The following is a 282,798-nucleotide window of genomic DNA, read 5'->3' as shown; positions in this document are numbered from 1 at the left end:
AAATATTTTATGATGTATATGACCATATCCCAGGTTTTATTTGTGTGTTTTTCTTAAATTTAAGTAAAAGGTCAACTATATTTGTTGTATGGTAGGATTGTAAGCTGTACATGTCTAAATGGAATGTTTCATCTGACCTTGACCTACTTTTTGTTGTTCATTGGTCAATATTTAGCTTTCTTGGTTAAGTCTGTTTCTTAGAAACTATAAGCAATAGGTCAACTATATTTAGTGTTAGAATGATTGAAAGGTGTACATGTATGTCTGGTTTGGTTTATATTAGCTTTTCCTGTTTGAATGGTTTTACACTAGTAATTTTGGGGCCCTTTATAGTTTGTTCATTGTGAGCCAATGCTCTGTGTTGAAGGCCTTTCATTGACCTATAATTGTTTCTTTTATAAATAGTTATTCGAATGGAGAGTTGTCTTCCTATATCTATTGACCTTATTTTATTGGATCATGTTAAGTTTATATAATAGTTGTAGTAAAGCTTTCTAATTAGGACTATCAACATAATGTTAATGGTTAGTAAAGAATATTTACTGATATTTTGATGGATTAAATATAAATCAAAAAGGAATTGCCAATCATTTCAAGCAAGATGTCTCTAAAAATGTTTACTGTTAATTTAAACTTATCCCTTACAACTAATCTGACAGTAGTTGAAAGGCATTAAGATATATAAAAGTGATGAAATTTAGTAAAAAGGTAACAGTTAATAATTTGTAGAAACACATGTTACCCTACATGCACACATTATTTGGACTGTCATCTGACCAATCTTTGCTACTGATTATTGTTGTGTGCTTGATGAAGAAGCAGCAAATACAAATGTTATAGAAATCTCACTTCCTATTCCACTCCAGGAGAGCACCTCACCATGATACCACCAAAGGTAAGGTGAGAAATACTATAAACATATCTGTTATTCATTATATTTAAGAATTAATTTAAAAAGTAAAACAATACCATAACTATAAAGTCACTATATGAAGTATTGTTTAATTTATTCAAGCTTATTTTGAACCTTTGGTGAAGATTCTGCCAAAAACTCAAACCTTTCCGCAGAATGGGTTGATATTATCTGGCCATTTAAGTTTTTGCATATTGGACTTACTTTAAATTAAAACAAAATATGTTGTACTCTGAAGAGTTATTCAACGGTGAATTTTCTTTTTTTTCTTAATTTTCTTTTTTTGCACTGCTTGATACTGACTTTAAAATTAATACCCATGCTTATCAATTTGAATTCTGAACATTTGCACAACTGATTGCAGTACCATTGGCGGATCCAGTCGTTTTAAAAAGGGGGGTCCACTATATGAACCCCCAGAACCCTCCCCCTGGATCCGCCACTGAGTACATTGAAACTAAAAGAGGGGTGAAAGATACAAGAAGGACAGTTAAACTCATAGATCGAAAAAATAAACTCACAATAACTTGGCTAAAAAATAAAAAGACAAACAGACAAACAATAGTACACAAGACACAACATATTGTAATATTTATCAAAATCCCTTTGCAAAATATGGACATCACAATTTTTTTATATTGAAAACTATTTCAATGTAAAATGTTCAACATCAATACAACTATATATAAGTCTTACATAAACATTAGTAAGATAGTAAGAAATTATAGCCTCAGAATTCAGGTTTCACTTTACATATGTTAAATAGGGTATATTTAAAGTTCTCGAGGATGTAAACAACCACACATATACTCTCAAATTTCTTTTGTAATCATGACGTCTCTTTAAATCTGTCAAAATGCTAAAATAAATGCAATTTATATACGTTTAGTTTCTTTGATGTAACTTGGTACTTTCTTACTTTTTGTTCTTGGCTTAAAAGTAAAATTATTGAAACAAATGGCAAAGCGGAGATGGAAAATAAAATTGCAACAACGAAACATTAGTGTCAATCCTTTTGTACAAAAAAAGTTTCTGTTCACAAAGTGCTTGGAATATCCCTTTTCCTAAACGTTATTTTGGTCACATCCTATATTCCAGGTGCCGACTGTGCAAGGGCTGTATAGCCATTCAAGGTCGTTAAAAAATGTCATTTGTTGTATTCCAGGTACATAAAAACAAGTTTAGAAGTTGTCGGACTCGAACTGTTTTCGTCTCTAAAACTCTGAGGTAGTTGATTCCAGTTTATTTCAGCTGCCTGTGGATAACGAAAGGAGTTGATTCCAGTTTATTTCAGCTGCCTGTGGATAACGAAAGGAGTTGATGTCCTAGTAGATTGTCACCATCTTTTCTGGGGCCGTTCAGCTAAATGATTATCTAAATTTTTTAACATCAATCAAATATTTTGAACAACTAAACGTGGAACGTTTGTCAGTTCAAACCAAAATTGGAGTGAATGACTATACTAGTTATGGTCATTCATGAGATAAACATAGTAATATCGGAAGAGCGAGTCGGTCTGGCTTCTTCGTGGCTCCAGTTTAGGTAGATTTTGAAAGCAGTGTTTTTGTATGTATATTCCAATGCCAAAGTTCCCTTCTTATTCAAAAGCAGGGGCGGATCCAGCCATTTAAAAAAAAGGGGGTTCCGAACCAAGGATAAAAAGAGGGTGGGGTTCCAACCACATGTCCCCATTCAAATGCATTTATCGACCAATAAAAGGGTACAACCCCTGGACCCCCCTCCCTTGGACCCGCCACTGAAAAGATTGTTTACTTCAGCCTTCGGCTACAAATGACAAAAAGAAGCGGACAGACATGCGGTTACTTTTCGGCAAAACCGATATATATCAATATTTATTAGTATTTAATGAGCATTTCACAGAATTTTACAAACTGGACACAACTGAAAAGAATAGCCAGTATTGCGAATGTAAACTTTGAAATCCTCTAAACAATGTCTTTTGAAGTTCTCTGTATGTTTGTTACCCACAATCTTAAAATTAACCCCTAATACCTTCAACACAAACTACTAGTATGGATGGGAATTACATGCCAAGAAATCCTCGCTAAAAATTCCGGTCGACCTTCTACGGCACCCATTAGTATTTAAAGATTTGATTTCATTGAACAAATTAATTTATGAACTTCATGTACGTGTCGCTTAGAACACAGCCATATACCAAATGGTCAATATTAATCATCCATGTACTAAGTAATTTGCTCTATGGGGTGTTTGCAGAATTTCAACGGTCGGAGGCAATTTCTTGGCATGCTGAGGACCCAAAAATTCCAACAAGTTTTGCCAAATACTACCAAACCTTGTCATACTGTGGTTTACAGCAAACTATAGCATATAGGTCGGTCCTATGACACATTCACAAACTTAAACAGTAATACAATGTGATTCGGAAACAAGTTTTCCGTATATTTACCAATAAGAAGGGTTTTTTTTATCACATCTGGTGAATTAAAAGTAATCATATTGAGAGTTTAAAAGCTGCCATCATGAGTTTATTGACCCTGGGAACTACTACCCCTAGTATACTAACAATCTGTATATATATATATACGTGTATATATGTTGTAGAGAATTTGTATAATCAGTGATAATGTAGAAACTTTATTTTCCCAGAATTATTTTCCCAGAATTCTGATAAAATAATTCGTAAAATTTTATATTTAATTCCTAAAATTTACTAGTGAGTTTTAGAATTTTTCATGATCACTAAAATTTTATGATTTGATCAGTTACAAATTTCCTGATACTTTTTTCAGGAGTTCATGATAGTGTATTTTTTATATTCAATTCCGATTTATTCTCAAGAGTTCACATTGCAAATAAAAAATGCCATACATACTGTGTTAATTCTATGGCAAAGTAACTTTCTTGACTGTTATAGCCAAATATGAAAATTTCCAAATTATTAAGTTGTATTAGAACATATATATATGTTTCTTTTAAATAATATAATTAACGTTTAACTTCCATCGGAAAAACAAATAAAGATATTGATGCTAATTTGATCATCATATCATTGTTTGATTATTTTTTTTAAATACTTGCTCTTTCAATAGAAATATCCTTTGCTTAGCCTTCAAGAATTTTTTTTTATAATGCTTGTTGATGATTAGAAACAATATTCAATGATGAAACTAAGTTTTGTAATGGGAACTTTTTCATTTCATATGACATCAGTGCGTAAATAATATACGGAAAGTTGTTCTGAAACTTCTGATTTTGATATTTGGTTAAGTTTGATGAAATGAGATGGAATATATAACCAACCATTCAAAAAATTCAAAAGTTAGAAAAAAAGCTGTAAAACATCAAACGAATGGATAACAACTGGCATATTTCTGACTTGGTAAAGGCATTTGTTCATGTAGAAAATGATGGATTTAACCTTGGTTTCACATGTCCTCTTAAATGACACGTTTGGGTCAATCAGAAACTTTTAAGGCAAATATAAATTGGAACACCGTTTGTGAATTGGTCAACTCTGTGAAAACTAAAATTAATGGACAGAAGGACGTACAAGTTAGAGGCTAGATAAAGTGGATTGAGATACGAGAGGAATAGCAGAAAGGACTGTTTTCATTATTCATGAATCAAAACAAATTGCTATACAGTTATGTAAACTTATGTTCCTGCATTCGTCGCCTAAGTATGATATTTTTAATTTGACATTGCACAAGATAATGTTATATCTCAGACCTTGTACATTTATATCATCTTTAATATAATCTGTTGGATTTTCACCGCTTGATAATCTAGCCTGCACAGGACAACATTTATTTAATAGTTAGTATGTGATTTAAACTAGCTTTCGGTAACTGTGAGTGCTCTTGGTACTTAGTGTCTTTAAGTTTAAACAATATGTTATTCTTAAAACTTGCATAAATTACAAGTATACGGAAGAAATGCTGCGACTTCGTCTCGGAAACAAAGACATCTTGTAAAAATCTGCCTCCCTTAACAAAATGACAACATAGGAAACATGATGTAAGGAAACCCACTATAATATAATTTTAAATTTTGAGTCTTTTTTTTTTTATCTTTGTAAGTTGTGTTTTTTTTTTCGTATCAATCCGATTAATCCAACCGAATTTTATTTGTTTTCGTTTCAAAGATTGTTTCGTCATACTTTAGATCATTTTGTCATTTGAAGTACTAGCATACATGAAGTAGTTCATAACTCTTTTTTAAGAGTGGCTCTTGATTTATATATGAATGTATAAATTGTTTATGTTTAGTATGTCTTAGAATATATTATAATTAACTATACTGAATTTTTCACTTATTTGTTTAAGTACAAACAATTGTGAACAATTGGTGGAGTAATTGATGGATTGATTGGTTGGTGTTTAACTCCGCTTTCAGTATTATTGCCATAGTTATCATAATTGGTGCGGTCACTCATAGTTTTTCCGGATTGTTGAAGGAACCGTTGTGATTAGAGAGAATCAACCGATCCTTCGGCGGGTGCCATGTGTTGAACACTGATGAACTACCCTTCCAGATTACCCCCTGTTTTTTGTTGGGTTCGTGTTGCTCAGTCTTAGTTTTCTATTTTCTGTTTTGAGTACTATTGTTTGTTACTTGATTTTATTTAGCCATGGCGTTGTATTTTTATTTTCGACATTGTTATTCACATGTTTATCGGCATCGGCAGTAATATACAAATCACGAGTCTTTCTTTTTTTTACATTTTAAGGAACACTTTACATTCCCAGTTCATTTATCAACTATAAAATGATTAGTTTCGCCAGTGATATGGTATCTAACTTATAAACAAACTAGAGGCTCTAAAGAGCCTGTGTCGCTCACCTTGGTCTATGTGCATATTAAACAAAGGACACAAATGGATTCATGACAAAATTGTATTTTGGTGATGGTGATTTGTTTGAAGTTCTTACTTTACTGAACGTTCTTGCTTCTTACAATTATATCTATAATGAACCTTGCCCATTAGTAACAGAGAAAAATATTTGGTAAAAATTTACATAAATTTACCGAATTAATGAAAATTGTTAAAAATTGACTATAAAGGGCAATAACTCCTTAAGGGGTCAATTGACCATTTAGGTCATATTGACTAATTTGTAGATCTTACTTTGCTGAACATTATTGCTGTTTACAGTTTATCTCTATCTATAATAGTATTCAAGATAATAACCAAAAACGGCAAAATTTCTTTAAAAATTAACAATTGGAGGGCAGCAAGCCAACAACCGATTGTCCAATTCATCTGAAAATTTCAGGGCAGATAGATATTGACCTGATAAACATTTTTATCCCATGTCAAATTTCCTCAAAATGCTTTGGTTTTTGAGTTATAAGCCAAAAACTGCATTTTACCCCTATGTTCTATTTTTAGCCGTGGCGGCCATCTTGGTTGGTTGACCGGGTCACGCCACACATTTTTTAAACTAGATACCCCAAAGATGATTGTGGCCAAGTTTGGATTAATTTGGCTCAGTAGTTTCAGAGGAGAAGATTTTTGTAAAAGATTACTTAGATTTATGAAAAATGGTTAAAAATTGACTATAAAGGGCAATAACTCCTAAAGGGGTAAACTGACCATTTCGGTCATGTTGACTTATTTGTAAATCTAACTTTGCTGAACATTATTACTGTTTACAGTTTATCTCTATCTATAATAATATTCAAGATAATAACCAAAAACAGCAAAATTTCCTCAAAATTACCAATTCAGGGGCAGCAACCCAACAACAGGTTAACAGATTCATCTGAAAATTTCAGGGCAGATAGATCTTGACCTGATAAACATTTTTACCCCATGTCAGATTTCCTCTAAATGCTTTGGTTTTTGAGTTATAAGCCAAAAACTGCATTTTACCCCTATGTTCTATTTTTAGCCGTGGCGGCCATCTTGGTTGGATGACCGGGTCACGCCACACATTTTTTAAACTAGATACCCCAATGATGATTGTGGCCAAGTTTGGTTTGATTTGGCCCAGTAGTTTCAGAGGAGAAGATTTTTGTAAAAGCTAACGCCGGACGACGACGGACGACGGACGACGGACGACAGACGACAGACGACGGACGACGGACGACGGACGCCGGACGCCAAGTGATGAGAAAAGCTCACTTGGCCCTTTGGGCCAGGTGAGCTAAAAAAGGTGTTTAAATTAAATGAAATAATACCAACATTTTCGATTGATTGGTAGTTTCGACGTGCACATGGGTCAATACAAGCAATTCATGCATTTCAGGTACGTGACATTCCTTTGACATATTGTAAAATAAAGGCAACAATAGTATACTGCTGTTTGGGGTAAAAAATCGATTGAGAGAAAATAAATCAGTCAATATCCATTCCAGTTTTTCAAGAAAAATTACCCTTTTACTTTAAGGGTCTCCATTTTCACGATTAATTTCTGTTTTTTTTCTGTACATTTTGAAGCGCTTAGTTTAGCCTTGTTTGAATTCCTTGTTCATTGGAACATAGAACACATTTTAACAAAAAAATCTTTGCTCAAGCTGCTTTACTGATAACACCATAGGCCTTTCTAGGTTTCCAAATTTGTGAAACAATATGTATCACTTCGTTCTCCGAAAATTTATCACATCCTTTACAAGAATTCCACATAAGACCAGACAAGCTAGGTCCAACGTCAACGATATTTTTTCGAAGTGAAAAATGCCATATATCTTTTTTTCATAAATTATGCATCTTAACAGAAAAGAATAAGTTTAAGAATGTGACACCTCTATTGTTTAAAACCCATATCGCATGGTCAACTACAAAAGGCTACAGGTACTGCCAAACTTACAAACCAAATATTTTAAGTAGTGGTAACGAAATCGCTGATCTTGTGATATACCAGTAAAACGGCATTGATTACGTTAAAATTAAAAAAACGCCACCAAAGACAAGGGCGTTGCGAACGAGTTGTGATATATAAACACCTTAAGATGGTGACTGTGTCAAAGGAACATCCCCATTCAAATAAGAACTTGAATTATCAATAAACAAAATGAACGAAAAATCTTCCCTTTTGTCGTTTTTTTTTTGCATAAAAGTCTCCTAGTGTCAATAAAACTGAAAAACCTTAATCTAAAAGGATAGTAATTTCCGTTCAATATTTGATTTACCAAATCCGCTTTTAAAGGGGCACAATTGGTGCTCATATGAATACCTACAACTTGGCTCGGTGTCAATTTTGACTGAGTTAAAGAACACACTAGCTGAGGTCGACGGATAAAACGATTTTATACAGGTTTTTTTTTGTGTAGTTTAGACTGGAATATGTTATAGTATAATAATTTCAGGTTTAGGTAACCAATGCTAGAAGTTCATTGATAGTAATGGACTTCTGCCAATGCATCATAATAGATAGAAAGATCATACCCTCACATGTTCAGAAGAAGGTCTCAAGCTGTGATGTTGATTTAATATAATCTTTGCCTAGTAAGCCAGAGACATATAATGTATTATATGTCTCTGGTAAAGCGCAATGACTAGAATGTTTAAATCAGTGAAATGTCATTCTTTAAAAAAGAATTTCAGTGACAGTGTACAAAAGGGTTTTCAGAAGTTTTCCCGTATTCATGGCATATTTTTTTGTATGCCTAAAAATTACGGTAGAGTTTTAATACTGAGATGTTAAAGAAATGTCCGGCTGAAAAGCACACTCTCCTTACGAACAATATATATTGATTTTTGACATGCAAATATTGAAAAATGTTTCTTTATTCATTTTAAATAGAATTTCTCATAAATTTTGACAAAATATGAAGTGAACTTTGGACTCTGTGGAAATCGGAAGAGGTGTGTCAAAAATGTAGAGTTGTCTCCCATGAAAAATTGCCTTGACCTTGTTGGCACAACACCAAATGGCGCTTGGCATTACGTGGTATTCATTTATCGTTTATCAAAAACACAGGTTGTTTTAAAGGTAAGGAGTCAAATATTGTAAAAAAAATCAGTTGATTAAGATATTCAAATTTCATCAATGTAAACTACTAACATTACAGAAATCAATGATTACAGACATGTCCAGGTAGGTTATATTTATTCATTACACATGTTAACCTTAGACATGTTAGACTAAAATATTTACAAAAGTATAAAAAAAACCGTGAATATTTAGATTTTCGACAATAACGACAGTAATTTTAAGCACATTGCAGTAGTCTTACCTGTGTTAAAGTACAAAGTCGACAGTGACAGCTTTAATACAATTGTCTTTGTTAATATGAGGCAGGCTTTACCTGTAAATGGGGACGAAGTCTGTATGAATTTTTTTTTGTAACTTAATATTTGTTAGAAAAAACCCACGGAAATACTGTAACGTTTCCGATTTTGGTTCCGTTGTTAAGGATTTTAGTTGTGACGTTATTTAAATTATGACGGCATATGCAATGTAAACAAAGAAACGCTATCATTAGGTAACGTTTTTTCATATCAAGGAATTATTAAAAATGAAATTGGTATTGCGTTCCTCCCTATTTATAATAGACTGGTAAATATATATTTTACTAAAAGATTCATACAAACAAAACCGGAAAAAAAAGGAAGTACATTGTAAATTTCTGCGCAGGTCCGGGATTTCAAAACATGACATAAAAAAAATTGAATGATTTTGAGTTCATTAGTACAATGAAAAATTCGGAAAAATTTCCCGAATTTTTTTTTATTGAATTTTCTACTGTTATTGGGGACTTCCTCCCCATATTATTTGAAAAATATGGATAGAGCTTTTTCTGTACATGTGTAAATGGATTTGTTTTCTACACCATGTGACATTTTTTGCATAGCCAGAGATGGATTTAGAGGGTACAAGTCAAATCGGCACCTGGTCAAATCTGCACCCATAGTAAAAGTCAAATCGGCACCTGGTTAAATCGGCATCTGGTCAAATTGGCATCCAAAAATATTTGATATTTTATATGTTTTTAAAAATGATTTTAAAATGTGGGGTTTTGATTTTATCATGCATTACATCATTAAAAAGCATCAAGCAGTTAGAAAACATAGGTTAATTATTTAAAGTTTTCCCAACGTTCTATGACTGATGTTTTGGTTTTGATAAGTTTTCTCTTCAAAAACTTCATAAGAAACAAAGAAGCCCTAACACAAACTAATGTTTAACAATGAGACAATTAGAAGCAATAAAATGGAAAACTATGAGTCTCTTTCAATAATTCAAACTTTCATGCAAAATAATTAGCAATTCAAGGTGTTTTTTCAGGAGAGTTTAAACAGCATTAAACTAACAATCCTGCAAAATGTTCAACTGTTAAAAAGTGTATAAAAAATATCCAGTACGGTACCTCATATATCATTGCAAGGATTTGTATAGTGAGAACTATACAAATCCTTGATCATTGTATATATATAATTAAAATAGGCATTTACATATAGTTACATGTAACTGGTTAAGAGAAAAATATATATACATCAACTCCTAAAAATCATTTTAATGTGAATAAAATTAAGTGAATATTTCTGGACAACCCCTTCCTTATTTTTACTGTTTTTGCTGAAATTACTGTTAAAATATGTATAATAAATAAATCTAACATGGGTGCCGAATTGACTATATAAAGTGCCGATTTAACCAGGTGCCAATTTGACTAGGTGCCGATTTGACTATACTGAGTGCCGAATTGACAAGGTGCCGATTTAACAAGGTGCCGATTTGACTAGAATTCGCGGACTCTCAGTGACTGCTGTGGAAAGTAAACTTGGAATTGATAGTTTAAAAATTAGAGGGAGTCCCCTCCTTTTGTGAAAAATATTGGTTGATTATACAGGAAATCACTGGAGCAGGCCCATCTTAGGCAGTCAGTCTGGACCCTTTATGAAAATATCTGGATCTGCCACTGTTTATAGCATCCAGACACATACATACATCTACATTATAAATGTAGAAATATTGGAATACATGTGTACATAAAGCAATTTGATCAACAATCATATATACATTTTTGTATATCAGAGTAACCTAGTGAAAGTGGCTGGGGCATAGAATTTTTTAATAATTTATCAAAATGAAGGTTTTATAATGCTTTTTTCAAAAATTTAATAAAAAGTACATGCTTAATTGTCAGATTTTGTATAGATTATGCATGGAAAATCAAATTTTGTGTGAAAAAAACCAAAACTACATGATAAAAATTTCTTTTTCTGAGTTATCTCCCCTTTTTTGGCAAAGTTGAAAAAATTAATCAAACACAAATATGTTTTTTTTTTGGGATACGATTGCTTTTCAAGCAATCTGTAGACTTATACCGGTGGCTCAGAGCATTGCCCTCACGTCAATCGTTTTATTCTAAACATAAAGGAACATCTCAAATTCTTATGATTGTCTTGCTTTATAAGGTAAAATCAAACAAAGTTATTGAACTTCAACAACATTCCTATGATATTCTTTTCATAATCTTCACGTTTGATAATTCCCTTGACTTTTATGCGTGTTTTTAACAACACGGAAAATCAGAATTAAGCAGTATTTATGTTTAGTGAATTTATAAATTTAGAAGCACATCAGATGGAATTCCCAGTTTTGATAAAATGCGAGACTTTCTGAATTCCGATAAATCTATTTCTGTCACATAAGAACTGAAGTGGAGTTTTTCTTATATGTAACCGTTATGAAACTGATATTTGAGATTTTACTTCCATAAAGCAATAGATAACCATCTACATGTAGGTCACTTAATAAACATTTTTAATATTCGTTCTTGGTCCAGGGTTTTTTTTGGAAATTATACGCATGCATATAGTTTTCTTGACTTCAAGGGGTTTTAGATTGAATGGTTGCTCTAGATTCCTCACTCAATTAATTAATTTATAACTCATGGGATCTTTTTTATGTATGTCTGCTATTGAGGGTTATTGTTGTTGCATAATTTTAAATCGTATGCATCATTTAAATTAAAATAAATGTCGTCCACATCGTAGAACACCCCTTCATGCGAAATGGAGTCTTCCATATTATCGTTTCGAGTTGTCTCCTTTCCGGAAGTAACTTCCGTGAATTCTAAATCAAAACAATACATCGAGTCTTAGCTGGTTCTGTCAAAAAACGTCTTATTATATTAAAAAAGATCGCAATTTAAACCGATAAATATGTATGGGAAGGAGACATGATAACTGACCCAAAGGAAATTAAATATTTAAAGAGTTAGGAATGGGGTTCCTCCTAGAATTAACATAGGAAAATAGGTGATAAGATACAAAGTGAAATAGATACCTTCTCTCACTCTGAGTCTCAGTTACTGCTGTGGAAAGTAAACTTGGAATTGATAGTATAAAAATAAAACACAATAGGCATAATCACATTGTTCATACGCTTATCCGGGATTGGCTATTTTGTAACTATTTTACATGTGCAGTTGAATTAGTTTTGAAAATAATATTATCCAGCTACATGTTTACATGTGTCAATGAAACAATGGCAATCGTAACCCTCAGAGCAATCTGCTCTTTGATTATAAATTACAGCCATAACACGATCACTTTTTTTTGTTCTACAAAATTCTTGCAAATGAATTACATACTACTCTCAAAATTTGCACATTTCATCAAAGATTTAGGACAACTGATCTGCTAACTTCAAATCTAAGATGGAAAAAGACCACTGAGCCACCTTAACCAAATTTTCTGTATACATTCGTGTACTAAATTTTTGAGAAAAAAAATCATGCCTCTTTAGAAAAAAGGTTAAAAAAATGCTTAAATATCCTAAAATCATTAAATGAACATTGAAAGTATACAAATGGTGACATCATTTGTACATGTATGCTTTGCTTTGCTAATTACAATACACATTATATCTCTATCATGTCTATCTAAACTGATTTTCAGACATGAAGATGACATGTTTTTTTACAAATGCAATTTTTGTGTATGCAGAAATTTGGTAACATGCAAATTCAATTTATATTGATTCAGATTTTTTTTCTTAAAACAGAATGCCAAAATTATATTAAAAAATTATCATTTATAAGTTTGAGGAATCATTGTCAAATTAACAATGTTCATGTTTATCAAACTATTATAAGTTATATGGTTCACTACTGACCCCCTGCAGATCCATAAAGGGTTAGTAAAATCCATAGGGGGTGACGCTGGATGCTGAGTCCCCTATAGGCTATGGATTTTATTCACCCTCTATGGATCCGTAAGGGGGCAGTAGTTAACTGTATAAGAAATTTATCGCACGCTAGACTTTTCTGCCACATTTTGTTGCAAAATAAACAATGAAACACAACAACATTAATAGATGACGTCACCATTAAGGTGTCATGAACCCCCTATGAAATTTACTTACCCCTACTGTCTCTTAGGGGGTCACCATGTGATGGCGTTAAACCAATCACAATGTGATAATTAATTTACCCGCAGTGCGATAATTGTTATTATGATGCTGTGTTATTATCTGTAAGGGCAAGAACTTTTCACAGTATCCATATTACAAGTGGAAATTAAAAGAAAATGTGAATAACATTCAAATTGCTGTATTTAGTGAAAGGTATGGATAAACTGGGGAGAATGCTAAAATTGCTATATACCTTGTAAAGGCAATGCTCAAACCATAAGATTAACTTGTTACTGTACATGTATGTGTATATGGATCTGAAATATCTGGGATGTCTCAGACAATATGCATGATATATATAAGGTTGATGTAAAATTACATACCAATAACCTGTTTCAATTTTTATTTGTAATTTATCAAATCGGCTTTTGTCTTTCAGATTATTGAATACTAGTAGAATATGGCTTTGTTCTACTAAGAGTTTTGATGTGGAAGATCTGTGACCGACAAACATTTTTGCCATGGGGACACCTAAAGTCCCCACCATGCACCATCTTCAGCATGAGGCAAATCCTCTGAAGTGCCAAATAACAACACCTGACGAATCGTCTCATCAGACAGAATCTCCTGTTGATACTAAATATATTGTCTCACTTCAAGTTCAGTCAGTAATGCGAAGGCATAGGACATCACCAAAGGTTATACTAAAAGCTAGTATCACTTCTGTCCTTGCTATAACCATTGGTTTTATAGTGCTTTATACCTTTTTATTGAAGTATTTCCCACCTACAGTTCCATACCACAGCTCTCACAAAAGCAGAATTAAATTGATTCCAAAATTTGGTGGATCATCAAAATTTGCTGCAATGGAGAATCATTATTATAGTCTGAAATGGAATGTTTCAGAGATTTTAGGAAATACTCCTGGAAATATATGCAAAAGTGGTATAGAATTTTTAATTCTTATAGTGTCTGCACCCAAAAATATACAGAATAGACAAATTATAAGAGAGACTTGGTGTAATCCAGTTTTGTACAAACATTCCGAGAATGCGTGGCAATGTTTGTTTCTTATAGGTAAAGTCGAGTCTAGTGACTTACAGGACAGTTTACAAGAGGAATTCAAGTCTTTCAGGGATATAATATCAGGCAGCTATACAGACTCTTACAGAAACTTATCGCTAAAAGTGATGCAAGGATTCCACTGGGCAAGCAGGTATTGCCCAGCCAAATTCATATTAAAAACTGACGATGATTGTTTTGTTCATACTCATAACTTATATAATATCATAATACATCATCAAGATGCCAACAGTTTATACATGGGTCACGTCCAGTCAGACCCCAAACAGCGTAGAGTTATACGTGATCAAGACAGTAGGTGGCACGTGCTAAGAGAAGAATATGAGGAGGACACATATCCTCCTTACGTCAGTGGTGTAGGCTATTTACTCTCTGCTGATGTTGTAAAAAAAGTTGTTAACATTAGTCAGTACATTAAAATCATTCCAAACGAGGATGCTTACATGGGAATTTTAGCTCAAGAAGTGAACATTCCACCAACAATTAGTGCTAGATTCCAGTTGTCCTCCAGTGGATGGTCTATGTGTAACTACATGTACCTGCTGGTTTTTCACAGGGTTGATTACAATAGACAGAGGGAAGTCTTTGATAAAACTCTCCAAGCTTTACATGAATGTAAAAATACTCAGAAATTGACATGGAACTGATACCTTATAATTCATAAGTAAGTATAATATTATACATGCAGGTGATGTTGTCTTCCTAATTATACCCCCGCTTTAAAAAAGGGGGGGTATACTGTTTTACCTCTGACTGTCCTTCCGTCAGTCCGTCAGTCAGTCCGTCCGTCCCATGAATATTTTTTGTCCCATTTTTCTCAGGAACTACAATACAAGGATTTCTGAAATTTGGTTTCAGGGTTTTTCTAAGTCAGCTATACAGTGTGATGTGTTTTCAGATTGATCACTTGACAACTTCCTGTTTACCGAACACTTGTATGATTTTACACATGATAACCAAGTTGAAAATTTTTGTCACATTTTTCTCAGGAACTACAATACAAGGATTTCTGAAATTTGGTTTCAGGATTTATATAAGTCAGCTATACTGTGTGATGTGTTTTCAGATTCATCACTCGACAACTTCCTGTTTTCCGAACACTTGCATATTTTTACACTATTAATATTATCCACTTGCGGCGGAGGTATCATCAGTGAGCAGTAGCTCGCAGTTTCACTTGTTTACACTAAAAACTTCTGTTATTTTCAGACTGTTAATGACATCTTTACACTAACAAATCATAGTAATTGGATTTTCTTTATATATTGTTGAAAACTATTTATTAAAATGAAATTTAATTGTTATATTTGTTGTGTAATTTAGCATTAAGCAAGCAATTTTTTAACTGAAATAATGCCAAATTCATACAATGTGGCATGTGCATGTTTTGTATGGTAAAATGTTGAACTTGATCCAGCTGAATTCAGTACGTTCATTGACATGATTTAAGTGCCAGACAGAGATAAGAAGTTTAATTTAAATACAGAGAATAAGGTCATGGTTTTATGTCATTTGTCTTTTGGAAAATAAGTTTACAAATGGTATCAATTTTCTTAAACATGTTAAAATTTAAGTGGAAATTTAAAACTAAAAGTAAAAAACATTTCTGTGCTTTACATGTAGATATGTATTACTTCACAATTTTAATTTCCCACTTTGGTTCTATACATAAAATACAAGAAAAAGCTTAAGTAAGTATGTCAGAAATGTAGGACAGATTTAAACCTTTGCATTTATAATCTGCCAAAACATTATTTTTATTCTGATGTATCACAACATGTGTAAAAAACCCATCTGTCTTTTATAAAATTAATTCAGAAAAGTACATTTGTTTATGTTACCCTTAAATGTCATATCGTGTGTCGTAAGACTAGTTTAAACACAAAGCTACTTTTCTGTTGTCAGCTGTGTTATGTTAGATTAACATGTTAAGAAATCAAAAATTTATCCAGTTTAAATGTTTATTATGTTTTGCATGGACAATTTCTGAACTGAAAAAGTTTTAAAAAGCCACGTTCATTTATTTTGATGACCTAAAACTTAACTTAACAGGTGACATGTTTATGTTACAAAAACAAATACCTTCAACAATAAATGTCTAGGATAGATTTGATCATGTTGTTATGTTATGCAAGCTTTAAGTGCATCTGTACTAGCTTCAGGTTACATCAACACTCATACATCTTTATATACATCTATTATCATGGTTATTGATGTTGATGAGGGGTTATTAAACAGAACTATTAAAAGTTGCATATATTGCATATTCCTGAGATAATAATTGGTACATTGACAAATTAGCCATTCTTTTTTTATTATAACCATAGATACAATGACTAGCGGGGCGAAAGTAGCCAACCTTGAAAAAAAAACCTTTTATTGTGACTATAATCATGGAAAGTCACCTTCATACATTAAAGTACACGACAATGAGAAATTGTGTGATGTGAAGCATGGTACTGTTGTACATGTATGTCCAGGGTCTGGGTGTACTTCAGGTGAAAATCTACATGTGTTACTGACTTACATGAACATGTACTTTATTGCATTTGTAAAAGTATTCAAACATTCTTATACATAAATTAGTAAGAACAAGTATATTTTTTTTAAAGTTTGTAAATATGTTCTTTTGTACTTGTCATTCATTATTAATTCAATTAATTTATTTTGTTTTTCAGATTAAAAGACTATGGTTCACTTCATGAAAAAACTGCATTGCTTTTGTATTCATCTGAAAAGTGTACAACTATTAGATAAAGATGACACACTTGCCAGTAAAGAACTTACATACGATAATAACTGATTTTCAGTAAATTGTCAGTAAACAATTGCAACTTATTGAAGGTTGTCAACTTACACACAATTGTACCTAAGAACTTACACATGATTGTCAGAAAAGAAATTACACATGATTGTCAGAAAAGAACTTACACATGATTGTCAGTAAGAACTTACACATTAATGTCAGTAAAGAAATTATTCAATGTTGTTAGTAAAGATAACTTACACAAGATTGAGATTAATTTGTTTAATAGTTAATGAAATCTGATCATGAATAATGTTATTTCATACATGTATATACATATAAACATATGACACACACACAAAATTTATCTTCAAAATTGTGATTTAAAAATATTTTTTTTTAGTTAATATACTTGACATAAGGAAGCATTGTTTTTATTTAACCTAAGCATTCATTGTGTTTATGTTGATAAAGCAATGTTAGTTATAAAACTGAATCTGATAGAAAATCAGTATGAGAAAATTTCATGTAATGATTATAACTACTAATTAAGAGAAGATAATCCAACGTCAATGGCAAAGTCTTTTGTGAAGGGTCTCTTTTTATGCCCTTGTTGTATTTTAATGTCCTGAAAGAAAACTTTGTAAAATCAATGATCAATATTCTTAGATAAATTCTATAATTGCATTTGGAAGGCTTTGATTTTTGTAAAGAAAAAGGGACCATGCATGTTTTCAATTTTTAAAAAAATTTTTGGACAATGTTTTTAATAATAAACCGTGAAATTTTCTGCGTGATTGAAGCAGAGATTATCATAATTAACTGAACCCCTCCCAATTTCAACTCTCTCAACTGATGGATCATCTTCTGCATTGTTGACCATGTCAGCCATTGGTTGTTGAGGTTGTTATACACCCCTGTAGTAGAATTCTTTACCAAATAAGTTGGAAGTTAATAATACTACAGTACTAGTGATCATTATGTTTTAAAATTCTTTTGAAAGGTTGTTATGTTAAACGTTAGAAATGGTATTTAAAGAATTAAAAATCATAAACAGTCATACATTTTTCCAGAAATCTCATGTTACATGGTAATGACAGAATCATGAATCTCAGCATATTTATTAAATAAACGACATTGATATTTTAAAGGTGCATTGTAAATACACCATAAGAATTCTACAATGTATCTTATTATGTTTGTGACATTCTTGTCATTTTTGTGATGATCTGGAAATGTTTAATGATAATAAACTAATTATAATGTTTATATGCAAGATTGAAATTGTGAAACAGACGTACTCATTTGATATCCTTTGTGCATAATACAATGTATCTTGATAAAAATGTTTGTCTACAATTTTTGCTAGTTTGAGATCTGCAAGTGTCAAATAAACATAATAGAGATTATTTAATGTGCTGCATAATAAAACTGAAAAAGTTGAAAAACATAATACTCAACTTCCTAACTCAGCATTTTTTTATGCAAGAAATATAGAGGGAACCAATAAACTCATAAGATGATCTAATCTTTTATTTTCCTATTTTGAATGTATGCTTTTGAGAATAATTCCATTTGTTTTTGTATTTTCATTATAAGACATCAAAAATGAAATTCAAATTTTATTATAATAAGCATTTTTAAAGGGGCACTAGCTACGAGATATATAAAAAACTAAAGTAAGATTTTTTTTGTTCAATCAATAATGAAAGTGAAATAGTGAAATAATAATTCGCTTTTAGCAGCCAAAATGGTTCAATTTTGTCAAATTAAGGGACGACATCAAAAGTTCAATGTAGGATAAAGAACTTAATTCACATAGTTTTTAAGCTTACCCCGTTACCCCCTTTCTTCACTTAATTTGGGATAAAATTATTTACCTATATGGATACATGTATATGTAAAATCGATTTTAGATTAAGAAAACTTGCAGCAATGTTGTCAAATCAATAATTAATTAGATGGCGTCTGGACTAAAATACACACGAGACGAACCTACATATTATGTACTCCATGCTCTGTAAACTGTTTATTTTAGACTTTTGGTAGTTTGGATAAATGTTTTACATAGTTATAAATCAAATATGAGAATTTGAGTCAAATCGATGACCATGATTTTGACAGCTAGTGCCCCTTTAAGTTTCAGTTTTATCTTTATTTTTTATGTGAAATATGTTAATTTCCAAGTTATGTCCCCTTAACATTCCTGAGTTATATGATCAGTTCAGCATTTTTTTTTTTTTTATAGCAGAGCATCATCATGCTATACTTTGAAATAACTGCCAATACTCCAGTATGTAGGGTAAACAAGACTTTGTTGACCTGTACATGTGCCACCTGAATCTTTGCTGGAGTAATACATTGATGGCAATAAATCTATTTAAAAATTACTGATTAAGGGGGATCGCGGGTCTAAATGATTTTTTTTATTTAATATAGCATTTCTCTTTATTTTTCTATAAATGAACTTTATCTTATACTTAATAGAAAAATGAAATAAAAAAATGGGGTCACCATTAATTTACGCTCACAATCTGCCTTCGAAAGAAGCATACATTTTTGTTGATGTCCTTTTTTTCTGTTGAACTAATAGGAGAAAAAACGGTAATATCGAAATAAAAAAAGAACTAAATTACAGAAATCGCTCAAATTTTACAATTATTTAGTTTATGTACAGCTTATTTGAAAACAACAATAAAAAATATAGGTCACCGATAAGTTAAAAAAGATATTTCAATTTTAATGCCAAAAAATGGCATTTTTGCACCAAAGGGAGATAATTTGGAGCTTTTTACATGATATCTACATTTTAAACGTCACCTGGGGTCAACACAAATTGATTTTTTGGAAAGATTTTTGTACCAAATGATAAAGTTACAACTATTAAAGGTTATAAATAAAATTTGTATTGAAAAAATAGTGTTTATTTTTTTTCTGAAAATCTTATACCCGCGAACCTCCTTGAGGCTTATAATGCAAGGCCATTTTTCATGTTTTACATCATACTTGTGGAAGTTAAAATAATAACAGTGCCTCGCTATAATGTGTATGTATCTGAGGAGATTTAATCTTGTGCTATTGTATGTCTCATTGAAAAAACTTACATGTACTATTTTTAACAGATATCACATTACATTGCAGTTTAAAATCTGTCAATTGATACTTTTGTTTATTTACATTTTTGTTTACAATGCCTGGTGCATATGTATATATTTTGTTAAGATCTTTCTTGACAAGACAGCTTTTGATTGTCACAGTTTGAAAAAGAGGTACCGGTACTTCCTTTTTGTTACAATGTTGGAGAATCAACCCTATTCAACTTGTTTTTTTACGTAAAAAGTTTCAATTGTTTAAGCCATGATTAATTCATTACTTCCATTTGGTAAGTATCTTTTATCAGACCGGTGCATATCACATATTTCAATTTGGTTGTCAAATAAAAAATCATCAATTTATCACTCAAAAAAGTTGGACAAGGGAAACAACTCTTAACTTTAAATTATGTCATTCAAAACCTATCTATAATATACTGATCTGGTTATTGTTTAGTTTTCACTACTTGAATGGGATAAATCAAACTGGAATATGGAGGTAGACCTCTTACAATAATTATCACACTTAAAATCAAAATATTTTTCAATTGAGGAAATCTCCTAATTTTTCCATAAATGTAAACTTATCAGGGAAAGCAACTATTATTCATTGTCTCAAAGATGTTATTTGGTCATTTAAGGGTAAAATATGACGGACAGTGAATGTTTTATCATTGAAATTTGTCTATTTATGAGAACTAATATCCATGTTGTATGGTTTTCAAGGATTATAATCTTAAAAAAATTAACAAGTCTTTATTATATCAAAATTTATACCATTTGATATATAAACTATTGTATGGTGAATTGTTTTGTCTCAAAATTTTACTTGCCTCACTGTTTAAATTTAGCTGCCTTTTAAAAACAGCAAAATTTTAGAGGACATTAAGGTGATAGATACCATATGGAGTGAACCCTGTACCCAAATGTTTATGACATACATGCATATTGTTTTTTTTTCTCACTGGGTTGACATATTCACCACTTCTCCTTTTATTCATAGTAATTGTAAAAAAAAATGTTCAGAACTTGTTCCATTATTTCATTTATCACTGACAATCAATGAATGGATTCATCAAGGCAATGCAAATAATTGTTTAGCCAGTTTTAAAACCCAAGAAATGTTCTAAATAACAATGCAAATAACTTGGTATCTTTACTGATTTGTTTTCCCATATTCATGTTTATGCAAGAGCAGAGATTTGAAAAAAACCACATCGACTAATTTACTTCAGTTTTAATGTAATATAGAAATCACCAGAACCAAATGAAATGAAGAGGTCTTTGTGGTTTTTGTGAAATAATTGATTTGGTTTATGTTGTGCAACCAATGTCATATTTTACAATTTGATTTGCATAATTTTCATTATTGAATACTATTCTGTTACGTTTCACATTGTTGATATCATCCTTGTTTGTGTTCCTAAATCTTATATTTTCTGTTGATGTGAATTAAGATATGGTAGATGGTTTTTGTTTAACAATAATAAAAACATAAAATAAATCCATAGTTTTGTTTTTTTATACAACTGCAAATTTATTTTTGGGGTCGTTTAATGGTATGATGTAGTTGTCGTCTGTGTAGTCCGATGTCACATTTGGTTTGCAAAAAATAACTTCAGTTTAAGTCAAGGGATCTCTATGAAATATGATAAGAAGGTTCAATTTCTCAAAAAGAAGGTCCTAACCGTTTAGGAATTAGGGCCTCAAAAAGGGCCAAAACAAGCATTTTTCTACTTTCAGAATAATAACTTGTGTATAAGTTTTTCAATTACTCTGAAACTGTACCACAATGTTGAATAAAACATGTAGAAGGTTTTGATCAATTTTGAGGGTTAAAGTGCCAACTGTTTAGGAATAAAGGACAAAAAAGGTGCAAAGTTTTTCTAGTTTCAAGACGATAACTTGTGTTTAAGAGTATGGATCTCTCCGAAATTATACAAGGTTCCATGCTACAAAGGAAAGGCTGGAATTCAGTGTTGGGAGTAATTGCTTCAAGAGGGGATTCAAAATTTTGGGGTTCCAATTTTTTAAGAGGTTCAAATTTTTGTCTCAAAGTTTAAAAATTTCAAATTTTTGAAAATTTTCAAGAAGAATTTTTAATGTGCACAGTATTGCGCAATAGATTTGTAAGATCTTGACATTTATTTTGTGTCAGAAACCTATACTATGTCAACAAAATTTGATCACAATCCAAATTCAGACAGTATCAAGCTTGAATATTGTGTCCAAATTGGCCACAACAGTTCAGGGTTCAACATCTGCGCTTGTATCAGGCTGCATTCATACTGTGGTTAAATGCAAATATTATAATGTACAGTAGGCCAACTTCTATTGAAGTATCACTATTTCCAATAGACCTTCTGTATGATTGTTATTTCACAATTAGTTAAAGATACTAGTAAGTAGCATAGACAATCGTAACACAGTCAGTTAAATCTGGATCTATTATTGAATTTGTGTGAAGCAATTTTGATACATGTAGAGACGATATGGATGCTCCAGATATCAAACCTTCTTATAAAAAAACGTTGGTATGATAATAGTATATCTTAAAAAAGTAAATGAAACTGTTTTGTTTAATCTCAAATTTAAATATGTTTATTTCAGGAATAGTTTCAAATCTCTTTAAATGTTGAAATAATTCTTGAACAACAGTATATTACAAGACACTAATAGTTTAACAAAAAGCCGACATTTATTTAAAAGGTCTCGCTCTGGAGATGTGTGGGTACAGGTAATTTATACAATATCCCATTAACAAAAGTTCATCGAAAGTTGACATCTAGAAGTCATACTGTGTAACAGAATGTTAACATTGCAAACAAATTATAACAAGAATGTGTCCAAAATACATGGATGCCCCACTGGCACTTTCATTTTCCATGTTTCATGGACCGTTTAAATGGGTCAAAAGTCTAATTCGGCTTTAAAATTTAAAAGGTCATATCATAAGCATCAAGTGTACTAAGTTTCAAGTTTATTGGACTTCAGCTTCATCAAAAACTACCTTGACTAAAAACTTTAACCTGAAACTCCCACTTTCATTTTCTATGTTCAGTGGACCGTGATATTGAGGTCAAAAGTCCGATTTGGCTTTAAAATTAGAAAGGTTATATCAAAAGCATCTAGTGTACTAAGTTTCAAGTTGATTGGACTTCAGCTTCATCAAAAACTACCTTGACCAAAAACTTTAACCTGAAACTCTCACTTTCATTTTCTATGTTCAGTTGACCGTGAAATTGGGGTCAAAAGTCTAATATGGCTTTAAAATTAGAAAGATCATATCATAAGCAACAAGTGTACTAAGTTTCAAATTGATTGTACTTCGGCTTCATCAAAAACTACCTTGACTAAAAACTTTAACCTGCGGACGAACGAACGAACGGACGGACGAACGAACGGAGCCACAGACTAGACCAGAAAACATAATGCCCCTCTGTTATCGTAGGTGGGGCATAAAAATTCATACGGGTAACAGAATGTTAACATTGCAAACAGATTATAAAAATTCATCCAGGCGGGTATCTTTTCAATTTAAAATTAAAAACAATCTTTGAAGGCGAGCTTTGATAATAGCGTTTTACCTCACTTATTTTCAAAAGTCATGTATGTAAAATGCACGAGATGATACATTTTTTAAAACTAGCATTCAGATCGTTTCAGCAAGCTAATAGGGTAAATTGATAGGTATGTATGAGGCATGCATTTTGACTGTCAAGAAGATTCACATTAAGCATCATTCATTTCAAGAAATATTTAATTCTGTTACAAAAGAAGCACATCTCAAAAATGGATGACCGTTAAAAACGTTTGGAGCTACTTTGTAACAATTTTTGTCGTAGTTTTCAGTGAGTCTTCAGCATGCTTTCGGAATTTACAAACATGATTTGCTTTCAGGAAACTCCAATCATTTGAATCAAAACAAGGTGCACCATTACATGATATGATTATGGTTTTAAGAAAGATTCAATCTAAAAGACAAAAGACAATACGTCTTTTAGAAAAGCTGCATATACAAATCAGGTACTCCCGACTCCAAATTAAACAAGGACAAATAAAGGCAACAGTAGTATACCGCTGTTCAAAGTTCATGATTAGCTAAGTGAAAACCTAAAAATTATTCGTATTAAATACAAAACAAACAGAAGGTGCCCAGAGGAATTACATGTGGAAGTTTAATTAATGACAAGGGATTTATGAGGAGAAAAACTTTTGTAAAATCACTTTTCATCATTTTCTATAAATAGTCAGAATCAGGTTTGCCAAAAATAAAGTATGGATTCATTGACTGCCGATTGAGAGTAGCTATTGAAAACACCGGATAAAGATCCAGATTAGCGATTAAGGCTGTTTAGAGATATTGAAGTCGGTGGTAGAAATAAAGAAAGTATTATAAACATGCCTGTTAGTTACTCCGGATCCATGGATTCTCTCATAAGACATCATGATCATCATATGGGCCTGGTTTGTTATTTGTTTGTACTGTATTCCTGCCATGTAATGTTGTCATTTTAGCCGTATACTTAATATTCCCATAAAACGCGAGGTTTGGCTAGCCACGAAACTATTATCACCCACCATTTTTCTCAAATGTCATGTACCAAGTCAGGAATATGACAGCTATTATCTAATAGCTAGTTTCTATGTATGTTGCATTATAGCTTGTTTTTCTGTTGCGCTTATTGTTTCTGTTGTTTCGTTGGTTTCCTCTGATAGTTGACGAGTTTCCCTCTGTTTAAGTTGTAACCCGGATTTGTTTTCTCGCAATCGATTTATGACGTTTGAACAGCGGTATACTGCTGATGCCTTTATTTATCTGTTGTCATTTCAAAAACGAGGATTATTAGCTTTCTTAAGAGTCAAATGAAGATGTCCGTACCCTTTTTTCACCCCTTGAATTATACGTAATTGTCAAAGTGAAAGGCGATTGTATCGTTACCCCTTTCTGCCAATTTGTAATTCAAATTAACACATAATTCTAATAATTGATTGTCATTCGAAATGCCTAGGGAAATTTAAGTCAAGATGAAGACAAATTCCTGGAATCTGGAATGAATACGGTTTTATTTATTTCAGAATTTCAGGTACCATTATTATAACATGTGCAGATTGATCAATATATATTTATATATATGATTGACATTTATCATGATTATATTTTTCACCTGTGCTAATGAATACATTTCCCCTTTAATTATACTTGGGATAAGCCTTGTAATAATGTTATAACATTTTAAGTTCTGGAGACAACAGAAATCTGAACATTATATAAACCCTTGAATAACATTTCTACTGTTGATGTCGGATGCCATCATTCAGATCATACAATTCTACTGTTTGATTATTATCACTTATAACTAAAATTTCATTTTCTTTCTCGTTGTAAGCAAGAGAAGACGGTTCATGCAATTCATCCTTTTCAGTCAAAAAATCAGAATGATATCGTCCATTGGGTGATAGCTTTTGTACGTTACACGATTCAAAGCCAGCCACGTATACGAACCAATCAGAATCGACAACGATACCCATTGGACACTTTAAGCCTTTGTTGCTGTAAGTAAAGACTGGTATTCCAAACCATGCTATGCAATGAACGGCATGATCCATTGAGTCGGTATAATATATTTTACCCGCATCATCTGAGCAGACAAACGAGGCGCTCCCATCATGTTGCAAACGACGCAGTGTATATCCAAAAGCGTCGAGCAAACGTAATTTCTTATCAACACTTACAATTATTTGACCTTTATATGAAGTTATCCCTCCACAGAATCCCCCGACATCGTGAGCTTTTTCTTTTCGTAAGCTGTGTATGTTGACTATTTGAATTCCATTGTTTCCTATAGTTGCCACTGCTCGACCCTCGTCCAACATTGTCACATCCTGGGGTTCATATTTGAGACTAATTTTATGCAGCATTTGCCCTTCTTTATTGCATATGAAAATGTGTTTGTTAGTCTTATCCATGAATAACATGCCTTCATCTGTCAAAAATAATCCTCGCTGCACTTCTGTGCTATTTTTTCGTCCTAAGTTAGTTGCTTCAAATTTAGACTTTGCACTATAAATAATTGTTTCTGCTTTACTTCTACTAGACCCTCTTGTACTTGTCATTTTTCTTGCACTATTAGGTACAGTATCGACGTCCTGTTGGTTCAGTAAATTCTCGATTGGTTGTGTTTTCTCACTATTGTTGTCTTGATCTATTTTCTCATCCTCTTGTATTTCCGTTTGGTTACTTGTGCCATTAGACTCGTTGACTTCTTTTGAGTGTTCATCTTCTAAATCGACAACCGTCGATGTTTTAGTTGATTTCATGTTGTTTTTTGAACACGCCCGATTTAAGCCCGCATTAACACCGGTAACTTCAACTTCCTCGTCCTTAACTTTACTAGAAATCTGATCCCAACCTTGTTTTGTTTTTATTGAAACCTTCTCTAGACCTTGCTCTGATTTAGATTCCTGTGCAATATCAACGGCACCAATGTTGCTTTGCGAAATCTGACTTGAGTCGGGTGTCAAGGCTTTCGTAGATTTACAAGAACTTGTGTTCTGAATTTTTGATGATATTTCAGTCAAAGACACTTTGCCAACAAAGGACACTATTGAAGTCCTGTCTGTTCTTATTGGTGTCCACCTTACATGCGTTATCTTTATTTCTTCTAGAATGTCATTTGAATATGATTCCATATCATTCTGTAATTTACTTAAGATCTTCACTACGGTAAAAAGCATTTCTTCATCGTCACTGTGCATGGCTAACTCTAGATCGTCTTCCCATTGGTCTAAAGTATAATTTCTTCTCTCCAGTTCTACTATTTTCTCTTCTATGTCTTTAATGCAGCGTTCACGTACAAGGTTAGTCAATTCTGTCTCCAGAGAATCAAAATACTGATTGATAGATTGCCTCGCAGTGAAAATATTTTGCTTGATGCTGTCATATTGTTGGCTTAAAGTAGCAATGTTATCTTCTAGTTTGTCGGTTGTACCTGAAAGGGTTTTCTTTACCTCTGTTATGCGGGACACGAGAGCCTTTACAATGTCGCCATCACTTATTGACTTGGATGCATTCTTAACAGTGTGAACTTCAGCACAAGATCCATGTATTTCAGTTTTACAATTTTCACAAAATACTGTATCGTGATCAGAACAATAATAACTTAAGAGCAATTTTGGATGCTCGATACAGTTGATAGGCGATATTTCTCTCTCCATACTGAAAATCGATTACCTGAAATCAAAATGGTCAGATATCAAAACGTGACTAACCATAAAGATTTATGAGCGATTCTTAAAATTCTACCAATTGAAACCCAATTTAAAATTGAATAATGCAACTGCAACTGATATTTTTCTTTTATTGAAATTATGTAAAATGACATTGAATTTGATTAATAATAATACATTTTTAATCTATTTTTTTCAAATTGTAAAAACACCTCAATTGTCATAATACTGAACACATTTTGTAACTTATCCTAAATTTTCATTTTCTTTACCAATCTTCAACGTACGACTTTGTCGTGCTTTCCTTAGACTTATAATAATGTGTTCGCATACTAAAGATGTCTGATGGTGGTTGTCATAATGATTCATTTACCAATTAGTTATGTTCTGTAAAGGGGTCGATAGTATTTGCTTCGTCTGTTACCTATTTTGACATCGAACTCTGACTTCTTTGGTATTACTGTGTGTTTGTTTATTCTACATTGGCTAGAGGTATAAGAGAACGTGCTTTTAGAGTTTAGTGTGACCCCTTTTTTCACTGAGCTAGTACACAGTTTTTAAGGGACCAGCTGAAGCCCGCCTCTCTGTGCAGGATTTTCTCGTCGTCGCTGTGCTGAAGACCCATTAGTGGCCATTGGCTGATTTATGCTTTTTTGTCATTTCCATTCTTGCTTTTGTTATAGTTTTCAGTGTTGTATTCTGTATTATTTTATTTTTCGATATCTTTTTTGTTTCTACCGGAAACAGTTTTGTTCAAGGAAAGTATGTTTAAAATACTAGAAAGCATTCACCTTCGGTTATGTTGATGGATTACAGATTGGCATGTTTTATGAATTTGGAAAACAAGAAGTAGATCATCGGAGGAGCTGAATTCTTGTCACATTTTATTGCATAACCAAATGAAGCTTGATGTCATTTATGATCAAGAGCTATGAAATGTAGTTGCCTAGAAAAGTGCGATATAATTGCGTTACGTACAGACAGACTGACGAGTATATGTAATCTTATACTTTACCTTTGAAACGTTGGTATAAAAATATTTTTTTTCTTCATATGTTTGTTATAAAAATAGCAATTTCTCTAAACTTACAGGTTTAAAATACACCACAGACCTGTTAACAATCTTGAAACATTCTATCTATCTATGAATAGCTGTTTAAATATTAAACAAAAGCAACATTAGTGTACCACTGTTCAAAAGTAATAAAAGAAAACAAATCCGGGTTACAAAGTAAAACCAAGGGAAACACATCAACTATAATGGGAAAACACCGGAAAAACAAAAACACTGAAGTGAAACAACAACAAAAAACGACAATGCAAAGTATAAACGATCTATGCGATAACAACTGCCATATTCCCGACTTGTTACATGGCATTTTAAGAACAAATGGTGGTTTAACCTGGTTTTTTTTGGCTAGCCAAACTTCGCGCTTGATGACTATAAAATCTTTTCACTTTATTGACACATATCAATGTATACATTCATATTGATGATAATTTTTCTATAGTATTTATTCTTTATTAGTAATAATCGGCTGTAAAGGATTCTAACCTCTTTGTTGTATAAGAATGAAAGCATTGTGAGGTTAGTGTAGTATATTTGAAAATTGCGTTAGGGTCAGTTGTGTTATGCCATAAGTTAATCAAAGAATCTTTGTGATTTGCATTATGCAATAAATTAATAGATGCTAGTCTTGATCCTGTCACTCTGCATTTGCAAACTTATAGTTTAGTCATCTAGTTTCACTACTAGTATTTATTTTTTCAGAACAGAAGTGTATTTCCAATTTGAATTTTGTATTTGTATACGAGAATGTGGCTAAAATAAGGATATTTCTTAACAAAGTTGTGTACTAGTTCAGTGAAAATAAACGTCATACTAAACTCCGAAACATGTAAATGAAATTTAATTTAAAATAAGCATATTAGACTAACAAAGTTGCAAGTCGCTGTATGTATATGTATATGTTTATTATAGTATATAATTACTTACCTTCAGTTAGTCTGTTAGTTTTGCATTCATGGTTAGGCTGAAAGTAATATACACTGTATGTGTTTTCCTATTTATAGCAGTGCTAAAGTGCTCCCTTCAGCAAAATAAGTAGATATAGCTGTATGCATTTTGAAGGTATCTGTTTATTAAAAAATATCAAGTTGAAGTTTTAAGAACAGAATAGCATAAAAATTAATTTGTTACCGTCTTTGAAAATTACGAAAATAAACTTAAATGGGATATTTAATGAAATGTTATCTGACCATTGTTGACGGGGAGAACAATGGTTGTTACCCTTTCGCTTTGTGAACATATTTATTCTTTCAAAACAGGTGAAGTGCGAAATAAAACAAAGACTGCAAAAAGTATTATTTAACAAAACTTTAATATAATATCTAATACAAGAGAGATAACTGTGTATCACGAATAACAACATAATACAGCTAGCATAAGTAAGAAAGCAATGCAGATGCCGTATAATAATTGCCATATAAAACCTAGTATTGAACAAACATTTTACAATTATCAAATTCAAGAAAAAGAGAATTTAATGCTGATTTACTATAAAGATAAAACAAATTTAGCATGTTAAAGCTGTTACCATAATCTTTACAAATAAAACAATGAACGTTTTTTTGTAAAAGGTATTTATAATAAAATAATAATACTAGTCGTAAAATATATAAGCTATAAAAATAAATTAATAAATTAATATGATGGAACAAGAAAACCTAACAATTCAAAGCCTTTTAGGCCATTAAGTATCAAAAAGTTCATCGACAGTTTTTAGACCGAATGACTGAGGTGCTCTTGCGGTACCAACATCTTTTCCCGAAAGCTTCGACCCCACGATGTACTCTTTGTTTAGTTTTTGTTGTGCCCATAAAATGATTTCATCCATGACTGGAGTATCTACTCCGGCGATTTCAGCAATGCCCTTCATTACAACAAGGCCAAATGGAATATCCTCGGTTGTGTATCGGTAATTGAAATTTGGTACGTAGCCGTTTTCAGTTTTGATCATTGGATGAACAAGTCCGTCATACGCACTGTTCGTTTTCATGGCCTTCATAAGACAACTTTTGTCAGTTATTTGATCTTTATAGTAGGTTTTGTACCAATCATATATATGCATAACTTGTGACATGTCTATACCCTCTTTGACTTGCTCCAACTTTTTCCCAGTAGCTATCAGTTCGTCACTGACTTTAGATAACAGGTCTGCTTGTCTTTCATCTATTCCTTGATAAAATAAAGGTTCTTCCTGTAAAGGCTTTTCATCCCAGTCTCTCCATTTTCCGTAAAGAATTGGAGGATGGACCATAGATTTTGCCATCAAGTTGATTGCAATGTAGTTCTGTATTTCTTCAATTTCAGGTTTTGTACCAAGAATATCCTGAATGGACTCGACTATTGGAAAAGGTAATTTACACGACTTTCCCTTAATGTATGATATACCCAGAGAATCTTTTGCTCCAAGAATCTGAGCGTGTTTACCGAATTCTAATATACGACACGCCCAGGGCAATGATTCTAATGATGCTATAGTACACTTGTTCGCTTTGTCGCTTAATATACTTCTACACTGAAATTCAAATCCTGCCTGTCCAGGAAGCCCAACAATCAGTGTATTCGGTTGGAGATGTGGTTCTATGGCCTTAAAATATTGTTCATGAGCGAAAGCTGGAACGACAAGGAAAATGATCTGAACACCAGACATTGCTTTTTCTGGATCTTTCGTTACCAGGGTGGGCTTTGCAAATATCTCTCGTTGGCTTCCATCAAGATTGATTATGGTCAATTTTACATCGGAATCCGTACATAGTGTTGTCCAACGCTCAGCCTCGTCTTGAAATAATGTCAGAACGTGTACCTCGGAATTGTTCTGTGAGGCAGCTAACGTGGATAGACAATGGGCACCATTTCCTCCCCCACAGACAAGTATTCGTCGTTTTGTTGTGTCAGAAGACATGTTTATGACCTGTAATAAAATACAATTTTACAATTATAATGTTATCTAATAGGAATGGAACAATTTTGGTATTCCTGTAGACTGATCCGGTCAAAAGAAGCATGCAAAATTGCCTGTCAACTTTGGCGTTTGTCTTCACCTGTCGTATACTTATCATAAGATTCTAAAGTCAGTTTAGACAAAATCATAATTGTTGATTTCGTAGATTACAATTATACGATCTTATCTAAACAAACAAGGCGCGTGACAAAAGTTTCAAAAGCTTTTATATTCCATCTACAGTGAAACAATACAATTATGATTGCAGCTAGAAGGACGGTTCCAACTCTCACGGCACCAAAATCATAAACGTGGTTGAGTTCTTTCCATCTTAGAAGCAATCAAATGGTAATAAATTAATAGACTATAACATTTTATTTTATCATATTCGGTAAAACACTTATAAAAAAAACTTTTATATCATATGTTGGTAAACCGGATTCTTAATAAGAGTTACTATACTTACGGAGTATATCAGTAAAAATATTTCACTCTTATGAATTAAAACCGAACAACTTATCATAGATGTTTCCCTTTCGATGTGTTTTGTCGTTATATTCTTTAAGATTAATATAATTGGATAACAACTTAGTTTCTTAAAACGTATTATGCACATGTCTGTCCAAAATTTGTAATCATAATTAATTTTGACTTTTCAAATATCAAAATCAATTTATACAATACGAAGAAGGGTATATAAGACCGATGGCATTTCGATTACATAACAGTATGCTAATGGTAAAACTGTAAAACTGAACGTATTTTAAATATATATGAAATTACAAAAAATATAATATCAAACGTTGAAGGACAAACTTTTTACCTAAGATAAACGTGTTTTAAAATCTTAAGATTCATGTTTTGATTGAAACTTTCACAAAATACAGCAATAATGTCTTGTACAGGAAGAAAATCCCATCATTCCCCTGAAAAACATTTTCTAAATTTGAATTTGATATTTTCAGGTTGGCTTCATTTTCTTATTTGTTACCTATAACAGAGTGCAGTGTTAAATAGATTTAGGAAGATGTGGTGTGAGTGCCAATGAGACAACTCTCCATCCAAATAACAATTTAAAAATTAAACCATTATAGGTTAAAGTACGGCCTTCAATCTCTGCATGTAGACGAAACGCGCGTCTGGCGTACTAAATTATAATCCTGGGGCCGTGTCAACGAAGCTGTCCTAGGACTAAGACATGTCTTAGGATGGTCTTAGGACACGTCTTAGTCCTAAATCGGGTTAACGAACGTCTCCTAAAATAAGATATGTCCTAAATTTGGTCCTAAAATTAGGATATACAAATAGGTGTCTTAGGATAGTCCTAAAGGTTACATCGTCCTAAAACGTAATAAAAACAATAAATATGGCATAAACCCAATACTAAAAATACTAATACAATATTAAACCATCATAAGATAAAATTAATAAGTAAAAATGTTAAATGTTTGTTAAATATTTAATTGTATTATATTAAATTATTTCGTGCTGCCTTTTTTTGGAGCCTGAACAATACTATCATCATAAGCAACATATTTTAAATAATTCAAATATGGGGAAAAGTTTACTTCTTTTTTTTACCTAATCTTGATTCGGTATATGTAATGAAATCGAGTGGACCTAAGGACAAAACTAGTTTATGTACTAAAATTGCAGCACGAATATCACAAAGTTTTGTAAACATTTACTTTTGTTTTCGTATTAAATTCATTTATATCTTTTATCATATTTAATAACGTATTTATTAGTATTCCGTAAAAACTTTAACTTTTATTTTGCGTTAGTTGTTTTCTATATTAGAGTCAATCATCCTCCCTCTCTTTACATATAGGTTCTAAAATACAATTCAATCTTTGTCATACAAATCTTTACATATATTTTCAATTAAATAAATGTGTTAGGATGGTCCTAGGACCATCGTAGTTAGGACAGTCCTAAGACATCCTAAGACATGTCTCAGACACGTCCTAAGACCATCCTAAATAATGTCCTAAGACCTATCTTAGGACATATCCTAGGATACTTTCATTGACACGGCCCCTGGTACCTTTGATAACTATTTCAAACTTTAACACAGAAAATATCGGTTTCGCATATATGTAATGAATAAGAAGGCCTTTGTCTCGTGAACGGTCAAAATCTTTAAGAACCCCTAAATATAAACCAAGCGAGCACTAATCACAATAGCAAATGTTATTGCGATGTATTAATACCATTTTATGTATTTGCCATTATTTTTTTACGTCAATATTTATATATATATTTTTGCATTATAAAACAATATAGTATAACACATAAGCATTTAATTTTCATCCTTATTTTTCATTATCAAAATTTTAGAAAGGTTTTATGTCAATCGAAAAATCCGTTCTTATTTTGCGATTTAGAGAACTGGATGTTGATGGTATCCTTTGATAGTTTCTGCTTTATTCATTAGCGTTAACAATAAACAGAGGACGATTAAGAGCTATAGACATATAAAAGATACCAGGACGATTAAGAGCTATATTATATTAAGATACCAGTATATAGTTAAACTTATGTTTTGCCCTTCAGATATTTGTTGTTCTACATGATTGGCGACTTTTCACCACTGTTAAACGAATATATCCAAGGGTAATAAAAACGAGTTTCAGGACTCTCTCTCAACTAAGATAGATTTAGCAATTCAGGAGTCGATTTCACAAAATTACTTACGACTTAGATTGGCGAACAATTCAGTATATTTATTATCAATCTTAAACTGACAGAGAAGATAATTATTTACATTTCATTTTGCTGTTAAAATGTTAAGTCGTAATTTGCAAATGAATTGTATGAATTGGGTGCAAAACATATAAACAGTTTTTTTTTCTTCAAACTAAATATTTATATATGTATACAAAAGAAGTTAAACATATATAACTTGCATGTAGTCTTGGCAAGGATAATATCACAGAACAGTTTGCTATGTTGATAATTGAAGGTAAAAACACCTGGATCACAGAGTATTGAAAATAGAAGGTGAAAATAAGAGAATATCATCATACTGATTGAATTTAATTTAAAGATTTTTTTAAAGATTAAGATTAGACCAAAGGCTCTGTAATTTTCACCGTAAACATATAATACTTCTACTTATTGCACAAATAAAACATGTCAATCATCAAAATCGAAACACTATTTTTGCGGCGCACACAAATACTCACTCTGTAGTAAAGGTTTTTGAAATTTTGATAACTATCTTTAATTACCCTGGATTTCTACCCAAACTTGGACAGAAGCTTGTTTATGATCATAAAATGCTATCCAGAAGTAAATAATGTAAAATGAAATTCCAATTTTTCCGTATTTTACTTATAAATGGACTAAAAAAGTTTTTCTTCCGGGAAACATTAGCTTCACTCCGTGGTTAAAGTTTTTAAAATTTCAATAACTTTCTTAAGCTATTCTGGGTTTGTACAAAAGGACAGAAGCTTGTTTATGATCATAAGATAGTATCCAGAAGTAAATTTTGTAAAAAAATAAACCCATTTTTACCGTATTTTACTTTTAGTGGACTTATATTTATGCCAGGAAACAACAAATTCACTCTGTGGTTAAAGTTTTAAAAGTTTTAATAACTTTCTTGTACTATTTTGGATTTGAGTCAAACTTGAACAGAAGTTGGTTTATGGTCATAAGATAGTATACAGATGTAAACTTTGTAATAATAATAAATCCATTTGTTCCGTATTTTACTTTTAAATGAACTTAGATTTTCTGCTTGGAAACATCACATTCACTCTGTGCTTTAAGTTTTTTAAATCTTGATAACTTTCTTATACTATTTTGGATTTGTACCAAACTTGGACAGAAGTTTAATAATGACCAAAAGCTATAGCATCTAGAAGGTTGATTGATTGATTGATGGTTGTTTAGCGTCCAGTGGCAAATATTTCATGCATATTCAGGACGAGAACAAGTTCACAATAAATACAATAGGTAGGTTGATACGATATAGGTCATCTGGGATGATGGTCGGGGAAATTTGGACTGCCACTGGAAAATGAGGGCATTTTGGATAGGGACAGAAATTTTGCCTTGCAACAGGCCACCTACGGACCCCTCAAAAGATTTGTTGCAAGGGTTCTTAACGTGCAAAGAGCGTTCACTAGAATGAAATGTTTGTTAAAATTTTGTCCCTGTGTATCTGTATTTTGGTTATAAATGGACTTAGTTTTTTCTTTCAGTTAACATAACATACAGTCTGCAGTTAAAGCACTTAAAACATTTATTAGATTCATAAACCGTCTTGGATTTTTACCAACCATGGAAAGAAGCCTCTTACTATCAAATGATAGTATCAAGAGGAATAGTTTTATTGATTGCTGTATCGCATTTTCGTTGAGCCTGCAATTAATAGCAAAAGTAGGCTTCCGCGGAACCCTTACAATTATTTTAAGTTAAGGTGGTACCTAACAATACAGGGATATAACTCTTTAAAAGTCAGCTAAACGTTTTAATTACGTTGTGTTGTTAAGAGAATATTAAGCTTCTCAATAATAAAAGTATTGTTTGTCAAACTGCTATATAACCAGTGTATTTTTCTGATTAAATGGTTGTTTCAAATTTTTTGAAATTTTTATATTTTTGTCAAAGGGTCAATATAAGTACTTTGTCAAAATTTATGAAAATTAAACGAGCCAAATTAATTTAAGTTAAGGTGTTGGTTACCACCTAAAGTACCAATATATTTGAGAATCGTGCAAATTTTTTGACTTTTTTTTAGTTAAACGCCTTCATATTATTATGTTATATCTTATATAAGATAGTAAAAGTATTTTGAAAAATATTTATTATTTTCACAAAAAAATCACTAAAATACAGACCTTTACTGAGTGAAATATAAATTCTATAGAGAGCTCTACCAATCTCATGCCAAGGGAAATAACTTTCTATTGTTTATAATTCATTACAGTTATCTTCCGATGTAACAGGGATCTTCACGGTTAGTTCGGCCATATCGGATAAGGTGCAGATTTTTTAGAAAGAGGTGGAAACAGTGAAGAATGGGAAATCTGATGTGTGTTTCCAAACAACTGCTCTAATTTAATGATGTTTTCCCGTATTTTTCACACTATTTTTACCTCCATTATGAAAATCTGCCTCTATTCATGGGCGAACTAACCGTGAAGAGCCCTATTTATTTTCTACAGTCGATTTGCAACAGACTGATACACATACTCGTTTGAAGCCTTTCGATAATTGTATTAAAATTATAGATTTTAAATGCGGATTCTTACTTCTTTATTCCTTCTACTAGTGTACTACATACAAAAGAATAGTGTAAGTAAAACAATACTCTAATCAATCAAGAATGGCTTTTCGGTGTTAACCAACAATTTTCCTCAATTGAAAGTTGGATTACAATAAATCAATGTGTTATCAGTAATGAACATACATATTGTTTTTCAAGGAACTAAAATAGTTCACAATTTCCGTAATTTTAGAACATTTCCGTCTGGTTAGTAAAAAATCCCGACATATTTTTGTAAATGTACACATTTATCGAAATAGGATTACAATCCCTTGCTTCATGTTTTCGCTTTTTTTTTAAAACATTATTAAATTCTATTTGTTATGTTAATTAAAAATCTAAAAATATGTCGGGGCAAAACAGAAAAGATACAAATACTTCCCGGCCAACACGTATACAATATTACCACATTCATATGTTAAATCATTTATATACCCTCCTAGAACTGTAAATTTACATTTCAGTTTCTATACACAGTTACAATTTCAATAACAGGATAAGTGAAGATAAGTCGGTTCTCATTTCTAGCGATCAATACGATAACTGATTGATTGATTAATTGTTATTTGCTTAACGTCCAGTGGCAAATTAATAACGGACAATGCCATGCTACAAAAATACAAACAAAATAAACACCGCTGAAGGAAAGAGACACCGACAGACAATCATATAGAAGGGAATTTTTGATTCGCATTTAATTGTTCGATCCCCAGTATGAAACTAAAATATTGAATAAGCTAGCTATACATGCAATTGTACTTAACAATGAATATTATAAAAAGTATAAAATTACATTATTCTTTACTGACTATAAACTGTGTTAAAATTAATAAATTATGAATGACATTAATCACAAAATATGCATCAAATACTTACTCTACTTATTGGGTGATATTATCGCCTGTCAATATTGCGCAAGTTTGAAGAGCAAGTCAATCCTATATACATCCGGGTGATTGTTTAACCTTCTTCAACAACTTACTTATTTCCTTTTTTTCTAAATGTTAAACATTAACACTAAATTAATTTTGCTTGTTACCACTGCCTGACTCAAGGTGTTGGTGCGTCGATCTGGATTCTACCCGTTTATATTATGGAATTTGTTTGGTTCGGGAACTTCCATTTAAAATAAATAACATAAATACCACTAGAAAATGAAGAGAAAAATCCATCCTAAGATCGCTTTTTTTTATGTTGGACTTCCTTGAATATTCGGTTTACATATTTTGATTATGTCTTTATATCACTTGTTTGGTATATATTGACTCAATCTTTTATCTTAGTTTAAATCGATGGTAAAATAAAACGAAAGGCCTTATGCACATACAAGATATACACATTTTGAGTACTGACACAAGTGATTTCTAATATACAAATAAAAAGATAGTATTGACAATGAGACAATTATATAACAGAGACCCAATGAAATACTTGATGCAACTATACGTCAATGTACGGCTTTAACTATGAGAAAACCTATTATATAATATCGCATTGCAAGCTATAAATTGTTCTGCCATGACAAATTGTCAAACGATACAAACGAGAAAGTCAAGAGCCCGATTTATATACAAAACAAGAATGTGTCCTCAGTACACGAATGCCCCACTCGCACTATCATTTTCCATGTTCAGTGGACCTTGAAATTGGGATAAAAACTCAATTTGGCATTAAAATTAGAAACATCATATCATAGGGAGCATGTGTACAAAGTTTGAAGTCGATGGGACCTCAACTTCATCAAAAACTACCTTGACCAAAAACTTTAACCTGGAGCGGGACAGACGCACGGACGGACGAACGGACGCACAGACCAGAAAACATAATGCCCCTCTACTATCGTAGGTGGGGCATAAAAATGAGCTAAAAACAAATACAAGTACGATATTTAAGCAACCCACGACAAACCATGAAAAAACAGGCTCCTGGCTTGAAACATGCATATAGATAATCTGCGGAAGCGTGTCCTGATTATATTATTTGTTTGCGAATTTGCAGACCATATCGATTGCAAGCGCCGAACCCTCTTCTTAATCTTGGGAAATACTGTTACAGCTCAATTTAAGTCCAAACTGTAAACAACATATAATTAGAAAAACTCATCATAAATACTAGGATTTAAATAGGTGCAACTGGCAAAGCCATGGAAAAGGAATCGTTCTGTCGTTTAATGTTGACCTGTTTTAATTTCAATGTATTTTGAATGGAACAAAAACTCAGGATCAATGACTGCACATTGGCCAGAAGTCAAAGAAAAGTCCATCATTGTACATTTAGACATCCAGCTACAATGAAGCAAATCAACCGATTACAACTAATATTGACCATGCACAGATTGATTGACGGCGTAATAATACAGTTATATACAAAACAAGAATGTGTCCTCAGTACACGAATGCCCCACTCGCACTATCATTTTCCATGTTCAGTGGACCTTGAAATTGGGATAAAAACTCAATTTGGCATTAAAATTAGAAACATCATATCATAGGGAGCATGTGTACAAAGTTTGAAGTCGATGGGACCTCAACTTCATCAAAAACTACCTTGACCAAAAACTTTAACCTGGAGCGGGACAGACGCACGGACGGACGAACGGACGCACAGACCAGAAAACATAATGCCCCTCTACTATCGTAGGTGGGGCATAAAAATGAGCTAAAAACAAATACAAGTACGATATTTAAGCAACCCACGACAAACCATGAAAAAACAGGCTCCTGGCTTGAAACATGCATATAGATAATCTGCGGAAGCGTGTCCTGATTATATTATTTGTTTGCGAATTTGCAGACCATATCGATTGCAAGCGCCGAACCCTCTTCTTAATCTTGGGAAATACTGTTACAGCTCAATTTAAGTCCAAACTGTAAACAACATATAATTAGAAAAACTCATCATAAATACTAGGATTTAAATAGGTGCAACTGGCAAAGCCATGGAAAAGGAATCGTTCTGTCGTTTAATGTTGACCTGTTTTAATTTCAATGTATTTTGAATGGAACAAAAACTCAGGATCAATGACTGCACATTGGCCAGAAGTCAAAGAAAAGTCCATCATTGTACATTTAGACATCCAGCTACAATGAAGCAAATCAACCGATTACAACTAATATTGACCATGCACAGATTGATTGACGGCGTAATAATACAGTACCATATATACACCCTAATTTTGTAGATAACCGATTGCTGAGCTTACCTAGATAGTCAAAGCTTTTGTTAAAAGATATGACGGGATTCAGCGAATAATAAAATATTACCTATTCCTTTCTCGGGATGAGACAACATACTGAGAACATTCAGTGACATTGAAAGTAGCCATGACGACGTCAAGGACGCAATAATGCATGTCTTTCACTGAGTGTATTTAGTAATTTAACAAGAACTATCTTTAAAAAAGATATCCGACGTATTTAAATTTGAGTTTATGTTTAAAACTATCATTTCGATAACCATCAGAAGCACCTCTTTAATAAAATCTCCATCTGAATGTAACTACAAGAAATTCTTTCCTAAGTCTGGTTATATTAAGGCAATAATATATAAGAATATTGTGATGACATCTAAAAACATTATTTGTCAAAATATCCAGTGCAAATAACAAGAAACAAATATACATTTACTACTCATTACATTAAACTTAATTCATGGTTAACAAAGCTAGAAACTATTGGTAGTATAAGTAGTATTTTTCTGTTTACATTCACCAAAACCCCGCGGAAATCTCGATGGAAATCTCACATGCGTAGGTGCGTCCTAAAAGTCACATAGTTTATTTCAAACCAAAAGCAATACAGCTTATAGGTATAAAAACGTTCGTACAACAAAGTTTACATTAAAAATTATATTGTCCCGAATAAACAGCTTTCACGGATGCAAAGAGCTATTGGAGAAAAACATATTTTAATAAAAATATAAATCTTTGTAAGATCTAGTTCAAATATTTATAGTTTTTCACTTGCTTTCCATCACGATATAATTTTCGAGACGTTTTTTCAAACACAACCAAATCACCCACCATGACAGCATTTTGTCCAATCACAGAAAGGATTTTCGAGCATGCGTATTCTGTTGCCATAGTTAAGCGTCCTTAAGGTATGTGAGTCTAAAATAAAAATGATAGAATTTGTTCATACTTTGTCAAAATGTAGTATCTATTGATATATGTTGAAATAAATAATGAAAATGATAGGTCACCGCGCATTTTCTCAAGCTTCAGGAAGCGACAATTTGAGACATTTTGTAAGGATTATACAGGAAAAAAACACCATTTTGTGGTTAGAAACTAAACAAAATGATAGAATTGTTAAATACTTAAGGAGAAGATAGCTTTCAGACAATGCTTTGAGAATTTCTAAAGAAAAGATAGGGTCACCGTGAGTTTTTTCCAGCTAAAATACAAAATAGGAAAATTCCATGTAGAATCCAACAGAAAATGCAGTAGAGAGTTTCAACGAATTTTTTTTTGCCAAAACTGTCCGTTTTATGTACTAGTATACGAACTGATATTTTAGCCTGAGAGAAAACGATTTATTCATTAGATGTAAAGGCTTTGAACTAGTTACAAGTAACTGCGGGTGCTCTTATTTTGGTGCATTGGTTGACTAAGTAACAATATAAAGGTTTTAGTTTATTATTGCTACACGATTGTGTGGTTGAACAGCATTGCTACTCTATTAATGTCATGTTATATATGTTGGCGACGTACCATGCATCCTCTTTTTGCTAATATTGATTGTACCTGCATATACAAGTGTTAATATTTTTGTTATTTGATACAATGGTACAGAAAAACACCCCAGGTCTCAAAACGGGTGGGTCATTGCAATGAAAGGACATTCTTTAGCGACAGTGGTCACTACCGATAATTATTAGGGTTATGTCTGTATATAATAGATAATCCCAATATTAGATAACTGGAAGCTAGCCTGACACGACACGGGAAAAACTGATCGACAAAGTATTGTTTTTCTTAGTTTCTAAAACCTCGACTTTCTATCATGTAAAGTCAATACTCAATTATTTTCTTTTCCAATAAACCGTCTAAAAAGATGAACTACATTTTCTCATAAATAAACTTATGACAATTTGAATCAGGCTTGTTTTAAGATGATTTGTTGTTTAACGTCCAGTGGCAAATGTTTCATAAACACATCAACTGCAAATACTATTTAACTACACGTAATACATATGTATATAGAGTTGTTTCCTAATTTTGGGGCTTTAAACAAAATCCTAGCTTCTTGGTCAAATGTATATTAACACTTTAAAACAGACAGTAGTCATGGTTGCTCTCTAGATATTTTTGTTTGTTTGTGTTTGATTGACCTGTCATTCGTTTTGGACTTTTTTGTAGAACTTAAATTGCTAATCATTTTTGATGTTCAAACTTTCAGTGTATTTTTTTTTATCGTTTTAAAGAAATAAGATAGAACACTAAAATTAGTAAAAGAAGTCATCTGAACATTTCGATCATTTTAAATGGTGTTTCCAAAAGAAAAAAAGCCCCAACCAGATAGTATTTTAGTGAAGTACGGCATTTTACAGTTTATCTCTATATCTACGAGAAGCCAAAATCGTGATTCATAGAAAATAACTCCTTGAAGCCGACCGACGATTTTGGTGATGCTGATTTATTTGTAGGTCATTTACAGTAACTGATAAGTATTTTCTTGCCATTTACAACTGTCTTACGCAGAGTACTCCCCAGGAGTCACTGAAACGTTAAAATACTTTTGGTACGATGTGCTAACTTTTTTGTATAATGTAGAATAATAGCTAAAAATTGACGGTACGTTAGACAAATTGTCAGATAATTCAGCTATCTAATAACTCACACCAAAGTAATATGCAGAACATTAAACAAAGATCATTGTTTTTTTTTATCAATAACATTCAGTGCGATTTTGGAACTTTACATCAACATTCAGTGTAATGTCCAAAATCAGTTATACTACAAATGCATTACATTGTTTATATAGTATATACTTAAAAACAACATCGTTTACATAAATTAAGCTTAATCTAGAACGTTTTATTATACTTGTTTTAAAATTAAAAAAAGAATAGCCCGCTTCAAATATCAAAAAGTTCATCTACACTGGTCATTCCGAATGATTGTGGTGCCCTTGCTAATCCTATATCTTTGCCTATAAGTTTTGAACCAACAATATATTCTTTTCCTAGTTTCTGTTGTCCCCATGCAAGTATTTCATCCATGGCTGGAGTAGGTACACCAGCTAGATCGGCAATTCCTTTCATTACTACCATTCCGAAAGGTACGTCTTCAGATGTGTACCGATAATTGAAATTCGGAACATATCCCTCATCAGTTTTCACCATTGGATGTACCAGACCGTCATAGGCTTTATTTGTTCTCATGGCCATCTTTAGAGAACTCTTGTCAGTTATCTGATCAGGGTAATGGATTTTAAACCAATCGAACAAATGGATAACCTCTGACATGTCAACGTCTTTTCTTTTCTGTTCGATTGCCTTTGCAGCTGCGAGCAATTCTTCACTGACCCTGTTTAGAAGATCTTCTTGTCTATCATCGACACCTTGGTAAAATAAGGGCTCCTCCTTCAATGGTTTCCCGTCCCAGTTTCCCCATCTTCCGTACATCATAGGAGGATGAACATTAGCATCTGCCATCAGATTTATTGCTATATAGTTCTTGAGTAGCTCTAATTTAGGATACTCTCCAAGAATTCCTTGGATTGTTTCTACCACAGGAAATGATAGCTGACATGCTTTACCCTTTAAAGCTGACATTCCAAGAGAATCTTTCAGTCCGAGTATTCTGGCATGTCTCCCAAATTCAACAATTCGGCATGCAAATGGTAAAGATTCTGATGCTGCGATAGTACAACTGCTGGCTTTGTCACCAATTATGTGGCGGCATTGAAGTTCAAATCCAGCTTGACCAGGGAGTCCAACAATAAGTGTATTTGGCTGTAAGTGTGGCGCAATGGCGGTAAAATACTGAGCATGAGCAAATGCTGGAACGACAAGAAAAACAATCTCCACACCAGACATGGCCTTAGCAGCATCTTTCGTTATAAGTGAAGGTTTCGAAAATATATCATATTGAGTTCCATCTTGCTTCGTTATTGTCAACTTCATATTTTCTTTTTCAACATGTTTAGCCCATCTCTCTGCCTCGTCTTGGTATAATGTCAGAACATGCACGTCTAAATTGTCCCTGGAAGCTGCGAGAGCAGACAAACAATGAGCACCATTTCCACCGCCACACACAAGTATTCTGCGTTTTTCAGACATGCTTAATACTTCTGAAGTACCTAGAAATATAAAAAGGAAAACTAAGTGAGTAATCCTATAACCAAGTATATGTTACTAGTATGGCTGTTCTAGTTCATGATATCCAACACGATGTTGTACTATATTGCTTCTGTCTAGCATCCCTCAAAGGACGAGTTTGTTATTTGCAAAAGATGCATGGAAGTAAAGGCAGTTTCCCTTAAACTGAGAGTACGCTTAAATCGGTGCTCTGTGTTTATTGTTTTAATGTTGGTTGTTTTTTTACCGATCTTTTGAGTTAAGTCAGATGCAACATATTTTAACAGCTTGTTCTTTTGTTGGGCTGATACATTACTGTCCCAGGTTATTGGAGGGTTGAGCGCTCACAAAATTATTAACTTCGCCACATTTATTATAACATGTATGTATAAAACAAGAAGATGTGGTATGATTGCCAATGAGACAACTATCCACAAAAGACCAAAATGACACAAACATTAACAGTTATAGGTCACCGTACAGCCTTCAACAATGAACAAAGCCCATTCCGCATATAGTCCGCTATAAAAGGCCCCGATAAGACAATGTAAAACAATGCAAGCGAGAAAACTAACGGCCTTATTTGTGTAAAAAAATGAACGAAAAACAAAAATGTAACACATAAACAAACGCCAACCACTGAATTACAGGCTCCTGACTTGGGACAGGCACATACTTAAATAATGTGGCGGGGTTAAACATGTTAGTGTCTTTCCCAAGAGAAACCTGTAGTTCAGTGGTTGTTGTTGGTTTGTTACTACAATATTTGTTTTTCGTGAATCATTTTATTATAATTTAAACTGTTTAGGTTTCTTGTTTGAATTGTTTCACATTTTTATCGTTTTTTTTTATATATCGCTGACTAATCAGAAATGTTTTCTCATTGTTGAAGGTCGTAAAGTTGCTTATAATTGCTTAATTTCACTTCATTAGAACTCTAGTTGATATTTGTTTCATAGACAATCACATGGCTACATGCTAATCACAAAATAGTACAATGTTTATGCGGTAAGAACCCACCAAAGGTATTATTATGGTAACTATATAGGAATACATATGGTTTTGAGAATGTGTTTTTATTCAGTTATGAAATATTTAGCAAAATAATATAAGGAGGTGGTGTATTGACATTATTTAACCTTGAATGTCAAAGATCTAGCTATGTGTAACATGAACAGGTTGGGGACAAAAACATTGTTTTAATCACTTGTTGATGTTCATTACATATAGGGGTTATTCCCAGCTGATAAAGTTCGTGATGATTTTGCGACACACATCATCTGCCAAGTATCATAAATAAATGAATGTTTCGTCGTGAGGGTGGGGTGGGGGTGGGGTGGGGGGGGATGGAGGACGGTGGAGGCATAATGAATACAATTAAGTTTTTACTTAAAGGATTGGGAAATTACCCTTACCTATAGTTACAAGTGGAGTACTGAATGGACAAATACGGCGTAAAAGTTGTGGTCTATAAAGTTTATTAAGTTACACATACATATAAGTGATGTGGTGAAGCCAAATAATAATTTATATATATAAAGGTTTGGGTCGAGAGGTTTGCTTTCCTCCTTATGAAAAAAGGATAGGTATGAAGGATTCTCTCTCTCTATATTGTGCTATTTATTTAACTTTGGGTATATTGGGAGACCTAAAATGTTCACGACTAATTTACAAAGTGTAAATTCTTATCACGAGTACTTTTTTTTTTTATCGGACCTTGTTTACACAAAATTATATCTTATATACACAAAACGACACGTTTTAAAATGTAGTATTTGGTTCAGCGAGTTTTGTTAAACTAAATACAATTTAAAGTTCTATAAAAAAAGAAGATTTTTTGTACAGATATATATACCTAGCCTGGCTACATACGTACGTGAGAGACAACATGCATCTATTCGGTAGGAGAGAAAACAGTTATTTGTTGTTACAAATATCAACAAACTATGTGTGCATCTAATTATAACACAACCATGTACAAAATGTTCAAATACTCACATGTTTAATTGTATGACGGGTAAATTACGTTAAATTAGATTAATCTAAAGATTGTCAACTTACCTTAGGAAACCTTACTGATTGCCCTGTAGCAAACAACCTTCAGCTGTCCTTATAGCAATGTCAATGTCAGTTCACAATCGATACTGGGCAGGATTTATCAATCAGATGCAGACGACTACACTTTTCACACAAGTAAGGCTCTTTACGATAAACGTACATGTATATGATACGATGTTGACATTATATAGCTTCCTCTTAATTCTATTAAGTTCACCCGCGTTTTATTTTTACTCGAACTGGGGGAGGGGAGTCTTCATTTAAAAATCCATTAAGGAATAATAATTTCAGTTGCAGAAGGTATAATTTACCATATAAAAATTGTATAGATTTGTGCATTTATAAATTTCTAAGCATTACAGTCAAACAAAATTCCTTTTATTGCTTAATAATCAATTGAAAAATTTCGACCATGTTTTAATATTTTAAAGTCTAAAATGCAGATGCAAGACGCCTTCAAAAAATAGATACATCTAATATGGGGAAGGGGGAGGGGTGTTGTGTGTTATACATTGTACGCTTAAAATCATTCACCTTTGTTTGCAAAATATTTATTTAAATCCTGTCGTTGACGAAGACATTTTTTTAGCTCTTGACAGTGAAAATCTGGTTGTTCCCCATTTCACATTTCCCAACTAATTCGACTAACTTTCAACATCAGATCATTTTGTTAGTTTTTCACAAAAAGCTCTAAAGTAAACATGTATGAATATAAATATATACTGGCATGTGTCAGAACTGCTTTAGGGAACATCATAAGAATGTTATTCGGTAGATTTATTATACTTTTTGATTTTCTTATTTTTAGGACAAGCGAAGTTGACTTTGAATATAGAGTTGTCACATTGGCAATCATACCACATCATCTTTTTTTTTATAAGTGCACAATGATGTAATTTCAAGGTATAAAACAGAAGAAAAAAAATGGTTTTCGTTATTTTTGATTAACGAGCAAAAGGTCATAAAAAACACATAAAATTGCTTTTGAACCAAGGGTTTCAATAGGTCGCACTAGTAACCATAAACCATAATACATTTCTCTTTTCCTCGATTGTGACACCTCTGAATGATACGTATTAATGAATGTGTACTAAAAAAGTAGCCGGACACGAATGGTGTCACAGTGGAATAGGATCACCGGAGATCATCATCAGCTTTTCTACGAAATGTTTATGATCTTGTTAGACTTTATTTTCTTGCAATAGTGTTGTCAGTCCCTCTTTGACTTTTGAATTTTGAATAACCCCTTGGTAGCTTCTGCTTCTTTTTTAATTGCGTTGAAAAATTTAGTCAGGTATTGTTCTTTTCTGTAAGTCAAGTTGTAAATTATTAGCGAGTTACAAGAAAAAGCCGCCAAGTTCGCATCTATTGAGCACAGCGTCATAATCAGGTCATCTCTGTTATCAATATATTTAAACATCAAACAGTTTTTTAACATTATGTGTATTTTTGAGTTACTTAGCATGATAATACAATGTGATTAAGTCGAAGGAAAGTAGCATGTTATATCCCCCAACTGAAGGTCAGAGCTATATTGCAATCCTATTGTCCGTCCGCTCGACTCGTTGATATTTCCGTCACACTTTTCTGAGTATTAAATGCTGAATATATGAAAAAAATTAATGACTTGATATTTGGTATTTGGAAGCGAGGCAAAAGTTTACAAATAAGCAAATGGTAAACACACAGACTCCTAAAAACCAAAAACCAAGGCAGAATGAACAAAAAACACAAACGTGTTGCGTTGCCTTTCTTGTGATGTTATTTATGCGGAGAGCATTATATAATACTTATAAGTCTGTAAGGAGATACGATTTTGCTGTACAAATTGTTATACCAACATTTATAATATGGAAAATGGTGGGAACAGGTCGAGTCTCTTTTTTTTCTTATAAACTTTCAAATAAAACGGAGTGTCCGGAGAGAACCAACAAAATTCGTCAAAAAAATTACCAACATCTAGTTTAACTACTTAGATCACTCGGCCATCATAGAAGACTTTGATTGTGAAAGGATTCAATACAAATGTGAAAATAACAAAGAATTTTATTTATGCATTTGCCTTTAAAATAGACATAGGAAGCATTTTCCTGAGCTTAATCATATCCCGAAAAAGGAATTAAAACTAACAACATTACATGTTAAAAAGTTCATCTATAGTATGCAAGCCATAGGATTGAGGAGCTCTTGCAGAAGCTATATCTTTCCCAGTAAGTTTTGAACCAACAATGTATTCTTTGTTGAGCTTTTTCTGTGCCCATGCAATGATTTTGTCAATTGTTGGTGTTTCAACTCCTGCAATTTCAGCAATCCCCTTCATTACTACGAGGCCGAATGGTACATCTTCTGATGTATAACGGTAGGTAAAGTCGGGAATAAATTTTCCATCCTCAGTTGGAGCCATTGGGTGAACAAGTCCATCATAGGCTTTATTTGTTCGCATTGCCATCATTAAAGAACTTTTGTCCGCAACCTGGTCTTTGTAATAAATTTTGTACCAGTCAAAGATATGAATTACTTCTGACATATCACATCCGTTTCTTAATTTCGCAAGTTCTTTTGCTGTTGCTAGTACTTCATCGCTGACTTTTGACAATAGTTCTGCTTGAATTTCGTCAACACCTTGATAAAAAAGAGGTTTTTCGGGAACTGGAGTTCCGTCCCAGTCTCCCCACTTACCGTATAACAATGGCGGATGAATAATTGATTTCGCCATTAAGTTAACTGCAATGTAATTTTCAATAACTTGAATGTGTGGCTTTTCTCCTAGAATTTCCTGAACAGTTTCCACGACTGGGAATGGAAGATTACATTCGCTACCAGTTAAAAAGGACATTCCTAGTGATTCTTTAAAACCAAGAATTTGTACATGCTTTCCGAACTCTAATATTCGGCATGCCCATGGCAAGGATTCAAGTGACGCAATAGTGCAGGTACTTGCCTTTTTGCCTAGCATACTCCTGCATTGAAACTCGAATCCTGCTTGACCTGGTAACCCAACAATTAACGTATTTGGTTGTAGGTAAGGTGTTATCGTTGTAAAATACTGCGCATGAGCGAAGGCTGGGACGACAAGGAAAACTATGTCAACTCCTTCGACAGCTTTTGCAGGATCTTTTGTGATAATCGATGGTTTGGAAAGAATTTCGGATTCGGTTCCATCGTTGTAAGTCACAGAGATTTTTAAATCACTGCCTTCCAAAAGTTTTGTCCATCTCTCAGCCTCGTCCTGAAACAGTGTTAAAACATTGACGTCCAAATTCTCGCGAGCAGCTGTGAGAGCAGATAAACAGTGTGCTCCATTGCCACCACCGCAAATAAGTATTTTACGTTTAACAGGTCCTGCTGGCATCCCTTCGGTAACTGGAACGAGAAAAATTTGTAAATGAAATAACATGTTTTCATCCATGGGAATATTTGGTAGATAGCTTAGATACCTTGATATCATGAAGAATAACCATATTTAACAGTGATTTGTAAGTCTTTTTTCTCTTTTTTCTTTAACTAATTTTTTTTTACAAGCATGCAATTCTTTATTGATTGTTTTATATTTTCATGGAATCTGTCTTAAATTTCATTTGCAAAAATAATGTTCTCGATAACTTTATCACTGATATATCGGACCAATATGTAATGGGTAGAATAGAATAGAATAGAATAGAATAGAATAGAATATTTTTATTTCCCAAATTACAGGGCCCATAAAGGGCATAAAATCAGATACAATTGATTTACATAATTAGTAACAACAGCAATAATAGAGGCATATACATATATAATTGGAATATAAGCATTGGTCAGAATCAAGCTAAAACCCACATATATATTGTGAATAAAAGAATAATAAAATTACATTATACATGCATAGGTAGAATATGTTTAATTTACGGGTATTGAAACTTGTATTCTTTATGAAAAGTCAAGGAAAAAGTTTATTGTCACTAAAACATGAAAGACATTTAGGATGTAGTTTATTTGCGAGCCTTGTTGTTATATAAGACAATTGGGTCACCAAGCGACTTTTTTTAACCGCAGTATCAAGAAAACCGTGTGTGCCAAAGGTTTTCGTGCGTACTCCGCTCGAGTTTGGAAGTACCCCCAACATTTACGCTAGATATAATGAAGAACTTGATCAAAGATCGCACCTTGTTGGAAGTGCTTGGTACTTCAGATTGTCGTAACAATAGCAGTGGCGGATCCAGCACTTTCCATAAGGGGGGCCCTCTGACTGACCTAAAGGGGGGGGGGGGGGCGTTCCAGTCATGCTTCAGTGATTCCCTATATAAGCAACCAAATTTTTCCCACAAAAAGCCCCCCCCCCTGGATCCGCCTATGAATAGTCTTCATATGCTCTCTTTTAATAGCGGCTACAATTTTGATTTTGATTTAAGCATCATTCACCATTGTTCGGAACAAAACATCTAAAATGTGTTGGTTCATTTAGGTAATACTTGGTATGAATTTGACAGATTTATCAACCTTTTATCATTGATTTCCTTTTTAAACCTGAATAGGTAAATTTTAATAATAAAAAAAATCGTTGACCGAAGCACCTTCCACACTTTATATTTAAAAATGTGCGCACGATTAACGATTTTACGGCCCTATCAAATTATTAAAAGAATCATTCAATTCACATATTTGTGTAATAGGTTACAACAAGGAAATTAAGACTTATTTCAAGCGTCTCGTTTTTAGCTCACCTGGCCCAAAGGGCCAAGTGAGCTTTTCTCATCACTTGGCGTCCGTCGTCCGTCGTCCGTCGTCCGGCGTTAGCTTTTACAAAAATCTTCTCCTCTGAAACTACTGGGCCAAATCAAACCAAACTTGGCCACAATCATCATTGGGGTATCTAGTTTAAAAAATGTGTGGCGTGACCCGGTCAACCAACCAAGATGGCCGCCACGGCTTAAAATAGAACATAGGGGTAAAATGCAGTTTTTGGCTTATAACTCAAAAACCAAAGCATTTAGAGCAAATCTGACATGGGGTAAAAATGTTTATCAGGTCAAGATCTATCTGCCCTGAAATTTTCAGATGAATCGGTCAATCGGTTGTTGGGTTGCTGCCCCTGAATTGGTAATTTTGAAGAAATTTTGCTGTTTTTGGTTATTATCTTGAATATTATTATAGTTAGAGATAAACTGTAAACAGCAATAATGTTCAGCAAAGTAAGATCTACAAATAAGTCAACATGACCAAAATGGTCAGTTGACCCGTTTAGGAGTTATTGCCCTTTATAGTCAATTTTTAACCATTTTTCGTTAATTAAAGTAATCTTTTACAAAAATCTTCTCCTAGATCTGAAACTACTTGGCCAAATTAATCCAAACTTGGCCACAATCATCTTTGGGGTATCTAGTTTAAAAAATGTGTGGCGTAACCTGGTCAACCAACCAAGATGGCCGCCACGGCTAAAAATAGAACAAAGGGGTAAAATGCAGTTTTTGGCTTATAACTCAAAAACCAAAGCATTTTGAGGAAATCTGACAGGTATAAAAATGTTTATCAGGTCAAGATCTATCTGCCCTAAAATTTTCAGATGAATCGGTCAATCGGTTGTTGGGTTGCTGCCCCTGAATTGGTAATTTTGAGGAAATTTTGCTGTTTTTGGTTATTATCTTGAATATTATTATAGATAGAGATAAACTGTAAACAGCAATAATGTTCAGCAAAGTAAGATCTACAAATAAGTCAACATGACCAAAATTGTCAGTTGACCCGTTTAGGAGTTATTGCCCTTTATAGTCAATTTTTAACCATTTTTCGTAAATTAAAGTAATCTTTTACAAAAATCTTCTCCTCTGAAACTACTTGGCCAAATTAATCCAAACTTGGCCACAATCATCTTTGGGGTATCTAGTTTAAAAAATGTGTGGCGTGACCTGGTCAACCAACCAAGATGGCCGCCACGGCTAAAAATAGAACATAGGGGTAAAATGCAGTTTTTGGCTTATAACTCAAAAACCAAAGCATTTTGAGGAAATCTGACATGGGATAAAAATGTTTATCAGGTGAAGAACTATCTGCCCTGAAATTTTCAGATGAATCGGTCAATCGGTTGTTGGGTTGCTGCCCCTGAATTGGTAATTTTGAGGAAATTTTGCTGTTTTTGGTTATTATCTTGAATATTATTATAGATAGAGATAAATTGTAAACAGCAATAATGTTCAGCAAAGTAAGATCTACAAATAAGTCAACTTGACCAAAATGGTCAGTTGACCCCTTTAGGAGTTATTGCCCTTTATAGTCAATCTTTAACCATTTTTCATAAATCTAAGTAATCTTTTACAAAATCTCCACTGAAACTACTAGGCCACAATCATCTTTGATGTATCGAGTTTGAAAAATGTGTCCGATGACCTGGCCATTCAACCAAGATGGCCGCCACGGTTAAAAATAGAACATAGGGGTAAAATGCAGTTTTTTGCTTATAACTATGAAACCAAAGCATATAGAGCAAATCTGACAAGAAGTTAAATTGTTAATCAAGTCAATATCTATCTGCCCTGAATTTTTCAGATGAATTGGACAACTGGTTGTTGGGTTGCTGCCCTCCAATTGGTAATTTTAAAGAAATTTTGCCGTTTTTGGGTATCTTGAATACTATTATAGATAGCGATAAACTGTAAACAGCAATAATGTTCAGCAAAGTAAGATCTACAAATAAGTCAACATGACCTAAATGGTCAATTGACCCTTAAGGAGTTATTGCCCTTTATAGTCAATTTTTAACAATTTTCATTAATTTGGTAAATTTATGTAAATTTTTACCAAATATAGTTCTCTGTTACTAATGGGCAAAGTTCATGAGAGATATAATTGTAAGAAGCAAAATCGTTCAGTAAAGTAAGAACTTCAAACACATCACCATCACCAAAATACAATTTTGTCATGAATCCATTTGTGTCCTTTGTTTTATATGCACATAGACCAAGGTGAGCGACACAGGCTCTTTAGAGCCTCTAGTTTTTTAATGCATTAATTTAACATTGTCGCACATACCACCCACAGTCATAGCTGTTGTTTTTACGGAAACGAAAATAAAAATATGATATCAAACGTCCTTGTGTTTCTTGTTAGCCAATCAAAATTACGTATTTTAATGGAACATGCATGTCAAATTATCATTTCTTCTCTAAAGCAATTTAAGGGTATATTTGCTCAATAGTAATCTTATGAAGATATTCATTACGCCCCTCACATACTTTTTTTAGTTGGAGGGAACCGCTCCGGAATATCATTTGTGACTACAAGATATTGTTTACTTTTATACATTGTTTTGGATGGACAGTTGTCTCATTGGCACTCATACCACATCTTCTTATCTTTATCGAAACATTGTTTGGAAATCAGCATAACGATAGTTGATACATGTATAATTAAGGATATGCAAAGGTTTCATATTTCTATTTATGGCGTCTTTACTTAAACTCATTGGATGTGGACTGAATGATATTTTAGTTCTAAATTCATTTTTGTTATAAACCTGAACTATCTGCCAGTAACTGCAAGTACTCCTAGATCTGTACTTTGTGTATTTGCTGTTGTTATGGATAAATAAATACCCTGCCACGTCCGGTATGTCTGTTCGTTAGATGTTTTTCTGCTTTGAATCGATCTGAAGAGTTCAGTGGTTGTCGTTGGTTCATGTCTTAATTGTTTCGTAAATTGTTTTGTTCTAAATTAGGCTGTTAGTTTTCTCAATTGAATTGATTCATATAAAAAAGAAGATTTGATATGATTACCAATGAGACAACTCTCACCAAGAGACCAACATGACACAGAAATTAACAACTATAGGTCACCTTACGCAGTCAGCTATAAACGGCCCCGAAATGACAATGTAAAACAATGCAAACGTGAAAACTAACTGCCTTATTTTAGTACCAAAAAAAGAACGAAAAACAAAAAGGTGACACACGAACAAACGACAACCACCGAATAACAGGCTCCTTACTTGCGGCATATAAATCCATAATGTGGCGAGGTTGAACATGTTAGCGGAATCCCACCCCCTAATCTGGGACAGTGTTAAAACAGTACAACATAAGAACGAACTATAAAAATCAGTTGAAAAAGGCTTAAATCATCAGATGGACAAATACACAAGTGGACGTGGCCGGGTAGTTGTACATCCCAACAACAAAAAGACACTAGGTATATATCTAAGAGTAATTGCAGTAAACTGATAGCTAGTTTAAAGCCAGTAAAAACTAATAACTTTTTTTGTCTAAGACTTAATTATCCATCCGTACACACCCAACATCTAATGGGTTTAGTGTAAAGACGTCATAAACAGTTAGAGAAAAACATGACTTTGTGCAATGCCAATATACAGGTATCCACAGATTGTACATCCATCCTTTGATAGCCGACTTTACGGTATGGGGTATTCTCATTTTTTAAGGCCTTATGGTTGCCTTTAACTATATATCAAGGATTTGTATAGTGACACTATACAAATCCTTGCTTCATTTGAACTTTGGTTGAAAGTTGTCTCATTGGCAATCACAACACACTCTCGCTTTGCTATACGACGTGTCTCTGTATTTTGTAAATACAACATTCATGAACTAGTATTCATTTTTGATGTTTCAGTTGTGGTTTCGATTTTACAATTTGTAATGTCTGATCGTTTGCAGTCAAAATAATTATAAAATTGTCTTTCCAAAACATCATTTTCATGAAATTTCTTAAGACGAGTTTTGTGAAAATAGTTGTATAAAGTCCGAGATTGCATCCAAGATAAGTTTTTATTTATATCATGTGATTTTTGTCGTTGATACAAAATTTCGTTGTAGTTCTGCAGTTTGAATGTACTTTTACATTATTAGAGGTTATTGCATGTATTTCTGTCACGTATTTTTTTCATTTCAGCGATATTGTTTTAAACATTGTCATAAAGCGGGAGGTTTGGCTAGCATTTAACCTAGATTCCACCCACCATTTTAATGTACGATACTAGGTTGTGAATATGTCATTGGTTATCGAATAGTTCGTTTCTATGTATGTGGGCGTTTGTTTTTTGTTGCACTTCAGTGTTCCTATGTTTTCCTTTTATAGTTGATGTGTTCCCCTTGATTTTAGTTTTTAATCCGGATATGTTTGCTCTCAATCGATTTATGACCTTTGAACACAGGTATACTACTTTATTTCTTAATTTGATCTTTTTATTTTTATATTTTGGAACTCCTGTGTCTTATTCAGACTATAGATTGAATATCCCCCTGTAATCCGTTTATATGAGGTTTATCTCAAATGCATTTCCAGAAATATAATTTGACAAACTGCAAATTTTTCGAGGAGAAAATGCATGAAGTATTTGAGGCGAGCACTAACCAATGCACTGCGTAATATAAATTCTGTTATTTCACACAAATTTTCTTAGTTTAAAATTCAATTTTCCCATCCATTTCATGTGAGGGAAACAAGCATCTTTTAATAGCCAAGAATAATATTTTTTTCAAATGGCTTTACAAATCTTTATTTATGATTTTGACATTATATGCATTATCTACTGAAATAGACGTCATTGATGAAATGTCGCTATTTTGAATAGCACAAAACTTGACAGACAATAAAGACGAATGTATGCTCGTTGCTTTGAATGTTTTCCGATTTTGAGGAATAGATAATCGATCGCTTATTGTTAATAAGCAAGAATATGTTTTCTGCGTGTGAATTCTGTCTTAATGATTTTACGATCTTCAAAATGTCAAATTAAAAGATAAATAATGCAGATCATCGATTTGTTGATATAAATTCACGACGTAAACAAAATACAAATATTAATTTAGGTAAAAAGAAAAATAGAAAAGTTTCTGAAATTAAAGAAAATCCTACATACTATATCAAATTCTGAATCTTCTAAATCTGTCAAGCAGTTAAATAACTGTGATGTATAGACAACGAAAAAGACGATTTTAATCAACAGAGCACAAGAATAGACTTAAGCTTATTGTGTTTCATGAGACACTGCGTTAAATTTAGATCTGTTCATACGAAACTGCGGAAGACAAAGAAACTGATGTTAAGACAATTATCGTCTTTATGGTATATATCATGTTATGTAAAATGTGTCAAAACGCTATTCTAAGAAATAAAGTTAATCTATTCCACAAATAATTCCAATTTCATGAAATGAAATTGTGGCTATGGTCAAGTTGCAACTAATAAATTTTGAGAAAAATGTTGTGAATATGCTGAAGCTTCAAAAAGAAAACGGAAAAGAAGACAAACGTAATTGGGAAGAACAACATACAGAAAACCGAATATTCTATCTTCATTGGTCCAAAATCTTTACTATGAAATCCTTTACATCTATGTAACAAAGTAAATTATGACGAAATTAATCGTGAATCGATGTAGCCGGCAGGTCAGTATAATTAAGTTTGAGTATAATAATGCAAGCAGGTAGCTCTTCACAGGAATAAGCAAGCGGTTGTTGTCATTAATTGTAGTTATGTGTATCGCTATCTATAAGATTCTGCAAAACATATTTATAAAATGCAATATTGGTATTCGTAGGCACAAGCAGTCAATAAATCAAATCGGCAAATAGTTGATAAACATTATGCATATATTATAGACATTTTATAAAAGCCACTTTGATCAATTTAATCTTTTTTTATTACCCAGTTAACTCATTCTTATATTGACCTATGCTTATTTAAAAAAAAATATATTTATACATAGTTTATAACAAATTGTCATAAACAAGCACAGAGTTAAATTAAAAAAATAATAAAATTTCATTGATAAATTACAATTATACAATAGGACCAACAACTTGTTTGTAAACGTGGAGCTTACGTGGTAAATTATCTAACAGTAATATAGTTCACGGACAAAACAAATTAGCTACACACGCAATAATTACTTTCTCGAGAAATGAGGTTTACCGTATACCGAGTCTTTAGAAAAAATCAACCAGCAAATTTAATTAGTAGTAAAGGACCGTCTTGTAATAACAAAGATATACAAACAGGAATTCTAAGATATGTTCAACAATACTGATAAAAGATTCATACGAAAAGGATATAACAATATCGTCTTGTATAACTTTAAAACGAATGTTACAATGAAAATTCTTCGCAAACATTAGCATTAATTGTATAAGACACTTTCAAAAATGTTTACGCTGATATCGATATAATATGTCAATAACAATAAATAAACAAAATGCATTTGAAATATATAAGGCATAGTGGTATGTCGTTGGGATGTACAAGTACCCTCAACATACACTGAATTTTTGTTATATGTGTTACATTTGTATCCATCTGATGAGTAAAGCCTTCTTCAACTGATTTGTATAGTCTGTTTTTATGTTGTACTGTTATACTACTGTCACAAGACATGGATGGGCGCTCGCTGACATGTTTAAACCATATACATCCAGTATGAGCCTATTCTAAGTCAGGAGCCTGTAATTCAGTGGTTTTCAGTTGTAGCTTTGCTGCAAATTTGTTTTTCGTTCATAAGTAGGTCGTTAGTTTTATCGTTTGAATTGTTATAACATTTGTCAATTCATTTATATATATATATATATATTTCTTACTATGCGGTAGGGTCTTTGCTTATTGTTGAAGGCTGAACGGTGACTTGTGTAAGATTAAAACTTTAATAATATTCGGCAATCGTCTTGCCTTTGACTATACGACCGAGAGTTTTTCCTCATTCTTGAAGGCCGTACGATTGCCTATTATATATATTCTCTTAATTTAAACTTTGATGAATAGTTGTCGTATTGGCTATGATTTTATTTGTACATATAATGTTCATATTTTACAAGAGATGGCGGATTGCAGAAAAAAGTCTCACGAGAAAAAGTATGTGAATGTTCAGAGCTAAAAAAAAATCTTTGACCAAACCAAATTAATCAAACATATGAGAGTAAAAAAATCTGCAGTCAAGCTTCGTCACAACTCGATATAAATGCAAGAAAGATATGCTATACTTTTAATGTGTATAACAACTTATAATTGGACTTCAACATGTTCGTAAACATGAAGCTTATGTAATAAGATTTTCTTTTTTTTAAATTTATATCTGACAATTGTATTCATCATAATTTTCTTGTAAATGATAATCAAATTTTAATGTATACTAGTCTGAACGAAACAACCAACCAGCAAACTGCATTGGTACTATCAAACCCTTTTGTATTGAACAAGGAGAAAAGTACTGGCTTTAAACTGAATTGTGTCACGATACTGATAAGGACTGTAAAACATCCGCGAGCTGTAGTGGTGTTCATCCTTTTGCCAATGTATAATACATTTTGTTCATTATGCTGAAAGAATCTGACACTATAACGTTTCGTTTCGGTTTTTAACATACAAAGCTGTTACGTAAACAATACTGTTATCATTGGGGTTTGTTTAAGAATGCAAAGGGATTACAGGGCTGTACTTGTAGAAATAAAGCAAACTTTTATTGTACTACTGATATTTGTACAACAGATGGCTGACTGCAGGACAAAATGAGTTCAGATTTTTTTTCTGATTGAAATCGTCAATCGAGAAAAAACCCGTCATATCACCAACCCAGTAGTCGGTGTTGACATGAATATCAATAATGTGGTCATTTTCATAAAATTTCCTGTTTATAAAACTTTGAATTTTTCGAAAAAATAAAGATTTTCTTATCCCAGGCTTAGATTACCATAGCCGTATTTAGCACAACTTTTTTGAATTTTGGATCCTCAATGCTCTCCATCTTTGTACTTGTTTGGCTTTATACATAATTTAATATGAGCGTTACCGATGAGTTTTGTGTAGACGAAACGCGCTTCTGGCATACTAAATTATAATCCTTGTACCTTTGATAACTATAAAAAGTTCAGAGCCAAAAAAGTTCATGGCCAAGCACAATGTTATGCCTATGAGAGTCAAAAAATCTAGAGTCAAGCAATGTATTTCCACTGGCACCTGTCAGATCTAGACAGAAATGCTAACAAGATACAATTTATGTAACTGTCAATCTTCCTCTTTGTAGAGAACTAAGTTTGTCTCCTACATGTAGTATAATGTCGGAATTAATATTTTTAATAAAACGTTATTGTAATTTTTCATGAGAAAAAAAAGAGGAAGACAATTTTATTTATCTATATTAAAAAAGACATCATTTGGATTAACATAATTTTTTTTAATATATTTGCGTTTGAACGCATGTTCCCTAGAGAGACTAAAGATGCAAAAGTGACACTCAAACTCACAAGTCAAAAAGTGAAAACGCCATGACCAACAGACAAACAACGATATACATAACACTCCATAGAAATAAAAAAACGTTGTAGATTTTATCTGATTTTTGTCTTTATCGACTTTTACCATAGCAAGAGAAAATTAAGCCGTGTCTTTACAAGAAAAAAGTCTATCAATATTGACACTAAGTTATAATGCAAAATATTAAGGTTATAACGAACTAAATAATAGCCGTTTTTGCTCTTAAAATTGAAGGTTAGTTTTGGAAAAATGATGAAAATATGTCGAACATACAGTTATTAAATATGACACATGATAACTCATTTCAAACACATTATCGCTTCTACTTTTTTTGAAAACATGCAGTTGTTAAAGATATCTTTTTGAATAATATGATCTGTAAAATTTCATACCTCTTTAGCTAAGCATACAATCCTCTGCAACTGCATTCAGTTATAAAATTCTGTCTAACATATATGAATGTCGTTCCCAATTCATCACTTATTGCTGACTTAGGAGAAACTGAGCAGTCGTAGTATAGTTAAGGTCATTGGATAATGCAGGAGAAACCGAGCAGTCGTAGTATAGTTAAGGTCATTGGATAATGCAGGAGAAACCGAGCAGTCGTAGTATAGTTAAGGTCATTGGATAATGCAGGAGAAACCGAGCAGTCGTAGTATAGTTAAGGTCATTGGATAATGCAGGAGAAACCGAGCAGTCGTAGTATAGTTAAGGTCATTGGATAATGCAGGAGAAACCGAGCAGTCGTAGTATAGTTAAGGTCATTGGATAATGCCAATCAATACATAACTACTTTACAATCTGCCACTAACAATTCTTTTATTTGGAACAAGATTTAACAGAATACATAGTGTGAAATGGGCTTTTAACTAACAGACCTTTGTTTTTTGTAGTGACTATTGATCTCTTAAAATAAACCCTTACAAACTGATTTTTACAAAGTATTTTTATCGTTGCATATGGAGCAGGATCTGCTTACCCTTCCGGAGCACCTAAGATCTCCCCCAGATTTTGGTGGGGTTCGTGTTGCGTAGTCTTTAGTTTTCTATGTTATATTTTGTGAACTACTATTTATCCGTTTATTTTTTAGCTATGGCGTTGTCAGTTTATTTTTGATATATGAGTTTGACTGTCCCTCTGGTATCTTTCGATATATGAGTTTTACTGTCCCTCTGGTATCTTTCGATATATGAGTTTTACTGTCCCTCTGGTATCTTTCGGCCCTCTTTTGTAACACTGACCTGGTATGAAAGAATTGAATAATCACACACATGTTAAACCATGCCACATTCCCAAGCCTGTAATTCATTGTTTATCGCAGTCTGTCATATAAATATTTCGATCATTGTTTAAGTTTAATACAGGCTGTTTTTTTCTCTCTTTATAATTGTTTCATGTTTTATTATGCTTCGTTCGTTTATAAAATGTTTATAGTTAAACTATAAGGCATGCATTTTTCTCTTTGTTGAATGCCATACAGTGACCTGTAATTGGATACAGACAACAAAAACAACACTAATGCAAGTCACTAAGCTAACCGACTCCTAGATAACAGGCTCAAGGCCAACGTTCCACAGAGCCCACCAGCAGTGGCATCGACCAAGACATTTGCCAGAAGCCGTTACATTTTGATAAGAGGTGTGAGTGCTTCAAAAACTCGATTCCGTTATGTTCTATGTATGTACTTTTATGAACATAATTAACACTAACGAAATTTCATAAAATCTTATTTTTTAAAACATATAAATTTTGTTAACTTGACATTTACCTAAATCTTACCATAATGAACACTATTTGTTAAAAGTTACAGAAACGCATATTTAGTATTTTCAATATTCAATATTTTAATACTTTATAGTTCTTTATATATAAAGCATATCATTCATTCGAATTTTCGCGGATATATCACGGTTTTGAAGAACACAAACACCCGTGCTAAAGTTAAAATTTGTATAGTCTGTTACGTCTGACGCGCACATTTATGATGCTTTGTCAATATGTTGTCCTTGTTTTAGACTAATGTTAAATATGAGAAAACAATTTGTAGTATTTTTCGAAATAGTATTTACCTGTCTTATCCGTCTGAAAATTTATATAAGTAACTGTTATTATTATACCTTACATATATTTCAAACAATTCTATTGATTAAAGCACTATCACGTGACATGGAATAATTCAGTTAATTTTCGTTCAATTGTAAGGAAGGACGAATAACCCTAAAAATTAACACCTAGCGATGAATAACCATAAAAATTAACACCCAGCGGTGAATAACCCTATTATTCAACGGCCAATAACCTTTTCAGCCTCTTGGTTTCATGGTTTCTGCACGAGTTATTTCCCGTAAGTATGACGTACGTCATCAACGTTTGTAAACAAAATGGCATCCCATAGTGTTAGGAACCCTACGGAGGACGATATACAAAGACTTCTTTGTGACAAGGACGCTAAAAAAAAGAGAAACCAAAGCAGCATTGACATGTTTGATGCAATTCATGTTATCGACAGAAAGAGATAACTTGGTACTTGAAACACCAGAACAGCTCAACGAGTGCTTGATAAGATTTTACGGAGACGTAAAAAAAATGGTTCGCATTACAAACTTTCGTGCAACTGAAACGGGAAGGACTTGGGAGCATTGACCACACCCCATCATTGGATCAACAAGACTTGCAACAGTTATATGGAACTGTTGCCATGAAAGTTGATATCCCTGCAGGACTCCTACACAAAGTATGGTTTTATATTATGTTTCACTTATGTCGACGAGGACGAGAGAACCTACGAGAAATGAATAAAATGCAGAAGAATCGTTAGAATTTTTTTATCGCTAGACAATCGCTATATATCTATAGCACGGGAATTCTGGAAAACAGCACATTTTTTCGTACGAATTTCACATAAAATTTAGCAGACGAAAATACATACAACACTATCTGACTATGGAAATACAAAAAAAAAGTCCGAGAAAACATTACTTCTCGAGTGAGGTTGTGGATATCATTATGGAGGGAGTGCAATAATAATATTCTGTTCTATTTAGAGCACACCCTCCCAATTTAGACCTTCATAAAAAGAAGACAATCTGGTCAAGTATTGTTCAGAAGTATGTTAACACTCTGATATTTTAAATAGACACGCATTGAATTAAACACAAATAAATGAGTATAAAAAAGATTTATATTTTAATAATTTGTCAGATGAATGCAAAAACTATATTGGTAAAACAAACCAGTCAAGTGCCTGTGCCCCAGCTATATCTAAAGTTCTCTAAATAATAATATGTCAATGATTTCATTATCCTAAAATTTCAGATGTAAGTACATAGCACTTTCAGTGTCGTCTACTAGAAGTAAGAAAGTGTTTTATTGCTGAAAGACAAAATCTTCCGTCTTATGTTTATCTGACGGAAGGTACACTTTAACTTACAAGCCTTTATTAATCTATTTCTCCATATAATAGTGGAGATATTTGAGAAATTGTAACAGATGATATAATTCTGTTGACCGAAGAACGACTAACGCCATGGGTTCATTCAACCTATGACAACATTAGAAAATTTAGGTATAATCTTGTGCACTGAGGTAGTTCACCATGACAGATTAAAACTTTCTGTTATAATAAACGGAATATATTTTACACCACTTTTTCATTCATTGCTTTGAAATTGGTAAAACTAGATAAACGGTCGGCGCTACACCTCAAATGTGCTACGAACTCCCGGTAAAATCATTACCAAAATATTGCGGGAATTATGAAATATAAAAAAAGCACAAACTATGTGCATTTAAACAATTTGTTTTAAAACTTACACATTTTAAATATTCTACATTTGAAAAATTTGTTTTAACATTTACACATTTTTTGGAGTATGCCTAAACATAAAATGATGCACTGCTCCTTTCTTGTTTAAATGTGTAAAATCACAAAGCCTGCACTGCCATACTTTGGTTCCTACGACGTCGGACATTTCAATAAATAAAAATTTATCAAAAACTAAAAATTTGTTTTAAAATTTACACATTTTAAATATTCTACATTTTAAAAATTTGTTTTAACATTTACACATTTTAAATATTCTACTGGTAACTTGCTTTTGCCCAAATTGGCATGTTATCATTACAGGGTTTTAATCTATCATGGTGAACTACCTCAGTGCGGAATTCACCGCGAATCTCATAAACAACGGGGCTGAGAATTTTAGTTATCACAAAAGGACCAAGCCATGGAGAGCGAAACTTTTTATTTACGGTTTTGTCAAATTTGTATACCAAGGCCCCCAACTCATATTTATTGTCAGTCAATCGTGTGTCATGGTCACGTTTTTGTCTTTCTGCATTGCGTCACGTTTTTGTCTTTCTGCATTGCGTCACGTTTTTGTCTTTCTGCATTGCTCTTTAGATTTTACCTCGCAATCTCATAGACGTTTTGAAAATGAGATTTTATGGTTGAAATGTAATCTTCATTGTTCTCAGTTCTGCGTTCATGACTTCTGAACATTAAGTTCAGAGGGATATTGACCTCTCTACCTAACATCATGTTGTTTGGTGAAAATCCTGTAGCCGGATGAGGGGTACTTCTGTAAGCAGCTAGTAGGAGATTAATGTATTCGTCCCAATTTGTTACGTTCTTGTTGACAAAGGTCTTGATCATACCACCAAGAGTCTTGTTAAACCTTTCTATTAGACCATTTGATGACGGATGATATGCAGTTGTTCTGGTTTTGTTAATTTGGAATAAATTACAAACAGATTTGAAAAGGTCACTTTCAAAGTTCTTTCCTTGGTATGTATGCAATTCTAGTGGTATGCCAAACCTAGCAATAAATTCCATGACTAGTTTCTGTGCTACCAGGTCAGCATCCTGATGTGGTATAGGGTAGGCTTCCATCCATCTGGTAAAATTATCGCCTATAGCCAGTATAAATTTATTCTTCTTCTTAGTTAATGTCAGTGGACCAATAATGGCTATGCCTATTCTGTCTAATGGGTATCCCACTCTATAGTCCATCAAAGGTGCTTTTGGTTTTTTCCCCGTTCCTTTTATTTTGTTGCATATGGTACAATTCTGTATATGTTCTGTTATATCCTGACTCATCTTGTACCAAGTAAAAACTGTCTTCATTTTCTCTATGGTTTTCTTAACTCCCATGTGTCCAGAATAAGGGGTGTTATGGCTCAAAACCAATATATCCTTCTTTAATATTTGTGGAACAATCAACTGTAAATGATTTAATTTACTCTTGGCATTTATCCATTTCTGATAAACAATACCATCTATCAATTCAATATTCTCCCAGTTTAACCAATATCTCCTTGTGGCTGGGCTTAAACTGGCACACATTCTCTTTCTTGTATTTTTCCACTGGTGTAAGTATTTTAGATCTTGGTCTTCTTTTAGGAACGCCTGCATTTCTTTAACTGAATATTTGGCCAACCAATCTGGCTGTTCTTGAGACCTTGTTACCACAGCTCTTACTGTGACTTTATAATTCAGTTCCTTTACATCATCTACTTCAGTCTTGAAACTTTCCCATTGCTCATTCATCTGTTCACAGGCTTTACAGGTGTCTTCAGAACTGTTTGAAGAATGATTACATACTGGAACATCATGTTCTTGTCTAGATAATGCATCAGCATTTTGGTGTTTTAAGCCTGGACGGTGTTGTATCTCAAAATATAATCATACTGTGAAAGGGTTTCAATCCATCTGGCTAGTTGCCCTTGTGGATCTTTGAATCCAAATAACCATTTCAGCGACCCATGGTCCGTTCTGACGATAAACTTTCTGCCAAGTAAATAGTGTCTGAATTGGTTGACAAATGTTACCATGGCTAAGAGTTCTCTTCTTGTGACGCTGTATCTTTGTTGAGTCTTATCTAATTTCTTTGAGGCATATGCGATCACTTTTTCCTTCCCGTCTTGGTGAAGCACTGCGCCAATACCAATGTTGGAGGCATCTGTGTCAAGGACAAATTTTCCATCTGGATGTGGGTATGCTAATACTGGACTTGTACAAAGGGCTGTTTTCAAATTGTCATAACTTTTCTGAGCCGTTTCTGTCCATTCAAAAGTGACATCTTTTCTAGTCAAATCACTTAATGGAGCAGCTATCTCACTGAAACCTTTAATAAATTGCCTGTAATAGTTGCAAAGGCCCAGTAACTTCTGTACTTCTTTTTCATTGATGTTGGTACCTTCCAGTTCTTTACACTCTTTATAAGCTTAGGGTTTGGTTTTATGCCATCTTTTCCTACAATATGTCCAAGATGCAGTGTCTCGCTCTTCATCAGGTTACATTTGGATGGTTTTAGTTTCAAACCAGCCTTGATGAGTCGTTGAAATACCTCGTCTAGTCTGGACAAATGCTCTTCATAATCTGAACTGAAGAAGATAATATCGTCAAGATATATCAGAAGGGTCTTCCACTGTAATCCTCTGAATATAAGCTCCATACATCTCTGGAACGTGCTTGGTGCGTTACACAAACCAAATGGCATTTTACAGTATTCATACAATCCATATTTTTTGATGAACGCTGTTTTTGGCTGATCTTTTTCTTCCAACTGTAATTGTCAATAACCACTCTGAAGATCAAGCAACTAAATAGAGATGCAGAGGCCAGACAATCTAGACACATATCTATCCTAGGCAACGGATAGGCATTTTTAATGGTCAAATCATTCAGTTTCCTGAAATCTAGGCACCACCACAGTGTTGTCTTTCTTCCGAACTAGTACGACATTGGCAGCCCATGCTGATTTAGATGGCTGGATTATCCCCTGTTCCAATTGTTCATCTAGGTTCTTCTTATCTTCATTATCAAATGCTGCTGGTGTTCTTCTTAGTGGTTGTCTAATAGGAGCAGCCCCAGCTGTATCAATTCTATGTTCGACTAGGGAACATGTTCCCAAATCTGCTTTTGAAGAGGCAAAAGCCATACTGTTCTTCTGTAAAACTTCAACTAATTTCTCTTTTATGCTTTCACTCTCTATGTCTTTACTGCTTCTTTCATAAAGATCTTTGAGGTGTTCTGGCAACAGTTGATTTTCGGCCTTTTTCTTCTGTTTACCATTCAGCTCATTGATTTTACAAATCTTTTATCTCTGATTCCCACTTTTCTGGTATATTTGCCTTTTCTATGGTCTCAGACTAGTGAAGTTTTCTTTGGATAACTCGTGTGTTTTACACATCTTGGACTGTTTGCTTGTCAAAGTATCGACTCTGTCATTCTCAAGTTCAAACATGTTTTCTATGTAATCAACAGGATGAAGTTCACCAAGAAGATAGAATTTCTTCAAACGTATTGGTTCTGAATCTAAATTTATCAGTCTAACTGGAATATTTTTCATGAAGGAGTCAACTAAAGTCTGTGCCACCATAAATTTCCTGCTGTCTTCTATAACAGGCTGTATCATGGAATACCGGGCATCTAACAACTCTTGATTTTGACCGCAATCATAAAGAATAACTTCTGAAGATGGTGGAATGGTGAAATTCGAATCCAAGTCTACTCTCGCAATTAAGTCCGACTTGCGTTTTACTTCACATTCTATCCATTTTCCATTCAACTGGATTCCTTTTCTAGAGTTAACTGTAATATCCATTTCATCAAGGACATCGCAGCCTAACAATAAATCATCACCTATAGGTGCTACATATACATCCCAGACAAACTGTGAGTCTCCAAGTGTTAACGTCACTGCTGCTACCCCTTTGGTTCCCATTTGCTTCCCTGCTTCGGCAACAACTAGGTTTTTCAGTGCTGGTTTTAACTTTGATCTGTTTGTTTTTGGAAGGCGGAAAAATATCTCTTCATTTAACACAGTAACTTCTGCGCCAGTATCAATTACAGCCTTGGTACCTTTATACTGGCTGCTGTTATGCGACCAATCACAATTTCCTCTTTAGTGTTCAATATCACATCTTCATCAGCACCTGTATTCTGACCATTTTCATCATGTGAAGAAGGACCTTGATTCTTTTGCACAGACTCAGCAACAAAATCTTGCTCTTGATTAACACTAGCAAATTTCAACATTTCCTCCTTCTTCTCTCTAAGGAACAAACATTGCAGTATCCTTTCTATTGGATCATCACTTGTCTGGTTTATCTTTACTTCTTCTATCTTACTTTTACTATTGTGGGCTGACACTTGGCCGTCAGTTTCAGCCCTCTTTAGTTTAAATCGTCCTTTTTGTCTTGATTTTGTCCTTGATTCTGTGTCAGTTTTGGACAGTTTCTCGCAAAATGTCCTTCTTGGCAATTATAACATCTGTTGTTATTCTGTTTCTGTGTCTGGAAACGGTTTTTATTCTGCCATCTTGTTCTCGGATCAAAGTTTCTCTGATTTTGATTGTTATAATTAAAATTCTTTGGTGCTTGTTGGGTGTTCAACTTGGCATCCATAATATTCTCAATGGACTTGGTAACCTCAGTAGTTATGCTATCTTTAATGTCTCTCCCAAACTGATTTAGCCTCTCTTCAGTCACAAAACGTTTACCGCCAATTCTTCGTACATCTAACTCTTCAGTGGTATTGTAATTGACATCCTCTGTTTCTACTTCTATTTGTCTTATTTGATTTTCCCCCTTTATTCCATTTTTACAGGTTGTATGCCATGCGACAAGGTTGATAGTCTCCTCCATTGTTTTTGGTCTTTTCGTCAGAACATCATATGCTACGCTTTGATCTGGCAATCCATTTAACATATGTTCTATGGCAATGCTATTGAACAATTGTTGGTTCATTCCTGGATATGCTTTTTTCACCATTGTCTGTATACGTGCTGCATACTCATTGGTTGATTCTTTGTAACCTTTTCTGACTGTCTGCAATTCCTTTCTGTATGTTTCTGGCAAATTATTGTCACCAAAATGACTTTCCATTTCTTTGGACAGAAGTCTAAATGAACTTCTGGTCTCATAAGGCAGCTCTGCGGCAAAATTTGCAGCCTCATCTTTAAGGATTATCAATATTTCTTCAGCCTGGCGTCTTGGATCCCAGTTGTTTCCGTCTGCAATGATTTCAAATTGCATAAGAAATGTACTCCAACCTTCTTTGCCGTTGTAAAAGGGCAATCTTGATCGATATCCATCCTGCGTGCTCGACATTGACTCTGTTCTGCCTCTTGTTTCTCTACTTGGCATTCCTTGATCTGTTTGACTGTTTTGCCATAGGAAATCTCTTTCTCTTTCAACTTCTATTATCTTCTCCCTCAGTCTTGCCATTTCTATTAGATTAGTATCCATGGTGTTACTAGATGGGTAGATATGTGTGTCGCTGAGTGGTACTATTCTTTGTGGATTAACAGTCTGGTCATAAGTCATGTCAATACTTGCTTTATTTTGAGTGTTCAGTACACTTCGCTGAATGTTCATTGCACTTGGAGCGCAGTGGTATGGATAACTTGTGCTCAGTGCACTAATTGATTGTGGAAAAGTGTTGTTGTTTATTTTTTATTTTTTTTTTACTGCTGAGTATCAGTTACTCTTAATTTTGAAAATGTTTATTATACTTTAAGATATCAGAAATCTTTGTAGTGTTTACCTTTTAGGGTTTTTTTTTTCAATCGAAAAAAAACGATACACCTTTGAGTGTCAGTCACTCTTTAGTGCTCACTTATTTATACTTAAATAATACACCTTTGAGTGTCAGTCACTCTTTAGTGTTCACTAAATAATACTTAAATAATACACCTTTGAGTGTAAGTCACTCTTCAGTGCTCACTAAAAATACTTAAATATTACACCTTTGAGTGTCAGTCACTCTTTATGCCCGTGTCACACTGTCCCGATTTTTACGCCGATGGCAACACGGTTATGGAAATTTTCAAAATCGGGTCTGATCGTATCCATATCGGGCTATTCGTAGTGCCATCTTTAACCATCGTAGAACCATCGGCGAATTTTTCTAGCCTTCGGGGACAACTTCGGGAAGGGTTCTAAATTTTTTAACATGTTAAAAATCCCCGAAGGTGCGTCCGATGTTGAGGGTTCGTATTGAGTTCGTATTACCATCCTCACCATCGTAATGTCACCGGGAATGCATCTTTGAACATCGTATTGCATTCGTGTTTCCATCGTTTCCATCGGGCAGTTTTGACATTACGATGTCTACACGAATGAATCACGAAGCTACCCGAAGGTCTTACGATGGCAGCACGACTACGTGAAGACCTCGTGATCCCGTCGTGTTGCCATCGAATAAAAGTACGAAGGCGACAAGATGGAACTACGACGGCAATAAATCCAGCTAAATGTAAGTTAATTTTCGCGCTTAAATACATTTAAAGTGCTATGCGCGATATGCACTGGTCAGTCTAATACGACAGTTAATAAAGACGTTAACAAAACATGGAGCTCATATCATATGATTCTATGAGATCAAGAAAGGCGATAGCTTTGTTTCTATTAATTCAAATGGAACAAGAAGAGCAGCTATTACAGGCTCAGGATTTACTTTATCAAGTCAAATATTATTTTTTAACAATTTTTCATATCAAGTAACATAATGAAAATCCTAAACGCGCCTCGTATACCAACACTGCAGGTACACATATATAGGAAACCCACCTTTTATTCATTATTCTGATATTTTTATGTATCGTCTGAGTTGTTGTCACACAAATGTTTACACCATAACCATTTTGTTTTCTATATGTCATATTTTGCCGCATTTGTTGCTTTCTCCACATCCTTCCTTTTGTCTATATTATTATGATTTTCTCCTCGAAAGAGCTCTTTTTGAATAAAAGGGATCAACGAACCCATTATCTTACCTTGCAGATAGATCAGTAAACATGGGCATAATTATTGGTGATTATTCAGACTAGTCCAAACATTTTACAGTTCAAACCAGTCAATGCCGAGCGTGGCATCCTCTCGTATGTAACATATTGGGGACACATATGGACACAATATTTGTATATGACACATGCAGAAAATGGTAAATTGAATATGCATATTTGGTTCATAAACTATTTTTTAGAAATCAACCAAAACATTCAGAAATACCTTTAATATTGTCTTTTGAACCAGCAGGTAAAAAAATTAGCAACCAATTTCCTGTGTATTATGCTATTTCAAGGAGAAAAATAGTTATCAAAGGTACCAGGATTATAATTTAATACGCCAGACGCGCGTTTCGTCTACATAAGACTCATCAGTGACGCTCATATCAAAATATTTATAAAGCCAAACAAGTACAAAGTTGAAGAGCATTGAGGATCTAAAATTCCAAAAAGTTGTGCCAAAAACAAGTCCATCTGCATCACCTTGGCCTTTGGCCTTGAACGTAAAAAATGTCAGATCATTACAAGGAGGAACAACATACCAAATGTGGTTAAAATCTTTTGAAGCATATTGTTGTAGAGTGTCCATAGGGTGATATTGTCTTGTATTACAACTGCCACTGTGACCTTGACCTTTGAACTTTAAAGTCAATAGCGCTCAAGATATTATTAACGAGTAACACCATTCCAAGTTTTGAGCATTTTTGTTTTAGAGTGTCCATAACTATTTTATCTACACGCAACTTACATGTAGTAGGCGATGGGGATAATAAACTAGTTTGTATAAGAATTAGACAAAAAAAAATCGATTTCCCGTCATTCATGGCAGATTGTACAGAAACGATATGTTGTGGAAATTCTGTTCGTATCATAAAAAAGTTCAAAACAGGTAAAACGTACTTCAGACATCGTATGGCCATCGCGCCATTATCGTAATCTATCGTGTAGCCTTCGTAATCCATCGTGTAGCCTTCGTGATCTATCGTGTAGGCTTCGGCTGAGATATGAAGCCTAAATACCCGTCTTCTAATAACCTTCGTATGTCCATCTTTTACTATCGTATTTAATTTCGGCTCCATCATATAGACTTCGTTATTCATCGTACTTGCTTCGGTCACTTTTTGGTATTTTAACGAAATCGGGACCAACTTCGTACGAACTTACATTTTTCGCATTCGGGTGTCCATCTTATATCAAAATCGGGACAGTGTGACGCGGGCATAAGTGTTCACTAAAATATAATATATATATTTTTTTTTTAAATAACACTTTTAGTCTCAAATTAACTTTTTGTTTTTCTTAATTTATACTTTTAAAAATTTAATCTCTATTTATTGTTCTCCCCCCTTTTTTTAAACTCTTTGTGTATCAAGTTACACTTTGAGTATTAATAATTTTTAAATCAAAAGAATTTCAGTGGCAATTTAATAAAAATTAAATTCGTTCGAACGCTGTCACCAATTTGTAGCGCCGACCGTTTATCTAGTTTTACCAATTTCAAAGCAATGAATGAAAAAGTGGTGTTAAATATATTCCGTTTATTATAACAGAAATAAATGTATTGCAATTTACAATAAATAATATTTAAATTTTCTCTACGTATGTAATTACCTATAAAATACCTAATCTGAAAAGTTATATCTGAATTTCGTAAAGCAGCTGATCGTTAGCAATCCAAATTTGAAACTGACTATAGTTGACCTGGTTTACAAAGTGAATACACAAAAATAGATATTCCCTACTTCCGGTTAATGGTTACAATGTAAATATGAACGCTGTGTAGCAAAAGGCTACAATTATGAAAGATTATCGTTATAAATGAATGTCACCTAAAATGTGCTACGAACTCCCGGTAAAATCATAACCACAATATTGCGGGAATTATGAAATATAAAAATGAACTGCACAAACTATGTGCATTTAAACAACGTAATAACTTCTATTACGAAAGTAAATTAAGGTAAAATGCTTTGGCACAACAACATTAGAAAATTTAGGTATAATATTTTGTGGAAAAATGTTGGCATAGGTTGAATAATTTGTTACAGATTAAGTGTTATAAAAACATAAATTAATTAGGGGCTAATCAATCTACAACCAGTTTAAACCTAGCGTTGATGTATCAATATACAATTTCTTTTACAAGTACTAGTGAAAAGAAGGTAATTGTTTGTGTTGAGGATATCTATTTCATAAAGGAATTGGAAGTTTAAAATTAGTATAATGAAATAATGAGGAAAACGGGATTTTATGTTTTTTTTTTTGAAGGAACAATCATTTAGTCATATTGAATATTTATGAGTGTCATTTTCATGAATACCCGGCCACGTCCACTTTTATTTTTTGTCTATCTGATGAGTTAAGCCTTTTTCAACTGATTTTGATACTTCGTTCTTGCAAGAGAAAAAAAAATCATTTTTTTCAGTATTTTACTATTAATAAAGGACTAAGTTTTCTGCCAGGATACAATACATTCACTCTACTGTCAAAGTTTTTAAAAATTTAATAACTTTCTTACACTATCCTTGAATTGTACCAAACTTGGACAGAAACTCACAACTCAATATGTAATGAATAAAAAAAAAACACACAGAGTACTTGAATTTTCTAAACTATCCGTAAAACAAAGTAAATAGTGCAATGTCCAACTTGAAAGTTGCAGCCTATAAATGAACCAAAACCATTTTTTATTGCAAAATTAATTCTGTTGAAGTATGTTATATTTGTATATTCTGTTGCTTGTTTAAGTATGTTTCATATTTAACACAACAAAATTAATGAAGATTTGTACAATTGTACAATTGAAACACTTTTTTGTCACTTTTTTCTAAAGTATTGTTATGTGATTGGTTTTTAGAAATTTAGTCTTATTTCATTTTTACAATAATTCAATATTTATTTCAACTCAATTTTGCTAGTATCAAGGGTACTTTTTTACAATTTTTGTCTTTCTGGAATTTTTATAACTCCGTTTTTCACTACAACACAATTTTGCAAATACTTGTTTGTGAATTTTTAAAGAGTAATATTTAATGCCAAAATATACTGACTGTATTTTACCTTTTATTAATTAATAATTGTTATAACAACACCTATTGTATTTTGTTGGTAGGCACAGGTTGAATATATTTTTATCAAATGTTGGCATAGGTTGAAGACACCACGCCATGGATATCTCCTATCTCAGACAGGAACCACCCCCTTTGCATAGTACCGTAAAGATGTTAAAACTTGATGCAAAGGGGGAATGGCAAAGTTTCTTAGTGTATTTGCCTTTCTAAGTGAGGGACAAGAACATCTACCAATTCAAAAATACTTTGTTAATCTTAACGACACCCTGCAATTAGTTCTGTAATTCAGAATGTCAATAATGTTAAATCTATCTCTAAAGACTCTTTCCCTCCGCAGTGCTCTGCGTTCGTTGTCTCAAGTAAGGCGACGGCATCTTTGACGCAACGATCGATCTGCGATAGGTTCAAGTTCACACTAATAACGTTCGCAATTTGCACGCAATCATGTACGACCATCACAAAGTACGATTCTTTTATAAAACGGACTTTTTACGCTACCTGTGGTTAACGATCACACGTACGCAAATAACCGACGTAAAATAGAAGTCTTTTTAAAAAATCACGTGGATATTTGATGTTGGTATTTTATATACGTTAACAAAGAGACATAAAGATAATGCATAAATTGTTTAAATCAATCAATCAATTACATAAAATAAGTGTGAAACATTTTCTTTTCAAAACAGCATAGCTGCATGTATCGTGATTTCCATTGTGATATAAAGGAAAAAAAATATTAAAAAAGTATTAAATAATAATACGACTTAAGTTAAAAGCAATATACGTGATATATAATATTTCTGTTGTGATTATATATTTGGTGAATAATTTATCCATTGATTCTGCTGCGTAAAAAACATAACTTTAATCAACACGAGAAACTCATTATAACGATACATTTGATTGATAAACACTGCACACAAACAAATACCTTTGGTTTTGATTGCACACAAAAACAACAGGAATAAATTCAAAATTAATTAAAAAAAATAATATCTATTTGGAAAAATGAGTTTCAGTATGTTGAGACGAGGTAATAGAAAGCGGAGAGCTTCAGCTAGAGCAGGTGTTAGAAGGACACCGGTGACTTCACAGGGATTATCGTCTGTGCAATCAAACCTGAGGGATGCAAGACCTGGTAGATGTTCGGAGTCGATACAAACAATGTCTGGACCATACCAATAGTATCGACAGGATGATGCCAACACAGTCCACATTGCGGATATGTCACCTGTACCGTTCCCATTACAACCAAGACTGGCAATAGAATCCAATCCAACTGGTCATAACATAGAGTTTGTGTCACCAATATTGATTATTTACCAGTTCTTTATAGAATTGCAAGTGTTCACGAGAATTTAGACATAATTAAAATGTACGGTATAATAAGTAAATACTTTATCGGTGGCAAGATTGACAAATATTTTATAAAGATTCTTTACAATTGTGGCAGTAATCCACTATACTTATAACCATGGTCACAAGTCAAAATTCAAGTTTTACAGAATATAAAAGGGGGGGAAAGCATTTCATCAGCTATGATATGAATTTCTAGTTCATGGTTGTATATAGATGAAAGGTGATGTTGACACTTATCAAGTTTATCAAATTTTTAATGTGTAAAACACGTGTCGGAATAATTATCGTACGACTTCCGATTACAGACCACTGTTTATACAGCTCTTTTAGTGAAGGTCGGTAAATTGTGTGTTGAATGAATACTATCATTTTATCGACAGTCATATGATATGTTTCTGGTTTAAGCGTACAGTTCTTTAAAGTAAGACAAGCAGGACCACTCTTCCGGAGCAACTGAGATCACCCCTAGTTATTAGTGGGGTTCGTGTTGTTTATTTTTTAGTTTTCTATGTTGTGTCATGTGTACTATTGTTTGTCTGTTTGTCTTTTTCATTTTTAGCTATGGTGTTGTCAGTTTGTTTGAGATTTATGAGTTTGACTGTCCCTTTGGTATCTTTCGTCCCTCTTTTATATAAGAACGGAACGGTTTCAGGTAAGTATCTGTGAGTGTTACATTTAAACGTTCTGTTTCCGTTGTGTCGTTTGTTTCTCTTATTTCTGAGTGTGAATTCACATTACTATAAGACATGTTACGGTACTTATCCATCCCAAATTCATGCATTTGGTTTTGAAGTTATATTTGTTTTTCTCATAGGATTGTGCTTAATCCGTTTCTGTGTGTGTTATATTTAGATGTTGTGTCGTTGTTCTCCTCTAATATTTAATGCGTTTCCCTCAGTTTTCGTTTGTTGCCCTGATTTTGGTTTTTTTCCATGGATTTATGAGTTTTGAACAGCGGTATACTACTGTTGCCTTTATGTTTTGAGCATCGGGATTGTAATATAAAAATTCAGTAAAAAAATATCTCTGAAATGTGCTTCATGAAAGGTTTCCGAGCAGACGACATCATAACTTGAAGATGGACTCTATCGTAGCACAGGGAAGACTATCCGGTGGTCCAAAGAAGAAGTTTCAACTCTTGTTACCGGAAGTATAGATATAATTAAGGGAAAATTTTCTCCTGCCCTATCTAGATCCGACAAAACTATATGTTGGGACGCATGACTGAAAGGTATACAATTTTCATTTCAATCTTTTCATCCAAAGATTACTTTTTAAATGATAAAACAGTATATGTTTACTTTGTCCAACAGATATCATAATTATCATGATTATGTGTATAACATAACATTTCCAAAGGGAAATTCTTTACTAGCTACTATTGGAACAGACGCTCTTTTAAGACAGAAAATATCTGCAGCAAACTCGCCCACCTACCCCTTACTTTGATAGAATTCAACTCGTGCGGAAGATACTGCTGTTTGGTTTTGTTTGTTTATCTAAGATTTTTATTGTCCACATAGATTAAATCATCACACCATGTTGAAAGCTGTTCAAAAGTTCTCAAATCAAGACTGTCATTCCACGAAACAATAGATGAAACCTGGCCAAGGAGTGGACATATACAGAAATTATAAGGCTAACTTAAAGTAATGTGTCTTTTAGTGCATCTAAAGCAATATTAATGCAGCTAGCGATTAGGAGAATACACGCTATAGTTATAACTACATTTAAGATGGAAGCTGTTGAATTGTACAAAGCCACGTCATGTGTAACCAAAAGGCATATAGACAAAGCACATTAGCAAAAATCAAGGTAAAGTATACAAAAATTTACCATAGCAGGATTACACAATGACGGGATTTATAAGTACGGAGCCACGTCAAACGGATATTGCCCAAAACAGACCATAAACTTTAAAAGTTTTATTCGTAAAGTTAAATAATATTAAACTATATAACACAATAAGGTCAGTACCCATAATCTTATATTTAAAACCATCGTGTATTATTCGTGAAGTAGATACGGAGCATTTATCATGAAGGGTTGGTTCACTCCGATGAACTTTTTTTTTAGTAAAAGAACGAGACGCGTATTAAAAAAAATCTGAGTGCAAGCTCTTGAATACCGAAAGATATGGGAAATATTTATCCCATATGCAAGTTTGAATATTGCTTTTAACTTGTAGGAAATTGAAAATTTAAAAAATTAAAAAATCGTATCGTTTGTCAAATATTCTGGTACTAAAAACACAGGTTCTATTAGCCGTTCTTTACTACTCAAAAGGGGTTTCTTAATCAGAACTTACAGATTCACATGGTATTTTTAGGGAAAGTGCTAGCGGATGCATTACCTCCGTTAGCACTGATGATGGGTCACAATAACTTTTCCAGTAAACTGAAAAGATTAAAAGTAACGGGATTTCGTATAGCATTTTTCCAAATGTTGTTGGTGCAATAAATGGGAAGCTGATCCCTATTATAGCCCCACAGAGAGCCATCATTTATATGCCGTAAACAATATCATGCATTAAATGCAGAATACGATGCACTAAGGTAGTCAACTAATGTTATTTCTTTCCGTTTTCATCATGCCAGTTAGTCCAGTCAATCTGGCATAAATTTGACCCATACCTTGAAGTAATTGCAACAGAAGATTTTTAAGTTTAAAACTTCAGCATTCTACCTCAAAATGTACAGAATAAAGTCCCATAAATCTAACTTGAGGAAAACTAAAATATAATGATTTAAAAATTCCTTGATTGTTGGTTGCTTTACGTCCAGTGGCAAATATTTCATGCATATTCAGGACGAGAACAAGTTAACCATGAATACAATAGGTAGATTATTGTAATAGAGGCCATCTAGAATGATGGTCGAGGAAATTTGGGCTGCCACTAGAAAATAAGGGTATATTGGATAGGGACCCCTCAAAGAGTTGTTGCAAAGGTTCTTGACGTGCAAAGAGCGTCACACTCTACACGAGGCATTGGATTTAACGTCCCGTTCTGACCGGACGTGACTGCGAACTTGATACATTCCGCACAGCCAAACGGATGCCAAGGAAGAGCATTAATAACACTGAAAAAAGGCAGAAATTTCAATAAAAATTGATCCATTCAACAGAATGTATTGATTCTTGATATTTTAGCCATCTTTAAAGTAAAACAAACTACTCTAAAGGTGTTTTCATATCTTTTAATAAGCTACAACCTATCTTTCCTAATTCAGTAGTCAACCATTTATTAGATTCTTCAGTATGTCAAGATAAATAATCTCAAATTGAATAAAACTAATTAAGCAAATATTCTTCTTTTTTTGGTTTAAAGTTTCATTTAATAACGTTGATGCTGAACAAATATAATTTACAGATTATTTTTTTAAAATGGTCACACAGCCATAAATTTGCATTTTTTTAAAGAAAATTGTGCAAAAATAATAGACAAAATACCCATATCACTTCTGTTCTGTACATTTCACGAGCAGAAGATTGTATTATAGAGTCAAATACAAACCAAAAACTCGTCAAAGTATCCTATTTTACTTTCACAAGGAAGCTATTAAACCAAGAGTTCCAAATGGTGAAGTTGAAATCATCCCTTCGTAAATTTTACGGACGCCATCACGAGTTGGTTGACCGTTATGGAATAACCGTTTCACAAATGATATCGGATATGTTCCTTACGTCGTAACTACAATCCCCTTCCCTTTCATGAATTTGACCTACCGAATTAAAGATTTTTTACCGGATTTGTAATCACATAAGCAACACGACGGGTGCCGCATGTGGAGCAGGATCTGCTTACCCTTCCGGAGCACCTGAGATCACCCCTAATTTTTGGTGGGGTTCGTGTTGTTTATTCTTTAGTTTTCTATGTTGTGTCATGTGTACTGTTGTTTTTCTGTTTGTCTTTTTCATTTTTAGCCATGGCGTTGTCAGTTTGTTTTAGATTTACGAGTTTGACTGTCCCTTTGGTATCTTTGGTCCCTCTTTTACATGAATTGGAAACAGTTTTTGGTTGATTTTCTATCAACCAAAAACTGTTTCCAATGTTAATTTCCATGAATTATTAAACGAATTGTTTTCCATTTCAAACTGGGTCACTGGGTCGATACCTCTGCTGGTGGACTACCAGTCCCCGAGAGTATCTTCATGATTTAACAAACTTTTCTAAAATTATCTGTTTATACATTTTGAAGTTATTAAGAAACTAAGATTTCAACTCCCTCAGGCAGAGTTGACTTAAGATGAATTTGGCTATTTATGTTTGGTATTTTTTGTTATAGATCTTCAACGGGGTCGGTACTTATACATCTTCGGATTTCAACGCTTTGATCGTTCTTGATGGAGGTTAATCCGAAAAAGTGCTTCAGACGCATGAAATTATCAAATGTGTTGTTTTCCATAAGAAATAAAAAATAAAAAAATGAGTTTTATTCAAGTAAGATTTTATAGGACTTTTTTCTGTGTCTATTTAGGACTTAATGCTTAGATTAAAACTAAAACTTTTCTGTTGCAATACGTTTGAGGTTCAAACTTTGTTTAGACTTTCTTTCACATCTGCCAAATATGTATTCATAATTTTACCACAGCAGGCACAATTACAAACTGTTTATTATTTAATCTGTTGATACCAAGGATTGCAACAAAGCCGGCGGTTAATACCTGGAAATACTGGCAAGTGCTGGTCAAATGAAATTTTGATAGGACATTACTTTAAGAGCCAGTCCTTCTTTGTCTAATATGTTCTCCTATTTATTTGTATTGTAGTCCTGTAATATTATGTTATCATTTTAATGTTATATTTAACATTGCCATTAAAGTGCGAGGTTTGGCATGCCACAAAACCAGGTTCAATTCACAATTTTTTTCTTTGAAAATGTCCTGTACCAAGTCAGGAATAATGCTTTTGTTACACTATAGTTCCTTTTCGTGTGTATTTCATTTTAACGTTGTGTCGTTTGTTTTCTCTTATATTTGAGTGTGAATTCACATTACTATAAGACGTGTCACGGTACTTTTCTATCCCAAATTCATGTATTTGTTTTTGATGTTATTTGTTATTCTCATCGGATTTTGTCTAATGCTTGATCGTTTCTGTGTGTGTTACATTTTAATATTGTGTCGTTGTTCTCTTGTATTTAATGCGTTATCCTCAGTTTTAGTTTGTTACCCCGATTTAGTCCATGGATTTACGTGTTATGAACAGCGGTATATTACTGTTGTCTTTATTAATAACTGGGTATATGGAATGAAAGTCACATGACAGAAAGTCACTAAATACCTTAATTGTACTAGGATAAAAGGTCACAATTATTACTTCACAAGGTTTTCAAGAAATAAAGTAAAATCATTTAAATAACGTCTTATTATAAGATATATTCTTTGAACACTTTTAAAGGTTATAAAAATGTGAATGCACATGGTTAAATGCAGGCTATTCAATAAGAAATTAGTGAACAGGCGGTTCACTAATTTGAAATGGCTCTTCCAAGAGGGGCTTACGTTGAAAATGGTGCATTCTGAGGCATTTTCAGACTGTTTACTAGTACATAAAAAAATGGGTTTCATAGGATAAAGATTTGTTTTAGCTTATTTTTTCTTAAAATAAGGCGAGAAGACGGTATTGGACTTTCTCATTATTAAAGGACGTACAGTTCCCTACAACTGCTTACACCCATTTCATTTGAACTTTGGTGGATAGTTGTCTCATTGGCATTCATATCACAATACCACATCTGCTTATTTTCAAATAAATTCGAATAGTAAATTGTGATATTGCTTTGTAATCAAGTCATATTATAATAATTGCCATATATTTTTAAAAGTTAAGAAAGCAGCTGACATTCATCACCAAGATTACCAAGAAATCAATGCAATTAAGTTGAGTAAAGAAGAAATATCCTCATAATCTGGATCTTAAATGTTACCAGTCAAAATACTCAAACTGTATTAAATAGTAGATCAACTTTATTATGCAGTAATTAAGGTAGCATAATATTGTTCCTTCTTTAGCATTGCTACACATTCATTTGTGAAGAAATAATACTTTAAATGCAACGAATGCCGATTTTATATATCGAACAGTTGTCAATGAAGCATTAGCTTATATCCAAAACTTGCTAAGAAATGAAGGAAGCATTGCTCAATATATGAAAAACAAGTAATTGCAAGTGATATCATTATTTTCGATGAATTGTGTTATGAATTTAACTGTATCATTATTTAATGTCCAATACAATCAAAGTTCTTATATTTGTTTTATTCGTAATCATAGTCAAAACTGTCTTCATATTCATTCTATGACATATCTAAACATGGGTCTGTTTCTCCTGACTAAAACCCAGGGAGCTTTAAAATTGACAAAATATTGTTCACTCGTTCTTTTACATCTTTTATTTCTTCAATCACTATATCAGACTGGGTGCCAGCATCAGATGTTGTAACAACATTTCTTGTAGTCCAAATAATTATGACGTCTTGAAAGGTTGTTATAATTTTTTTCTTTGACGCCTTAGTCCTTTCAAGACGTCATAATTATTTGGACTACTAAGGCGTCAAAGAAAAAAATTATAATAGCCTTTCAAGACGTCATAATTATTTGGACTACATTTCTTGGTGTTTGAATTGAAAGTGATGATTTATAATTTTGCAGTTTTCATCTTGATTTCATATCATACCACTTGTGTCCACATGGTTTTATCAACTGCTATGATTCATGTAATGGTGGACCATTCACTGCAACTAGGAGTAATGATGAAAGTATTGTGTTCTTCATCCTTCTTTTTACGCTTTTAACAGCAGAGGCACCCCTTTCTGGCCAAGCATTACTAACTGGTAATGACAAAATTACTTCTGCAATTTTTGCTAGTTTTGTTAAGATGTAGCCTTGCTGTGAAATCAGCTGAATATTTCTCTGAAGAGTATATTCAGTTGGGGTTTCCTTCTTGTTTATATCTCTGTATTTCTTCCTTGATTTTCATTAAATGATAACTCTAGTTCTACTTCATCACTTGATTCTTCATCATCATAGAAGTGGTTTGCTCAAGTTTGCAACTTATCATCACCATATCTTTTGAAAAGTGGATTAGCCTTTCATCATCCGGCATCATGGCAAGGTCAAATACTGAAAAAGCTGATAGAATTGGGATTGAGTCTGTAAATCTTTCATGAATATTTGCCTTTAAAGCCTGTATGTATTTGTTCATAAGACCTTTCATCTGTTCTAGTTGGTGCTGTGTTGGATAAGGTCTAAAGTTTTATATTTTCCATCAACTCCTAACTCGTCTTCAAATGTTGACAATTTCTCCTTCTAGTGCATCATCTGGGTCATCAATTGTATTTTCAATACAAGTAAAATCACAAAAATACTGAACTTAGAGAAAAATCAATTTGGAAAGTCCATAATCATATGGCAAAACAAAACGAATAAAAAACGAATGGACAAGAACTGTCATATTCCTGACTTGGTACAGGCATTTTCAAATGTAAAAATACATGCAAAATTGATCGTACTCTTCTGGAAAGTCTTGCTCAATTTAGCCAATACTGGCAACACCTCTGTCAAAATATAAATACAAGCCAGGAAACGAACATTCATATTCTCCAGAAGTCCAATTGCAACTTTTTGTACAATGGCTACTCTTGATGACTTTAGAAGGTGATCATCACATTTGGCTAACTCTACCTGCACCTAGGCTAAAATTAATTTTCTTATTTCATGTAGAGATTTCGGAAACCAATTTTGTCAAAAACAGTTACAAATGCATGAATATGACATTAAAATAAAAATTAAGATTAAGATAATGTCTAAAACAGTTTTTTAATCACATATCCTTTCAGCTTTTTTCTGGGCATCTCATTTTCTTTCTCTTCCTCTGTATCATACTCGTATACTCTAAGTTTTCTCCTCAACACTTCTTTGTGTCTAAGTTTCCTCTCTAATTTCCCTATCAAATTATCTTTTTCTTGTAACTGCTTCCTACTTCCCTCTTCTCCCTTCCTTAGTTTTCTTTCTGCTGACTGTACTTCATCTTCTTTCACTTTTAATCTTTTCTCCAGACGGATAATATTGTAACGTTTTCCACGATACGGCTTGAAATTATAATACGGTAAATGTATTAAGCCTGTTTTAGGCAACAATGACAAGCTCTTTCTCACAACGTTAAATGCTCTGGGCAGGAAGATATTGCAAATGTAAATGATCAAGACAGAATAAATCAAAGAAATAATTATTATCTCAGTATCAACATGATTAACAAAATAACAATTCAATTCAATAATATATACACATAGTTTTTGGAAGATTATTCTTCCGTCTATAAATGTATCAGTATAAATTAAATGGCTTAACAATTTACCCGAGTCCAAAAAGACGTCATGTGACGGTGTGTGGCTTTAGTATAAATAGTAATTAAACGACTGAGTCATTTATTCTTTGTCTAAATAGCCGTGACTCTTTTATGAGTTTTGAACAGCGGTATACTACTGTTGCCTTTATTTAAAATGTAATGAGTCTTTTATTTATGCATTTATAGTCTTTTTATAGACCTAAAGTATGCTTGTATGATTTATTATAATTACCTTGAAACTTTGAGTGTAATATTTATTAAACACGCTGAGCGTCGAAAAGATATTACAAAGTGATAATATTGAGAGTACTTAGTACCTCAGGAGCCAATTCACGACTGAACTTTACTCAACAAAATGTTCTTTGTTTACACTAAATTCCAAAGCACTTGATTATGACGTCACAATTATCGATTACGACAATTGATCTGTTTTACGGCAGTAAAATAACGTAAACAAAATGTCTAACGTCAAAAGTTGTGTTTGTGACTCGGTGAAAATATGGTGAAAGCGATACATACATGTTATTTATGACAAGAAACAATGAATACAGATAAAAAAAAACACGTTGGAATATCATTTATACATGTACAATGGATAATTTAATCAACAGAATAATACAAAATGGTAAGTGATACACTGACTCAATTGAGGAAAATCCTCCAATATGTCCCTTTCTCTCTCACAATTTGAAGAAAACATGAAGTAACGTTTTAACATAACTATAAATACAAAAGCAATAATTCACTAATAACATTTTGAGCCTACATTTATATGTTTACCCATTTATAACCATATTTATGTAGTATAAAGCTTGTGAAGAAAACACAGCTATAACATGTAAACACAAACATTTAATAATTGAAGACTTGACTATGTTGTCATGTTTGTATCTTGAAATTCCCAGAATAGTGAAAAGATATTACAAAAAAATAAGTAAGTAATATTTGAGAGGTATGAAAGTTATCTAATGAAGTCATAATGTGCCATGATATACAAAAATAGTTTATTATTTCTGTCAAGAACGAAACGTACTCCCACGGTAGGGACAGTCGATGTTGATAATTCCGTTACATTGCCCCCTACCTGAAAGAACTGTTCGTCCCGGACAGGATTTAACTTCAAATCATAAGATATTAAATGTTATATATAAAACAACAGCACATAATTAATTTTATCTTATTTTAAGTAAGCTTTTTGGAAAAGTTACTACTTTACTTTAAGTCAGTTTTTTAGAAAAGCTAATTATTTGAATAAAATAAAATCACACACCTAACTTTGTCATACATTACATTCTGGCTACTTAGCACTCACACAAATTCAATTACTATAATAAAATAAGCATGTTTTAACATCAAAAAAATTGTCTACCTCTATATTTACATTTATTGTTTCAACAATGTCCGAGTTTGAAGATGAACTGTCACTATCACTATCACTGTTCTCGCTGCTCGATGATTCAGAGTCACTTATTATAACAATTAAAGATCCATCAATGAATGGTTTTATCTCGGTAATATCCTCATTATCTGAAATTACTTCATATGGTATTTCCACAGGCTTTTCATATGACTCAACAGTGCTTGTGGAAACATCAGTGGTACACATATTTGTACTAGTGGCTGCATCAGCAATAGGCCATACTACAAAAGGCATAGTATTTGTTGCACTTTCTTAACAAACACAGCTATCGGTCTGAATGTTCACGCTCTTCATTCCAGCTAACTTTGGGTCAGCTACCCAAGTAGCACTCAAGGCATAAATAGTCCCATCCGGGAAGACTACTTTTTCATCTTTTCTAACGCATCCATACCCATAGGGGATAATGGAACAAACATAGTTTTCATTATTTACAGCGGCTTTTCTGATTTGGAATACCTCAGTAGCCTTTGTTGATTTATTAAATTCACTTGGGGGAGCGAAAAATCTCTGCCACTTCTTGCCCTGCTTAGTAGCTGCCTTGTCAGGTAAGGCCAAGTGGCTACTGTCCTTATTTTCTGAACGATTATCAACAGTTCTTTGCCTCTTCGGTGTAGGAGGGATGGGTGACACAATTTTTTTTGGCAAGTCAAACAAGGTTAGCAAGTTTTTCTTTATTGGTGTTACATTACGATTTTCAATGCCCATGCTGATGTTGTAGGGCTTGCAGCCCCCGTCAAATCTGCTGCTATCTCAATATGTTGTTCCTGTGGACTGAGTTGACTTCTAGTTTTAGTTTTAATGTCTAAAGATTTTACTTTTGGTCTTGCGGATAAATCTGCATTGTATGGCCTTACTCGTTCTTTCCCAGCAAAGGGTGTGGCAAGCATGGTTACTTCTGATACACTCAGTTTGGTAACTCCATAGCAAACTCTTTGATGAGTCCTCATTCTATATTTTAAAGTTGAGGCCACTAGATGTGGGCACATGTTGCATCTTAGCATCTTTTTGGGGTGACTTGTTCTGACATGTCTCATCAGAGTCTGCCTATTCCTATATTGAGTGAGCCCCACACTTAAAACAATCAAACATCTGAAAATTAACGAAAAAAAGAAGTTATTGTTTTGTTCTCCCAAGATATACATGCAAATAGTTATTCTTAGAAGTAATTTTGTTTTGTCTTAAGTTAGACTTGAGATATACATACAGTGCTTTAGAGCTTTGATATATATTATTAAATTTTTTTTTTACATTTTAGTTGACAAACCCATTGTCGACTTTCCCGTAAAATTGTTTGAGTCTATCATCATGGACGACCTGCAATTTCGAATAAGGACTCATCTGAATTCTATAAATAACATCAGAAATCACTTCTGTTTACATATATATAAGGACCATCCCATTGCTTTTGGAGGTTTGGGCTTATATGTTTTACCCTAGCTAATATGTTTAACCACACAGAGTCCCCGTCTTTGTAAGAATTATGATTTGCCCTTAAATTATATTGACGTTTTTGTCTATTACTAGCCGTAATTATATTTTTACGCGCTTTCTGTTGTACATCCCACATTAGGGTTTGTACCTTTTGAACAAATGCATTTGCTGTTTCAGTTTCATTGGGAAATTCATCCCTTTGTGGATGAGGACCTTACATTATATCTATAGGGAGTTCGATTTCACGACCAAGCATGAGCATACATGGTGATAATTTAATGGTTTCATGTTCAGATGAACGATATGCCATGAAGGCCCAATGCAGCTGTTCGTCCCAGTCTCTTTGATTTTTACAGACATATTTACTAATAATGTCTTCTAAAGGACGAAAAAAATGGTACCGTTGATTTTATTAAACGTTCTACAAGTCCGTCACTTTGTGGACGAAAAGCATTTGTCCTTGTTTTATGGATGCGTAGTTTTTCGCACAACTCCTTAAAAAGCTTTGATTCAAATTGCCTCCCTTGATCTGAATGTATTTGACGTGGAATACCAAACCTACAGATAAAATGTTTAATAAAACTATTGGCTACTGTTTGAGCTTCCATATCAGGCAATGGGTACCCCTCAGCCCACTTAGTGAAATAATCGGAGACCACTAAAGCATATTTGTTCCCTCTATAAGAGAGTGGAAAAGGTCCAACTAAATCCATTGCAACCCTTTCTAATGGGGCGCCTACATTATATTGCTTCATTTTGCTTTTAGATCTTGAAGAGGATCGTTTGCGTGAATTGCAACCAATACAGTTTTGCAAGTGTTTTATCACATCTTGTTTGTTTGTATCCTAACCAATAAAACCGATTTTGAACCCTTGCAGTCGTTTTATGGATGGCACTTTGTAAGTTATATGTAACATCATGAGGATGTCTTGTAGTCAGCACTTCGGTGTTGACATGAATATCAATTATATGGTCATTTTTATAAATTTTCTGTTCATAAAACTTTGAATTTTTCAAAAAACTAAGGATTTTCTTACCCCAGGAGTAGATTACCTTAGCCGTATTTGGCACAACTTTTTGGAATTTTGGGTCCTCAATGCTCTTCAACCTTGTATTTAGTTGGCTTTTTTTAACTATTTTGATCTGAGCGTCACTGATGAGTCTTATGTAGACGAAACGCACGTCTGGCGTATAAAATTATAATCCTGGTACTTTTGATAACTAATTCCAGACATTTTGGAACTATCAATTGCAAAATAGTTTGCTCAGTCGTGGCATGAATCCACTTTCTATATAAAACATCATTTATCATAACTATGCGTTCCCATTGAGACTAATATTTTTTTAGGTGGACATTCTCATCAGCTATATCAGACCAACTTGGTCTTGTTTTGAACCCCTTTTTTAATGAACGCAACTGAGAAAGAACCAAATCTTGGTCTTGAGACTCAGACATTTCTTTATCAGTTTTATGTTTAAACCAAATGTTCATGACTTCGTCTTCATTAGATAAGTCGTCTAGTCTAGACGTTTTCTTTGTTCTCCTGAAAAATTCACGAGGCTCATTTTGAGAGTTTTCAAATTCATTTTGATCTTTCTTAGAGCAATAATTACAGTCGACACATGGACGACGTGAAAAACCGTCAGCATTGCCATGCGGTTTGCCTGGGCGATGTTGCACCTTAAACCGATAAGTGTTTAAAAAATTTCAGGCCATCTGGCCATTTGATCTTCAGGATTTTTAAATCTAAGAAGCCAGGTAAGGGCACCATGATATGTTCGTACCAAAAACTTGGTTCCATACAGGTAATGGGAAACTGCTTTACACTTAAAATAATAGCAAACAGTTCTCTTCTGGTAACACAGTATTGTCGCTGAGCTTGGCTCAGTGACTTGCTAAAGTATGCCACTACAGATTCTTTAACATTGTGAATTTGGTAAAGTACGGCTCCAATGCCAAAACCGCTGGCATCTGTCTAAAATAAATGTTTTTGACATGTCTGAATAACCTAATATAGGGGATGATATAAGAGCATTTTTCAGTTTCTGAAAAGCCATATTGCATTCATCAGTCCATTCAAATAAACATTTTTTCTCAGTCAGTTTATGTAAAGGTCGTGCTATATTAGCAAAATTTTGAATAAATTAATGGTGATAAGAACAAGTGCCAAAGAAGCTACGAATATCTGTAATTGTTTTGGGTATAGCCCACATTTTAACACTTTCAATTTTCCCAGGATCAGCTGCAATTCCTTCATGCGAGACAATATGTCCAAGGAAAGAAACTTTTATTTTGAAAAAAAGAACATTTTTGAGGGGCAACCTTGAGATGCAATACGATCTAGAACATCTCCAAGTCTAGTCAAATGAGATTCAAAGGAATCGGAAAATACAATGATATCATCAATGTATATTAAACAGGTCTCCCAATTTAGTCCTGCTAAAATGTATTCCACGAGTCTCTAAAAAGTAGCAACACCATTACATAAACCCATCGGCATAACATTGAAATGAAACAACCCTTTGTTTCTTGTAAATGCAGTTTTTTCCTTCACCTTTTTCGTCCATTTCTACCTGCCACTAGCCACTAGAGAGGTCCATGGCACTCAGCCATTTGCAGCCTCTTAGAGCATCTAACGCATCATCAAGACGAATCAAAGGGTAGTAATCATGAATTGTTATATTATTCAAAGGACGAAAATCAATTCATATTCTTGTACTACCGTCACTCTTCTTTGTAACTGGTACAATGCATGATGCCCAAAGACTTTTCGAAGGCTTAATGACCCCACAGTCGAGAAGTCTTTTGATTTCATCATTTACCTCATCTCGCTTAGAGAGTGGTAGACGACGAGGTGCTTGTTTTATAGGCTTTGCATTTCCCGTGCTAATTGTGTGCTTGATAGCACTATCCCTCCCCAAATCACTTTTATTTTTAGAAAACGTTGTGTCGTACTTTATTAAAAGTTTATCTAATTGACTTATTTGGTCCTTATTCAAGAGTTCACTACTTCTTTCTCGTAATTCTGATTGAATCAAAATGACTGGGACGTTCATCAGTTTATTTATATCAGCATTAGCTGAGTCAAATTAACCTCGACTGCTTCACATATAGCAACATGTGTGTCCGGTTGAATTATTTGCTCAAAGTCAGTTATGTCGGCCATTCTTATTGGTATTTGGCCGCAACTCGGATCTACCACTGCTTTTGCAATTAATAAATTATCAGTGTGCTTTGAAGGTAAAGATTGTGTCATGGCATTCAATATACTACTAGCATCTCCTTTTAAAGTACACGAAGTAATTACTTCCGTATTTAAAGGAATAGTAAATTTTTCCGTTATAGAAACCTTGAACACAGACTCTATTTGACTCTCTTTAATACAATGTATATAATTTTGGCCGATAATGAGTACACCTTTTCCTAGTTCAAGAGTGCATTCGTATTGATGCAAAAAGTCATATGCAATGACGGCTGGTACATCGATATTAGCTATTGTAAATTTATGGATAACTTTGAAATTACCTATCTGAAGAGGTAAGTATACATAACCTAATGTATTTATAAAACTCCTGTCGGGTAAACAAAGTTTTGTATTATTTTTCTTTATTTCAGGTCTTAATTCAGAAGGTATCATGTTCATATGATGAAATCATAATCTGTCAGTCAGTTTTATTGAAGTCTGGAGCTGGCATGTCAGTTAACTGCTAGTAGTCTGTTGTTATTAATGTATTATTGTCATTTTGTTTATTTTCTTTGGTTACATCTTCTGAAATCAGACTCCGACTTTTCTTGAACTGAATTTTAATGTGCGTATTGTTATGCGTTTACTTTTCTACATTGGCTAGAGGTATAGGGGGAGGGTTGAGATCTCACAAACATGTTTAACCCCGCCGCTTTTTTGCGCCTGTCCCAAGTCAGGAGCCTCTGGCCTTTGTTAGTCTTGTATTATTTTAATTTTGGTTTCTTGTGTACAATTTGGAAATTAGTATGGCGTTCATTATCACTGAACTAGTATATATTTGTTTAGGGGCCAGCTGAAGGACGCCTCCGGGTGCAGGAATTTCTTGCTACATTGAAGACCTGTTGGTGACCTTCTAATGTTGTTTTTTTCTTTAGTCGGGTTGTTGTCTCTTTAACACATTCCCATTCTCAATTTTATCATATTATATTTTCTAGGATGCAAGATACAAATAATTGATCCAGTGTCAACTAAACAATTTATTTTAATTTCCAAAAATAAACATTTAATGAACAAACTTTCTTGTTTATTTGTTTTTGGTAATATGTATATATATACCTTGACTCATTTAAATTAGTCGCTGGAGACCGGTCCCCATCTCCAGCACTTAAATGTTTCCCGAATTCATAGAGTTATTATCAGTTTGTGTCCCTTGAGTATATCTAGTACTTACAAAAGTAGGGTTTTGTTGTATTTTCCCAGATTTTACACAGTTGTGTTTCTTGTCCCATTCAAGTTTTCTACACTCCCTTTTCATGTGACCCTTTTTTCCACAATAGAAACAAGTAATTACCTTGTCTGAATTCTGGGTGTTAAAACTGAGGGTTCCTATCTGATCACTTATTTAAGAAAGTCGAGTAACCAACTCGTCATCAGATTCATCAGTTTCCTCTATCTTACGTAACCCTTGTTTTGGGTTTATTGATTCATTTTAGATCTAGAGTAAATGCTTCATATTGAACCCCGAAGCGTATGCAATCATCAATGGTATTTGGTTCCCTTTGAAAAATGGAAAGCTGAATTTTGGAGTCATTTAATGCCCTTACAAAACAGTCTTTCCCAACTGATTTCTTATTTCTACAGGTGCAGTGGGATAAGCCAAACGTGTTATTCTTCTAATATATTGTGCCATCTCTGGCAAAGTTTGACCAGATTTTCTATAATATGAGTTCATTTGTACTTTATACATATTTTCTTGGTTCTCTGGTTCGAACCGAGACATTAAGGCAGAAACCAAGTAAGTATACCTTTTTAAAGGCTCTGTTTCAGTAACGATCCCCTGAGCAACCCCCCTTAAATAAGTGGCAAGCTCATATGCTTTAGTATGATCGTCCCAATTGTTAACAGCGGCAACCATTTCAAACTGTACAAGATAATCTTGCCAGCCAGTATTTCCGTCAAATGTTGGCGGTTTCTTTGCCTTAGATACCGGTATATTATTCGAATGTGGAACTGGATGGCTAGACGTGTTACTATTAATTGGAAACATTGGGTAGGAGCTAACATCATTAGTGCCATTCCCCACTATTGTGTTCCTTCTATCTGGAGTAGTCATGGTGTCTACACACCTGTTTCTGTCCACCTGGACAGTTCTGCACCCCCCCCCCCCCCCAACACGCGTGTTAGGATGCGCCTTCCATGGAGAGTTAATGCTGGGCCCATTGCATTGATCACTCTGACCGCGGATACTATTTTGTCTATTTTCATTCATAAGACTATCTCCCCCTCCACAAGATAACCCAAAAGACAATTGACGATAACTTTCATCCGATTGACTCTCCAATAAACCCATTATCCTCCTCTCTGCCTCCCTATGTTTAACCAATTCCTGTTGCAATTTTTGCCTATTTAAACTTTCATCAGTGTGTGCCAATGAAGTGTCAGATGAAATACCTTGCGGACTTTCTGAATTTATTACCCGCATTTGGACCTCACCCGATGGCGTCATATCTAAAATACGTGTGTTATTTATGTAAGAGTCTATGTCCCTTCTTGATGCGGGGAGTCGTGAAGACGCTCCCGATGTTGTAGCCATATGATCACTATGTGTACTTTAGGTAGCAATACACGGTTAGGAGTTTAGTTTCGCATTTTGGCCCCTGTGGATTTTTCAAATAGGAAAGTCATTGTGTAATACAATTCATTTTTAGACAACTGAGTGCTAATTTAGCCTTCAAAGATGGTTTATAAGAGCATCAAGATTATTTTTTACATGTTTTATGGGCTGTTTTCTATTTGACAATCCGTATTTTCATAGCTGGACCGGCCATCGGTCCAGAGATTAATGTAATGTTTGCAAACACTTTTTTTCTACACGAAGTGTTTGACGCAATTTTACCATAAAATGAGATGAAAGATATATGATTTTCATTGGATTTGCTGAATGATATATGTACACAGTTTCAGAAAAGGTATTACTTCAAGCGATTGAAATTCTACTTTTCGACAAATTATGGTGAAATATGTGACATCTTTTCCCCCCTTTTTGCTATTTTTTATAACAAATAAATGCAGATTGTTGCCATGGATACATTATATTTTACCATTTTATATACTGGATATAAAATCTATGGAAGATTCTGATTACATATGCCCATATATGACACAAACAGTAAGCTTGATATTGCAAGAAAGCAATGAAAAGGGGATGGTAAAATTTTTAAGGGCAAATTTTAATACTTTTTCCTAACTGTTTATTGCTACCTGATTGTTCAAACATTACAAAGCCGAGAGCTATTTGTATTGAACATAACAAATTATCAACAAGAAATATCAATTTTATTCCAGCCGATTTTTGACCTTTTTAATTTAATTTTCCACGTTACGGTTGAAAATTATAACACGGTAAATTTTTTAAGCCTGTTTTAGGCAACAATGACAACTCTTTCTCGCAACGTTAAATGCTCTAAGCAGGCAGCTATTGCAAATGTAAATGATCAAGACAGAAAAAATAAATAAATTATATTATTATCTCAGTATCAACATGATTAACAAAATAACGATTCAATTCGATTGTATTGTGTTTGTATTGGCTTTCATTTTTAGGTGATTTGTTTTGTATATGTGACTCCTTGTATTTCTTTTGTGCTTATAACGTGACTCTGTACTTTCAAAGATCCCGTCAGTATGATAGTTGTCTATAATATGTCATTATGATATATTTCTATTATGAATTACTATATACGTTGAACCACAAACGTCAAAATCAATCAATGGCGTAGTGGAATTAACAATTTTTGGATTCTCATAAATTCTATGTATAACTTTTGGACTAGTTTGAATCTCGGTCTATTTCTGTAATTTATTCTTACATACTTTTGATTTTTTAACCCTGTACGTACATTGCCTATGTAAATTTTAAAAATGTTTGTATGCACATTGAACGACAAATTTATGTGACGTATATAATTTTTCTGACGTCAGTCACTCAAATCAATTCATGTGTTCGTAGATAGTAGATGTTTTTGTGTCCTGTTAAATTGTTCCTTTTAAAATTGTTATACGATGATGACTGATGTACCCATATTTTGACTATTTTATTAATTGTGACTGTTTATTTAACGCATCATGTAAATGTAGCGGAATTTGATGAGACTGTTATTAAAGTGAGAGGGTTAGCGCTATAGTACCAGGTTTAATCCACCATTTTCTACATTTGAAAATGCCTGTACCAAGTCGGGAAAATGACAATTCTTGTCCATTCGTTTTTGATGCGTTTTGTTTTTTGATTTTGCCATGTGATTATGGACTTTCCAAATTGATTTTCCTCTGAGTTCAGTATTTTTGTGATTTTACTTTTCAATAATATATACACATAGTTTTTGAAAGTTTATTCTCCCGTCTATAAATATATCAGTATAAATCAAATGGTATAACAATTTACGTGAGTCTAAAAAGACGTCATGTGACGGTGTGTGGCATTAGTATAAATTGTAATTAAACGACTGAGTCTTTTATTTATGCATTTATAGAGTCTTTTTATAGACCTAAAGTATGCTTTGGGTGCACTTTGAAACTTTGAGTGTAATATTTATGAAACACGCTGAGCGTCGAAAAGATTGTTGACATATCACAAAGTGATAATATGGAGAGTACTTAGTATCTCAGGAGCCAATTCACGACTGAAGTTTACTTAACAAAAGGTTCTCTATTTATACTAAATTCCAACGCACTTGATTATGACGTCACAATTATCGATTCCGACAATTGATCTTGTTTTACGGCAGTAAAACAACTTAAACAAAATGTCTAACGTCAAAAGTTGTGTTTGTGACTCAGTGAAAATATGGTGAAAGCGATACATACATATTATTTATGACAAGAAACAATTAATACAGATAAAAAATACCACATTGGAATATCATTTATACATGTACAATGGATAATTTAATCAACAGAATACTACAAAATGGTAAGTAATACACTGACTCATTTGAAGAAATCATGAAGTAACGTTTTAACATAACTATAAATACAAAAGCAATAGTTCACTATTAACATTTTAGCCTACATGTATATGTTTACCCCATTTATAACCATATTTATGTAGTATAAACCTTGTGAAGAAAACACAGCTATAATTTGTAAACACAAACATTAAATAATTGAGGACTTGACTATGTTGTCACGTATGTATCTTGAAATTCTCAGAATAGTAAAAGGATGTTAAAAAATAAAATAAGTTAGTAATATTTGAGAGGTATGAAAGTTATCTAATGAAGTCATAACGTGCCATGATAAACAAACATAGTTTATTATTATTATTTCTGTCAAGAACGAAACGTACTTTCACGGTATGGACAGTCGGTGTTGATCAATCCGTTACAGTAGGTCTTGTGTGGACAAAATGCACTTCTGGCGTATTAAAATTTTGAACTTTTTGCCTTTTGTTGGCTGATGATCGTGTGTTTCTTTGTCAATTGTGTTCTCCAAATTATTTATATCAGTCCTGTAGTGTTGTGTTGTCATTTTGATGTTATATGTCACATGGCCATAAAAGAGGGAGTTTTGGCATGCCACAAAACCAGGTTCAACCCACCATTTTTGCCTTTAAAAATGTCCTTAACCAAGTCAGGAATATGGCCATTGTTATATTATAGTTCGTTTCTGTTTGTGTTACATTTTAACGTTGCGTCGTTTTATTATTTAGTATTGTAAACCTACCATGAACTTTTTCCTCAGAGTTAGACCTGCAAGTATCACTTTCATTGCACCATACCATTTTGTCAACTAGATCACCAAATATTGATAAAATCATTCCTTCTTCTCACTATCATTTGTAAACTGACTAGGCAGTTCGTGTCTATTTATTGTTGTGGCAAAAGTAGGGTTTTCCAATTAAAAAAAAGTCACAACAGCTTCTGTTATGTATGCATCTGTGAAGGATATTTTGAAGTCTTTGTCAGCATCATAGTGTTCATTTGCATTGACATTTACAGTGGTTCTTAATAAACGATTTGCCTCACATTTCATTTACACTTTGATCTTTGAAAAGTTGTTTCATTATCAATTCAGCATAGTTCATGCAGAGATGAAATAATTCAAAGGTAATTGGAGACAAGTGATCAAAACGTTCATCTGCTGTTATGCCACCAGCTCTTAAGCATTTAATCCCAGAAAATCTTTCCCTTGTTAACTGATCACCTCCTATCAAAACTTTTACTGTGTCGTTATAGTCTATGTTAGCTTTACCAAAGCTCTGTCTTAGAAATGACTCATACAAATCTAAAATTTTAACAACTTCATCATTTTTTTGTTCATTATAGTGAAGAACAGGTAATGGAATCAACCTTGTTTTTTGTTTTCAATTCCTCAGTCAAGGTTTCCAATGGCTTACAAAATTCCTCGAAGAATGGTATGTGTTTAGAAGCCACTTTTAAAATGTGGACACTATAGTATTCTCTTAGTAGATGCCAATCATTTCTGGATGGTAAGAAAGTTTCCACTGATGCATATCTGTAGTCCAGCTAAAATAAATTAATAATCCAAAAATTGAAAATATGGTAAAACTTTTGTTTTATTGTCACTCTTATAATTATACTAGTACTGACCATGCCTATGATATATACCAGAAAATAATGGTCAATTGAAATTTTTGATAGGTCATTTGAGCAAATTTCCTAATGCATGTAGAGCAAGACTTTATATTGTACAGTTGTAGTTGAATAATGTCCAATACAATTTAAATATAATTTATATAGGTTCAACTATGCCTTTATATATATAACGTAAGGGTACCCAAATTGCACCGAGTACCCAAATTGCACCTATTTAGAAAAAAATAGCAACGGAAATCTTACAAGATTTCCTAGAGGCTAAACAATTTGTATTTTTATGATTTGATACTATGCACGTCTCTCATCATAGGAAAACATATTTAGATGTACACAAAACGTTCATGGTATTTATCAACAGAAGGACTGTTTACTGAAAAAGCAAAATGTATGAAAACGTCACCATGCGACGTCATCAAAACGTCATCTTTTTAAAATCAACAAATACAATATATTATAAGTATCCATTTCGTAAAATATGAAGAGTAAGCATGGAAAAATATCAAATTGTTCAAAATATTTGAAGAAATTAAACAAAAGCTCGGTTATTAGACTTTTGACGATGTGAATTTAAGCATGGATGCAATTTGGGTACTCCTCATTACAGAATCATGGATAGTTTGGAGGTAGATTCAAACCCATTTTTGTATGACTCAATATGGATTAAAAACCAAATTGGTGTACCAATACAATAAAGAAGGATAGGGCTACAAAATAAACACAGTTTGGACATTTTTTTCTTGATAATAAAAAAACGTAGGTGAAAAAACTGTCAAAATAGGTGCAATTTGGGTACCGTCACGTTTGGATATGTCAATCTTAAACACAAAGCATATGTAAACGTTTATACAAACAAAACAAACAAGTCAACCAAAGTTTTATACTACAAGCATTAGGAAATTAACTATTTTTGACATCTTAAATTCGATCCCAAATAGAGAAAGCTGGAAAATCTATGTGAAAAGGAGAATAGAAACATTCTGGAAACAGAAGATAACGAATATGGCAGAAGGAAAGTCTACTCTTCGCTTTTTGCATCCTATGTCAATGAATTGTGGAACTGTTCATAACGTTTGGGCCAACACACTTGACTCTATTTCTATTATGAAAGCTAATGTAAAAGCTAGATTATTTACAACAGTGTATACACTGCAATCAAATCGTAGTAGATTTAACAAGTATGAAGTAAGTGCGATATGTCCGTTGTGTATGGATGAGATCGAAGATACTGAACATTTCTTGCTACAATGTGCTAGTACAGATACTGTGAGGAACCAATTTATTCCAAAGCTAAGAACTCTGCTTTATGACTTTAATCATGAAATAGGAAATTTAGTCTTCTCAAACAATTCAATGCTATTGAGAGTGATTTTGGATGTCTCTAGTCCACAAGTTCCAATATTAATACAAACTTTCTTATTTATTGAGAAAATTGAGGCCATAACAAGAGAAATGGTATATGCCTTGCACAATAAAAGATGTTCTATACTGGAGTTAGTGGGCAGCTAGGATGGCAATGTCATTTAAAATCATTTAATAGTTTTAAATAAAATAAAGAAATTTATTAAATTACTAGTAATCAATAGTTTAAGGTATATGACAATTTAATGTTAAGTAAGCCTTGTGTCCTGTTATTTTTTGCAATACTTATATTTTAAGGTTGTAAGGAAACTTAAGGGTTGATATAAATGGCTAAGTGTGCTATTAAGTTAAGAAATGATTTTTCTATTAAGGTATAAGGAAATTATACTTGGATAAATAATTTTTTGTCCCAAATAGGTGATAAAGTAATAATTATGTAAGCTACTGATTTTCTCCCTAACTTAACTTCTTGTGGTTTTTTTTAGTGAAGTAGGAGATATAAGGCTACTGGTGCAGTGTAAGGAAACCTGAGTGAAGTACCAATAAAGATGTGCATATTGGTTTAGTTATGAATGAACAATAGAAAATTGGTACCGTTTATTTTATTACTACCACTGGGTCGATGCCTCTGCTGGTGGACTATAAGTCCCCGAGGGTATCACCAGCCCAGTAGCCAGTACTTCGGTACTGGCATGAAAATACGGATTTTTTGTGTTATTAAAATTTGCTGTTGCAAAATATAATAAATTATTATAAATTAAGGAATGTATCTCCCTCATGCAAAGCTCTGATTCCTTTCACGGATTTGGCTATACTTTTTAGACTTTTGTGATTGTAGCTCCTCATCTTTTATATAAGCTTTGGATTTTAAATATTTTGGCCACGAGCATCACTGAAGAGACATGTTTTGTCGAAATGCGCATCTGGTGCAAGAAAATTGGTACCGTTTATTTTATTGAATTATATGCTGAGTTACAAACTGTCACAGTAACATTGATAATTTGGTGGTACACAAAGTGTTTTTAGATTTTAGTATATGCCACAGTGCATGAACTTTTAAAGTAATATACATTGATTAGTGTATAATTGACAACATGTGTGATTTATATGGAGCTCAAATGTATATAGTATGGTGACGGAACAGTTTCCAGCACGTTTACAAAAATGATTTGACATTAAGTTATTTTAAAGTTTTAAGTTGAATTGAGCACCCGGCTGGGATCGCAGCCTTAGCTCATTTTGGATAAGACCAACTGCCGTTGCGTTGTAAATTGGTGGTGGGTACGCCAGGCTGTGTTGATATCCTTTACACCAGTATCTAGGAACAATATATTTAGGCGAAATAATACTGGTTTGTGCACCGATCATTTTCACTGTACAATATTCCTGCACATGCACACAGTTGCTTACAGTATAAATCAGTTGCTTATCCGTGCTACACTACAAAAGTAGTGGTACTCCAGATAGTGGAGGAAAGAATAATAAAGAAGAATGCAAATAAATGTCAGTTCCTTTCAACAATTTTTTATATATAAATATTAGATGAAGAAACAGAGGACGAAGCCGATATCGTTCAAACTGGAACCAACCCTGAACAGTTAGAAATAAGCAATAGTCAAGATCAAGCCGGAAACAAACAAGATAATTCTAATAAGGAACAAGACGAAAAAGAACAAGATGTTCAGAACGAACTAACATTTTGTTTTTTCTTATTTTTGAGTGTAAATTCACATTGCGATAAGACGTGTCACGGTACTTGTCTATCCCAAATTCATGTATTTGGTTTTGATGTTATATTTGTTATTCTCGTGGAATTTTGTCTGATGCTTGGTCTGTTTATGTGCGTTACATTTAAGTGTTGTGTCGTTGTTCTCCACTTTCATTAAATGCGTTCCCCTCAAGTTTTAGTTTGTGAATACCCCGATTTTGTTTTTTGTCCATGAATTTATGAGTTTTGAAAAGCGGTATACTTCTGTTGCCTTTATGTTTTGAGGAACGGTATTGTAATATAAACATTCAGAAAAAATAAATAAATGGGAAATGTGCTTCATGAAAGGTTTCCGAGCTGACGACATCGTAACTTGAAGATGGACTCTAATGCTAGCTCAGGGAAGACTCTGTGGTCCAAAGAAGAAGTTTCAACTCTTGTTGCTCTTGTTACCGGAAGTATACATATAATTAAGGGGAAATTTTCTCCTGCCCTATCTAGATCCGACAAAACTAAATGTTGGGACTTCATTTCAATCTTTTCATCCAAAGATTACTTTTTAAATGATAAAACAGTATATTTTTACTTTGTCCAACAGATATCATAATTATCATGATTATGTGTATAACATAACATTTTCAAAGGGAAATTCTGTACTAACCACTGTTGGAACAGACGCTCTTTTTAAACACAGAAAATATCTGCAGCAAACTCGCCCACCTAGCCCCTACTTTGTTAGAATGCAACTCGTGCGGAAGATACTGCTCTTGGGTTTAAAATTTGTTTGTTTATTTAAGATTTGTATAGATGAAATCATCACACCATGTTGAAAGCTGTTTAATAGTTCTTAAATCGAGACTCATTCCACGAAACAATAGATGAATCCTGGACAAGGAGTGGACATATACAGAAATTTTAAGGCTAACTTTGAAGTGATTTATCTTAAATGTGTCTTTTAATGTATCTATAGCAATATTAATGCAGCTAGCGATTAGGAGAATACACGCTATAGTTATAACTACATTTAAGATGGAAGCACATTAGCTAAAATCAAGGTAAAGTATACAAAAATTAACCATAGCATGATTACACAATGCCGGGATGTATAAGTACAGAGCCACGTCAAATGGATATTGCCCAAAACAGACCATAAACCTTGAAAGTCTTATTCGTAAAGTTAAATAAATTTATACAATATAACACAATAAGATCAGTACCCATAATCTAATATTTAAAACCATCGGGTATTATTCGTGAAGTAGATAAGGAACATTTATCATTAAGGTCTTGGTACACTCCGATCAACTTTTTTTTTGGAAAAGAACGAGACTCGGTTTTTTTTTTTTAAATCTGAGTAGCAGCTGCAAGATCTTGAATGCCGAATGATATGGGAAATACATATCCCATATTGCATTTAACTTGTCGAAAATTGAAAATTGAAAAACTAAAATCGTATCGTTTGTCAAATATTCTGGTATTAAAACGCAGGTTCTATTAGCCGTTCATTACTACTCAAAAGGGGTTTCTTAATCAGAACTTGCAGATTTACATGGTATCTGCAGGGCAAGTGCTAGCCGATGCATTACCACCGTAAGCACTGAGGATGTGTCACAATAACTTTTCCAGTAAACTGAAAAGATTAAAAGTAACGGGATTTCTATATGCATTTTGCCAAATGTTGTTGGTGCAATAAATGAAACGCTGATTCCTATAATAGCCCCACAGACAGGATGAGCCATCATTTTTATGCCGTAAACAATATCATGCATTAAATGCAGAATACGATGCACTAAGGTTGTCAACTAATGTTATTTCTTTCCGTTTTAATCATGCCAGTTGGTCCAGTCAATCTGGCATTAACTTGACCCTTACCTTGAAGTAATTGCAACAGAAGATTTTCAAACTTCAGCAGTCTACCCCAAATGTACACAGAAAAAACCCCACAAAAATCTAACTTGAGGAAAACTAAAATATCATGATTTAAAAATTCCTATGGAGATTTGCATTGATAAGGAATATTGATTGATTGATTGTTGGTTGCTTTACGTACAGTGGCAAATATGTCATGCATATTCAGGAGGAGAACAAGTTAACAATAAAAGGGTTCTTATAATAGAGGCCATTTAGGATGATAGTCGGGGATTTGGGCTGCCAGTAGACAATGAGGGTATATTGGATAGGCCCCGCGAAGAGTTGCTGCAAAGTTTCTTAACGTGCTAAGAGCGTCGCATTCTCTTTACACGAGGCATCGGAATTAACGTCCCCCTTCTTACCGGACGTGACTGCGAACTTGATACATCCCGAACAGCCAAACGGACGCCAAGGAAGAGCATTGATAACACTAAAAAAGGGCAGAAATTTCAATATAAATTGATCCATTCAACAGAATGTATTGATTCTTGATATTGTAGTCATCTTTAAAATCTAAAGGTGTTTTCATATTTTTTAATAAGCTACAACCTATCTTTCCTAATTCATTAGTCAACTATTTATTAGATTGTTCAGTATGTCAAGTTAAAGAATCTCAAATTAAATAAAACTAATTAAGCAAATATTCTTTTTGTGGTTTAAAGTTTCAATTAACAAGGTACATACTGAACAAATATAATTTACAGATTTTTTTTTTAAATGGTCACACAGCCATAAATTTGCAATTTTTCAAATGAAAATTGTGCAAAAATAATAGAAAAAATACCCATATCACTACATTTCACGAGCAGAAGATTATGTTATATAGTCAAATACGAACCTATAACCCCATCAAAGTATCCTATTTTACATGAATTTTAAGAAAAGTGTTATTAATTTTTTTTTATTGGATAGTAAACCATAGTTCGGTTGTAACGTCCGAATTGTTGACATTAATTGTACGAATCATGGTTCAATTGAAAAAGTGGTGTACAGTTTTTTTTCAGTAAAATTGCTTATCTCTATATATTTTTCTTTTAAAAACTCCACTATTTACATTCTAGTTTTACTTTGTCTCGTTTTCGAATGCCCACCGTGGATTTGACAATATTAAGAGAACGCTTACTCGTCTCTCCAGGACGTGTTTGACAGCCTGTTTTCAGTTAAGTTTCAGACAAAAACCAAGAAAAGTTCCGAAAAGCGCTAATGAGCCAATCAAAATTTGATTCCATAGCTTCTATCGGATCACAAATTTCTAGGAATGATAATTTTGTCCCAGAGATTTTAAAGTATATTCAGATTACCAGTTGTGCGGTTTATTAAGCGACTCATTGCAAGTTAAGATTTTTACATACGAAGATAATATTATTGGAGGCTATATCTGCTAGAACAACTGTCATTTCAAATCAAATCAAACTTTTGTTGCCATATAACACATGTTAAATCTTCTACAGCAATTCGTCCTCCAATTCCAACAAGGTTTGGTACATCACTATGCAGTTTGATATTTTGTGTGTGTGTACATTCATTTAAAACATGATCCTCCACCGGTATTCTTCGGGCTTTTAATAAACTGATTGAAGTCCAGTTGCCTTCAAACATTCTCTCTCTCCAATTATACTTTACCCTGTCCCCCTTCGCGCGTCTGTCGTATATACAAAATTTAGTCCTGGTATCTATGATAAGTTTATTTCCTTTAAAGATCGTCGTCCAGGGCATTAATTTTGTTTGTCATTTCTTTGCAGTGGTAACACTATTTGTTTGTTTACTCCGAATAATTTCAATATTTTCTTCAACCAACGCATATTGCGTAGTGACATTTGATGAACAGAACATAATTATGCTTATGTTGTTATTTTATGTAGTAAATATTGTAAGCGAGGTCGTTAGGACCAGGAAGGTTCCAATAACTGAACGACACTCCTATCTATCTTGTTTATACCTGTTAAACTCGTTCCCGCTTTATCACCTTTCTATTTAAGTGCATTTTGCTAATTATTGTAAATTCAGACATCATAGATACAGGATTTTTTTTTTTATTTACGGCAGACGCGCATTTAGTCTACAAAAGACTCATCAGTGACGGTCGATTCCAAAACAATTTAAAAGGCCAAATAAGGTACGACGTTAAAGAGCATTGAGAACACAAATTCCTAAAAGTTTTCCCAATTACAGCTTAGTAATCTATTCCTGAGGTAGAAAAGCATTAGTATTTCAAAAATTCAAGTTTTGTGAACAGTTAATTTATAACAGTCCCATACATTGGCAAACATGCCATACATATGTACATGCGATGTATCACGCTAACAAAGGGCAGATGCTCCTGACTTGTGACAGGCGTAAAAATACAGCGGGGTTATACAAAAGTTCATCGGAAGGTACCAAGACCTTGTTTATAAATATTCCTTATCAACTTCTCAAAAAATACACGATGGTTTTGATGTATAGATTCTGCGTACTGATGTTGTTTATCATCCTAACAACGTGTTTTACTGTTCTTTCATTTGTCTTTGTTCTATTATTAATATTACTTTAACTGTTGAATGGTATTATGTGATATCCGTTTGACGTGGCTCGGTACTTATACATCTCGTCAATGTGTTTGTATTGGCTTTCATTTTTTGGTGGTTTGTTTTGTATATGCGACTTTTTGTATTTCTTTTGTTCTTATAACATGACTCTGTACTTTAAAAGATCCCATCAGTATGATATTGGTCTATCATTTACCAAGGATGAAATTTTTCAAAATCATGAAACTGTCCTTCTTTCTTTTGGTCAGTATGATATTGGTCTATCATTTACCAAGGATGAAGTTTTACAAAATCATAAAACTGTCCTTCTTTCTTTTGGTATCAACATCAAAGAAAACGAAGAAAACTTGCCCTCATTATACTGGATACCTAAATTACACAAAAATCCATATAAAGAACGATACATAGCTGGGTCTTCAAAATGTTCGACTAAACATCTTTCTAAAGTACTGACTACTATTTTTTCTACAGTTAAAGATGGGCTTCAAAAATATTGTGAGGAGATATATTCAACCAGTGGTGTTAACCGGGTGTGGATTCTCAAAAATTCGAAAGATCTACTGCTTAACCTTCGATCACAATCTTTGAATTTTTGCAGCAACATAAAAACTTTTGATTTTTCTACGCTATATACTACTATTCCCCATGCTCAGTTGAAAGATCGACTTCACCATCTCATAAAACAGAGCTTTTTCTATAAAAACGGGAATCGTAGATACAGATTTCTTGTTTTGGGATACAATAATTCATATTTTGTCAAGAATCACACTGAATCTTCCAGAAAATATACTGATGATGATATTATAAAAATGCTGGACTTTTTGATCGACAATATATTTGTTGAGTTTGATGGATTCATATTTCAACAGACTGTCGGTATTCAAATGGGTACTAATTGTGCACCACTGCTGGCTGATTTGTTTTTGTACTCGTATGAAGCAGAATTTATTCAGACCCTTCTTAAAGACAAAAAGAAAAAACAACTTGCGAAATTCTTTAATTTTACTTTCCGATATATTGACGATGTTCTATCGTTGAATTACCCACACTTCAGCCAATACTTACATCTCATATATCCCAGTGAACTTGAAATTAAAGATACTACTGATACTAGAGATACTAGAAGGACTGCTTCATACCTTGATCTTTTCCTCAATATTGACGTAGATGGACGACTTCACACGAAAATCTTTGATACGCGGAACGATTTCAACTTCCCAATTATCAATTGTCCATTTCTCAGCAGTAACATACCCTCTGCCCCTTCGTATGGTGTTTATATATCACAATTGATACGTTATTCACGTGCTTGTTCACACTATACGGACTTCATATACAGGAGTGTGCTCCTTACGCAGAAACTGCTCCAACAAAGTTATGAGGAGGACAGATTAAAATCGACACTCCGTAAATTTTATGGACACCATCACGAATTGATGGATCCATACGATGTGTCTTTAACCAAACTAGCTAAGGACATTTTTACCACATGGTAGATTGTGGTTTGTCATTATGTCGTCTAATCTTTTATTACCAAACCTGACTTATTCCCGATTGTGACTTTTGCTGAATGTGAATTCGCATTACTATAAGACGTGTTACGGTACTTGTCTATCCCAAATTCATGTATTTAGTTTAAATGTTTAATGTTAAATTTGTAATTCTCATCGGATTTTGTCAAATGTGTTGACGTTTCTTTTTATTATATTTAGGTGTTACGGATAGAAAAATTAATCACCGCCTTTATTAATTATATTTAATTTTGTACGATAATTTACGTTTGAAGTTGGATTCATAACAAACTGGACATATATATATTATAGTTAATTATACGATGATGACTGATGTTCCCATATTTTGACTATTTTATTGATTGTGACTGTTTATTTAACGCATCATGTAAATGTAACAGAATTTGATGAGACTGTTATTAAAGTGAGAGGGTTAGCGCTATAGAACCAGGTTTAATCCACCATTTTCTACATTTGAAAATGCCTGTACCAAGTCAGGAATATGACAGTTCTTGTCCATTCGTTTTTGGTGCGTTTTGTTTTTTGATTTTGCCATGTGATTATGGACTTTCCAAATTGATTTTCCTCTGAGTTCAGTATTTTTGTGATTTTACTTTTTAATAAGGATTGCAATATGCATTGTGTTTAAATGTAATATCAGTATTTAGTTCTAATATAATCTAACATCAATACTAATTCTATCTTACTTTTAAATTTAAGTTTTTCATATGTTTCTAAATTTCATAAATTCAAATGTGGCGTAATGTTTGTGCCTTTTCGCCATCGTTTGTGACGTCATTTTAAAATTTACGATTTACTGCGTTTAGGCCTGAACTGAATCGGGTGTGTCTTTAATATTTTACCCCGATTTTGTTTTTTTGTCCATGGATTTATGAGTTTGAACAGCGGTATACTACTGTTGCTTTTATGTATGTACTGGTCTTAGCATAGACGTATTTACATTTGTATGCAAATTTGTCCGCCATTACATAGTCACACAGGTTCCCGTAAACTTTGACATCATAATTTAAAATATTTGACTTCACAATTTAAAATTGTTTGTTGCTTGACGTCAAAAGGTGATTTGGAGGCAGGATACAGCTAAATACCGAAAGTGTAAATACGTTTATTATGTATTCGGGTTTAGTTTTCAGTAATTAGTTAATACTTCAGTTTCATTATGTATATCTCTTTCATATTCATTTGATAAAATTTACTGTTTACAATAGCATTAATTGTTCTAAATAATAAGGATGTTCTTATCCCAAGCATAAAAACAACGCCGTATTTGGCACAACCTTTTTCAATTTTTGATCTTCAGTGCTGTACAACTTTGTACTTTTTTTCACTTTCGATCTTTTATATCTGGGCGTCACTGGTGAGTCTTGTGTTGACGAGGCACGTTTTTGACGTATTGAATTTTAAACCCGATTCTCTTTGTTATCTATTAATCTTGTGTTTCTTTGTCTAATATGTTCTCCTATTTATTTGTATTGTAGTCCTGTAATATTATGTTGTCATTTCAATGTTATATTTAACTTTGCCATTCAAGTGCGAGGTTTGGCATGCCACAAAACCAGGTTCAACCCACCATTTTTATTCCCTTTTAAAAATGTCCTGTACCAAGTCAGGAAGATGGCTATTGTTATATTATTGTTCGTTTCTGTGTGTGTTGCATTTTAATGTTGTGTCGTTTGTTTTCTCTTATTTTAGAGATATTAAGATAAGACGTGGATAGGTACTTGTTTATTTCAAATTCATGTATTTGGTTTAAATGTTACATTTGTTATTCTCGTGGGATTTTGTCTGATGCTTGGTCCGTTTCGGTGTTGTGTCGTTGTTCTCCTCTTATAATTAATGCGTTTCTCTCGGATTTAGTTTGTTACCCCGATTTTGTTTTTTGTCCATGGATTTACGAGTTTTGACCAGCGGTATACTACTGTTGCCTTCATATGTCAGTATGATATATTTGTATTATGAATTACTATAAACGTTGAACCACAAACGTCAAAATCATTCAATCGCGTATTGGAAAAAGCTATTTTTAGATTCTTATAAATTCTATCTATAATTTTTTGACTAGTTTAAATCTCGGTCTATTTCTGAAATTTATTCACACATACTTTTGATTATTTAAACCTGTATGCTTACATTGCCTATGTAAATTTTAAAATTGCTTTTATTCACATTGAACGACAAATTTATGTGACGTGTAAAAAATTTCTGATGTCAGACACTCAAATCAATCAATGTGTTCGTAGATAGTAGATGTTTTTGTGTTCTGTTAAATTGTTGCTTTTAAAATTGTTATACGATGATGACTGATGTACCAATATTTTGACTATTTTATTTATTGTGTCTGTTTATTTAACGCATAAATGTAAAAGTAACGGAATTTGCCTAGACTGTCATTAAAGTGAGAGGGTTAGCGCTATGGAACCAGGTTTAATCCACCATTTTCTACATTTGAAAATGCCTGTTCCAAGTCAGGAATATAACAGTTCTTGTCCATTCGTTTTTTATGCGTATTGTTATTTGATATTGCCATGTGATTATGGACTTTCCGAAATGATTTTCCTCTAAGTTGAGTATTTTTGTGATTTTACTTTTTAAACGTGTCTTTTTCTAGATCTCAATCCTCCCTCTATACCTCTAGCCAATGTAGAAAAAACAAACTTTGAGAAAAATTCATAAAAGTTTTCTTTCCAATTACAGCTAAGGTAATCTATTCCTGAGGAAGAAAAGCATCAGTATTTCAAAAATCAAGTTTTGTAAACAGTTAATTTATAACGGGGTCCATACATACTACACTGGAAAAAGGCCATACATACGTCCGATGTCAGAATACGCGTCACTGATGAGTCTTTTGTAGACGAAACGCGCGTCTGGAGTAAAAATAATATTTTAATCCTGGTATTTATAATGAGTTTATTAATAATTGAAATATTAGAAATCATTGATTTATTAAATAAGTAGGTAGTATTGCATTAGATTTTTTTTCCTTGACAGGGAGATTAGCTCTTTTTTTTAAGTGTACTCTTCAATTTACTAACAGTGCTTTGCAGTACGTTTTTTACATGTTCCCTTCGTCTCTAAAGAATTAATATATTTTTGAAGTGACACCAGAAGTCTTTCGTATGTCTTGACTAGGCATTGGACTCTATAAAAGGTCTCTGAAAAAAAGATATAATTTATATCTAATATTGACAACATAAATATCATGTCCGAGTTGGTGACATTAAAGCATGTAAAGTCCTGTAAGTTCATTTTAAAAATTGACATAATGTCAACATTAAAAATCACCGCCATTTGCATCAGTAGGTTTAGTTACGTCAGTGACCAACATCTAAGATCCAATCAATTTTAAAGGGAGAAAATAAATACACCTTTTCGCTATAAGGTTCATTCCGGGAAAACCGTCATTTAGAAAACTTCCTGTAAGGGTCTATGGTGAAGCAAAACAAAGTTCTTTTTCTTTTTTCCCCATTATGAAAACATCCGACATGGAGATTTATTTATTATCTTTTTTGCACTCCTCAATTAACTAACCGTGCTTTGCAGTAAGCTTTTTTCAAAATTACCCCCGATATTCCCTTAATTTAAAGAATTAATATATTGTTTGGAGTTTCTATAAAATGTAGTATCAAAATCAACTGGAAAACAAGAGATGGTATTTAAATACCACATATTGGTGGAATTTCGTAACGCTAAAAAGGAAACTCAATTTTACCGGGAAAAAATATTTTCGTCTAAACAAAACTATGAAAGTATAATAAAACGGTATTAACCATATGACATTCTATATATTGTACAAACGCGAAGTGGTGGGAATACAGGGAGACAAGAAAACTGATACATTTTAATAAGAATGTGCAATTTATTAAAATGCGACGGTAATGTATGTTAAATTTTAGTGACTTAATTGCATCATGTCTCAAGACCACATTCCGAAAAATGAACTGAATATGGCGTAAATAAGGATGAGAATTTATTAGTTTAAAATCCAAACAAAATAAATACAAATCCTGTGCATCTGGAAACATATTTTTCAACCCTCCGACGTTTATCCGGCAGTAAACACAACAAAAGAATCGACTTCCAAGCAAGGACCGAAGCTCATAAACTTCACAATCAATCCTTGCCGTCACCGGTTTTCACCAGTTTAATTGTAATTATTTTTTTAGTCCATTACGTCAGAAAAGTACTTTAAAAAAAATCAATTTTGAAAACGCTGTTTAAGACATTATAATGATTTTATAAGTATGTATTATGCATATTTTAAACAAAAAATAATTATAATTATGTTCAATAGAAAATTTGATATAAAAAAAATTACCCCAGACTGCATCTACTTGTTGGCTTAAGGATAAACATAAGACCATTCAACTGTAAAAAAAATTTGCTCATCATTCTGTATCTTTGTCACATGCTTATGTCCAAATTTTCAGAATATTACCTCAACATTGATTAAGGTTTGACAAAGTCAATTTAATGGGGGACGATTGGTAATGTTAATAAATCACTAGCCAGTCAACACTGACATCACCCCTAGTTCTAGGTGGGGTTTGTGTTGCTTATTCTTTAGTTGTCTATGTTGTTTCATGTGTACTATTGTTTGTCTGTTTGTCTTTTGTTAAGCCATGGCGTTGTCAGTTTTTTTTATTTACGAGTTTGACTGTCCCTCTTCTATTTTTCCTCCCTCTTTTGTAGGTTTCCAACCCAGCTCGTGTGGGTGCAATTAACTTCAATCTTAATTGAATAGTATTGCCAGTTTTCCTATTCTCCTCCAAAAGTGACTGCCACAATATAGCCTGAATGCAGTGTATAAAAGTGGCGTTACCCCCCCCCCCCCCCCCCCCAAAAAAAAAATAATTCAAAGATACTTAAAAATAACTTTGATCCCCCAAAAAATACGAAAGTTCAGTTGGAAAGGAAAAATAAGTCCTTTCATCAGTAAGAAAAAAGGAGCAATAATAAATGAAAGTGCTGCTATGATTATACTGTATTTTGGTTATAAACAAAAATCATAAAATTTCAAGGTTTAATAAAGTTATTGATATTGAAAAATTTGTACCACAAGCATAGCTTAAATGTTATAGATGCTGATAGCTAGAAAATATAATTATTTTAAATAGGTCATAAACCAAAATTATACTGGTTGTGTCAGAAAAAAAAATTAAAAATTACCCTTATGTTCTTTATAATTTTTTTTCATACTTATCCTGTTTGAAGAATAATGTTGTTTAATCTTTAGTCTTTCTAGCTGGTCCTCCATTAGTGAAGTAAGAGGACACACAACCAACACCTTGAAGGCACTCTCCTCTTGATTAACAAGCTCTGTATACATAACACAATGATTCACATATAATAATATTCTTTAATTTTTTTAGAAAGACATAAGCAATTGCCAAATGTATTGAAAACGAAATAAGACATATATTTTACCTACTCCCCCCCCCCCCCAAATGAATGCATTAACACCACTGTTCCAGTGGGAGGTTTGATTGCTAACATTCATATATAAATTGTCAACTTTATTATCAATCTGTTGAATACTTGAATACACGATCAAGCAAGCCCTCTCAAATTGGTACTCATAGAGTGTCTTTCTATAATTGTTTTTTTTTACACTTTTGGTTCAGTTTGAGTGAAAGTTGGAGCATATTAATACATTTCTAAGTCAGGAACCTGATATTAAGTGGCTGTTTTTTGTTAATGTGGTTCATAAGCGTTTGTTGGTTTAATATAAACTGGTTTTTTTTCTCTCGGTTTAAACGGTTTATATCTAGAAATAATGTATGGTGCAATTTATAGCTTTCTGCGCATTGCCATTCAAACCACATCTTATATCTATATATCAAAATCTGTACCTGGTAGGACATGAAAAATCATGCATTTTCCATAGCCAACCGGCAAATTTCAAATCTAGGATGTGTTTTACATCTTCCTCCTGTTTTGGTTTAAACTTTACTGACAGACCTCTCAACTCCATATCTTAAATTAAAAAAAAACAACTTTAATTACAATTGTTAGTGTTGAAAATTAATAATTACATGTATATAATCAATTAATATTAAGATATTTAATATAAATTTAGAAGCAATATATATCATGTATATTATACAATGAGAATTTTTTTCTGATTATTGAGATTTCTAAAGATTGTTGTCAATCTTTAATTTAAAAACAATACCTTTGATTTCTGGATATTAAATAATGACTAACCAACTTTTAAAAGTATCAGAGATTATTATTATCAATAAATACAAGTAAATGAAATACAATATGTAAAAACGTTTGAATGTGTTTTTCGTGTATGCGTCATTACCTCTTGGAATCTTTCAAGATCAGTTCAATTTCGTTTCGTTATAAGCAAAATCCGGTTTTTATAGTTTTTAGCACGCCTTATCCTTGCGTGTACGAATATTGTGCGTTGCCGGTCAAGCTTAAATGAGTTTATTAAAGTTATCGAGAATGTAAACATAGAATTATACTGAAGGAATGGACAATTTCATCCGACTTAACACCGAATTAGGAATATAAAGCAGGTAAAATGCAGTTACTAATGAAATGTAGTACTAATAACAACTGGAAAACAATTGATGTAAACAATTGATGTTTTCCGAATGCCACATGTTTGCGGAATTTCGTAACGCAAAATAGGAAACTGTCAATTTTACCGGGAACAATATTTTCGGCCTAACAAAACTATGAAAGTATAATTAAACGTTCATAACACTGCCCTCTGTCAAATAAAATTTCAACTCGAAATTACAAAAAAAATAAACGTGATATTTTTTTTTAAATAAAACGATTTTAACAAGCACCTGTCTTATAAATACATGTATAAAAGTAAATTACAAATTTTATATCTATCAATTATCTGAAAAAGAATATATATGCATATATATATTTCTGGTCATGTCTCGATTAATCGGATATCACGACACGTATTATTGATTATGTTGATAATTATATCAATGAAAATAAACACAATTTATAAACAAATAAATAATGTCAAGTATGTAAAAAAATAAAAATGTTCACATCTTCTTTTCGGCACCACAACCACACCTCGTATCCTTTTGAGTTGGTTCCTGGTAACTCCTTTTTCTGTCTTTTCTTCTTTCTTCCTTCTCGCTCTTCTGGTTTTCCTTATTTTTCTGGTTTTGAAGTTCTGATTTAGTTTGGTCGAGTTCAGATTTTAGGTTCTTCTTAGTGTCCTCCTTAATTAAATATTTTTCAAATTGTTTTCTCTCTCGTATGTGTCTGTTAAATTTAGTATCTCTTCTTCGAGGGTAAAAATAGTTTTATCTTCTTCTGTCAATTTGACAATCACAACTTCCTCTGAATATTCAGGTACAGGTTTATATTCAGATACAGGTTCAATATTTTCTTCTAAAGGTATGTTATGGACGGGTTGAACAGAAGTATTTTCAATTGGTATGAGTTTACCATTGGGACCTATGTCAAGCTCAAATTTCTTATTGGACTCTATACAATATGCTTTATCAGATAACATTATATGACATGAATTAACAGCACTAATATGCTTAGGGAAAGAGTGTAAATGTTTCTCCCATTTAAATTTGTTGATGGCTCTAAATTTACACAAAACACAAAAATATGGTACTTCTTTTTCTTGTAAATGCCTTTTAAAAAAATGATCCACAGCATTTTTCCTTTTTCCAAAAAATTATTATATTTACAACTTAAGAAATAATTCCTTCCTGTCATGCTCTATGCTCATTTTAACATGGGTAGGCATTATATTTGTAGATATTTTACACTGAGCGTTAGCGAGATGTAAAATGTGGCATGACATGAAGGAATTATTTCAATTCTAATAGGACAAATACAGTATTTCTATAGGTCGAAGCGTACGAAAATACCGTAAATAAGTTTGGCTTTTCCCGTTTCCTCCCCGATGAGTCTGTGCATTACATTTCATATTTGATAAGTTTAAAAACTACGAGCAGGGTAAATATATGTTGTTTTATAAAAATATATAATAAAAGTTTATGTTAGCTGCTTTTAATGTATATATTTTAAAGGATAACGATGGAAATAACGTTAATATTTACAGCAAGTTCGTGCGCATGTGTGAAACATATTTTGTGCTCATTAGAACACGGCTTTGTTTATAAAGCGTAATAAGGACGTCATATTAGAATTATATTTATATTTATCCTTGTAAAGGAAAACTTTTGAAATAGACTATTTAATATACAACTTTGAAATAGACTATAAATTTAATGACTGGACCCTTTTGAAAATATTTAACTTGGATTCAGATTTATCCTTGTTAAAATAGACTCCTTAATTTAACTCAACTTGGAATAGAATTTATCCTGGTTGAATATGGTATTTACTTTTACTATATTTAAATTTTCAACTTCGATTAAAATTTATCTTTGTTGAATTGTACCCCTTAACTATTTTATTTCAACTTGGATTATTATTTATCCTTGTTGATATATATTCAATTTTAAATTATAACCTTTTCAACTTGGATTAGAATTTATCCTTGTTGATATAGATTCTGACTAACTATTATATTTTATCCTTTTCAACTTGGATTAGAATTTATTCTTGTCGATATATATTTTAAGCTATCTATATTATTTTATTTCAACGTGGATTATAATTTATCCTATAAAATTACTTAAATATATACTATAATCTAATTTATATTCACCAACTGTACTATCTATTTCTTTCAGCTTTTGTTGAAGTGTTTTTTTTAAGTTCATTTTTTTTCCTATGTGTAACCAAATATCATAAAATATGGACAGAAACAATGTATGTACTTAACAATAACGTGCCTAATAAAATATGTTCGTAGATTCTTAAGAAAGAAAACTAAATTCGCTGTTACCAGTGTAAAGATTGTTGCCAATCTTTAATTTAAAAACAATATCTTTGGTTTCTGGATATTAAATAATGACTAAACAACTTTTAAAAGTATCAGAGATTATTATTATCAATAACAAAAAATACAAGTAAATGAAATACAATATGTTAAAACGTTTGAATGTGTTTTTCGTGTATGCGTTATTACCTCTTGGTTATTTAACAGATCTTTTGTATTGATACATGCATGATACAAAAAGATTTAATAGTGAAATCTTACACTGACATTTTCATCCCCCATTAAATTCATGATATTAGTACATGTATTTTAGTATGAAATGTTTAGTTGGGAAATAACAGTAGTATACCGCTGTTCAAAACTCGTAAATCTATGGACAAAAAACAAAATTGGGGTAACAAACTAAAACCGAGGGAAATGCAATAAATATAAGAGGAGAACGACACAACATTAAAATGTAACACATACAGAAACGGACTAAGCATTATACAAAATTCGATGAGAATAACAAATATAACATCAAAACCAAATACATGAATTTGGGATAGAAATGTACCGTGACACGTTTCATAGTAATGTGAATTCACACTCAAATATAAGAGAAAACAAACGACACAACGGAAACACGACGTTAATATGTTACACACACAGAAACGAACTATAATATAACAATGGTTATTTCCCTGACATGGTATAGGAATTTTTTAAAGATAAAAATGGTGGGTTGAACCTGGTTTTGTGGCATGCCAAACCTCGCACTCTAATGGAAATGTTAAATATAACAATGAAATGACAACATAATATTACAGGACTACAATACTAATAAATAGAACGTATTAGACCAAAAAAAAACCATTATTAATAGATAACAAAAGGCACTAAAAGACAAAAAGATACAAAAACATCATTGGACATACTTCAATTGTTTCAAATTTTCAATTACATCATAGATCATAAACCAGATAAAAACCGAAAAATTGTATAGTTTCACTATACAAATCCGTGTCAAAACAAACAAAAAATTACTTATGATGCAATCACCAAAGGGAAAGCATGCAAGGGTTTGTTAAAAGCATATGTATTTATGGCCACCAGTTGGATTTGAACCAACATCACGTTTACTGCGACTTGAATCTACAATGACATGTCAGTATAAGCCAAGCAGGTATTTCGCTTTCTACCTGTTTCTAATCCTTGTACAAATAACATTGATATTTGGAGACAAGGTATGGTTATTCTACATGTAAAAAATATATTTACACCACCCCTCTAAAGAAAAAAAAAGCTTATCTGACAGCACAATACTCAATTAATGAATTTCATGAAAAGCTGCTAGTTTTCCGTACCTATAGTATACTTTCTGGGCTAAAAGACAAAATGTGATTCCTTTTTATTTGCAGACATTATCATTGACCCCAGGAGTTACTTTTACAGTAGAGTTTCAGTCTTCTCTTCTCTATCTCACCGTTATTGTAGATTTAAAAACTCCTGTTCACTAATAATATTTCCATGAGAGAGACGTTAAAATTTTGTGCATGATGCCGACCCTCCTCCTTTTTAATTTCTGTTAGTTATTGCAACAATGTATCCAGAAACGAGGATTATATGTAATGGTACACTAAATGCCAGATATAGCATCTATACCATTAAATTATCTCATAGAAAAGCATTACAATCAGTTATTTGATTTATAGTAAACTTCATAATCATACCGGTAAGGTTTGCAGGCAGGCGGCGGTAGACAACTTTGAAAATGTAAACAAAGTAATTGCATGTACGCACTTTCAACAGAATGATCAAATGGCTTCAAATTATCGTTACGTTTATATGTAAAATATTTTTGAATGTCTTTATATGGAATTAACGAAAAATGTATGCATGCGCTGCGGATGATTACGTTCTGCATGATCTTGCACATGTGAGTACGACTGAAGGCAAGGGTGTTAAACGCAGGACTTCGGGAAAGTTCGGAGAGCCGACAACATTGCTTCGGAAGTTGCAAAAGAAAGTGAAGTGTCTTCACAATCTCCGGCGCAAAGATCACATATCCGATCCGTCCAATACTATACGTAACACTACACTCAATATGACCTCTACCATTTTTTGCGTACTGTTTCTTCCGTGTTTTCAAAATTCCAAAAGGGAACATCCTTTATATTATTGTAACAATAAACCAATTTTTGATACGTTTCGGCCGCCTTCTTCAGTTCTTTATTTTTCTTCACAACTACATGGCTGACATTGTTTTCTGTTTCAATTATTGAAAAGATGTAATAGATAAAATTCCTTTGTAACGGGAAGACGTTACAATATTACGTCATAATACTTTTTTATGAATGAAAATTAAATTTTATAAGCTTTGATGAATTGAAGTCATTCCTTTTTAGCGTTGATTCCAATTGCTTTTGGTGTATTTAGTTTTAGCATCCATTGTACCTCAATGTATCTTCTGTAATTTGTGGATTTATCGTAAATTTGTTGCAGAACTTGAACTGTGATGTCCTCTTTACAATGATCTTCTTGGTAAAAATGTTCCGCCACAGCTGTATCTCTATCATGTCTGATATCTGAAAGATGCTGTTTAATTATTTCGTTTATTGATCTTTCTGTTTCCCCAACATAGACGTAGTGATTACATTTTCCACTATGTCATTATGATATATTTATATTATGAATTAGAAAATACGTTGTACCACAAACGTAAAAATTATTCAATCGCGTAGTGGAATGAACTATTTGTGGATTCTTATAAATTCTTTATAACTTTTGGACTATTTTAAATCTCGGTCTATTTCTGAAATTAATTCTAACATACTATTGCTTTTTTTTTTTAACCCTGCGAACATTGCCCATGTGAAATTTTAAAATTGTTTTATATTATACATTGAACGACAAATATATGTGACGTATACAATTTTCTGACGTCAGACACGCGATCCAAGGAATGCGTTTGTTTATAGATGATTTTGTGTTCTGTTAAATTGTTCCTTTTAAAATTGTTATACGATGATGACTGCTGTACTCATATTTTGACAATTTTATATATTATGTCTGTTTAGTTCACGCATCATTGTAAATATAACGGAATTTGATATTAATAAGACTGTCATCAAAGTGAGAGGTTTAGTGCTCTAAACCCAGGTTTTAATCCACCATTCACTACATTTGAAAATGCCTGTACCAAGTCAGGAACATGAAAGTTCTTGTCCATTGGTTTTTGATGTGTTTTTTCGTTTGATTTTGCAATGTGATAATGGACATTCCGATTGAATTTTCCTCGTAGTTCAGTTTTCTGTGATTTTACCTTTAATCTCCAAGTATAATTTTTTTCTTCATTTCTTTCAAAATTGCAAACCTGACATATTTCTCAACATGTTTTGTTGCTGCTGTTGTTAGTACTTTTTTTGGTGATTTTATTTAGTTTTCCTTGTACAATTATGTCTGCTGAGTTTCTGTCTCTTCAATAAGCTACAAGTGGTGGTTCTGGAATTAGTTCTTTCACTAAGTTACAGTTATGTAAAATATCAATTCTTTTTTCACAATGTCGCGAATATCTAGTAGTAAATCTGAAAAGGTTGCAACGAGTGGTATGCGTACTGATGTTTTTAAAATTTTATGTCTTCTCTGTAATAACCCTTTTCTATTTTAGGTTGTCTGCTCTTTTCAGTTTTTTCAATAGATTTTCCCTCTTTTTCGCAGTTGTAATTTTAGTTCTTGTTTATATGTTTTCCCCTTGCCAATCTGTAAACAAAAATTGAATTGCATATGATGATTTTTTTTAACTAAAATTTATCAATCGATCTTCGAGTGACAACATTTTTGATGAAGTTGTCTTATTTCTTCAAGTTTATTAAATAAATTCTGATTCTCGCACCTCTGTTATAGATTTGCTTTCTTGTCAAGTTATGTAGACAAAGTAGTCTGCAGAGGGATTATTTTTATTTTCGTATCGGTGTATTTTATACATATTTTACTTTTTTATGGACTCCTCTTCAATTTATAATAGTTAATGTCTTGTAATTGTAATTAGGAGATAACTGTATTGTATTTTAAGCTTGGCCTTCGTAAAACGTCGATTTTACTGTCGCAAATTGAGTTAACCTAGCGACGCGGAGCGGAGATAGGTAAACGGATATTTGCGACAGTAAAATCAAGTTTTACGAAGGCCAAGCTTAAAATACAATACAGTTATCTCCATTCTAATGCCACATATTAACATCAATTTCATTCAATAAATATTTTGACTTAAAAATGCCATAAATGAAAAAATCCGCGAAACTGTTGCATCGTCTTTAGCATTTAAACAATGTATGCTCTGATTGTCAAACATGAAAACTAAACGTATTTCTACCTTTCGCACGCTTCAGAATGGTTTCAGTATAGACAAAAAGAAGATTTTGATGCTCAGAATGAGACTATCTTGTTTATTTTTTGATAAATTACGAGGAAATTACATACCCAAAAAATATCGGAATTCAAAATGGTGGCTTTCTTAGTTACGGACTGGTAGAACGTGGAATCTAACCTCTCAAAATATTTGTCAACGTCCAATGAAGATTGTCGTTACAAACTTATTGCACAAGAATGACTGTTATACCACAAATTCGTAGAGATTTTATTCTTTGGAATCTGACCTTTTTGACAAATCAACAACCAATTTTGTATCTGTTTACAGTCCAAGATCCAAAAAAACAACATTGTGCAACTCCTGCTATATTACGATAAAGATATTAAAAGAGTGAAGTGTGTTGAAAAAAAACCCAGGTATATAGAACATATAAATTTTTGCTGTATTTGTAGTTCTGTATAAAAGTCTCCTTCTAAAATAATCTCCCTTATACCATTGACCTATTTAAAAAATAACTATAGGCTCTAAAGAGCCTGCGTCGCTCACTTTGGTATTTGTGCATATTAACGTGAGGACACAGATGGATTCATGACAAAATTGTGTTTTGGTGATGGTGATGTGTTTGAAGTTCTTACTTAACTGAACGTTCTTGCTACTTACAATTATCTTTATCTATAATGAACTTATCCCATTTGTAACAGAGGTTAATATTTTGTTAAAATTTATGAAATTTTACTAAATTTATGAAATTCTTAAAAATGGACTATAAAGAGCAATAACTCCTTAAGGGATCAACTGACAATTTTGCTCATGTTGACCTATTTGTCGATCTTACTTTGCTGAACATTATTGCTGTTTTCAGTTTATCTCTATCTATACAAATATTCAAAATAATAACCAAAAACAGCAAAATTTCCTTAAAATTACCAATTCAGAGACAACCCAACAACAGGTTATCCGATTCATCTGAAAATTCAGGGCAGATGGATCTTGACTTGATAAAAAATTTGACCAAATGTCAGATTTGCTCTAAATACTTTGGTTTCAGAGTTATCAGCAAAAATCTATAGTTTACCCCTATGTTCTATTTTTAGTCATGGTGGCCATTTTGTTTGGTTGGCTGGGTCACCCCACACATCTTTTAAACTAGACCCCAAAGATGATTGTGGTCAAGTTTGTTTTGATTTGGCCCAGTAGTTTCACAGTAGATTTTTGTAAAAGTTAACGACGACGACAGACGCCGGACGCCAAGTGATGAGAAAAGCTCACTATAGAACCAGGTTTAATCCACCATTTTCTACATTTAAAATTGCCTGTACCAAGTCAGGAATATGACAGTTCTTGTCCATTCATTTTTGATGCGTTTTGTTATTTGATTTTGCCAAGTGATAATGGACTTTCCGTATTGATTTTGCTCTGAGTTCAGTATTTTTGTGATTTTACTTTTGACCCTTTGGGCCAGGTGAGCTAAAAACGAGTTTCTTTATAGTCCTTATATTTTATATTTTTTTAAACACTTTCAGATTTAATATCGAAATGTATGCGGTTGATTTTTTCTTATAATTGAATTTAAATATAATAATAATTTGTAATATAAAAATTAGGATAAACTCGTTAGGTGAGGTGAACCCGATATGCATGTTATTGACCTGATAAATTCTCATATAAGACAATTGCACAATATTGCTCATGATCAATTAAATATATTAAAAAAGGAAAAGAGATTACTGTCTAAACAGTAAGATATTGGAAGCAATACATGTAGACAAAACCTTGAACAGTTTCATAACATAAAGTATACATCAATCACAACTGTATTACTTGTTGATCTTATAGTTGAGTGTAATTTTTTATTAAAATAGGAGCAATAAAACTGAAAATGGTTCAAGAAGAGCAAGCAGCTCTGCAGATATCATTTATCGAACTGGAGACAACTTAGATCTACTTCTTGGTTTACATTATCTCACAATTACCCACGCAAAGAAGACTTCATCCAAAGATCTTGAATTGGCATTAATATTTTACCGAAAATTAGGCCTTTTAAGTATGTTAAGGTAAGGCAATTTGAAAATTTTAAACCCATACCAAAGAATCCCAAATTAATTGTTCAAAAGAAAGATCTGGTACATAGCACCATAAAATATTCTGAGGTTATTTTTTCTATAGTGTGTTATTTATAGATTATCGTTGATTATCTCAACGAGATTGATTTTCTCGCTTGAGCTGGGACAGCGAAAGTGAGAAAAGCAATCGAGTTGAGATGACCAATGATAATCTGTTTATCGCTATTTTACCTATGACGACGTTGTCAATTTCGATGTCAATTTCGTTAACAACGCCACGTGGCTTCTTAGTTTCTAGCGATAATTTTTCCATATCAAGCGAGAAGCATGATATGAAAATTATCACAAAAAAAGATCAAAGGAAAAATGCACAAAATAGCGATAATGTTGGTTTGATTGAATATTCAACTGCCTATATCTGCTGAACTTTGTGTCGATATAAAAAAAGTAATGGGATAACCTTACTCACTGAATGTCAATATAATATAAATCATATCCATGATTTTTTTTCAATACATGTAATTTTTTCTCCATTAATACTGCAAATGGTTTGAATGTAACAGCAGTTGATAGTTTATTTCATTTACTCACCCTTTAACTATTTCTACATTCAAGATCATTGGATGAAGTCCTCTTTAAGCTACAAAAGAATGATTAACATTGACTGTGATATCTTTATTCATTATAAGTGTTCGACTTTGAAATAACTGTGATATAAACTGTGATGTTGACTTGTATTGTATGTTGAATGAAGATAAAAAGAACCCTACCTGAATATTTATAGTTATCATCAAGTCTCATTGTTTGTAAGTACTTGTAATATACTAAGTGAAATTTGTTGACTTGATAATGTGTAGTTCTGACTTAAAAATGAATTTGAGTGATTTTTTCTGAAAAGGGATCATAAGAAGTTAAAATGAATGTATATTATGATGATGCAAGTTGAAGCAAATTGTAAGAAAAACTTTTTTTTTTCTTAAGTCAGAAGTTTTGAGAAACATCGGTTTGTGCTAAGGATGTTTAAATTGATTTCTGCTATGCTTTATTGTTCATTACCTTTTTTTGTCTTGTATACGTAAATTGATTGTTTGTTAGCTTTTCAACTTGTGCACTGAATGAATAAAGCATAAATATCTCCAAAAATGAACTTTTGTCTTTATTTATTGGATATTTAAATATCCCTATTGCCGTAATGAATGACGGCTTTGGCTGCAATCCCTGATCGAACAGCACTCCCAATCTCTTACACATAATCAGACAATGATCTTGGTGGACGTGTATGGATGACTCTCGTGATTGATGGAGAATTAAACCCCATACCAACAACTGGTGTGCAAAACACAAGTTTTATTCTTTGGCTTTCACAAGACAACCTTTTTTATTACATATTTTTTTTTATACTTGCGTTTTGACCACTGCATGGAAAACCATATACACATGATTCAAGTGTAGGTTTCTTTAAAATGTGTTAACAGTAGGCAGCTGCATTGCCCATGTACTGTAATGGCATGAATAACAAGCTGAAGGTTTCTCCATTTTCTAACAGATTGTCACAAATTGGCTTGATTTCATAGGCCTTATATATATCAAGGGATGCCTCTTAAGTTTGATCTCTTGAGTAAATGTTTTCCCTATCAGGACTTCCCAGAATTACTTTTGAATTCTTCATTCCTATGGAACTGGTAACTTTCTTCTCTTCCTGTTTTGTAACAGTGGTACTATGTCCAAATTTTTTTTTTTCCGGAAAAAATCCTTGAAGCTCATTCAGGTGATCAAATGCTTTTCTGAATGATTTCCGTCTATTCAGTTTAAAAAATAAGTAAATACTAATGATCATGCATTTTGATAATAACCATTAAATAAGGTAAAGTTAAATACACCACCACCAAATAAAGGGGATATAAGCAATGTGAAATTATTTTATCCAATAAAAACTCTGATTTTATCAAATATAATCTTAAAATTTGTGTTCTCTTATGTAATATATTTAGGTATCTACATGATATAAATTTTAAAAGAAAATCACTGAATCTAATAATCTAAGAATGAATAATCTATAATACTAAAATAACGAGGTCCAATTTGTCAGCCATCATCAGGTAAAAACGGCAAATCAAAGAATTCATCTTTATATATAGCTAATAGAGGATATTGGTGTTGAATAAAAATTACACCACTCCAGACCCTTTGTTGTCCACATAATTAATGTTGCCAATAATTAACAAGTTCCGGGTCGAATCCGATACTGATACCAATAGTATATTCAACAGTTACATATTACCTTATCTGTACGTTCCGCATCGAACAGGCGCACCACCATACGGTGTATTTAGGATTTTGCTATACACACGGGTTATAACCACAGGGTTGACACTACTTAATTGAGCCATTCTCACATTTTTCGCTATTGTAGTATTTAAATTAGAATTTTCACCTCACCTATTACCTTATCAGTATGTTCCTCATCTAACAGGCGCGCCACCATACGGGTGTATTTATGATTTTGCTATATATATACAGGGCCGGGTCATAACCACAAGGTTGACCCTATTGTAGTATTTTAAATAGTATGACTTTCTAAGATGATAATACAAAAACTAAAAATCTAGACTAAAATTACGGCGTATAGGTTGTTAGTCGGCATGACGTAAAACAGCGAATCAAAGAATCCAACTTTATTTATAACTAATAAAGAACAATTCTGCTGATTAAAAATTAATCCATTCCAGGCACTTTTGTTTCAAAAACTAATATCACCAATAATTGATATGTTCCAGGTCGACAGGTTCAAACAGAAGCTTTTTAAAATAATTCATATATCAAGTAAAATAAATCTTATCTACATGTATATTCACCAACCTACAAAGTTGTGAGTTAAAAAGGAACAATCCAATATTTTTTAGATTGAAGAATTATGTGGTCAATTAGTATACCTAATCTCTGCAGCCTTCTGCTGTTGTCAATTTCCTGCAGCTTTTTATTTTTTTTTAATAATTTTTTATGTTTTCTGATGTTTTTTCAAAATATTCTTTAAAAATCTGCCAAAAATTGCAGTAAAACTCTAATGCATCACTTCCATCATGGTTTAGCTTTTTAGTGTGCAGGAATGACCTCTGAAACACAAATAAAAAATAAATGAAAAAAAGACACTCTGTTAGTGAATAAGAAAAGCATTTACCAACTAGGGGTCTAGCCTGCCAAAAAATGATAGAAAGAATGAGCCCTATTGGCATTTTCATGAAAGGTTTGAGGATATAAACAAATCAAAGTTGCATTTTCCAATATGACCTTGCTCGGCAATTTTCCTCGTCCCCTAACAAACTAGACAAGTCATTGAAAATTATGAACATCAGATGATTAAAAGTAAATTGAAATGTTTGATTTTAGCCCATTCCCCTCATTGTCATTATACAGGTTTCATGACTTCACCTAATTAAAGTTGCATTGGCCAATTTGACCTTGCTCAGCCATTACCCCAATTCCATAATAATCTAGATAATTCTGTTTTGAGCACCCTCCCTTATTTTCAGAACTGGTAAAAAATTCTCAAATTAAATTAATCTATTTTCCTGTTAAATGTGTATTTTAGTGCAAATGCGAATATAATTAAAAACAGTGCTAAATACTTTTGAATATTATAACTTTCAGTTTAAATTCTTTTGATTATATCCTAAGTTACATATATACTCAGTGAAAATTAATATTATAATACCTGCACCAAAGTGCCAAAGGTAACACTAACAGATGCCATCTTACACAAAGATTTTTTCTCACACAGTGCCCACTAAAGAATCCATTTCTTAATGACTATGCGGTATGGGATTTGCTCATTTTTAAAGGCTGTACGAAAATCTGTAGTTGTTTCTGAGTCATTTTGTCTCTTGTGGAGAGCTGTCTCATTGCATGCATACCTCATCTTTTTTATATTTACTATTTCTAACGCTAGTTGGAACCCCTAGGTTCGAGATACTTGTAGAGCCTGGTTAATAGATCATACGATAATGCATTTATATTTTCCAGCTATTTCAAATTTATTACATGAAAAGCACTGTTTTAAAACACCGTTCACATTGCCTATATGTTACAGAGCAGTGTTGTTTATAGCAACTGTATATAAAAACACTACAGGCCAGCTAGCATTAGGCAGGAGGGTGACTGAGAACTAAAAGATGCTTACAAAAGAAACAACATGTGTAAAGACTAAAGTGCATGATTTTATATTATTAACAATTAGAATGAACACTTTTTATTTATATTATTCTTACAAAACTTTTCTACATTTGTCATTGTAACTTACTAGTACGATACATAACTGCAGCATATCTCTGGAATCTGACTGCTGCCCGGCATATAAATACACTGCCAAGTAGTCCTCTGTAAATTTGTCAATTGCAGATGAGTGCACATCTTTAATTTGCCAGCTTTTATGTCAAATATTAACTAAAACAAAAATGGCATTATTTTAATCCTGTTTGCAGTTATGAGAACAATAATTTAGCTGAAATTACAATTCATTAGGTTCAGCAATGAGCATTATCATAGGCATATCCTGTCCCTTCTCCTTGTGGGAAAAATTGGTGGATTATATAGGGAAATTAAGGGAATCACCAAAGAATGACTGTAGCTGTCCCCTTCTTATGACAATCAGAGACCCGTTCACCACTTATAAAAGTTTCTGGATCAGCCACCGATTATCATTAATCCTAATTTTAGTTATGAATCAAAACAAGATAGGTTTCTATAATCTTGTTTGAAGGGAAAATTATTACCGTGGGCACTTGTACTAATTAAGGTTCATGATAACTTTTGTCTAAAAGTATTTAGGGAGCTGCCATTTTATTTATAGGAGGGGGAGGGGCTAGTATGAAATTTGAAAAAGGGAGAACAGGAGTTTTGAGTAAAAAAAAGGCAGGATGAGCAACTTGGCAAAAGAGAAGGCAAAATGACAATTCATGTAAATAAGGTCAGGATCAACTAAGAAAAAAAAAGGCAGGAACGAAAAGAGTGTAAAATAAAAATGCAGGACAGAGATTACAACTAAAAAAAAATTGCAGGACAAAAATATTCATCCTACACAGCATAGGGACTTTTTCTGTACTAAAAATCAGTAGTACTGGAAATTTACTTTTAATAATGATACCAGGGTGTCATCTTGGCATAATTAGGGGGGCTCAAAGATGGGTGGGGTCAAATTTGTTTAACATTTCCCAAATTTTCTGATGTATGTAGAGTAGATGGAATTATATATTCTCTTATGAATATTTAGAGACATATGTCTGCTTCAACTTGGCACTAATTTTATTTCAGTAGGGGGTCTCCATGGCATAATTTTAGGGGGGTGAATTTTCATGGAATATTCTAGAACATCAATGTTAAATTTGTTCTAGAGACATTTCATGGTATATGATGGTATATAATTATGGAGTTAACAATTTGCAGCAGAAGTGACACTTTGGAATTATCAAAATGGCCGCCGTAACCATGGAAACCGCAAAAATAAGAAAAACATCAAAATGCTTCAAATGTAATGAAACTTAAAACTAATGTTGACTAACTTGTGTAGAATTGATTTTTGAGTTTGGAATTTTCAAAATGGCCGCCGTAACCATGGAAACAGCAAAAATAAGAAAAACATCAAAATGCTTCAAATGTAATGAAACTTAAAACTAATGTTGACTAACTTGTGTAGAATTGATTTTTGAGTTTGGAATTTTCAAAATGGCCGCCGTTACCATGGAAACAGGAAAAATATGAAAAAATTCAAAATGCTTCAAATTTAATGAAACTTATAACAAATGTTGCCTAACTTATGTAGACTTTACTTTTGAGTTTGGAATTTTCAAAATGGCCGACGTTACCATGGAAACAGCAAAAATGTCAAAAAAAAAATCTGCTTATTGATTGAAACTTTACACACACCTTATTTGGCATCAATGATACCGCAGAACAATGATGTGGGGTCCGTTTTGGTGACTTTTGTGTTAGCATCCTAACACAGGATTACTTGTTTAAAATTATTGTTATATTTGATATATCTGATGTAGCTATATCACTCTTAAAAAAACTGAGGATTTTCTTATCCCAGGCATAGATTACCTTTGCCGTATTTGGCACAACTTTTTGGAATTGTGGATCCTCAATGCTCTTCAACTTTGTACGTGTTTGGCTTCATAAATATTTTGAGATAAGCGTCACTGATGAGTCTTATGTAGACGAAACGCGCGTCTGGCGTACTAAATTATAATCATGGTACCTTTGATAACTATATACACCACTGGGTTGATGCCACTGCTGGTAGACGTTTCGTTCTTGAGGATTTTCTTATCCCAGGCATAGATTATCTTTGCCGTATTTGGCACAACTTTTTGGAATTGTGGATCTTCAATGCTCTACAACTTTGCACGTGTTTGGCATTTATAAATATTTTGATATGAACGTCACTGATGAGTCTTATGTAGACGAAACGCGCGTCTGGCGAACTAAATTATAATCCTGGTACCTTTGATAACTAGTTACACCATTGGGTCGATGCCACTGCTGGTGGACGTTTCGTCCCCGAGGGTATCACCAGCCCAGTAGTCAACATTTCGGTGTTGACATCAATATCAATAATGTGATAATTTTTATAAATATCCTGTTTATAATTATTTTATTTTTTTGTCGAAAAACTAGAACTTTCTTATCCGAGGCATAGATTACCTTAGCCGTATCATCCTGGCACCTTTGATAACTATTAAGATCTTAGATATCTTCCTCGTTCCTTGCAGTCAACAGTCTTACCTGTGGAATATTAATATGATCACAATTAAACTATGCAAAACTACCTGCCAAGAATAATTGGATACTGAAACAGAAGAAATTAAATATAGCCAACATTCGAGTGTCATATTTGGATACATTTGATCAAATTTATGCATCACACAATGAATCAGAAACTACTGTGGACCTTATTTACGAAACCAAATACTTTTGAACATACCTGTCAGCTTATAAAAGTGAGGTCAATGTAGAATGTTTCCAAACAGACTAAACAATGGACCTTGTACAAATTATATACCAATATAAATATATGAGTTTAAATCTTGGCCAGGGAAGAATAACACATTTACAATTTGATCTTACAATGTTGGGCTAATATTTAGACAAATTAGACATATATAACCTGTATATAAATATATAGTTGACAGCTTGACATATGAATTACAGTATCTGAGTAACAGACATAGCAAAACAAGCTTCCAATTACCCGGTGAAACATGAGCAGTTACCAGACAGACTTAAGCAGCTTTAAGTCTTAAAAATAGCAGTTATCTTTTCTTAGGTATGTTTGTAAAACTGTGTCTTTCCGGTCAAGGTTACTCATCAGGTGGCTTCAGGCTACCACTACAGTTACATGTAAGTAAATATAAATGGGCGTTTTTCAATAAAAAAAATAAAAGTACTTTCTTGTCTAAGCCACTTTAAAAAAAAAGTGTTTGATCTTTGCAAGTATTTTTTTGTGCAGTCAGTACATTGAATTAGATTTAACATTTTAAAGCAAAAAAAGTTTATTTTTTTAGAGGGATTGCTAATGTATTGATTCCTGAATAGTCCAGAACAACCAAAATGACATGTCCCTAGACCGTCTGTTGAACATTCATACTCTAAAATATCGTAAAAAAATGTAGAAATAAATGTTAATTTTTACTTAATTTAAGTTCTTTAATAATTCAAAAGTATGTTAAGAGCCAATATATTTTAATAAACAGCTTTTAACATAGAATTTTTAATTTTAGAAGGTGTGTCCCTGACAAAATGTCCAATACGAAACGGAAGTCATTAAAATTTGCTAATAAACAGTTTTATAAAATCAATGTAATTTTTTTTGCAAGAGATGTAAACATTAAGGTCTTACAAAAGAAGTGATTCTTTTATAATGGCAACTAAATTGTTGGTAAGAAAAATTGAGCACATCAAATGGACCTGTGTGATACCGTATTTTTGTTAATAGTCTACTACGAAACGGGTCATATCTCCTTCAGTATTTGGTTTTGAAATTATGAAAAATAAATTCAGTGTACAGCTTTGATGAATACAATCAATTGTGTTACTATTGTAATATAGGGATTGTGGGGAAAAAATAAAATATATGAAGATGTCCCCTACGAAACAAGTATGGGAGAGAAACGTTTTGTAGTGGACATTACCACTACCATGCAGTCTTTTTTTTTTTTTTTATCTCTGTTTTCGATTATATTCGTGCCAAAAAATAACAAGGGTTAGTTTCGTGTAATTTTTGTTATGTTTTTATTAACATATTATAAGGTTGATGTCCACTACGAATCGGGTTATGTCAACTACGAAACGCATCAAAATGTCCACTACGTAACATGAGTTGTAACTTCATATGTGAAGTACTGTCTTATCTTTATCGATAAAAAATGGTTCTCCAATTTAGAACAAATTAGATTTTACTAGTTAACAAACTGGAATGTCTATAGAAAACATTTAAAATTGCAAAAATATGTGTGTTTAGAAGCAGTTTCGTTTTTGCCCCCTACGAAACAGAACACAACTTATGAAAATAATATCATTTAAAAGGTATTTAAGATTGCACTTTTTGTTTACAAACAGGTCTATTATAATAAAGGTACTCAAAATAACTCTTGAAGTTAAATTTTAGACAAATTGATTTTCCATTTTTTTTTTAGGTCTGAAAGTTACGCTTTTATTGAAAAACGCCCAAATGGTAAATCACAAATGGGATAAGTCAGTAATCATCTCTTTGCACTCACATTCTTAATCCTTTATACTAGTCATGCTATAAATAAAGGCAACAGTAGTATATATTTGTTATTCTCGTGGTGTTTTGTCTGATGCTTGGTCCATTTCTGTGTGTGTTACGTTTCGGTGTTATGTCGTTGTTCTCCTCTTATATTTAATGCGTTTCCCTCGGTTTTAGTTTGTTACCCCGATTTTGTTTTTTGTCCATGGATTTATGAGTTTTGTAAAGCGGTATACTACTGTTGACTTTATTTAGTATACCGCTGTTCAAAACTTATAAATCCATGGACAAAAAACAAAATCAGGGTAACAAACTAAAACCGAGGGAAACGTATTAAATATAAGAGGTGAACAACGACACAACACCGAAACGCAACACACACAGAAACGGACCAAGCATCATACAAAATCCCACGAGAATAACAAATATAACATCTAAACCAAACACATGAATTTGGGATAAACAAGTACCGTGCCACGTCTTATCTTAATATCTAAAAAAAAAAAAGAGAAACCAAACGACAATAAAGTGACATTAAAGCCAATATAATCTTATATTATTTGTAACTTGATCCAGCAATTTCTGTTTTTGTATAAAGATATAAGAAGACGTGTTAAAAGAGTCAATGATACAACTCCGACATGACAATAATAATAATTTTATTAATTAATCATGTATTCACTAAACAAAAGATATAAGTTAATGATCTTTTATTCCTGAAAAAAATAATAATTTTGACATGTATAAAGAGAGAGGGTCGAAGGAGGTCCATACCAGTCGTGCTTCCGTTATTCCGTCATGTAATCTACCCACAAAATGCGGACCAAGTCACCCTATTAACATTAAAAATCAGCCTATTCCAAAGCAAAACAAACGATGGCCTCAAATTAAACTTATTATTATCAAGACTACCCCGGCGGATATTTTTTTTATTCTGTGTCGTACCCAATTTTCTGATCAAAGTATCTAAGAATAAAACTAGATTTTTACCCTAGTATTTAATATACAACATTTCAAGGCCGAGGCCTTCAATGGTTTGACTTGCTCTTCTTGGGCGACACTGAGAGGTGAGAAAACACCACAGTGCCGTCCAAGATTAGCGGGACAAGTTGATATAGGAGGCTCTTTCCGTAACCTTTAGGCAAAATAGCTACTGTCTCCAGTGTTCCTCTTGTAATTTCGTCCAACACTTCTATTTGTTTCACTTTCAGAATGATGTTAGAATTACCAAGACGTACGAGCGGTACTTCGTATTCCGCCATTTTCACCTCCTTAGAGTCCTTCATGAGGCAATTTCCTCGTGGAGTTAGTCAATCGTACGGTAGATGTCTTATTAGGTGGAGTATTGCGGGGCATGTATGGAACGGATTTGATCTCTGCGCAGGAGATTGACGTCTTCATGCAGATGATTTTTTTTAAGTATCGCCACCGTAGGCTACAAGTGGTCACCAGCCGATCTTATTACTGGCTCTTTTGAAATTAGTTGCCTCAAGTTTTGCTTCTGAACAAGATTTCCAGTTTTTTTTCTATTTGGACCCGAGCCTGGCATTGACGAAATATTTATCTTAAGCCACACTTTTTCATTGATTTCTAAATTTAGTGTTTGCAAAGGTATAAACTATTCGAAATACTAAGGATTTTCTTATCTCAGACATAGATAATCCGAGCCGTATTTGGTTCATTTTGGTCATCAATGCTCTGTGGCACCGTTAAAGTCCACAATTCCTCTAAAGTCCACAACACCGCTAAAGTCCACAACAATTTTCCGCTAAAGTCCACAACGCCGCTAAAGTCCACAAACTTTCCGCTAAAGTCCACAAAATGACCTCCGCTAAAGTCCACAAGAAAACGCCGTTAAAGTCCACAATAACAAGTTCCGCTAAAGTCCACAAAAAAGCACCGTTAAAGTCCAAACATTTTTTTTTATTATCAAAAGTTCAATTCGCTGTTTTTTTAACTCCCAATAGTATATATATCTAATAAAAAGCATGAACCCTTGGTTTTTCAAAGTATTTTTTACGAAAGCGTATTAGAGATATAATAAACATAAAATTTGTAATGAAATATTTTTCAAAGTCGAAACTTTGACATTCCAAATTTTAAAACTTCGACTTAATCTCGAATTTTTTACCTTATCAAATTTTTGAATTCCGACCAAATATTTTTTAAACTCGAACTTTCGACTTTTCGCAAACGCAAAATTTCGACTTTTCTCAAACTCTAAATTTCGACTTAACTTCAAACTAAAAAAATGACATTATAACGTACACGTGAGTGATTTTGATAAAAAAGCAGACATGCAAGATTTTTCATATATCGTTTTATTTAGTTTAAAAAAAATAATTTCAATATAAGCAAAAGGTAAATTACCAAAAATACTATGTTCAAAGTTAGCCACGTCATCACGATCTTGAAGACCTCATCACGACCTTGATACGACTTTACTGCGGTCTACACGATTGTACTACGATCCTCAAAATTTGCATTTTTTTCACAGATCGTAGTGCGATCGTGGCCTAGTGGGACTGGGGTATAATATTAATCATGCTCATACGCGACCTCACCACGTTCTGATTTTTTTTAGGTCGAGATGAGCGTGGTGCAATCGTGCTCAAGTGGGCCTGGGGCTTTACGTTCACGTTTTTGTACTGCCGTCTCAGTTTGACAGGACCATTCCCGATTAAAATTTGTCAAAAGTCTGATCAGGATCCTGTGAATCGTGGAAGGAAATTCAAACTTTAATTAAAATTTGTAAAACAAATAATTTTGAGAGAAATTTTTGTGAGAAAAGTAGAAATTTTGCGTTTGAGAAAAGTAGAAATTTTGCGTTTGAGAAAAGTCGAAATTTCTAGTTTTGAATTTTTACTTAGTGGGAATACAAAAATTTGAGAAGGTCAAAAATTCGAGATTAAGTCGAACTTTTAAAATTTGGAATGTCAAAGTTTCGACTTTGAAAAATATTTCATTACAAATTTTATGTTTACTATATATATAAGAAATACTTTGAAAAAACAAGGGTTCATGCTTTTTATTAGATATATATATACTATTGGTAGAAAAAAAACTAGCGGATTGATCTTTTGATAATAAAAAAAAATGTTTGGACTTTAACGGTGCTTTTTTGTGGACTTTAGCGGAACTTGTTATTGTGGACTTTAACGACGTTTTCTTGTGGACTTTAGCGGAGGTCATTTTGTGGACTTTAGCGGAAAGTTTGTGGACTTTAGCGGCGTTTTGGACTTTAACAGGAAATTGTTGTGGACTTTAGCGGTGTTGTGGACTTTAGAGGAATTGTGGACTTTAGAGGAATTGTGGACTTTAACGGTGCCACAATGCTCTTCAACTTTTAACTGCTTTTGCTTTCTACCTATTTTTATCTGAGCTTCACTGCTGATTCTTATGTAGACGAAACACGCGTCTGACGTATTAAATCATAAGCCTGGTACCTTTGATAACTATTGGTATGGTATGGTTTTATTATTTCGTGGTTTTGCTTCACAAGATCTGCTAGATACGACATGGAAGCCTATAAGGAATTTTCAGTTCTTTTGCGTTTAAGTTTAATAAGTTGCATTTAACTAATGGGGCCTTAATCCGATCCTTTTATTTCCAGTTATTGAGTTGAGTCTGCCAATTGATATTTTAGGCAGCAACCATTTGATTTTCTGGGGGGAGGGGAAGGGGGGGGGGCTATTTTTTTTTTTTGGAAAAAAAAATTGTTTCCAGGTTTCGGTGAAAAAAATAATTTGTTTTTGACCCTGAGAAAAAAAATTTGTTTGTTTCACCCTCAGCTGCCACTATATGTAATGCTAAAATTGAAAGAAAAAAATTGTTTTCGGTTTGTCGCTTTAAAAATAGATTGTTCTTCGCCAAAGGCAAAAAAAAAAGTTTGCACAGAAAAAAAACCCATAGCCCTGAAAATCAAATGGTTGCTGCCTTATCGTGTGCATGTTTTTCAATATATGTTGTGATGTTATGCTATTGTTTCAGAAAAAGGGAGAAGGTTTGGATCCATAAAAACGTTTAATACCGCTGCAAATGTTTGCACCTGTCCTAAGTCAGGAATCTGATGTTCAGTAGTTTATGTAATTTTTACGTGTTTCTCGGGTTTTTTTGTTTTTTTTTATAGATTAGACCGTTGGTTTTCCCGTTTGAATGGTTTTACACTAGTATTTTTTGGGGCCCTTTATAGCTTGTTGTTCAGTGTGAGCAAAGGCTCCGTGTTGAAGGCCGTACATTGACCTATAATGGTTTACTTTTTTTTGTTTTTATAAATTGTTATTTGGATGGAGAGTTGTCTCATTGGTACTCACACCACATCTTCCTATATATACTTTGTTTACAATTAAGACCACTGCAGACGACCAGGAGCCGGCAGCAGTGGGGGACGATATCAGAAATTAATAAACGGAGAACCCTGTGGGGTACGAATGAGCAGGCCCTTCTCATCTTCCTCGTTCTGGAGAACGGAAACAAAAAAATATTTGGCGCAGCAATGGGGGACAAGGGAGATGGCAACATCAACGCTATTACGAGGAGGGCCTGGCAAGAAATTGCCGATAAATTAAGGGCATACGATACAGTTTTGATCCTGTATTTACAAGTTCATGAAAATTCGCATATAGGCTATTTTTTTTACCTGATTAAATCAAATATGTAAAAAAAAAATAGCCTACCTTCATGTGCTACTTTTTGCGTAAAATGAGGTCGAAATTTTGTATATTTGCTCGAAATTCAGATTTTTGGCCGTAACTTCTTTTTCGAAAGAGAGACATAACTTTTTTGTTATAAAAGATAAAAACAATTTGTTTTTTGTTAAATAATTGGTAATTTCTGTAATTTATAAATATCTTTAAAAAATATGCATTTTTTTTTATTTAGAAATGACTCATATTTATCAAATGTTCATGAATTGAGGAAAAATCGTAATTTTTTACTGCATGTTTATCACAATTAAAAAAAAATCCTCTATTTACAGTTTTGTTAAATTTTGGTCACATAATCTCCCTGCAAAATGAAACCAAATGCCGTTTTGAAAAATAGGGGTCCATGAACTCGTTTTCAAATTAAATCAGTTTGAATGATAAAAATCAGTCGAAAAACGCATCTTTCTCCGATATGTCACAGTTACGATGATGACTGATGTTCCCATATTTTGACTATTTTATTGATTGTGACTGTTTATTTAACGCATCATGTAAATGTAACGGAATTTGATGAGACTGTTATTAAAGTGAGAGGGTTAGCGCTATAGAACCAGGTTTAATCCACCATTTTCTACATTTGAAAATGCCTGTACCAAGTCAGGAATATGACAGTTCTTGTCCATTCGTTTTTGATGCGTTTTGTTTTTTGATTTTGCCATGTGATTATGGACTTTCCAAATTGATTTTCCTCTGAGTTCAGTATTTTTGTGATTTTACTTTTTAGTATACACGCATTATTGAAACAAGTTCCGTAATGGATTTAGATCTGGTAAAAATAAATATTCTCAGTGAACGCAGTCATCGAGAATTGAGTGAATGCTCTACACCAAACAAATAATTAAGCAAATGAAATATTTTTTTTTATTACATCTGAAAATAATACATTAATATCAGCAATATATATGCATTTAAGAGGGTATAGTTTAGATTTGGAGAAAACTATACATTTTTATCAACTACAACTGAAGCATTTGTTTATAGATAGCCATAGGAGATTGCCAAAAATAATTTGTTAAGAATATTTTTATTAATCTATTTAAGGTGCTACCTAACACTGAAGGGAGATAACTCTGTAAAGTCAGATAAACATTTTAATTACGTTGTGTTGTAAAAGGAATATTAAGCTTCTCAATGTTCAAAATTGGTGTTTGTCAAATTGCTATATAACCAGTGTAATTTTTCTGTCAAAGCGATTGCTTCAAAAAAAATTAAATTTTTATATATTTTTATTAAAGTCTCCAAGTAAATACTTTGACAAAATTTTATGAAAATTAAACGAGCCAAATTAATTTAAGTGAAAGTGTTGGGTAGCACCTTAAGCACCTGAAAAAAATCCCAATATTTCATCCAAAAAGAAAATAGACAAGTTGAGACACCCCAAAATAGGAGGAGGTTGAGCTCAACCCTTAATTACACCAACAGAGGAGTTTATTATCCAGGAAATAGGAACCAGACCATCAATAACCGGAGGTTGCAGTATGTAAGAAACAGATGACCAATCTTAATTCTTCTGTTCTCTCGTTACTTGTATTTAATGGTATTATGCATATATGCTGTCTGTGCATCATGACATTTTCAGTTTCACTTATTTACATTTGTCGATTCTATAAATTTCTTGGATAATAATTTTATTGTAATTATGGATTTTTTTTAATTTGTTTTAATATTTGACTTCATGGTTTTGTATGACTGCATAAATGAGGTCAAAGGATGTGCAAGGTGTAAAAAATGGACCAAATACACAGAAGAAATTTTCCAAAAATAAGTGGGAAAAAAATAGGCTTAAGAAAATATAAAGAGAATAATGGATTGCTGATATATATTAAAAGAAAAAAATGGCGAAAAAAGTAAAGATGAGGGGGAAAAAAGACATGAAAAAGTTATTTATTTTATACAAAAATTTCTATCACATACCTTAAATTTTGGCTGTATATTGGTTATAAACCGAGATTTAGTTTTTAGCATCAATACCAGTAATGTTAATGAAAGAAGACATATAGGAGGACTGTACATCTGGTGATGTGCCAACTCCAGTTCCATCAGGATCGAATAACAAATACTTCAGGTTTTAACACAGTTTATAGGTATGCTTTCATTGAAGCACCAAACATGGAAAAATCATTTTTACGTTAATTTAGGAATAAATGGTTATTTAATGACTACAAAACAGCTGTGTGATACTATTTTAAGTTTTGGATTCAAATTATTGGACTTCCTTTAATTTTATCACATAAAAGTCTTATTTTGTGGAGAGTGCTTACATAGGCTATGCCTGTTGCCCAATCCAATTCAATTTATTTGCATAAAATATTGTGTAAACTAGTCTCATTTTGGATTACAAACTGGATGAAACCTTAAATATTATTTTTCGTTCATTTTTTTTTTACATAAATAAGGCAGTTAGTTTTCTCGTTTGAATTGTTTTTCATTGTCCTATCGGGGCCTTTTATAGCTGACTATGCGGTATGGGCTTTGCTCATTGTTGAAGGCCGTGCGGTGACCTATAGTTGTTAATGTTTGTGTCATTTGGTCTTTTGTGGATAGTTTTCTCATTGGCAATCATACCACATTTTCTTTATATATTGTTATTAGATCCCATCCAAATGAAAAATTTTCTACCTTAAATGTCTGTCCGCTTCTACAAATTTTTAGTATTCTACGACTGTCTTCATGAACTTGTCCAACCGAATAAAACCTTGTAGGAATGTTCATTGTTTAATTGTTAATACTGTACATATAAATTTTCATATTTACTAATTTTATTGTTTTCTTCACAAATTCTGTTGAGAGAAGAAAAGCAGTAAAAAGAAAGAGCAGTCAATTGATATTGATGAATTAACACCAAAAAAAATACTGTTAGACAATGAAATGATAATCGAACAAAAAATAATGTATAAAAAAACCCAAGAAAAATATGATTTAGAAATTCAAACAGCATCAAACTCCAGATATTTGCACCAATCTGAAAAAGTTCTAGATGATCAGAGGCGACGAAAATATTTTGTAGACGCTCGTCTGGCGTACTAAATGATAATCCTGGTACCTTTGATAACTATTTACACCACTGGGTCGATGCCACTGCTGGTTGTGAATTTTACGAAATTCTAAGCATTTTATTATCCCAGGCAAATATTACCTTAGCCGTATTTGTTTAGTTTTCGATGTTGTGCCATGTGTTCTATTGTTTGTCTTTTTCATTTTTAGCCATGGCGTTGTCAGTTTATTTTCGATTTATGAGTTTGACTGTCCCTTTTGTATCTTTCGTCCCTCTTTTGTTATAGATATTGGTACTGAGATAACTGCAAGTCAATTTCGAGGTATAAGTCTAAAAATGAGGCGGAGGGAGTCGTGTCTGTTGTCTCTATAATTTCTGGTTCTGGAGGTATATTAATGGAACCCATTCAGAAAAGTTCGGAGGATTGTTAATCGTCAATATATCTTAAAGTGAAATAATCTGATATCTTTGATCTGTCCGAAGGAAATCCGATTCATATGAAAATAAGAAGAGGTCGGCATGGAGAAAAAAAACCATTCAAACGGGAAAACCAACGATCTAATATATTCAAACAACTAGAAACGAGACTTGCATCAACAAACAATAACTATATGCTTTTATGTGTTTTTTTTGTTACATATTTGTTATTTTTAGTGATTAGGATTATAACTCGAATTTGGATTGCTGTACCTCTAATGTGGACCTTATTGTCTATTATGTCTGTTTCGTTTTTACAATTTGATGGGACTGTCATACACTTGAGAGGTTAAGCTAGCTATTAAACCAGGCTTTATCCACTATTTTCTACATAAGAAAATTTCTGTATCAAGTCAGGAATATGACAGTTGTTTGATTTTGATAGTCGACTCAAAGGCAATCATACACATCTACTTATTTATATATAATGTAGAAACAAAATTATAAAAATCGACATTAAAATAAGCATCCACAAGAAGCTATAAATACAAACATGCTCTTGACTTCAGAGGATAGAACAACAAGTCTGGCTGCTTATGTTTTGTTAATAGATAATTTCTTGTCAATCGTTTTTGTAATTATACTAAACTAATAATAGTTCAAGGTAATAGCATATTTAAAAGATTTTATTTTGTTCATTATTCATGGTGTTAAATGTTTTTCGCTCATCATTTATAGTTTTTGCACTAAAAAAAACATTTTCATACAGTGGCTAAAAATCATCATCAAATGACAATAATCATGCAGTCTACGGAGTCGACTTACCATTTTCACATTATTCGAGAAGTAAATTTATTGGCAGTGTTGGCTACAGCTTTTTTATTTGTAAACTCAACTTTTTATATTTATACTCAGTTAGATTCAAAGATATATTGTCCAACTAGATAGTTTCTTAGATAACTAATTTTTTGGTTACCTCTGGCAACCTACAGATAACTAGATAGATATATAAAGATAGATGGATAGATGTATGATTCTGGAGCTCTTGAATCCTGGGATACAGAGATCCACAAAATATACTTTATCACTAAAATATGGACCAACTGCAACTGTATCACATGCAGCGAAGTTGCCAAAACAACATTTTTACTTGTTCACCAATTAATTTTTCTACAAATCCAACGTTTATCTGACTTGATTGCCAGCACATGATCAAGTCATCATTAATAAGAGTTGAAAATAAAACTGGAACTCTCACTTACTAGTATATACATGTTCCTTAACATTTTAAGAACAAAAGAGTAGTACCAAAACAAAATACATGGTTTAAATATTATAAATAGTGGAGGGAGGATGGGTATTTTCAAAATACTTCTCTCTGATTATATTACGACTGCTCTCTTGCTGCTGAAAGATAAACAGAATTGACGTCACAACTATAAAATAACAAAGAAAGCACTGCAACGGACCGAGATCAAACTTCACTAAAATATCCGGATTTATTTTTAATACATGAATTTCAATTTTGCTATTTTTTAGGCATCTTTTATTTATAATTCTTGTTTTCCAAAATAGCTTAATGGCAAGATTCTAGACGGTTATTTGCCAAATAATTCTTTGTACACCACTGAATTTACAGTTATTTTAAAACATGGGACGACAATTGTACTGACCGACTAATGTTTACGTATTACGTATTATGAAGCTTGATGAAAGCATAAAATAATGCAAATATATATTACAAATCCGCGCCAATCCTCTGACATTTTACGTCACCTTTAAATAAGTTAATAGGATAAGGATGCAGGTTATATAGTGTCAAAATATATACATATATTCAGATAATGTAACAGTTGAAATTGTAAAAAAAAACTTTTTATGAAAAGTTTTCAGCTTTATAAGTTAACTTTTAAATGTTGTAACATTTATAACTGTATGTTTTCATTAGTAGCCACCTATTGTTAGCTGATATCACGATAGGTTTACCGGTAAGTACTATGTACTGCATTGCTGTACTGTGTATAATTGTACAATCAATTAACGTAGTAGGATGAACTTAGTATGAGATGGAAAATACATGCATTTATTTATTGTATCTTCGGTGAAACATGTGTTACTGATTTATACACTATAAGCGACACACAATAATATCTTGACAGATGCATGTTATATGTGTGAACATTTTTATTGTTATCAATATGTAATTCATTTTTTTTCTAATTCACAGTGCAAACCATCTGTTATTGTTTGTGTGAATTATGATATTGAAAAATTCAACTATTCAATTTAACAATTTAACTGGATGTAACGTGACAAACTCGACATTACCGGAAATAACACCCTACGATGCAGAAGGGGCGATGAAATTTACAGTTGCTGTAGTGATGGTTTATGGTGTTGCTGTTATTGGAGTTTTTGCTGTAAGTTATGCTAGTCGACGTAAACCTATGAACTATGACGTAGACAGACAGGCTAGATATTTTATAAAAAATATGGATGATGTTCGTGCTAACCTTGAAAGAAAAAATAGACTACTTTCGATCAATATGTTACTGAAAAATATACACGGAGGTTCGGTTGAACCTAATACCAAACAAAAATCTATTCAAGAAGGTATATTGTCGTATGTTGCATTTCCGGTAATGGTTGTCTCGGGAGGAGCAACAAAAAATTCAAAGGAAAGCGAGGACACAAATGTTTCAAGTGCGGAATCGCCAAAGTCTCCTATCGATTCGGATTATTTTAGTAGAGAGACGTTAGAAGTATTAACTGAAGAAAATGAAAACTACGGGAATAACGATTTATTAAAGAATGACGATGAAAAACAAAACTCTAAAAGTGATTCATTTGTGACGGTTTCATAATTATCATCATGAATTTATATATTCTAGTGTCCAGTGGTAAGAAGCATCATTATCAAAGTTTTTCACAATATAAAGCTTGCAAGAAGTAAATGCATTTATTTTTTTTATTAAATAAATTGTCCATTCGTTTTTTTAATGTGTTTTGTAATTTGATTTTGCCATGTGATTATGAACTTTCCGATTAGAATATCCTCTGAGTTCAGTATTTTTGTGATTTTACTTTATACAATATTTCTTTGAAATTTTTTTTCTCACAAATAGTGACAATATTACATGAAATGTTTTGTTTGTGCACTGTAGTAATATTGATTGTATTTTTATGCCCCACCTACGATAGTAGAGGGGCATTATGTTTTCTGGTCTGTGGCTCCGTTCGTTCGTTTGTCCACAGGTTAAAGTTTTTGGTCAAGGTAGTTTTTGATGAAGCTGAAGTCCAATCAACTAGAAACTTAGTACACCTGTTGCTTATGATATGATCTTTCTAATTGTATAGCCAAATTAGACTTTTGACCCTGATTTTACGGTCAACCGAACATAGCAAATGAAAATGGGAGTTTCAGGTTAAAGTTTTTTTGTCAAGGTAGTGTTTGATGAAGCTGAAGTCCAATCAACTTGAAACTTAGTACACTTTCTTCTTATAATACTATCTAATTTTAAAGCCAAATTAGACTTTTGACCCAATTTCACGGTCCATTGAACATGGAAAATGATAGTGCCAGTGGGGCATCCTTGTACTTTGGACACATTCTTGTTATCTGTGGTTTTAATTTTAAATGCTTGATTTTATAAACTTCCTTTTTTAAAATAGGACTTGAATATGAGTAACGTAATGAATTTTCAAAACATACCATTCAACCGAATACTCTCTTTAAGTGTTGAACATGTCTGATAAAGAACCAGAAGTGCTTGGAATAAAAACAGAATAAATATACGGTTAAAAGTGATATTGAGATCCACACTTTTTAACCTTCATTCATCTTACAGATGAATTAATATAAATGAATACACATCTATCTACTACAAGGATGTTTTTTTTATGTTGCTCATACACAAATCTTACACTTTTTCACAGTACTGACAGTGCCAAAGAATTTTGTTTATAACATCAGAAGACAATAGCTATGTACATAACAACATATCAATATGTCTTTCATCACAGAAGCTACATAACTTTGCTTTATTGCAGATGTCGTAAGTTGGAATCTGTATGAATAGGTCATATACTATGATAACATGTGATAATATCTGTCTCTCTTGGTTCATTGTACTTAACTGTGTTTTAACGATACATCAAATGCTATCGCGTGGTACAATATTTCTCTTCCCTCGTTCTTTGTAAAACTTATCTCGCGGTGAGTCAAATGCTTTTTTTTCCCTGTAAATTGATCTTTTCTATTAACAGTAGATGTTCTTAGTGTCGTGTTATTTAAAGTATGATAACAAAAATACTTAATCTCAAGGAAAATTCAAAATGGAAAGTCCATTATCAAATGACAAAAATTTAAAGCTCAAGAAACTCATTGTGTAGAAAGAAAGTGCATTAAAGCTATGTGTATAATGTTCTCTATGCAATTTTATTTTTGATTTGTGTTAATACGCTTTGGAATGGTTTTGTGATACATATACACACACTACTTGGAGTAGCATTTCGCAATTTTCGTTAATTTTTGAGTTCACAATGGTAGAGAAAAAGGTCTGATAAGGGAATATTACAGTCTAGAATTCGGAGTACATCTGATGAAAATTTTGACATTTTTTAATACTTAAGTATTAACTTCATTCGATTCAATTAGTTATTGTAAATAAAGGTGTCATACCAACAATTAAAATTCCCTATCTGTTCAACTAAATTTTGCAATTTTCACAGCTTTCTAAATATTTTACCTTAAATTTAACTTCATAGAAACCAGGTATATCCTGAATTGTAAATGTATCAGCTTTCTACATGACAATTTTCAACAGATGTTTAAAATCATATAAAAAAGAAAAGGTCTTCCGAATAGAGGTACCACTAAAAATAGCCCCTGGTTTTCTGGAAATGTTAAATTAGTATACTATGGAGTGCATTAATCCTCAAGTTTGAATGCAAACTCATTAACAAGTAAATTTTAGCTAAAACTGGTCTTAATATATTTCTCATTCACCCAAAGTTTCGTACACATACGTTCTTAATTGAAGGGGTAATTGATGGTGTGACACCTAAAGGCAACAGTAGTATACCGCTCTTCAAAACTCGTATATCGATGGACCAAAAACAAAATAGGGGTAACAAACTAAAACTGAGGAAACGCATTAAATATAAGAGAACAACTACACAACATTAAAATGTAACGCACACAGAAACGGACTAAGCATTAGACAAAATCCGATGAGAATAAAAAATATTGCATCAAAACCAAATACATGAACTTGGGATAGGAAATTACCGCGACACGTCTTATACTAATGTGAATTCACACTGAAATATAAGAGAAAACAACCGACACAACGTTAAAATGTAAAACACACAGAAACGAACTATAATATAAAAGATGACTTGGTCATTTAATACGCTCAAATGCAAACTTAAATATGAAAAATCCATCAAATATGCTATTAAACGTTCCTTTTTCAGATGATATTTGTCTAAAATGGAAGTGGCTGCATTCGTATTCAATCTAAACATTTACCCTTTCCGAAACACCTGAGATAACCCCAGTGTTTGGTGGGGTTCGTGTTGCTTAGTCTTGAGTTTTTTATGTTGTGTCTTGTGTACTTAAATTTGTCTATTTGCTTTCTCTTTTAGCCATGGCGTTGTCAGTTTATTTTCTTTCTTTTTTTTTCTTTTTTTTATATAAATGTTATAATATTTTATTTGAATTTTACATTAGTTAGAGATACATGAAGTACCGGTACCTTATCCCGGCCTCGTTAACGTTAGTATATAGCATTTTATTGATAAGTTAATACTTGTTAGTGCACAATATGTATATATAGTAATAATGACATGTATGTTACTGAATAGAAATATGATAACATGATTTATAATAAATCCTAATTTATGAAATTAATTTAATTTTTGCTGCAACCAGATTATGGAATTTTTCATATTTGCCTTCTTTATTTATCAATATTTCATGATATTGAAGAAGTTCTTTTTTGAAAATTTCAAACATATTAATTTGTTTTGTTTTTTGTACGGATATATTGTATCCTTTGTATACAGAAAAAAGAATAATTGTAATTAAATCATTAATACTGTAGTAACTTGTATCGTTTATTTTGTATCCGTACAAAAGTGATTTAATTGATATGATATGATGTCCTATTTTAAGTTTATCAAGTAATAGTTTTATTTGATCCCAAAATGATTTGCATGTTAAAAAGTAGTGCTCATAATCTTCGATGACATCACAAATATTACATAGCGGAGTTTTAGTTATTTTCCAAGAGAAAAGTAATTGTTTGGTTGGTAAAATGTAGTGCAGAAATTTCCATCTTAACATTTTGAATTTATTATCTTGTATATAATAAAAGATATAATTTAGCATTTGTTGTCTTTTGTTTGTGTTGTTTTCCAAGATAAATATGTTGTCCCATTTTTGAAATCCTATTGGTTTTTCATAATATCTATTTAAGAGGGAGATGTAAATGTCTTTGGAGGAAATGTTTTAAGTGATCCCATTTTCCCTTTTTTATCTTTAAATTTATATTCGGAGTCAATGGCAACTTTTGTTTTTAATGATTCTTCTTTAGGTAGCTCTTGTAACCACTGTTTTGGTATTGCTTTCATTAATTTAGAATATTCTGAAAACCAGTTAGCATGACAGGAAAGTTTATCTAAGATCATGTTTTTATTAAATTTTCCTTTATTATCAATAATGTCATTTAAAAAAAGAATTTTACTGTTTATCCAGTTTTTGAAGATGAGACATTTACCGTTTAATTTGATATTTTTATTGCCCCATATAAGATGCTGTCTAATTTGTTTATATGATAGATGATCCAATTCCTTTTCAGATTTTGAATTTATCCATGATTTGATTATTCTTAAGTAAAATTGTGGAATTAGTTCTTTCTAAGGTCAGTTTATTTCCGATGAATGAGTTTTGGTGTCTTTTGCCCTCTTTTAAATATATTATTAGCATTTAATACAACAGTGCGGCCACTTCGATTTTAGAATTAGCAAAAAATGTTTAAATTGTATAGATATCAGTATTTTTGCATGACATAATGATCCTAGTACCTAATACACGTTCATTATAAAATAATAAAAACAGCCCATATTTATGTAACAAAAGCATGTTGCTTTTCAATAAATAAACTGAAGTAAACGTTTTAACAACTTTGTATAAAGTCTATATGAGTCTTACCGAGCCTACTCCTTTAAACAATAAAAGTACATGTCAGATCGATACGGACTATGCTGCCAAAGACAATTTCCTGGATCGTTAACTAATGTTTACTGGTAGGTTTTTTTTGTACGAAAAGTGACACTGACATACCTTTCATTTCAAAAATAAATTTATTGTTATTTTGCTTTAATATTAACTACTCTAGTGGTAGCTGAGCACTTGGCTGTCTTACGTTTCATCCCCGAGGGCTACGGTGTTGACATGAATATCAATGATATGGTAATAAGTATAAATTTACTGTTTGCAAAAGTGATCATTATTCGAATTACTTTGGATTTTCTTATCCCAGGCATAAATTACCGTAGTCCAATTTGGCACAACTGTTTAGGAATTTTGGGTTCTTAATCCTCTTCTACTTTTACATGTTTGACTTACTAACGATTTTGATCAGAGCGTCACTGATGAGTCTTATGTAGACGACACGCGCGTCTGGCGTATCAAATTACAAGCTTGGTACCTATAATTATTTGATTACTAGACCACCTTAAAATGTTATTCTTTTTGTTTGCGAAAATATGTATTCAATAGTCAACATTACACGATAAACTTTCCTAAAAATATGTATTGTACGATTCAGATATAATAACATATATTCTTATTATCATACTTTACAAAATGTGTTTCTTCGTGACTGTATGACTTCCATAATATATATAGGTTCTTTTTTAATTACTACAGATTATGATGACATGTAATGATGTTGCGAAATTAATGGAAGAATGTATAAGTTAAACAAAAATACATCATTCTACCAGCATGTGTTATTAGTAACAGAAGGTTGAACTACATACCAATCCTAAACACACTACACGTATACATAATATATTTGTTTTTTGTTGTAAATCCTATTATTTTAAATTCAACGGAAAAAGCCTCTTATTTATTTTGGGGTTGATAAGCTTTATCAGTGCTTGCTTTAGATTATATTTATATGGAAGCTGATTGACAGTCGTTTGCTTATCATCAAGTTGCAAATATTCCATGTCATTCAGGATGACAAACAAATAAACGAAAAAATTCCTGTATGGTTTTTCGTCTTTACAGTAAACTAAAACATATCTGTTGACTTCTACTGATAAGAAGGTTGAACAAAATGAGTTGACTGAGTTGAAGGACAGGAAATGTGTACTGGTCACGGATAATAAAGCAAGAAACATTGTCTTGCAACAGCTCAATCGGAAGTTCCGAACCCACAAAAAAATCTGGAAAGTATTTCTTTTAGTATGTACATATAAAGGCTCTTTAAAAGAGGACTCATGTTTAACATAAAATTGACATATATGATTTAACACTACATAAAATCTGATAATTAAACTATTAATATTACGCCTATTGGAAAGCAATGCATATCTATTGTGTGTTTTATTTAGAATCGTTAAGTTTTGTTCTGAATATCAAAAGTGTGGATTAAAAAATTACTGCAAATGTACGGGACGCCGAATGGGACTCTTGTGGTTTTGTATAAAATTCAATTCTGTCGTAACAAAATCATTTTTGTCTTACAAAACTATGTGCTACAGACTTGTTTTGTAAGAACTTCAATTTTGTCATGACAAAATTCATTTTTGTAGACAAAATTCATATTTGTCATGACAAAAGTCAATTTTGTCCAAAAGGTATGCAAATATAAACATATTTACATACAAAATTGACTTTTGTTACCTGATATGGAAATTAAATCACAAAAGTAAATTGTGTGAGGTAAGATTCAATTTTGTGAGACAAAATTAACTTTTGTGAGACAAAATTAACTACTGTGAGACAAAATTGACTTTTGTGAGACAAAATTCAATTTTGTTAATTTTGTTGAGACAAAAGTCAATTTTGTCAATTTTGTTAAGACAAAAATCAATTTTGTCAATTTTGTTGATACAAAAGTCAATTTTGTCAATTTTGTTTAGACAAAAGTCAATTTTGTCAATTTTGTTGAGACAAAAGTCAATTTTGTCAATTTTGTTGAGACAAAAGTCAATTTTGTGACGACAAAATTCATTTTTGTGACAACAAAATTCAATTTTGTAACAACAAAATTGACTTTTATGAGACAAAATTGACTTTCGTGAGACAAAAATCAATTTTGTCAATTTTGTCTCACAAAAGTCAATTTTGTGTAACAAAGGTCAATTTTGTGTAACAAAAGTCAATTTTGTGTAACAAAAGTCAATTTTGTGTAACAAAAGTCAATTTTGTATGCACATTAGTTCACAGAAACCAAGCTAAACTAATTTGAATACAAAATTGACTTTTGTCGCCCAATTTTCAAATTAGGTAACAAAAGTCAAGTCTGTGTAACAAAAATGAATTTTGTCATGACAAAAGTGACTTTTGTCCGCTGGTAGATAATTTTGTATGACAAAATTGTAAATTTGTAGTATGATACAAATTTTGTTAAACTGAACTCATTTTTGTTGAACAAAATTCACTTTTGTCCGTACAAAATTGAATTTTGGGTATAAAACCACAAGAGTCCCATTCGGCGCCCCGTGCAAATGTGGTTGGCATTCACCAAGGTGTCAGGATAAAATATATATATACGTAACTAATTTGATATCGTGATTTTAAAATTCACAAATAAAAAACCATAATTTTCACTGAGGTTTTAAAGTGAATTCTGTACACTGGGATCATTAGTTTTGAATGTGATTTATATTGATGGCCTTTCTGACTAATACCATCCGGAATAAATACATACTAGAAAAAGGAAATATCCGTTTGGATGTAAAGGATGTGTAAATGTGCAGTCACGTCCTACGTTTTCTATCCATATTGGATCCTTTATGCGGCTTATTCACGGCCTGTTGCATAGAAATGTTTGTCCAAATACTCCCCCCATTTTCAAATTGATATAGAATATGGTTTGAAATTTCAGCAATGGAGCTTCCAAGGAGAATCATAATGTTTTTCAGCTCACCGTTCCGAAGGAACTGTGAGCTTTGGTCTTCACTTGGCGTCCGTCGTCGTCGTCTATCGTCGTCGTCCGTCTGGTGTAGACTATTTTAAACATCTTCCCTTCTGAAATTAATGAACCAATTGCAACTTAACTTAAGCTGAATGATTTTAAGGGGATCTAGAATAAAGTTTGTGGCTTTGTTTTCTGTTTTGTTAAAAATAAACATAGCCGCCATGGCTATAAATAGAACATAGGGGGAAAGGGCAGTTTTTGGCATTATCTCAAAAACCAAAGCAGTTAGAGCAAATCTGACAAGGGGTTACAGTGTGCAAAAGGTAACGTTCTACCAGCCTCGAAATTTTCAGATGAATCTAAAAACCCATTGTTGGGTTGCTGCCACAAAATTGGATATTTTAAGGAAATTTTGCATTTTTTTGTTATTATCTTGAATAGTATTAATGATAAAGATAAGCTGTTAACAGCAAATTTGTTCGTATGACTAAAATTTTCAATTGATCTCTTAAAGAGTTATTGCCCTTTAAGGACAATTTTACACAATTTCTTTATCATGTTTTCTAATCCTGGTACCTTTGATAACTATTTACACCACTGGGTCGATGCCTCTGCTGGTGGACGTTTCGTCCCCGAGGGTATCACGAGCCCAGAAGTCAGCACTTCGGTGTTGACATGAATATCAATTATGTGGTCATTTTTATAAATTTCCTGCTTACAAATCTTTGAATTTTTCGAAAAACTAAGGATTTTGTTATCCCAGGCATATATTACATTAGATGAGTCTTATGTAGACGAAACGCGCGTCTGGCGTACTTAATTATAAACATAGTACCTTTGATAACTATATACACCACTTGGTCGATGCCACTGCTGGTGGACGTTTCGTCCCCGATGATTTTCTTATCCCAGGCATAGATTACCTTTGCCGTATTTGGCACAACTTATTTGGAATTTTGGATCCTCAATGCGTTTCAAATTTTTATTTGTTTGAGTTATAACTATTTTGATATGAGCGTCACTGATGATTCTTGTGTAGACGAAACGCGCATCTGGCGTACTAAATTATTATCCTGGTACCTTTGGTAACTATTCTAACTTTTTAAAGTCTACTCCTCTAAAACTACTGAACCAATTCCAACCAAATTTAAGCGGAATGATCCTTAGAGTATCTAGAACAAAGTTTGTTTCTTTATTTCTTTTTCTTCAAAAACATGGTTATTTGCAACAGACTCATCAATGTTGATGTTAGCATCTTCAGGTCAACTTCAGTTAATCATCTTTTGAAAACCTAACAAACTTTTTTTTAAACTTGCTTTTGAAGAAATTATGACAAAAACTGCATTTTCAAACAATTATTAAAAGAGGGACGAAAGATACCAAATGGACAGTCAAACTCGTAAATCTAAAACAAACTGACAACGCCATGGCTAAAAATGAAAAAGACAAACAGAAAAACAAAAGTACATATGACACAACATAGAAAACTAAAGAATAAACAACACGAACCCCACCAAAAACTAGGGGTGATCTCAGGTGCTCCAGAAGGGTAAGCAAATCCTGCTCCACATGCGGCACCCGTCGTGTTGCTTATGTGATTACAAATTCGGTAAATAGTCTAATTCGGAAGGTCAAATTCATGAAAGGGAAGGGGATTGTAGTTACGACGTAAGGAACATATCCGTAATCATTTGTGAAACGGTTATTCCATAACGGTCAACCAACTCGTGATGGCGTCCGTAAAATTTACGAAGGGATGATTTCAACTTCACCATTTGGAACTCTTGGTTTAATAGCTTCCTTGTGAGCAGTAACCCTCTATCAAGAAAATCATGATAGGAAATGCAAGCACGGGAATATCGTATCAATTGGGAGATATATACCCCGTATGCAGGTGCTGCTGGAATGTTGCTACTTAGAAATTGGAAAGCTGAAATCATCTCTTTTGTCGTAAAGTTTTGATTCAACCGACCCTCATTGTCAATTTCTAGATGTAAGTCAAGATATGAAAACGACTTAACTGTATATGTAGTATCCTTTATCTCCAATTCGATGGGATAGATGCCCTCCACATAGTCACCAAATTTTAAATTGTTTCGAAAGAACGTCATCTATATAGCGGAAAGTAGAGTTAAAGGATATTGCTAACTTCTTATCTTTCTTCCTTAGAAGTTCCTGCATGAAGTCGGCCTCATAATAATAAAGAAACAAGTCAGCAAGTAGAGGGGCACAGTTTGTTCCCATTGGGATGCCGACAGTCTGTTGAAAAACACGTCCTCCGAACGTAACAAATATGTTGTCAATCAAGAAATCAAGCATCTTGATAATATACATTACACTAAAAAAAAACTACAATGAAATTAAACACTTCAACTCTTAAACGAAAGATAAATGCACAAAATCAAGGTGAGCGATTCGGGCTCTTGAGAGCTTCTTGTTTTTAATTATAGGTAGAGAGGCTGGAAGTCAGACTTGAGCATGTCTGTATTTACCAAGGTTAGCATGTCTGTATTTACTAAGCTTCTATTTCAAATGGATAACGATTATGTCTTCGCGAAAGGTGAAAGTATTCAATTTTCTTTATAAGACAAATAAAAATCCAGTCCAGTGTTCGCTTGTCAACAAACAAAAGTAAAAGAAGGACAAAAATAAATATTTTGTTATATGAAACTAAAGATCAATTTAAAAATGAATCATTAATTCTTTTATCTAAACTAATCCATGCAATTACAAGGACATTTTATTGGCACCATTGAAGCAAATCTTTCAAAATAATCTAACCCTTTATGAACTGTTTATGTGTATAAGTGTCAATGGATATACCAGTATTACTTTTTTTTATTTTGAATATCAGCTTATACTTAACCCCAATTTAAACGATTACGCTAAAAGTAAACTATTTAAATTGTAATTATGTTTATAAATATTAAACATTTTACCTCTAACAGTGTATTTTATTGTTGTTACAGTTGAAACAGTTGAATTTTATCTGAAATCGTAACTAATTAGCTAAGTCGCACGTAATAGTAACACTAACAATATAGCATTATTTGCACTCGACTCTGGTATTGTACAAGCAATGGCCCGAGACTGTCATTTGTGTATATAGGATTTTAACCGTTAGTTCTTCAATTCAAACACATTATTTAAATATTCAGCTCTTTCACACATTCAAATATATAAACAAAACACCGATAGATATGAGATTGAGGAACACGATGAATTCTGGATATAACGATTCATGCATTTATGCTTACCATAGAAACGGCGCCATTGTTCTCTAATGTGTAAAGTTTCACTCTTCATAAAAATAAAACAAACATTTGATTTTTGAAGATATGCAGTGGATTTAATTATATAATTAAATATATGCCGAACATAAATTAAACCGTGGGGAATATATTAACAAACAGTCGTTAGCATGAGCGGAGTAGTGAGAGATCTTTACCGTTACCATCATTGGCCAGACAGGAAAGATTACTGGACTCGTTCAGTGAGAAATGATGCTTTCCAAATGTCTCCTAGAAGAGGGGGCGATGAAGATTTACATGGAATATTTGGACGGACAGGGGAATATGTTGGATATGATAATAAGATTAATTACAAAAATAGGGAGCTTATACGATATCATCACTGGCCTCTCAGACGAAATTGGCAAAACAGATTTGAAAGCAAGGTATAGTTTTAATATTACTTATTTTGCATTAGAACGGGCTACTCTTATAAAGGTTGATATTGATGGTCTGTTAAAGGCACAATGTCGAGATATTACTATCCTTCGTTATTCCTAACATGTATTAAAATATTTTGTTTTCGAAGGTTACTTATATATTGGAGGACGTGTAGTTAATCTTGTATGGCTAGTTGAAGCTTGTTATCTGTAAGCCTTAACTGCTTTTAATTGGAGAGAAAATTATAGTTTCCAAATTAAATTTTCACTGAAACCGTCGTATTTGCTGTCAATGTAAACGACTTTATAATTATAGTTCGCAGTTACGTATTGCTTTATAGCACAGTTATTTTTTATTTGACAAATGACATTCATCATTTTTTTTTTTAAATATTATTAAAATATTGATTATGTCTTTAACTTCCATAATATCTTAATTGTTATAATTTTACACAACGATATTTTAATATTACTTTAAAGCCTAACATCTTAATTGGCTTTACTTCTAAATCGCATAGTTAGAATAGTTAAGACTTTCAGTTATTAATAATAACTTAAAGTGCAGATATACAGATGTTTATATGGACGAGAAATGAAATGGTAAAAATAAATTGTTCTATACATTGTACCGTATAATTTCGGTCCATTTGAAATATATTGATCTACATTGAAATTTCCCTTACAAGTGACAAAATAAATATTGAATAGGTGGATAATTTACACTTGTTTAAATATTATTCAACTTATTTGATACATTTAAAAGACATTTATCCTATATTATACGAGAATTGCAAATACTAAAGTTTAAATCAACATAATTGATAAATCATCAATTTCATGTATAGTCTGAAATGTTGAATAGGGAAAGATTTGTTACGTGCCAAAATATTAAGCTCAGTAGACAAAGTTTACCTTTGAACCAAATTGGTGATCATACTCGACTGCAACCATCGAAGAATACTAATCGTATATTAAACATATAAAATTGACTGTGTCCTTAGTTGTAATAACAGATATATTGGTCGTAAAATGTGTTAAGGTAAAATACATTTTTCTGACGTTCAGGGGCAATTGCCTACTTGCATACTCAGATACCATTATTCAACAAATCAACAGGGTAGACTTCAAAAAGTAACATTAAGGTTTTTCCCTCCTATTTCATTAAAGAAATTTTTACTTGCAACATGTCGTGTATGAAAATCACACAAGCACTCTTTGAAATCTTTTAACGCACTTACATTTCAAATAAGGATGACTTAATATGACTTCACTTTTCAGACGGGCTTCGTATCTTTACATATCGCACATTAGAGACATGTATTGTCGAAAAGCTCATCTGGTGCAAGAAAATTTTATTCAGACGGACAATCTTCTACTTATTAAGTTTTGATAAGTAAGATATCTGAAGTATAGTAGTTGTCGTTTGTTTATGTAATTTATACGTGTTTCTCGTTACTCATTTTTTTTATATAGATTAGACCATTGGTTTTCCAGTTTGAATGGTTTTACACTAGTAATTTTTGGGCCCTTTATAGCTTGTTGTTCGGTGTGAGCTAAGGCTTCGTGTTGAAGACCGTACATTGACCTATAGTGGTTTACCTTTTTTTTAAATTGTTATTTGGATGGAGAGTTGTCTCATTGGCACTCACACCACATCTTCCTATATCTATTAATTGGGAAATTTCATAAAAGTAGTTATATTTTTGTTTCCCTGATAGCCAATGTGTTAGAAGACATCTCGCATGTTTTACCTCGGTTGACCAACATTGCAGAACCTAGATATTAGATCTACGTTTTTTTCAAGTCATTACTCTGCATAAAATATTTGCATCTAGACAGAAATCAATAAAATGAAATAGTCTATGTGTTACCGCTAAATTGTTTACAAATGCCTTGTACTCAAGACTAATCATCAAATCTCCTTGGTTGCTAATATTTGTGCGTACATTTTAGATCAAAACGGGTTTTGGCACAATTTTTGTTTTACCTCACACACTATGTTACTGTGTCATTATGAAATGAACTTGTTGATTGAAACGCCGAATGGGGATTTAAGGTTAATGCTGATGTGTATTTAAGTGCTTTTAAAAAAAGCTCACCCTCATACTTTTCAAACCTATCATAATTTTTCATGATTGAAAAAATGGACAGATGAAATGGTATAAATTTTCCAGGACAAGCAATTGCGACTGAGAGGTGTTATTTGGGGACAGCTTAGAAAATAGTGTCCTTGGCACACCTCTAGTTTTTGGTGGGGTTCATGTTTTACTTTTCTATGTTGTATTAGTTTGTTTGTCTTTTTCATTTTAGCCATGGCGTTGTCAGTTTGTTTTCGATTTATGAGTTTGACTGTCCCTCTGGTATCTTTCGTCCCTCTTTTATCTTTAATAGGTCACACTGTCAGCATAGGCCAATGGCCAAATGCTCACAAAACATAATCAGTCAGTTATTTATATACCATTATATACAGACATTCTTTTGAATCGTTTGTCGTCTAGTTGGTTACTGCTTATACTTGACACGCGAGACCCTATTTTTACATACCAACGACAGGTACATCTGAAAATCACATTTAGCTATTTTAATGACTATCATCCCGACTTATGATGCAACCAACCTATGGAGAACTGAACCGATCGTTACTTTTAAAAAGACAGTATCCTAAGTACATTTTATTAATCAATATACAATTAGTCCTATTAACCGTACTGAAAAATACATCGACAAACTCTAGAAAGCATATATTTTATTCAGCTTTTTACTTGTTTAATGGCAAACAGGGATCATATAGTTGATAAAACAAAATGATTGCGTTTAAGTGCATTAAACCAAGAAATAAATGCTTATACAAAAAACAATAAACGCTTGAGAAGTCAGTAATACTAACTTACATGCATATGATGCTACCTGAGAAAATTTACAACAACTCGTGTGAATAATTCATGAAAAGGTTCGAAAGGATTCGTAAACTAAATACACCTGGAGTTAATGTGCATTTAATTGATCATTAGCCATTTAGATTAAGTTACGTATTCATTCTTGTAAATAATTTAACAAAAATATATTGTATTGTATTTTATGTAGACGTCTTAAACACTTTAGAATCAAATATCAGGGAGAAGTCTTTTCAGTTAGCCTCATTTTGAAACATTATTCATATGCAGAAAGTAAAAAATATGTTGAATAATAAATAATTCAGAATTTCATCAAAAGTGTTATTCCAAATGCAAAAATATATAATTGAAACTTAACACTCCTAACAGAAAATGAGGTTGCAGTTTTATCTACTTAGTATTCAAACACAAACAGTAGCAGTCATGAGTCGAAATCGATTCGAAGACCTTTGCACTTTTGTTCTGTGCTTAATCAGATTACTTTTCTACTGTCAATACACACCTGACTCCTATAAAGAAATTACTATATTGTCGAGGAAAAATGAACTTTATAACATTTTATCTCGTTTAGTTGATGTTTTACAAATGTATTTTTTCATCTGTGGAGGCTTCAGATGGTACTCGAGGTTTCACTTGAGGAATTTGAAAATGCATTACGTCGTTGACAGTTGCGGAACACCAACCGGTAGCAATAACCAACATTGGGCTAGGGATAAAAATCAGTTTAAACAAAATTCAGACATAACATTCTATCCGTTAAACTGATGAAGTCAATTATCCTAATCAAATATGCATCCATTATTTGTTCATTGAAAGTGTTTGAATAAAAAAAAAGTAGAATCACAAATACTGAACTTTGAGGGAAATTCAAAACGGAAAATCACTAATCTAACGACAAAATCAAAAGTCAAATACACCAAACGAATGGATAATAACTGTCATATTCCTGACTTTGTACAGGCATATTCTTGTGTAGAAAATGGTGGATTGAACCTGACTTTATAGCTAGATAAACTTCTCACTTATATGGCAGTCACCAATACATTTACGATCATATAAAAACAAGAAATTGTAGCTTGTACGGACATAGAACCAATTTTAGTCTCAGAATGCTATACGAGATTGAAGCTTGTTTGAACCGTACAGCTGCAGTTGTGCATTTTTTTTTGGAGGGGGTAACACCTTCTTAAACACAACTGTAAAGAGACTTGTTTTTTTAACAATTCAATTATATAACTTAAAAGTTAATTAAGCTTTTTACTTGCTACCCATTATTTTCTACCAAACGGTCATCGTAAGTAATCAAAAAATTGAAAGGTAATTAATATAGGATAACATCAAAAGTGTTATTTATAAAATTAAGAATGGTCACCAACAGGTCTTCAATGTAGCGAGAAATTATTTGTCCGTTTCTGTGTGTGTAACATTTTAATGTTGTGTAGTTGTTCTCCTCTTGTATTTAATGCGTTTCCCTCAGTTTTAGTTTGTTACAACCATTTTGTTTTTTTGTCCATAGATTTATGAGTTTTGAACAACGGTATACCACTGTTGCCTTTATTTATCATTCATGAAAATATATATAGTTCGGAGGTGGTGTCGGTCGTTATTCTGTGGTTTACATGTTGTAATATACTATACATAATATTATTTATGCATTTCTCTGTTTTGAACGTTATTGCGTTTATTTGAGTTCATGTCACGTAATGTTGTCTTTTAAGAGGTATTACCATATAAGCAGTCGATTTGTCTACCAAAATACATCAGCTTCAACCTACCATTTTGTCTTAACAAGTGCTGTACCCAGTCTGAAATATTGCGGTTGTTATCAATAAGTCCGTTTATGTGTAAATTGGGGTTGAATTTTTGCAACAGCACAGTGTTTCTATTGTTCCGTTGTTTTCCTCTAATGTGTTTCCCTCGGTATTTATTTTTAACACCCGAATTTATGACTTTTCAACGGCGGTGTACTACTATTGCCTTTACCATATTTGTTGAATGGTTCTGCCTCAAAATAGAAAACAGTATCAACCGAATGTTGTCACCCGTCGAGGTCACACATTTCTACTGCTGTACATTATAATTTGGTTATTTGTATCATCATGGTAAAAACACAAACAAAATATATTTCTGTAATAGTTTGTTAAATAAAGTTGTACATGACATATAAGATGCAAGATCGGCACGTTTGTGGGGATTATAATAAATGTGCGAGAAAAACAAAAGAGCTCATGCAATATCTGTAAGAAACGTATTCAAACAAACACGGCATAACCTTTGTTATATTATTGAGCTATAAGTATTTTAATTGATTCTCCTTACATACTCAGTTTTTATGAAATTTTTCACATATTGCAGTTTTTAAAGTATGTCAGGAGCAATCTACTTCAAAATTCATATTGTTGTTTCGATCGTTGAAAGTACCATTCGAATAAAAATATTTAAACTAATTTCATTCCACAGTTAAAGGACTTCAAAACGGTTACCTCAAAGACATTTTTTAGCATTTAGCCCACTAGCTTGAGTTTGTATGGATCAATGTACCTCAAACTTTAAACTGTTGTAAGTGTTGGTATTGGTACAATAACATCTCCTTTTCAAAGAACATGGGTCAGTATGGGAACAATATGGCCTTGTATTTCAATTAAATCATTCAATGTTAAAAAGGCCACAAAATTTAATGGATCACTAAAATCTAAAAGCTAATTTAAACAAATATCTTCATAATGGTACATTACTGACTTGAAAGTCAGCACATGCCATCTGGTTTTATTTCGGACCGTAATTAAGGTGACAATTGTTTTTCGATGTTCAAATTATGTTATAGATGTGGAAGGGGCAAATTAAGGCAACATATAAAAACTGAGGGAATCGCACGAACTCGTAAACAAAAAAGCCAAGACCCTCATAAGGTACATTGTATATCAATAGGGTAAGCATTACATTCACCAGTCCTTTCTATTTAATAATTGTGTTCAATCAAGCAAACTCAATATGACAAGGAAGTTGTCCTAGTTGTTTTTAGGGTTCGTTCATAGATAATATTAATATGAAAATCATTAACATGTCAGTATTCTTTTTTCCGTACCGCAGTCCTATATTTTTCATAATAATAGTTTTTTTTCATAAATTATGTTATGTTAAAAGAATTAAAAAACAATAATTTCAATAAACGTAAACTACTTCTATTGAATTAATGTTGTAAACGTATTGTGTCATTTAACACAAATATATTTGTTAACAGGTAATTTTGTTACAGTTATTTTCATGCTTGATTTCACACAAACCAAAATATTACGGGTAATGTATGACTACTAACAAAACACTTTTAAAAACTAAAATAATACGAAATTTACAGCAATTTCAGGAATTAATGTATCTGTTCTAATTCTTAAAATTTATGAAGTTTCGAATCAGACAACAAAAACTTGTGGTCATTATAAAATAGTTTGAGGAATATTTCAAATTTGACCTTTTCCTTGAAATGGTAAAAAAAGCAAACCAAATATCTCTAGATTTTTTGTTAAGAAAACATAAAAATCAATCTTAAATAAAATACATTCATAAAACTTATGCAGATTCGATTGTTTTTACAGAATAATAATAGTACAACACCTGCCTCATCACAATTCTATGTGAAAGTTACTATTATCCCTTTTTTACTCAGGAAAAAATAATCTTAGCTGTATTTTGCAAAACCTTTAGGAATCTTTGGTCCTCAATGCTCTTCAACTTCGGACTTTAATTAGCCTTTTTAACATGTTTTCATTGGATCGTCACTGATGAGTTTTTTTGTAAGCGAAACGCTCGACTGATGCAATGAATATCAAATTTTAATCCTGGTATCTATGATGAGTTAATTTGACATACTTGAAAAAACTGACTTCAAATTTAAAGCTCTAAGTAAAATATTGGCAATGATAAGACAGTATAATAACAATAAATCAACAATTCCGCTGATTGTTATAGATCTAAAACTCTTTCAAAAGAATGGTATTTTTTCTAACATAAAATAATTTTATATATATACTATTTCAAAATGACAATTATATACAATAGTTACAGCCCTTGGATGGTGTAAACTTCCCCAAAAAAACGTGTATGGTGCAATGGTGTATGGTGTAAGGGGAATGGTGTGATTGTGTAACGTGTGATCGGGAATGATGGTGTACGACATTTCATTAGTTGAAAACGAAGTTCTTTTTATTTTGTTTTTTCAAATTGTAAACATAACCAATAATAATAATCTTAACATTGGAAATGTATTTGCATTGTGGGTAATTTCGGATCGTGTAGATATAATGGGTAATGGTGTAATGTGTAAGATGTATGGTGCAAAGGTGTAACGTGCATGGTGTAATGGTACAAGGTGTATGGTGTAATGGTGTATGGTGTTAGTGGGAAGTTTACACCATCCAAGGACTGTAAATGAATAAGTGCATACTAAATATATACTAAATCTAGTCCTGATATCTATGATGAGTTTATTTACATCTACATCAGCTATGTACGAATCATAAGTTTAGTATAATAATAAATTAACTGTTTACAAAACTTAGATTTGTGAAGTACTAAAACTTTTCTACCTCAGGAATAGATAACCTTAGCTGTATTTGGCAAAACTTTTAGGATATTTTGGTCCTGAATGATTTTCAAATTTGTACTTTATTTGGCTTTTTTATTTTTTGTTATTCGAGGTTCATTGATGAATCTTTTGTAGACGAAAAGCGCATCTGGCGCTAATACGAAAGTTTTATTCTGGTATCTATGATGGGTTTATGTGTCCCAATAACGGTTGACATAAATAAGGTTGAATAAAGGTTCTGGATCTGGATGAGAAGCTTTAAATAATAGTTACGTATCTCTCTAACCTGAAATACTGTGCTTGAATTTCAAGTCAGCTACATTTTGTTAAAGCTTCATAAAATAACATAGATTCATAGTTACATATAGTGTGACCTATAATCCTGGTACCTTTGATAACCTATTTACACCACTGGGTCGATGCCACTGTTGATGGACGTTTCGTCCCCGAGGGTATCACCAGCCCAGTAGTAAACATTTCTGTGTTGACATGATCAATAATGTGGTCATTTTTATAAATTTCCTGTTTACAAAACATTGAATTTTACGAAAAAACTAAGGATTTTCTTATCCCAGGTATAGATTACCTTAGCCCTTGACACAACTTTTTGGAATTTTGGATCCTCAATGCTCTTCAACTTTGTACTTGTTTGGCTTTATAAATATTTTGATTTGAGCGTCACTGATGAGTCTTATGCAGACGAAACGCGCGTGTGGCGTACTAAATTATAATCCCGGTACCTTTGATAACTAATAAACATATTCCTGTTATATCAGTAGTGCTAGTTAGAAATGTGTAAAAATAATTATACAAGCATTTTTTACCAACAAATGTAAAATGAAAATAAGAATGTTACCCCCAAAATATCAGTATTATCCTTAATTATACTATACACTTGTGTAGAAAGATCATCTCATTGAGTGTTGTTCACATTTTTCTCGTGCCGAGTACTGGTAAGATAATATTTTCAACAAACTCTAATGCCTTATTTATTTTTGTGAATTTATGATTTCAGGAAGAGACAACTCTTACTTTAAAATGTAGACTAATTCCATTCAGAGTTGTTCCTCTTTTTCTATATCTTAGATTATTCCTCAAATTTAAAACATGCTTAACCTTGACTAAAATTGTTTAAATTAAAACATGCTTAAATTTGATTACTTTTCTTAAATAGGATTAACATTGTTTAAATTAAAACATGCTTAAATTTAATTAACATCTTAATGAACACTTTAAATTTACCAAGTTTAAATTCATTTTTAAAGTTGATGGTACACAAACATTGGGATGTTTAAAGTAAGCTTCTCGCTTTTGTCAGAGGTTATACTTCACTTTGAATGTGGTCTGGGTTTGAATTTTTTGATATTGTTAATCGATCTTGTAGCATTTCTTGTTAACTTTTACAATGGCGTTACCTTTAATTTCGATAAGTGCCAAATTAATATTTAATTGTACATTATCTCAATATTTATAAAATTCGTGTCAAACTGTATTTGATTATTCCCAAATGAATCACATGAGAGTTGGTGTTGCAATACAATAATTATTCAAATGCATTTTTTCATTCATTTGAATTCTTATCGATTCGTGTCTGCTATTGTAACACATTAGCACTTTACGATTGTAGATAACCTTAGTCGTAATTTTGCACATATTTTGGGAACTTTGGGTCATCAGTGCTCTTCAACTGTAGACTTGTTTGGCTATTTAACTATTTTGATCTGAGCGTCACTGATGAGTCTTATGTAGACAAATCTTGCGTCTGGCCTTGGCGTATCAATTGTTAAGCCTGGTAACTTTAATAACACCACTTGGTCGATGCCATACTAGTGGACGTTTCGTCCCTGGGAATATCACCAGCCCGGTAGTCAGCACATTGGTGTTGACATGAATATTATTATGTGTTTATTGTCATTTTTGTAAACTAACTGTTTGCAAAAGGATGAATTATTTGAAATACCAAGGTTTGATTTTTTCCCAGGCATAGATTACCTTAGCCGTATTTGGCGCAACGTTTTGAAATTTTAAGTCCTTAATGGTTTTTTAACTGTATGCTTATTTGGCTTTTGAACTATTTTTAACTGAGCGTCACTGCTGATTAGTCTGATGTAGACGAAAAGCGAGTCTTGCGTATCAAATCATAAGCCTGGTACCTTTGATAACTATTTACGCGTATCATCCTAACCTTTTACCACATGTTTGATTGTTTCAACAACCAGCCATCAATTACCCAAGTGGTGAAAAACACCTGATATTATTCATTGGATATGTAAAAGGAAGCTCCTTTTTAAATTTTTTTTTTTTAGGGATTTTGAAATTCACAGTTATGAGACTAAAATCTTCAAATTAAGGGCAGTTTTATACGCTTTCACGATTTACAAATTTTCAGCATCAACTTATTGTACGTCCATTACAATATTGTGGTGTTTTAAGTTTGAAACAGTTTTGATACGCATACGACTGTCGTTTCATGCGCTTCTACAAAATAGTTTATTACACATGAGGGAACGCCTATTTTTTTTAATTATATGAATGGATTTCTATCTTGTGCTATTTTTATTTTATTTTTTAACTTTTCTGTTTTTACCTCTCTAGTTGGCCATAGATGCGCTTTCCATATGTGCGAGAATGTCAGCTAGCTTATGTTGAAATATTTTGTAGTATGTCAAATTCATATAACGTTTTCCATGTCTTAGATTGTATTTTATTCCTGTAATTGTCTATTCTTGTTTAATTATTTCGTACTGTATTATTAACAGGGTCATCAAATCCCTACAACTTCATACTAATATTACTTGTTGTCCTGTATTATCCGTAAGGGAGAGGTCATTTATAGATTATTCTGTGCCCCAAATGTTTGGTTTGAAGGTTATTCAATCTAATTAAAATATAGATCTCCGATTTCGTTATACTACGTTACTGCATATGGTCATATGTAGTAACGTAGTATAACGAAATCGGAGATCTATATTTTAATTAGATTGATGGTTATTTGCAGTTGAAACATTAGATGCCAGTCTTCAGTAAAAGTGAAATGCAGCATACAACCAGACTGTTAGACTGTCTAACAAATATGTTATGTTATACATACCAGGCATAATGAAACTTCCTTCGTCCAACAAATATATTTTTTTTCTGTATTTTTCAGAATTAAATATAATATATAGAAAACCAGACAAAAATTATAGTGGGCAGACAATGTTTTGACTTTCATCGATGTAAAGGTCTATGGTGTTGCCATCTGGGATATTTTAAAACTTTTTGATCCATAAAAAAGATCCCAGGCAAAAACTTAAGGAACAGAGCAGACAGAAATAGGAAATCCCCTTACATAATCCCTTCAAAGTGACACAAGGTCTCACCAAAGTGGTTTAGTCGATCTTTTGTGTGTGTGTGTGTGTGCTGTATAAAAATGTAGTTCAATCTCTTTTTGAATGTGAATAGTTGTTGTACTACTGCCGTTTCTAGGTTAGAATGTCATAAAATTAAAACTGTATGTACATATTTCATTTTTTTTCTAGGAAATCCCAACAGCGATGAAACCATCACAGGTAATTTGAATAATACCATTATTTGTATACAATACTGTTCGTTTAAAATTTATTTTGCCCCTTCGTTGTTTCTGTGTGTGTGTGTGTGTGTGTGTCGGTCTATTTGTAAGTAAATGAAACGAAACTGATATATGATGTCCAAAGTCCAATAGTGGCTGATAGTTGAGACAAAATAATTGAGATGATTTTTTTTTAGGTAAAATTGAGAATTGTAGTATACAAAAATTATATGGGGATGAAAAGTCCTACAAATAATTGATAAAGCTAGGGATATATTAAAATGCACCTTTTTCGAAATTATGCATTGCTGAATGTTACAGTTGTTCAAATTCGTCATTCTTTCTGTTTAATTACAAAATATCAACTTCCATATGCTTGATTGTGTGTTGTTTTGTTGTTGAAATACTGATCATATTACATCAAATGCAGTTTTAATCAAATATTTAAACAAATATTGCTATAATTCGAAATCAATACAAAAAGTCAAATAGGTATCCATTGTAATTGCATCCTCAAGATTTTAGATCTTCATAATTCTATATTTCCTGTTGTCATTGAACATAAAAATGCACGATTTCTATTTATTTCTAATTCTCTGAATTAACAGAGGTCTTTGAGCCCAATGTTAGAAAGAAAGAAGCAAAAGGCATCTGTAAGTTAACCTGGTTAACAAGTGTAGAATGCACACTAATCGCACTTGCATGTGTAATGATGTCTAAATGCACCATAATTTCACTGGTTTACAACTTGAAATGTTTAATCTTGCATGATGCAAATAGTTTAAATCTTTATGCATTGTATTCTGTAGTGTGTAAATGTATTTTGTATTCAAAGGAAATCTTAAGTAGAAAGTATAGCTAAATGAGCCTGTCAGATTGTATAATGTTTACTGCTGACGAACATGCTACAACTATTGTATTAAATCATGTCAGTAAATAAGGCAATGTTTACCAAGAAGGCAATGTTTACTCCGATCTAAAATCATACTACTGCACTGGTATTTTCAGATAATATGCGATGTCACCATCAAACTTAATATTCTAACTCGAGACGTTCTTACTAAATGTATAAACTATATAAAAAAAACCAACAACAGTTCTTATATTCTTTATTCATAATCTATTATTGGCATTTTCAGATTAAGGTTTACATATACTATCTATTTCATTTGACACCTCTAATTCTAATCTGCATACTTTAGTTATTCTATGTGAGAGATATTGAAAATAAATAATGCTGTGGACGTTAATGGGACATTTTAATGTATATATAATTAAAATCAAATGGATCTCTGATTGATTTTTACTTGTATCTACATTGTTACTAGGGAGTTCAACAATTTTATTGAAAATCGTTTTTAAGATTATTAATATATTAAATATAATAATAAATTGAAAGTATATTTTTTAATTTTGAAATGATTAACCTTTAAGACTACAACCTTTATGGAATGTGAATGAGTTTTTTTTGTTGTGAAATAATTGCTAAATGTTGAAAATACCTTTTAAAAAGTAAAATCAGTTTGTACGTTTTAAATTTAGATTTTGCAGATAAGGCCAAAAGTAAGTATTTCTCATGTTTGTATAATAAGTGCTAGTCTTTGGCTATGCAGGTAGCAAATATATTATAATCATACCACTATTTGGAAAACGTGTTCTGTCCAGCACTCTATCTTCGTTCTCACAACATCTTAAAAAGTAAAAGGACTGAAAGTTTGTAGTCAGCATTGAAAGCTTTACTCACTTTTATGACATGATGAAGGTAGCGTCTTTAGTAGTTGATTATTCTTAAACCAAAAAGTGGATTTCAAATATTACTTCGATTATGCAAACCTTGTATTGTGCCGTCTGCGTTTTGTATTGAATCCTCACAGTCGCCCTACACATGTTATAGCTATATGCATCATAAAATGCTAGATTTCATTAGAGCTTTTCAATTCTTTGGACGAAAAATCATTTGATTTTCATTGCCTAATATAATAATTTTATACTAAAAAAATATATAGGAAAATGTGAAGACAAATAAGAACCCATGTTTCTTTTGATTTGAGTAGATTATATATATGTAGCTATTATATAACAGTATACAGAACAATTACTCTGTGTTTAAGCTTTTTGGGGATTCGGAATGCCATGGAAAACTTAAATTGTTATCTGGCATGTGTAAAGTCTAGCAGGGCGTTTTGAAAGCTTATCTTGTTTTTTTTCTGCTGAAAATTCAAACTTCCTCTTCGGTTTATATGGAGTGTACCGTATATAATATGAAAATTGTGAAGGTCAAAATGTTTCAATGTTGGAAATTAGATATTACCCTGTGTTCTTTTCATATTTCTGACCGAAATTTTATTAGGAGTTGAAGGAACTCATGCTGTATGTGTAAAGCAAATACAGTAACAATAGAAACAATGCCAAACTCCTCTGTTGTTTATTTATTGTGTTATTGAATTTATTCAGCTAAACATATTGTTTGATTTAGAATTATTTGCAAGTAGATAACGGTCCATTCAATTTCGTTTTTATTGATATAATATTAAATACTTTGTATCGATAATGAACTTTACAAATACATTTAAAGTTTTTTTTCGTCACCCAAAAGATACTATATATTAAAAGCTAAGTAAACATTAAAGTGTGTCCAGTGAAATGAAGAGCCATAGTTCATGCTTCCTATCTAGTATCACATTTGTTTGTATTGATCTTATTGAAATGGTACCTAGTGGTAGCTTAGCACAGATAACTTGCACGTTTGACAAGTGCACACAATTCAATGGAGTTAAAGTAGCATTTACAGTATCAATTTTACTGAAACTGATGCTCATTTTGACAGTGAATGTCTCTTTAGTGATGTTCGGGTCAAAATATTTGAAACTCAAACTTTATATTTTATAATCCATCTGAGGCATTGAAACTACAAAACAAAAAACATTTAAAAATTCCATTTCCGTATAGAAAAACTATTCAATAGATGAAATGTTTTGCTGTTGACTATCTCTCTTATATCTATATATAAACCTATTAAAACTATTGCAATAACCTTTTATTGAAAGTAATTAAAAACTTAATCAAATATCGAGATTAATAAGATGCTTTCAATAGTGTCGAAAGTTATTTTCAATTGTTACTACATATTTTCATTTTTAACTTTGTTAGTGATTTATTCTTTGAAAATAGAAAAGAGACTGGTCTACAAATTAAGATAATATAATTATTTTTGTTTGTATCACCCCTGTTTTATTTGGAACGACTAAACACATTTACCACAACTGTATACTTTCAAACGTAATGTCCCTGCACCAAGTTTGTTCTCTCAGGATGCTTGCAGTGAAGTTTAGACCAGCATGGCAGGATTTGAGAGTGTGTTCTTTCAGAAAAATATACGATCTCGTATTTGAAATAAGGAATCGGCTTATATATTAAGTGCATTTGGTGACAACAATAGACTCTTACGAACACTGCATTGCGTTCTTTCGTATGAACAAGTATGTGCAGTTTTACATTTCGGCTTTAGCAAAGAGTTTAAAAAGCACTACAAATAAACACTGTAAAAATAATATGATGATGTATGATTCCAAATGAGACAACTATCCACCAGAGACCAAATGACATAGAAGTTTACAACTATATGTCACTATACGGGCTTCAACAATGAGTTATACCCAGACCACATATTCAGTTTTAAAGGTACTGTAAAGTAATTCCAACAGGATAACCCAACGCCAGATTTATTTACAAAACAATGCATAGGGACATATACATACAGATTTCGGTGGCATAAAACAAGTTTTCTAGCGCCAAACACAGAATATGGCGGCATAAAACAAGTATGCTAGCGCCAAACCACCCACTTAACTTGGGACAGTGGTAAAACACTGCAACAGAAGAACAAACTACAAAAAGCTGTTGAAAAGCACATAAAATAGGAGAAACAAATAACCTTGTTTCTATGCACTATACTATTGCCATCGGTCATGTCACTTTTCTAGGACTGAATTAATATTTACAGGAATATTGTACGAATGATTTTGTTTAAATTATATATTTCCTTTTGAATGCATGGCTTGTATAATTACAAATTTTGTTCGTTTATCAATATAGTTTCACTAAAAAGGCATATCCTTTTAAAGTATACTTTTTTATTCAGTTGATATGGTATTGTAAATAGTAAAACGTTTATTGTGATTTTTACAATTTATAAAGAATCGGGGAGTCTAGAATATGTATATAGAGTTTTAATAGCTAGTATATCCATATAATTAATAAATTAATAAATGTACCCAATAAAAAAGATCCAGAAAGTATTCGTCCTTTTATTTGAGAATTAACGTAAGACCTTATTTCCTTATCAATATAATTTCAGGGTTTAAACCTCTACTTGTATTGATTAAATATTAACCCACTGAAAGAATTATTGGGACATTTGAATGCGAAACTCCGGCTTCTGTTAAACATGTAAAGCTATGTGTTATTTGGTAAACATTTGCGTTTGTCGTGGCTGATTGAACGCGCATTCATTTAGTGGTTTAAATTCATTCAGATGCAAATTTTTATTTTTACCTTTGAAATCTTATATTGAATCGAAATATATTTCAAATTTCAAGTTGGTTACCGGACAATTAATGCATTTACGTATTTGTTTATCTAGTGCAAGTGATTTTTTTTCGGGGAAAAGGTATCTAAGGAATATGTACTAAAAATATTTTAGTGAAATTATTTGGATACTAAAACTGAAAACATGCCGAGAAAAGGACGGCGGGTATGTATCTTGTAACTCTTCTTTAAATATCCATTCAGATTTAATCTTTTAACTTTTTAAAAAACAGAACAGATTATATTACTAAGTTCGCATGTTTGTAACAATGTGATCTACTTAGCATGGATAGATCTAACAAGTTAATCTTGCTACTATACAAAACATTTAATTTGTCGAGATGTCATACGGATCCTGCGTTATTTCATAATTATATGAGGGTATCTGGAATATATCTAACATTTCTTGTGTTATAAATGGTACGATTTGAAATGATATCCAATAGATGATATATTGAGTCACAAGCGGAACCAAAGTGCAGTTATAACCCATACAAAAACTCTGGCACAATTATGTCAGTAACAAAATATGTGCTTAGTTAATATACATATGTAACCAAATTTATTATAAAAAAATACGTACACGTTTTTTTGTCTTCTAAAGTCTCAAAACGTTTGTGAAACGATACCATATGCTACGACTATGTTGTCTCTTATATATATCAGACGGAAAAAAAATTGAGGGGTAGGAATAATTGACATTTTGATCCAGGTCATTGTTGAATTGGTTGGTTTCTACGACGACTCATTTCATATGGAATGTAATGATAGCACATGTATGATATATAAGGTTGTGAGTAATACATTGAAAAGTATTTCAGTATCTTAGTTCTTTCTACAACCGATACTTGACATTCTGCCGGTTTATATGGTTGAACTGATGTCGAAATGTAACTTTTTTTTACTGTTATTTTGTTGTTTTATACTTGGACTTCTAAGATATCTGTGAAAATTCTCTTTACCATTTTTTTTTTATAAGTATGACAACTACCGAATACGACTTAAAACAGGATTTTCTACTTGTCATAAGATTCACATCGATGTTATTTTTTCTGTTGAGTGTTTCGTAGAAGGTGGTGTGTCTTTCAAGCGTCTGTGTTGTTTGTCCATCGACTTATTATTTCGAGTCCCTAGTTATTTCTTGACTTTTTTTACTGGTACAAGGCTTGAAGACTAAATTAAATACTCATTGCGTATAGTATGTATACCATGTGTTTAAATCTGGGAAACTGTTTTCTTAAGATTGCCACTTCGAAGCTTGTTAGTTACAAATTGATTGACGATATTAACATTTATAAAACTATTATCTACTTTCAAATTCTATATAATAGCTTAAAGTTTAAATATTGAATAGGAATAAAGTTCGAAATTAAGTCACTTGATAAATAACCCCCGTTTGTGATAATATATGGCATATGCTTTGAAAAGTTCTATAATCTAGAGTATGTAGGGATCGCTGTTCCCCAACCATTCCGTCGTCAAGTAATCCGACAAACACTACAGGCACAGTTACACAGATTTACTTTCCCTATCACATAACTATTGATAGATATTCTTGTTCGTTTACATTTGACAAAACTTATCAAATACAACCATTCATACTCCAAATTTGGGTTTTTATCAATAATCAGTGATCTGGTTAACATCGTAATAATTCAATGCACAGGGGGTAAAGGGGCTCAATATTTCGTATTCATGCGTATACATGGTCGTTATCTGCAGTCGTTGGACATTTTAAATTCTCTTTTTGTATTCAATTGTTGTAATTTAGATCAGTTACATTTATCATAATGAAAAAAACTGAAGATGTATTATGTCCCCCATAGTTTACCGTTCTAGTGCCTCTTGGTTAGACCTGTTAGCCAGAAAACATTATTCACCTTTAAAAATTCGTTATAGTAAAAAAATATAATCTTACATTTATAAAATCATAAGATGAATATATTTATATCTTTCGTGCTATATTCATATTTTGCACTTCATTTGGTCTTAACTTTCTCCAAGTCTTTGAACCAAGCCACATTACATGACTGATATGAAATGGATGATTTATTACAATAACATTAAACGCTATTGACAGATTGTCGATTTCCATACTTTTAAAGTATATGTACCAATATTTGAATATTTTATTGACATAAATGTAAATTTCAATTTTACTATCGACAGTCCTTTGAAATATATAGTTGGCATGTTGCTTTTATCAATAATCACAACCCCTTTTTGCGTGAGGCTTCAACTTCAAGCAGAGTTTTTTTTCTCTCAGTTATTTACATTTCCAAATCGCTATTTGATGAATTACATACGATTATTTAAAATAAAAAAGTACAGCCGTGTGGATTTTTTGTTGTTGCCATGACATTTGACTCCTTGGAAACTTTGTAATTGGGGTTCAAGTTCAAAAACATTCATCGCGATCTTTCATTTAAATACATTGTCTTTAATCTTTGAGAATAAAAAGAGTTTTTACACCGAGTTAACTTTTTTTTAATTTTATTTTAAATTCTCCCTCGCCCTGCTCGTCCGAATTTAAAGCATTTAATCTCTAATTCAATAGGCTATAAACAAGACAAACACAGATATAGGATTAGTTGCTCGCAGTAACATCTTATTTTCTCTTGCGACACAATATTTTATTTTACTTAATTGTACATATTTCTTCAATCGAAACATTATATAAACACATGACATATAACATTCTTCCTCTTTCGCATCGTTTCTTTTCCCCCGGCTAATGCCTCCAACGCCTGTACGTACAATAAACATAGCAGCAACTGCACATATACCTATGTGACCAACTTCAATCCGACGTAACTGCGAACACCTTCGATACTTATACATTTAAATCCCAAACTTTATATAGTACCTTCAAACCCCACCCATAAAAACCGCCAAAACTTTCCTCGTGCCTCCTGCACCTAACATCAAACTTATAAATAGTACATACTGTTACAAAACCAGTATCCGACCTAGTTATACTAGTTCCCATCTGTAAATATTAACTACACATAGCAAACGGGAAAAACCCTATTTCAAACGAAATAAAATACATTTATCTCTGCTCATTTATGTATTGATTTTCAAATGATCTTCTGTTTTTGATAACTAATTTATAGAGATATGATAGATACATTAATACAGTCTAATCAATACCATGAATTAAAACCAATTTCGAAAGCAGTGTAGAAAATAATTTTAATTACTGAAAGAAGATATTCTATATAAAATGCTCAATATTTAAATATATGAACGATGTGTTTTACTCGCAAAGATCATTGACAGCATCCAAATAGTAAGTCGTATGTGACCTTTGTTAATTGTTGCTTTTGTTCAGATAATCAGTCTCGTTATTACTTCAAATAGCTTAATGAACATTATTGAACGAGATTCTTTAACGAGATTCCGATTCCACTTGAACATTTCGATCTTTTTAGTATTTCTTGCGATCAAATTTCACTTATGGAAATCAATTCCTGTATACCGGGTATGGTACACCATTTGGCATCCTTATTTCTATATATAGACTGCATAGTCGTAATTGTACAACGTAGATTTACGACAAGACAAATGTGGACCCCCCCCCCCCCCCTTTCCCGCACTCTTCTCTGAAGTAACTGTATTATAACAAAGCCAATGTAGGACTTTCTTTGAGATATTATTGTGTCTGCATGGAAGACACAATTGATGCCCCTGCAGATGCAAAAATAACTATAACATTTAACTGCTTATACCCCCAAAATGACAAAATATTAATAAAAATCAAAACCCTGACCACATCCACACATTCAATATAGTTACGTACAAACAGCCAGATAAGTGAACACTTCCTAGCATTCAAACTAAAGGAGGAGTTATCTGGAACAGCTCATCTTTATACTCCAAAAAATGACAAAGTTCAAGTATCTCCCAAAAGAGCAAATATTGATAAAAATCAAAACCCTGACTACATGTAAACTTTTAATTATATATGTACAAACAGCCAGCAAAGTGAAAACATCCTAGGTTTCAAACTGTAGGAGCATTTATGCGGAATAACTACATACCCATAATGGGACGGACGGAAAGGGGTAAAACAATATGCCCCAACTTAAAGTTGCGCGGCATGATAAACTAGATAAAACTAACAAAAAATATATCTCATCAAGAACAAATGATTTGATCGTTCCAATTGCCTTCCTCTCTGCAATGGTCTTACAATGAAGCCGTTTAGAAGTAGCATAAGGGGTCGTTTGTTTGTACCATTCTGTACGACTGAACGGTTGAAACTTGCATTATATCATTAGAAATCGTTTGAATCTTATTTTAGTTTTAAGGTCAAGGTGGAACCATGACATATGAAAACAGTAGAGTTCCAATATTTACACGCTTTTACTAATCATTATAATTTTTATGCTTGCCTTTGGTGAGAACTTGCACCTTACTTAATTTCATATCAAACGGTCAATGATCAAGGCAGTTGGATAACAACAAAGTAATATCACTATATGAAATTGTCGGGAGAATATCTACTTTGCAATGCCCTTGGTGTTTTTGAAATTCTTCCGAATTAAGAGGTCGTGGATAGCTAGAACTTACTCAAACTACGTGTTTTTACCAGATTGAATCTATCGCTTTTTGTTGTTGTTGCATAGATATACGTTTAGGGTTTAAAAAAGAGAATTACTTGAAGTGATGTCTCCTACCAAGGGGTCGTGATGATTGGTCATATTACAAGCTTTAATTTTCAAATATCGTTACCGTAACTAAGAGCTGGGCAGAGACCGACACAATAGATACGTCTTTTCGTTGTCATCAATTTAACAATTAAATTAAAAATAAAAACTGGAAATATGACAGGTGACATAAATATATTCAGTTAGAATTGTTAAAAGTAGACCAAATATTAATCCATCAGAATGCACAGGACACGTTCCGTTAATACATCAAATCACTCGGTATTTAAAAAAAATAGAACGAGGAGCCAATTAACGATGATAGTTTAATATCTTAAGTTTACTATTGAAAATTCAAAAACACGAAAGAAAAGAAAAAAAAACGAAAGTGTTTAGACGTTCACAACGTGGCAAGTTCGGAAAGCGTAACATAAGATCGAGCATAAGAGTTAACATTGTAATTAAAATGCAGTCGCCTTTTATTTCCTGTCCGTCAACAGAGATAAGGAGATCAACTGTGTGGGATGCATAAATACGCAGCCACGTAAGAAGTGAATGGTAACGTTTAAATATGTTTTCTACGATTGGAAATAGTGGTTTTGACTTGATGTAAAAAAAAACATTGACAAAACTGTCACAAGGAACAATTTTACATTCTACCTCTAAGTCGACTCACTGCCGAAGCAGGTACATCGCTGAGTTTGTTTAACATCTCGTTCTGACCATGTATGGTACTCATGGCATCTCAAAGTGATCATAGTTAATCGACTTTCCTCAGTTATAATATTTATATAGAATACCTTAAGATTGTATCATGTTGGTGTCAAGTGTATGTGAAACCAGATTTATGATGGAAAGGAGTAAAGAAACCTATTGGAACTTGATCTAATGTTGTATATGTTAATGTTTAACTTATATACTATAAAACAGAAGATGTGGTATAATTGCAAATGAGACAACTGTCCACAAGAGACTAAATGACACATAAATTAACCACTATAGGTCACCGTATACGGCCTTCAACAATGAGCTAAACCCATACCGCATAGTCAGCTATAAAAGACCCCGAAATGACATTGTAAAACAATGCATGGATATCGTGATGGGAATAAGTAGATGTGGAATTACAACGAACCCTGTTGTGTATGATGAGCCGAAATGTAAACATACTTATGATCTAGTTTACAAAGAACCTTTCTTGAGGAAGACATACCACATTACCTCGAAACAATTCCGTGCCTTCAGGTCTTTATCGCCCTTTTTTTAAATTCCAAATTTCAGTTTGAGCTGTCGTTATGGTGTGATTTGATTGCCAGTTCTGAAGAACGACATTAATTCACATAATGCTGTGTTCAGCAACCAAATACTTATATGCATTATAAAATGTGCATGATGTAAAATAACTTCAGGTGGTGTTGGTTCCTTCCATCTGTCTAAAGTTACAATAATATTTTTACTCTTTACAACCAGAACAATTATGAAAGATTAATATCAAACATGTTGTTATCATATATACACACAATTAATCATGGCTACCCTGGGTAGACTAAAGTGTTGATAAGATAATTTGCTTGCCACCTAAGTAACACATAAAATATTTGGAAACGTTTTGTAATATTCTTTTAAGCAGTAACAAAAATACTTCGTTGTGAGTTAAAAGTTTTGCCATTTCATATTTACTTTGAAATTACTGTATTAGTAATATACTTGAACAGTGCATTTGTCATTTTTGATACTGATTTATTGAAATTTTTAATCATGATTTGGGCTTGAGAACACAAAGGCGTATATATAACTTCTTTCAAAAAAAAAAGAAAAAAAAACTTTTTCAATATTTTTGCTGTATGGATGCACTCTTTTAATACAGCTAGGGTTTGAGATATGTTGATTGTTTTAATGTATTGTTTCAAAACAGCGAGGGTTCGAGACATGACTTTTTTTTTTATTTTAACGTTATGTCACACTTACAGTGAGTGAGGTTAAGAGACAATTAGGTTCTCTTGTAATTGTTACAGCGAGGTGCCAATTCTCATTTTTTTGATAGACTTCATTTATATGTAAACATTAATTTCATTCAGTTTTATAGCATTTGGCTCTTGTGGATGATTACCATGAGAAGAGTTTTGAACATAAAAAAAAATTATTGGCACCATTAGTAAAACATTTATGGAATAATCTACAAATATGACAAGAAAGATGATTCATATTTTAAGAAAATGATCTATAAGTCTTTTTTGTTTTGTATAGTCATAACCCTAAAAGATACAAGATTAAACTCAAGTGTGCAAACAGTCCCCATATATGGAGAGAAAAAAAATGACAGAACATCTTAACAACATTTGTATCATAGACAGTACAATCACTTTGATTTGTATTAACTGTAAAGTGGTTACTCTGCATGAAAGTCACTCAAACTTTACATCATTTTAAAAGTATTCAAGTATTAATTTTCTATCAGTTATACCGTTTAGTTTATATGAGTACTTGGATTTAAAGTATAATTGTATGGACTCATTTCACTTATATAATATATCACTACTTCGCCCATTGGTAATGTGAACATTAACATATATTGGTAGTCTAGGTTGATAGATTTCAATTTGTTTAAACTATATATTGTTCAAATATGATTGATATATGAAAAAGAAAAGATCAAATACATTTAATAAGTGCAATAAGTTTTGATCTAAAAAAAATCGTTTATATAAATTTTACTTTTTTCTCAAATTTGAATATATTAACTATGAAATTGTGTACCATCAAAGTTTTTGCAACAGATTCACATTTCAACCAGGACTTTTCTTTCATTTGCATGCTTAAAAGATATGAAATTGTATTAAATTGTGTACATGTCGTAACAGCTGCTATATCATATCAACAAAGTAAATATCACAACTACCCTCCTAACAACAAATATGAAATATTTATGTGGTTATAAAGATACATTCGTTACTCCTCGGATGTTTCCTTTCTCTCGGATCATTATACAAAGTCAAACATTTAATAGGAAATTAAATCTTTACAAATAACGATATGAATTTTTGTAATAGAGTATTTATTGGTAATGAGCGGATTCCGGAGCAACACTTGTCGTGTATTTTATCGAATATCCATAAATAACACGAACAAGTTGTGAACTAAGAAAAGAAATCCACATGGTTCATTTCAGATTTTAAATTGTAGCTAGTTTGTGAATTTGAATTGAGAATCATATAACAATCATGATATAACTTGATTAGTTTGGGTGGCCAGATTAAAAACAAAATTGTTAAGGTATTTTTGGAATGAAACATGTATATTCGACTAAATTTATCTAAGTTACAACATATATGCATACTTTGAAGACAGTTGATTCACTTTTGTCACGTTAAGACCAGATAATAAATGTCTTATACAAAATGTCATTGTGTGAGGCCCTCTTGTCAAGTCGTCTTTCTAAAACTATTTCCCCGCCTGTTTCAAAAACATTTCATTTTCACAAATCTAAAGGTAACCTATAGTATCAGCACTGAATTATTGATTGAGAGCTGAATTTAAAGGTAAAGGCAATATTGAATAAATTAACATTAAACAGAAAGTATCGTCAGCTTGTTAAATAGCGATTGCAAACCAATAAAGGATGATACTATTCATGTTTAAAAATTATATCTTTTTCAATTTGAAAACTCAATTTAAGTACGAAAGGGTCTTATTATTATGTAGATAACTATAGCATGTATAGGTTATGTTTTGTCATTTTGTTTTCTACAAAGAAAAGAACAGGAAATATGAGAAAAGCAAAAAAGTAAAATATTTATTTTCAATTCATATCAAATGACAATAGTAATTTAAACATGGAGATTAGAAAAATAAATAAATCAATTAATGAATTACTGCATGACAATTTGATAAATCATTCTCATAATATGTGTAAACCTAGCACATAATATATGAAAAATATGCATGTAATTGAATAATTCGTTTTATGGACTTGCGAAAACATGCAGCCTTTTCGATGTTATGTGGGGAATACACCACTATTGTAAAACAGCATTCTAGCAACACAAAAAATACATCTGAATATTTGCGTAATAAAGCGTAGCTAGTCGAATGTCTTTATAATCTTTCCCTATATGCGAGATCCAACTTTCGGTTTCTTGATTGGATACTTTAAAACCATGATTAATGCTCGAGACACACTTGACTTGTATAAGTTACAAGGTAAACGTTGTTTAATACTACCAAGCCATTGGTAACATACTTGAAACAGCATTCAACAAGTACAGTATTTGTCCTATAACACAACTATAATTCAAAGTCAAGGTTTTACAAACACTTTAGTTAACAATCCTAAATTTATGATTTATATCATATTTCAAACCTATTAAAATTTAAAAATGGGCCTCAGTATGTGAAGACAGTCTTTACTTTTCACACATTAAATGTTATTTTTTTCTTCTTTCTGAATTGGATTATGAATTACAGAGGGTAAATGGTGTGCTGATAATAGTACATACTGAAACAAAATAGATATGCATTACACGTCTTTTACTCTCTTTTAAAATTATAGAATTTGATATTGCGTGAATTATATTCTTTAAAGCTTCGATATGTAATGTTTATTCAGAAAGAAATTTTGCAACTTATTAATTGCTTTCTGTTTGCTTATCGTCCAGTAGCAAATATTACAAGCCTGTTGAAGTCAAGAAACAGGCCATTTAAGGAATAACAGTACTGTAGTTGTAGAGTTGCCACCGTCAATTGTAGATTTGACGGTCGCAAATGCAGTTTTACTGGCGACGCGTAGCGGAGACAGTAAAACGGAGATTTGCGACCGTCAAATCAAAATTGACGGTGGCAACTCTTCAACTACAGTCCTGTTATTCCGATTCTAATGCATTACAAAAAGAAAAAATACGATAAAACTTGAAAAAATGTCTTAATTTGACAAATAGAAAAAATCCGCGAAACTTCATGAATGATTTTGGCACAAAGACGTCATGGCTAAACGTGACGTCATGCAAATGAAAACTTCCAAACTTTTTTTTTATTTTTTTTTACAAAAATGAAGTTTTAACTCATTAGTAAAGTTGTCCTAAGTGTGTGATACTCACTCTTTTACGGTTGTTTTGCTTTCTAAAGATTTGCACATATTTTGTTTGCTTGACATATTACTGCAAGTGCTCATGGAACTTAACCGAGAGAACAAATGTTATACAGTAGAAAATTCTGTATGTTTCAAATTGGATTGAAAAAAAACGAACATATCGGTCCGTATTGTAAAATATTTGTCGAGAAAAATATAAAGCACGAAAACCAAAACTATCTGAATATTAAAGATAAAACAGGTCACGGACACTTTTATCTTAGTTTTCTGATAAAATAACAAAAATATGTCAGAATAGGATTTTTTGTCATGCTATTACTAAAGCACCTAACACTTGGATTATATCTTCAGAGACGGATAATAAATAGGCAATGATATCGAACTATGATGATATCGATTACATCTGTAGGCACTTAATATAAGCTAAGGTAAAAAGCGTTTTCTGGATTAACCTCCAAGCTTATACATTTATATGATATTCCACCAAGGCGAAGTAAATATATCTCAGTTTTAGGTATGGCCTTTTGTGTATCACTCTTGATTAAGTTTCCAATAAACATATTTTGGAAACGAGCATCACAGGAGAGACATTAATTTTCGAATTGCGCAATATGTTTGGTACCGTTAATGGTATTATCCCGACTGGAAGCGCTTATAACCAGCCATAGCGAAGAACAACTTTTGTTTTAGTATCATCATTCTCGAGTCTTGAATGTTTTCTTTTAATGTATAAATAGTGATTAATAGTATTTGGTACTTTAAGATTTGAGATACCTGCACAAAATTAATTAATTGTCATTGACTGTGTTTTATATAGATTATATGCATACCCAAGAGATTCTATTAATCGTCTTCATCAGAAAATGAGCTATAAATGTATTTCAATGCAAGCAATCATGCAATTAATCGATTTCGGGAATCTAAGTAATACTGAAAAAAGATTTATACGAACAATAAAGTGTAGTAAAAGGAAGTTTTTGATATAAAAAAAAAGGATATCAGATTGTTTAAATAAGATTAAAAAGAAACACATTTTGCTATGGTTTGAGAAGATTATTGAACAATTATAAATGAAATTTTGGCATAGTTTGATCTTGAATGTTTAAATCTAGTTTTATTTATGTTAATACTAATAACACTGAATGGCAAAGGTCATCTGATCTTTTACAAAAAAGACAGCTAAATAATATTTTGACAACCAAAATTCATAAATCTTACTGTATAAGTTTCTAATAATATTCAAGTACTTGTAATTACACAAAATTGATGTAAATGCGTAAATTTCATATTGAAGAGCTACTCAAAGGAAAATATTAAGTCGTATTATTTTCTGTATTATCTATTTAAAATGACAAAGAAATGATAAAGCACTCTAAAAAGAATTTGAAATGAAATATTTTATTATTTCCATAAATATATGATTTAAATGGTAATGATGCTTAAACATGAACGTTGAAAAGAGTTTTTATTTTTTATTCGATAGTAAAATTTGTCTATTCACTATTAATGTTTATTTCATCTAATCGTAAAGTAAACCATACAAGCGAATCAAAAGATTACAATTGCTTGCTTGGCAACAAACGGTGACTTGTATGGCATACACCTATTCATTAGCGTCACTTCCAAAATCTTTATCATAATTTGTTATTTTTTTCGTGACTACAAACATATACATACAACAAGATAGTTTCTTATTAAATAACAACCCCAGATAGTAAGACAATCGACATGGCAATGTCCAAACATCTAAAGCACAAATTTAATATGTTCAATCGGAGAGCAATTTGCAAGCGTTGAAAACTAGTCAGTTACTGCTACCAATTTCTTGGATGGGAATTTCTAGGATGTTAGCACCAACTAACGACCATTGGAGTACGAATATAACAGAAAAGAGATGAAGTATAATTTGCAATACCATGGAGACTATATATGACTGACTATGCGGTATGGGCTTTACTCATTTTTAAAGGCCGTACGGTGATCTGTAGCTGTTAATTTCTGTGTTGTTTGGTCTCCTGTGAAGAGTTGACTCATTGGCATTCATACCACATCTTTTTAATGTGTATTAACATATAGTGGTTTATTTTTTGCAATGAAATGTCGTTTAAATATTCCGAAAAAAGTCACTCGCTAGATTTAGCAATGGTACATCGTAGAGTAATTTATAAAGAACTTTCCAATGTCTGATGATAATTTCTTTGTAAAGATAAATAAACGCATTTGCATTAGAGTTTTAATACGTCATTCAAATAGTCTATTTAATTTAAATCTAACTGTCTTATTGCTTTATAAATATTGGTTACTTAAAAGCTAAGTGCATTATTGGAAGTAAATTCCGGATATGAAGAACTATATAAAATATGCATTTAAAATTGAAGTATATGGCGTCAAGACTAATGTATACTTAAAATATGTCTGTCTGTTTTCAAAAGAATACGTCTTGCCTTATTTAGAACTATAGCTTTTCTATAGATTGCTTGATTTGTTTGAGCTTTGGATTTTGCCATTTGCTAAGAGACTACGTTTTGTTATTTTTGTTTTTGCCTCTGATAAATCTAAATGTGTTTGGCTTTACATGTAGACGTATAAAGGTACATTGGCTTATCTGCTCCCAGTATTTATCCGTTTATGCAATATCTTCAATCTCAAGATGCCCATTTTCAAATACGCTAATGAGAAAATAATGATATTCATAAATTCGAAGATTATGCACCATCATAAGTGGGTTTCTTAACATAAACATTTGTCCACAAGTGTTCACATAACGTACTTGAAAAGTATATATGAACCTAACAGGCTCTGATTGTAGACACAGATAAGAATTGATCATATATACATACCTAGCTCGGCACGATCCGCACCGGGATGGATTATGTGGGAGCATTAGTTTAACCCTGTAGTGGAAATAAGTTCGATATCTTAAGTTAATGTCTTGTCCATTTAATATATTCAATAATCTTTTACAAGGTCATGGAGATTCAATAACGATATAGAACCAAATATATTTAATTTAATTCAAACGCAAACAACGGGTACATTTTTCATCAAATCTTAAAGTCGGCCACCTCAGTTCGTCTGTGGTTTTGTGGTCTTGTCGTATGATTAATCCTGCTTATTTCACTCTGTTTTAGGAATTCATACTAAACATTGAAACAGAATATGTGTGGTAAATATCAACGAGACAGCAATCCAAATACACAATTACCAAAATGTGTCTATATAGCAACACATTTTTCAACAACACTTTTAGGTCCAATTAAAAGAGTCAATTGTATTTTAAGCATTTGACTTCATGGACTATATATAACTTGGAATTAATCTTTATCCAATTTCTCAATTAAAAGTATATTAAAATTTGTATTGGTAATCTTTGGACTTGTACCGCAAACATATACATGCCCTAAATATTAAATAATATAATCTAACAAATGAATACATCAACTTTACATGGTAGTTACTTTAGGAGTAAATCAAAAATTGTTTCTCATCCTCTAATTGTAAAGTCTCTAAAAACGATTTCAAACAGAAATTGAAGAATATAACGTACTTATTATATTACAAATATTTGCAGTAATAATTGGTATAATGATAATGAGGATGATACAAAAAAACTTCGTCTTTATTCTTTTAAATTATTTTTTTTTTAATACCAAAGATTCATATAATATTTCTTTTTTATATGACAAAATACACTTGAATTACTGATCCCGTTCATTGAGTCCAAGTCCTATAACTTGATCAGTTGTGTATAAATATCATAATGTAAATCTTAATATTGTTGCGTAAAAATGTCATGCCCTCTTATTTTGACGAAACGCCACAGGGAGAACCAAAAAATACTATATGGACTTGTAATTTCCTTGATAACGACTTCTGGTATGTTCAAGGTGGGGGATAGAAAGAAAAATATAGCTGATAAAGGAATTAAACACATAAGTCTCCGCTGTGTTTTGAAGACGTACACTACGTCATTGTATCTATAGGATAATGTCAGTTCTTAAGAACTTGCTTGGGTAAAAGTGCAATACTTTATTGATTGAAAAAACAGTACAAGATCAAATCTATGTGTTCACCTATTGAATGGTGTCAAAAGGTCGGGTAAATATAATATAGATTTTTTCAAACAAAATATTTTTTGTATTTTCGAACAAATATAATTTTGAAATCATTATTTCCTTATAAAGGATTTGTGCAATGAAAACAAACAAAGCAGACATTATCTAAATACGACTTTTTAAAAGAAACATAAAGAATCGAGAATATTCGAGACACTCTGGTCACACATACGCAATATATTATCTTCACATGACGTCAACATTTTGACGCATAAGATGTATTGTTCAATACAAAATAAAAGATTAGCTGAAAAATATCAGAACTGAAATTGGGTGCTAATAACTGTTTAAGTCTAAATGACTTTCACGGGTAGCACTTTTGACCCGGCCACAAGAAGAAAAACAAAGTTGCACATTTGTAAATAGTTCTTGTTCCTCGTGCACTTAGAGCTCTGTCGTGCACTATTGGTCTCTTTAATCATGCTTGCAATATGACTAAACAAATCTGGGAGAATATGATCTATTTACTAACTACCATCATTGGCCTTAAATTAGCTTTACTAAATGTGGGTACACTTATATAGGTGGTTCGTGTGTCTGTCTTCAGGTTATTGTGTGTGTGCTTCATGTCAATCTGAAGTATGATTGTTACAGATAAGTTATACTTTGTACTCATTGATGATGGTCGAATGGTTACCTATTGGTGCTTCAATCCGCTTTATTGGGACTCTGTTGGAAATTTGTCGCATTGGAAATCATACCTCAACTCTTTATTTTATACTGTATATCAAAAGGGGTTCATAGTGTAAAAAAAATTAAATATGAAATACACTTAAGTTAATGCAATCTATCCAGCATCGGATATTTTTTTTAACATCAAAGCTCCAGATAGAAGTTCATTTTCACTCTTTGACTATTTTTCACCATAACCTCAGCACTAAGGTAGGCTGTCCACATCCTGTTGAATTTCGCTTGCTTAGTGAATATAGTTCACGTTGTTTACTTTAACATCTTTCGAATAGGATGGTCTGTGTCGTTTTATTATAAATCGAAATATCGACATTTCATTCTCAAACAGTTTGTTATAATTTATCATATTCAGTACAGCTGAACTTATCAAAAGACCGTTACATACCGATGTTTAAAGAGAATGTATATACATAAGCTATTGAAAGAAATTTTAATACATCTCTATCTTTCTACTCATCTTTCATGAATTCAGTAAAAACATTTTTATTGAGGTACAAAATTAAATGGTTTTTGTCACCTGTCTGTATACGTCAACAATACAAAGAATTGTAAATTTAATTGAAATGTACAATAAAAGTGCATTCTTTAATATATGTTATCATGACAGATCGTTTAACCAAACAATGAACAATGAAATCTTTTTCTATGACTTTTGTCGATTTTCGTTCTCTTCCCTCCAATTTATCAACTTGTTGGATATGCGTACATAACGTACTGTAGGCTCAAGTCAGGCCTATATTTTGGCATTGCACAAGATCAAGCATGATTTTCTCTGATTGTCTATGACGTCTTAACAGTAAACCCTATGGACGTGTACTGATTTATATTTAAGTCTTATATGTCAATAGTCATTATACTTAGGCTTGAGTACTATCATATCTGTATTTTGTGTCCTTAGAGTTTTTGTTTGTTGTTTTTGTGTCCCATTCTGATGAGTAAAGCCCTTTACACCACTGTGAAAGGAAGAGGTTGGACATTTTCAGAGAAGTTTAACCCCGACACATTCTTCATATTCCTGTCCCAAGTCAGAAGCTTGTAATTCAGTGCATGGTTGTCGTTTGTTGCTGTATACAATATTTATTTTTGGTAAATTGTTCTGTGCATACATCTGACCGTTCGTGTTCTCGTTAAGGTTTGTCATGTTAGGGCTTTTTTAAGCGTGCTATGCGGTATGGGCTTTGTCCATTGTATTGATGAAGCCAGTTTAGTGACATATAATTGCTAACTTCTACATAACTGGCTCTCTGTTGAAGAGTTGTCTCATTGGTAATTGGTAATCATAGCTCATTTTCTTATTTTTATATAAACAAACGATTATTTTACAAAACAAAGTGAACACATTGTTATAAGATGTGCCACAAAGTCAGAATAATCTGATTAGAATCTCCTGTCTTTGTTTTTCTATAAAAATCACAAAAAGTCCGAATTGGATCACACATTAGTCCAGCAACGCAGAAAAAAATCGCAATGACATTATGCACTATAGTACTAGTATAAGCATACGAGCTTAGAGGTACCGATTAACTTCATGCAATAGTTCGCCAATATATAATGAATTTTAAAGTCATGATAGTAATTTGTGCACGGTTTATTGGGTGTTTTACTTTCACGGCATATGAACTAAATAGGCCCACGGAACGGGAAATTTCACGAACGTTAAGGTGGTAGATGCATTTTACACCTGTACCTTGTCATGCTGCCTGGGCCTTGTGTGTTTGTCTATGTTTGATAACTTGTCTGGTTGGTTTTCTCGGAGGAATCGAGTGTTGGAAATTTATGAGTTCTGTTACACTGACCAGTATTTGTAATAATTCCTGCTACCGATTTGAATGGTACTTTCCTCTAGTGTTAAGCTAACCGCAAGTTTAAAATTTTGACTCTTCGTCTTGTGTCTTGTATGCATAATGACCCCATTGAAAGTAAAGGTCATACAATAGTATGTCAATAAAACCAGCAGATGGACACTGGATTATATTCATGAATAATGAAAAATATGAAAAAAAAATCAAATTACACAACATAAAGATATTGTTTGGTTGTTTGGAGTTACTTGCATGTTTCGTTCATTATGCCTGTTGATTTATTTGAATTATTATACAATTTATCGCCTTGGATATGGAAAGTTCCACACCCTATAACTATAACAACCCTTGTAATAACTCTTTGAAGGCATTTTAGGTGACCTTTTGATATATAGACACAACTCCTCAGCATATTCAACATTCCCCCTCCTCCAGTGGCAGATCAATTCCCGCCCTCAATGCTGGTCAACCCTCTTCCAAGAACTTACTAATCGGATTGATTGTTGTTGATGTGCTCTCAATGGGAATATGTATTAAATATTTGTCACTGGACGTTAAGCAAACACAAATCAATCATATACACATGACATATCCAACATGGTGTCAGTAGATTTATTTGAGGATAAATGGATAAATGTGCTTGCTAATATCAGAGATGTATTACCGTGTAGCGTTCTGTTGGCTTATCTATTTATGGGCGTCCTATATATATTCACAACTCAAAGGGTCTTCCTAGTGTTAGAATGTGATTATATAACATAAAATACAGGAGAGGTTTTATAGAAAATATCTCCATGTATTACCATAGTTATCAACAAAATAGTATTGATAACTACTTCTATAAAATGAATAAATCATTATTGCTTCCAGCAAAGTCGACACTTATTTCACTCGGAAACCATTAGGGATTTCCTTGACAACGAAGACTATAATGTTTGACTTAAGTCATGTGTGTAGGTGAACCTAAAAAAGAATGTGGTTACTCTATCACAATATTAAATTATACTTTTTAAAGATCATTTGATACAAGAGAAGCCAAAGTGAACCTAAACATTTGCCGACTTTTGTAAAACATAATGCTTAAGTTATAAAAGTTGTTTTGGTGTATTGTGACAGGAAAATATATATATTGTAAGAAATCCTGGTCCCCGTCGCCTGATTTAGGTCGATTGCATCTGAATAAATGCTTATAAGATCTTATGTATATAAACTATATGTAAAAATAAGATGACCGCATTTTACGTAGAAAATTATCGAAAAATTTGTGAAGTGATTGTGGAACAGTTCGGTAAGGACTGACGAGTGGACTCTCCAATCTTCAAATTATACACCCATGCATGACTCCAGGGTTAATAAAAGTTTCTCTGCAAAATGTTCTTGATACATTGAATTTGTTTAGTTGGTTTTTTCTTTTAGTGTGTTTTATGTTTCTGTCGTTTATTCCATGTTCAATTTTGGTCATATTTATGGAAATTCAATGTTTATTTTGAAAACGATTTAGCTTGTTTCATATTTCAATATACCTAAAATAAATGTCTCCAAATATAAACTAGATATGTAATGTACTTTATAAAAATATATACCACAATAGTATAGTAATACATAGACCACTTTAAACTTTATCTGCAAATCAAAAGTTTAATACTTATTTGAAATTAATATACTTTTAATTAAATGTTTAAAATTTCTTTAAACCATTTGATGACTTTCTAGCATTGTATATTTATAATTATTTTGCTTTATGTGATGAAATATATGACCGGATATTTAACTGTTGATTGTTTTTCTTCAAAGGTTCATTTTTGGAGCTCTGAATACAAGTAATAGCTTTTGCATTCATGTTTTATACCATTGTGTTGTGAGACAAAATCTCTTTCGTTATAATTTGGTTTGCTGGAGGCCATTATGTACTAAATCCAAACAAATATTTCATAAAGTTTGAGCAGATATTTAATAAGTATAAACAATATTTATTAAATCAAATAAAATATAAGGGTTTCAAAATAAAAGAGTATTATGTTGTTTAAAAGTGCTAAAAGGTATAAGGAAGATAAATTCGACCTGATTTACAATGTTTAATTGATCAAGGGTTTGTGCATTATGTACTCGGAATTTACTTATTTGTCGATTTAACATCTCAAAGCATAAGTAGGTTATGCAGGAGATACTCACTTTGTGTGTATTGAAACCTAGATATAATTTTTGCCGAGTTACTCTTTTTCCTATCTGAAAACGTACACAGTTCATGGCTTGTACATGCATGTTGTAAGAAAGGAAATAACTGTTATATCACACCGAATTGAACATTGTCAAACCAACAACTAGGATGGATCGGTCTTATTCTTTGCATTCAGTAGGCATTCTTTAAAAGATTAAATTACAGGGGTGATAATCGAACCCACTGTTAGCTCATGCAAAAAGTAAAACTACAAAAATGTAGGACCTACGGATCATTAGCTGTCAAATTTACATCACCGATTTGACTCAAATTCTCCAAGACTTATAACATACTAAAACGTTTATCCAAATTAAAAAAAAAAAAATATTTAAACAATTAAAAATAATGCAAGGACTCAATAAGATGTATCAGAATTTCGTGTAAATTTGAGCCTAGACGCCATCTAATTATCCATAGAGATGAGCACCGAAAACTGCCGACGATCATATAAAATCAAAAAAATCGTTCTACATAAATATATATTATTTTTGCTTTTGTCTTAATTTGTTTTTAGATACTTTACATTTTGCTAATATGCTATACAATAAGTATATTCGTTTGATTTATTATTAGTTGGTTCTTTCTAAACGTGCTGTGCAAATTGAGAACTATACACGAACAACTTATACGCTAGGTATGTTTCGCATGCTTGGAATGCCACTGTTAAACAATGGTATGTTAGATAAAATGCAGATATTTTGCCATTTGACAGTCCCAATTATGAATAGACGTGATGCGAACTTATACACTCAGCGTACTCTCTCTTTGAAAGGGTATTACTGCCCGTCGGAACAAGACCAATGAGACACCAGTTTAAAAGCCTAGTCACCGTTTGGGTGCAGTGTCTTCGACATAGCTGAAATTTATTAATTTCGTTTATAAGAATAATTAAGCTACGTTTAAGTTGTGAAACTTTTAAATCAAATAGAGTTATTCCCCTTCGTATGAACAAGCTGCAGTGTGAGAGCGTCGAAGGAATAAAAACACAAGAGTTCTTTATACTGTACTATTTTTTATAAAAAAATGTTTATCAAATCCAAAACAAAAATAAACAATACTATCTGCAGATCAGGTATGGTTTAATATGATCAAATTATCATAAACATATTACCTCGAATTAGTTAAACTTATCAATGAACACAAGACAGTTTTTTTTCTTGGATAATCAAATCTATACACAAAAGTCTTAAAGATTTAAAACTTTTGATTGTAAAAAATGGAATCACGTACAGATAGAGACTGCCGATATGTACCAGAAATCTTGTGATCCTCCTTTTATGTCGATGATATGCTTCGAACATTTACCAAATATCCCATCTTTGTTTAAAAGCATCAATGAGGATAATGCCTACCAATAATAAACGTATTCTCTAAGCAAGTTTGAAAAGGTCAGAAATAATGAGTCGACAGTTTACTTATCTTCTCATCACCAGTTATGGTTAGGGCTTTTAAACATGAATTAACTATGCACTAACATATCACACGGATATTGGATGATGATGGAAGTGTTAAACGACCTTGACTGGCTATACAGCCCTCGGTGAGTATCAGAGGCACAGTAAACGAAATTAAATACTGGTGTATGTGCATGCGTATACTTGCTACATGTTCCTTCCAAATGTTCTGGTTTTTTTCTTCAATTGTACCCCTCCAACAGTTCTACGACAGTAACAGTAACTTAGAACTTGCCATAATATTGACATCTACAAACTTGTTTAGTTTGTCTGAAACTTTTTCCAAGGGCGATCAGTATTATGGCAGTTTTTAGTAAACATATATTTGTGAGAAAGAAATGAAAGAAAGGCCAAAGGGAATTGTTTCTCCAAGGTCAATCAGTATACTTGGGCATTCAATATCATGGTAGTTTTCAGTCAACATATAAACTAGTAACAAAGAAATAACAGAAAGGGAATTATAGCAAGTTTAGTGTATTCGGTGAACATTGAAAATATCGATACAATTGACATATCGTATGGCCTTGACTACATTTCAAGCACCAGCGGTCGGGTGCAGTTTGTGATTGGATCTGTACCAAAAATAATATCGTAATAGTAAATGTATCACCAACTCAATGTGGTGTATGCACCAGGCATGATTGCATACGTTTTTAGTTGTTGTGATTTTTTTTAGATCTGTTTTTTTTTTTTTTAGGTTTAATTTGATTTTGAATTTCATTTACCATGGTAATAAATATTAAGTAAACGAGCATTTGAATGTGTTAACTCTTTTTGTTATTATTATTATTGTTATTGGGCAATGACTATGATATATATTTCTCTAATCAACTGTTGTCATATGGTACATTTAGTATAACTACTTATATCATTATCTTAAATTTACATGCGTTTATTGTTTCAGTAATTATATAGAAGTGAAACGTTTTAAGTATGAATTTCAATAAGGGTCTTCAAATTTACATTGTGTATTGAAACTAGTGGATGACATGAAGACAATTAGAGGTTATCAGTGTAAAGTTATTTTCATGTCAAAATCACAAAACTCATAATTTAAACAGCTAACTGCTGTCCTTCATAATAAGGTAACTAGAGGGAAGATCAACAAAAGACTAAAATAATAGTAATAATTGAACTATACTGCTTTACTTACACTGTGTTTCTAATGTAAACATTATTAATGCTTCGTAGCAGTTTGTTTTAGTTTCACTTAGATATGAAAACAAACAAAAGTCAAGTCAATCGAAATTTTATCAATGTATTTTTTAATAATTCTATTAATGTTTCCAAGTGTTAATTTGATATCCAATGTTTCGATTGAAATAGTTCATTTAGATAATTTGCATCGTGTAACATTGATATAGCTTTGAATGGCAACACTACTGTTTGGTTGTTACAAATGGACTTTATATATTTATAAGACTCTTAATATAATGAAATGTACATTTTTTCAATATCCATTTGATGATTTTTTGAACGATAGATTTTAACTTTTGTTATACAGTCGTTTAAACGGCAGACAAAACCATCGACTGAAGTAGTTTTAAGTTATACAGCTTGCTTAGTTTTATTAGTTTATGGCAGGTATATTTGTGAAAATACCCCTGCATAACCCTACTTGTACATACATAGAAAAATTGATCAGTAAATCATTTTAGTTTTTTTTTTACTTGACTGAAAGGTTACGAACAATAAGTTTAAAACAGAATTACATGAAATTGATCCGGGTCTTTTATTCAAGTACAAAAAAATATCAACACGATTGAACAGAATGAATTAAACCTTCGCATTCAAATATAATAATGATCGTTTAACTACAAATAAACACCATCCGGCTATGCTAGAAACATGGAACGATTCACCAATAGATACGATAAAGAATATCATTACATATTAAATGTGTGTGTATTGGTCTCAAAAGGAACTGTTCGATGTTGAAGATTGTTTGCCAATGATATCCAAATCAATCAAACATTTAATCCTTAAATAAGTCAAAGGCAAACACAACGATTTCTGCGGCATCCCGCTGACATTCATTTGTCTAAGGTCCAAACATTTCCTATTTTACAAACTGTCAGTGAGTGTTTACTTTACCAAGTTTTTACTGATCTACATTTACAAGCAGACGCCGTTACCCTTGGTATTTAAAGGAGCATTGTGAAAACATAAGATTTAGGTGATACGACATTCTCTTTTCAAAATCTGTGATCGGAAGAGGAGACCTTTGTTTACAAATATCCGGATAAATAATTGTACTTCGTGTAATTGGGTTCTGTGTTAATCTCGTATCTGGATTATTAGAGATAAATATTGAGAATGGCATGGGTATGGCCTTCGGAAAACCAAGTTCAGAAGAAGATTACCAGGCCAACGTCTATCACAACTCAACCAAAAAGGCCAAAAGTATGTAATGTTTTCATAGCATATTACAACTGTTACTGTTTATGTTATGCTCTAATGAGCATTCATGTTGGACTTTTTGATGTTCGTTTTTTTTTTATTTAGTCAGTTTCAATGTCAAAACAATGATGTTTCTTTTTTGTGGTGAAGTTTTACTTTATGAAACATTTCATGTTTAATAACATTTCCAAACATTTCATATCTTATAGACATGTGTAACTAAATTGACCTGAAATTGCCCTGCTTTTTGTCGTGTAAGCTAGTGTACTTAACTTTTCATAGTTTTGTCAGTTTTATCAACTGTTTAAGCAAGGTCCTACACTTTTAATATCAAATTCTTACACACATTTATCCAGTTAATTTACCCCTTTCACGAGAAAAAAATATGTCTCGGCATGTTTCATAAAATAATGCATAAATCTATACATAGTATAGCTTTGTCATTGTCGTTTATTTTTATTTTATTCATTGACTAATCTTTCTCATCCTATTGAGAAGACATGGGATGCACGAAAGCTAGATAAGGTTTCTATGTTAAACATACAGGTCATGTAAAAGAAGGCACCCCATTGTCATGTTTGAAGTATTCTTGTAGCAGTTTTAAATCGACCAAATACTTTATATTAAATATAACTATTACAAGTCTGTAGAATTATCATAACTTGCATATGGAAAGGATTAAACAAAGCAATAAAAAGTTATAATGTTAAACCCCCCCAAAAAAGAGTATAAACAATTTCTGTAAACTGAAATTGAATGTTAGATAGCATAGAACCGTTGTCACCAGATGAAAAAGACTTATGGTATCAAGAATTTTGAGAATATCGGTGAACCATGCATTTCACTACATATTTGAATGCATGCAGAATATGTAAACCTTGAAACCAAGTATCACCAAACAGACTTGGTTTCTCCATCTTAGAAAATGGATACAATGAGAACAAATAAAACATTTGTAAGCTCATGTCAGCAGCTCAAACTCTTAACCTTACACTTCATGCCCTCATGTTAACTGAAACCGACTGTACATTTCGATTTACCAAATATATTACCTTTTAAGCACATATTAGTTGATTTTTTGTTATTTCATATTTTTTTCTAATTGTGGCAAGAAATTAATCTGCTATGATCAATTCAGTTGCATGAAAAAATTGAATCTTAAGATTTTTGCCATATTTTTAGCGACAAGTACTTCATGCATATTCAGAACGAGAACAATCAACGAAGGTTCTGCAAAGTGACTTATCCAGGATGGTACTGTCAAATGATGGAACGTTAGATATGGACAAAAAATTTGCACTCTATCATACCACATAAGACACCCTAACTTTTGTTTGTTAAGGTTCTTAAACGTACAACAGTGTGTCGCTCTTCCTACATGAGGCATCTTTCCAATTCAGATCAAATGTGGATGTGCATTTATACACCCCACACTACCAAACGGCTGCTCATCGTCGGGGTTTTACTGACGAATGGGAAAACTCGATAAAGATGATTTCTATACTCCCATCAATCCGCAGGCTGTGGAATGTTTAAACGTAAACAAGTTAATAAGCACTACAATGAATTTTGAAGTACCCCGAGTTGGGATTTAGGAAATTGAGGTGATTTGTTTTGTTATTTGTGTTTTTTTTCTAGCTTATTGTCTTGCAGTCTTATGTTGAATCATTATCTTCCGGTTTTTATATATTCATTATTCTTTCTGTATCAATTCTTGAAATAGTTACTATTGCAGCCATAACAACTTTATTTTCACAGCAAATAGATTTAAGTTATTTACACAATAGAAAACTCAAGTCCTATATTTGTTCCTAAATTGGTAATGTTATACTGAAACAAACATAGATGGTAGCTGGTAGATGATACTATATGTCAATGGTAACAATGAAACGTACATTATATTGACATGTAACACGCTCTGTATTGTTCTGTATTAAATACCAAACTAAGATGATTTAAACTTTTTATTGTTTTGAAACATTGAGGAAATTTGAACGTTAGATGATATCAATAAATATAGTCATTAATTTTATTTGTACATAAGATACGCCATTTATTTGTATATTAGATATGCATAAACTTGTAAAAGAAGTTAAAGATGATTTTAGCGTAGAACTATTTACTAGTATTTTGGAAGAATTCTTTTTGAATCTTGTCTGGAGAGCGCAACGACTATAACATGGCCTCTTCATTTCGCGAAAATAACTCGCTTCGGAATCCTCGAAAGAATGGAAACACCAAGGTAGGTATATATATAATCTATGTTCATCGTGTAAGAATGACCCTTTAATTGATTTTTTTTTTAAATTATATCAAATCATATCATTTCTACAAAACTTTTTTATATTTACAATTTTTAAAAATAACAATTCTACGAGATCATTGCATGAACATATTATTTTAAAAGATACAAGTATAGTAGATGACACAGTAGATTTATCTGTTGCAGATCAGTAATAAGATCGAACATTGTGACCAATCATATCGCTACTAAGTCCGATGAAGCTTATTTTGGGAATAGTTTAGTAGTTAAATTCGCTGCTATCTATTGAAATTCTAATTACATGTATTTCCCAATCATAATGTATGTCAAATGGAGAACTTACTAAAATAAACGTAATGGCTACTGAATTAATACAAACTAGCAAACACATGCACAGGTTTTGAAATGCTTCCTACGAATGTTGAACAGTATTACAATTGTTTGTCTAGTCCAATATGTACTAGAATATACGATGTTTACTGTCCAACTTCAGCATATTTGCTGCCTGTAGCAATTTAAATGACACTTTGTGTGTGGAAGGGGTAATTTAAGGCTGAACTTTATAAAAGTTTAAAAGGAAACAAACACGCGTTCATTAACTTGTATTTACCATATCGCAAATCTTCGCACTCAATTTATTATATTTATAATCAGTTTTTAAATGAATATTATAATGCGGACTGTCTGCCACCAGAAGTTTGAAGTGTCATTTTAAGTTGGATTTGCATTTTGACATTTTTTTCTTGACAGAGACCACTTCAATCGTATCTCTTCTTCAAAGCAAAATCAAATTATATATGAAAACTGTTTTCCAAAGACAATTTTCAAGTTGCTGAAAGGACTATTGAGTGGTCGTTCTCTAATCATGAGAAGAATTTAACAGGTTGTTGCTAAGCAAACCTCTGTCACAGAGCAAATCATATACTGGTTTGTAAATATTTGTCAAAAGGCTTATATTGGCGATAAATCGTTTTGCTTGCGATGACTGTAAACACATTATTGTTAAGAAGAAAATTTTAATGTTCCAATAAAGTGTTTAAGATATATATTGAAATCTAATTTATTTGTTCAAGTGCTCCTTAAACGTCGTACGGTTAAAATCCAATATTGCAGATTGTACAGTAAAATCTATATACTACTGGTTAAACTATTCACAATATACAGTAAAATCTTACAGCATTTGTTATTTTATGAACATTTGACTATAAAATTTAGCGTTAATTTATTAAATAAAACTGGTATCCCATGTTTTAATCATGGCGATTTTCCCACTTTGCAATGGGAGTGAAGGCAAACGTTTCCGCCAAATGGTAGCTATTTAAGGCAAATACAGATGTCTCATGTATGGCAAGACTACCTCCAAAAAGTCCTTCAAATAGCAGTCGCGTCCGGTTCGATTAAAAGTGTTATTTTTTAACTAGTAGTTTTGTAGTCATTAAATCAAGCGTTATTTCGTATGATCACATATCCATTGTTGAAGACTATATACATGTATGATGCCCTCTGCGTGTGTTTTTGGTGCTTTTAATGTTGCATTGCTGTACCCTTGACTCGTACCAACATTAAACATTTTGTTATATCACCGGTATGCAGAAATTAGTATAGGTTTAATAAACGTATATGCCACAAACATCATCAATACGACCTTGGATTTATTTTGACAATCTTGATCTCATATTAATCCTGTTAGCGTTCCTTCACATCAAAATCAGATATCATTTGGCCCTAATGAATAGGCTTGATTTTAACTATAAACGGGAGTTGTATGTGGTAGCTTGGATTAAATATCCTCTGATTAATCTATGTTCATACTGGGGTATATGTCAGAAAGACAATGTACATATTCAGATTTAAAAATACTAACTTCGAGTAGTTAAATGAATATTTCTATATATAGTGTTTTGTCAAGGCATTTTAGTTTATTTTCGACTTGTGAATTTGAATGTCGCTTTGGTATCGTATATGTACGCTTCTCTTTTTTTCAAATGACAGCTAATCATTTATCCCATTAACATCAATATGTTCAGTATTGTCTAATCATCGAAGAATGAGGTGAGACAATTTGTTCATTGTTGTGAACTTTCCCATGTTTATGCTATCTCCTTTACGAAAACCTAGCAATGCAAAGGGGTTGCAATCCAAATTTTTCCAGAGACCATGACCTGAGAAATGTCCAAGTAATAAGAAAAACTGTTGTAGAGCTATAAACAAAAGACTCGTGTATTTTTTTTAATCAAATATTCGCCAGAAAAATACACGTCAGATTGTCCAGAATTATAAGCCTGGGCCGCGTTTAATATTGTAGCAGCTACGTAGTGTTACGTAGATTTTGACTATTGAACGTGTAGCTATATACTAGCTGTTACATTAATGCTGATTGCAGCTACGTAGCTGTTTCGATATTGAACTTAACCCTGGTCTCTTAAACAGGTCTTTTTAACTATCTGAGGCGAACATCAGAGTTTAAGGTGAAAGACTGTGTTACTCCAAGCAACATTTTAAGTATGGTTTATATCCCGAATTGCTTGTTCTTCTGTTGGATCTAGTGCACGCCCAGAGTACATCAAACTTTACATATCAATATGACTTATTTGTCACTCTAGAGTATGATGTTGTTGTTATCTGCTAAACGTAAAAACACAACCTTCAATATGCCAATTTTTTTTATCAATAGTTTATATCAATAATTTATACATTTTTTCAGCTTGATCTAATATTCCTTTGATTGGTTTACCAACCTTTTTGTACTAAATGTATTGAACAAGCACGAGAGTTATCCAGTACTTTGTCTTCGAGTTTTTTTTTCCCGCTTTTTGCGTCATGCTGCATTTAGAATTTTGTGGCAAGTGTTATGCAAATTTTTTTATTTAAAGATAATTGAAGTATTCTTTACATTATATTCTTTTGTGAAGATAATTTATCCGGTTTGTATTTTGTATCTACAATTCAGGGTTATTTGATTATGACGTAAAAGGTAGTATATTCAATCATCGAGATATATGATGAATTTTGCTAGAAAGCAAATTTCCTAATTATTGACGTTGAAAGATGCCCTTGGTTGACATCGTTTTCGGATTTCATTTTCTTTAAAATTGTCGTTTTGAAGGAAACAAAACAAACTGTTCTGACTTAACCTAAATAATCTTGCCATACAGTTTAATTCTAGAATTTTAACCGAATAGTCACACATACAGATTGTTAGAGAAATTTTGATTTCTTTCTGAAACAATAGTGGAACTTGGAAATGTATATACTAATGTTAAATAAATAGAACGACTTCCATCTTAAACTTTATACGTGTATGTTGAACAGGTGAATGTACCTGAAAATAATCATGAACAAAAACAGTCCTGTATTCCTGATTCATGGCACTTTACCATTCTTCAGAGAATCTAAGTTAACTTCAGCATTTTTTAGGGGTTGGTCATTCTATAGATTTCATTTATACTGTTTTGTGAACGTGGGATATGTCTTTAGCAAAAGTGTAGAATAAGTCATTGTTTCTATTTGGTAGTCATCCTATTTTTTTCCATTGACACTATTTGTTTAGGTACTTGCATTCAAACAGTCTTGCTTGTTTTTAACTGAAAAACAAGATAGTTTGTCCCATATGCAATTGATAAAAATCCAGCGGTAAAATTGAAAACTAATACGTTAATGGTAATTATAAGCTACAGTAAACAAACAATTTAAATTTATGAAATACATATGTAGGAATGACTCTTTAAAAGTTTTGTAAGAATTCGATTTAAACCATACCGCACTTTGACATTGATCAACATAGGTAGCCAATGACAACAAGGAAGCGATATACCATATGAATTTAAATAAAATCCTTTGAAATGTTCGATTTAAATAGTTGGGTTTTGACAATTCGTATTTATTAAATACTTCAATTAAATATTGGTTTTGAATGACATTTTTATTGGGGGATGCATAAGTACAAGTATTGAAGTCGTAAGGTTGTTGATTTGATTTAATGATATAACAGGTGGATGTATTACACCTCTACGTTGTCAAAATCTCAAGTGCCAATGCAATGTATATAATTGTGAGCGTTATCAAAACTTCCCCGACTTTGAAACGGATGTATGGTGATTCTGAATATAAGATAACATGTTCCCTTTTATAAGAAGCAATACGTTACAGGAGGCAATTGAAAGACAAATCAAAGAAGATACAACCATGAACATGAAAAAAAAGTAAAATGACAAATAACAGTCTTCAAAACACCACTTAGAAAGCCTCAGATTGAGCAACACAAACCACACCAAAGTGTGTGATGAACTGAGGTTGGCCCTAAGGAAATGGCAAGCTTTAATGATTACATTTTCCAAACAAAGTCAAGTCAAACGCGCTTGCAAAGACATTATTCGACTGGTTTCTGTAATTTTTGCGGTTGTTCAGAACTGGTTAAGAAAGTGAAATATTGAAACTTGTGCAAAAACAGGATTTTCACCTTTAATTCTTCAGAACTGTTATCATGACTTTCATATTTGTGGCGACGTAATCAATTCCAGACACATTTAATAGAACCTCTTTTTTCGAAGTAAACAGTGGATAGATGAAGGTTAAGGGATAGGTTAAACGATTAATATTTTTAAGGAACATAAGTGTTATAATATGCTTATTTCCCAAATGTAAGAAATCCTTGACCCTAAAACAAAATCTCTGAGTTTTGTATGATAGTATCACTCTCTTGTATTGCTAACATCTCAAGTAACTTACATTAATGATTGTCGAAGAATAGTAAGTATATAACAACACAACTAAATATTAATTTCTTTAGATTAAATATTTACAAACTAAATTATGATAAATCATTTAATAACCTTTGTCGACATATTGCAACATTTATCGTTTATATGTTAAATAAATTGACATAAAAATTTACTCAGATACGTTTATACTTCTCCAGTATTTGTAACAATATTAACTGTATCCAAACTAGTTACACATACTAAAGCCTACTTTATTTCTAGTCTAAATCAATGACATTCCAAACTATTATGAAACAGTTGTTTTTTTTCAAGGATTTATTAATTTAAATTGAGATGTGGTCTTGACCTTGGTCCCACGCTGTCATAGATATCAAAACATTCTAATTTCCATTTTATTTCATATCTGAAAACAAAAGAACGACTGGATTTTGATAAACTACCATCATACATGTTAATAAGCATAGATTACATATTCTTGCCCTCATACATGTACATGTATAATCATACATGTATAATGTATCCGGTAAGGTATTTACTTGCGAATGTCGATTGCTCTGGCAGTTTCTGGTTGTTAATTTTCGTTTTGTTATGTTTCTGTTTTTGTTTAATTGGCAATTTTTTGTTTTTTTTAATAATGAAATGAATGTCATCTTTTTTATGATTTATGACTTTAGAACAGCGGTATACTACTGTTGCCTTTATATACTTGTCCGTTACATAATATTTGCGTCAATGACGAATTCCATTTGTCGTAGCCACCACACTCATGCCTTTCTTTCCTCTTTTTTGGCTAATACGTACAACAAATACGACTCATCAGTTGACTGGAACAGTTCATCAGATCATCAAATTTCGAAAGAAACCACTTTTTAATACTTTAAATAAGAAGTTGTACTCAATGAAGTTCAAGGACTAGGTTTGTTCAAAACTCGAATAAATGGATAACGACCACATGTTAAAAATGTCGAATGATTGTGTTTAATTGTTAACATACAGTAACAAAATAAGAAATGTATTATAACAAAACCCAAGGCCGTGTCAAAAATATAAAACAAGGTATAACATTGAAAATGTCAGTTATATTCCTCTCGTGGTACAGGCACTCTCCGTGGTAAAAAGTTTGAATATCACCGACTTCATACTAGGAAGACGGTCTTTTTAGGTTAAAAAGTGGCGTAAACTGATAAGTGACAAGCAAAAAACACATTTTCTATAGTCTAACAGTTGTATCAGTGTGTGTGAGGGACAGCGTGCTTTAGACAACTTTTGAAAATGAAATGCCCTCCTTGCACCTCCCCGTTTGACTATATGCGCCCCTTTATTATTTGTTAGTTCAAACTAAAACCACACTGCATAAACTTATCATAGATACCAGGACTATAAAATTTATTATATACGCCTGACGCGCGTTTCGTCTACAAAGTAATTTTAAAAGTGACTAAATACATTTTCAATGAACAATATGAAAAATTTGTACATGTCTTTAAATAATTAGCTGAAGTTTAGCGCCAGTACCTTCTGGATAAGCCTTTTGACAATTTATACCAGTTAAAATTATTTTATTATTCAGAATTTTCACTATTTACTATGTTGGGCATTAAAGTAAGAAGCTATTAAATAAAAGGGGCAATCAAAAACTGGTAGTCAAAGAAAGTCATGCAATAAATGTTGATTTATACGCATAGTGCAACTATTATTTGGAGTTTATTGTAGAATACCCACTGTTACACTTGTAGTAGCCTTTTAAAACGCAAAATAACACATTAGGAATTTTTATTTCTTCTCTGTTTCTTACTATATGTAAAACTATTGTGCCCAAGCTACTACATCTCTCTCGTTTAAAAAAAAAATCAGCTAATTGTAAATCAATTGCCCTACTCGTTAAACCTTTGTTTTCAGATAAGCTAATAAGCAAATAGAATACACTATTGTGACCTTCTGCTGTTGTTTTAATATGTCGGGTTTTTGTCTCTTTGACATATTCCCCATTTCCATTCTCAATTTTACTATATACTTGATATATCATCTTGTAATCAAACTTTTGACATCAGAATGAGTTGATTTGTTATTTTATGATTACACTTTATTTAAGTTAACATTTTTATTTTTTCAGAGTGAGCGGATGGAATATGACTTCATGCGTGCTAACAATCTCACTACGACAACAGCTCCATTTGCCACAAATCATACACCACAGATTGGTATCAAAATAATAGGAAGCAAACGGGTTCCAGTTATAGAAAACTTAAGTACAATGTTAGTTCATAGTTGTTTACATCCTTGTATGGGGTATTGTGTCGAATAATTGTCTCATTGACAATCATACCATATCTACTTATTTGTTTTTATGAAAAATCATTTAACAAAAATACCGAAATCTAAGGAAAATTCAAATCGGAAAGTCCCTTATCAAATGGCAAAATCAAAAGCTCAAACATATCAAAGATAATGGAAACAACTGTCATATTCCTGACTTGGTACCTTGTGTGAATTAAGGTGAATTAAACATGGTTTTTATAGCTAACTAAACCTCTCCCTTTTATTACAGTAGCATGAAGTTTCATTATATTGACAGTGTGTGAAAAAAACCCAGATATAAAAGGCAAAAATAGTTAATTAGGGGTACAACAGCCAGTAGTTTGTTATTATCATAATCACTAAAACACAAAGAAATATGTCAACAAAAAATATCCAAATGGCATAATAGACAAGCACATAAGTAAAAATGAAAGATAAGAGTACAAAAATTGATCACAGCACAACAACGCATTGGCGGGATGCAAAAGCACCGAGCCACGCCAAACGAAAATAAAATTGGACTAAACAGTAAATATTAATATTTAGAAAGACAAAGACAAATCAAAGAAAGTAAGATAACAAACAAAGTCGGTACCTAGAATCTATATTTCAAGACCATCATATATTATTTATCAACAAGGTGTCGCAGTCAGTATCTTCCGATTAACAGTTTTAGAAAAAGGTCGAGACGTTATTCGATACTCCAAATTCAACGATGCCATGTTATGTTTGTGAGGTCTCGGGTATATCTACCTCAAAACTTATCATTCTTTCACTTGTTCATGTAGGACTTGTTTATTAGTATTCAGCTGCTAACGGTTAAGTATCATTGATAACTGGAACAGAAAGTGAAGACAAAACACTTTGTTGAATGTTTAAACGTCATGAAAGTGTTTTTAGTTTTCCTAATCTGTTTTGAATCATTAAACACAATAGGTACTGGTTTATAGGACATGTTTATTTTGTCATGGTTTGTTGGAATATATGTTATGTCCTTGATTAAAAAGTTAAATATGTGGATCACCAGTTCTTTTTCACCACATTAACACACTTTCATTAATCTATTTTCAAACCACTCAGGTTTAGCATTTAATTTGACGATTATAATTAAAGTGTGTATAAATATATAAAAGTAAATAAGTTGTAAGCGCTTAAGGCTTAAAATACAAACTATTCTGTTTAATCTGCCCTTTAAAATTCTTATAAGCAAGTAAGGTATATTTACTTGAGTAACTTAGTGGCACTGTTTACAGGGAAGATCGACAGAATTCTCCTGGCGGGTATGGACCTAGAGTACCTCCAATACAGAACATAGCAGAGAACCCTACTAAGATAGACCCTAGATTACTTGCAGAAGGAACCAAAGGATATTTCAGTGCGCAAAGAGTAAGTCTATTAACTATCAGTTATCTGAATATGTTTGTACATGAATAATTAATAATAATCATGCTGAATTCAAAGGTACATAACAAGTCATAGTTTATATTCGTTAAAGTTCCAATTTTATCTTGTGGCATCAGAAAAAAATCCAAAACACGAATATAGTTATACAAATCCTGTTTGGTCCCCAAGACTTTTAGTCTTCAGAATACCTAATAACAGTTATTGTAGAAACTGTAACCAGTAGTCGTATTTATATTTTGTACATGATTTTGTATTATACATTTATTTTAATTTTACTTTTATTTAAACTTAAGAGATTTCATGTTCATTTATAAAAAAAATAATGATATTTTTAGAGTGTGTCGAACTCGATCCCCAACTCTTCATGATTATATGTATACTTATTTTTCTTAGCCTGGATCAAACAACATAGAATACGGAGAGGTAGGAAAATCACGTGCTAGACGTAGATTATCTTGTCTTAGTTTACAGGCTTCATGTATCTGCTTCTGTATGTCTGGGTGGATTTCATCGATGCCATATATATATATACTCGTCAAGCGTCTGCTTCATTTTCATTATTTGACTGAAAAACAGTATAAAAGTGAATAAGAACAAGAAATTCGCTCTTTTATTGTATAACAATTCGCCTTTTCATCGGTATTGTTTGCACACAAAAGAAAAAAAAATGGTTCGCCATTGCTCGAATGTTTATTTTTCAAGACGTCATTAACAATTCACGTAGTTTCAATTTTTTTTTCTTAATGTATTTGGTTGTAAACCTGTAAATTCAGTTCAAAAAAGAAAAAAGAGACGCGATGCAAGTTTATAGTATGGTAGATGAATAAACACAGTTTGCACAATTTATCGCAAAATCACCCCTTTTCTGCAAATGATACACTATAGCACTGATGGTAGTGACCGATAAAATCATGTTCATTCAGCACTATTTCTTGCGTAATCATTTGTCTTCGTATTCTGTGTAATAATGAGAAAAAAACGTGAAGAAATTTCATTTGAATATCAAAAGAAAAATTAATCATAACAAAAAACAAGTTTGTTTTTATTTCAATTATACACCTTAAATTACACATGGCAACAAGAAAATGATTACAAGAGAAATTATTCATGCATTGTCATTTTAATGCTTTTGTCAACGCACTTATGAAATTGAAAATGTTCTATGTTAGAGGCAGAAAGAACTCCAATACTTTAGACACAACGTGGTATGTATAGAGAACGTTTAACGAAGCATGAGTTGCATGTATCGCGGCAGAATAATCAATTCTCAAATACTTCCCGATTATAAAAAAAATATAATAGCTAGAACAAATTCATTTAAACATAATTGTATGCAACTAACATACTGGCTTTCTGACAAAAACATATAACATGTTACTTTTTAAGCATAACAATTGTTTCCGTATTAAATTAATGAAGTTTTCTTGACACAATAACTAACACAAGGTATCTGTTTGCCATATGAACTGTTCGTTCATATTGTCAGTAACAAACTTAATTAATAACAAAATGCATTCAATGTATTAAATCATTACTTAAAATAGTATCAAATGAATTAACGAATATTTTGAAGAACTTCATTGACATGTAAATTCGGCCACATAACTCATAAAATGAAAAACAAATCGATGCTTTATGCTTACTTTATGTGTGAGTACTAGCCTTATTTTTTTTTAAAGACACCTATTAGTACCATAAGATTAACCATTTGTCAAGTATATAAAGTGTAAATGTTAGTTACTCATAATTTCAATAAAATTCTGAAAAAGAGCTGTTTTGTCTGTATAAGAATTCGTGAACGAGCATACATCAGTTTGTCAATTTTGCAGTTTTTTCTAGGGCACTGAACAATAATATCTTGGCTGAAATTTAACATTTGAAATACTGTAGAATAAAATGACATTCATTAAGGAATACCATAGTTTTAGACCAATGAACAAGATAATGACAATATTTCATTTTTATAAAATTAGAGACGAAAACTTTTGATCTGTGCCTTATATAGACAAAAAGGAATAAAAATAATTCTTTTATAACGATACCTGATATTGTTTTAACGTGAGACAAATTTGTTTACTTGAGGGTAAAATTTCACTTGTTATATGATATTACACGACTATCTAAAACCTGTATGAAATAATATTTTAAAATTTATTTAAATGCTCCAATGTTTCTTTTTATAATCAATGTTCCATAATAGAACTGAAACTTTAAATTCAACTTTAACAACTTTAACCTCGGTAGAGGTCCAAACCAAGGGAAAGAGCACACCTTTCTCTATTTTAAAGTAAATAAAATGAAAATAATTTCTACTAGTATGCTGTTACCTTATTTCCAGATATAGTAAGTTTTTATAAAAATTTTAATATTAATTTTCTTTAAAAGATTAACAGATTATTGCTCTTAAACGCCCTTCATTTTCCTTTCTGAAATTACTTGCTTTCATGACAGCGATATTTTGTTTTCTTTAGAGATTATTTCGGCCATTAATGCGCCTGGTAAGTACAGTCCTCCTATCTTCTTGCAACCTAAAGTCATTTCCTACATAAAACTGCTACCTTTAATTCACTGTCTATTTTATTTATGCACTGGGTGGTGTGATTTGAAATAGAAATGACTTATTCTCTTTAGGTGCATGAGTGTGGACCGTTTATTCTATAGATCTTTATGTTTTTTACATGCCATAGAACAACAAGACCAATATCTATTTTCACTTTGGAATTTCAAATAGAAAAAAACATTTAGCCATCTTTGCATGATGTCATGATATTACTGTGACATAAAATCATCTATGTTTAACTTCAGTAAGCAAAATTGCTTTTGCTACTCTTTCCTATACGTAAACATACCTTTCTTGGTGTGTTGTGTTGCCCGCAGTCTTGGAGTGATTGAGAGGCTTGGCAACATAACTTATATTTGGAGTTCTATTATAATGGGTTACGGTACTGTTTACGTTTATACATTTAAGAAGCTACTTTCTTTCATTTGCGATTAATACCATTTGTTTCCCTGCAATTGAGGGTTTTTTGCATTACCTTTCCATTTAACCAAGACAAACTTCCATTTTAACTGAATGTATAGAAGAGCTGCTATCACTCGCATACAAAATGTATGAATAAGATATTTGCTCTGTTTTGCGCCCCGTAACAGTTTGATATGCATTGCTATTTTAATCAGTTGAAAGCGACTTTGGACTATACACCTTTTGTGATAATTCAATTCAAACGTTTTGAAATTGTCTTTGTCATTGTTTCTTTACCTTAATTAAGCCGTTATTATTTCTCGTTTGAATTGATTTACATTTGTAATTTTTGGGGCTTTAAGAGCTTGCTTTGCGATATGAGTTTTGTGCATTGTGAAAGTTCTATCGGTGATCTGTCGTTGATTCTTTGTCAATTGGTTTCTGCTTGAGAGTTATCTACTTTGCCATCATACCACTTGTTCTTATTTTTATAAAATGTTTTTGGTAAAGTTTGATTCTTATAATTCTAACAGATATGAAGTTTCACAGCAAAATGTGGTTATATGTTTACAAAAGACGACAAAAGCAAAAAGGATAAAGCTATAAAGCTTGATAGTTAGATTAATAGTCATTAGTCATTAGATCTAGAGTTGGTTCTAATAGTAATATAAATATACAAATATAGAGGTTTCTTCATATACATTTGTGTAGAATTCTAAGTATATGGTTAAAACGTCTATAAGTTGTTGTATCAAGACCAAATTTCCTTGGATTACTTTTTTTATTCAGACCTATTCCAAATAAGCAGACTTCATCAAAGCTAAACCTTATTGCATTACATCATTTTGTATAAACAAATTGTTGGTGGGTTCAACATCATCACCAATCTTACATCAAGGATGAAACAAATTATAATTATGATTAGTATATATTTTGAGATCTTAATCCTCCTCTTTCATATTGAAAAGCTGATAAAGAAAGTGTATGAAAAAAGCATTTAATCCCATATAGAATTATTAGTGTAACAGACAAAATGGACAAAAAATGCTTTATGAAGGTAAAAAAAAACAAAATTTCACACTATTTATGTCTACTTGTTTTTCTTAGTATTCACCGATTGATAAAGAACACGAAGAGGTAGGAAAACACACATGTTAGATTAGAATATCTAGTCGTATTTACAACCAACATATATCAGCTTCTGTATGGAAATTATCACCTCGGTATAGTTCGAGAAATACATAGTATAAGATACTCCACAAACAATTATTATGAATACTTTAAAATGTTATCATAATCACCCCTTTTTTTCCAATTTATTTAATTAGTTTTTTTTTTATATATATATATATATATATATATATATATATATTTTAATATTTTACTTGTATTAATCATGTAGATGGTAGTCATTTTTTACTTATTGGTTTGATTTGTATAAGCTTTAACGTGATTAGTAATAACAATGAGAAGGTTGATAGCATAGGTTCAAACACTAACCAGACGTGCCAAGTTTTAGGTATCTATTCTGAAATGATGTTTGTCTGGCCAAGGTGCCATTACAAATAAAGGCAATAAAACGTATAATTTCAGAAATGAAAAAAATAAATGCACATGTGTAAAACCGTACTAGTTGTTTAGATGTAACGAAACAACAATAATGGAATTCTGAGTATCTTGTTCGTTTAAACGGATTAATTTGATTGGATTTTCTTTTTAACTTTCTTGACTTTGTTTCTGTTGATACCAGAGCTTACATTTATGGAAAGGATAGAAGGCATTCAGTTGTAAATACATGTTAACAAACTCACAAATTATGTTATATTGGACTAGATATAAATAAATGTGAATAATAAGAACTTTAGATATTATTAGTTCAGATGCAAACCCTGATCTGCGAAAAAAAACATGATCTTACATGTCACACCATTAAAAGGTTGTCTACACCAAATGAAAGCTTACACTTATAAGTTTTTTTACAGGATAACTTTTCATCAAACATACAAGGTAAACCAACTTTTGCAAATAGAACACGACCAGACTCCAAAACACTATCGCCATATAATAACCTGCCACCGATTCGAGCTAATAGGAACAAGAATCAGATGAGCACAGTTTTTGAGAGTGAACCCTGGATAAGAAGAGGAGAATCACCAAAGCTAGCAAACGATACAGAGTACAAATATTCATACCTTGATCGACCTCTCAGTGACCGACCATTAAACGGTTATCATTCAGAGAACAATTTCAAAATGAATTTCCAATCAGATCAACATTTTATGCCTCCAAGAAAAACACAAAGTGATAACGGGAACTACGGAGCATCAGGCGAAAGAGAATTCCTACTTCAAAGATATCTACCTACAGACAGATATGATACATACAAATTACCATCTGATTCCGCCATGTTTTCTGCAGCCGATGAAGATTTGTTAGTCAAAATCATTGGAGACGAATTGAGTCACATTCAACCAGATAGACTATACAACGCTTACATTGAAGCAACGAAATTTGATAAACAGTTTATGGGCTGGTGTTCGTTTGACAGAGTAAATCAGAGCTTATTGTCTCAAAACGTGAGTAGGAACAGAAAAATTGTTTTACATGAAAATGTATCTTATCCAACCCTTTCAATGAAATAAACATACAGTGAAATAGGTATATTGTAATTGGGTTCAGGCTGAAAAATAAAATCACAAAAATACTGAACTCCGTGAAAATCCAAAAAGGAAGTCCCTAATCAAATGGCAAAATCAAAAGCTCAAACACATAAAACGAATAGATAATAACTGTCATATTCCTGACTTGGGATATGCATTTTCTTATGTAGGAAATAGTGGATTAAACCTGGTATTATAGATAGCTAAACCTCCCACTTCTATGACAGTCGCATACAATTCCATTATATGGACAACGATTCGTGAATAAAATGGTCATTACATGGAAATGTACAATTCGTTGAAAATACCCTAGGATAATCGATGCAACGAACACGGATTATTTCTGACGGAGAACAAAGTCATAATTACAAAGTAATGAAAGAAATATTTTGATAATAGGACAGAAAAAAATAAACGTCAATCGACCAACAATACAGAAACAAAACTTGTATTGATAAACATCATCGAAACGCACTTTACAACAAAAATACATGAAAAAGCGCCATGAGTCTGGATAAGATTGAACAAAATAAAAATAACAAAACAACATTTTTTTTAATATATGAAAATCATTTTGAAGAACTTCATTTTCAAATCGTTTCATTAGGCTAAATTTTGCCAAATTGATGAAAGTTTTTTTGTATTATGGCAGTGATCCTTTATATATTCCAGGCTGCACCTCATCCAGATACACTTAGACTCATTGCATCTATGTTTATAGACCCTAGTATACCTGGTCAAGTCAACTACGAAAAAATATTGAAGTTTATAGAATATGCTATGAAAAGAAATTATCCAGATTTGTAAGTAATAGCATAAACTCATTGTAACTGTAACATTAATTTTTGTAACCTTATTTAATCCTTTCGAGAATATGTTTCAGTTCTTAAATTTCTTGTTTTCATACAAATTAATTGATTGCTACAGCGATAGTGTGTCGGCGGTTTAAAAAAATTATTGAATATACAATTGTGTTTATGTTAATGTTATAAATGCTTTCGATTTAAGATTTTTAATTGAAAAATGAATTACTATTGTCGATTTTTGTTTGTTTGTTCTTTAAAGAAAATAATTAGATAATGAAATTTGTTTTATTTTGTAGTAAACGGTATGTTTTGTTAAATTTATCATTCATATCACAATTTAGTTACAAATTCTGCACACATATTTTTATTCTTTGATGTATTTCAAAACTTTTATCTAGTATGGATATATATTTACTTTTAAATGTCAATTTCAAAACTGTTGTTTCCAACTATAGATATAGTTACTTACATGTAGGCAAATTATCATGTACTAACCAGATTATTTCTCCATTCTTCCATACCTTCTCATTACATACAGCTTATATGACATGCATCTTATATATATATAAATGAACACAATATAATAAATTATAATATTTAATTTACAGGTTTACTAAAACTCAAGACGGGTACGGAAATTCTAAATACTACAATTCATCTCAGCAAAATAACTCTTCGTAAGTTGATTCGAGCTTGTCTGTGTGCACACGTGTGAAACACGTTGTCTGTCATTGCACTTATCTGCATTGAAATTTATTTCGGCTGCTGTTTGAAATAATTGTGATAAATTTTACTGCTTACCCTTTCAAAAACCAACGGTTCTGTAAGTGTTATTGTTTAAATGCAGCGTTGATCTAAAATCCGACGGTCTGTCAAGTTCGCTGCTATGGACAAGCTCAGAATCAGTTTACATATGTATTGCTAGATTTTAATTAATGAGATTAGCGAAAATAATTGTTTGTTAGTGGTTTTATGTGATTGTATTGAATGTTTGCTTTGAATTTGAATGTTTTGTTTGTGTTGTTGTTTTGTAGGTTTCAAAGAAAACCTGATAATACACAAATGATAAAGAGATGTTTAGATTATAAATAAGTTTAATTTAAAAAAAATGTTATTGTTTGTTTTATTATTTTTTTGCAGTGTTATGCGCAATATATTTTTTTCCAAATGTTAATAGATTGTTTTTAAAAAGAAATCTTTAAAAGAAAGAATTCTTTTCGTGTATTGTGAGGTTACATATACTGTAAACCAACTTATTTTCGAGGATACATTTTTTCGCGTTCAGCCCTTTTTATGCCATTTCGTGGCGATTAAGTTTCGCGATTTCTCAAGTTTACTTGATGTAGTTTAGTAAGAATTTTTTTTTTTACATATTCGCGATATTTTCTATTGCCTCCATCGATATTTTCTATTCGCGAAAGTTGCGAAAATAAGTTGGTTTACAGTAATCATGGCTTGCTTGTTGTGTTTAGTGTAGTGTTATTTTTTGTTAGATATTTTGCTGGTTTTTGTTGTTAGTATTGATTTATGTTGTACTTTTGGCGATTTGTGAAAGACTTGCATACTACTCAACTATATGTGTTTGACATTATAAAAGGTGATACTAAATAATAGAAATGAAATAATGTTAAAGGGCAAACAAACCCTACAAGATTTTCAAAACGTGATATGTATAATTGTTTATTCACAATTCATTAAACACTCAATTGAACTAATTAATTGTTCGGGTAAATATCATTATATAAAAACCTCAAACGAAAATGAAATAAGTTTGTAAATGATAAGATTTTATTTATTATCAGTCTGCATGGTTTAGAGCCTTTCAAGGAAAAAGAGACAGCAAAATTACTCAGGATGGTGCATGATGCTCTAAATGAAACTGGATATCGCCTAGATATAGAGAGACTTTATAGAGATTTCCAATCTGTAGATAATAAGAGGGAAACATTATCAAAGGCCCAGGTTGGTAGCAAGTGATCACTCTGTTTTAACTAAAATCACCTAAGAGGATTAAACAATAAAAATTAACATCCATGAAATGTTATATAGTTGATTTAACAGATAGTCTGGAGCAAAAGATATTCTTTTGTCAAAAAATAACAACTATAAGCTTGGTTGATATGTCTTAATACAGGGGTCTATGTCTATGCCTCAATTTAAAAGCTTTAGCTCACTTATCTTAGATCTTTACGAAACTTGACACTATTCAATACAAGATTCACAGCTTAGAGATGAGACATATATAATAATAAAAAGATGTGATATGCTTGCAAACGAGACTCTTCAGCAGATATCAAATGACATAGAAGTTGGCAGGTACGATTGAAATCTAGTTGTTAGTCATAAATTACTGTAACTATTGGTAGATAATACGTGTGTTGATCATGATGGATTAAAAGAGAAAGCATGTATTATTGTGCAATTATATTCTTAAGAAAAAGTTTTATGTGAAGGATGCAATTTCTCTCTCTGTGTTCACCTTAGTGGGAAAAAGATGCCGAACATCAAAGTTATAAGTCGAAGTGATGGACACGTTTATGGCAAAAATGGACTAGTAAAGTCGAACCCCAGTCTTTAAAACACCTCATTATAAATAAGAAGAGTGGGTAACACGGAGCCCATGAAAAATTAGGATGATATGAGGTTCCTCCAAAATGCCAGCCTCTTCTCATACTTTCCATTTGTCCTTTGATATAATAATGACTTCTTTATAAATGTCTATTTAAAAGTCTTGTTATATATTTTTTTATGTTTAAAACAAAAAAATGGTATTACAATAATTGTATCAGTGCAAATAATATTTAAAAAGACCCTACTATTGCAATCCGATGTTCCACGTTGTATTTTACTTATTTATTGTTTTAGATAAGTGATGTATTATACCAGAACAGAGTTCCATTACAAGATTCGTTGTTAGACCACATTCTTCACAAATTCCAACAGTCAAACGGACAATACAAGTATGTTATGTGGTGGTATACAATGAAATGTTTGCCCTTATAGATGCATAGTTTGTTGTTGCAATTAACTGAAAACCTTAAAGAATGTTTCATGATAGTGCATTGTTTAAAAGGTCTCCGCAGCTACTCATACAACAACGATTGAATTGTCAACACGCAATTTCAAATTCGTCACCACCGTAATGCATATCTTTCTTGTCACATCTAAATTATGTTCTATTTTATGTTCTGTTCAAATTGCTTGGAGGGGTTAAAATTTTAAACAAAATAGCTGCTATATATGTTGGATGAAATTGGTGCTGTTCATATTTCCAATTTAAAGAAAAAAGAATTTAAAACTATGCGACCTATTTATTGTTTTTTAAGTTCAGTTGAAACCTGAAAAAGTTAGTTCTAACCATAACATTACGAATGTGTAAAGGAGCATATGTCAATGAAAAATTCATCACGATAGAGCAAAATACATTTTAGTTAAACATACGACCTGTTTTACGTGTTGCCGTTGTTTCTTTATAAGTGACCAGCTGCAACAACTTTTCTCATGTGAAATGGGTATAAATTTCAATTGTAAAAGTGGACCAATACAAAAACTAGGTCGTCAAGACAGTAACACATAACCCTACAATGACAATTTATATATATATATATAGAAGAAGAAAAAATTCTTAACAGAAAAGTAAAAATAAGTTATATATTTCAGTTGGCAACAGTTCCTCAGCTTTTTGGAGAAAGTTCAATCAGTACAAACAGGTTTACCTATTCCACAAAGTAAGCGACCTTTAGAGTACGCCAAACAGTACCCACCACCTCATGACAGTTGGCCAAGGGCAAAGGAGTCACCTAGAGAATCACCTCCACCATCTAACAGAAACGTAAGTTTGTCTTCTTCCTATTTTTGGTATAAATAAAACGACTATTGGTTGCAATAGTTAAACACTTTTACTTCAAAGAAGAGTCTCTCTTCGTAATTTTAGTTCTTTTCTGTTATTCTTTCAATGTATTTCACCAATTATAAAGTATTAAATGTGAAACTGACTAGCATACCAAATATTATCATTACTGTATACCTTAACAATTTTGTCAATTTTGTATATACATTATCACAAACTTTTGATTTCAATATGACAAAATACCTAACTTAAATGATATTTTCATGTTTGGAAATAAAATGACAAAACATAATACTATTAACTTAAGTTATTAGTGTCTCTGACACTGTTGCATATTGTTGGAAGTCGGGGCAAAGAGGACTACACGGCATCATCCATTTATGGTGAAGGGTTTAATAAGCACAGTATCACCCACTAAGATTTTGTTTGCAATGCACAAATGTGTTATTTTCCAATTTTTTTTATGGTTTTCATTAAATAGTTTCTTTAATTGCATGTATAACATGTATCTCACTACATACATGCACTAAATAATCAAGAATAAAATATTAATGACCATGAATGTAAATAAATCTGCATGACCAATAATGAATTTGCCATTATAAATCCTTTTATCTCGTATTTATTTTTCATGCTAAGCTACTAATATGTTCCAAGATGCATCTGTTGAACAATATATGGAATAATCAAAAATATTGCATACTTTATTTTCTTATCAAACCCCTGTTAAATTTTCTTATTCCGAATAAGTTTGAGTATACAAAAATATAAAATGATTGATCTTCAGCTGCTGAAAGATGTGTGTATTTCGGAAATTTTTTGTGACTTTATCGAAATTACAAGTATACGCTTTTACTTATTTTGTATGCTATTCAATCAAGATCTTTTAAGAAGCGTCCACACATTATTTTTCCTGATGGGGGTTCTAAATGTACGAGGATGCCATTGAAATAAATAGATGTGGTCCTTTTTACCCATAATAGAATTCATATCAATGAAACTGTTTAATTTTGTTTCTACAATATTAAATGAAACATATTATAAATAGGGCTACCACTCGAATGATTATCGAGAACCTCCCTTAACTGAAAGGGAAAGAAGAATGTTAGAAAAATTGAGAAAAACGGAAGAAGCAATAAATGGGTTAAAGCATAGATATAAGGTAAATGGATAATTTCCATTTTCATTTACCAGTCATTCATTGTCAAGCATTTGACTAATCCTTGCAACATTCAATCATTTTCTTTCTTTTTTTAAATTGAATTGAATTAAATTATATTATATGAATCATTAAACACAATTTGACAAAAAAAAGATTATCATATATTTATACAAACATTTTGCGAATAGGGCTACAACTCATATCGGGAAGATCCTCAAACAGAAAGAGAAAGACGAATTTTAGAAAAAATGAGAAAAACGGAAGACGAAATTTACGATATAAAGCATAACAATAAGGTATCAGAAACTGAATATCTTTCTATTCAGTCTACACTAATCTAAATTTCTAAAATAGTTTTCAACCTTAGCTATCATTTGGACTTATCTGTGGTTGCTTATTCATTTTTAATCATGCATATAATTTCATGTGTATCATTGTTTACCTTTAATCATAGCCGTTTTTGGAAATACTAACACTTCGTTTTTAAATATGAGTAGTGAATTGATAACAGACTAAGGAAATATAAAATAAAACTACTTAGAGTTTGCCAAAATTTACTTTTCCTACATGTAACAGATTTTTAAAATAAAATTGAGTTGAAAGTAACATTGAAATTGTTTCAATAAACACAATATTGTACTATTTTTGAGTTTGCTTTTGTAAATAAAGATATTATAATCAACTGCGACTATGCATTTTGTTGTCTAACATCAGACCTGCATTTTATAATATAGGACCGTTCACCGTCACCAGTTCGTTACCCTGAATCTGAAACTGAACGTGAACGACGAGTGAAAGCAAAAATAAATCAAATAGAAGACGAAATATATGAACTAAAATTTAAGGATCAGGTAATTCAATCACCGCCTGAATTATATTTGTTTCGTTTACTAATATTAGTAAATTTTATAGCTTTTTATATAGAAACAGTAACGCACTCTACACGTCGATTTTCCGAAACCATGCTGATTTTTACCCATTTAAAAGCTTTACTAGTATATTTATATTGATATATACTTTGCTTCATATTTTATTTTAATACATACTAGTAATCCAAAATAGAGGGCTTATTCTTTTTTTTCCCAAACGATGCTGGCTTTTTTTGTTGTTTTTATAATACCATTGTCTTGTGGTATTTTGGGTTTTCTTAAGATATTAATTGAAGTTATTATGCCAATAGGAAGCACAGCCACAAAACGGTATAGATAAGGAAAATAAGGAAAAACGTATTTTGGACCAAATAAGCAAGACCCGGAATACGATAGATGATATTAAAATTACTAACCAGGTAACCAATGCAAATGTTGTACAGCTATGCTTATGTTAATCTTTTATCTTATAGACTGTATCTGATAAATACATACATCTTTGTTTGAATGTTGTAAAGTGTTACGCTACTTGAGAGTGTACTAATTAGGATCTTTTTCGACTTGCTTGCACTGAATGTTGCACAACTAGACATAGGTTTTTACCTTGCCATTGTCACCAGAATAGTGCATCTTTGTAAGGTTTATTACAGAATAAGTAGATTTGATATAATTGATATTGGTATTCCTGTATATGATGTTTTGAACATCAGCATAGTACCATCCGCTTAATCTACCAGCAACATATGTTGGAGTCGTTGTGATTTTGAAGTTTAAGCATTGGTCGTATTTAAAAGTTTGTTTATTTTTAAGAAGTTAGCACTTTAAACCATGTTTATTTTGTACCCTATTTAATAAGAATATATTAATTACTATTTTTAGGCCGGATATAAAACACCAGGCTATTACTTATCCTTCAATGACTTTACTTTATCATTCAAACATTTTGGTTTCAAAAATAAAATACCTAGTTCCTTCTCTTCAGCGTTAGGCAAATAACCATCAATAAATCATTCTCCTAAAGCAAAGATAGTATAGCAGGCGAAACATATATTTGTGTTCATATTTTTATAATTCCTATATTTTGTTAAGCTTAGGACTTTGTTTAAAGCAAACAATTTTGTATTGTTTATTAGATACAGTAAAAAAAAAACTAAATATATATTTTCGTTTAATAGTTTTGTTTTTTCGTTTCTTGCTAGACGTAGATTTTTATTATGCACCTTTAAAAAGTTCTATACTCCTGGCTTATTCTCTTTTATATCGAGCTAATATCTTATCTTAGGAAATTATAATGCATCATAAAGTATTGATAGCGCAGCAATATTCAATGTTACATATTACGTTTTACGCACCTGTACTATTTGTACAATGCTTAAAGAAAGCTTTATATTTTTTTGTTAGATAGACATTTTGGTCCAATACACCAAATATCACATTGAACAACAAACACGCATTCATATCAGAATTTTGTGATTTTTTTTATCAATATGATTCGAAATTAAAATTTTAAACAATACATCTTTTACTATTTTGCTAAACAGAACAGTACTCCTACCTTTCTAACATTTTTTCCCCTGTACATGAAATATAAAATACAATGCCTATTTACTGTGCCAACTGTTTTTATGTTGTTTGTAAAATTACGCTCATATCTTTACATTTTGTTTTATTCTTTCACCTATGAATAAACTCATCATTGATACTAGGACTAAAATTTTACACTTACGCCAGACGAGCGTTTCGTCTGCAAAAGACATGAATTTGTTGTACTGCCCATCAATACTTGTTTTCAACTATTTCCAATTGTCGTGGGTTTATCTAAATATTGGTGGTTTATGCTTTTTGGAATCCATGCTGTGTTTCGATTTGTGAAGGACTTGCACATTCTCTGTAAACCAACATACATATCATCAAGTATTCTGCTTCAGTGTAAAGCACAATGCAACATTCACATCATATAAAAGATTTACTATCATAAATTTAGTAACGACAAATTTCATTTATTCCACAAACAGCCATATATGGACAGACCAGGAAAGGTATTTAATTGAAGTGCGGTGTTTTGGGGCCATTCACGAATTTTTCCATGTACACCTAATAAAAGATAAATACAAACTTTCTCAGATGTATACAAAAATAATAAAATTCATTCATCCTACAAAACTCCACTTAAAGGACTTTACCAGAGTTATCATATATAATACCTGTTTTCACTCCGCACTAATTTTAATCTATTAATTATCTTTATATTAAATGAATATAGCAGTATTAATTGTTTTATAGATATCAAAACACGTATTAGTATTTTCAGATGATACATCATCTATCTTATTTTAATTACTAGTAATGACACTCATTAACTCTTTTTTATTTACAATTAAGTCAATGATTTTTAATTGAAAGTGTATAGTTTCCAACAATAATACATTTCAATCGTATTTAAAAAAAATCCAGCATAAGTGAAAGAACTACTAGTATATGAAAAGAACTTGTTTCATTGGATGAAAGACATTATAGATTCATACAGCACTAACATCAATCTACTAATTTCTGTTATAGTAGATAACGACATAGTTACTTTGATTTGTATGTAAATATTGAGATTAATTATTGTACTCTAAATCGGGCATCAACTTTTCATTTTTAAAACGTGAAGCTCATTAACTCCATTTAAAATTATTTTTTTTTATAATTCAGTTCATGCATTTTTTTGTATTAATTATCTATAACTTTGATTTGTATTTAATTAATGTTACTTTGATCTTAGTGTATAGTTATTGAATATTCTCATATACTGAAACTTATTTGTCGTAGGATTTTTTCTATCGAGACACAAAAGGCCAGGTATAAAAAAACTGCACATTGCTGTTGTTTTATTTTGTGTAATATAGTATTCATTTTTAAAGCACACATGAATTGCCATTGCTTTGTTAGCATTGGTGAAACATGAATAGTCGAAAAACAATTTTATATGTAAATGTAAATAGTTGAAAAATAAAACAAAATATAACTTTATTGATATGAAACAAATTTTGTATTTGAAAAAAATGTTCAACAATAATATTAACGATGCAAGTTTTAGAACATCTGATAACATGTGAACAGTGTACAATGTAAGTGGACACAATATTTAAAATGCAAACCTATTTGAAACAGTACAAAGCAACATAAAAAAATAAATATCTGCCATGGTCACACATATGGGTGGAAGTTTGTTTCTTCTTCAATAAATTGGATAGTGTATTTACAGCATGTGGTGTTGGATTTCCCTAAAGGCTCGGCATTATAATGGATTACTATTTGTAAGGATAAGTTATGTTTGGGTGTGGTAATAAGGTAGATGTTATAACCTATGTATCTTGTTAATGTACATATTGACTTAGGCGCCTTAAACACATCTATTTAATATTTTTCAAAAGAAGACTGGCGATAGTCATAAACGATTCATTTAACTAGAATACTTATAATAATTTGAACTAACTGGAGTTTCTAATTTGCTTTTTCAAATGTAAATTTGAAATAAATGGGTTATATTTACTAATACTCATTACTTTACATGTATGCTTACAAAATTGTTTCATGTTCGCAGATAATGAGAGAAGGTATGGAGGTCAGTGAAAAGGGATACAACTGGTCTGATAAACTGTTAAAACTTAGTGGTCAACTATACGCTATAGATGAGCAGAGAGGAAGATCCGAAGGTAATTATTAAATAAAGATGCATGGTATATATCAATAAGATAAAAAAGGTGATATAAAAAAAATACTGACCTCCAAGGAAAATTGAAAGTCCCTAATCAAATGGCAAAATCGAAAAGCTCAAACGCATCAAACGAATGGGTAACCATTGTGATAAAGAAGCCGATGACACTTAACGAAACGAAACAAAAGATGTCTCAAATCAACATAAAATCTTCAATAAACAATTTTCATAACATATGTTGAGCTTGAATAGATCTTACGAGTAGATAAAGTTCAAAGAAAATTAACGGAGACTGCCAAATACCTGCCATCAACTACCAAATTTATTACCGGAAAATAACAATACTATTCAAAGCAACCAATGACTTTTTAACAAAAGTATTTTTGCCGGGCTTAAATTTTTCAGTTTTTTTATATTATCTCGTTTTCTCTGAAAGCATAATATTACTATGTACTAAATTAATTGTAATAAAAGCATTTAAAGTGTTATATCATATGAAAAATGAACAATCTTGTTTCTTGTTTCAGGATTGATACCCTACCAAGTAATGATTGATAAGACGATGGAATTCAATAAGTACGCTCACATGGACATTCCTTATGACGTAATTGTACGCCTTGCACAGGAGTATAAAAACCAACGTGACCAAGTAGATATTTTCAAATTCCTTGACCATCTAGGAAACAGATATCGTTGGTACAAAGCATAACACAGAATGATATGTTAACATGACTATGTTTTAGTTGCCAAATTTATATGGACTATTCTGCATACCCCTGACATTTTGTATGAATGTTAGTCTTATCTCCGTCCTTGTAGATTTTATATATAAGTGAGAGTGTCCAAAGAAACAGGGAAGTTATCTTTATCATTCTTTTTGATTTTCAATGTTGTTACATTTTATCTAGTTATTTATTTTTTAGTATGTAAAATATATACATGTCGGTGATTTAAGTCAATAAGATGCCGCTAACAACTAGAATTTTTGAACGCTCAACAACAATGTTTTCATTGTTCAGAGTATGCATTCGTTTTTACTGTTTTTGGCATCTATCACAGTGGCAAATTGGGAAATACGGAATTAGTTGAGAAAAGGAATTGTTAGTCTGTCACATGTTAACTGTTTATATATTTTTCTAACAAGAATCTCAATTTTAACAAAATCCGAAATGGTCTTAGTAATTTTTTGCTAGCAACAGATATCGCACATCAATGGAAGATGCAGTAAGAATTATTGTCCCGTGAACAAGACCAGAATTGTATATGTGAATACATTTATCTGTTGCTATTAAAGGGCTCCAAGATTGTGGTTTCTACTTTTTAAAATTTCGCAAGAAACCACTCTTGTTTCGTAGCCTTTACTTGTCATGGAGAAGGGCTAAGGGATGAACATGTCTTTAAACGCTGCAAACATACGAAATAAACATTTACTGAATTTAAATGTAAAATCCCAGATTTAAAACTGATAGTTCTTACAATATATCCGTGAATTGCCAACAAGATAACACTTTTACTAATTGCTAATATGTATTTATTTTTGAATCTGTGATATTACCTGTGATATATATACATTTGTATTTAAAGAGACATTTTGTGATATATTTATATATGATCAATAATTGAAGATAGTTTAAAATACCTTTGTTCACTTTTTTTTTTATAATTCAAATACATGCTGGCATTGTTGAATTATATGCACAATCAACACATCAGTAGACATCTTTTATATCTTTGTGTGTTATATGTCAATCGAGGAATATCTGGTTGGTGAAATTTCTTGGTTAAAAATGAAAATGAAGAATATATAAAGGGGCCATAAGGAACATTCTTTGAAAATTTTATTTAAACTAAATACATATAATAACGTTTGATCAAAAGCATTCTAACTAACACCAGGCAGGAGCTCATATACCTTTCAAGTTAAAGCCACTAGTAAACTCAACATATCTTGACTAAAACAAGTGGTTTAGGTATGACAAAATAATTGAAAAAAACAAAAATACCGAGCTATCAGGAAAATTCCAAACGGAAAGACTTAAGAAATTTAAAAAAGACAAAATCAAACGATCAAATACATCAAACAAATGGAAAACACTGTCATAATTCTGACATGGTCCAGGCATCTTATTATGAAGAAAATGGTGGATTAAACCTGATTTTGTAGCTAGCTAAACATCCAACTAATATGGCAGTTTCATAAAATTCCACTACATTGACATCAATGTTTGAACAAAAAAAACTGACAAAAGGAGTAAAGATGTCATAAATTGGAGTTCATCAGTATATTTCAGCAAAGAGAAACCAAATGGCGTTTAGATACTCTATAGACAAAGTACATCAGCAAATATGAAAAACAGGACTACAAAAATTACCATAGCACAAAAACACATTGCGCGGTGAATAAATACCAATCCATGACGAAAGTAAATTACCAAAGATGGACTAAACAGTATAGATTGAAAATACACCAAGACAAATAAAAATAAGACGTTAATAAGATGATAAACAAGTCAGTACCTGGTATCTTAACTTCTAGACCATCACAGGTTATTTTGAAGATCATGGTATATTCCGATAAACTTTAGTTTAGAAAAAAAGGCGCTCTTTGGCATACCCCTGGATCAACAACTTTCTGCTCAGACACCGATGACGTTAAATAAAGTCTGAGTAGTATCTGCAAGCTCTAAATATCGAATGAGTTAGGGAACGTATATCCCTTTAATATGCTGGTGAAGTTTGATATTGCATCTAAGGTGGGGGGAAGTTTATTATTTCAAATTAAAAATCGTCTCGTGGTACTCAATGACCACTTATATCCAATCCGAAGCATAAGTCTCAAATGAGGTGGAGAAAGCTATGTCTGTTGTTTCTTTATTTTTCAGTTATGTGGTATATATTTATATTAGGCACCCAATAAGAAAAGTTTTGATTTTTCATGGAATGAACCATCAATATATCTGAATGTGAAATTAAAGACGTGAGGCGAATGATACCAGAGGAACATTCAAACTCATAAGTCGAAAAAACCTGACAACATCTTTGCTAAAGAAGAAAAATACCAACAGACAAACAATAAATACAACATAAAATACAACATAGAAAACTAAGTAACACGAACACCACCAAAAACTGTTAGTGATCGTAAATGCTCCTTAGAATTTTAGTAAATTTGCGGGGAAATTCGAAATAGTGTAAATAATGGAACATATCATTTTATTTTCGGTCAGAATAAAATAAAAGAAAGGTTAGATATAGATTAACACTCCATTCAAATTTGTTGAAGAATTTTAGAAATAACGAAATAAATGTCAACATAATAGATGTATTCCGTCATGTATTTAATGTACTTCAAACTTTATACGTGAATTGGTGAAACAAACGGGAAATTTTGAGGATCTATTAAAGACGCTGTTTTCAAGAAACAGACGGGAAAATTTGAGGATCAGTATGATCAGACACTGTTTCAATGAAATAGACGGTGGACAATTCAAAATGTTACATTGACATCAGTCCATGTTTAAAATACATCTCATCCCTTTACTGAAATTCTCTTCATAAAATATTTTACAAAATTCCTCATACCATATAAATTCACATACTTACACCAACTCTAAATGCCCGCGATTTCGCCGGTGTGTTCTAGTCACTATTTAAGTTATGGAAGGTGTTTTTTTTATAACATACCTGATACTGTCGCAACTGTCAATTTCTGAATTATGTGGTATATAAGCTTGTCACGGACAATTTTATGTTGACGTCTAAATGTCTTCTGCTTTAAAATGTATGGCAAGTAAAATAAGGCGACAGTAGTTTATTGATATCCAAATCTTGTAAATCAATAACTAAGAGACAAATAGAGGTAAAAACCAGGACTGTAAGGAATTCTTATCATCTTTTAAAGGAGCAAGACCTAATGCATGTATGGATCACCCACTGTGTAAATTTACCCATTCAAAATGTCTCAGATTCTATACAGATATTGAGATATTTGAAAATCGAAGACTGGGTAAGCTTCGGTTATCCAATTTCGTGATGGTGACCATAATACTTTTGTATTGTTGATTTCAATCGTTCGTTTTCACAACTCAGATGAAGATTTTTTTTGTGTATGAAGCAGACTCCTTTTAAACTAAGTTCGAATAGTGTGAATTTGAACGAAATAACTAAACACCATACGCAGGGACAGAGGGTATGTTATTGATGAGAAATGAGAAGTTGACAATTGAAAACTCAAATCATCATTTCCGACATAGATTATTGTTGGAAATCGTCAATCTGTGTCAATATAAGTGGGAAAATCAATATATGACGATGGTCTTCGACTAAGTAGTATCCATATATCTAAGTTCACTAAGATATATGAGATGTAAGCATTCAATGAAATTTGTGTTATTAATTGATTGGTTTAATCCATGTTTCAGAAGAGCGATTAAAGATCTTTTCGACATGCTATTTCGTGTTGCCCTTGATATCATCATGTACAAAGTTTGGTTCAAATAAGTACGAAAACAAGTCGGCGGAAGGGGTACACTGTTAGAACTCTTTAGAATATCGACTGTTTGCTAAAATATCAACCAAAATTTCTCACCAACTATGATATCGATAAAATAGACCAGCATTTTGATAACATGTACAGTGTTCTTGTTCTGGGGTTCAGTTTGGTTTTTCGCCAAGTTAAGATTTTCAATGACATTAAACAAGGAATTTGTATATATGATTTCCATATTACTAGAAAATACTATCATAAATGAGATAGTGTAATCAATCTTAATTTGAGCAGGAGGAAAGTAGATGATGAAAGCGTAGAAAAATCATAGGTTTAAAAATTACTGAAAAATTATAAAGATTGTGATTGAAGATTTTGGAGTACATCTTGTAGATTATTAAGAATCAACATCTGATGTACACCAATAAGTGGTTCTACCTCATCGCTAGAGGTTATCTTTTACTGTAGAAAGAATGTGCAAGAAATAAAGTAACTTGTCACTGAAAACTATTATATATGTACTCCTTCATTCTGCTACGTTACTGCTGAGAAATAGGAATTGGAAATGAGAAAGTTTTAATCATCAAGTATATAATATATTCTAGCTTGAAGTCATCAATCTGTGTCAATATCAAAGAAAAAGTATGATATGAATACAAAAAACCATATATATAGACGTCCACTTATCTTTTGGTTCAAATTATCTTATTTTGTTGCAATGTATAAATTCACATGCCTTTAAAAAAAATTCCCTAAATAAGAAGAAAATAACCAAAGTGCATAATCTTTATTGTATATAATTCATGCAATATATCAGTTATACAATAGACAATAAGTGTATATGTAATGTGACTGGTAATATATAAAACAAAACAAAATGTGACTAAATAAAGATATATAAACCTAACAAATAATTCCTAATATAATAATAGTGATCTTTTAAGAGAACCATTACAAGATGAAATAATAAACTATTTAGTCCTTATCAATAATATAGGTCACAAAAAAATGATCTCATCATACAGGAGCTGTTATATAACTAAAGTTATTAGAATCATTGAAATACTGAGCAAATATTGTGACAATAACAATAAATATGATTGTTACCTGTAAAGAGTTTACATTCATCATAATGATCTATATGATCATAAGTAGCATTTTGCTAAGTATCCACATGTGCTTGTTATAAGTGAGGGGGGATAGGAGGGGTCCTGATCCCGAAATCCCGGCATTAAAAACACGAAATCCCGAGGTCCCGAATTTAGATTAAGGAAATCCCGGTGTCCCGAAATCCGAAATAAAGAATTACCGGATCCCGAAAGGGTCAATCCCGAAATCCCGAGCTTAAAAACAATCGATCCCGGAGTCCCGATAAAGGTCCTATCCCCCCTCATAAGTGACATACCATTAAGAACCTGTGGACCTGTCCTAAGTGACATACCTTTCAGTTCCAACATGTGCTTGTCTTAAGTGACATTCCTTTAAGTACCTATATATTTTACTACATACTAACCATAATCAAATCTTAGTAAACTACTAAAACTGAATCTCTTCTTTCAAATGTTAATATAATTTGTATAAACAAAATGAGCTTACCAGGTAACTCATTAATTTCTGTCAGATACAAAATTTATGTGTATTTAACACAAATATCATTAAAAAAAGTAATGGACCAACCAAAATGTTTGATATGCATTTATCTTTAAAATAGAGATGAGCAAAAGGTTTGGTCATGCAATAAATATTAACAATGCGTTGGCATGTTTTAACAGCAGCTGAAGACTTAACAACAAGTTGAGCAACCAGGCCCTGAGAATTTCCTGAATCAGCTTGCAATTGATTCAATATTATCTGTTTTCTTTACCTAGCTAAATATATTACCTGTAAATGTTTTTATTGCACATATATATATATATATATAAACAAAGCCAAAATAAAGTATCAGCTGAACTTGATAATATTATGCAAAATTCCTGGATATTTTGAGTTTCATGCTATAAGTTGGCTGGAATTATACTGTAATAAGTATTTGTTAATCAAAATTTATCTCTGACAATACAAAAAGGTAGTAGTGGTAGCAAATGCAGGTGAACGATGACTAATATTGTTTATCATTTGCCACCAGAAATTAAAATTTTTGAGCATAATAGAACTATTAGTACAAAAGCACCATTATTTATACTTGTATCTCTAATAAATAAAAGTATTACTCATTGTCAGTACAGTGTTACCTGAACAACTTGTAAATCATAAAAAACATGATGCAGACCTTATTTGAATAGAAATAAACATGATCTTAAAATACAATATTTTTTCCATTACAATATAAATTTAATGTATAAAACATATTTCATTATAAAATGCAAAAATTTAATCATTTTAACACAATGGTAAATAAGCTATCCTGGAGTCAAATATATATTTGACTGGGGGAAAAACATTGTTCTGTTGAAGAAAGCATACTGAATGAAACTGGTGCAATCCCGAAATAAGGGTAAAATTAGCAATATTGGTATTACAACATTAAAACTGTTTTAATTAATGTCAACAATAGCAAGGCTTTAGCAAGCACTGGTACTTTAATGATCAAGCAGAATAGAATGCTGGTAACGTAAATCAAGTATCAACAATGCTACTATTTCTAGCTTTAACTATAATACTTAGCACCTTCAGATGCATACAGACTCATATATAAGTTAGCACCTTTGTCATGTGTCTCTTCTAAATGATTTAAAACAGTCCTAACAAATAAAAAAACAATGAAAAAACTAAAAGTATAAAATGTATAACAATTGTATAAATGTGAATCAATTTAGATATTCTCCCTGAAATTCTGTTGACATAGAATATCCTATTGTGACTAGAAAAGTTATAATTCTGTTTTGTGTAGTACAAATTTGAAAAAAATATCATTTCCCGGACAATATTTTCAAAGCATACAAAACATTTTTCCGATTGACTTACAACGTCTGTAACAGTTGAATTTAACCAATGATGGTACACTATCCAAATATTTTGGTGCAATAAATAAAATAGCCCATAATCCAACATATTTTGAAGTAGTGAATCATAAAAAAAAATGATCTATAATGTATGCAAAGAAATGACCAGCTGTTGATATGAAAATGAACCACACTAAAAAGTATATGGATAAAGGTAGAACAAGTCTCCAACAGTTTTTGAAGAGAATAAGAAGAAATCTGTTTATAAATTCTTGTCCTATCGACATAAATGAATTAATCATTGCATAGTTTCTTTGAATAAACATATTAACATGATAATTCATAGAAAATGAGCAAAGTATCTGCATTGGTAAAGAAATAGAAAATAAGTTTAGAAAAAATTACATATAAAAAAAATATTCTATGATGTCAAGGCAATTCCTTCCTTATAACTTATATATACAAACAATCCCCTCTACCCATTGTCAACCATAATGCATTTATTACTGGACATTATAAACTAATAAAACTTAGTCTAGTTGGTTTCCAACAAAACTGCTGGCATTGGATTGAAGCCTGTCTGCATGGGGATCCCTCTCTTGGGTAGGTAGGGTGTTGTCCTCTTGACCATGGTGATACAGTCGATGATTGGACAGACAGATAAACACAATGTACATCCTGCAAAAAAAATCACAATTACAAATAATTCAAATAGTGTGACTTTGAAATCAGAAAGTTAACAAATCTAGACTATCACTGTCCATGCGATCCCTTTATAGATGAGAATGTCAAGACTGTTTTTATCATAATTCTGGTCTGCGGTTACAGCATTAATTTAGTTTTTTATGCAATGTCTGAATATTCATTTAAAATGTATCAAATATGATTATTTATGTTGAACTTCACCTTTTCCGTAAAAAACTATCTTTCAATTAAGGTAACATACCTTCAGTTATCTATTAACTAACTTACTTAAGAAGGTTTTATTAATACACAAACTTTTCTTTCAAAAACATATAACTTCTGAACTAATTTACACTTGAAATGCAAATAACTAATAATAAAATAGTACTGTTTATAAAATTTTGATTCTTTATATATAATTGGGAAGAAATTAATAATAGGAGGTAATAATTATGTCAATTTACTGAATTAAGCTGGATGAAAAAAGCTGTGTTGAACTATCAGTTAGAACTACAGTGAAGAAGTAATCAAATTTATGTATATGTGATTTTTCACTAAACTTTCAACTGGTACCTAATACTAACCTGTACAATCTTCAGTAACAGTTGGGAGATGTGTTTCTGGATCAAACTTGATAGACTGGTACCCTGAATCATTACAGGTCATGTAACATTTGCCACAGTTAATGCACATCTCCTGTAAAATCAAACCATTAAAATATCACTAACATGCTTATCAGTTGCAATTTCAAAGAAATTGATGAAATATCAATGTAAAATAAGATTGTTTTTTAGGAAGTGACATAACACAATAAACACTCGCTTTCATTTTCTTATAGTGAATGCAGCCATGTTTACTGATGGTTAGTACTGATTATCAGATATTTCTTTATAATGAATGCAATAATTCTCATCAAATTTTGCAGCAAACTGACCTGAAAAACATATCATTCCAATTTTTCACTGGCTTCGAGCATATTAAAATGATGGCGTTATTCTTAATTTTAGAGACATCATTCATTCTGCATTATACCAAAGGCCAAATAAATTATTTTCCTTAGCCCTAACTGAACTGAGGATGAGACAAAGGTTTTAATGGGCAAAATTGATAGGCATTACAGATAAGTACAAATTACATTAAGAAAAACAACAGGAACCTATATTTTTTGGACCAAAAATTGTCCAAAAAAAACTGTCTGAATAATATTTTTTAATTTTAGCAAGGTTTTGTTAAAAAAGTAACTTTCTAAAGTCTGGATCTCGAAAAAGGCTATCATTGTTGGCTATGGGGAATTTAATTGTTTATTACAATCTTAGTACTTAAACACTGACCTCATCAATCAAGGCTACAACCTGTTGTGTGTTGTCCAACTGACCATAAGTCCCAATCATTGGTAAGGCCTTCCCTATTATATCCTAGAAAATATACAACACTTCATTATAAATATATGCTATACTTTACATATTTATGCAAGTTGAAAGAAAAATATTTTTAGTTAATTACCTATGAAGTTACCAATGGGAGATAACTAAGTCTTGTTATTTCTACTGCCAAAGGCAAAAAAACTTAGATTGTCTCCCTCATATGTATAACACTAAAGGGAATGACTTTTCTAATACAATTTTAAATGCAAAGATTTATTTAAAGTCTGCATGTCACATAACTTTAACATAAGCTTTTTGAGACTTTATAACCTACAAAATTTGTTGGACTTTTATTAGTTTTGACCTTTTTTTAATTTATATAATTTCATATATTTATGTTTATATATCTGAAAATAAGGAACTAATATTTTTGAGAATAATCAATTTAACAGTATCATTTTTCATTTTAGACCACTATAGATATGTGATCTCTAACGCTGATCTAAGTTTTATATAAAAAGGTTCCCACACATTAGAATATTTTGTGATTTTACTTGTAAATCATAGTTATAAACATACCTAAACAGTTAAAACAATTAAAATATTTATCCTTTATAAACTCACGTTAATAGCAAGAACTGGTTTCTTAGGTGCCAGTGCTGGACGTAATATTTCAGGTTTGTTCTCTTCACTCAAAAGATCAGATTTCTTAAAATGGTCTGCTATAACCTCTTGCTTCTTCTTCTTATATGGTCCGAAGGATGGTAAACTCTGTTTATTAAAGAATCATTATTATTGTTTAATTTAATGACTAACATAGTGAACAGGAGTAGGTCAAGATTTACTGGTCTACTACAAGTTACCATCAGCTATTCACTTTTCATCTTGAATATTGTATGCAAACTAATAATTTATTCAGAAATGTTGTTGTAATACATGTAAAGGGTTACCAAATGTGAGATTCAGCACCTAACTTTGGACTCAAAAATAAAAATTTAATCCTGGTATCTATAATGAGTATTTGCAATCATTTGTAGGTAGTGTCTCCTAACAGTCAGGATTCTACTTCGTCAAAATTATCTCCCCATTGCACCAGTTCATTTTTATAATTGTAAAAATGGAAGCCATTGTAGGGATGACATGCTGCCAATTTAGCTCTTGTAAACTGATGAAAATATAAACATAGCACCATTACAATCCTTATATGTCAGTTGTATTTTGAAAGACAAATGTATCTACTAGCTAATCATGAGCATTAGTTAATGTTCTTGTCTGCATTGAGCCAACTTAAAACTGTCTGATCGGTTGGCAGTTGGAATTTTTAAATTCATAAATATTTAAAAAAAAATTAATTCAATATTTTGTAGAAGGGCAGACTAAAAATGTTCAGTGGTTGAAGACTATAAATCTTAATTATCACACATAAAAAGTATTTTTTTTGGGAAGATATGCATTTGTAATATCCAACTTAAAAGACTGTCATCAAGTACTTTGAGTAAAAATTACCTATGCAAACACACCTCCTCTGTTTTTTGTGATTCATTAGAAAGGTATTTCACTTGACGCATATGTTCATCTTTTAGTACTATGAATTTTTCATGTTATAAATTCAACCTGTAGCCTTGATATATAAAACTGATAGAATCTGCAGCGATGATGTATCAAATATTCTTGCTTTATACATTTTCAAGGCAAAATATTCAACTCAAACATACCCTTACGTAAAAAGGTGCACTCAATTTTCTCTTTTTGATACAATTAATTGTTACTCATGTTTCTTCAGTCATATAATGAAAGGGCAGACTTCTTCTTCTTCTATACATATTTACTTCCAGTTATGGATCATCTTCTCATGTTGGAATAATTTCCAGATGAGGAGTTATAAAAGTTTGCCGCACACATAAAAGTTTTTAGTAACTTAAAATTATATACACTAATATCCAAAGTTCATGGATTAAAATATAAAAGGAAAAAAAAAAATAAAAAATAAAAAATAAAAATGGGCAGGATGACTTAAGCTTTATACAATAAAAATAAAGGTAAAAATATGTACAAACAGTTCATATCACAAATGTTCAATATATATATGGTTTAAACTTGATATACAGTTCATTGGACAGATTCACTACTGCAGAATACAAGTTCTCTCTGTATGCAACCTATAACACATATCGGTAGACATTTTCTGCATTTTGTCTAAATCAGTACGACTGTTAATACACCTTATCACTATTTGTCTGCCATTACTGGATATCACACAAGTTCCCGTAAAATTATAACATCATAAAACAAAATATCTGACACCAAAATGGAAAAGTGATTGTTGTTGACATCAAAAGTTCAAGCGGACGGGTCAGCCGGGATTAGCGATAAGGTGTATATCAATTTAACGATTTCTACTAGTAGATTTTTTAATCTTTTAGTCCATCCTACGAGCCAATCATAGATATCACTATGGCACGAAAATTACTGAACTAAAAGATTGATGTGTTTTTTTTAAATTGGAGGTTATGCATTTTGCTACATATTTTCTATTTTGATAGATACCCATGTTGTCGACTTGATATGTAATTATTCTGCTAGATAAATAGAAAACTTATGCAAATGGTGTTTTTAAAATAAAATATTTCGTAATTGAGCAGAAAATTGTCATTTTATTTTCTACTATTAACTTTTAAAATTTTTGTTACTAAAGTAAACATTACAGTAAGCATTTATCGTCTTCTCTAACAAAGAGCTTTAATTCTTTTGTTCTATATCAACCGGGTTTCTGCCTGTTAAAGTTATACTTATTGTATGCTTCTGGTTTTTTTTTTAAATACTTTTTAAACTGTTGAGAAATACCAACCTTTCCTAGAATATCTGCTAATTTAGGTACAGGTTTTCCTAGTTGATGTTTAATGGTTGGAGGACTCTGTCCATCCCAGTCATGTAACTCATCAATACTCTTCAGATAGAGTAGTGTCTTCAGTCCAGTAATGTAGTCATCTATCAGGGTGAAGTCCTGATTCTGAATAGCACTACACACCTAAAAATATATAAATATAAACAGAAAAATTACCACCAACCTAACAACAGACTCAATCATCAAATATTCGAGCAAACATTTAATCTTGATATAACTCCAAAGCGAATTAATTTGTAAAATTGTAGATATTTTTTGTTTTTGTTAGGTAGCAGTTTCTAACAAAGAGGTTCATTAGAGCCTGTGTTGCTCACCTTGGTCTATGTGCATATTAAACAACAGACACAGATTGATTAATGACAAATTTTGTTTTTGTGATGGTGATGTGTTTATAGATCTTACTTTACTGAACATTCTTGCTACTTATCTCTATCTATAATGAACTTGGCCCATTAGTTTAATACAGAGGAAAATATTTTGTAAAAAATTTACAAAAATTTACAAAATTTATGAAAATTGTGAAAAATTGACTGTAAAGAGCAATAACTCCTTAAGGGGTCAACTGACCATTTTGGACATGTTGATTTATTTGTAGATCTTTCTCTGCTGAACATTAATGCTGTTTAAAATTTACCTCTTTTCTTTGCTGAACATTATTGCTGTTTACAGTTTATCTCTATCTATAATAATATTCAAGATAATAACCAAAAACGGCAAAATTTCCTTAAAAATTACTCATTCAGGGGCAGCAACCCAACAACCAGTTGTCCAATTTGTCTGAAATTTCAGGGCAGATAAATCTTGACTTGATTTACAACTTAACCCCATGTCAGATTAGCTCTAAATGTTTTGGTTTCAGAGTTATAAGCCAAAATCTACACTTTACCCCTATGTTCTATTTTTAGCCATGGCAGCCATCTTGGTTGGTTGGCCGGGTCACCAGACACATTTTTTAAACTAGATACCCCAATGATGATTGTGGCCAAGTTTGGTTACATTTAGCCTAGCAGTTTCAGAGGGGAAGATTTTTGTAAAAATTAACGAAGACGGACGACGATGATGGTTGCCAAGTGATGAGAAAAGCTCACTTTGCCTTTTAGGCCAGGTGAGCTTAAAAAGTATTACATTCTTAGTGACATAGATAGACAGCTCAAAAGATGGACATCTGAATTTGTGAATAATTTCATTTTAATACTTGAATTATATTTTTATCTTCCTATTCAATCTTCACCTAAAGAGTTTATCTTAAGGTCATGAAAGATGACAAGCACGATGCTTTCATCAGCTTTCAGATGTATAATTGTTGTTTACCTGTAACACTGATGCACCTCCTTGTAGAAACTGTAACCCAGCCTCAGCAGAGTCAATACCTCCTGTGGCTAGAATAGGGAATCCTGGGATAGCATTGGCCACAGCAGTCACAGCACGGAGAGCTATAGGTCTGATAGCATTACCAGAGACACCACCATAAGTTGTTCTCTTCTCTTTACCAATACTTGGCCAGGCTGCTCCATTACCCTTCAGACCCATTAAACCAGATACAGTGTTAGTAGCAGTTACTCCATCAGCATTACCTTAATAAAGGAAAGTTATATATAAAATTTACATCTATACTTTTACTATCAATTTGAACATGTATAATAAGTCTTTCATTTTTTGCTGCACTCTTTATAAAAAAGAAGATGTGGTATGATTGCCAATGAGACAACTATCCACAAAAGACCAAAATGACACAAACATTAACAACTATAGGTCACTGTACGGCCTTCAACAATGAGCAAAGCCCATACCGCATAGTCAGCTATAAAAGGCCCCTATACTCCACTATACAAACTAGTTTGGATGAATACCTAATATAAGCTTTGAAAGCAATAAATTTCAACATTATCATATCAGTCAAAGCCAGACTGAGAACTATTTTTCCAATAGTAACTGCTATACTTAAAGATGAATTTTCAAATATAGCAGATTTAATTTTCTATTATTCTATGTAGATAGTCATGATCATAGTGTTTGCCTGTGATGTTTATGAGGTTACTGTATGATATTGCTCTGAAGTAAACTATTCAGTAGTGTTTTCATTATATATATTTATACCTTCATGAGCAGCCTTTGCAATATCAGTAATTTTGGTAACATTTGGTGTCAACTTTGCAAAGAATGGAATCTTCACAGCTTCCCTAACCCATCTACATATATTTCGAACTAACTCTGGATCCTGAAAAATTAAACGTGTATTATGATTTTGACAATCAACTAATATTTTGTTAAATTGATAAATCAAATCTTTTAAAATAACAATCAAATAAATTCATTTTTTCTTTGCTTTCATATTTCAATTTCATCTATATTTTTTTGGGGAAAAGTGGTTTTGTGTGAGGTTTGGTTGACATATACCACGTCAATCCACACATCAAACAAAAGAAAGAAACAAGTTAAAATGTTCAATTCAGATGGTAGGTGGACAATTTCAAGAGTTGATTAACTTTATGTTAACTGATCTAGCCTGATTTTGGTTTTACAAAACTGTGATGTGTAAAAATGACACAGACAACAGATGATGCAGACAAGCAAAATGACATAGAATGATTCCTCTGTGTCATTTCTTGCAACACTCAAAAGAACCTTTTACTATCTTACCTGTCCACAAGCCAGTCCCATTCCTCTCTCTCCCATACCATGTGGACATGACAAATTCAACTCCAAAGCATCAGCACCAGCTTTCTAGTAACAAAACATAATGAAAGAGATAAATATTTCATAATAGATGACTTGTTTTGTAAACAATCTTTATTCTTTATAAATAATCTTAGTTAGTATGTATTAAACTCAACTTTAATTTGTTTACTTCAATTGTCTTAATTTCTTTACACTATATGTTATATAATCAAGTCAAGATAAATTATGTTTTACTTCATAACAACTACTACAAACCTCTGACATTTTTGCTAGTTCTGTCCAGTCCTCTTTACTGTAGCTGCACATTATACTAGCTATCAAGATCTAGATATATAAAAAATAGATACTGAATTAGAAAAGACTATTTATTTCAGACATTGAAAAATAAGATTACAATTATAATTCTAGTAAAAAAAACAAAACCAAAGAAAGGTACATGCCTTGAAATCAATATAACATCTTTAATTGCTTTTAAAACCTCTGAATTGATTTTATTGAGAAAAAAAGAAGAAATATTCAGAGCTTATGTCTGTCTTAGCATCCTAAGAGAGATAACCAAGATTAAATCATCTCCTTATAGGTACTGTATACCTTGGTATTATATTTTCATGTAAGGGTAATTTTAATGACGCCAAAGCACATCTTGTACAGAAAGCAAGAAAAGCCATGTTTATAGTCTTAAAAAAGGCTAGGAAATTCAATTTACCAATTGATATGCAATTAGTGCTATTTGTACCTATTTGATACAATGGTTGTACCTATTTTGTTATATGGTGCAGAAGTTTTGGGTTTTGAAAATTGTAATATTATAGAAAACTTGCATATGCAATTTTGTAAAATAATTTTGAAGGTTAAAAAAGTACTGCTCATTGTATGATTTATGGAGAATTGGGTAGACTACCATTACATATTCTTATTAAAGCTAGAAAGGTTGGTTTCTGGTACTTTTTTAACCTTCAAAATTATTTTACAAAATTGCATATGCTAAACTGGAGTAATAATGTTATGAATTCTGCAAACTGTCTTAATTACAGAATATACAAGTCAGATTTTTGTTTTGAGAAATGTTTATCAGTGTTACCATTTGATCTAAGAATGTATGTATGTAAATTCCATTGCCTTAGTAATAAATTGCCCATTGAAACAGGGAGATTTTTTAATATTGATAGATCTGAAAGACATTGTAATCTTTGTAATGCTAATGAACTTGTTGATGAGTTTCATTACTTATTCAAATGTACCTTTTTCAACAATGTTAGAGCTAAATTTTTACCTTTAGATATATGTAAAAACCCAAATGTTTTAAAATTTAAAGAATTGATGAATACATCAGATTTATTTACACTTACTGGAAGAGCAAAATTTTGCAAAAGTTTTTTAATACATGTGCTTATTCATGTTACTATAATTTTTTACTTCCTGTCAAATATCTGTATTAATTATATATTATACTATTATACTATTATTGCACCTTTGTTAACCATGTTGTTCTAATGTAAATATGTAAATATGTTCATACTTTTATTGTTTGTTAAAAAATGTTGTACTAACATACCCCATGTGGGGGCTTCAGTGAAATAAAATGTCTTATGTCTTATTGCAATAAATTAACCATACAAGCCATATGTAAATTATAACTTACAGAAATTTTCAGTAATCTTGTTAATAAATTTTGCTGCATCAGGTATATTGCTACCGAAAAACAAATGTCTTTCAGACATTTGTTTTTGATAGACTAAGGGTTAAAAAATCTCATGCTCTATACTTAAATACAACATACCTTTTCTGGGAAATCCCTCTTCAGTTCTGTAACACTGTTACACCAGTATGCTGCAGTCTTCTCACTAATCAATTCTATATTTAGGAAGGCGCCCTGACCGGGTCCAAACAACTGTCCTGATGTAGTACCCCTAACAATACGGGGGGATACATTAGTCACTATGTCCTGAAAAGTTTGTTTTATAATTACTAGATGAAATATACTGCGCAACAAGTACTTTGATTGATATTATGTGACTAATATAAAAAAAACCATACAGATTCATTTAGACTATTGGTCTCAGATTTCTTTGTTAAGAACATAAAACAAAATATTATCACTTTCACATTAAACAAGAATTCAAAAGTATAATCTTGAACTGTTATCAAATCTTATAACTGTACAGTAATAACAAACTTTTATATATTACAGTTATATAAGCATTATCCCTCTGAAATCTGAAATAAGTGTAATGTTTGCAATTTTTTTATAGAGTTTTTGTAAAAAATTACCATAAGTGCTTGCATCTATATCATGAACATATTTTTTATTCTCTTTTATAGTAAAACAAATTAAAGACTTATCAGTTTACCACTATATACATTTAACTTACTTTGTCTAAAGAGTAGGTCTTAGTCAAAGCAAATCCCCAACCAGCTTCAAAGGCCCTACGAATCATAGGACTGCTGGTAGTTGGTGGAGCACTGGCTAGTCCAAATGGATTAGGGAATTTCAATCCACACATTTCTACACTGATGTCTACAAGGTCTATAGGAGTGAAGAATGTTGGTAGGCTTGGTGTGGATGGTATAGGTATTCCATGAAGTGACTGTAATCAAATATGACATTATAAATTTATAAACTTGACACAGAAGTTGTATATCATAACATGATATTTAACTCTTCTTTCAATAGAGTTGTATGTAGTAGTTTCGTCTTTCATCTTTTTTAATCCTCTGTCAATGAATTTTGTATTGGTGGTATATATCTTTATCTAGTCTGTATCAAATTCATTCTTATATTTTTTCATGTTGATAGAGCCTTACAACTAATATTCATTTGTCTACCAATGAAGGCTGTTTATGGTGTGGTTAAGTTAAAATGTAAATATACAAAAAGTGATACGCCATCATCAAAATATAAGGAAGAAGAATCTACAAAAGAAATGACAACAGAAATTGGAAATTAAAAGAGGTGGTCTGCCGAATAATGACCTTTGCCAATCATAAAGTTTTTAAATATAAGCTTAACCATTAAAGACACATTTTATGAAACAATTGATAACTTTCTACATCATACCTGTAAGTATTTGTGGATATACCATGATGCTGTTTTTCCATCATTAACAGATTCTACAGTTGTCTGTGCCACACCTGCTATATCTCCTCCACAGAATATCCATGGTTCGCTGCACTGCATTGTCTCATTGTTCACTTCAGGTAAGCCCCATCTGTTTAACTTCACTGGTTTCATAGCTTCAACAACTTAAAGGAAAACATTTATTTGTTTTATAATGGAACAAAGTTTGTCAAATAACCGAAAACCTAAGACTTTAAGAGTTTTGATAAACCAACAGTAAATATCTTTCAGAACTACTTTTGCAATTGTATGTTTTACATATGAAAAAAACATGCACATCATTGTGTACATAACAGAATTCAAATGAAGAATTTGAAGAATTTATCATGAAAGATTTTTTATATCATTTAAGATTTAACCTAGAATCATAAATTATTAGGCAATGTAATAGAATGAAACGTCGCACGATACTGGTGTCACCTAACGTTACACACTCAAAGACATAAGACAAAATAAAAACATTTGAATGCATGTTGTTCAGATGACTTAGTCTTTTTACAATTAATTATATAAAAGATTGATTTTTTTCCCCAAGAAAAGACTATTTTTTTTTTCTTAGATAAAAGATGTTTAGCTTTAGTTTTATTAACAAATTAAAAATAAAAAAGTAACTTGAAGTGAAACCGTTTAAAAATTATATACACTATAATTATAAAGGCAATCGATTTTTTTTTATGGATACACTATGCACTGCAAATGCATTCATTTTTGCACTTCAGAATGGCAAGGTGAAAGGAGTAGTCTACGGCATATCTAGCATGGCAGTTCTGCACAAATATATGCAAAGGAATTAGCGGGAACAATTATTATAGCTGTTTTTCCATTAATTTGTATTTTAGCGGATCCGACTATTATAGTCCGGAAAACACTTCAGTTCCGCGAGGAAATCTTCTCTCCCCACCCCTTCTTTATGAATCGAAAGAGCTTCAACATACAACATTAATTTTAAAGTTTTCTTATTAAGCAACTAATTATTGCGAAGCCTACCATAGTTTTCCACAGATTCACCTGCAAGTTACCTGTCCATTTAAATTTTTGTAAGTTCAATTGTCCAATCTAACAAATACAACAGGTAATGTTCTCTGTTTAGTTTATTCAATGGGACCTTTAAATTTCTTGCAAGAGAAATCTATCACTCACTGATTAATTTACCTGAACAAAAAATTGAACTGCCAATGATGGAAATACATATACAAAAAGTAATTATAAAAGTGCATGTGATGTTGTATTTATTCAATCAATAACACATTTTCAATTTGTTTAATATAAACACTGATTTAAAAATTAAAAAGTTGATATCTGATCAAATTTCAACATTTTACCTATTAGAATTTGCTATTTTTTAGTCTGTTCACAAATAAAAACTTAAAATGATAATGTTTAAATAAAGGTCTTCATAAATGTATTCTTTGTAACTGAAAAACCATGAAAAACATGCAGATTCTTTAAAACATAAATGCATGCAGTACTTATAAAAAATCAGAAATAAACTTTTTAAAATTAAATCAGTGCTTATAATCAACAGACTGAATATATATTATTGATATTGAAAAAATATTGTATCACATGCAGTTTATGTGAGTTTATGCATGTATTTCAATCAACAAAGAAGATATTTTTTTTGGTCAGGCAAATTAATCAATGAGTGATAGATTTCTCCTAGAAGAAATTTAAATGTCCAAGTGAATAAACTACACAGAGAACAAGAGCTATTGTATTGTATCAATGGGACAGGTAAACTTGCAAAAGTTTAAATACCTTGGTAAAGAGCAGACGACTCTGTGGAAAACTTTCATTTGATTCGCTATAAAATAGCCGTATTCCAAATCGTCTGTGAAACCCTCAATCATGACAGTTAGACGGAACGTTAGAAGCATATTTTATTAAATAACGTCAAAATCGTATGTGGGGACATTGTATCGGACATTTTAGTTTTATCTGATATCTCGTATATTAGACATAATTTATGGGAATTTAATATCAAAATAGAGATAATTTTTTGTACTTTTATCCATGATAATGATTTTTATGTAGAGAATGGCACTGTATTAGATAAACATCATGAAAAAACAGAAAACTTAACCCTACGTTTAATTTGGTTTGAAGGGGACAAAATGTCAGACATTGCTAATCAACTCGAATAAAAAGAATTTGTTTTAAAAATTCCTGATTATTGCATGAGGCAAAAGTGTGATCTTTGTACAAAATACTAGTATAAGAATTATTTACTTTCGATATGGGGATTGCTCTGGAATTCCCTTTTTTGGGACAATTTAAAAAAAAATACAGCAACCTTTCGCGCATGGGACACATTATTTGTATCATTTTGATCGCTTTTTTTCATATTTCCGTCTTTTCGAGAGAGAAAAATCGACATTAAGTCATCGCCTACTTATAAATTGCTTGTTCTAGACAAACTTTGGTTGTTTGTTAAAAAAAATTATATGTTTTTGACGGTATTCAGAATTTCACAAAACTAAAAGTGTAACACGGGACAAGGAAATCATATTGCAAACTAAAGGTGTTATTGAGTTTTAATTAATGAAAATGATCTGTTACATATATAAAATTACAATAATCTGAAATAAGAGTTTAAAAGCTTTAAAATGATCAGTCAGGGGCATTACTTAAACAAGTAACAATTAAAATTACCTATACAAGTAATGTTGAAAACGAGGCTAATTTAAATATAACTTATATAAGTTATTTTTCTGAATATTATTTGTATAGGTGTCCAATAATACAAATTTTACTAGTTTTAAATAATTTTCACAGTCATCTGGTTATTTTTCCCTTGATATATAAAAACTAATTATTCCGAAACATAAATTAACTTTCCGACGCACTTATCTTTCATACCAACGCTTCTGGGTCAAAGATTGGTCTCTTGGGACTATAACATTATCATTTTCCTCTAAAATCTTCAAGGTAGACTGATATACATAGATAGATACTTATTATTTAATTAAGACCTGAAGTTATTTATAATTTGTGACCTAAATCACTTACATATGTGCCTTAGATAAGTGTAATTGCTATTTTTTTCAAAAATGTTTTAAAATAACCTTTTCAAGTAATATTTTTGTCATTTTTTTTAAGGTAACCCTTTATCGATATACTCCTCTCAAATCTGATAAATTCTTTATTTTATGATGTACAATAGTGTTTAAAATCATGAAAACTACATTTAGTCTATGTTTCTATTGAAAATTAAAATAATTGTATTAAGTAATTTTATTATTTTTAAAAACAAAAATTACTTATATAAGTAATTAAAAAAATAACTTGTTTAAGTAACGCTCCTGACTGATGATATACAACACTATATAATATAATTTTTAATTTTTAAAATTCACAAGATGAATGTGTCGTGTCCGTGATTTCACCAAAGTAACACCAGTAACGTGCGACGTTTCAATATATATGAGAATAAAAAATTATCGAGAACTGATACTAACATTAATCTAACCTTTAGAATCAGTTAATCCTGATCCAAATGCAGATATGATATAATCCGCCTTAATCCTGATAATCTCCTCTTCATCTTCTATCCAGTTACCATCATCATCTAGTTCTGTTCTTACAAACTCCATACCTGATACTTTACCATTCTTAGACATCACCTTCCTGGGGGACATGAATGGCAAGAATTCACACTTCTCTTCCCTGGCAAGTTCCATCTGAAAACATTATCACTTGAATATAATAACAATATGAATGTCACAAGAACTAATTATATAAATCTTTTGCTCTATAAAAGCCAAAAAAAAAATTGTCAAAAATTGTCAAAAAGCAATATTTCCGTGTTTGTATTTCATGTGTTTATTTTTTGTGTTATCTCCTTTTTGTTTCAAACATTGTTTATCAAATTGTAAAACACTTGATTGTACAAGTACATTAAGAACCTATTTTAAATGTTGCTCATTGTTATCCGAGTTTGGTTCTTATTCATATGTTTTTATAAATTCAGTACATTTTTAAAAAAACAATTTTCAATCTCTAAACATTTATAGGGTGAACTTTGATGGCACAGAAATCTTCGACTAGCTATAGATTTATTCTAATTTTTCTACTTTGTCTAGCTATTCCAAATTTTCGTATATTTGTTAATTGACCTAGATGAAAGAAAGTACACACAAAATCCATATTTTCCCAACATTTATCTAATAGCATACCTCTTCAGGAACAGCCCTGATATTAGTAAATCCTTTCCTGAAGACAACATACACCCTCTTAGCTCCACATCTTAAGGCTGAGGTAGCACAGTCAAAGGCTGTATCTCCTGCTCCTAGAACTATTACTTTACCATACATCTGAGGAAGCTGGGACTTACAAGCACACATACCTGTAATATTTTATAAACAAAATAACTAATCAACAAAGTCTTCTTTTTATATTTAAGGTTAAGGTAGAGAAATATGTCACAAATTTTGGTAAAATTTTGAATACAACTGAAAAAATTAATGCTGTGCACTGAAATGTTACTTAATGAATTTCTTTCAATGCAGGTGAGGATTAGTATAGAAAGCAAATAAAAATAGATGAAAATGTGCCTAAGGATGTACTTAAGTGAGGTTAAGTGAAAATTTATAAATTAAGACATCAAAATTGATACTTTCAGCCAGCAAAGCATTCACCAAGAATAGAAGTAAGCAAAAAATATTGATAGGTCAAGGACCTCCTTTTCCAGATATTTTAGATTTAAAATATGGTGGGAAAAGGCTGATTTGGGCTTTTACCTTATATTTGCATTGGTATTAGGATTTCAAAACAAAAGAAAGAAAATCAAGAATCTTCTTAAATTTTGGTAAATGGCTTTTCGTGAGCTATTTAGTCTTATATGAGAAAATAAATTGGTGTTATGGGGCAAAATAGTTTACCTGGTAGTGTATTGAAAAACACCAAGGAGTCCGACCATTAGACATGAATTCCAAAACCTCACCCAAGTACATCCTTAAATTTTCTATACCACTATGTCCAAGCCAAAAATTGTATCAAAAACAAAATTAAACTTTTAATAAGGCCATTTTTTTTTTATTTGTTGGTTTATGGATCCGCCGACCCTATTTTCCACGATTTTAAAATAAAAATAACTAGAGGCTCTAAAGAGCCTGTGTCGCTCACCTTGGTTTATGTGAATATTAAACAAAGGAAGCAGATGGATTCATGACAAAATTGTGTTTAGGTGATGGTGATGTGTTTGTAAATCTTACTGTAATAAACAGTCTTGCTGCTTACAATTATCTCTATCTATAATGAACTTTGCCCAGAAGTTTCAGTGGACAATGTTAATAAAAATTTACAAATTTTATGAAAAGTGTTAAAAATTGACTATAAAGGACAATAACTCCTAAGGGGGTCAATTGACCATTTTGGTCATGTTGACTTATTTGTCAATCCTACTTTGCTGAACATTATTGCTGTTTACAGTTTATCTCTATCTATAATAGTATTCAAGATAATAACCAAAAACTGCAAAATTTCCTTAAAATAACCAATTCAGGGGCAGCAACCTAACAACGGGTTGTCTGATTCATCTGAAAATTCTAGGGCAGATAGATCTTGACCTGATTAACAATTTTCCACCATGTCAGATTTGCTCTAAATGTTTTGGTTTCAAAGATATAAGCCAAAATATACATTTTACCCCTGTGTTCTATTTTTAGCCATGGCGGCCATCTTGGTTGGATGGCCAGGTCACCGGACACATTTTTTAAACTAGATACCCCAAGGATGATTGTGGCTAAGTTTGGTTAAATTTGGCCCAGTAGTTTCAGAGGAGAAGATTTTTGTAAAAGTTTATGGACGACGGACGCAGGATGACGGACGACGGACGCCAAGTGATGAGAAAAGCTCACTTGACCTTTCAGGTCAGGTGAGCTAAAAACAGTATTATTTCCAATTTTTATTATTATTTTTATTTTTTTATTTTTTTTTACCTCCAACCCTATATTTTTTAATTTTTTTTTAAATTTTTTTTTCCGACCTCCTACCCTTCCTTTTTTAAGAAGAATCCCGTAAACCAACTAATGAAAAAAAGTGGCCTAAAGTGACTTATCAACATATATCCCACATCTTCTTTTATCATAAGTACAAAAGGAACATAAGAATAACACATATGTGTGTACTAACCTGCTTTGCTACTTGATGTCACTTTTGGTAGATAATCTTTTGATGTGTAGAATCCCATATCCTCCGTTAGGTTTTCAAATATGGGTATCTTCTTAGGATCAGGTAAACCTGTAATAAGACATTTGTTACATTATGCTTTTAATAAATATTTTAACAGAAAACCTCGAAAAATTACAACTAATGCATCACTTTTGTAGGGTTATTGATTGGAAATTATCTGTTGAATAAAATCTCATTGCTAGAGAAAATTATAGATATATATTATGTAAAAAAATAAAAATCCTTATGTCAAGAATTGAGAATGATGAAAACAAATTGATCATTTAATATTCAATAAATTAGAATAAACAATAAAAAATATTGAGAAAATATCATTGAAAAAGGTATAGTATCCTTCTATGGCCAGGATTTTTTAATTTGTTGGTTTACGGATCCACCGATTCCTAGAATAAAAATAAAATTGACTTTTCATGCTTTTTTATTCCCGCCGACCCAAACAAATACATTATCCTTGAAAAATAATTAAATTCTTCTTTTTTTATGAATGAAATGCATGAATCACTAACAAAAATTGATAACACTCTCTGTTGTGAAAAAATAAAACTTCCAGTTTACGTTTCTGAAAATAGACAAATCAATTATAACTGACCTTGAAATGTCGTTTACGCAAATAATTTTGCGGAACGAAATCTGTGTTTATAACCCATTACACAATAAGTTCGTTTCCCTTATTTGTCATCAGTCTGTAAGATGCATAATCTCATAGAAATAGACTTGTCCAAATGTGGACAGGTGGAAAGCACCTTGGAAGTAAAAGTTCTGAATATCAACAAGTCATTTAGAATTTTCATGTTTCATGGATAATAAAAAAATAAATCGTCCATTTGGATTAAAAACGGGAATGCATGAGACTAGATTAACCTGATATTCTCGTTTTTTTCGTGGACGAGTTTTATGACAGCTGAGCAAGAATATTTCATCGAACTAAAATTTGAAATAATGACAAAAAAGCATAAAAAACATTTTGTTAGAAAGGTGAAATGTATATTTATTTTGCTTTTTTTTTTCTGTCTTGAAAGATATTTTTTTCTTCTTTTTTTTCCCGACCTGACTTTTTCATGGGGAAAATCCGTAAACCAACAATTTAAAAAAACGTGGCCTATATAAGCTTTAAAAGTTATACCTATGCCAAGGAACACAGCCTCATAACCATCATTTTTTAACTTCTGTATGGTCATATCATTTGTGTCCAATGATTTACCATTCACAATCTGAAAATTAAAATAAAATTCAGAATCACATAAAATCATGCATCCATGTAGTATAAAGATTGTTTTAATTTGTTTTACAATAAGGATGGAAGTGTACAGTGTAATCACAAATGTTTTTGTTGAGGTTTTAATATGGTTACTTTGTAAATGCATATTATCCTTGAAATTGAAACCAAATGAACACATTAATAGATAAAAAGCCTTAATTTCTCAAAACAGAAAGGAAGATTGTAACCCACAGTTTTGATTTTACTTCAAAGACAAAAACAAAAACAAATCGATTGCTGTCTCATTGATGTTATCCCCACACCTCCCTTTATCAATAATAATCTGTAAGTTATTCACACCAAATAAATTACCTTAACTCCCAAATCTTTCATCAATTGGACTTCAAAGTCAACCACACTATATGGTAATCTGTATTGTGGAATTTCTGAAGAGCTGAAAAATGTAAAATACTAATAAATTACACTAATGGTAGTGGCATTGTGTTAAAGTAACCTTACAACAAGTTAAAGTAACCTTACAACAAGTTAAAGCCTAGTGTCTGGCAGTATCATATATTACATCAACAAAATTAATAATAATATACAATTTTAACTGTCTTCATACTAGTCAAAGTGCAATAACTCTGACAGACTTTGATTTGATTTTACATAAAGCTTAACAGGAAAACCTGCTTTTATTCTAGATGTTAAAAACAAAAGAGGAACAACTATAAATGAGCTGAGCACAGGAGTTCCCTCTCAAAGGAGTAATTGGCTTGAGCAGACTTTCAAATATATCTTTAGACAACAAAAATTAAACCATTAACCGAAATATGATAACTATTAAAGCACGTGTATGAACAAAAAAGTCGAATGCAGCTTGAATTTTCTTTTGTCTTTTTATCTTTTGCCCTCAGTGTAACCTATCCTACAACTTACATGATTTCTGCCTCCTTTGTATCAAATTTAAACAGGGAAGCAAATGTAGTGTTAAATATCAATCTTGTTGATGTCAAATAAACAGAACATTCAAAAAAATTCCATTTACTGAACCATAAGTATTATTTTCGATGTCCTTATATATAAGTATTCCCTACCTAAGTCCTCCAATATATTCTTGTTTCTCAAAAATAGTCACGTTGGTGTATCCAAGCCTGGCTAAGAAGGTAGCACAGCTAATACTGGCTGGTCCACAACCAATCAAAGCTATCTTAGCCTGATAACTCTCAGGAAGCTGGTCAACAGGAGGTAGTGAGGGATCTCTTATCTGAGGTATCTTCATTTGCTTGAACACCTAAAACAAAATTATAACTTCTATAAACTGTATGATACCATGTCAGCCTGATAATAAGGTTGAGCTTGCTTTCAGTAACTGTAGAAATTCTAGCTTTGGTACAATGTACAATATTGTTTATTATTCATCATGTTTGCACTTAGGTTTCTGTTTCTGTTTTGTGTTATATTTTGTTTTTTCGAGTGAAGTGTTTTCTTTTATGCCGAGTTGCATTGTACTTTCTCTAATGTACGTTTTGTTAGTAGACTATAATCAATTCTAAAAGAAGAGGAATTGTTACTCATTATAAGTAGTTCAACCACAATCTCTTACAGTATCTTCAACATAAGCGGATCCAGGGGGCCTGGAGGGGGCACAGCCCCCCCCCCCCCTTTTGTGGGAAAAATTTGGTTGATTTTACAGGGAATCATTGAAGCATGACTGGAGCGGCCCTCCCTTTGGAAAAGTTTTGGATCCCCAACTGTTCAAGGTTGAAAAAACAAGAAAAAAATATCAAAGATTTGATCCCAATTTTTCGACTTAGCTTTCTTGTGATAGACACTGCTGTACTCAATGTTGATAGTTAAACAAAGATCAAAGGTCAATTATCAAACACATGACTTACCTCTGTAGCAAACTGTTGAAGTCCCCCAATATTAATGGGACCTTCCTCTGAGGCATATAAGTTACATCCTCCTACACAAAGGTCAGATGTAGGACATACCATACCACAGGTCAATCCAAGAGGGTTGTCAGAAAATATATATTTAGCAGATCCATAATAATTCTGTAAATAAATGGAATATTGCAAAAATATGTCAGCACTACACATAACAGGCTATTATTTAAACTTGGAATTATCATTAATTATGGAATTTGCATAATTTCTTGTGTTGGAATTTTTTTGATAAATTCCATGTTTATTTGGTATTATAATCTTTTGAGCGGTTAATAACACTTTCCATAAAATGTATATTGGTTAGATAGTGTTGTGCGCGGCACAGTACATTCTATTAGAAATATACTATTTTCTTTGTAATAGAAAGTGTTGTGCGAAGCACAGAACATTTCAGTACAGAATAAACATGGAATTTATTAAAAATTCAATAACAAGAAATCAAGCAAATTCCATAATTAAAAATAATTCCAAGTTCAAATAATAGCCTGTTACATACAAAATGTATCAAACAGTGTGAAATGTGTTAAGATTCTTCATCCATGATCAAATCAAATACACACTTAAGATATTTTACACTTATTTTACTCAATAGACAAATCATTGTGCAATTTATCAAGTCAATTATATATGACAAGAAATATTTTTAAAGCAGTCCTACAATAAAAGTTTTATAAGAGAAAGCATTCATTCTATGAATGTCATAGAAAAGTGGGCAACTAACTTGTTGTGTTTTTATGTTAAAATACAGTATGGTATAAGCCCAAAAAATATTTACGGTACTTACTGACTAAATATAAAATTTGTCTTCATATTGTACAAGTAAAAATAAGACATATATCATACCTTGTTAGAAATACTGGTTATGAAAGATTTGACATCAAGCTGAGTTGGGCAACTCTTCTGACATGGTGCATCAGCACATTTCAAACATCTGTAAGTTTATTTTATTAAACTAGTTTACAATGTCATCTTACACATTTAGCCATTTTGTTTTCGAAAACCAGTTGACTTAAATGTTGACTCTTTAAAGACACAAAATACTTATGTTCTGAATAACTTTTGAGTTGTATTTTTAGATAGTTTACCTTTCAATTCAATTCTTTGATTACTTTAAAGAAAATAATGCTCAGCAGCACGATGCAATGTAGTATACATAATATACATGTATATATATACAATAACTGATAAATAAATATAAAATGCATTCATAACTGATAAATAAATACGTCCTAGAATAATAATGATCTTTATTAAGTATTTGTTACTAACAAGTCTATATTTAAATGCATGGAAAAGAAATTTACAAAGGTTATACATATGTCTTTTACATTTTCGTACTCCATAACTGTACAAGCTTGAATAATGATGAAAGCCTCTAATAATATGGCTTAATGTACTGTCTCCTTATTGCATTTAAAAAATCACAAAATAACTCGAAAATACTAATAAAATAATCTGCTGGTTTATATAACAATAAATGATTATGAATAAAACGTTCAACTGACAGCAAAGATTTTAAATTGGAAAAATGACCATGAGTTGCTGCTATCGCAATCTATATCTGTGTCCAACAAAACTGGTTAATTTCAATAAGTTATTTTAAAGTTTTGTATGAAATATATTTCCAATTGGTTTTCTTTCAAAATTCTTCTTAAATGAAGATAATTCAGTAAAGACTGAAAAATATTAAGTGCATGTATGATCCTTAAAGTCATATGAAATGAGTGAGTGGTGAAAAATAATGTTTATCCATTTCTTGAACCAATGCATGTATACATCATTAACTTAGTTCTCTGTGCATGATTTTATCATTTTTTACGCAAATATATGGTATAATTGCAATTTTTTTCTCTCTCTGTCTGTTATGATTTAACAAATATGGCTGCTCATTTAATGCCATATTTTGAAGTCAAAGTTAACCCATTGTCACTTTATAGTAAATAAATAACAAAAAGCATGGGTATTGAGCACGTGTTTAACATGTACAATGAGATAATTGTTTATTTTTATGACAGATTCATGTGTATTCACTATTGCGATCACCAGATTTTTACGAGGAGGGTTACGCTCAGGTCACTATGCATACGGAAAATATTTCAATGAATTGCTTCCTGGAAGCAAGCAATTAAAAATAATTAAACTTCATCATTATGTGGACAAATTAAAGAATTTTCATCAGAAAAAAAGTATATGTTCATAAGTTGTATAGTGAAAAGTATCCATTTAGTTATAAAAAACCTATATGCATTAATTTTTTTAATTTGAGGTTTCTTATGACTTTAACTGTGGTGATCTTAAAACAGAAGATTATCTTATGTATTGCACATGTATGAATGGTCACAAACTGCAATTGAACTTTTGCATAAGTCAAAAACTTCCTCATTTTAACCCCAAAGCTCCAAAGTTGATATGGGTGCATTTGGAAGACAACAATTATGATAACCTGTCTCACTGACTTTTATCCTACATTTATAGATTATCTTATGTTGTGCTGTTATGATGTTTTATGCTCTACCTGTAACATACCTGGATGCTTCTTTTAATGCACCTCTTTCACTCAATGTTGTATGTTTTATATCTTCAAAGTTCTTCTCCAAAGTTGTTTCACAACTCTGCAACAATAAAATATACATCTTTCAATCAGTGCACAAGACAATACAATTTTTTTATAATGTTTATAAAGCATTACTATATGACTTTCTTCTTTTTACTTGTAAAAAAATCCCAATAAAACATAAGGTACATTTTATATAATCATGATAATGCTTGACATCAAAAATTAAATATCCTTAGAATTCAGTTGTATTTTGATTGTTGCTTGAGATCAAAATGGACATTTCTGTGGGAGCTGCTAGCTATGAAATATCATGAATATAGATGTATTTGTACACTTTAAAGTATGAAACTCTTGGTTTATTTTCAATGTTTACTTCATCAAATTACATGAATAAGAAATTGTTGCCTTTTAAATGTGTCTAATGTCTTTGAGCTCACAAATTTAATTTGTCGCAAATAGATAGGATGTCTCTCTAACAAACTTTTAAATACATGTCCATGTGAACTATAAATATCATCCATTAAGACTACTGTTATACAAGTGTTAGTTGACACTATTGACTAATATACTATATTATAGTGACTTACATTACAGCCTTTCTGCTGGTTCCTTTTCCAGTGTTGTTTGTTCTTCTGGGTGGAAGCACTTGGTACCAGGTTGGCATTTTGATGAATTTTAGGGTTTAAAGCTAAAATGTTCTAAAAGAAAAAAATATATAATTTTTAATCATTATGTATCACTAAATTAATATTTTGGGCAGCTTAGATTTAAAAAAAAATATTATTGGTTAGGACACTGTAATGCCCTTTTGAGATATAGAATTCATGAATTTCATGAACAGGAACACAGATTACATTTATCAGTCAGAGCTCAGACATAAATAAGTCTGAATTTGCTTTTGAATCCTATAGGTGTAAATTTGTAAGTTTAAGGAATTGTCTCCCTTTAATGCAAGACAAAATACGACTAAAATATTTAAAGTCAAATATTGTTAAGCAAGAAATAATTGACCAGAATCAAAAGTTGCAAATATCGACTCCTACAAGTCGATAAGTTACCAAAATTAGTTAACTTCAAGACCCACTCATATTTATAAAAAGGTCACGCTTCTAAATCAAATAATGACCACATTGAAAAAAAATGCTTTGTCTTCTAAAGAAAAATATGAATGAGTCTAAAAAAACGGAGATACTGTTAATTAACCTTACAATGCAACCACCTGGAGCCACACTTAATGAGGTAAAACATCTGTGTTTAGAAAGGATGTTCAATTGGATAATTAAATATAGATAGCTCAAGTCCTTGTGAACTCTCAGACAGCTATTTGCTGTCATAGGTGGTGTACTTTGGCCACCAAGTCAAATTAAGTTTTTTCATCAATATAAATAGACCTAAACAAGTCTGTCATTTTCTGACTTAGATAAGTCTAAAATTGAAAACACATTTTTAGCATAAATACATGTTTTGACTTCTGTAAGTCAAAAACAAAAATCGACTTGTTAATGTCTGATCTCTGACTGTTTATAAGCAGTGTATTTCAAGTTTTAGTATTTCTTTTTTATCATGATAATGGGACCTCAATCGAAAAATAGTATGCATCCCATTTCTCTAATAATGGAGGAGTGAATTAATGTCCACCCTACTTGCTATTTACTTATATATCATGTGTACCTGGTGTATATTAACACAATGAAGTTATAATGTGGTACAGATGTTGTTTATAAAAGATAAACTCAACAATTCCCAAGAATAAGGTCAAATGCAAAAGGACAGACAATTTGCATTTAAAGTGCAAAATTATTTGTGCATTTTCAGAAATCACAATATTCATTTTTGAACATGATTGCCTATAAATAAGCTTCAATAAAATTATGCACCAGCAGAGGTAGCATTTTCTTAGCTATTTAGTAAACATATTCAACCGACTAACATAATTGTCCTAAATTTAGTCCAATGAAATAATAATTTGTCATATATATCATGTATATATATATACATGTTATAAATGTCTAACATGTTAAATTAATGATGTTGTACTTAATATGTCTAATAACAACAATATATGTAACGGTCCACAGTACATAAATATCATGATATACCATGTATACAAATACATATTTCAAGGATAAAACCAGTGACTTCCATTCCATGTCAAATGTGATGGTTGCACTGGTAAATAATGAAAAAAAGAAAGGAAAACATTTGCACAGATTTAAGTAAAATGGAAATTGATGTAGCAACAACATATACATGTACATGATATAGTTTTTAAAGAAAATCTAAAGAGTTGAAAATGGAGATTTGATGATTTTAAGACGATATAAGAAATGTTTTCACTTTATGTTTAATGTGCTATCTATCATTGTCTATACAAATGTTCAACAATTTGAAAGAATTCAATCAGTAATACTTCAGACAATAAAACATGATAAAAGAGATTTTTAGTTACCAGGGTTTAAACTAAAAATCTCTTTTATCATGTCTTTTTATTCGGTTATATTCAACCAGTCCTAGATGCAAAGTTAAGCCAAAAATCTGTGACATAGCAGATTTACTGTTCCTTGACAATGATGACCTTAAAAAGTAAAAGGAGAGGTTAAATCAGGAGTTTTTTTCTGTTTATTGACAATTTATAAAGACTGATGCATATAATTTAAACATGTTCATAAGACATTCTCAATTTTTTAACATGTTTGTTCCATAAGAAGTTTAACAAAACTAATGTAGCTTAGGTGTAGTTTGCATAAACTAGTGTGCATATACAATGATATGAATTTTGACCAACTTTATTGTTCTAAATTTAGTTCTACTGTCTTACAAATGTCATAAATATAATTAGTGTCTAAAAAAATTAAATTAATGATGTTGTCCTACAGTAAATTTTAAACATCAATGCAGAAATTACTTTTGTCATGACACAACAACTCTAGCATATTTCAATGGCAGATCGAGAAATTTTCTTAAGTGGGGCCCACTGACTGACTTAGAGGGGTCCAGCTCCAGTGATTCCCTATATTATCAACCAAATTTTCCCCAGAAATGGGGGGGGGGGGGGTGTTCCCAGAAACGAAGGAGAAGCATCAAAATTAAGACAATAAACTGACAATAGTTAAATTGATTATAATTATATAAGAGTGACTGGTATTTACAGGGAAGAAGAAAAAGGCTATAAATATCAACAGTTAACACATTATTAATGTTCATGATCAATTAAAAAAAAGAACACAAACAAAAATTAGGTTGCATATTAAAAGAAATACAAATTATACAGATGTTCTTAATAAAAGACAATAATTAATATACTTTATGGTGATTTTTATAATGACTGGTAGACTGCTATTTAAAAGTACAGTCAAATGCTTCAGTGTTATAGTGGACTGCAATTTAATAAAATTGAAATCAAGATTTTTATTAATATTTTGTATATAGGTATCCCTTAATGATGTATAGCATGGACAGATTGAGAAGAAATGGTATTTATCCTCAATTTCCTGTCTGTTACAGGATAAGCAAATGTGTTTACTTCTTTCAATGTTGGTATAAAGCCGTCTTTCAATTGCTATGAAATGCACACTTAGTTTAAATTTACTGAAAACTGATCGGTCAGTTTTGAATTTACATGTTTTACATATTTAACCCCGCGGCATTTTTGCACCTGTCCCAAGTCAAAGAGCCTCTGGTCTTTGTTAGTCTTGTATTATTTTAATTTTAGTTTCTTGTGTACAATTTGGAAATAAGAATGGCGTTCATTATCACTGAACTAGTATATATATTGTTTAGGGGCCAGCTGAAGGACGCCTCTGGGTGCGGGAATTTCTCGTTACAATGAAGACCTGTTGTTGACCTTCTGCTGTTGTTTTTTCTATGGTCAGGTTGTTGTCTCTTTGATACATTCCCCATTTCCATTCTCAATTTTATTTATACATAAATTGGAAGTAAAATATTTAATTTACTTGTAAAAGCAAAAGAAATGGAGAAAAAAGTTTAATGCACAAATACGAAAATTACCTTCATCATGTTCATGACCTTAGGTCATAGCAGAAGAGTAGAAAGAGTTGCTTTAGAGACATTGAACCAAGCCAGATACTCAGACATGCAATACCAGAATGCTCAGCTTAGAAAACTATTTCCATTGCATTTTGAGACAACATTTACTTTAACTCACGTTTGTATTTTCAAGAATAATCTGCCAATGCCAACTGCCAAGTCAAAAAGTCAAAAGAAATACACTTAATTATATTGCAATTATATTGTATGAACTTTTAAAACATTTTTACCATGGTTTTGATTAGTTGCTACAGATGCATATAGATACATTTGTATGTCAGTTTTTCATATTTTTTGTATTTATCAAAATCAATTGACACTTGGTTTAATATTTAGTATTTTATACAGAATACATTTTTATTGTTTGGATGACTTGTAGGAAACATACATAAGTAACTAAGAGTACTTTCAGTGTCTGTTTGTTGGGATGTACAAGTACCCGGCAACATCCACTCTGTGTTTATGTCTCATGTATATGTTTTTCTATATGTATCCATCTGATGCCTTTTTCAACTGGTTTTTATAGTTCTTTCATATGTTGTAGAGTGTCATAACATTCTGTTTGCATTGTATGGATTTGCCTGTCCCCCATCAGGAGCCTGTACAGTAATTCAGTGGTTGTCGTCTATTGGTGTGTTACATATTTATATTTTTTGATAATTTTTTGGTACATTAAATAGGCCATTAGTTTTCTAATGTGAATTGTTTTACATTTGTGATTTTGGGGCCTTTTCTAGTGGACTATACAGTTTGGGCTTTACTCATTGTTGAAGGCTGTATTAAAGGTGAACTGTAGCTGTTAATTTCTGTGTCATTTGGTCTCTTGTCATGCTTGTGGAGAGTTGTCTTACTGGCAATCATAAGCCATTTTACAAAACATGCAAAAGGGGTTCCAACTTTTTGTCCCCATTCAAATGCAGTGATCAGATCGGCCAAAAAAAAGGGGGTGGGGGTCCAAGCCCCAGACACCCCCCTTGATCCCTTATCTGTACCAAGCACTTCATCAATGGTTAGTGTTTTCTTATCATTGTTTACAGGTTTGAGGTTGGTGGTCCACTTTATCTCACACCAGTAAAACATAATCAATCTTTGCAAATTCAAAACTATACCCAAAGGCAGTCCCCCCCCCTTTTCGTTGGAAAAAAATAATATTCTTCCCAGGGCTAGTCCATAAAATAGCATCAAAATTATATTCAACTGTATTCCTGGGATGCTGTTTCAATCGGCTTAGATAACATTATTTATCCAAATCATTTTATGATTATGCAAACACAGATATGTATATCATATGTCCAATATCTGGGTCAGTTTTGTCCAAGAGATAAATGCATGAATTAAGAAGTCAGTGCGTGCAAATAAACGCTTATTAACGAAAGAAGGTTAAAGTATAGTAATATATAAATGTTTATTGTCAATGCAGTCCTACCTCTATATCTTGCACATCCCTGCTCAACAACGTGGCCATGATGCTGAACTTGTTTACATATAAATCCGGTCAGGTCAACCTTCAGTCATTGAGCTAGTCCATTGTATCGTGTTAATTGTAGAGGGGAAGTAGGAAGCGCAATTATTCCAGTGCACCTGGACTGAATACAACTTTTTTTAAACCATAGTCTTTTTTTCTCATTTCCTGTATCTTTTCATATAATTTGTTCCCGAATCGCTAATATGTTAATGTTCATTATCGATTTATATGCGATTTGAGATAACATCTTGTGTAGGATGTTTACACAATCTTTAAAATGAATCGATTTAATAGTGTGTCCCAAGGATACATTCGTTCAGATTTAATAAACGGTGTACATACTAGTGTTTACTAACTTTAGAAAATATACCAGTTAAAATATCCAGTCCATGTGTCCGTTATTACTAAAAATAGAAGTCCAATTATATAATTATGCCTCCGCCTTATTTATTCACTACTTATTTTTCATGCTTTATTTTCATTTATTATTTTTGTCCAATCCGGCTCGGGTGACACATTGATAATAAAAAAGAAAAAGAAAAATAGCAAAATCAGTAAAAGGAAATGGAAATAGAAAATAATGCCCCGAGTTCATATATTATAGGACTATAAAAATAGCAAAAATACGGAGGTATTTTCCAAGGCCACAGTGACTCGCTCCTCCGTTCATCATAGGATTCAATTTTAAACTTATTTTTTTTAATTTAGTATTTTGTATTATTTCCTATTATTATATTATATTAATTAGAATTAATTTACATCATTTATTAAAAAGAAAAGGTAAATGAGCAGGTGTCTTTTTCTAACCATTTCTTTAAATTAAAATATCTTACCAAGTATCATTCAATAATATTATAAGATACGTGAAGTTGAATGAAATAGTCTATGGCGGCTACCTCATGATAAACAATAACTGTGATTTCGGTAATTTCAATTCATGTTGACGAAAATCAAGGTCACTTGGGTAAACTTGATACCAGACATTCTATGTAAAAACACTGTTATTCCATTATCAGAACTCTCCTGGAAGAAATTAGTCAAAACAGAAATCTCAGCATTTTGAACTTTGAAACTTAAAGATGTTCACAGCTCATCAGATGTCATCTCTTAAAGGAGTAGCCGGGTCCAGTAAGGGCCGGCTTTGGCCCCCGAAATTTCAGGTTCATCTTATGAAAGATTTTGGACACTTTTTAAACATTTAAGTCGATTCAAGTAGTTTAAGTGAAAGATTTGAACAAATTTAGTCATTAAGACGCTCAAATTCAAATTTTTTTAAAAATCTATCAAATATAGCATAATATGTAACTTTGCAGAAGGTTTATATCAAAGATGAAAGTGGCCGCATCCGTTTTCACTCTTACTTTTATCATGTTATGTATTAACATCAAATACAACTTACATTTATATATCGGAATGAACACAAACGCGGCCACTTCCTTTTAAGACAGAAACTGGCCGTCTAAAATTTAACTCAAATGCTAAAATTGTGACAATTTCAGTAATTTATTATGAATTAATGATTCTAGTATCCTATATATGTACATTGTATTGTCAAAAACAGCCAATATTTATCTAACAGAAGTATTCTACTTTCCAAAAAATATCTATACGTTTACTTTTTAGCAATTTTATAAAACTGCTATATTTTGGGTCCAAAAAGGGGTCTGACTTACTGAACCAACACCTTTCTGAACCTAAACTTTTGTAATGCAGAAACTACAAATCCTGCATTGAGACTTATTAAGGTAAAAAATATTAGAAGTCCGTAAAGCCACAACTAAGGTTAGGATCCTCACCGGGACATATACATTGTACAGGCCGTCAAACACATGTTCAGCCAATATACAATTAACCCAATCTGCTTGAAGGCTGTTCAACAGGGAAAACGAGAATATCTTAAATGTCTCATTAAAACATGGCATGCTCTTGGTAATAAGAGTTGTTGTCAATTTGGTTTAAATATGCTTATTTGAAATGTTATAGAATCATAATTCTAGTATTGTATCTCCGATATGTAATATTTATATCGTGATTTTTTTTTCTGAGAAGGGAATAACTATTATGAAAATTTCCTACATTGAATAAATAATTTCTCACAGAAAACTATAAAATCGTATTAATATTTCGAAGGTACCTCCCTTTATCCAGAAGAAATGCAACATTACAGAAAAAAATGTAACTATTTTTAATATAAGGATTCATAGTTCAAAGTACAAGTATATATTTTTTGGCAAATGTCGTACCATATAAAAATATCGAACAGTGAATAACTTACATTAAAAAGGGTAATGATTTATCACTGTATAGTCTGAGCTAGAATTATATTCTTGTTTGACCACCCTGTTTTTTCCCAAACTCAATTTGGGAATCAGATTACTTTTTTTTTCTTTTCTTAAAAGAGGGACGAAAGATACCAAAGGGACAGTCAAACTTATAAATCAAAAATAAACTGACAACGCCATGGCTAAAAATGAAAAAGACAAACAAACAAACAATAGTACACATGACACAACATAGAACACTAAAGAATAAACAACACGAACCCCACCAAAAACTAGGGGTGATCTCAGGTGCTCCGGAAGGGTAAGCAGATCATGCTCCACATGTAGAGGTGCTGCTGGAATGTTGCTAGTACTTAGAAATGGAAAGTTCACAATTGGAAAGCTGAAATCATCTCTTTTGTCGTAAAGTTTTGTTTTCAACCGACCCTCATTGTAAATTTCTACATGTACATGTAAGTCAAGATATGAGGCCGACTTAACTGTAGCTGTAGTATCCTTTATCTCTAGTTCGATGGGATATACGTTTGGCGATTAGACACTTTTTAAAAATAGAGTTTCGCCGAAACTTTCCTTACGTGCAAATAGAAACGATATTGACTAATATCTCAATGGGCCGGTTTTTTCAGTAAGATATTGCAATAAAGCAATATTTGTATCATTTACAGTAAAACAAAGCAAACAACGGACAGAGAGGCTGCATGCTTGTACGCCCAACATCAACATAATAACTGGGGTTTCAATGTGATGCATAATCATATTACGACTTGGTATACTTTATGTATTCTTACATAGCTATAATCTTCTATTTCTTTTGAACTCGTGACTATTGAAAAGCTTATTTATAATTTAAGGTGGTACCTAACACTTGAACTTAAATTAATTTGGCTCGTTTAATTTTCTTAAAACTTTGACAAAGTATTTACTTTGACCCTTTGACAAAAATATAAAAATTTCAAAAAAATTGAACCAACCGTTTATTCCAAAAAATTACACTGGTTATATAGCAGTTTGACAAACACTTATTTTGATCATTGAGAAGCTTAATATTCCCTTATGAACACAATTTAAAACGATCTGCTGATTTTACAGAGTTATATCCCTGTAGTGTTATGTACCACCTTAATATGAATGTAAACAAGCATTGTACATTTAATACATTTCCTCTTCAAACTACAGAACATTGTACGAATGATTGCGTATATAAATTTCTATCAAATTTTGATAATACATTTTTTTTTTGCACCAATACAAAAATTTAAATGTATGTTTTTTAAACAAGATAATTTAAAAATATAAATTACTTTCGGTTACTATTCATAAATGGAATGACGAAGAGCATTGAACCGTTCATATTGGATTTAAAATACGTATAAAGTATAACACGTTTAAGTTAGATCATCATCGGACGGATATTAAGTTATCTCACCATGAATTCAATTATTCCAGACTGAAGTCAACATTTACATATATAGTACAATAATAGCTGCATCTTTCAGCAATACAGAGGTAAGATGATTTATAAATCTTTATGGATATTAATGTTTTCGTCTTGAACTATGCAGTTAAGACACACATGCATATATTTTTCATGCTACAGGAACACCCTTAGAAAACGTAAACATTGTACGGGTGTGGTCCATTTACAGAACTTTGAAGTTTAAAGCAATAAATAACTGGGAGTTGTGTATTTTGTTGACACAACACCGACTCTATGACTAAGTAGAATTTTCTTACTTTTCTTTGCAATGGATATATTCATAATAGTGCGCTCTTAACGTAAGTTTTCATTTATTGATTTGTTTTCTAATAAAGTAGTACAGACTTAAAATATTAATTTATCATAAAGCTTCTTCGCATTGGTAATAACGATTTTCCTTATAAAACGTCTTGTATCTGCAATCCGTCTTAAAAATTGTCTTTTAAGTTTCTAATTCATTATATAGCTTTCTCGGGAGTTTTGATGGTGTTGACATAAAATATATGCTGCATGTTATAAAGAAAGGGCACAAGGGTTTCATGATTTTTACATTAAATACTGTACTGTCAGTTTAGAAGGCATAGTTTTCGGGGTACACTTTATGCTGTACAGTCGTTAACATAGGACACCAAGTTTTCGTCAAAACAAAGAAGAAAAATCTATACAAACACAGCCAAAAAATAACTTACGTGTGTTTGTATCAAATTGCAGGAAGATTTTGTATTAATAATTTTATTTTGAAATATGAACCTTAGGTTTAAATCTTTGTCTTTTAAACATTGTTACGTGTGTAATTGTATAAAATAAGGTTATGTGGAAAGAAACCTAGATGTATATTAATTATTGATCATCCGTGTATTCTAAAACGAAATTAGAAATTGCGATCAATATTAGAATTGAATACGAGGATTATATACATACAGGAATAAATATTGAATGAAATGTGTTGGATTGGTATTTTATTAATATCCGTCTTTCAAATGCATGACCGTAAATATCTTAAATCGTAATTCGAAACTTGTTTTGTATATAAAATATATTGTCACGACAGGCCATATTATCACTGAACATGCTACAATTTTATCATTAAAATACAATTCAACTTAAAAACTGTGAAATTGTATAGGTGAAGTTTGCTAATAAAACCAAGTCACGCTCATGACTACATAGAAATAAGTGATAACTATTAAATGATATTAGAATGGATCATCTGCGGGAATCTACATAGTCATTTTCAGTATCACTTTTATGTAAAGGTATGTACTTTAATTTTGTTTAAAATATTCAGAATCACCATTAATGCTACTGAATCAATAGTTTGTTGTTAACAATTTTTCATGCAAAAAATGATTTGATGGAAATGAATTGGCGGCGTGTGAACAACGGTGAACGAAAACCAAACTGAAATTTCGATTACACCGACTAGTATATAATACATAGATATAGGAAGATGTGGTGTGAGTGCCAATGAGACAACTCTCCATCCAAATAACAATTTAAAAATTAAACCATTATAGGTAAAAGTACGGCCTTCAACACGGAGCCTTGGCTCACAACGAACAACAAGCTATAAAGGGCCCCAAAATTACTAGTGTAAAACCATTCAAACGGGAAAACCAACGGTCTAATCTATATAAACAAAACGAGAAACGAGAAACACGTATATATTACATAAACAAACGACAACTACTGTACATCAGATTCCTGACTTAGGACAGGTGCAAACATTTGCAGCGGGATTAAACGTTTTAATGGGCCCAAACCTTCTCCCTTTTTCTGAAACAATAGCATAACATCACAACATATAAAAACATACGATAAAATATCAATTGGCAGACTTAACTCAATCAAAAAACGTATGATTGTTTTGTTCATAGTCATGGTGTTCTGTCTTTCTTCGATTTTGATTTCTTTTATTGTCCCAAACCACCCCTTTGATATCTTTGTTGTCTTTCCTCGATTTCTGATAGAATATTTGGTTGCCTCCTTGGTATATTCTTATTTTAAAATTACATGTCATTGCTAAACATATTTTAATATACTGCAGTTGAGACAGTGACACAAATTACAGAAACAGAACCTGTTTTTTTTATACAGCGTGGTTTTGTAGCGATGTTTTGTGACATTTCAAGGCAGAGAACGCTAATATCATCTTATAAAATGCATTATTTTAGAATCTAACAAGTACCGTATCCGTTCTTCACAACTTACTAGACCCGACGGATCGAGGATAACGCAGAGCATGACAAATTATAAGAGACCATGATGAAAGACCATACATCAGGCTATCATGATCATGTTTAGTTTGTTGTTATTTGTCATTTGTTAGTACGTCTAACTTTTTCGGAGGAGTATTTGGTTGGGGGTTGATGTCTGTTTTATAGTAATTCTTGCTATCGTATAAATGACTTTCCAATATCTCATAAGAGGGGAGGCAGGTTGAGCCAAAGTTTAATACTAGTTTACATTTGGCTGTGTTTATTTCGTCCGAAATACCAATATAATTGAATAAAGCACATTTTTCTAACTTGATTTCATCAGCCAACACAGCTTTATATTTGAAAAAAAACTACTTTGTCACGGGCTTTGCTCATTGTTGAAGGCCGTACGGTTACCTATAGTTGTTAAAATTTCTGTGTAATTTGGTCTCTTGTGGAGAGTTTTATAATTTTCATTTGCAATCACACCATATCTTCTTTTTTAAATTCTTAGTCAAAACGGCTTTATTGTTTAGTTTTTCTAAAATTTTGATTATTCAATGGCTGGTGTTAAATGAACTCGTGTTCATTGGCATCTAGGATTATATATTTTGGTTACTGCATTGTTTAATTTATCCAGCATCTCCATCTACTCATTCAGTCATCTCACCACGATGGACAATGTCTAATTAGCAGTTATTTCAACATTAAGTCATTACTTTTATGTCATATTTAACCTTTTAGAACTACTACATAAGTCAACACAGTTATATTCTCCTTTTGGTTGCCAATGACTCGAAACATTGAATGTGCATGAAATATTTGCCAGTGGACACTTGGCAATCAAACATTGAAAAGAAAGTGCTCCGTCACACAGACATCAACATACATTTCCCACCACAAATTCAATTTTATCTTTTTTTAAAGATATCACACTTATTAATATCTTTCTTGAACCGCTTTTAAACAATATGATGTTTTTTTCTTACTGTTACAGGTTAATTCATCACCATGTCAAATAATCAGCGAGATGATCATCACTACGACTCACGACAAATGGTTCCACAATCTGCTCGAAGTAAATCATCGTCAAACAGTTCAACACATAAAGGTTTCACTTTTGACCCAATGAAAAACATGCATCTATGGACAATGTGGAGAATAGGAAACACGGAAAAGATTGTGAATTTCACAAAACACAGAGAATCTGAAGTTTATTTACAAAACGAATTTCAGCACGGAATCTTTTCTGGAGTACCGTATGGAAGTCCTACATTACTGGTGCCACCCCTTGCCAGCAATATAAATGTCACAGAAGCAACAAAACGTAGAGCAACAGAGATGATGCATTCAAACGAAGGAGACAGTGTATTGAAAGCAGGACAATTTATTTATTTTGGACTACCACGAGTTGCTCTAAAGAATGGTAAATCTCAAATAGCACCGTAGATCGATTTTGTACGAAATAGCCCTATATTGTTACTGTTAATCATCCAAATTGTTACTTTTAATCATCCAAATTGTTACTTTAAATGATGCAAATTGTTACTTTAAACGAACGAAACTGTTAATTTAAATTATGCAAATTGTAACAACTGCATATTTTGCTACTCACACAGATGGAATTGTAATTGTTATCATTTGTTGCCTGAAATCGTCATTCTTTATTATATTATAGCATGATTGTTTAAACTAAACTATTATAGCATACTCAGCTCTAAGTATTTATTACTATATAGATATAAAAATGTATAAGAAATATAAGAAACTCATATCTTATCTTTTATCTGGGTAAATTGCAAAAATTTAAAAAAAAAGCAAAAACTCTTTTTTATCGATCGCATTTTACCTAGTTTGTATTAAAGACATTGCTCAAATTTCATTATTTTTAAATTTTCTATTTCAATGAAATAATACCCCTTTTAGACACCTGAAAAAAAATATAAACCCAATAAAAACTGCATATTTCCAGATAAAATTTCTACCACTTTGAATTAACGAGTAAAATAAAATCTGTATATTACGTTATTAAATTATAATCCTGGTACCTTTACTTTGATAACTATTTCTTATGGCGTATTGTAATAAAAAGTTCCCCGATTTTTCTTCTTTTACACGTAAACGACAATAATAAGGTAGACGAAAGTAAGTTCGCCTTTGAGTTTTACATTTCCAACTTTGATTGTTGATGTTTAACATATTGGTTTCTTGTCATATATGAATTGCAGGTTTTGTTCAACAAAAGAGGAGGAACGAGAGAATTTAAGAAATAATCTGATATTGCCAAAAAAAGAATTTGCAGCATACTTTTCATATTATACGAGCTGTGTTGTTTTAATGTAAATTATCATTTTCAACAGGTTGCAATGTGGTATTAAATCGGAAATCATTTTTGAATCACGTATCACTACAGATTCATCATAAACAGCACGGGTCTGTTAGTCATTGTAGTTCAAATATATTCCATTGATTCCTTACTATCATTATACTGTTTTTTTATTTTTTTTTTAATAAAAATGAAAAACCAAGTGACGAGATACACTTGAAGTTAAAACGCCGATGTCACTTTAAATATTTGCCTTGATTTTACAGGTTAAACTCCTTAAACCTTTCGAATGCCTTTTTTCAATGGCAGCTTTATTTTGACATATGGAGAACTTGGTCGTACACCAATAGATACAGTAATAAAATGAAGAATGGTGTGTTTTTGGTTTTTCTCACCAATGAAAATAAACTGAGCAGTATACCTTATCAAATTATGTTCAACTTGAAAGATGATTACACTTTCAATTGGATGGATTATATTAAATCGATCCTAGACAATGCCGGCCAGCAATCCCCATTAGATATAAATCAACTAAAAATCGTACTGACAGAAAAACTAAAAGATTTTCATTCAACAATGGCAGAGTCAAATTGACAACTCATCCAGAGGAGAATTTTATGGACTTTTTATAACAATCTTTGACTTAGAAAACTATCTTTTAAAATTAACACCACTCGAACGTAAATATATCTCAAAATTAAGATGTTGCAATGTAAAAATTCCAGTAGAGCTGGGAAGATGGTATAACTTTCCAAAAGAAGAGAGGGCATGCAATCTGGGTTTAACTACAATTGGCAATGAATTCCATTATTTATTTGACTGTAATTCTTTATTAGAAAAAAAAAATATCAAAAATTAGCATATTTCCAGAGTACTTTGTGAAATATCCGAGTGAAGCAAAAATGAAAGGACTACTGTCATTGACAAAGAAAGTGTCCGTTGTGCAGAGTTGCTATAGGTGACGAATACCATTATGTAATCGAATGCAGCAGTCTCTTGACAGATAGAACACTACTTATTGACAAGAAATACTTATTGAACTGTAATTTTTAAAATTTAAAGCTATTATCAACCAAAAACCGAAATCTAAACTTCGAATATTGATCTGATGTTAACCTGTCGGCTATACTGATCAAACCGTTGTTAAAACTCATATTTAATGCTTCCTCAACAAATGTACATATAATATATATATATTATACGCAATGTAATGTAAACTAATGTGTTTTTCTGTATACCTTTGTACAACTTAGGTGATACCAGAATAAAATAATGTATAAACAAATATTAACGTACTTAAAAATGTGTCTTTATTCATTTCAAAGTAAACTTAAATATTATAAAATTAAAATATTATAATATAAAGTAAATGAATTTTCCATATATTTCATTTCTAAGTTTTTTTTTTGTTTTTTTTTGTTTTTTTTTTTAATTGTATGTGATTGTATTTTGTAATAAAGCATATTGTATTGTATTGTAGTGATAAAAATGCTGACCCACAATAATCCTAGATGAATCATATTTCATTTCTGAGATGTTTTGTACTATTTTTGATGGATTTTTCGAGGGTATCGCCAGCTCAGTAGTCAGCACTTCCATGTTGACTTGATTTTTGATTTTTTTTTTTATAAACTAAGGCTTTTCTACCTCATGAATAGATTACCTTAGCTGTATTTGGCAAAATAGTTAAGAATTTTTTGTCCTCAATGCTCTTCAACTTCGCACTCTATTTGGCCTTTAAAACATTTTTTGATTCGAGCGTCTTTTAAGACGAAACGCGCGTCTGACGTATATATAAAAAAATAATCCTCGTATCTTTGTTGGTTTGATTGCTGAGAATACGAGCAGATATGGACAAAAATGTAAGTTACTGGTGTATCGATGTACATCTGAGTGCAAAGAATATATTGGGTATTCCTGTATTTAAAGTACTTCCAACCTCACAGGACAAAAAAACAGGGTACTCATGAAATAAAAATGCATCTGACCTCACATTAATTATAATAAGACGTAATTCAAGAAAATATATAATAGATGCTAAGAAATAAAAGGGTAATTTTCGTTCAAACAGTGATAGAGCTTCTACTTGCTAAAGACTAATGTGTAAATTTTCCTAACACAATGGTTACAGTTTCCTAAACTGGTAGTTCAATAATTCAGTGAAAGATACAATAATGAGATTTAGTAGAGAGTTTGTATTAGTTTACTCACAGTTACTGTCATTTTAACTCTTATCTTTGCCACACCACTGGCATTTACGATTAAATGGGATATTCAGTGAAGTTGTGTTAAAAATATCAAGTAAAATTCTTTAACACAATTCATTGCTGAGACTATTATGTTTTAGTTCTCTTTGAATAAAAAAGTAAAACAAAAAAACTTAACCCCGTGAAAAATTCAAAACGAAAAGTCCGTAATCAAAGTGCAAAATCAAAAGCCCAAACACATATCAAACAAATGGACAAAAACTATCATATTCCTGACTTGGTACAGCCATTTTCTTATGAAGACAATTGGGAACGGTTGAAAAACAAGCTAAACCTCTTATCACTTTTTGACAGTCTCTTAAAATTCCATATATTGACAACGATGTGTGAACAAAACAAACAGACATAATAAGTAAAAATGTCAAAAATAGGAGTACAACAGTCAACATTTTGTTATTATCTTAATCACTTCAAAAACTAACAAAAATGTAAACAACTTTTACCATGGCAAAATAAAACAATGACAGAATGTAGAAGTACATATAAAATAGCGTTTTAGCAAAAAAGAAAGACATGAATACCAACATTATCATAGAACCATAACGCAATAACGGGATGTAAGAGTACAGAGCCACGCCAGATGTAACTTAGAAACACAATGAAACATGCATGTAGACAAATCATTTAGGTAAAACCGAAAGACAAAAAATATCACACAACAAAAACACAATAAGGGGATGCATAATTATCGAGCCACGTCAAATGGATACCACCAGAAACATACCAAACAGTAAAAGTAATATCCATAAAGACAAATACCTACATCTATTCTTCAAGGCACTGTTGTATTATATGTAAAGTTACAAACATGGTATTAGTACCTTTACATTGACCTATAATGGTTTACTTTTATCAATTGTAATTTGGATGGAGAGTTGTCTCATTGGCACTCACATTACAAATTCCTATATCTATTAGTTCCTTCTGATGAACTTAAAAAAATAAAAAAATGAAACGTTCTTTAATATACTCCTTGTTCAACAACGGTTGTCTCAAAAAGTGGCCAAAAGAATATGACAAAAGTTGACAAGAAGTATTATCTGTTTATTGTTGTTTACTTATAAATATATTTTTTTTTATATATCCAATGTTTAATCGACCTTACAGACAGAGTTGTCGTCCTTTCCGAAAAGGAAAACTTTCAGTTTTAGTTTTCTGCGTCAAACTCGCGTTTAGAGGTTTATACGAAGTTGTCATGGCAGCCAGAATGTTCTTTGCGCCACTTTTCTTTGCTGGAAATCATCCGACGTACAAAGAACTTCATTTGTGAAATCTATATTGATCGAGTTCAATACCCCTAGAGCTGTCTTCAGATATGAAAAATACGAAATCCTTTTACGTAAGCGCAGAAATTAATTAGGGACAGGGGGCAGATTTTGTTCACGAGAAATCAAACAAGTCTGAAATGCTTATAAACTTGAAAGATAAGTGTTGTAGTGACCTGAATCAGTCTTCCCGATATAGACTTCCACGCGAACAGTTAATGATGCAAAGACAGATTAGGTCTAACTGGACCCTGTACACCAAAGCCGCATGTATCACTGAGCGGAGAGGTACTCGACAAGCATTTGTATTCTTTCAAGACGACAGGGAAGAGAAATTATGAAGCATACACATCAGATCTTGCTACTGGTGACATGTACAAAGGTGCTGAACTTGAGCAAGTTTTCATCCTGAAAATAAGAAGGGTTGAATATGAAAAAAAATATATCAAAACAAAATCAGAAACATTGCATTAAATTAACAACCTAGTTAACGTGATGCCAGACAATGATTGTCGAGAAACACTTCGCGCAAAATTAGGTACTCTTAAAAAAATGACAAAAAGTCGAACTGATCGAACTCTACTACGAGAGTTTATGCGTTGGAGGATCAGTTAGCTAATGAAACTGTTCCAGAAATTGACACTGTAAGAAGTTAAACAAGCACAATTCTGAGTACAAACCATTGTTTCCGGGTCCATGTTTCTCATTTTTCAGTTTTTCGTTTTCAATGTTAAGTGTAGTTTCATACCAACATTTGTCAATCTCTAGCTTAAATTTGAAATGATGTTTTGTACGATATTGGGACTCATTTTAAAATAAAAATATTTTGGTTGATGGTCCGAAATTTGTTAACAGATATAGGCAGATGTGGTATGAGTGCCTATGCGACAAATGTCCATCTAAAAAAACATTATAGAAGAGGGGCGAAAGAAACCAGAAGGACAGTCAAACCCATAAATCGAAAACAAACTCACAACGCCATGGCTAAAAATGAAAAAAAGACAAACAAACAAACAATATTACACATGACACAATAACGAAAACTAAAGAATAAGCAACACGAACCCCACCAAAAACTAGGGGTGATCTCAGGTACTCTAGAAGGGTAAGAAAATCCTGCTCCACATGTGTCAAGGTACGACCTTCAATATGGAGCCTTGAATATTAGAAAATAAACACATGGTATCAACACAGACGTCCTTCTTGAAATTATAAAATATAAGATTGCTGTTTCAAAACTCACTATTCTCCTAACAATGACACATTCTGGTCTCCACCATGTTTTCCTTAAGTAGCGCTTCGGTTGCCAACACTTCTTTTTTGTCAGTGAATATATAAGCCAAAGAAGAGAAGACAACTTTTTACAACTTTAAACCATTTTAATACTTTAACAATTATTAAAATTTAAAATTAAAACGGGAATAAATTTCAAACAAACAGTAATCTAACAATATATCAGCATGTATGACTGAAACTTTAACAATATGTTATGGGCAAACATTTCTGTCTTTTGCTCACTTGTTTAATGCTTTCAGTCCAGCTGCAGTTGTTGGGTAATAAAAACACAGACATCTACAATGTACCCACCAACTGCAATTTTTATGGGAACATTGAACCCAGTGGCTCAAAAAAATCTGCATCCGAATTATTCACAATTGAACAGCTGCCACATTTGTCCTTTTTAGCGGCCTGAGTAACTGTGTTTTGGTTCACTTCCGATAATGACAGAGGCTCTTTCACGGGACTTGCAGTAATTGCAAGTAATGCATCTGCTTGCTGTTCTTGTCCTGGCTCAGCTTCATTCTGCTGTAAGGGGTCATCAACTGCCATCAGTTCAGGAAAGTTTGATGCTTCAAATGCCTGAAAGTTTAACATAGTAAATGAAGCCCTGTGTGACTGTCAGTAAGACAGGGTTGAAAACCAAAGCATTATATAAATAGAAAGGTAATTAATAACAAACGACAACTCGGTAACAGATCAGACACACAAAAGTAAGCAATACCATTTAATATTGAAATCTAATTTATGGATTATAGCTCTTCATCTTTTATATATGCTTTGGATTTCAAATATTTTGGCCACGAGCATCAGTGAAGAGACATGTATTGTCGAAATGCGCATCTGGTGCAACAAAATTGGTACCGTTGATTTTATTACGCAGATAGAACAAAATCGCCAAATTAAAAGTGAACATGCAAAGCAAAAATAACCCGCAACACAGTATTCTGTATTCAAAGCATTGGTCGCAGTATTCAGAACTTGACAACATCATGTTATCTGTTAAAGTATTTTGTTTGAAAGAAATATCTTAATGGTGTTAAGTATTCAAGCTCCTCTGTATGTGTATGTTCGGGTTGTTTGTATCATTACAGAATTAGTATAGCTTAATTAAGTTGAAGATAATAAAATATACATATTCGAAATAAGATGATTATTTCTTAATCAAATCACCTTGAATTTCCCATTGTGCCAGGTTGGGATGACAATAACCTTCACATAGACCCCTGTTGATGCGTGAAATTCTAAAGCCTTCTTCTGTAAGGTCTTTGTTCTTGTGTAGTATGTATCACCTCGGCTTCTATCCTCCTTTGTCACTGTGGTTTCAAATTTTCCATCCTCTGTGAGATTGCTTTTTTTTGTACGAAGAAGTTCTACTTGTTGCCATTTCTACTAGGGACTATATTCTTTTGATTGTTGATTGAAATCAACCCCCTTTTTAAAATTTTAACCTTTTATCTAATTAAAAGATTAAAGAATATACAAATAAGAGATTTTGAATTTTTTGAAATACTAAGGCTTCATATAACCTTGGACAACAACCATTTTCTTATCGGGGGGGGGCCTGGGATTTTTATTTTGGTCATAATTTTTTTTCAGAAGGAAAGCAAATTTTTTTCCCCTATAATGTGGAACAGAAACACATTTTTTTTTTCTCAAAACCATAGAATTTACCTAAAATTCATTTTAATTTTTTAATTGATGTAAATTGTAAAGTGCATGGCTCTGTATATCCTGGCATTGGCTGTTGTCTCTGTTTTTTTAGCCCATTTTCTACATTATGATATTCTCTTAGTCCGTCTTACAGGTACCACAGTCCTTGAATTTTAATACTGTAATTGAAGTGGCCACCATTGCCATATGTAATGGCAAAGAGTGAGTAGCTCCAAATTATAAACATCCACTGTTTCCAACTATGATAATTGACATTCCATTGAAAAAAGAGGTGTAACGAATGATACAGAATGATACAAAGGAAAATACTACCGGTATACAAGTCTGTGTAATACACACTCAGGGCCTTTACAAGACTGCTTATTATACTATATCTATCTATCCCTGTTATAAAAGGACCATTATTTTATAGCTGACCGCGGTATGGGCTTTGCTTATTGTTGAAGGCCGTACGGTGACCTATAGTTGTTAATGTCTGTGTCATTTTAGTGTTTTGTGGATAGTTGTCTCATTGGCAATCATACCACATCTTCTTTTTTTATATTTTATGTTTATAATAGTTGCAGTTTTAAGTATGTCTTAATGTAGTAGCATACATGCGGGAGATTTGGAATGCTTTTAAATATTTCTAGAGACTGTAGATTGGACATGTACTCTGCTGTGAAACATCTCAAGTGTTTTTATTTTCACTATTCTTAAATTCAGCAGTGTAATTTTTTTCTTCAAGCAGGTGACAGCATAAATTTTTTTTCAGAGCAGCAAAACAATATTTTTTTTCTTTCAGCTAGGCCATAAAAATATTTTTTTAATGTAGTATTAGAATCTTAATTTTTTGTTTATACTTCGATGGATTTTGAAAAGCTTTGGTAGAATTATCCAGGATTATATGAACTTTGTTTTTGATGCTGACACTTTGTTAATGGACGAAAAGAAATCGTCAGTTTTACTGGGACGTTAAAATTGCCAATCTCGTTTAAATTACCGATCCGTCCTGACTGCCACCCGTGGTGGATTGAGATACAATTTCGGAGACACAAGGTAAGGATTTTTATTGGTTGCAGTAGAAACTTGCTGCATCCAATCAAAAAGCACATATAACATGATCACGTGTAAATGTAGAAAGTGTGTAAACAATTGCCACTTGTTTAGTGTGCAACAAGTCTTTACATCACTAAACATACGACCATATAGTGACAACCTGAATGTTCTGGCCACAGACCACAATTAATTCCTCTATCAGTTCTTTATAACCTTTTGCATCATTAAAAAAATTGCACCATGCACTTTTGTCAAATTTTTTGTGTGTGTAATGTATTGTCCTAGTCCAAATATATATCCAAAATTCAGAAAGATTGAAGCAATCACTTTTACAAATTTAGCCAATACACATCCATACCCCATTGACAAGTCAAGAGATGTTCAAAAAACTGTAAATATCACCTTTTTTTGCACTTGGCCTAATCACTCATTCCATATCAAAATCAGTTAAAATACAACATCCAAAACTTTATTTGACCTCTCTTCTTTCATTTCCACCCAAAAAGATTTAAGGAACGAGTGAGGAAAGGAAAGAAAAAAAATTGAGGAAAAATACACTCTAATTAAAAGAACTATATTCGTGGACAACGAAAAGCGGGGTCATTAATTGTGGTCTTGGGCCTTCTTATCAACTAATAGAAATGCATGAATGTTGACGTATATTTTCGTTTCCGGCTTGTTACCAAGTGTGTAGAATCGTGTTTTAACCTTCAAATTGAAGAGTTCAAGTGCTACCATTGGTCAAGATAAATGTATTCGGAATGGGCGCGACTTTCATCTTCTGATATATGGCGCAACATTGATATCACAAATGTTGGGTTAATTTGCCAAGGACGGAGAGAACGGGAGTGTACCGTAACCCTTGGCTAGCGAAGATGCGGCCGTTATGACCGGTTTGATTTTATAAAATTAAATCAGGCTCAAGTAATTTTGTATTTGTTAAAATGTTTATGGGCTTTGCTCGTTGTTGAAGGCCGTACGGTGACCTATAGTTGTTAAAGTCTGTGTCATTTTGGTCTTTTGTGGATAGTTGTCTCATTGGCAATCATACCACATCTTCTTTTTTGTATATTGTTCCGTAAATAGAATATAATAATAAAAATTTCTTTACGATAATCTAATAATAATCCGTAAATCGTGACCTTCCGTATCTGTTCGACCAATGAAAACTCTTTTAAAGTATCCTATAGAAGTCTATGATCGGTCATATATCTATTGTCAATTAATTCGGATTTTGTTTGGTCTTCATCTCACTTTTCCTAAGATTCTTAAGGGTATGTATAATTAAAAATAAATGTTTATTTCTTAAAAGTGCCATTTTCCTTCACCTTTTTTGAAAACAATTATCAACAAGTCTAAAATTGTATATTTAGTGAGAAACAAACCCATTCGGGCATCCATAAAAATACAGGAAACAACAGCTAGTAAAAAACGTAGATTCAAAGTATATATTTCCAAAAACAGAAATATTTGCATTTAAAAAAAGAAATTGTTTTTGTAAAGTAAATTATACCTAGATAGACATCAAATGTTTTACTGATTTTTTGTTTCTTTCTGTTTTATTAAACACAAATAGTTCAGTATAATTAATAACTTTTTGTATTTTATAGTCCAACTTCTTTAACAAATGCATATTCAGCAGTAATGGTTGACAAACTATCAATTCGTAGAGCTAGCCTGTCTTTGGTGTACCGTTTAAACACTTAGGGATCGAATTGATGGAAATGATGACCCTGAGTGCTGATGGGCAATGGACCTTTTTTTTTTTAAGTTTACATCAGATGAAGAAAGCCGGTTGGTGTCTCATTTAAAGAAATTGGCTCAACTTGAATATGGATTTAACAGACATTATCAAGGAATTGCCATTGACACCACCAGAAGCTTTCATTAGTGAAACTATAGAGACTGAAGAAGCTTTTAACGGTGATGTAGTTTTCAGAGAGAATGAGAACGACAGTGTTGTGAGTTAAGGAGATATTGGTTTGGAGGTAGCTAGGAGTGGTGTGAGTGATGGAGAGGAAGTTGAGAGTGATAAGGATGATGACTGCTGTGAGTGTGAATGATAGGATAGATGTTGCAGGACAAGGGAAAAGGAGTGATTTTTTTTTGTAAAGAAAGAAGTTGACATGAAAAGAGTGAAAGGGGAGAAAAAGAATCCTGGGAAGGATACAATTCATAGTGTGAATAAAAGTTGTAAGACAGGTCAGAATGGATCTATGGGAAGTTAGATGAAGAGAGGCAAGAGAAGAAACAAATTGTAGTATGTTATAAGAGTGATTCACAGAAACGAGTGGAGTGGGTAAATGTGTAAGTGAGTGGGCAATTGACAGTGAGAGTGAGTCAGAACTAAGAGAGGAAGAGAAATGCTATGTGTGCAAGCAGTTTGTACCAGAGCAGGTGAGACAGAGTAGCAGCTTGATATTTACAAAGTGGGCACAATGTGAGAGGTGGATGCATCTTATTTATTGTACAAAAGTTAGAGTGATTAGAAGGGATGATAGTGTCATGGGTGTTTTGTGAAACAGGTGTAGATTAAATGGTAAATAAAAACAAAAATCATTCAAGAATTCTGAAACATTATTGTCCTCATTTTACCAAGAAATTGCATTTAAGTTTTAATGCCAAAAATCTCATCACTGGTGAACTCTCTGAAAATTTCCATTGATTTCTATTTTCATGGTAATAATTGATGTTCCAGGTTACATCAATTCCCAATTCATTGAAAACAGTTTGAAAGAACTATCATACAAACAAATAATGCAATTGCCTAAGACTAAAAAATCCCCCGTTAATAAACTGACAAGAGCAATTTGATCGGGTATACCGATTTAAGAGGTCACGTAGTTTTGAGGCAATTTGAATTTGAATATAAACAAACATCTACGTCTAATCCGATGTCTCGTGTAGATAGTGCCACGCTGAATGCTAGTATTAAAAAAAAACGTTGCAGCAACTACCAGTTTGAGGAGTCTTTAGTGTTGCAAGGAAATATTTATGTCCCTATCCAATTTACTCTTATTCTCCAATGGCAAATGTACCCGCCCTTCAGCTTGGACGACCCCAGTACCTTCCTATTATGTATTATCAATTTGATCTTCTATATTGAATCGAATATTTTCCAACGTACGTTAAGCAATCTTCAACCAATCCAAAGTCTTTCATGGCTGGGCATTTATACATCTAACATTATTATTTAGACGTCTGATATAGCTTTTATTGATGGTTGAACGGAGTGCAATGTATTCATAATTGTCTACCGCAGTGTATGAATGTGTGTTGTTGGTGCCAGGGAGCAGAGGTCCCATGTTAAACCTAATGGTAAAATAAAGTTACCTCCTGCTGGGAAGTATCCATACTGATGGTAGTCAATCTTCATCAGTCTGCTGAATGTAAATGATAAAGAGGTATTCGATGATATATATATTTATCATATGTTTAGTAGTAAATACAGTAGTTTTGCATATTTGATAAATAGCCTGTTGTTTAATCTATATCGCGCAATTTTGATGCGCACCCTTTATCGCATGCACTTTATCCCACCCCTCCTTTTTTTTCACATAGTCAGTTTTTTTTTATTTGCTTGAGAAAAAATTTCCTCAAAATAGGTCGAATAGAACGGCCATTCGGGCGTGACGCAATTTATTGAATGACGTCATTGTTTGATATGTGACGTCACGAACGTCAAGTTTTCATATTTTTTTGGCACACGCAATGGAACTATAAAAAATACAAAACACAAAAAAATAACACTAACAGCACGCAAATTGTAAGGTAACCCAGGTGAATCGAATAAGTAATTAAGCAGTTCTTTAAAGGCCTTTGAAACAAAACAGAAGTAAAACTGAAGGTAACCCAGTGCTATGGATCAGAAAACAGTTCGTATAATATAATACTCTGATGAAATATATGATAAAGTGTATAAAACATGGCAAAATCAATATCACATGCCGTATCACCCTCGCATAAAAGTCCTAGGGCGGATATTGGTGTCTCGGGATCATACGGATTTTGCCTTGTACTATTCGCTATATATAGTCAGTCAAACTAAGATTTAACCTCAAACTAATTGCAACAGAAAATGTTTTAGTTCTAATCTATAGCATTATGCACTTTATATACACAGAAAAAAGTTCCATCAAATCTAACTTGAGGAAAAACTCAAAATCAGCATTTTTAATTTCCTATGGAAATTAACTTTGGACGGGGAGATAACTCTTACAAAAATGAGGGTTTTTTTGTTAGTTTTTGGTTGTTTTTCTTGAAATTTAAGTGAAGTATGATACTTTGATGGGGTTTTAAGTTTGTATTTGACTAAATTATGTAATCTTCTGCTCATGAAATGTACAAAACCGAAGTGTTATGGGTAGTTTTATTTTTTTCAAGCATTTTTCATTAAAGAAATTGCAAATTTGAAGCTTTATGACCATTTTGCAAAAATAATGTGAAAATTTGGTATTGTTTATATAATTATATTTTTTCAGCAACTTACTTACAACAAAAGAAGAAAACATGCTTAATTATTTGGATTAAATTTGCCTTGACATGTTGAAAAAATCAATAAATTATCAACTAATGAATTACGAAATCTAGATTATAGCTTGATAAAAGATATGAAAACACCTTTTGTTTTTTATTCTCTAAAGAACGTTTAAAAATCAAGAATCAATACATTCTAATGAATAAAAGCGGTAAAGTTCTAATTTTGTATGAATTTTTATTGATATTTCTGCCTTTTTTGCAAGAGTTATCTTCCTTTTCAATGCAAATCTCTATAGGAATTTTAAATGGAGATTTTTAAGTCTTCCTCAAGTTAAATTTTATGGTACTTTTTTCTGTGTATGTTTGAGGTGTAATGCTAAAGATTAAAACTTAAAAATCTTCTGTTGCAATTACTTTAGGGTTAGAGTCAAATTTATGCTAGATTGACTGGACTAATATATATATATATAAAGCATATAAATGACATTGATTTATTAACAAACTATTTAAACAACTCTGCAAAAAAGGGGGGGCTCAGTAGATAACCGTTTTAAAGGAAAATATTCAGGAATCAGATTATCTCTCATTTCTCTGTAATGAATGTTCTTGCGTTAGTTTGTGCTATATTTTTGCCACGTAGTGTGGTCGTTTATGACAAACCTTTGAATTTTGGAAATAACAAGGCTGTTCTACCTCAGGAAGAAATTACCTGAGCTGTAATTGGCATAACTTTTTAGAAAATCTGGTCCCCAGTGCTCTTTAACTTCGTACTTTATTTGTTCTTTAATATATCTTTTTTATTTCCCGAGGGCATCACCAGCCCAGTAGTCAGTACGTCTGTGTTGACATCAATTCTTATTAATAAGGTCATAATTATAAATTAACTGTTTACAAAACTTTGAATTTTTAAATACTCAGGCTTTTTTCTACCCCAGGAATAGATTACTGGAGCTGTAATTAGCAAAACATTTAGGAATTTTGGGTCCCAAATACATTTCAACTTCGTACTTGCCTTTTTATCTTTTTCAGATTTGATAAGTTCTCTGTAGACGAAACTCTCGTCAGGAATGTAGTAGTTATCAAATAGTTCGTTCTTTGTTAATACATATTCTGTATCAACTTCACAAATAATACACAATGTTCTTGCAGTATAGAATTTGGGTACTGACGTTATTTATCATTACATCCATCTGTCGTGGCTCGGTACTTATACATCCCGTCATTCTGGTACAAAACCAAGGTAATTTTTTGTATTCTCGTCTTTCGTTATATACCAGTTTGTTTTTCTTTTCAACATATTTTTTTTATGTTTGTAGGAGTTAGGATTATAATCTAGTACGTCAGACGCGCGTTTCGTCTACACAATACTCATCAGTGACGCTCATGTAAAAATATTTATAGAGATAAACAAGTACAAAGTTGAAGAGCATTGGGGATCCTTCTTTACATTTCTACTTATTACATGTATGCCTGTTTGTATTGCTAGCACAATGTTTTTAAATATTAATGCCATGTCTAAATAAGAAAAAGACAAACAGACAATCAATAGTTAACATGTCACATAGAAAACTAAAGAACAAACAACAGGAACCCCACCTAAAACTAGCGGTGATTTAAGGTGCTTCGGCAGGGTACTAAACAGATCCGGCTCCAAATGTGGCCGTCGTTTTGCTTTTGTGATAACAAATCCGGTAAATAGACTAATTTGGTAGGTCACATTCATGAAAGGGAAGGGGATTGTATTTACCACGTCAGGAACATGTCCGATATCATTTGTTAAACGATTATTCCATAACGGTCAACCAACTTTATATGACGTCCATAAAACAAAGAGATGATTTTAACTTCACCCACCATTTTCTACATCAGAAAATGCCTATTTTAAGTCCGGAATATGACAGTTGTTATCCGTTTCAAGATTTGTTTTAGCTTTGGTCCCATTGTTACATTATGGTTCGTTTCTTTGTGTGTCACATTTTGTTGTGTCGTAGTTCTCTTATATATGATACGTTTCCGGCAGTTTTAGTTTGTAACCCGGATGTGTTTTTTCTCTATCGATTTATGAATTTCGAACAGCAGCATACTTGTGTTGCTTTTAAATGATATGAAACTCGGAGGGTAATTCAAAACGGAAAATCTTTTAATTAAATGAAAACACATCAAACGGATGTACACCAACTGTCATATTCCTGACTTGGAGCCAAAGCGACTTTCTGGTTTTACCCGCTCAGTGTCCAATGTATAAAACCCAAGAACCGAAACAGTTGAAAATTTACTATGACCGACCAGATTACGAAACAGTTCAAGGACGCCAATGGGCCTAATTAATGCAGCAACAAATCTCTCCACCAAAACAATCATGTATACTTACTAAGTTCAGCCGATTGGAACCCACATTTAAAAACACCAGAACTACAAATGAACCAAAATTTGAAAAAAAAACCCTTAAAACTAACATAGGCTAGAGGATCCCGTCAGATCTTAACTCTCACCTTATACCCTAGTATATGTTGAATGAAAAAAACAAACACACGCCAAATTTAACCATTTAAGGTATTTACAAAAGCTTCCGAGTCAAATGTTCAAAAGGTAAAAAATAGTAAAAGCAGGCCAAATTTCAGCGAAAGATTATACTAAATCTGCCATTTCTTTGACCCATTATTACGATTCTTTATATTCTGTGGACACTGACAAATATTTCAACTGACTGTCAAAAATAGAAAAAAAATTTTTTGAATGCATATAACCTTTCAGTACCATAAATGCTTTAGTTCATGTAAGCTAGTTTCAAAAGGAGTTTTCATTGCATATTAAATATTATCTCCTTACTTTTATATCGAAAGGATTTCTACATGCAATATGTGCCTTTTTTGTGTACTAGGTCAGATGACTCAAAGAAAACAAAGCAGAGAGAAGGATTCTGTGGAAGTATGGAAATGTTGACATAAATCAAGGCAGTATGCCATTTTATGTAAATAGAACTATAATTATTTATACCTGCAAGTATGGAAAGCCGAGAGGGGAAAATAGCAATGAAAACATGGTATAGTTTATGCTCACTTGACCTTAAAGGGCCAGGCCACCGTTTCACAAAGGGTCGTAAATCGTTAAAAAGTTAGTACGAACATCTTAACAATATGAGACCATTTCACAAATATTGACGATTTACGACTTACCAGAAATATTGGGTTTAATCAGTCGTAAATCGGAAACTATAATAAAACGGGAAATAATACGTGTTATTTTTAGACATCTATGGCTGATGGCTGTACCAGAACAAGGAGCGAGTAAAGAGAGGAGAGGAGGCCGCGTATTTTTGGAGATCGGTATCCTATCGACTATATGGCAGATACTGAGCTTAAAGAGAGATACAGAATGCCAAAAATTAAGAACTTGGAAGTGGTGGATTTAATAAGAAAAGATAGAGAGTCCAACCTCCAGAAGTCATGATATTCCAGCAATTTTAATCGGAATTTGTCTCATGCTTAGTCCGGTTCTGTGTGTGTTACATTTAATGTTGTGTCGTTGTTCTCTTATATTTAATGCGTTTCCCTCAGATTTAGTTTCTTATCCAAATTTTTATCCCAACTACTGTTGCCTTTGATAACAGGTGTGAAATCCCTTTATTTTTTTAAGATCCTGCCACTTTGCCCATTTATAGCTCTAATCATTCTTGAAATAAATAAAATTAAAAACAAATTACAAAAAGGGAATGAGAATTCATTAATCCTTTTTTAAGTTATGTCAAATATTACTATAAAACTATGTGAAATATTTATAGTAGCAGTAACTTTTAACGATACATATTTATAAAACCGTGATAGCTGTTTTAATAAAAATTCAGAAGTTAATAAAAAAAAATAAAAATTCTCATACGAATACAAAGATGATATAAAAAAGAAGATGTGGTATAATTTTTTTTAATTATTGCGGCCATAAAAAAACCGCAAAATGTTCTTCAAATTAGTAATGCAAGGGCAGCAACACAACAACATTGTCTGATATATTTAAAAACATGGCTGCCAATGGTCTAACAACCTTATGTTTTGCAGATTGCATTTCTTACTGGCAAAACAATTTTGCAACTTGACTTACCATTATTGAAATGTGGACACAGATATGTTTTGCCTTATAGTTATCTTGATAGTTAAATGCAAATGTTTAACACAAATGGCAATATTTATGATGGCTAACCCTGCAAAAACTTAGGAAATGAACCATGATTGAAGGTGCAATGTCAATTACTTGTATGGACCTCAATATACACAAAATACACATTAAAGCAACGATTGCCTCGCTCGTCCTGTTCCGACTACAAGTAAATGGGGGCAAAACTGATATTCAATAATTACCATTTGATGATTCTCCACTATTCAAATTTTTCAACCACATTTTTTCAGGTATTGGTCTCTTTGAGATACTATGCAAAAGGGTACTTTTACTCTGAAGTCGGAGATTTGCATGGAACTTCCAAAGCCAGCGTTTTTAGATGCATCACGAGTGTATCAATAGCCATTGTCTCAGAAATGGACAACATAAAATTCCGTCAACAGAAGATGAAATGAATGTAGTAAAAGGGGGACTTCATCGCATTGCCAAGGTCCCAAATGTTATCGATGCTGTAGATGGTACTCTAATCCCTATTATTACTCTCAAAGAAAATGAAGTTGCATATGTCTGAAGGAAAGGATACCATTCCTTGAAAATACAGGCATTTGTGGATCACGAGATGAGGTGAGTGAAAACAAAACTTGAAATATGATATAATATTATATATCTATGGAGATTACTAATTTGCTACTGTACCTGTTATATCAAGGAAACTAAAAAACTACACAATAAAAATTACAGATAATAGTATCATAATGCACCGATGAAAAAACAACACGAGCATAAGCATTACAAGTAAATTCATAAAATAGGGTATGAAAGGCTACGTTAAATAATTTAAGTTTATGCAATGATCAATTCCTTTTATATTTGAGGATTAGAATTTTAACCTCAGACATGTGTTTCGCCAAAAAAAAAGATTCATCAGTGACGGTTTAAAAATCTAAATTATAAATGCATGTTTGGAATCTGCATACCAAATAACACCATGAATTCATTGTCGTAAAAAATTAAACAAATTTTAATTTTGGACCATTTGAACCTTAATGTGAACCAATTTGAATCTGTGCACACACAAAAAAATCCAAAATCGAATTATATGAATAGATTCAGCATTTCAAAGAACCAAAAGTATAGTTTACTAAGGACCTTAATTTGGACCAGTTTGAAAAACCAACCAAAAATAAAAAATGCAAAACTCTTATGTGGACCAATTTGAGGAAAGGGCCGGGGAAAAAAATACATAGTTAGATACACCTTATTAAAGAACCACAAGAATCAAGACTTTTATTAAAACCTCAACATAAATTGATCGAGTAATAAGCAATATATATGAATACAGCCAACAATAGGATACCCCTGTTCAATATTCATAAATCGATAGAGAAAAAACCAAATCCGGGTTACAAACTAAAACTGAGAGAAAGGTATCAAATATGTAATAGATATACCTGATTAAACTGAAGTGGTGACTAGCTATAGAATAAAAAACGAATAAATTACAAAATCACGGCCCTGTTAGCCATAGTCAATGCAGCGCCAAATGTGACGTCACATATACATTTCTGAAACGTGTTCCGAAATTTAGAGAATTTCGATGAAATTCAAGATTAGATTTGTATGACTCATCTAACTTTAATAAATATATTACAATGCATTGGAAACTTTAAAGTTAGTGATTTTACTCCAATATCAGATCACTGTCCTATCAGTTGCTCTTTACTTACTTGCTTTCAAAAATGTAAAACTATAGAGACAAAATTAGATCCTCTCCCTGGTAAATTTTTTTGGGATAACAAAGCAATGGATTGTTATACTACAAACATTCAAAACTCACATGTAAAACAAAGACTAGATGAATTTGTAAATAATAAACAGATTGATTCTAATTCAGCTGTTGAAAAATTCAACGCTATTTTGTGTGATACAGCACTTTTATCAACTAAATTTGTTCAAAAGAAAATCATGAATAGGCCTATTAAGAAAAGTAAAAAACCATGGTTCTCAGACTCTTGTCATGACCTCCATACTACAGTTAAAAAGTACTGTTTACTTGTAAATAAGTTTCCAGACAACGGATCCTATAGAAAATCATTTTACTCATTCAAATCTAAATTAAGAAGAAGGTGTAAACAAGAAGAAAGAAATTACAAGAGTCAAATCTGCGACCAAATTTCACTAAATATGAAAAAAGACCCAAAGACATTTTGGAATTTACTTAACAAATTAAGTTCTCTTTCAGAAATAAAAGAGGAAAACCATTTTGATCAAGAATTATTTATAAACTACTTTAAAAAAATGAACAGTAATTCTAACATCCAAAACAATAAATTCCATGACATAATTATTGAAAAATTAACAGCCTTAAAAAAGACATTAAATACATGCAACTCTGACAACGAATTTAATAAACAAATCCAGCCAGCTGAAATTTTAAATGCAGTTAAAACACTTAAAAATGGTAAATCATCAGCTGAAGACTTAATTTCTAATGAAATGATTAAATGCGGTATGCCAGTATTATTAGAACCCCTATTAAAACTTTTCAACCTAGTATTTATGAAAGGCAGCTTCCCAAAATTATGGAACAAAAGTTTGATTACTTTAATTCATAAAAAGGGGAACAAATCTGACCCCTCTAATTATAGAGGTATCTCATTGACTTCTAATTTGGGAAAATTATTCAATAAAATTATACACACTAGACTAATGAAGTTTATTAACACTAATAATTTAATAAGTAAAAATCAGATTGGCTTCAAAGAAAAAGCTAGAACAGCAGATCATATCTTCTCATTAAAGTCTATTGTAGACAAATATAAAACTAAAAAAAAGAAAATTTTTGCAGCATTTATAGATCTGCGAAAAGCCTTTGATACTGTCTGGAGGGAGGGTTTATTCTACATTCTACTCCAAAACAGACTTCCAGGCAAGCTTTTTAATGTCATCCAATCAATGTATAATGACAACAAATGCAGAATTAAATTTCAAAATGGTATGAGCCATGAATTTATATCAAATTATGGAGTAAAACAAGGGGATGTACTTAGCCCCACTTTGTTTAATATTTATATAAATGGCCTTGTAAATGACCTTGATCATGCAAACACTCAACCAATTAGTATAGGAGATGTTAAATTAACATCATTATTATATGCAGATGACATTATTTTATTATCTGAAACCCAAGAAGGGCTACAAAATGCACTAAATGAGTTAACTAAATTTTGTTCCCTATGGAAACTTGATGTTAACAAACAAAAATCAAAAATTATAATATTCAATTCTAATGGAAAATCTCACTGTAATTATTTTAAAGTAGAAAAAGAACATCTTGAGACTGTTAAATCTATTTGTTACCTTGGAATAACTATAAATTTAAGTCATTCAAAAAAAAATCTTATGGAAAAAGGGAGAAAGGCTTGGTTTAAAATTAAAAAAACAGTCTCTTTAGATAATTCCTGCAGTATGCTTGAAAAATTATTTGATACTTTAGTTGTTCCAATAACTCTTTATGGGAGTGAAGTTTGGGGTGTAAGCCAAGTGTTCAAAGATTCAGATCCATTTGAACATTTACATATTAAATTTATTAAAGAAATTTTAGGTGTACAGTGCAAAACAACAAATGTAGCCTGTTTAACTGAGACAAACAGAATCCCTTTGTACTTTAAAATTCAGCTTTCAGCTATAAAATTTCTAAACCATATTGTAAACTCGCCTAACACTTTAGTCCATAAAATATATAATAATGTAGAGAAAACAAGTAAATGGGTTAACATTGTAAAAGACTGGTTAAATAAATTAGGTTTTGGTCATCTCACTTTTGATACTTTTAATTTAAAATATCACATAAATAGTATCCAACAAAGAATCTATGACCAGGCTTATCAAATTATAAATTGTTCTATCAATAAATGTGAAAAATTAAATTTCTTTTGTCATACTAAAAGAATTAGAAAAAGGCCACCATATATTGATATATGTAAATTCAAAACTGACCGATCAGTTTTCAGTAAATTTAAACTAAGTGCACATTCCCTAGCAATTGAAAGAGGGCGTTATACCAACATTGAAAGAAGTAAACGCATTTGCTTATCCTGTAACAGACAAGAAATTGAGGATAAATACCATTTCTTCTCAATCTGTCCATGCTATACATCATTAAGGGATACCTATATACAAAATATTAATAAAAATCTTAATTTCAATTTTATTAAATTGCAGTCCACTATAACACTTAAGCATTTGACTGTACTTTTAAATAGCAGTCTACCCGTCATTATAAAAATCACCATAAAGTATATTAATGATTGTCTTTTATTAAGAACATCTGTATAACTTGTATTTCTTTTAATATGCAATGCCAACCTAATTTTTGTTTGTGTTCTTTTTTCAATTGTTCATGAACATTAATAATGTGTTAACTGTTGATATTTATAGCCTTTTTTCTTCTTTGCTGTGAATACCACTGTCACTCTAATATAATTGTAATCAATTTAACTATTGTAAGTTTATTGTCTTAATTTTGTATGCCATAACCATTTAATGTAAATGTGTTTGTGCGAATAAAATATTGTCTATTGTCTATTGTCTATTGTCTATATTAATAACGGTCAAAAATATAATACAAATTAATATTAAATTGTTTCTTCTGATCAAACTGCAAATCAAATTTATAGATATAGTGTAATAACATTAACGGTACCAATTTTCCTGCACCAGATGCGCATTTCGACAATACATGTCTCTTCAGTGATGCTCGTGGCCAAAATATTTCATATCCAAAGTTTATATAAAAGATGAAGAGCTGTAATCCAAAAGGTTCAAAAAGTATTGCCAAATCCGTGAAAGGTATCAGAGCTTTGCATGATGGAGATACATTTGTTAATTTATAATAATTTCAAACATTTTGTTACAGCAAATTTTAATAACCCCATAAAAAATCCGTATTTTCATGCCAGTACCGAAGTTCTGGCTACTGGACTGTTGATACCCTCGGGGACTAACAGTCCACCAGTAGTGGCATCGACCCAGTGGTAGACTAGTAATAACATTAACGGTACCAATTTTCCTGTACCATATGCGCATTTCGACAATACATGTCTCTTCAGTGATGCTCGATGCCAAAATATTTAAAATCCAAACTTACAGCAAATTTTTATAACCCCAAAAAAAATCCGTATTTTCATGCCAGTATTTCGGTACTGGCTACTGGGCTGGTGATACCCTCGGCGACTAACAGTCCACCAGCAGAGGCATCGACCCAGTGGTAGTAATAACATTAACGGTACCAATTTTCCTGCACCATACATGTCTCTTCAGTGATGCTCGTGGTCAAAATATTTAAAATCCAAACTTATAGCAAATTTTTATAACCCCTAAAAAAATCCGTATTTTCATGCCAGTATTTCGGTACTGGCTACTGGGCTGGTGATACCCTCGGGGACTAACAGTCCACCAGCAGAGGCATCGACCCAGTGGTAGTAATAACATTAACGGTACCAATTTTCCTGCACCATACAGGTCTCTTCAGTGATGCTCGTGGTCAAAATATTTAAAATATTTAAAATCCAATGCTTATATTAAAGATGAAGAGCTATAATCCAAAAGGTCCAAAAAGTATTGCCAAATCCGTGAAAAGAATGAGAGCTAAGTTTTGTTGGCCCAAAAATAAATCTACCAAATGAACTGGATGAGTAGTTACAGTATCTCCCAATACCACAGAAAAAAATACGACGACAACATCAAAACACTGTCCAAATGAATAATTGACCCGTTTTATCTCCTTGTAGCAAAAAATATAGGAATTTTGAAACAAATTATAATTACTTATCAATTTATTTCAGAAATGATGTCATTAAAATTGATGGATTATTGGTATGTTCTTTATTTTTGTATTCTTGTCTTTTATTTTTGCTTTGTTCATTATATGCCTATTTGTGTTTATTTGATACATATAACGTGGCTCTTAGGTTATACTGCTAATGTGCTTTGTTTATGCTCCTTTTAGTGTTTTTTTTGTTTCATATGACGTTGCTCTGTACTTATACATCCCGTCATTGTGTTACTGTTCTGCGTAATTAATTTATTCTGGTCTTTTATTTTTGCTAATGTGCTCTATCTACATGCCTCTTAATGCTTCTTTGATACATATTTGTTTTTATTTAAAGTAAAAACTTTTAATTCAAAATTACACACACAAGCAGGGTCGAGTAATAAAAACATACAATTATACAATTAAATACAATGCAACTATTTCTTATGCAGCAGAAATACTGCAATCTGATTGGTTAATTATCCCGGTGTAATTAACACCCCACCCTGGTCCACCCGGGGATAAATAAATTTTTGCCAAAAACATAATTAAAAAAAAAAAATTGCTAGAAAAAAAATAATTCTAAAACAATTCAAAAGAACACAGAAAAATTTCGGAATTTTCCTTAAGATAAAGAAAAAAAGTAGTTGACAAATTGTTAAACTGGTAACTTTTCATTACAATTTTTCAAGTATTACATCCTGGTTTACAAATGGCCATTGTTATAATATTGTTCCTTTCTGTGTGTGTTGCATTTTAAAGTTGAGTCGTTTGTGTTTTCTCTTATTTTTGAGATATTGGGATAAGACGTGGCACGGTACTTGTGTTTTGATGTTATATGTTATTCTCGTAATGTTTTGTCTATTGCTTGATCCGTTTCTGTGTGTTGCGTTTCGGTGTTGTGTCGTTGTTCTCCTCTTATATTTAATGCGTTTTCCTCGGTTTTAGTTTGTTACCCCGATTTTGTTTTTTGTCCATGGATTTATGAGTTTTGAACAGCGGTTAATACTGTTGCCTTTATTTAATAGAATTGTTCATAAGAAATAAATTCGTTATCTTGGTGTAATCAGGGGTGTATGAATTTTCAACAACGGTGTAAAATCTGTACACCCGTGATTACACCAAGATAACTAATAATATTTTTAGAGATCAATTATAAATTTATGTTAAAAACAATCATAAGCTTGTTTGACCCCCTCAGTTCCAAAGACTGCTTCATAAAAGACTTCAATATGTCAAACAAGTTCAGGGGTGGGATGTGGAATGCTTTTAAATTTATAAAATGCAACACATGTTGAAATAATGGTACAGTTTCTTAGAGGAAAATCAATTCGGAAAGTCCATTATCACATGGCAAAATCAAATAACAAAACGCATCAAAAACGAATGGACAAGAACTGTCATATTCCTGATTTGGTACAGGCATTTTCATATGTAGAAAATGGTGGATTAAACCTGGTTTTATAGCGCTAACCCTCTCACTTTGACGCAGCCTCGTCAAATTCCGTTATATTTACACTGATGCGTTAACTAATCACTCAATAAATAAAATAGTCAAAATACGGGTACATAAGTCATCATTGTATAACTATTTCAAAAGAAACCTGAATTGTACACATGAGAGCACTACAGATGCAATTTTCCATATTAGTAATGTTTCCAAGGGGTATAACTCTTAAAAAAAAGATGAGCACTGACTTCCCAAAACAACAAAAACATCTATCTACAAACACATTCATTGATTAGCGTGTCTGACGTCAGAAAACTTTATACGTGACGACATTAACTCGTCATCTAGGATT

The 282,798-nt window shown here is 32.0% G+C and overlaps 10 protein-coding genes across 19 annotated transcripts; 4 read left to right on the top strand and 6 right to left on the bottom strand.

Moving 5' to 3' along the window:
- Positions 1-8,673: 8,673 nt before the first annotated feature.
- On the top strand, positions 8,674-18,971 carry LOC134685309 (beta-1,3-galactosyltransferase 1-like). The gene is made up of 3 exons (XM_063544968.1): positions 8,674-8,835; positions 13,646-14,953; positions 16,968-18,971. Exon 2 carries the CDS (start codon positions 13,728-13,730, stop codon positions 14,934-14,936), a length of 1,209 nt encoding a protein of 402 aa, XP_063401038.1. The 5' UTR covers positions 8,674-8,835; positions 13,646-13,727; the 3' UTR covers positions 14,937-14,953; positions 16,968-18,971.
- A 6,306-nt stretch (positions 18,972-25,277) lies between these two features.
- Positions 25,278-29,592, bottom strand: LOC134685294 (intermembrane lipid transfer protein vps13l-like). The gene is made up of 2 exons (XM_063544921.1): positions 29,354-29,592; positions 25,278-27,361 (listed from the first exon to the last, which is right to left on the bottom strand). The coding sequence occupies exon 2, from the start codon at positions 27,343-27,345 to the stop codon at positions 25,420-25,422; it is 1,926 nt and encodes a 641-aa protein (XP_063400991.1). The 5' UTR covers positions 27,346-27,361; positions 29,354-29,592; the 3' UTR covers positions 25,278-25,419.
- A 124-nt stretch (positions 29,593-29,716) lies between these two features.
- On the bottom strand, positions 29,717-40,005 carry LOC134685298 (opine dehydrogenase-like). 3 transcript variants are annotated; one of them, XM_063544944.1, is made up of 3 exons: positions 39,906-39,957; positions 37,519-37,639; positions 29,717-31,334 (listed from the first exon to the last, which is right to left on the bottom strand). In XM_063544944.1, the coding sequence occupies exon 3, from the start codon at positions 31,323-31,325 to the stop codon at positions 30,111-30,113; it is 1,215 nt and encodes a 404-aa protein (XP_063401014.1). In that variant the 5' UTR covers positions 31,326-31,334; positions 37,519-37,639; positions 39,906-39,957; the 3' UTR covers positions 29,717-30,110. The 3 variants fall into 3 exon arrangements, with proteins under 3 accessions (XP_063401014.1, XP_063401025.1, XP_063401005.1); XM_063544955.1 differs by lacking the exon at positions 37,519-37,639 and having other exon boundaries at positions 39,906-40,005; XM_063544935.1 differs by lacking the exons at positions 37,519-37,639; positions 39,906-39,957 and adding an exon at positions 31,831-31,931.
- A 2,503-nt stretch (positions 40,006-42,508) lies between these two features.
- Positions 42,509-46,161, bottom strand: LOC134685286 (opine dehydrogenase-like). Of its 2 annotated transcripts, none has more exons than XM_063544898.1 (2): positions 46,006-46,161; positions 42,509-43,946 (listed from the first exon to the last, which is right to left on the bottom strand). In XM_063544898.1, the coding sequence occupies exon 2, from the start codon at positions 43,924-43,926 to the stop codon at positions 42,721-42,723; it is 1,206 nt and encodes a 401-aa protein (XP_063400968.1). In that variant the 5' UTR covers positions 43,927-43,946; positions 46,006-46,161; the 3' UTR covers positions 42,509-42,720. The 2 variants fall into 2 exon arrangements, with proteins under 2 accessions (XP_063400968.1, XP_063400979.1); XM_063544909.1 differs by lacking the exon at positions 46,006-46,161 and adding an exon at positions 45,821-45,909.
- A 1,903-nt stretch (positions 46,162-48,064) lies between these two features.
- LOC134685278 (opine dehydrogenase-like) lies at positions 48,065-59,738 on the bottom strand. The gene is made up of 2 exons (XM_063544885.1): positions 59,627-59,738; positions 48,065-49,365 (listed from the first exon to the last, which is right to left on the bottom strand). Exon 2 carries the CDS (start codon positions 49,352-49,354, stop codon positions 48,137-48,139), a length of 1,218 nt encoding a protein of 405 aa, XP_063400955.1. The 5' UTR covers positions 49,355-49,365; positions 59,627-59,738; the 3' UTR covers positions 48,065-48,136.
- Positions 59,739-63,639: 3,901 nt separating this feature from the next.
- Positions 63,640-64,782, bottom strand: LOC134694728 (protein NYNRIN-like). The gene has a single exon (XM_063555810.1). It carries the CDS (start codon positions 64,780-64,782, stop codon positions 63,640-63,642), a length of 1,143 nt encoding a protein of 380 aa, XP_063411880.1.
- A 73,746-nt stretch (positions 64,783-138,528) lies between these two features.
- On the top strand, positions 138,529-139,636 carry LOC134710095 (uncharacterized). Its single transcript, XM_063570289.1, has 2 exons — positions 138,529-138,628; positions 138,868-139,636. Exon 2 carries the CDS (start codon positions 138,899-138,901, stop codon positions 139,502-139,504), a length of 606 nt encoding a protein of 201 aa, XP_063426359.1. The 5' UTR covers positions 138,529-138,628; positions 138,868-138,898; the 3' UTR covers positions 139,505-139,636.
- A 10,142-nt stretch (positions 139,637-149,778) lies between these two features.
- LOC134685254 (uncharacterized) lies at positions 149,779-216,836 on the top strand. Of its 7 annotated transcripts, XM_063544821.1 has the most exons (20): positions 149,779-150,476; positions 161,468-161,497; positions 162,105-162,149; positions 163,039-163,059; positions 197,598-197,740; positions 199,036-199,168; positions 199,580-199,609; positions 201,658-201,684; positions 203,256-203,285; positions 204,131-204,724; positions 205,481-205,611; positions 206,223-206,291; positions 207,417-207,576; positions 208,480-208,574; positions 209,275-209,446; positions 210,513-210,626; positions 211,361-211,477; positions 211,807-211,914; positions 215,085-215,196; positions 215,726-216,836. In XM_063544821.1, the coding sequence occupies exons 1-20, from the start codon at positions 150,222-150,224 to the stop codon at positions 215,905-215,907; spliced, it is 2,568 nt and encodes an 855-aa protein (XP_063400891.1). In that variant the 5' UTR covers positions 149,779-150,221; the 3' UTR covers positions 215,908-216,836. The 7 variants fall into 7 exon arrangements, with proteins under 7 accessions (XP_063400891.1, XP_063400902.1, XP_063400910.1 ...); XM_063544832.1 differs by lacking the exon at positions 163,039-163,059 and having other exon boundaries at positions 149,780-150,476; XM_063544840.1 differs by lacking the exons at positions 162,105-162,149; positions 163,039-163,059 and having other exon boundaries at positions 149,780-150,476.
- Positions 216,837-220,457: 3,621 nt separating this feature from the next.
- Positions 220,458-251,035, bottom strand: LOC134685253 (dihydropyrimidine dehydrogenase [NADP(+)]-like). The gene is made up of 23 exons (XM_063544804.1): positions 250,749-251,035; positions 245,863-245,973; positions 245,245-245,330; positions 243,562-243,649; positions 242,665-242,826; positions 241,864-242,060; positions 241,139-241,220; positions 240,692-240,779; positions 239,509-239,616; positions 237,552-237,721; positions 236,846-237,056; positions 233,317-233,501; positions 232,631-232,846; positions 232,039-232,203; positions 230,514-230,582; positions 230,220-230,303; positions 229,677-229,797; positions 228,891-229,153; positions 227,523-227,702; positions 225,299-225,445; positions 224,642-224,725; positions 223,895-224,006; positions 220,458-223,304 (listed from the first exon to the last, which is right to left on the bottom strand). The coding sequence occupies exons 1-23, from the start codon at positions 250,785-250,787 to the stop codon at positions 223,162-223,164; spliced, it is 3,111 nt and encodes a 1,036-aa protein (XP_063400874.1). The 5' UTR covers positions 250,788-251,035; the 3' UTR covers positions 220,458-223,161.
- A 3,290-nt stretch (positions 251,036-254,325) lies between these two features.
- On the top strand, positions 254,326-259,640 carry LOC134685252 (uncharacterized). Its single transcript, XM_063544788.1, has 3 exons — positions 254,326-254,575; positions 257,742-258,170; positions 259,337-259,640. Exons 2-3 carry the CDS (start codon positions 257,756-257,758, stop codon positions 259,339-259,341), a joined length of 420 nt encoding a protein of 139 aa, XP_063400858.1. The 5' UTR covers positions 254,326-254,575; positions 257,742-257,755; the 3' UTR covers positions 259,342-259,640.
- The last annotated feature ends 23,158 nt before the right edge of the window (positions 259,641-282,798 follow it).

Source organism: Mytilus trossulus, chromosome 1 (assembly GCF_036588685.1).
Source record: "Mytilus trossulus isolate FHL-02 chromosome 1, PNRI_Mtr1.1.1.hap1, whole genome shotgun sequence".
Lineage (NCBI taxonomy): Eukaryota > Metazoa > Mollusca > Bivalvia > Mytilida > Mytilidae > Mytilus > Mytilus trossulus.
Note: the sequence above shows the minus strand (reverse complement) of the source record. Positions and strands in the feature narration are given on the sequence as shown.

Excerpts from the sequence above, each read along its gene's own strand:
- LOC134685309 (XM_063544968.1), top strand. The coding sequence starts at position 13,728 with ATGGGGACACCTAAAGTCCCCACCATGCACCATCTTCAGCATGAGGCA.
- LOC134685286 (XM_063544898.1), bottom strand. The coding sequence starts at position 43,926 with ATGTCTGAAAAACGCAGAATACTTGTGTGTGGCGGTGGAAATGGTGCT.
- LOC134694728 (XM_063555810.1), bottom strand. The coding sequence starts at position 64,782 with ATGAATGAGCAATGGGAAAGTTTCAAGACTGAAGTAGATGATGTAAAG.
- LOC134685254 (XM_063544821.1), top strand. The coding sequence starts at position 150,222 with ATGAGCGGAGTAGTGAGAGATCTTTACCGTTACCATCATTGGCCAGAC. Across the intron at positions 197,741-199,035 it reads ATAGAAAACTTAAGTACAAT|GGAAGATCGACAGAATTCTC; the intron begins GTTAGTTCATAG and ends CACTGTTTACAG. Across the intron at positions 209,447-210,512 it reads CTCCACCATCTAACAGAAAC|GGCTACCACTCGAATGATTA; the intron begins GTAAGTTTGTCT and ends TATTATAAATAG.
- LOC134685278 (XM_063544885.1), bottom strand. The coding sequence starts at position 49,354 with ATGCCAGCAGGACCTGTTAAACGTAAAATACTTATTTGCGGTGGTGGC.
- LOC134685252 (XM_063544788.1), top strand. The coding sequence starts at position 257,756 with ATGTCAAATAATCAGCGAGATGATCATCACTACGACTCACGACAAATG.
- LOC134685253 (XM_063544804.1), bottom strand. The coding sequence starts at position 250,787 with ATGGCCACGTTGTTGAGCAGGGATGTGCAAGATATAGAG. Across the intron at positions 242,827-243,561 it reads TAACCAGTATTTCTAACAAG|AATTATTATGGATCTGCTAA; the intron begins GTATGATATATG and ends ATTTATTTACAG. Across the intron at positions 237,057-237,551 it reads TCAGGGCTGTTCCTGAAGAG|ATGGAACTTGCCAGGGAAGA; the intron begins GTATGCTATTAG and ends TAATGTTTTCAG.
- LOC134685298 (XM_063544935.1), bottom strand. The coding sequence starts at position 31,887 with ATGATAAGTTGTTCGGTTTTAATTCATAAGAGTGAAATATTTTTACTG. Across the intron at positions 31,335-31,830 it reads TATTTTTACTGATATACTCC|GTCATAAACATGTCTTCTGA; the intron begins GTAAGTATAGTA and ends ATTTTATTACAG.
- LOC134685294 (XM_063544921.1), bottom strand. The coding sequence starts at position 27,345 with ATGGAGAGAGAAATATCGCCTATCAACTGTATCGAGCATCCAAAATTG.
- LOC134710095 (XM_063570289.1), top strand. The coding sequence starts at position 138,899 with ATGATATTGAAAAATTCAACTATTCAATTTAACAATTTAACTGGATGT.